The sequence below is a fragment of the Notamacropus eugenii genome, chromosome 2, assembly GCF_028372415.1.
Source record: "Notamacropus eugenii isolate mMacEug1 chromosome 2, mMacEug1.pri_v2, whole genome shotgun sequence".
Lineage (NCBI taxonomy): Eukaryota > Metazoa > Chordata > Mammalia > Diprotodontia > Macropodidae > Notamacropus > Notamacropus eugenii.
In genome coordinates, this window is record NC_092873.1 from 290,125,062 (window position 1) to 290,376,343 (window position 251,282).

Sequence of the window (251,282 nt, forward strand, 5' to 3'; positions counted from 1 at the left end):
CCTTCTCCCAAGCTTCCAGTTACATTAGTACAGACACTGTACTGTCCTTCTGTAGTGTACTGTACCTCTGGCCGGTCATCTCAGCCACCAAACATCTAAATTCCCTCTCCTCACCTACCCACTCACCACTAAAATAGCAACTCTTGGAAGCAACAGGAACCTTCAGTACTAACCTGGAGCACGTCTCCTTCTCTTTAACAATGACATCCATACTGGACCAAGTCGTTTCATTTGGGTTCAAGTCCTAGAGTCTTAACTAGAAGATGTCTAGAAATGTGTCTTCCAAAGCTAGCAACTGTGAAGTTGATGAGTGAGGAATAAAATGTCTACAAAAAAACCAAGGATTAATGTGTTTGGGACAATGTCTCTATTACCTTCCCCCAAAGTAACAAATTTTTCTAATCATCCTCTAAATAATGTCAAAGCTGGTCTGTTCTCCTCTCTTTACCTTCCTTTTTCATCTCTTTAACTGCTTCTCTTCCCATAGACCCTAGGCAGGAAGAGAACTATCCAAAAACAAACCTACCTAAGATTATCTTGATTTGTTAAGTTATCCCTCAAAAGTCCCAGGTTCACTTCAAGGGATTTCTCACACCTCTGGCTCAATGCCCCTACCCAGAAGATCTGGGGACTTACCTGTATGGCACCATCCATAATGTTGTCACCAAGTCCCCATGAGAACAAATAATAGTTTCCAAAATTCAAAGAAGAAGAAAAAAATCTTTATTTGCAAGCTGAGTGAAACAAAAAGAACTCTTATCAGAGCTCATGGAAAATATTGATACCGTCCAATAAGTATTCTTTTTCTCTGAACACCTTTATAGTCTTAGCCTCTTGTGGTCAAACATTAAACAGCATTTTCTGGAGTGGTGCCTCTTATGATTCCTCAGCACTTGGTCCCTACCAAAGATCTCTAGAGTATCAGCACCAGTCACTGCATCTCTGCTCAACTGGAAATCATGGACAATTTAGTGTAGGGGGGAAGGAGGGTGCTTTGGAGCCTTGTCTCATGCCGCTGTTAAATTAAAATGTGGAGCCAGACCAGGGTAACCTTTGCTATGAAGCCTCTCCCTTGCAATTCAATTTCCCCAAATCTCTGGCTTCCATAAGAGTTCACCAGCAATCAATAACACCCCATTCCCGTTGCATCTTCAAATACATCTTCATTGACACTGGGTTTGGTCAGGGTAAAATCATAGTCTAAACCTGAAAGTTACTGGACTGCAAGATTTTATGCATAATCAATCATAATAACATTCTTAGGTGGTTTTGATTACCTGTTTACAGGGACTACACATTGTGAGAGTTTCACTTGGGTGCCTGGTATGCTGAATCAAAATTTGTCCCCCAGGAAGTTTTAATTAAAATCACAGTCTAATATCCTCTTTGCCCCACTCCTTGGCTGTCATGTTTCCCACCCATACCAGAACTTGCCATGGGCAAAGAAATTTGAATAAAATGTTCTCCCACCCCTGATTTTACCTTGGTTTTTCGTCTAGACCGAAGGGTCCATTTAGAACCAAAAGTTGGAGTTGTTCAAATTACCCAGCATTACTGCCTGTGATTCCTTTATAGCCCCAATGCTTGGCACACAGTAGGTACTTAATAAATGCTTGTTGATGGATGGTTTAGGCCAGGGATTGTCAAGTACTCCTAGATAGGTACATGCAAGGAAGAGAAAAATTTGCAATTCCTATTGGACCTTTATATTCAATATCTTTACTAGGTAATTCCCAAAACTAAGTGGCAGTTCATTCCTTAGCTCTTTTTTGTTATTAAGTTGTTTTTCATTCATGCCTGACTCTTCATGATCTCATTCAGAATTTTCTTGGCAAAGATGTTAGAATAGTTTGTCATTTCCTTCTCCAACTCATTTAACAGGTGAGGAACTGAGGCAAACAGGGTTAAGTGACTTACCCAGGATCACAGAGTTAGTAAGTATCTAAGGCTGAATTTGAACTTGTGAAGATGAGTCTTCCTAACTCCAGACCCAGCCTTCTATGCACTAGGGCACCACCTAGCTGTCCCTTTAGCTCTTTTACAGTGCTACCAATCTTTATTTTTCATGTGGAATTCTATTTCTATTCCCTTGTCAACTTAAGGTAGAAGTTATTTTTTTCTTCAAAAAAAGTTTTATTAGGTATTAAGGGATCACAAGAGTAAAAGTTCCAATTTATTTCTGGAAGAGACCTTTAAATCCATTTTATTTAACTACCTCATTTTACAAATCAGGAAACAGAGGCTTAGAGAGGTTAAGTGACTTTTCCATGATCACACAAGTGACAAATGGCAGAAAATAATTTTAACTCAGATCTTCTGATTCTAAATCCAGCATTCATTCCACTAATTAAGGTAAAATAAAACAAATTTATAGAAGCACAGAAACACAATTACAGATCACAGGTATCAAAAAATTGTGACATGCTTAAACTAATTACAGAAAGTGGCACACAGTTCCTCAACTAACCATCCCTGTTTTCATCTCCAAAGGTTACAATACCAGGAAAATAATCATAGATGCTCCAACATCCATTCATCCATGAAGAGATATTAAAAACCTATGATAAGTATTCTCAAATTTTTTGGATCATGGACCCCTTTGGCGCATTGTTGAAACCAATGTACCCCTTCTCAGAATAATGTTTTTAAGTACATAAAAAAATACATAAGATTGCAAAGAAAATCAATGATATTTTTTTAAAGTTACAAAATTATTTTTTAAAACAAGTTCATGGACTCCAGGTTAAGAATTCCTATTCTATGAAGGACTCAATAAGATCCTCCAAATTAAATGAATATATACATTCAGAGACTTCAATGCAAAAGTAGACACCTGTTGAAAAGAACAACAACCAAAATACAACAAAAAAATATAGTTGTAAGAAGTAAGAAATGAGAGAGGTAAATAAAGTGTAGGCAACACAGAAGCCTCATATATCATGAATAATTTCAAGAAATGAATGAAATATGGTTCATGGACCTTGACATCCATTGATATGACATTAAACATGTTGAGTAATAGCTAGCATTTATATAACTCAAGTGCTTTATATAATTATTTTGTCATTTGATCTTTACAACAACTCTTGGAGGTAGGTGCCATTTTTATCTTGATTTTACAGATGAGAAAATTGTGACTAAAAGTGTGAGTGACTTGCCCAGGGTCACATAGGTAGTAAATACCTAAGAAAGGATTCAAACTCAGAGCTTCCTGACTCCAAGTCTAGCACTCTATCCACTATGCAGCCTAGTCACCTCAAAATACCAAAATACATAACAAAAAATGGAATTGATTATATTTTAAGGGACATAAAATGATTTGTTATTGATGTTAGACATTCTCGAATCAGCTACGTACAATTAAAGAATGACTTGTTAGAGCAAAGATCAAAATTAATATAAAGTTTATATGAAAAAATGCTCCAAATCACTAATAATTAGATAAATGCAAATTAAAGAAACTCAGGCTCCAACTGAATTAGTAAAGGGGACCAAAAAATGAAAAATGTTATAAAGGCTATGGGAAAATATTGATGGAAGAGAAGAAGAAGAAAAAGAAGAAGAAGAAGAAGAAGAAGAAGAAAGGAGGAGGAGGAGGAGGAGAAAACGAACGAAGAGAAGGAGAACATGAAGGAGGAGAATGTGAAGGAGAAGGAGGAGTTAGAGAAGGAGGAGGAGAAAAGAGTAGAGGGAAAAACTAGTTAAAGAAAATTTGGTGAAAGCTGGGCAGGAGAACAACAAATAGATGAAGTATGGAAAACATCTGTAAAGAATCTCATAACCAACTTCACCATGAAGGCATGTGGAGCCAGCACATTTGGATGCCAACTTGACAGTTCCAAATGTGCTTTCAGAAGACAAAGAAATGATATTGAAGAAAGAAGATGAAAAAAACAGCTGGATGAAAACAAGAGAATATGAAGGACATCTGTGCTGGAAGTTTTATCCTCAGGGCATGAAGTGATTGATTTTCAAGATATCTAAAGGAGGAATAGACATCAAAAATGAGGGAGGGGGGAAATCTCTTACATTATTTCTATTCCTCATTCAAACAATTGAGAGAACGTCAATAATTCCCAATCCATTTGTCTATTTTCCCTGCTCTATAAAACTTTTATGGGAATGATCTACACACATGTGAAGGGCATTCTTACAGAAGAAGAGGCATTATTAGAAAGGAGCAGACAGGTTTTATCAAGCAAAATTTCTTGCAAGACCACATGTTTACCAACATATAAATAACTGAAAGATATAAAGAATGCAATATCCCAAACAATAATTTTTGTTTAATTACAGAAAAAGAGTTTGATTTGGCAAATCAAAACACCTTGTTAAAGGCTGTCCTCCAACCAGATGTCTTCCATGCATATGACAAAATCATATCGATGTTACTTGAAAGAGGTAACAACAGAGATGACCTTGTTCAATGACCTTCTGATTATTAGAAGAAAGGGTGACCTAGAACGAGTTGGTATAAGCTAACAAAAGATGGTGACCATTGGATTGGAGAAAATTCAGAACAGAGTCCAAGGTTGAAGAGGGATTCCTTATTGATGGAGGGGTCCTCCAGGAGTTTCTCTTTGTAGATAACATTATGATGATGCCTTGAGCTCTGAAACATTGAGATCCCTGATAACCAAAAAGACTTTGGCCTACATCTCTACACAGGAGCATCCAAATGAATGAGTCTATTTGCCCAGAATACCTATGTGATATGCAAGTTACATGGAAAAGCCTACAGATCTCATCAATTATATATATATATGTACACACACACACATGGATACATATATACATATATGCATACATACATATACATGCACATATATACATATATATGAATCTAGAATTAAACAGTATCAGAGAACTAGCATTGTAAGAGGCCTCACAAGTCACATAGTCCAATCATTCGTTCTACAGATGAAGAAACTGAGCCCCGCCCCTGGTGACTTGCTAAAGGTCACTTGTTGCAAGATGTAGTAGGTACATCAGAGAAAACATTTGAACCCATGCTGCCTCAATAAAAAGAGGAGGGAGGATTTTTTAACTTTTACAAAACAACAAAGTCATTTTAACGATTCAAGTTTTTCCTTGAAAGGTCCAACGTTTTCATTCCAATACTCTTCTGGAGATGCTGTACGAATGTGAGTCAAGGAATAATATGACTCAGAAAACCTGCTCAACATGATGCCACTGAGGACAGAGCACCAGATCTTGGAGTTGCAAGACTTGGATTTAAATCCTGACTCTGCTACTCATTAACAATGTGAGTGACTTTGGGCAAATCACTTTCCTCTCTGAGCCTCAGTTTCCTCATCTGTAAAACAAGGGAAATGGAATAAGGTCTAAGCTATCTTCTGTCTCTAAACACTATGTTGTTTTTCAGTTATTTCAGTTGTGCCCAACTCTTCATGACCCCAATATGGGTTTTTCTTGGCAAAAATACTGGAGTGATTTGCCATTTCTTCCTCCAGCTCATTTTATGGATGGGGAAACTGAGGCAAACAGGGTTAAGTGATTTGCCCAGGGTCACACAACTCGTAAGTTTCTGAGGCTGGATTTGAATTCACAAAGATGAATCTTCCTGACTCCAGGCTCAGCGCTCAATCCACTGCACCATCTAACTGCCCTAAACTCTATGATTTTCCTAAAAATCATAAAAGTTTGTTACACTCTTGACAATTTAATTCAGCAAACATTTATTAAACAATCACTGGGTAAAATGCATGAGAAGCAGCATGGAGATAGCACATAGAGAGACAGACTTGAGTCTGTTAGACCTTGGTTCAAATCCATTTTTGACCCATAGCAGCCAGCAGTGTGAGCCCGGGTAACTCATCTAGTCTTTCAGCGGCCCCAGAGGCAGCCAAGACCTTTCTACACTGATGAAATGGTGAATTTTATTTTTAAAAAAGAATTGGCAAAGCACCATACACAGGCGCTACTCTCAAAGAGCTTATGATCCAATATAACCTTTCTCAGAGAAAGCACCTTGACGTCTTCAATGAGATATAGTGGTAAGCGTACCCACTGGTTTTCCAACCAGAAGAAATGAGGAAACTGAGGCTCACAGAGGCCTCTGAATTGTTGCTGAGGAGTCATCTTCATTCTTTTCTGCTGGACGCAGAGATAATGATGGGTATATAAGAGTAGACACTTGATAAATGTTGTTCAATGGATTGATTATACACTTGTCTTATAGGTGGAATTTCTGAAAGCAAATGTGTTTGATTGTGCATTGGTCTGAGCCCTGGCCCTTGATGATTTCCTAGGTACTTTCTGTGGGGAGGGATCCTATCCCCTCATTTTCAAACTCAAGTCTATGCTTGGTCTAGAGACACTAGGTAAGTAGGTAAGGCATTTGCAGAATCCCAGAGTTGGAAGGGACTCTAGAGATTATCGAGTCCATCAGATTCCCCAGTGCACAAACTCCTCTATTACAGCCCAAAGGGGAGCATCTACATATCCGTGGGAACAATTCAAGTTAAGGAGATTTCATTACCCCAAACCGTGGCCATGCTAATTTGGACAACTCAGCTGAACTGAACCCCAGACTCCTGATGAAGTCTGACCTGTGTGGAATATGGTGGGTCTATCTCCTTCCTTTATCTGGGCAAAAACTTATATTTAAGTAGTCTGGTATTTCATTCCTTTTTTTAGGAAATCCCACGCACCAATACACCAACACACACTGAGCTTACAAAAAAGCCTTTATCAAATCTTGAGGATCCAGAAGCATCAAAAGTTAATTGTCCTGAGGTTTTATCTCTTTTCCCAAAAGGACATTGATACATTAAAAGGGTCTACACTCGGACCTTGAAGGATGCTAGATATTTCATCTGGCCAAAGAGAAATCCAGGTCAGGATGAAGAAGCTTGGAATCAACTTGCTTAGTACAACTATCCCTCTCCAGTTCCCTAAGTTTTACAGATTCTTTGGGCTGGAAATGAACATAAAATCTCCAGGACTCATGTGGTTCAAGTGACTTTCCAGTGCTATATCAGAGATGGTTCCCTAAAGGACCCTGTATAATCCTTAAGACTGTCTTCTTTTGCTATGAAGGCTGCATTACCCCAGACCTCTCAAGCCAGCACCTCCCAACACCTTCGGTGGGGGCAAAGCTGATGGAACCTGTGGTGATCCAGATGATCCATCCAGGGTTTTTGAGTATGCCAATGGTAACACCATGGCCAAGAGATGTGCAGATGTCCTTGTGTCTAATGAGCACTGCCAATGCTGCAACTTGCCTTGAAAGGTAGGGAAAAGAGGCAAAGGTCAAGTTTGGATCTTTCCGTAGGAATGGTGTTTCTTCAACAAATACCTAAAACAAGCATGTGATACTTTCATTGCACAGGATTAAACCCCTGAATTCCTAGATCGACAATAATAAAAGTAATGATCACTCTCATCTCTATAGCACATTAAGATTTTAAAACTCTATTAACATAAAAACTCTGTGGTAGCTAGTAAGCATTATTAGCCTCTTTTTACAGATCTAATTGAGGTTTGAAGAGACAGAGTCCTAATTCTAGTGCTTGGGGGAAAATCAGTTGTGGGAGACAGATCTATGGGATAGAAATATATTTATTAAGCATCTAGTGAGCACACTACAGATTACAATACAGATTAGTCTGACCTCAGATACAAAGATGACATGGTCCCTGTTCTGAAAGAGCTCACATTTCAGTTACAGGAGTGTGTGTGTTCATCCTTCGTTGCCAAAGAACCATGCTATCAGAGAAATAATGACATGACTTGCATTTGACTTTGGTTTTTTTTTGAGTGAGGGAGGGCTGTGCAAGTCACCAGCCTCACTTCTCCTCCAGAGACATCTGAATCCAATGACCAGATATTCATCAGGATGACTGGAGATGACCCAGGATGAGGCAACTGGGGTTAAATGACTTGCCTAAGGTCGCACAGCTAATGAGTGCCAAGTGTCTGAGGTGAGATCTGAACACAGGTCCTCCTGATTCCTGCACTGGTGCTCTATCCACTGCACCACGTAGTTGCCCCCAATTATAGAAGACAACATGGAGGAAGGTACAGCCATTCTGAGGGTAAATGGAAAGGCCAGATAGTCCTCATTATCTGGAGGGCATGGAAGGTGGTAAGGCCTATGGGTCTTAGTGAGCAGTGGAATGGCAGATGGTCCCTGACTGATGACTGCTGGGAAAGGTGTAGAGGGTTTGAGGGTCTAAGTGGAGTAGGATTCTGTGTACCTCAGGCAGAAGTTGGGAAGTGGGGGTGGGTCCAGAACCTGGTAAGAACTGGGCAAAGGGCTGGACAGGGGCGGAGCCAAGATGGTGGAGTGAAAGCAACGACTCACCTAAGCTCCTGGACAAATTCCTCTGGATACCTCTGAAAGGAGAATCTGACCAAACTTTGGAGGTGCGGAATCCAGTGGGTGACAGACTTTGAGGGCTTCGGAGCCCAGGTTAGACTGGAAGGTCCATGGGAAGGATCTGTTCCACGGGGGTGAGCCTCCAGCGCACAGCGCAGCGGGGCGGAAGGGACCTGAGAAGCCTGAGAGCGGTGGACGGAACCAGCGGAGCAGGAGACCAGCCAAACCAAGCCAGTGAGAGCCGCTGAGAGCCAGATATCAGTGCAGCAGCTCCTGAGACCTTCAGCCTGAAGATTAAACATTGGTAAGTCACCTACTTGAACTTCTGGGAGCCAGGATGGTGGAGTGATCAGTAAATGCTCTCTCCTCCCCCCTGATGTCCATGAAAGAACCATAAAATATTTCCCCAGAAAAATCCTGGATCAGCGGGAACAGCAGAAGGGGGCAAATAGTCTCATAACACCAGAGGCTAGGAAAATAGCAAAGGGGGATTCTTCCTACTGTGGCGGAGGCGATCCGGAAGGACGGAGGACCCAGGGCAGAGAAAACTCGCACTGAGACCCAGGCAAGCCTCAGCGCCGAGAGACGAGCCCCAGGAGGGGTGGGAACACGTATTAGCATCTAGGCGTGCCTCAGCCCTCCGGGGGGAAAAGGGAAGACAATAGAGAAGCTGGGATCACCATCCCCTGAGCTTGCCTTTGCCTCAGTTCATCTGAGGAGATCTCCTGTGACCAGACCACTCCTCCCACACACTTAACAAGCTAACCCCAGGGTTGATCTGGGAAACAAAAAACCTGCTTTTAGGTTCTTCACACATCAGCTCAACACAAAGTTCTGTACCTTCTGACTGAAAGAACCAGAAGCTACAACACTCAGCCAACATCATGAATCGGAAAAAGCAGACGAAAAGTGAAAAAACCATAGCATCTTTCTATGGGGATAAGGACCAAAACACAAACACCAAAGAGGTCAGAGCTGAGACTGTACTTCCATCTGAAACTTCAGAAGGGACTATGAATTTCTCGCAAGCACAACTAGCTTTCCTGGAACAGATGAAGAAGAAAATAGAAGAAAAACTCGCCAATGATTTTAAAATTATAAAAAAAGAATTCACTGATGAGAACATCACTTTGAAAAGGAAAATTGAGCAAATGGAAAAGGAAGTTCAAAAATTAACTGGAGAAAATAATTCCCTAAAAGGAAGAGTTAATCAAACAGAAAAGGAAACCCAAAAACTAATTGGGAAAATTGATCAAATGGAAAAGGAAACACAAAACCTAACTGGGAAAATTGGTCGAATGGGAAAAGAAGTACAAAAATTAAATGGAGAAAATAGCTCCTTAAAGGGAAAAATTAGTCAGATGGAAAAGGAGATGCAAAAGTTAACTGAAGAAAACGATACGATGAAGATTAGAATTGGGCAAGTAGAAACTAATGACTCAATGAGGCAACAAGAATCAGTCAAACAAAATCTAAAGAATGAAAAGATAGAAGAAAATGTAAAATATTTAATTGGAAAAACAACTGACCTGGAAAATAGATCCAGGAGAGAAAATTTAAGAATTATTGGCCTGCCAGAAACCCATGATGAAGAAAAGAGTCTGGACAATATCTTCCAGGAAATCATCAAGGAAAACTGACCAGAAGTACTAGACTCAGAGGGCAAAATAGTCATCGAACGAATCCACCATTCCCCTCCCGAAAGGGATCCCAAACTCAAAACCCCAAGAAATATCGTTGCCAAATTCCAGAACTATCAAGTGAAGGAGAAAATACTACAAGCAGCCAGAAAGAAACAATTCAAATATCAAGGACATACAGTCAGGATCACACAGGACCTTGCAGCTTCTACATTAAAAGACTGAAAGAATTGGAACCCAATATTCCGTAAGGCAAAGGAGTTGGGACTTCAACCAAGGATCAACTACCCAGCAAAGTTCAGCATAACATTTCAGTCAAGGAGAAAGTCATTCAACGAAATAAGGGATTTCCAGAGCTTCCTGACCAAAACACCAGAACTCAATAGACAATTTGATCTTCAAATGCAGGTCTCAAGAGAATCATAAAAAGGTAAACAGGGGGGAAAAACAAAAATAAAAACTTGTTACTCAATTAGGGCAAACTGTTTACCTCCCTATAAGGGAAGATGATACCTGTTAATCTTGAGAACTGTGCAGCTATTATGATAAAAGGGATATATGTAGAGGGAACAGGTGTAAAGTAAATGATGTCATGTCAAAAATATGATTTAAGTATGAGAAGGGATTGTAATAGGAAGTGTGAAAAGGAGGAAGCAGGAAATGGCAAATTACATCACAGGAAGAAGTACAAAACTATAGTAGAGGGAAGGAGGGGAGGGAGATGAGCATTGTTTGAGAGGTACTCTCATCTGATTTGTTGAAAGGAGGGAACAATAATCTTAAGTAGATAATCCTAACTAGCTCTATAGGTAGTAGGAGGGGAAGGGGGAAGAAAGGGGAGGGAGGCTAAAAGGGAGGGAAGAAGCAATAAGAGTAAAGGGGAGTAAAAGGGAGGGGGGCTAAAAGAAGGAGGGGAAGGCTACAGGAGGAGGGGGAGAAAAGTGAATACTATTGAAGAGGGGAAGGGAGACGGGAGAACTAAAAGCACAAATGGTGGGAAAGAGGATGGCGGGAAATACACAGATTGTAATCATAACTGTGAATGTGAATGGAATGAACTCTCCCATAAAACGGAGATGGATAGCAGAATGGATTAAAAGCCATAATCCAACAATATGCTGCTTACAAGAAACACATTTGAAACGGGGGGATACACATAGGATAAAGGTCAAAGGATGGAGCAGAATATATTGTGCTTCAGCTCATGTAAGAAAGGCAGGAGTAGCAATCCTAATCTCAGACAAAGCAAAAGCAGAAATAGATCTAATCAAAAGGGATAAGGATGGAAACTATATCCTGCTAAAAGGCACCATAGACAATGAAGCAATATCATTACTAAACATGTATGCTCCAAGTGGTATAGCATCCAAATTCTTAGAGGAGAGGTTGGGGGAGTTGAAGGAAGAAATTGACAGCAAAACTATACTAGTGGGGGACCTCAACCTCCCCCTCTCTGAACTCGATAAATGTAACCTCAAAATAAACAAGAAAGAGGTTAAGGAGGTAAATAAAACTCTGGATAAGGTAGATATGATAGATCTTTGGAGAAAATTAAATGGGAATAGAAAGGAATATACCTTTTTCTCAGTGGTACATGGAACATTTACAAAAATTGACCATGTACTAGGACATAAAAATCTCACAATCCAGTGCAGAAAGGTAGAGATAATCAATGCATCCTTCTCAGATCATAATGCATTAAAAATTACATGTAATAAAAGGCCATGGAAAGATAAACCAAAAATCAATTGGAAACTAAATAATCTAATTCTAAAGAAGGGTTGGGTTAAAGAAGAAATCATAGAAACAATCAACAATTTCATTCAAGAGAATGACAATAGTGAGACAACATACCAAATCTTATGGGATACTGCAAAAGCAGTTATTAGGGGAAGTTTTATATCTTTGAATGCTTACATAAATAAAATAGAGAAAGAGGAGATCAATGACTTGGGCTTGCAGTTGAAAAAGCTAGAAAAAGAACAAATTAAAAATCCCCAAGTAAATACCAAATTAGAAATACTGAAAACCAAAGGAGAGATTAATAAAACTGAAATTAAGAAAACTATAGAATTAATAAATAAAACCAGTAGTTGGTTTTATGAAAAAACTAATAAAATTGATAAACCTTTGGTCAATCTGATTTAAAAAAAGAAGAAAATCAAATTACTAATATTAAAAATGAAAGGGGTGAACTCACCTCCAATGAGGAGGAAATTAAAACAATAATTAGAAACTACTTTGCCCAACTTTATGCCCACAAATTCGACAATCTAAATGAGATGGATGAATATTTTAAAAAATACAAATTGCCCAGATTAACTGAAGAGGAAGTTGAATACTTAAACAACCCCATCTCAGAAAAAGAAATTGAACAAGCCATCAATGAACTCCCTAGGAAAAAATCTCCAGGGCCAGATGGATTCACAAGTGAATTCTATCAAACATTTAAAGAACAGTTAATTCCAATACTATATAGACTATTTTTGAAAATTGGGGAAGAAGGAGTCCTCCCAAATTCTTTCTATGATACAAATATGGTTTTGATACCCAAACCAGGAAGAGACAAAACAGAGAAAGAAAATTATAGACCAATTTCCCTAATGAATATAGATGCAAAAATTTTAAATAAGATTTTAGCAAAACGAATACAGCATCTTATCACGAGATTAATACATTATGATCAGGTAGGATTCATACCAGGATTACAGGGCTGGTTCAATATTAGGAAAACTATTAGCATTATCGATCACATCAACAACAAAGCTAACAAAAACCACATGATTATCTCAATAGATGCAGAAAAAGCTTTTGACAAAATACAACACCCATTCCTACTAAAAACACTGGAGAATGTAGGAACAAAGGGAACTTTCCATAAAATAATAAGCAGTATCTATCTAAAACCTTCAGCAAGCATTATATGCAATGGGGATAAGCTAGATGCATTCCCAATAAGATCAGGGGTGAAACAAGGATGTCCATTATCACCACTATTATTCAATATGGTACTAGAAATGTTAGCTGTAGCAATTAGACAAGATAAAGATATTGAAGGAATAAGAATAGCCAAAGAAGAAACTAAGTTATCACTCTTTGCAGATGATATGATGATCTACTTAGAGAATCCCAGAGATTCAAGTAAAAAATTACTTGAAATAATAAACAACTTTGGCAAAGTTGCAGGTTACAAAATAAACCCACACAAATCTTCTGCATTCCTATATATTAGCAACAAAGTCCAACAGCAAGAGATAGAAAGAGAAATCCCATTTAAAGCTAGGGTAGACAGTATAAAATACTTAGGAGTTTACCTGCCAAAACAAACCCAGGGATTATATGAACACAATTACAAGACACTTTTTGCACAAATAAAGTCAGATTTAAGTAAGTGGAAAAACATTAGTTGCTCATGGGTAGGCCGTGCTAATATAATAAAAATGACAATTCTACCTAAATTAATTTACTTATTTAGTGCCATACCAATTAAACTATCAGACAATTATTTTCTAGAGTTGAATAAAATAATATCAAAATTCATTTGGAAAAACAAAAGGTCCAGAATATCAAAGGGACTAATGAAAAGAAATGCTTGGGAAGGTGGCCTAGCGCTACCAGACCTCAAACTGTACTATAAAGCAGCTATTATCAAAACCACTTGGTATTGGCTAAGAAACAGAGAGGTAGACAAGTGGAATAGACTTGGCACTCAAGATGCAGTAGGCAAGGAATATAGCAACCTTCTGTTTGATAAACCCAAGGACCCCAGCTTCTGGGATAAGAACTCATTGTTTGACAAAAATTGCTGGGAAAACTGGATAACAGTGTGGCGGAAATTAGGCATAGACCCATACCTGACACCGTACACAAGAATAAAGTCCAAATGGGTACATGATTTAGGTATAAAGATTGACACCATGAATAAACTGGAGAAGCAAGGAATAGTGTATTTATCAGATCTATGGAGAAGGGAAGAATTCTTTACTAAAGGAGAGATAGAAAGCATTATGAAATGCAAAATGGATAACTTTGATTACATTAAACTGAGAAGTTTTTGCACAACCAAACCCAATGCAACCAAAATCCGGAGGGATGTAGTAAATTGGGAAAAAATTTTTACAGCTAAGCTCGGGGATAAAGGCCTCATTTCTAGAATATATAGAGAACTGACTCAAATGTATAATCATACAAGTCATTCCCCAATTGATAAATGGTCAAAGGATATGAACAGGCAATTTTCGGAAGAAGAAATTAAAGATATCTATAATCATATGAAAAAATGCTCTAAATCACTGTTGATTAGAGAGATGCAAATCAAAACAACTCTGAGGTACCACATCACACCTATAAGATTGGCAAACATGACAGAACAAGAAAATGATAAATGCTGGAGAGGATGTGGGAGAGTTGGAACACTAATTCATTGTTGGTGGAGCTGCGAGCTCATCCAACCATTCTGGAGAGCAATTTGGAACTATGCCCAAAGGGCTACAAAAATGTGCATACCCTTTGACCCAGCAATATCTCTACTAGGACTGTATCCCCAAGAGATCATAAAAATGGGAAAGGGTCCCACATGTACAAAAATATTTATAGCAGCACTCTTTGTAGTTGCCAAAAACTGGAAGTCAAGGGGATGTCCATCAATTGGGGAATGGCTGAATAAATTATGATATATGAATGTAATGGAGTACTATTGTGCCATAAGAAATGAGGAACAAGAAGACTTCAGAGAGGCCTGGAAGGACTTATATGACCTGATGCTGAGTGAAAGGAGCAGAACCAGGAGAACTTTGTGCACAGCAACGACCACAGTGTGTGAGAGTTTTTTCTGGTAGACTTGGAATTTCGTAATAACGCAAGAACTTCTTAAAAAAAAAAAATCCCAAAGGTGGTTCTCAAGGCAAAATGCCTTCCACACTCAGAGAAAGAAATATGGAAGTCATTCGCAAAATGTAGCAGATCATGTTTGTGTATGTGTATGTTTTTGTGTATCATGTTTTGATTTGTTATATGATTTCTTTCATTTATTTTAGTCTGACTACATAGCATGACTATAGTGAAAATATACTCAGTAGGAAAGTATATGTAGAACCCATACAGAATTGTATGCAGTCGTGGGGAGGGAGGGGGGTAGTGGGGGGTAGGTGTGGGGGGGATAAAATCTCAATTGTATGGCAGTGATTGTTAAACATTAAAAAATAAAAAAAATAAAAAAAAAAGAATATGCTGGACAACCATTTGTCAGGTATATTATAGTAGAGATTCCTTGAAAAACCTTCATTACATCTGTATCTGCAAGGACCCCTTCAAACACAGGAGGGCCTGCTATTACAGGTTCTTTGATCTGCTTTTCTAAAAGGAAAGGCAATTTTTTTGAGGGGTCAACCATCACTTTAATCAATCACATATATATCATTCACTTACTTCAGGGGGAAAAGTCACCACCCTGAACTTTTGAAAAATGCAGAGAAATAAAGATAGACAGGTCTTGCAGATACCTGATCATAAGCAATATATACATCACAGATCAACAGACAGGTAGCTGTCTGAACATACACACCAGAGAAAGAAGCACCAACATCTGGGTTTTCAAAACTGGAAGAAGGGGCAGGGGGCAGCGTTCTTTAGCGACTGCCTAGAGTCTTCTCAATCCAAACAAACACTTCCAAAGACTATGCCCCAAAAGGAAACGTCACCTCAGAGTATATATACACTTTTCAGAGCCAGAGGGCATTACAACCCTAGAGAACCAGTGCCTCATTAACAAAAGGTGTGGGCCTTCCTACAAACCTCCTCTAATGAAATTCCCCTTAATGGGGAGGTCCATTAATGGATAGGGAAGATCTTTAATCTCATTAGCATTACAACATCCTACCATCCACTCTTGCTATTATCCAAAACCTCCATTTCCAAGGGAAACTTCTTGGAGAAAAAAACAAACAAAACAATTTTGCTTCCTGTTCTTTCACTTGCTCCTCAATGCTTTTCAGTCTTTCAACATCATCAAATTGAAAATGTCAACTCCAAAGATAGTAATGATGACTTTAAAAATAATATATTTTCTGTTTCTTATAGCACCGTAGTTATCTACAGTATCCCTCTCCCCAGAGAGCCATCTCTTATGACAAATAGTAAACCCCCACCTCCAACCCATCAAGCTTATTAGGATATTGAAAAAGTCACAAAATATGTGCAATGTGTAATATTTGTGGAACTCCCACCTGCATGAAGAAGTAAGCTGGCTAGATCTTCTCATAACTCTTCATTGAATTCCTGCTTGACCTTTATAATTTTTCTGCCTTTCTGTTACATTGATCTATCTCTCTATTCTTTAATCAATACCAGATGATTGTGATGACTACAGCTTTATAATACAGTTTTAACTATGGAAGTGCTATTCCTACTTCATCTTTACTTCTTTTCATCATTTCCCTTGATGTTCTAGATCATTGGTTTTGCCAGATTAATTTTGTTATGATTTTATCAAGTTCTATAAAGTATCTTCTTGTTAATTTGATTGGTATAACATTAAAAGTACAATTAATTTTGCTTAATAATTTTTACTATATTGACATTACCTACCCATGAAGATTAAATATTTCTTCAGCTATTTAAAAAAAAAAAAAAAGAACTGAGCAAAGCAAGTTGGGGAAGGATAGAAGAAGGGTTCTCCAGAACTACACTTTCTGGTACCTCATGATACCTATTTACATACTTAAGAAGCAACCCTGGGACATAAGTCTTGTGGTGGGAGAGGGGAGGTGGACAGAGAAACCAGGTTGCACACCCCTTGGGCAGAGAGAGCTAGCCTCTTAGAGAGGAGGATGACAACCTACCTATATCACCTCAGAACTTCACTTCTTAGGGGGCCACAAGGGGAGGGAGATGGCTGAGCTGGAGGTAGTTCAACTGGAGTAAGGGTCTCAGGATCCCACTTTAACTGATATGTTCCAAGTTGTCACTGGCTTTTTTCATCGGTTCCTATGAAAAGTGTGGTAGGAGTTCACAGGCTCAGTGGAATGAGGAGGGCCCCAGAGGACAAGCCTGTCTTTAAAGACACATATAGTTAGGCGATGCAATGGACACAACTGGGCCTGGAGTCCGGAACTCTCTTCTTCCTTAGTTCAAATCTGGTCTCAGGCACTTATCAGCTGTGTGACTCTGGGCAAGTAACTTAACAATGTTTTAACAAAAGTTTCCTTATCTGGAAAATGAGAAAACCACATCAGTATCTTTGCCAAGAAACTCCCAAATGGGGCCCCAAAGAGTCAGACATGACTGAAAACAGCTGAACAGCAATAAAATACCTAGTAAGAGTCAGAACTGGGGCTCTGTCCAGAGTTGCTATATACTTTAAAATTTGATTTCTACCAGATCTTCTAAGAATCATTCCCTATTTAAGCAGAACTAGGTTTTGATGGCCTATGACAGTGGTTGTCAACCTGTGGCATGCCTGCCTAGGAAGGCTTGGGGCATGATTTCATGAGTATATGAGCTTACCACCCAATCCTCCATTACACTTGTGATTCTATTAGAAATGTCCCCAACTCCTCTCCTGCTTCTTCTCTCTCTCTCTCTCTCTCTCTCTCTCTCTCTCTCTCTCTCTCTCTCTCTCTCTCTCTCTCTGTTTCTGTCTTTTTCTCTGTCTCTGTCTCTGTCTCTGTCTCCCTCATTGTGCACAGCCAATGACCATGCACCCCTGTACCAATCCACCTCTGATACAGAAAAAGGCCAATGGCTATCTTTGCTACTCTGATCAGTACTTGAGTAAATATAACTCTCCCCTCTTTCATTGGAATGAAGGAGAATCCATGAAAGGACTGGGACACAGGGTGGTCCAGCTTCTGCTTTTTCCAAACCATGGGCATAAATGGTGTCAATCAGTCTTACACTAAACACTTGATAATTCAGTTTTTCCTTGAAGACCTCCAGTTAGGGAGGAGCCAGTACCTTCTGGGCAGCCCATTTCCCTCTGAGAGAGCTCGAATTATTAGGAACTGCCTTTTGCATTTGGTCTCAATCTGCTTCTTTACAATTTTTAGCAGTTGTTCTCAGTTCTACCCTCTGGTGGGAAGTGAAATGGTTCTAAACACTTTCTGTATGATAGTCCTTCAGATACTTGAAGAGGGCTCTCATAGAGGAGGAAGGAAGGACAATTGTTAGGAAGGAAGGAGGAATAAGAAGATGTAGTAGCATGTAACTCCTAAAGGGCAAAGATGTTCACATTTGAAAAATAATGATGCTTAATAAATACAGAATAGGGAGGGAAGGAAGGAAGGAAGAGTAAGAAGAAGGATGTAGTAGAATGTAAACTCCTAACAGACCAAGGCTTTCATGTTTGAAACATAATAGGTACTTAATAAATGCAGAAGGAAGGAAGGAAGGAATAGAAAGGAGAAGACGGACACAGAGCCAGGATCCATTGGTCTAAATATTTGGTCCAAAGTCTTACAACTGCAAGTGTAACAAGGCCTGGAATCTTGGATAGAGAACGTCATCATTCTACTCATAGGGGGCGATCTTGTTGTTCATGGTGGTGAAGGTATAGATGAGGTGGGCACATGTGCACGGGTCCACATACTCAGGCATGCACTTGGCAGGGTCTGGCTGGTGCTGGGACCAGTGGGTAAAAAACACACCACCTTGAAGGGTGTACCTGGAGAAGAGGAGCAGATGCCTTGACTCAAGAGCATCCTTCTCAAGGTGTACCTTCTGCAAAGCAGACTCCCAGATTCTCAGCCTAACAAGGGCTCAGAGTAAGGCATAGGCTCATAGGCATTAGAGTTGAGAGGAACCTTAAGGAACAGCTACTCCCTCCATGATCACACACAAAGATCACAGAATCAGAGCTGTTTACAATGAATGCTTTGAGCATGAGCCCAGAAATGTGATTTTCTCATGAGAACAAAATTTAATGATGGCCTGGTTCCCAAATCACCAGCCTGCTGAAGCTTTTCAGCTGTCTCTTTATAGGTGGACTTCAGAGAATTCACTCCAATTCCCTAGTTTTACAAATGAGGAAACTGAAGATCAGAGTTTGACTAGTCATGGAGTCCACATCCCATTTTCTAATTCCAGAACTCCTTCCATTGTACTATCCTGCTTCTCAAGTCTAATGAGTCTAAAAGCTGAGGTTTTTGCATGACCTCATTTCCCTTTGACCTGGAGCGGAGTGGGGCTGGGGTAGCAAATGTGATATGTCCATTGCCTTCTTGGAACCTTTGCTCCGTGCATCCAACTGTCACTCTGTCATAAAGACTGAACCCTGAACCTCACCAGAGTTTATCTACCCTTCCTCAAGAAGAGATACTAAGGACCATGGAGACCCAGTAACTCAGGTGCACCCTTCCCAATGGGTGCTTTCTAAAAAGCAGCTTCTCCATCTCCCCAGACTTTCTTCTGTACATTGGTTTTAGGGAGTGGGTGGGAGGAGGACAAAGGAAGGTTCTGATTTAGAAACAGGATCATGGGAATTGGAATTACAATGAGATAATCTAGTTCACCTCTTATTACAGACAGAATTACAGATTCAGAACTGTTTACAGTTACTTGACTAATAATCCGAAAATGGAGGCTACCTCTTCCTCTAGCCCCTAAAACAACCCTGGAGGCCGAGCAGGAACTCAGGGACCCCAGGATCTACCCATGAACCAACTGGTGGCCTCTGGAGGTGGGGTTTAGGGGGAGGGGGAGGAGGTTACTGTACTTACTAAGCTGCAGCTGCAGCAGCAAGACCAGACCTGCGGAACAAAGAAACCATGAAAGTCTGCTTTCCATCTGCCCTGCCTGAAGTGTCCATGGGCTTCCACTCAAACATGGAATAAACCTGCTGCCCTTGCTTTGCAATTCAGCCCAATACAAACACCCATCACCCAGGTACTCCTGTATAGACTGTGCTCATTGCAGACCCCCTTCTTGTTACTCAGAGCGCTTTGCAACCCCTGGGGAGAAAGAGACCCCCAGCTCCAAAAGCCCTAGCAAGTAGGTGGCCTGGGCCTCCATGTTTTTCTTTTATCAATCTGCACCCACAAAACTTTGTATTCAGGATATCTGCCAGAACTGGTTTACATAGTAATAGAGAAAGCTCTACAGAGAAAGATTATATAAACATCCCATGAAATAGATAGGACCCTCCACAATTACCTCCCTTTTACAATCTAGGAAACTAAGGACTGGAGGGATCAAGAACTCATCCAGAGTTACATGGCCTCTTGCACTAAGAGAGGTACCTAAGTTTTTTGGTGGTACTTACAGGTCTTGTTACCACACTGGTATTAACAACCCTTCTGTTCCTCTCATTCTGGGTCTTGAACCCTGGTGGAGAGACAGAGCACCAAAGACAATGAACCAGGAGCTGAGTGTGGGAGTCTCACCCAGCCCAATACACTCCATTCTCCTTGACTGATGGAGCAGAACAGCCGAATGGATAATCCAAAAATTGGCTTATATTTGCTACAGCCAGCTTCAGACTAGAAGGGAACCATTTGGAGTCTAAGAGGAGGAAAGCAATGGTTTGGGGGCTTGAGTTATTTACCAGACCAGAGCAGCATCTTTCCCATTTACTCTGTTGTCCCAGCCCACAGCACCACATTGCCTGAAGCCTTCTATATAGAAGGAGAAAGGGGTCCTTGTCACTGTGGAAGGCAAAAACTGCCACAGGCCACAAAGCTGTGGACACCCAGGGACTACAACTCACATTTGTTTTGTCCCCAGGGGACTAGGGGTCAGCCTGTTCTATAGCTGTAACCATATTTGAAGTGCCCCTCAATCTCCCAATCTCATAGGACCAGATCCAGGGACTCCTAAACATATAGTTTTGCTCTCCCCCCCAACTTAAAACAGTTACAGCAACATTGGGATTGTTTGGGATTGTATAAGGATTAGACCTTCCTAGATTGACCAAGAGAGGCATGAAGTCTGGTGTGCTGGAAAGAAGCCTGGATCTCTGGATGCTAAGACCATAGCCTCATCATAATTAGAGATCATTAGATTCAACGAGCACATTATAGATGAGAGACCCAGAAAGGTGGAATGACTTCCAGAGGATGTCAGAAGTCCTGAGTGTGAATCCACAATCTCAGTATGACTTTTTAAGAACTGCCTCACCATTCTGAACTTTATCTCCCTTCTTTATAAAATGAAGAGGTATGAAATTACAGTGACAAAACAGCATTGTAGAGTTCACAAGGTACTTTCTTTTTTAAAACAATATTTTATTTTTCCCAGTTACATGTAAAAGCAACTTTTAACATTTATTTTTTTCATTTTAGTTTCAAATTTTCTCTCTCTCTCACCTCCCTCCCTCCCTGAGACAGTAAGCAATTTAATATAGATCGTACATGTTCAGTCATGCAAAACATATTATCATATTAATTATGCTGTAAAAGACAATATAGACCTAAAGAAAAAAAACAAAGTGAAAAACAGCATGCTTTGATTTGCATTCAGACTCTGAAGATTCAGACTCTATCAGTTCAGGTCATTTGTTCTTTGAAGTTTGGATTCAGTCAAAGGGCTGCACTTGAGGACCTAGAGGGCCACAAGTGACCTCAAGGCTGCAGGCTCCCCACCTTTGGTGTATGCGGTCACTTAAGAAGCTAATGGGATCTTAGCCTACATTAAAAGGGGCAGAGTCCAGGACTACAAGTGTTAAGGCCACTATACCCTGCCTGGTCAAGCCCACATCTGGAGTTTTGTTCTGAAGGTCATTGATAAACTGAAGAATGTCCAGGGGCCAGTCAAGATGGCAAAGGACTACAAGTTTATGTCTGTTCTTGGTTGAAGAAACTGAGAATATTTATCCTGGAAAAGGCATAGAGAAGATGTTGGATGTTTTCAAGGGTTTGAAGGGTTGTCATTGGTAAGTCAGTTATTAAGTACCTACCATGTTCCAGGCAGTGTGCTTGGTAGGTGCAGGGGATGCAAAGAAAGGAAAAAATGTTGCCTTTTCACAAAGAGTTCACCATCTAATAGGGGAGACAAGCAAACAAACAAGATATATACAGGATAAATTAGACATAACTTCAGAGGGAAGGTATTAAGATGAGAGAGGATTGGGGAGAGCTTCTTGCAGAGGGTGGGACTCAAGGTGAGATTTTGGAGGAAGACAGGGAAGCCAAGAGATCAAGATGAGGAGGGAGAGTGTTTCAGGAATGGAGGAAAACATTCAGAGTCAGGAAGTGAAGGATCAGCAGACATCAGCAAGTGTCAGCAGATCATAGAGTATGTGGAGGGAAGTAAAGTGTAAGAAGTTTGGAAAGGGAGAAAGAAGGTGGGTTACGAAAAGTCACACAGGATTTATATTTGACCTTGGAGTTAAAAGGGAGCCGCTGGAGTTTCTTGAATGGGGTTGGGGATATATGGTCAGACTTACAATTTCATGGCTGAAAGGAGGACGGTTTGGAGCAGGGAGAGACTTGGGGCAGAGAGACCAACTACAAGGAATTAGATTTGTCCTGCTGGACTCCAGAGGGCAGAACCAGGAATGGTGTAAGGCAGATAGAAAGAAATCAGTTTCGACTTGGTATCAGCAAAAACTTCCTCACGCTTAAAGCTGTCTCAAAGTGGAATTGGACTACCACAGGAGACATTACACATAACACCTCCAACATGCATGCACAAGCACACCGCACGCACGCACACACACACACACACACACACACACACACACACACACACACTAGAGGTCTTCAGGCAATGAGTGGATAGCTACTTGTCAAGCTGGTTGTGGAAGGGGATTCTTAGTCGGGTACAGGTTAGACTAGAGGCTTTCTGAAGTCACTCCCCAACTTAGAAATTCTGTGATTCTGTAAAAAGGGACCAAGAAAGAAAAAGTAGAAAGAAAAACCTCTCCTCCATTGGAGGACACCACTCTTCTTATTTAGGACACTGACCTAGGCACTTGAGAGAGAGAGACAGAGACAGAGAGACAGACAGAGAGAGAGACAGAGAGAGAAAGAGACAGAGACAGAGAAATAGATAGACAGAGACAAAGAGACAGAGAGAAAAAGATACAGAGACAGAGAGAGAAAGACTGAGACAAAGAGACAGAAAGAAAGAGAGAGATAGAGAGACAGAGACAGAGAGAGAGAGAGAGAGAGAGAGAGAGAGAGAGAGAGAGAGAGAGAGAGAGAGAGACTGAAAGCACCAAGCAAGCAACAGGTACAAAATATCCACCAAGCTAAAAACAGTCCTCCTCAGTCTCTGTTAATGGAGGGAATGGGCAATCCTCTTTCTAGCTTAATAGTGAATGAGATATTTTTTGCATCAGTAGACTCATCCCCCTAATTACTTACAGTTACAAGATAATAAATACCCTGGTTATAGCAAAGGTTAAAAAAAAAATCTAAGTATTGTTAACAGGATTTCTATTGAGACAGTTTCTAACCTGAGAATGACTTAACAGCAGATCAGAGAAAAAGTGCCAGTAATCAGGTACCTCTTTAATTAATTAGCTTCATTAAGAGGAGAATCAATTTCTCATAAAAGAGGCAAGAAAAAGCTTTTTCAATAGAGGGGAAAAGTGGGGAGGTGAGAGGGAAAAACCAAAGCTTACTCTCATCACATTTGGCTTAAGGAGGGAATAACATACACACTCAATATGAAAATCTATCTTACACTACAGGAAAGTAGGGGAGAAGGGGACAAGTGGGGAGGGGGGATGATAGAAGGGGGGCAAATGGGAGGAGGGAGTAATTATAAGTAAATATTTTGGGGAGGGACAAGGTCAAAAGAGAGAATAGAATAAATGGGGGGTAGGATAGGATGGAGGGAAATACAGTTAGTCTTTTACAACATGACTATTGTGGAAGTCATTTGCAAAACTACACATATATAGCCTATATTGAATTTCTTGCCTTCTCAGTAGGAATGGGTGGGGAGGGAGGAAGGGAGAGAAATTGGAACTCCAGGTTTTAGGAACAAATGTTGAGAACTGTTTTTGCGTACAACTGGGAAAGAAGAAATACAGGTAATGGGATATAGAAATCTATCTTGCCCTACAAAACAAGAGAGAAGATGGGAATAATGGAAGGGAGGGATGTGATAGAAGGGAGGGCATATTGAGGGAAGGGGTAATCAGAATGCACAGTGTTTTGGGGTGGGAGGAGGGAAGAGATGGGAAGAAAATTTGGAACTCAAAATTTTGGGGAAATTAATATTGAAAACTAAAAATAAATAAACATAAAAAGAAATAGACCTTTCCTGCCTACCTAAAAAAAAAAAAAAGAGGATCAAGAATTCTCCTGATCAGAATTCCATGTTTCTGAAGTGAAGTCAGAGATTATATAAATAAATCACAAGTGGGAAGGGGTAGGGGGTGGGAGGCTAGAAGGTGAATTACAGACAATCGTTCCCAGGGTCAGAGTGGTTTCCCATGAGCAGCCCACAAATTCCACAGTGCTAAGGTACAGGTGTCCTGAAGTTCTGTGGGAACAGCATTGTTCAAGTCTTTAAGGGTCATTGCTTGGTAGGTCATAGGATCTACAGTCTTGATTGCTTCATTTGAGGTACAGAGGCAGAAGGATGCCAGTGATTGTGAATGTTGTCAAAGGTTTGATTTAGCATTTTTAGCTAGATTGTGAGCTCTCTCACAAGAAAGGTAATTCTGAAAAATTCTAATCCGTTAGTATATTCATTACACCTATCATATCGATTAATATAAAAATCTTACTTCTCTTCACAGTATGAATTAAGTAGCTAGTTGATAACTCAGTTATTTTAAGCTATAGTCCCTAAATACTTACTTGTTCATTACCCTGTTTATGTACAAGCTGACTGTTTGATTAGTTTCTACTTGAAGAATTTTTTTTTAGTTCAGTTCTGTAGCACAGCAGGTTAGGTTGAGACCATAGAGATGAGTTTTTACTTACCCTCCTTGTTTGTACCAGGTTCATTGCCCTGGGCTTTCCTGTCTTTTCAGTAGGTAACTCAGATCTCCACTGCTTCAATCCCAACTTTCCACTTTCGGTTCTATTTTTGGCTACAGCCTAACGAATATTCCCCAACAAAGGGGGAGGCAGGGGTGCAGGGAGTATGAAAGTAACCCAGAGTGTAAACATTAATCTGATATAATTAAAATATGAGGGAGTTTTATTCCCACAGAGAAAAGGGAATGTTAAGTAACAAAAGATCATGGCACTCACCTTGGAGCAGGCCCACCTCAAGTATTCATATCCCTGACTCAAATGCCAACTGAACATACCATAAGGGAGAGGGGTTCGTGGGAATACCACATTTCCTTAACACCTACCACTGAGTTATTTCTTTTAATCCCTGAATTCCCTAATTAGCTCCTAGGATGCCCAACCTTTGCCTCTTCTCTCTCTTCCAGGTATTTCTAAACTACCTTTTAAAAGCTTACACATCAAGATTATTTCTCCTAACTCAAGAGAATACTTGGAGTTGACTTGCATCAACTCATGAAAAGCTGGTTGTTAAATTTTCACTGTGAGCACTTACACTTCGAAAATCATTGAAAGCTACAGATCAGGACTTGATTTATTGTTTCATTGATTGTCTAGTCTCAAGAAAGTGATGGAGGAAATGTTAATAGTGCAGATGAAATGTAAAAGTGCAATAGTCGCCTACTTTTGAGTAGGGGGAGCTGGTTGTTAAACATTTACCAGCATAGAATTAGAGTGAGAGTTCCTATTGCTCTAACTATTCCAAACTTCAATTCTCAGGAAATTATCATTCTAGTCATCTATTTGACCTCTCAAAAGGGCCAGACCTTTATTCCTTCAGAATATTTTGAAACCAAATTGACTAAACAAATTGAATTAAAGAAGTCAAGTCTGAAACCACCTACATATTCTTCCCTATGATTTTCCAGATTTTTTAGACTTAGATAAAGAGTGGGAACCGTATGGTGGAAGCTGAGTTGTCTGAGATATTCTAACATAAAGGCAATATGCCCTTCCTCACTCAAAACAAAGTCAAGTGCAAGTCAGGTCATCATTTTTCTGATGTCATGGTCTTCTAGAACAAATCACGAACACAAGTATAAGATGAAGATACAGGTGGAAACACACCTGGGACAGTATGGAAAGTAAGTGTGAAGTGTGAGTTTGTGGTACCCAGGCAGTGCAGGGTAATAGCAGAGCCATTAGAGAAACTTTTCAGTGACCATTTGGACTAGAGATTGGCTAGGAAACAGCTGCCTTGGTGTCTACAGGAAAGAACGTAGCTGAACCATCATCTCAAATAATGAGGCTGCTCCCTTTTCCCTCCTGTCTTTGTGGCTTTGATATGGGGGATCCCTGATAGTCCAGCATAAAGGGACCCTTGGTTCATCTGTTCCATTGGAGAAATTGAAATTGAGAATTCAGCTCCTAGTGGAAGTGATAGGAAAATGGAGATTTCAGACCTTTACCAGCCACTCCAAGGTTTCATGTAGCATCTTCCCTTTTCATTTCCATTCATTTAATATATGGTCCTTATGGGTCACACAAGTTGACACAGAGATGAGATCTAAGTAGGAATCCAGGGAGAGGGAATCAGAGCCAAAATGCAAACAAAATAAGTTGCAGCATTTTTCTTTTCAACACTGGACCAAATAAGATAAAAAAGAACCAGGACTAAGGCATGAACAGGCTGAGAGCCACAAGGATCTCCAACTGGTCTTTTCCCACCATCTCAGAGGAACAGAGGTTCACAAGGAGGGCTGAGAGTCAGAGGGACCTAGGCCAGGTCCAAGCAGACACTCCATGTCTACAAATGGGCCAAAGGAACCTGAATTCTGGCTATATCCAGACTGTTCTAGAGGCTCCAGCTCTTCTTGTCTACCCCAGGGTAAAATCATACCACCCTTAATTCCTACTGGCCATGGAGAACTACCCGTTGCTGCCTGGTTGGAACTGGTTGCCTGAACTAGGGTTGTCCATGGGGCTTCCCTTCCTCAAAGCAAGCCAAAGCAACGATTCAAGATTGCAGTGAAATCAGGGTAGTCAGGACTTGAATCTCTCGTGTAACTTTGTCTCCTGTGTTGGCTTACTTACTATTATAAGCCCTATGATGCATAGGGTAGCATATTGGATAGAAGGACAGTTCAGGAGCCAAGGTTCAACTCTGGCCTCTCAAGTATACTGACCATGTGACCCTGGCCAAGTTACTCAACCTCTTAATTTCCCCCAAGCAACTCTCTAGCTGTATCTGTACAAAATACACATAATCACAGGCTCTAAGATACTTGAGGGGAGGGACTGGTTTTTGCCTCTTTTTGTATCCCTGGTACTTAGCATAGTGCCTGGCACGTAGTAGGTGCTCAATAAATGTTGATTGATTGAGCTGAAAGGCTTCATAATCCTTCTACTCTAAGAGTTCTTAATCTTTTCTATGACATGGAACCCTTTAGTAGTCTGGCAAAGCCTACGGATTTCTCAGCAAAATGTTTTTAAATGCATAAAATACATAGGATAACAAAAAAACCAATTACACTGGAATATAGTTATGAAAACATTTTTTTAAAAAGTTTATTGATCTCAGGTTAAGAACCTCTAACTGACTTCAAGTTCTGCATTTTACAGATGAGAAAACTGAGATCCAAGGAGTTTAAGTGACTTGCCCAAGGTCACATGGTAAAAGATTTAGAAACAGATGCCAATCCACATCAGTGGAGGGAGTTTTTTCACCTAGAGGAAACCAATATAAATCGTAAGTCTAGTTTAAAAAATAATCACCCCATAGTTAAAACAACTGAAAGGCTTTATTTCAGAAATATGTCTGGAATTTAAATTTGTAAAACCGACCTATTCAAAAACCAAAATATTGAGAGTGTTTTTTTTATATTACATTAGGTAAAAGAACATTAAACTCAAAAACATTGAAAGAAACATGACCCATCTGTGCAAACAAACTTTAAACGGTCTCCATAGCCTGAGAGGAGACAGAGAGAAGGGAGGTTGGCCATCCTCTAGCCTAGGCAGAATAGACAAAGCCAATCGTGTTGTTGGCCATGTCGTAGACAGAGTAGTACTCCTTGAGGAAGACGTTGCCCAGAATCCACAGAGGCTGCCCGCTGGGGGAGGGCAGATAGGTGGCCTCAATCCCAAACCAGTAGTAACCATTGTTCTGTCAATGAGGAAAGAGAAAGGGTTAATAACTAAACCTGGATCCTCTCCCCAGGAACTTCAACCTTCCCTGGCTTCCCTGGTTAGACCTCTGAAGCCTTGGCTATCCTCAACCAATCTCTTCTGACTAATTCTCCAGAGCTGCAAACATGTCATCTGGGACACGGAGAAGATGATCTAGGCTCACCCTCCTTCTTCATCCCTGCCAAGCCTGAGGGGTGGATACTTACGGTTAAGACATAGGCAGAGGGAGGCAGAGGGAACTGGGCCCCAGTGAGGACAAAAGTGACGGTCGGCATATCCTGGATGTAGCTGTAGTTGACCAAAAACTACGGAAGAAATGAGCAGAGCAGATGTGGGCCTTGGAGCCACAGTAAGCCACTACCTACCCATTAACCCCATCGTGGGTCATCCTGTCTGTCGGATTCCCCCATGCCCAGCACCTCCAGCAAAAACTGTCACTGAACTATATTGTTGGTTCATAGGAAGCCAAATGACCCTGAGCTTTCCTTGTCTCTCATCTCTAGACAGTCCCAGCCAGAATCCTGGAATTTTGAGTATGAAAACAGGCTGTCATAAACACAGGGAGGCAGTCTCTGACCTCAGACACCTCCAGTTTAAATTTTTAAAGGCCTGGGAGTAGACATTTAGACACTCCCAAAATTCACTTCACCTGTATCATATACAAATATAGACAGTCACACATAAAAAGGTTATGTCTTTGTAATTGCAAACCAAGCAACAAATAATTGTTTCCAGAACAGGCTGGGTCATCCCTAGCTTCTCACAGGAATGGAGTGGAGCAGCAGTCAGCTACTTTCCCTGCCATATGCTTCACAAATAACAGTGCTGAGAATTACACAATTGCGGAATTGGAAGATTCTTCAGAGGCTACCTACTAAAACTGACCTGTAAACAAAAATCCCCTCTACCACATTCCCCAACAAGAGGCAAACCAGCCTTCCCTTCCTGACTTCTGAGGATGAAACTTATGACTTCCTACGATGTCCTAGTCCCCACTAAGGTGACTCTGTTAGGAAGCCTCCCCCTTAGAATAAGCCAAAAATCCTCAACGTCCCCCCTGTTCTGGTCCCTGGGGCCAAGCAGAACTAGGCTAATCCCCCTCTTCCATAAGACAGCCCTCCAAATATGTGAAAACAGCAGTTATTTCTCCCCTCTCCCCTCCTCCTTTCTCATCCCACCTTCTGTCAAAGCTTCCTCTTTTCTAGTGTAAAAATCTCACTATCTTTGTGAGGTAAAAAGAATATACTTCTCATTAGCATCAATGAATCTATTAGTACTACCTAGTCTCTATCTCTCTCTTTCATTCTCCCTCCTTTCTTTCCTCCTTCTTTCTCTCTCTCCTTCCCTTTCTTCTTTCCTCACTTCTTCTCTCTCTGCTTCTCTCCTCTTTCCCCTCCTTTTCTCTTTCCTTCCTTCCCTATTTCTCATTCTCTCCTCTCTCCCTCTTTTCCTTCCTGCTTTCCCCCTTCCTTCTCTCTTATTTCTCTGTCTCTCTTTGCCTCTGGCTCTCTTTGTCTCTGTTTATCTCTGTCTGTCTCTGTCTCTTCTCTCTTTTTTATTCTCCTTCCCTTCTTCTGTTTCTCTCTTTCCCTCTTTTTCTCCCTCCTTTTCTCTGCCTCGCTCCCTTTCCTCCTTTTTCTCTTCTTTTCCCTCCTCTTCCTCATTCTCTCACCTCTCTCTCTCTCTTTTCCTCCCTCCTTTCTCTCTCTCTCCCCCTCCCTCCTTCCCTTTGTCTGTATCTCTGTCTCTGTCTCTCTCTGTGTCTCCCCTCATTTTTATAATCAGTTTAGATGGACTGTGTGTCTCAGATCACTCACTCTCCTGGACAAATATTTTTATAACTGAAGAGCCCCCAGTATCTGGAGCTCTGCATTATCATATACTGGTAGGTAGAACTCAGCAGCAGCTCCTGCCCATCCAGGGATGCTTCATACTCAAAGAGCAGATCCACTCCCTAGGAAAAGCTCCCCTCTGCTTTGACCCCACTCTTGTTCTCTGCTTCTCATCCAGTCCTGCTGCCACCCTTCACAGGTTGAGTTCAGACTCCTCCTGTCAGCTCATCCCAGACTTCCAGAGAGGCCCTCAGCCTCTGGTCACTCACATCACCATTCTGAACCTGCTGGGCTCCTGTGGCTTGCAGGAAGGCATTCATGTACTGCTGGGGAACAGCCAGAAGGAAGGTTCTTGTATCCACAATGGCCTGGCAGCCCTGGGAACACCATACAGCGACCTGATTACCCATCGCAAACCTGAAGGGGAGACCAGACCCAAGGCTGTTAGAATGCTCAGCAGGCAACCGAACCAGGCCAGAAGTCATGACCCTTTCCCACTCCAGCTGGTACTGAAATTCTACCATTCAGCTAGAGAAATAGGGCAATAACCACATGGAACATCAACTAAACTAATAAAGAGTCAAGTGAGTGAGTACTGGGAAATGAGTACTAGAGACATTCAAAGGAAGAAGTCATCATGGGTCAGGATGACAAAGTCAAAAAGTCACAGAATTTTAGAACTGACATCTTAGCGGCCATCCAATTCAATACTTTGATTTTACTGATAGAAAAATGGTCACCAAGAGAGGTCAGGTGACTTACCCTAGGCCTCATGGCTCATGAGTGGCCATATTGGGATTAAATAAACTTGGGCCAGGGTTGGCTTCATGAAGGATGAGGGATCTGATCCAGCCCTTAGAAGATGAGCAAGTGTGGTTAAGTAGAGAGAAGAAAGAAGGGAACTTCTGTAGAAAGTATGGAAATAGGAAACAATACGGCAAAAGGTGCGCACAGTAAAAGGACAACTGTACGTGAGTAAATAATTCATGATGGGCAGTAATGGGAAATAAGTTTGGATATATTGACTGCAGGAGTTTATGAGATCCTTGAATGCTAAACAAAGGGTTTGGATCGATTTTGTGGACAAGGAAGAGCTATTGAAGATTTTTGAAAATAATTAATATCTTATTGGTAATTATAAGCTTAATATACTACAATCATAAAAAGTATTAACTTTTCTAAAGGGCTTTCTCATACATGACCTCATCTGACCCTCATAACAACCTGGTGAGGTAAAGCAAAGCAGGTATCCTTATTATTCCCATTTTATAGACAAGGAAATTGAGACTCAGAAAAGCTAAGGCAGGGACCCAGATTCAAGAGGCCTGAAAACATCAACCTGCTGTTTTGGCAAGATGCAGGGACCAGCCAGGGGTGTGCTGGCACCACTTTCAATCAGCTACAAATTGTTAAGTGGGAGTGCTTATGCTTCAGAAATTAGTACAGTCTACTAATCAGGTTTAGTTTATCATTTCACTGATTGTCTAGACTTAAGAAAGAAACGGAGAAAATTATAATGTGGATTAAACATAAGTGTCATGCGCATACCCCCTTCCCCAGAAAGCTAGTTGTTAAACATTTACCAGCACACTGCTGCCAATAGTATCATAATTTAAAGGGCTAGAGGTCAGAGGACCAAGAGTTCAGATCTACCTTAGTCTTTAACTCACTAAAGAAACTGTGAAGCCCTTAAGAGGGTCTTTCATCATTCTCATGATAAAGGAGAAAATGCCCCCATTACCCTCCTCCCTTTCTTCTACACCCAGGAAATCATAATTGCTAGCATCATATAGCTCTAAAGAGTCTAGAAAGCAGTCTTTTATAAGGGGATGGCCCTGGAAACACTATTTCTTGGCTCGGGGACAGATCAATGAGGTGACTTACTCCTCAATACCAATCTGCCAATAAACTTCTTGAGTCATGGGGGTCCAGGTGATCTGACCAGAGTAGAGCTGAGGGTCCATACCTCCAAGGATGAGCTCCCTTCCATACTGCTGAGTTGGTTGACTGGGAACAGAGAAAGAATATGGTGAGTCCAGGTGTCTTACCCCCTCCTCTGGCATGGAGCTTTAGGAGGGCTTCCTTGGGTATTAACTGTCCAGAAAGTCCAAGGTCAGAGTTAGGATGGACAGTCAGGGTTAAAGCAAAGAGTCACTGAACCAGGAAAGAAGAAACAGGCGTGGGCACCAATGATGTCCTTGAATACAAACTATACGAAGAGTTCCTAAAGCTAAGGTCAGCATGTTTGGGATTGGGGACCACGGGGAGAAACATTCTCCTTCATAGACTGCTCCTGTCCTTTGTACCATGGAAGGCTAGATGACTTCACGCTAACTTTGTATCTGCTGCCTCTCTGCCCTTGGCTGGGAATGTTTTACCAAGAAACAACCCCTTTTTACAACTGACATGGATATGTTTTATGTTTACTTAAATATTTATTTACATGTTGTTTTCCAATATAACATATATTCCTTTAGGGCAAGAAAGAAAGGAAACACCCCCAAGGGAACAGGATTAGAGGCCCTGTGGATACAAAGGCATTTGGGGAAAGCAGAGGTTGAAGAGAACAATTTTCTCCATGGAGCTCACAGTCAGATTTGGGAGATTTGTCCCTTCCTTCTGAGTTCCCTTTAAATAACCACAGGCTTGCCCTACTTCAATACATGAAAATTCAGGTGTACCAAAGAGCTCATCAGTGGGAAGTGATTCACTTTACAAAGGTTTGGGGTTTTTTATGTTACAAAATGATGCATCCAATTATACTTTAAAGTTAGACTTAAAATATGATTTCCAAAAATTCAATTTACATACAACTTTTAGGAACTATCATACTGTGTAAAATGTAAGTCACCCATGTCTTATTCTGAACCCCATGGTGTCAGAGCCTTTTGTGATAATAATAATAGCGTCTATATAGTGCTTTAAGGCTCACAAAATGCTTTACATCTGTTATCTTATTTGATCTTCTCAACAAAACTGGGAAGTAAGTGTTATCATGATCTTCATTTCACAGATGAGAGAACTGAGACTGAATTATATCTGTCCCTTAGCCCCAGAAGCATGATTTCACTTCTAGGTTGAGACTCTAGGGCAGGGATGGGGAACCTGAGGCCTCGAGGCCACATGTAGCCCTCTAGGTCCTCAAGTTCGACCCTTTGACTGACTCCAAACTTTACATAACAAATCCCCTTAATAAAAGGAAAACTTAGACTCAGTCAAAAGGCCACACCCAAAGACCTAAAAGGTCATACAGGGCTTCAAGTTCTCCACCCCTGATCTGGGCAAATGAAACTGGTTTCAGACTAAGTCTACTGGCATGATGTGATAGAAAATACTTTGAAGCTGAGAGTTCCAGAACCTCTATTCAAATTCTCACTTTCCCAGAATCATACAACCAGTAAGTGTCTGAGGCAGGATTTGAACACGGGTCTTCCTGACTCCAGCAGTCTAGCCACTGTACCAAGTAGCCTTTCTGAGGGCCTAAGAGCCCTGGAAGCCTTGATCCTTGGCCCAGATCAGTGGAAGGGGAGCTCTTACCTGGAGAAGTAGAAGCTAAAGCCAGGCTCTGGGAGCTGTCCCTGCTGCAGCATTCCCTGCATCTCTGTTGGAAAACAAGCTACAGCCATTGCTGGGTAAGCCATGCCCAAAATCTTATCAAAGTCGGAATAGTAGAAGGGCCTGAGAGGGTCGTTTTCACTCAAGCCAAACTCCTGGTTGCAGACAACAATATTCTGAACCTGGGGAGAGATGAAAGAACTGGGTCAGAAACCCCCACTCCCAAACGAGCTTCAGGACACTGAAGGCAGAGAGAATCCAGACGCTTAAGCAAAGGAAGCCAAGTTGTGGGTCTATGAGGAATCAAATACAGCTTCACAAATAAACAGAGGGATTAAATAAAGTCCAAGTCCAGAAGGTGAGGCTAGAAACCTCCAGAGAATGGAATCTCTCCTGGGAAAATCAGAAGCATTATGTGTGTGACCTCTTCCAGGGCTAGACCACAGATGACCTTGGTTCTGACCGTTTATGATGTGACCACATAGGATGAAGCAAAGAAGGACTAATTGATTTATATCTGCCCTCTAACCCTGATATCAGGATTTCACTTCTGGCTGTAAGGATCTATATAGCAAATGAAACTGATTTTAGATTAAGATGTGATGGAAAGACCTTTGATTTAGAGTCTCAGAACTTCAATTTAAACCCAGGCTTTACTACTCACGACCCGTGTGATCTTGGCCAAATCATTTCTGTTCTCTGATGCTGTTTGCCCATTTGTAAAATGAGATTGGGCTAGATAACTCTTAAAGTTGCTTCTTGCTCTAAGTCCATGGTCCTATGAGGAATAGTTAAAAAAAAAAAACCTAGGGAAGAGAAGATTCAGGGAGGAAAAACACTGAAATATTTGGAGTCACCTAAGTCTTGTACCATCATAAGGAGAACAGAACTCATTATTCTGCTTCTCCAGAAGAGAGAACTAGGGCCAGTGAACAAAAGGGGGTGATTTTGACTCAGTATAAGGAGTGTCTGAAAAACTAGGTGGTCTATTGGATTAAGTGCTGGCCTGGGAGTCAGGTAAGCCTCTAAAGCATACAACCTATGTGATCATGGTCTATCCAATGACTCAAGGACCCAGGCAAGCTCTCAGACCATAAATTAACAAGACAAAATCACAACCTCCATACCCAGGGGGGTTGCTGGAAGTGGTTCAGAATCACGGCTTTGTTAAATTTTAGTGGTGATTATTTACACCTGGGAAAGACAAATGCTAACAATAGGACTTGATTTACTGTATTGTTGATTATTGAGACTTAAGAAAGTGATGGGGAAAATGTTGATAAGACAAATTAAATTTAAAAGTGTGCTGTGCAGAAATTTTTTTTTCAGAGTCAGTTCTTAAACATTCACCAGAACACCCCCTGCATCCACCACACCAAAAAATTATCTGATAGAGTTGCCCAGTCATGGAACGCATGACGCCTAAAAGGTAGAAAGAAATGTGCTCCCATCCCACTTGTTTGCTGAGGAGGGAAATCGTAGGTGTGGAACATTGCACATAAGATCAGACTTTTTCAGTAAGGTGGTGAGTTTCAATGAGTTAGGTTTTTTTCTCTTTTTTTAATTATTCATGATTAGGGATGGCTCGGGAAGGGGAAGGTATTGAAATGCAAATGATTGAAATGCAAGAGATCAATAAAAATAAGATATCAATAAAAAATCAATTTAAAAACTATCCTGGATGCTTAAAGATATCAATAAAAATCAATTAAAATTGTCCTAAATGTTGAAAGATAGCAATAAAAATCAATTTAAAAAATCTGCCCTAGACGCTCAACTTTTTAAAAAAATTTGTTCAATTTTAAAAAATCAACTTAAAAAAACTGCCTGTCCTGGGTCTAAAAAATATCAATAAAGAAAACTGCGAAGGATATTGAAAGATGTCAATTAAAAACTAATTTTTAAAAAAGAAACTACCTGGGTACTGAAAAATTCCAATTTTTTTAAAATTTAAAACTTTAAATTTTAAAAAGCATCTGTCATCGATGCTGAAAGACGTAAATCAAAAACCAATTATTTTTAACTACCTTTCCTGGATGTTAGAAGATCCATCAAAAATCAATTATTTTTAAAAAAGCCACCTCTACTGGGTGTCGTAGTATGGATCCTTGAATCAGGGACGCTTTGGACTTTTCAGGATCCATGACTCGGATGGCTCTCATCACGCACCCACTCCGTGTTAAGCACGCCTCGGTGGAATCTCGACAGCTGGAGGGGGTTGGTGCCATTGTGATTCCCATCTTTCAGTTGGGGAAACTGAGGCAGCTGGCGGCTAACCGCACAGCCCCTGAGTCGCCTCAGCGCTCCCCAGACCTGATGAGCTGTTCTGGCGGCACTTGCTCTGTCTAGGGAGCGGCAGGATTCGCACCACGGGCCGGAGCAAAGCGAGCAGGAGCTACTCACGGTGACCGGGTCACAGCCCCGCAGGGCGGTAGGACGGCATGGACGGACAGCCGCCCGCGCTGAAGGCGGACTGGCTGCAGAGGCACAGGAAGGTGAGTGCATCTCCGGGGCTGGACGGCCCGCCTCCTGAGCGGCAGCAGGCCACAAGCATCTATTAAGCGCCTACTGCATGCCAAGCATTGTGCACCGCCTCCTTGCTGTTTCCTGAACAAGTCAGTCAGTATTTATTAAGCACCTACTACGTGCTAAGGACTATTCAGTCTCCCCTCTCTCCCCCCCTCCCCCGCTCTCCCCTCCCCTCTCTTTTTCTTCCCTTCCCCCTCTCTTCTCTCCTCCCCCCTCTTTCTTTTCCCCCCTTCCTCTCTGTCATTCTCTCTCCCCCTCTCCCACTCTTCCCTCCCCCTCTCTCTTTTTCTTCCCTTTCCCCCCTCATCTCCTCTCCCTCCCTCTTTCTTTTTTCCCCTTTCTCTCTCATTCCCTCTCCCCTCCCCTCCCCCACTCTCCCCTCTCTTTTTCTTCCCTTCCCCTCTCTCTCCTCCTCTCCCCCTCCCTCTTTCTTTTCCCCCTTCTTCTCTCATTCTCTCTCCCTTCCCCCATTCTCCCCCCCCTCATTTTCTTCCCTTTCCTCTCCCTCCCTCTCTTCTCTGTCTCTCATTCTCTCCCCCCTCCCCCACTCTTCCCTCCCCCCTCCCCCACTCTCTCTTTTCCTTCCTTTTCCTCACTTTCTCTCATGTTCTCTCTCCCTCCCTCCTCCCCTTCCCTTCCCCAGGTGGGGACCACTCACAGCAGGCCTGGTCCAGCAGTGGGTGGACAGCACGCCCAGGTCGAAAAGCCCGCGCCAAAGAGGACCGGGAAGTCCTGAGGGGGAGGAGGGAGCGCCTGACGCGATTTCCCTAAGTAGAAAGGCGGGAAAGACACATTTGGCTGAGGACGCCCCCTTCAGCGGGGTACGGAGTTGCCAGGAGGACACCCCCCGCCCAGCCCTATGAGGGGGCAGCTTCTCTGCCTGGGTGTTTGTTTGTTTTAACGGAAAAATCATCAATGCGAAGCCTGGCTCTGGGGGAGTGCGGGAGCGACATCCTGGGCGATGAGGATGATGGGAAAAATAGGATAATTAAGGGGAAAAAAAACCTCCCAGGTAGTCAGGAGCGAGTCAAGGAGTCCACAGAGAAGGCCTAAAACCTCCGGGGGCGTCCTGGCGGTCCGGCAGGCGCTGTCCAGCACCGGGGGTCTAGCAACCCTGACCGGCCAGATCCTCCGTCCCTTCCCTTGTCCCTGGGTCAGCAAACACGTGGGAGGGTCCGCCCAGGCTCAGCCCCAAGCACCGAAAGCAAGGCCAGGGACGTCCCTGCGGAGGCCTCAGGCAGCGGAGCCTCAGCTTAGGTTCCGTGACCTGGCCGCCGCCGAGGCTTCGCCGAGCCTGGGGGTGCTCGGTCCGAGGTCCCTGCCCCCCACCCCACCCCGGGGCCCCATGCTGGCCCAGGACTAGCCGCAGCGTCTCAGCCCGGGCAGGCCTGTGTGCGACCACGCTGCCCTCCCACGCCCACAGACAGCTCTCTGCGTGTTGGTCTGCGGGGTAGGCAGGGCGGGTGGTCAGGCGGCTGGGAGCCCCGTCGGCTGGTCTTTATTTCTCTGTATTTTCTCACAAGGCCCCTGAACTAAGTGGAGGGTGTGTGGGCACACGTACACATACATGCGTACGTTGCGTATGTGTATGTGCATGTATGTGCTTGATAACGTGACCGTGGCTCCCTCTTTCCCTTTTAGAGAGGCGGAGCTAAGAGCCTGCGCTAGCCGGCCCCTGTGCACGTGGGGGTGTTGCTTTGGCAGAGCATCCGCAGGTACCAGACACAGAAGCGCCCACGCTGCGTGTTCACAGTGCTGCCGCTGCTTAGCAGCTGCCCAGTCTCATCGGCCTGCACGACCTTCCAAAAACTAAGCTCCAAAGTAAAACCTTCCTTCAAGTGTTTCAGAGCCAGAAGGCATCACAACCCTTGAGAACCAGTACCTCATTAGAAAATTAACAAAGAGTACTGAGGCCCGTTATTGGGCAGGGAAGAGCTTTAACTCTTTCCCCCGACACACATCATTAACCTTAAATTATCATTACATGGGGGCGGAGCCAAGATGGCAGAGTAGAAAGACACACATGCGCTGGCTCTGAACCCCCAGCCCATAAAAATCTCTGTAAAAAAGAACTCCCAACAAATTCTGGAGCAGCGGAAGCCACAGAACAATGGAACAGAGGAGATTTCTGTTCCAGAGAGACCTGAAAACCTCTCGCAAAAGGTCCGTCACACTGCGGACCCAGAGCCGAGAGCAGCCCTGCCTTGGCCACACGACATCGAGAGGAGCGGATCCAAGCGGGCTTCAGGGATGGAATCTCCAGTGGCCTGCAGGTCCCTCCATCCACGGACCCCAATGGTTGGTGAGAGGGTCTTCTCAGCTTGCCGAGAGGGGAGTGGGGTGCCCCCATAACTCAGGCCCCCTCGGGAGACAGCAGCAGGGGCGGGAGCAGACTGGGGCTCCCAAAGCAGGCAGGAGCTTGGATCCATAGTTGAAGGTCTCTGCATAAACCCCCTGAGGGAACTGAGCCCTGTGTGGCGGCCATGCCCCCACCCGAGCACCTGAACTTGATCTCACACTGAACAGCTGCCCTGCCCCCGTCCAAAGCCCTGAGGCTGGGAAGCAGCATTTCAATCTCAGACCCCAAGCACTGGCTGGGCGGATCTGGGGGCGAAGTGGATGTGAAGAGAATATTCAGAAGTCACTGGCTGGGAAAATGCCCAGAAAAGGGGAAAAAAATAAGACTATAGAAGGTTACTTTCTTGGTGAACAGGCATTTCCTCCCTTCCTTTCTGATGAGGAAGAATAATGCTTACCATCAGGGAAAGACACAGAAGTCAAGGCTTCTGTATCCCAGCCCACTAAATGGGCTCAGGCCATGGAAGAGCTCTCAAAAAGAATTTTGAAAGTCAAGTTAGAGAGGTGGAGGAAAAACTGGGAAGAGAAATGAGAGAGATGAAAGAAAAGCATGAAAAACAAGTAAACACCCTGCTAAAGGAGACCCAAAAAAATGCTGAAGAAAATAACACTTTGAAAAATAGGCTAACTCAATTGGCAAAAGAGGTTCAAAAAGCCAATAAGGAGAAGAATGTTTTCAAAAGTAGAATTAGCCAAATGGAAAAAGAGGTTCAAAAGCTCACTGAAGAAAACAATTCTTTCAAAATTAGAATGGAACAAATGGAGGCTAATGACTTTATGAGAAACCAAGAAATCACAGAACAAAACCAAAAGAATGAAAAAATGGAAGATAATGTGAAATATCTCATTAGAAAAACAACTGACCTGGAAAATAGATCCAGGAGAGACAATTTAAAAATTATGGGCCTACCTGAAAGCCATTATCAAAAAAAGAGCCTAGACATCATCTTTCATGAAATTATCAAGGAAAACTGCCCTGAGATTCTAGAACCAGAGGGCAAAATAAGTATTCAAGGAATCCACAGATCACCACCTGAAAGGGATCCAAAAAGAAAAACTCCTAGGAACATTGTGGCCAAATTCCAGAGTTCCCAGGTCAAGGAGAAAATATTGCAAGCAGCTAGAAAGAAACAATTCAAGTATTGTGGAAATACAATACAACATCTAGCAGCTTCTACATTAAGGGATCTAAGGGCATGGAATAGGATATTCCAGAAGTCAAATTATCATTACATGCCCATGAGTCCTTCTCCTATCTCTCCCCATCCCAGCAGAGTATACTGCCACCTCCATCCTCCTGAGTCTGCTCTGGCAAAAAGAATAATGAAATCAGTAACATGATGTAGCGGAATGTAACCTAGGTTCAAATCCTAGCTTTGATACTAGCTAGTCAATCATTGACAAGGGTTTAATTCCACTGTCTTCATCTATAAAATGGGAGTGAAAATAACACTTGTACTGCTTGCTCTAGGTCATTGGAGGAAAATACTTTGTAAACTTTGAAGAACTATATGAATTGAGTTATTTTTGTATAGATTTTGTACATACTAATTTTATAAGCGCTTCTATTTCTCTACCAATGTGGAATGGAAGATCAGAATCACAGAATTTGAGAGTTGGAAGGGATCTCAAGCCAATTAATCCATCTCATCATCAAAAGGAATGCCAGTTATTCCATGCCTGACGAAGGGTCATCTAGTCTCTTGGTGATGATCCCAAGAAGGGGGAACATCCCATCTCTGGATACAGCCCACCCTAATTTGTGACAACTTTGGTTTTCTTTTTTAAAAAAAAAAGAGGGGGGTGGGTTTCTGGTATCTTGCCTCTTTTCAACTTCCACCAAAAGCTTCTGCTCCCTGGGGCCAAAGAGTCTAATAATTCCTCTTGCACATGACACCCTTCAAATATTTGAACACAGTTATCTTGCTGATCTGAACACCTAATGGGCAGGGACTGCTTCATTTCTGCCTTTTTATCCCCATCACAGTGGACAGAATGCCAGGCCTAGAGTCAAGAAGGGGAGAGCTCCAGTCTGGCCTCAAACACTTACTAGCTGTGTGACCCTGAGCAAGTCACTTAATTCATGTTTGTCTCAGTTTCTCCATTCAGTCAAATGAGTTGGAGAAGGGAATGATAAACCACTCCAGTATCTTTGCCCAGAAAACCCCAAATGGGGTCATGAAGAGTAGAATTCATCTGAAATGACTGAACAACATCCTTAGCACCTAACATGCTAAGCACTTGATAAAGTTATAAAGAAACATTTTATTAAGTGTTAAACACTTAATAAATGCTTGTTCACTGATTATCACAACCCAACAAGTGTATCTTCATGACAGACCAGCATCCTGGTGAATTGGTTTGAGGATGGGGTCTTGAGAATAATTGGACACAGAGACAGAGAGATCATGATGTACTAGCATGAACATTTTGTACTTTTCTAGATTAAAAAAGCAGTAATGGTCTGAGCACTAGAATATCTTCCACACAGATTGGCATCCTAGGCACTGGTCCTATGTCCTCCAATCAGGCCCTACCCCTCTGTTAGTTTTCAGGCTTTTGTTTCACATGCACATGATCATCTTTGTCTCCACTATACCAACGGTTCAGGGATGTCACCCCACAAGGGGGGCACCTAAACAAAACAAGATGGTGGCCAGAGAAGAGAGAGAAAGTTGGGAAGGGTGACTAAAGGGTTAAGGGCTTCTCCCTAGTAGTGCCAGCACCATAGAAATGCTGCTCTGAATTCTAGAAGGAGCTGAGAGGAGGGACAAGATGCTCCTGGACTGGAGAGGGTAGCACTCACATCCAAGTAGTTAGTGATAGGTTCATGAGCAACAGCATCCTTGTTGAAACAGTATTTAGCCACTGGATCAGCTTTCTTGTTGTTCCTCAGAAAATCCTCCAGCACATCATTCTTTTCCATCAGCTCATGGATAGACTTGCCCTTCCACAGAACAAGTCTAGGAATAAGTGAACCCAAGAAATCAACAGTCCTCTGTCCCTATCAGATTATCCCTTTGATTATCTGATCTGGGACCTGAAATCATACCTTCCTTCAAACCCCTGCTCAAGGCATCACTTTAGGAAAGTCTTCTCATACTATACCTGCCCAGCTTGAACAATTCCAGCATGGTCATCCCAACTTTACTCTTGGATTTATAGAGAATTAAAGATTGTCTGAATTCATTTTATAGGTGAAAAAACAGATATAGAAGACTTTCCCAAGGTCACATGGCTAGTTAGTAACAAGTCCAGGACCATAATCAAGGTCTTCTAATGAATCTCCAATCCAATGCCATTCTTCCTTCCATATTATTATTCATCTTTCTCTATCTCTTCTGTTTCTCTTTGTTTCTCAGAGATCACATCTTTTCCTTTTCCTTTCTTGGTTCAACACATACACACACACACATACACATATACATACACACACTAACATACACACACATACACACACATACACACATACACACACACACACACACACACACACACACATTACCCAGGGATAGACTAAGAACAAATGAGTATGAAATCAACAGGGTAGGAGGCCATACAGAGAGATGGTGTCTCAGAAACACCTAGGTTTCTAGGCTTCATGCCCTCCTTTGTTTGTTGGTCTCTGCTCTGAACCAAATTAATCCCCACCCCCCAATACATACCTGACAATACCCTCTGAGAGTTGCAAACAAATCAGTACAAGGATTAGATATTTCATGTTGCCAAATTTCAATCACCTACTGAAAAGAGGACATTCCAGAAAAGTTGCAAAGAATGAGGCACAAGATGGTCAAAATGGTGCTCTCTCTTACAGTCCAGGGTTCTCCCTGATAACCTATATCAAATTATTTGCCTTCTCAATAGGGGAGGGGGGTAGAGAGGAGGGGAAGAAATTTGGAACTCAAATTTTTTAAAACAAATGGTAAAAAAAAAAATGCTTTTACATGTAACTGGGAAAACATAAAACACTAAATAAAAATATTCATTTTAAATGAAAAAAGATTAAGGAACATGGTACTGTATTTACAGCAAAAGAAAGGGGGAAACATAACCCCAATATTGGAGATAAATGGGAGAAAATACAAGCATAGCATTCACAACTTTAAATGTGCATGAATGAAACAATCCAATAAAATAAAAAAGAATGACAGAATAGATAAGAAAACAAATCCTACAATCTGCTGTTTATAAGAAACACATTTAAAAACTCTAAAGACCTACGCAAAATAAAACTGAGAGGATGGGGGGGAGGAATGTACCATTCATCAAATGAATCCAAAAAAGCAGAAACTGCAATCATGCTGACAAAACAAAAACAAATATTCGAATAGTAAAATAACAAAAAGGAATAAGTGAGAAAACTACATTAAATACCAAAAGCCACCACTTACTGAACAAAAGAAAAGGAACCACAGATAATAAATTATTATCAATAATAAACATATATAAATTAATTTTTAAAAAATAATAAACATATGCTCAAAATATCTTATCCAAATTCATAAAGGAAATATCTGAGCTAGAAGAAGACACAGTAACACAATGGTGGAAAGAAAAGCGAATATAGAACTGAGAAAATTACTAGTGAAACTCAAGTTAAAAGACTTACAGTATCTCCTAAATGATACTGCAAAAGGAAATACATATTTCTCAGAACCACTTATAGTTTTTATAAAAATTGACCATGAGAACACAGAAATACTATAAATGGATATAAAGAGGCAGAAATACTTAGTGGATGCTTTACAGACTATAAGATAATAAAAATAGTAATTGGTTCAGGAACAAGAGCCCTACATCCTAAATGAGTGAGCTAAAAAAAAAATCATAGAAACAATAATTATGTAAAATAAAATTATAATGATGAAACAGAATATCAAAATTTCTGGGATTTACCTACAGCAGTCCTCAGGGGATAAAATTGTGTCTGCATAAATATACGTTAACAAATAGAAAAAGGAAATACAGAAAAAGCAAAATAAAAAACTTTTTTATGCTAAGAACCCTACAAAGTGTATACATAGAATAACTTTTCAAATCTCACAAAAAGCATCTATTTAAAAACATAAAGAAAAATTATATGAAATGGGGATAGCCTAGAATCTTTTCCAATAAATACAGGAGTGATCCCCACTGTTATTTGATGTAGTTCTGGAAATTCTAGGAACAGAAACAAGACAAAAGAAAGAATTAAGGCATAAAGATTAGTGAAGAGGAGGTAAAACGACCCCTATTTGCTGATGACATGATCTTGTAGTTGGAAAATCCTAGAATATCAGCAAAGATAATAATTGAGACAATGACTTCAGCAAAGGTACAAACTACAAAAAAAAATCCCTCAAAAGTCAACAGTATTTCTAATAGCAATAACAAAAACAAAGAAACACTAATAGAAAGGAACTCCCATTCCAAATAAAGATGAAACACATAAAGTATTTGGGGATTAATCCACCAAAGCACACAAAATATTTGTATAGATTCAATTACAATGTGCTCCTTAAAGAAATAAAGAACTTAAACAGCTGGATGGATAATCAATGCTCATGTCTAGGTTGCGTCAATATAATAAAAATGGCAATACTACCCAAATTAATTTACACTTTTAGTGCTATACTAATCAAATTATCAAGGGGATATGCTTTAGAGCTTGATAAAATAATAACAAAATCCATTTGGAGAAACAAAAGATCTAGAGTATCAAGGAAATGATGAAAAGTTGAGATGAAGGAAGACTAGCACTTCCAGAACACAAATTATATTATAAAGCACTGGTAATCAAAATTATGTTAAAATTACATCTTGTTCTGGTCCCCCTAACATCCTCCCATTCTTAGTCATTACAGTAGATAAGTTTATAAGTAGCACGTATAAAGGGGTAACAGCATGAAGTAAGATTGCAAAGGGGAACCTGTAAGTCACATACAAATCACTTCAAAGATCAAAGGAGAGCAATTTGCAAATTTTTCAAATATTAACCAAAATTCACATCCTGGTAATATGTGCTGAATCAAGAGAAGTTATCTAGGTAACTGCTGTCAGGGCCTTTTGGTCCTGTAATATGTAAGTCCCAGATAAATTTCAAACCTCCACAGTAAAGACCAACAGATCACCAAAAGGTACTGATAATTTTGAGAGATTTTAGACACATTAACTTTAATGTTTTACTGACAACTTTGAAATGATTTGGATATGTTAATGAAGAAACTCCAGGGTGCCACAGATAGGAACTGGTCTGTTCCCTTCAAAACCCTATAAAAATGAGACCTCAGAATCCTGTCCACCTTTCCAATCCCTCTTTCATCTCCATTAGTCTGTGTAGACTAGGCACCACAACTCTAATCCATGGTTAGATGTGTGATACCCTTTGCATCTCCCCCTCCCCATTATCTTCCTCTTGCCACCTGCTTTCCTTCACCATCCCCATTTTTTATCCCCATGGTATCTGCTTCTGTGCAGCTTTCACTGCTTTTCTCTATATTTTCTGTGCTGTTTGCCCCCATACTCTATGTGGTTTTTAAAATGTTGTATCAGTAAGCACCCCAACAATCATAGAGGGGCCTGTTATCACAGGTTCTTTGATCTGCTTCTCTAAAAGGAAATGCAAATTTTGAGGGGTTAAAAATCACTTTAACCAAGCACATGTATCGTTCACTTAGTTCAGGGGGGAAAGTCAGCACCCTGAGCTTCAGAGAAAATACAGAGAAATCAAAGAACAACAGATAGGGCTTCCTCTGTCTGACCATAATAAAGACATACATTATAGTTCAACAGACAGGTCCAACTGTCTGACCATAGTTAGCAGAGAGGGAAGCACCAATATCTGGATCTTCAAAGCCAGGGGATTCTTTAGTGCCTTCCCAGAGTCCTCATGTGGACAAACACTTCCAGTCAGTAAGCCCCAGAGTATTTATACCTCACCCTCAGAGTATTTATACACTTTTCAGAGCCAGAGGGCATGACCCTCTGACCCAGTGCCTCAATAGAAAAACCAAAAGGTACTTGGGACCCTCCTACCAAACAACTCCCCTAATCAAGCTTCCATCAATGGGCAGGCCCAACAGTGGGTGGGAAAGATCTTCCTTAATCACATTATTCAGAGGCATTATACTTCTTGGTATAAACAAAAACAGCCAAAAGATCTTACTTTGCTTGCCCACACAAATGTGATTGCAGCCCCATTTCCTGTTGCCATCATGGTCTTTCCTGGTTAGTACCCAAAGAATCAGGAATGCCTACTCTAATCTCATAATTTCATAAACTGAATGTCAATTCAAAAACCATCTGATTTTGGATAAAGAGAGAATAATGGAACAGACTAGACAAAGGGAAATTCAGAAACAACAGAACTCAATAATCCAGTGCTTAATAAAGTGGAAAACATAAGTTACCTAGGGAAAAGCTCCCTGTTTGATTAAAAACTGCTGGGAAAACTCAAAAGCAGCCTGGAAGAAATTAGGAATAGATCAACACCTTTTGCCACATTCCACAATACATTCTAAATAGATAAGTAGTCTTAATATTAAAGAACAGCCTACTTTAAAAAATTAAAAGAGAAGCAGATCATATATAACTCATACCTATGGGTAGGAGATATATTCTTTTTTTTTTAAATTAATTTATTTATTTGTTTTCAGATTTCAACAATCACTTCAATAAGTTTTAAATTTTCTTCCTCTCTCTCTTTCTCCCCTCCTTCCCCAAGATAGCTTGCAATCTTATGTGGGTTCTACACATACATTCTTATTAAATACATTTTCACATTAGTCATGTTGCATAGAAGAATTAAAGAGAGTAGGAGAAACCACAAGAAAAAAAAAAAACATAGCACAAGAGAAAATAGTCTGCTTTGTTCTGAGTTCCAATTCCATAGTTCTTTCTTGGATATGGATGGCATTTTGCCTCAGGAGTCCTTTGGGAATGTTTTAGGTCTTTGCATTGCTGTGAAGGGCTTAGTCTTTAAGAAACAGTCCTCACACACTGTGGCCATTTCTGTGTATAATGTTCTCCTGGTTCTGTTCATTTCACTCAGCATCAGTTCATATAAGTCTTTCCAAGTTTTTCTGAAGTCTGACTGTTGTTTCTTATATCACAATAGTATACCATTACATTCATATACCACAACTTGTTCAGCCATTCCCCAATTGATGGGCATCCCCTCAATTTCCAGTTCTTAGCTACCACAAAAAGAGCTGCTATAAATGTTTTTGTATATGTGGGACCTATTCCCATTTTTATGATCTCTTTCAGCCCTAGAAGTGATATTGCTGGGTCAAAAGGTATGCACATTTTTGTAGCCTTTTGAGAGCATAGTTCCAAATTGCTCTCCAGAATGGTTGGATCAGCTCACAGTTCTGCCAGCAATGAATTAGTGTTCCAATTTTCCCACATCTTCTCTAACATTTATCATCTTCCTGTTTTGTCATGTGATGTGGTACCTCAGAGTTGTTTTGATTTTCATCTCTCTAATCAATGGTGATTTAGAGCATTTTTTTCATATAACTATAGTTAGCTTTAATTTCTTCCTATGAAAACTGCCTGTTATCCTTTGACCATTTATCAATTGGGTAATGACTTGAATTCTTGTAAATTTGACTCAGTTCTCTATATATTTTTAAAATGAGCCCTTTATCACAGACATTACTTGTAAAAATTCTTTCCCAGTTTTCAGCTTCCCTTAAGAAATGTATTCTTAACCAAACAAGAGACAGAGGCAATTTCAAAAGGCAATATAGATATCTTTGATTAATTGAAACTAAAAGGCTTTTGCAGAAACAAAATTAATGCACCTTGAAAGGAAATGGTCAAATGGGATAAAATCTTTATATCAAATTTCTCTGAGAAGGGTTTGGTTTCCAAATATATTATATAAATAGATATATACATATATAATTTGTGTTTATAAATATATATTTAGTCATGTATGTATAAAATATATGTAACAAATTATATATTTATATGTATGTATGTATACATATATATATATATGACTAATCACTATTCCTCAATAGATATGTGGTCCAAGGATATGAACAGTTCTCAAAAAAAGTATTCACAGCTACATGAAAAAAAGCTCCAAATCACTAATAATAAAAGAGATATAAATCAAAACAACCCCTACAGTTTCACCTCACACCCTGTAAATTGACAAAAATTAACAAAAATATCAATAATCAATGTTAGAGAAGTTGTAGAAACTTAAAAATACTCTTGGTTATATAGGCTGGATCTCTGGGAGAGGGACAGGGAGGGATACTCGAGATGACCTTAATGACATAAGAAATAGAAGACATTCATAAAAACCTATTGAAATAATAATAAAATCGAGAGATGGATGACAGCTATAAATTATAAAGAGTAAGCATAGTTTCATCAAGAATAGACCATGCTAAATTAATTCCATTTCCTTTTTTTAAAAACAGAATTATTAAACTTGTATCTGGGGGAAAATCCTAGGGATACAGTCTATCTAGATTTTAGCAATGCTTTTGACAAAGTATCTTATAATATTCTTGTGGAGCAGACAGAGGAGTACTAATTAGCAGATGAAACAATCAGATGAATTCAGATCTAGTTGGATGACTTAGACTCAGAGAGCACTTGTTTATGGTCCAACACCAACAAGGCAGGAGGCCTCCAGTGAAGTGATCGGTGCTTGTCCTGTGCTATTTAACATTTTGATCAATTATTCCGTACCATGTAAGCTCAGAACTTCGGATGTTGGGTTATGGGTTACATTAACACTAACAGGAGGGTTTTCATTTGACCTAGGGAAAATGACACTCTCAGTCTTACTCCATACAGGCCTGGTTAGAGAAAAGTGACAAGCACCATCTAGAGGAGGAGAGTTGAACTGCAGACAGCAGCAAACAGCTCAGCCTGAGAAAGCAGATGGCTGGCTATCTATACCACCATAACTTGGGGGAGAACTAAATTGTGGAAAGCAGCAAAGCAGAGGGAAAGTTAAATTCATTCAGATGCAATCCCTACTTTGGGCAAGGAGGGAAAACAAATAGACCTTCTCCCTCCCCCAAAAAATCCCTGGCCTCAGGAAACTTGAATTCTAATGGTGGGAATACATGTGAACAGTTATATTTCTGCATAATAATTTGAGTAGGAAGGAGATAGCACTAACAAGGAATAAAAAGTAAAGCTTCCTTTCGCAGGAGACTCCTAAGCCTTGAAGGAAACTGAGAATTCCAAGAAGCAGAGACAAGGAAAGAGTGCATTCTAGACAGGGAGGATGGCTCATGCAAAGGCATGGATGGTGGAATTTGGGATAAAGGAAGTAGACCATAAGAACACAGGGCTTTAGGGGGTAGACGTATAATAAACTAGAAATAAAATAGAAAGGAAAACTGGAGCCAGATTGCAAAGTACTTCAAATACCCAAGTGAAAAGTTAATGTTTTATTCTAGAAAAAAAAAAAATGTGAGCCATTGAAAGGTGCCTGAGCATTTCTCTGGGTAGGAGCAGAGAGCTAGTACAGTGGATAGAGCACTCGTGTCTGGATTGGAGAAGACCTGAGTTCAAAACCACCTTCAGACATGTGCTAGCTGTGTGACCTTGGGCAAGCTACTTACCTTGCTTACCTCAGTTTTCTCATCTGTAAAATGAGGATGATAATAGCACCTACCTCTGAGGGTTGTTATAAGGATCAAATGATCTAACAATAGCTTCTTAATATTAGTGATCTTTTAAATGGTCTATTGTAATGGACTACGTAATACATAATACAAATAATAAGAAATAGCTTACCACAGTGCCTGGCACATAGTAAGCATTGAGAGTGTCAAAATTGATTCTCTATCATTTTCTTATTGATCCTTTCTAGGAGTAACTGATTTTGTCCTATAACTGCTTAAGTCATGGTTCTTCAGAAAGTCAGCTGGCTTGTAACGGATTACATTTAAAAATTCAACTGTCCTTCTAATTACTGATCTAGCCTTGCCTCAAGGAATTTAACTGACCTTGGAGGATGCATATGGACACAAGGGAGTCAGGCCTAGTATCATTATAGCACCAAGCTGTCCTTCAAGGAAGTCTAATTGTTGTCCAAAAGGGTCTGGTCCATTCTCTTGCTGCTACATCCAAATGATGAGCAGTTCTTAGTCTCATGAGAAGAAGAAGGGGGGTCATTGCTAATCCCCATTATGAAATTTCCAACCAATCATGTAGCTCCCTGGGCCTCATGTTGTCCTCATCCCCATGATATCATCTGTCTGTTCTGTTCTTTATTCTGTATTCCCAAGAAACTATAAAAAGGGAACTGTCCTTTGGCATCAAGTGAGGCAATCTATTGGTCCCTTGTTGACAAACAGCATGCCTCTGCTGATAAATGTTATTTTGCTTAGAGAATTGCCTCAACTTCCCCATTTGTTAAATTTCACTCATGGAAGTTTATGGTGGCAGTTGTAGGATAGAGGTGGTGGGTCTGGTGCCCCTCAAGCCTCATGATGAACCCCTGGTGAGTACTCCCTGGTGAGATTTTTGTCCCTGAAAGGGGGAGTTTCTTCTTGAGGGCTGTAGGTGGAGATCCGGCTCTCCCTTTCATCTTAAATTCCACAGTTCTGACTTCAAGCTTAAGGTGAACATCTTCACTGGGAAAAATTGCAGCTTTTTGTCTGTCTATGTCAGTTTGGAGTGCTATTTGTGTTCAGTGGGATAATATAACTTTGCTATGTGTTTTATTTGTATTAGAGGTTGCTAACATAAGATGTGGAAGTAATTGATGAGAGAGAGAGAGAGAGAGAGAGAGAGAGAGAGAGAGAGAGAGAGAGAGAGAGATAAAGATAAAAGCTCAGATCTGTTCTCCACGATGGGCCTCTAACAGAATGCATTTTATTAGGGAGGATTTATCAAAGTAAGATGAGATAAATAACTTGAAGCTCCAGTAGTCTTTGATATCCCCTGTTTCTAGGAGTTTGTGGGGTTTCCTGTAGCCCCAACTCTGTTACAGTGTCTTTCAGAATTTAGTGGGAACTGGGGTCTTATATGGTCCAGAGTTGGTGATTTGAAGGAGGATAAACTTAAAATTGATTCTAAATTTTTGTGTTTCAGAAATCATGGTTTCCAATGACCAGACTGAATAAAGCAATATGTAAGACTGTCTGTCAGTGGCATTTATTTAAGTTGAATCAGTAAAAGATTTCTATGAGCAGAGGAGGTAAATTATCAGGAGAGGTAGTTATTCAGAAGGCTGGTAACTGGCACCTCACCAGTAAAGTCATATGAGGGCCACTATCTCTCACAGCTGTCTGTTTATCTGTGTCTAAGTAACTGCAATGGTGTCTGTATGTGACCTGTCTGTGCCTTCGGAACAAATCTCTCCTCTATAATTTCCAAGTTCCAGTGAAGTTCTGGGAGTGCTAAGGAAAAGATGGATGAGAAGTAAGGAAATTTTTTCCCTCAAATTGTAGAAATTGATACCATAAATTCATTAGAAACTGAGTTTATGACTGAAATGTAAATTCTCTATGAATGCTGTCAATCTCTAAATTATGATAATAGATTTCTTTTTATAAATGCTGAAATATTCTAGTAAATTTGGGGTTAATATTCTTTAGAATATGTTTTAAGAGAAATAACCCAAGATGACAGATTTATGATTTTACAGCTAAGAAAAGAAGATCATTTTCCTGATTAGGGAGCAGCTTGCTAGGAAGGTTTTCAGTGAAATGAAGTGAAAAAAAAAATAAACTGCAGCTCACATTTTAATATTAACTCTTTCCTGGTTGATAAAAAAGAGAAAAAAATATGTAAATGAGGTACATAAGTTTTATTAGAAAACCTAATTGGATACTTGAGAGTTTTACAAATTCATGTGAAGTAGAAATCAATTTAGAAATAAATTTTGAATTGGTGTGTGTTTTGAAATTAGAAATTTTGCTGTAAATTATTTGACTCTTGTCCATTTTTTTGTGTTATGCCTGGAATAATATAACAGAATTTAATTATTATTTAAATAAATCAGGTTTTTAATCTTTTTAAATATTTTTATAATTACTAAAGAACATCTAAGTGGATTTTTTTTAACTCACAGCCAACATTAGGACTAGAATTATGAGAAACATTATACCAAACTCTCTTTCCTTCCAGATAATAAAGGATGAGGTGCTTTCATTTCTCAAGGAATAACACAGTTGTAGCTGGAGAACATAATTCAACAATTTAATTGTTATAGGTATATTTATAGTCAACATTGCACCTTGAGGATAAAAGTCTTTAACAAGTCATTGTTTTTGCTTGAACAATATGTTCTAAAATTATCTTTCTGAGGTTTTAACCATTGCCAGATATGAACTAACTTAAAATGCACTTTTAATGGGATAATTGAGGTAGATTAAAACCTAATATCAGAATGCCATCTTTAGCAGTGGATTAGCTGAAAATAGTGAATCCCATAATATGAAATGCTTGGAATAAATGGCCCTTGTAAAAAATACAATACTAAATGATTGAAATTATAAGTTTGAGATTCTATATGATAACATTTGGGAAATAGATTTAGGTGTGATCAATTTTATTCTGGTCTCCTTTTGAGTGAAACGTGTCTTTCTTAATAGGACAATTATGATGTCAGATTTTATTTATTTATTCATTTATGTGTTTATTATTTGTTATGTGATCTTACAACAAGTTACTTCAGGGTTTTTTTCATCCTGTGATGTGTATGAAGATAGTGCCCATACTATTTTGATAAGTCATTGTATTAGCAATATTGTTAAAGTGGTCAACTCTTTTAAAATCTGGATTCTTGTGGATTATAGATTTAATTGTTAAAAGGATGGTGTAAATTGTTAAAAACTGTTCTTTAGGGTTACAATAGATAATAATGTTTTTATTGTGAATTTGATATGACAAGAAACTCTTTTAGATGTCCTCATTTGTGAAATGAAGAGTTCTAAAGTCTCACCAGCGCTGTAAGTACAATAAGGAATTTTAGCAACAAGGGCTTATAATGTTTAGCCCTGCATGTTTGATAGTAACAGTACCAGTTGTAAAGTTAAACTAGTAAAGATTTGTAGGTATATAGTTATAAATATAGATAGATAATCTCCTAGTAATTTTACTGTAAGATTCATTTATCTTAGGTGACCTTTTTGCTACTTGGCCCTTTAACGAAATGTATTTTGTACTAATACCTTTTCCAAGCTATGGGGATTGTGAGTTTAAAAGTCACTTTTGTAGAATGAATAATTTTCTATGTAAGGGTAATTTGGAAATGCCTTTGACTGAGTATCAGCTGATCAGTGTGGAGTTTTATTTTATGTTTTAAATTTATGATATTGTAACTATTATTATCATGTCTCTATATTTGCTTGTATTATAAATTCTGGGAGTGTAAGGAATCATATTAAGGGAGTGATAATTTTATTTCATTAAGAATTTTGATTCTTTTTGATTTAGTTACTGTAAAATTTTAAAATTATTAGGAGTTATTGTACAAGACTTATAAAGCATTTAATTGGGAATATTTTCAAAGGGAAAAATAATGATTGCTTAATTTTTGGAAAAGAAAAACAGTAGGAGAAAGATCTTGTAAAAATTTTTTCTCATGCATAAGCCTGCCAAGTTCTGACTGTGTGAGGTCATGTAAAATTTATCAGCCCTATGAAAGAATTACTAAATTGCTTTATTTAGGAAACAATATTCCCCCTCCACATTACAAATATTCCTTGAATAAATGGGAAATTTTTCAAGTTTGTTTATGGTACAAAAGTTATTTGTGTGCTGATTTGTGATTATGAAAATTACTAATCTATATGTGGAATGATCTGTACTGGAATTATATCTTTAACTTACTTAGTCTTAACAGACCCCAGTCTGTTCTAGGGGTTAATGTATAATATCTTAAGAAATGACTGTTAGTCTGCAAATTGATGTCAGCTTTTTCTGAAAGATCCTTTTTGAATAAACTATCATATATTCACTATCTAAGTGAATTTACAAAATATAATTGCTTTTTAAAATTCTACTAAGGGCCTTTTCCATGAGGACAAGTTTTAAACTGTATTTGAGAAAGGGAAATAGTAAAAGAAAGGAATTTAAGTAATCTTTTGTGTAACTTTTTTAGAAAGTTTGATAAATTTTTACCTATTAATTTATTGCAGCAACTTGAGAGTATTGATAACAATTCTGCCAGCCCTACTATGATTAGTGAAATTTTGCTGTTTGAGGTGAAGTCATTTGGGACCAGGAATGTTCTTGTTGAACTTTCTTTTTAGGCTTCCTGTGTCCTTTCCCCACTTCAAGAAAAATGCTAGCAGCTCAATGTGGAGTGAGGTCTGTGATCTGAGGCCAAGGGATATCTGTCTCTGGAGAAAATATTGGGAGGGTAATCTTGAAAAAACTAAGGTAAACCCCTCTTGACTCAGTTTCCCATCCAAGAATTCTCCCCACCTGGTTAATTCTGAGCCTGGCTAATGGTATCCTTTCATACACTTGACTGCTTATACTGTTCTTGCCTAGAATTAAATGGAACTTAGTATGTTTTATCCTATTATTTGAGTCATTCTGTGTTGTTAGTTTCTGGTCTGAAAGACCAGTATTGATGCTGCTATAATGATTCCCAATTGCTTATTCCTTCATAGCAAATCTCTATAACCAGGGCAAGATAATCTGTATTTTCTTTCTTTTATCTAATGGATCTTGTTGTTGCAATACCTTCGTTAGCATCTTCTACTGTTTTTAATCTGAGATTATTCTAAACAGCTACATAGATGAATATTTGGTCTTGTCATATGCTTGGTTATACTTATATAAGTCTGCACAAGATATGATTCTTGCAATATCCCAAAATGATATAGGAATCACTAAGCAATGATGCAAAGGTATATGAAACTGAAATATAGATCTATTGATTAGTACAGGTTAAAATCAGAAGCATCCTGTGTGTAGAACATATCCCAAGGGCACATATGTTTTACTTTAAGATAACTCATTTGGTATATACTGATCTTTGTATGCTATTTTAAATTAAATATTTGTGTGTGTCTTTTGTTACCACTTGATATCAACTTTTGAGTAATTTAATTTGTGTAATACAGGTCATTTATTTGTTTTTATGTATGAATTAGATTTTATCAGTCCCTATTCCTCCTAAGGGGAAGAATTGCAATTAAATTGGAAATAATTGAATTGGAATTCATTGAATCTAAAAGATAAAAATTTGGAGCTCTAAAAGAGTATGAAGTAAAAAACTGAGTAAGAATTTTGAAAAAGCAACAAGATTAGATGATTATATAAGCAAATTTAAAGGTTTTAAGTGTCCTGCCTTCTTCAGTATTTTAAAATATTTAGCTTTTGATTTCTTGGTTGGTATTTGAATTCCTTAAATATATCAATGTAGCAAACTGCTAACTTCATCACAGGACGTTAAATAATAAAGGAACCAATGCCAATTGAGACAAGTACTTTTAGCCCTAGCTTATATGTCTACCCTGGTAAATCTTAAATCTGTAACCAAAGGGAATCATTTTCAAGTCAGATCTTCATAGATTTTTTCAACGATTCTTTCTTTGCCTTGTTACTGGCAGTATTTCTTTCTGGCACAGGCTTTAGAAAAAAGATAAAAATAGCAAGGGGTATTTAAGAATTTAAACTCTCTGAAATTTTAAGTGAACTATAGATTCCTAATTGAATATTCTTCTCATAGCTATATTGTTTATAAGATCAGAACCACAAGGTTTCAGCTTGTTTTCACTACGTGAATTAATTAGTGGAGAAAATAGAATTTAAGAAACTGTGCTAAAGTGTATTGAGATGTTTTATAAAAGACTGTAGCAAGAACTTCTAAGAATCAACAAGAATCCACATCAACATTATGTGATATGAAATCACATAAACAACTCCACTCTAGAGGAGCCCCTTCAGAGAGGCCCTGAGAATGAGATTTATTCCAGAATGCCCAAGAAAAGGACATAACTATGTGGGATAGCTGGGATCCAAGTTAAAATGTGTTGATAAAATAGACATCGGCAGTGGGCTACTGGGACACTAGGAGATTTGATGTTAGTTCACTATGGCATGAGTTTGGTTTTTGCTTCACTGTACCTATGTTTGCTGAGGTTTTTTTGGTTTTTTTTTTACTTGCCTTGAGACGTTAATCTCCTCTCTGAATTCAGTCCATGGTTTTAGGTATTCTTGCTGTGGTTCATATTATGATTAATCAGCCTTGTTATTCTTTTTCAACTTTGTAGTAGTTACTGTGTTAAAGACTGGTTTAAACTTCCACTGGCGAAATTTGTGTTAGTGCACCCTACTGTTGATCATGATTACAGTAAAGATAAAGAATTAGCTATAGATAGGTGATCTATAGTATGTATGTGTGTATGTATGTGTGTGTGTGTGTGTGTGTGTACGTATGATCAAAGGGGGGAACTGAGAAGATTAAAGTTGATTGTGTATCATTTTCATATTGATTCTATTTACAAGTAATTGATTTTGTCCTGTAATTACTTAAGTTGTGCTTTGTCTCTAAACCTAGTTCAGAGATTTGGCTGGTCTGTGGTGGATTACATCTAAAAATCCAGATCTCCCTGTAATTACTGATCTAGTCTTGCCTCAAGAAATTTAATTGATCTTGGAAGATGTATGTAAACACAAGGGAGTCAGGCCTATTGTCTTTACACCACCAAGCCATCCTTCAAGGAAGTCTGCTTTGTTATCCAAAAGGGTCTGGTCCATCATCTCTAAACATTGCAGCTGAACTGAAATAACGAGCATGTCTTCGTCCCATGAGAGAAGAAGGGTAGGCCATTGCTAGCCCCCACTGTTAAACTTCCAACTAATCACCTTGTTCCTTTTGCCTCAGCTTTGTAACCAATCATGTTATAACCTATGATGGCAATCATGATGTTGCCTCCCCTGTTCTGTTCTTTACTCTTCTCCGAAAAAGGAGAGCTGTCCTCTGGCTCAGGGTCTTTGGCTTTGGCATAAATGGAGGTAAGCCACTGATGTGCCTTATTAACAGGTAGTAGGCCCCTATTAATAAATGTTATTTTGCTTAAAGAATTGTCTCAGCTTGCCCTTTCGTAAAATTTCCCTCACAACAGCACTGTATAAATGTTGCTATTATTATGTTGTGATAATAGGGTGACAGAGAGAGAATTCTTGGACTATAAGTTTTATTGGTTAAAAAAAAAAGATGGGCTTAGATGCTTCATGTCTCTGCTCTAACAAGGGAGACTTGTCAAACACATGCAGCTCCAGTCAGGCCCATGGTTTTTCTTTATCTTTCCAGGCACCAAGACTTCCTCTTTTTCATTTATAAAGAAGCATTCTGGTTTGTTGTTTAGGGTAATGGAGTGAAGGTGGGAAAATTGTTAGAAAGGACAATGGAGCCAACAGGGGAACTACTCTCATTGACAGGGAGTTATCAGTAGGGTTATCAGGAGCCTAAGTAGTTGCTTCCAAGGTGGGGATGGCCTGATGAGGGCTGCTACCAACAAGTGGAATGGCAGTATTTCTAGGAGCTGAAGAAGGCTTCTTCAGCAACTGGGAAGTAAAGAGATTCTTCTTGAATGTATCCAGACTGTTGGAACCAAAGGTAGGATTTGTGTTCTCCTCCAAAGTGTAGTTGGTGATATTAAGAGCAACCCAAATTTTTTGCTGAGGAGAAGTCTTCCCTCTAGGGGTTGAAGTAGAAACATCAGGAGGAGTCGGGAAGCTCGTTGGACCTAGAAGCGTTAAGGTGGGCTCTAGAATAAGAGCATAAAGAGTTGGTTGGGATCCCATTTCTGACAGTTCCCCTTCCCAAAGCTCTCACCAGGCCGATTTAGGATTGCAATTCTTCTTCAAGGACTCAGCCTTCCTATTCCCAGTCCTTATCCTCCCACTCCAGTGGTATATTAAAATACCTGTAACTGAGCTATGAATGACTCAGAAGGCATCAGCCCACTTGTAAAGCTCCCAGCTGTCCTTTGTGCTTAACCTATAGTTATGGTCATTCTGACCATATCCTCAACAAAGTTCTTTTGGTCCTCCTGAATAAATTGGACCCTTATAAGCATTCCAAAGGAGAAACAATTGAGCCCAGAATAGATACTTCCTGAGTACTCATGCTTGGAAGGGCACTGGCCAAGTGAGGCCTCAGGTCAGAGTGTAAATTGCCATAGTCTGAGGTCCAGAAGGCCTAGATTCTAGTCCCAAGTCCTCCAATTAACTGTATGAACTTAGGCAAGTGATTGACCCCTCTAGGCCTCAGCTTCCTCATCTATAAAATGAAGTGATTGAACTAGGATGGCCTCTAAACTCTTTACCACTTTTATCACCTTCTCGCAACAGCTAGTACTTACCCTAACTCCCCCAACCCAACCAAATATATCAGATCAAATGGAAGTCCCATTATATATCTGCTGCAAGACTCAGGTCAACAGGCCTGAGGTTCCTGAGCCCTAGGGCCTGAATGGGAAAGGCCCACCCTGACCCAGGTTTTCTTGCTGCTAGATGACATTTTACTTACTGCTGGCATTCAGGAGGGCATCCTTTAATGTATTCACAAGGGGAAAGGACCCCTGCCGACAAAAGGAGCCACTAAAGTCATCCAAATCCAAGGACCACACCATGGCTCCCCCATAGTTTTCATCCTTTACAAACCATGCCTATGAAAGTAAGTGAATGTTAGCCAGCTTATTGTTCTGAGCACAATATTGTTCTGAGTCCATTTTGGGTGCTGTGGGAGAAGGGAAGAAAGAGATTCCATTTTTGACCTTTGGGAGCTCCCAGGCTATTTGGGAAACAATCTACCCCTGAGAAGAATAAGAAAGCCGCCAGGGAGCCCCCTTCTCCTCTTGCAGCATGGTGGAAGAGTGAACATGGCCTGGAGGGCAAGTGCAATAGTTATGAAAACCTTTCCTCTCCCACTCCTACAGGGCAAGGATGCAAGGATAAGTCAAAGTATTCTTGCCCTGTCTCAGTCTTCTGAGGATTATTTATAAACTCACACACACACACAAACACACACACACACTCTCACACAATTATCTCTCTCGTATTCCTCACTGGTCCCATGCATTTTTCTTAAATACTCAAGTGAAAGTCAACATGGTGTAACAGATGGAGAGCTGGCTTCTAAGTCAAGAAGACTTGAGTTCAATCCCACCTGTGACCCACATACTGTGTGGCCCTGAATAAGTCACTTCACTCTCTAAGATGCAAGGTTACCCCTATGTTTTGTTGGAGAGGACTCATCATTGGGAATTTCTGACACCCAAGAAATCATAGGTCCAATACAAAATAAAATACTAGAATAAGAAGAACTGCCCGAGCTCTATTCCTGAGCCTAGGATTTAGCAATACAATTTGGACAAATTAACTTCTCTAGGCTTCAGTTCTCTAGTTGGTTAAGTTATTTTGGTACAGGATGACATAATGACAAAAAAAACCAAAGGCTCATTGGATTTGGAGTCAAACTAGGTTTGAATCTCAGTGCTATTTGTGTTATCTTGGGCAAGACATTTAACCTTTATAGGCATCCATTAGCTGTTGTGTACAATGAGAGGGTTGAACTAGATGTCCTTTGAGATCTGGTCCAACTCTCATCTATAATTCTGTGATTACCAAGATCCCTTCTAACACTAGGAAACTTTTGTCTCTGAAAAACAGACATACTCCAAAACCCTTTGCTCTTCTCATTCTATATTTTCTCCTTTTCTTCATAGCTTCAGCTATAATCTCCATGGGGATGACTCCAAAATTGTCCTCAATTCTCAACTCTCTACTTCCAGTTGCCACCTAGACATCTCCACCTGAATGCCCCACCTAAAACTCAATATATCTGAAACCAAGCTTCAGATTTCCACCTCCCTCCTTTTGATAATAACATCATTCTTCTCATCAAATAGCTTATAAATCCTTATTGCCTCCCTCAAAATAGATAGGTCTTTGCAACAGGGAGAAACTGGTTGTAACTAAATTGCACTGTGCCAGTCTTCAAATTCATTCCAACCTATTCTCTTCTTCCTAGTTCATTCCTGACCCAAGTCACTATCTACCTGCACCATCACCACCCCATTCCAGAGATAAGTACTGATGGACGAACTGACAGAAAGGACAGCCAACTTCATGTCATAGTCCAAATCAGGGGCATTTTTCTCTAGTTTATCCTGAAGTAGGCTGATTTCATCAGAGCATTCATGAATCTTGCTGAAGAGACCCTATAATTTCCTGGGGTTTGATGCAATCAAAACAATATCGTCCACAGATGGGAACATCTGGAGTACATCATACATAACCATTTAGAGAAAAGTTCTCTTCCATTTGGACCTTGTGTAAAACATCTTCAATGGGGATTATTTCATTCTTTGTATTTGTATCCTTAGAATCTAGCACAGTGTTTGACACATAGTAGGCATTTAGTAAATTCTTGTTGATTGATTGGTTGATGATAGTGGCAAAGACTTTAAGCAGACTTACATCACTTCAATTTATGATTCACTTAGCGTTAATAATAAGAAGGTCAATGAACTGAATTCTAGCTCTGTTGTTGCATTAATTAAGGACTCTCGATCTTTCCATAAGCACAAGGGACTTCTTGCTGAATGAGAGTCTCTACAGCTGTGTATTGCTGTATGACATCAGTTGTTTTTGTCAAAAAAAAAATTAACAAACAGAACAGGGCAGTGGGATCTTGTCATTAGTCAAAGGTCTTAATGTCTAGATTAAAAAGATAAATCCCTACATAATTCTGAGGAAGAAGAAAAAGATGAGGAGGAGGAGCTGAAGGAGGAGATGGAGGAGGAAGAAGAAAGAGGAGGAAGAGAAGGAGGAGAGAAGAAGGAGAAGAAGAAAAAGGAGAAGAAGAAAAAGGAGAAGAAGAAGAAGAAGAAGAAGAAGAAGAAGATGAGGAAAAGAGGAGGAAGAGAAGGTGGAGGAGAAGAAAAAGGAGAGGAAGAAGAAGATGAAGAATCAGAAGGAGGAGGAGGAGAAAAAGAAGAAAAAGGAAAAGGAGGAGGTAGAGATTCATAAGAATTAGGGCTAGCTTGTATTCTTGGTTTCATGGACATCATGAATATACCTCTCAGGATTGATAGGTGGCCCCATAGGCCTTCCTTTCCTCTGTACTCATCACCTCTGCCCATATGGGGGCAGGAAAGGCCTCTGTGTAATTACTGTGGTTGGTCCTCAGACAGCAGACTCAACAACAGTCTGTGGCCAGGATTATATTTTAAGCCTTTCCAGCTTCATAGAAACTACCAAAGAGTAGTTTCTTGATCTCTTGTAGTTTCTTCTCTCTTGATCCTAAAGACAGTCAGGAGCAAGCTAGGTGGCACTGGGGATAGAACGCTGGACCTAGAGTAAGGAAGACCTGAGTTCGAATCTTGATTTAGATATGTCCTAGCTGTGAGACCCTGGACAAATCACTTAACATCTCTCTGCCCTCAATTTTCTTATCTGTAAAATGGGAACAATAACAGCACCTATCACATAGGGTGGTTATGAGGACTATATGAGATAAAATGTGTAAAATACTTTGTGACCTTCTAAGTTCTACCTAAATACTAGCCATAATTATTGTTAGCAGCAAGGGAAAAAGATGTCTTAAGAAGGTTAATTTGACAGTCCTTTACAATATCCACTCCAGTGCCTCATTGTGGCATGCAGTTGACCTGGCATGTGTATGTCCTTGGGTTCTCAGCTTCAAACTCAGATAACATAGCTTTGGATAATACAGCATCCACACAACACAATGAGGGAAAGGCATTTCAGGGGGACTGCCAGATTTGGGTTAAGTATATGTTTTAATCATTAGTATTTAGATACCTTAACATCAATCAGTAGATCTGATCCTCTGCTAGGGTTAGGTCGGTAGGAGAGCAGGTGCTCAAAAAAACCTTTCATGTCTTCCCCACAGCTTAGAGAATAAAAGTGAAATGTGGAAGTCCGGTTTGTAAACCCTCCATAATATAGCCCCAAACTTCATTTCAAATCTTATTCTCCTGCACCAGCCCTCTGCTCCAGACATACTGGGGCACTCATCATTTCTTGAACACTCCATTGCATGCCTCCCTCTTGGACTTTGCTCCTGGCCCTCTGCCTGCTTAGTTTTAAGTACACAATCCACTCCCCTTTATTACAGTGAAAGATTTTGATGTCTTTCAGCTGAGAAGGCAATCCATAATGAGAATGGAAGGCTGAGTCACTACATTTGGGGCAGGCAGCCTACAGCATGGATGCCTTTTGTGCATCACTGAACAATGCCTCCTCCGTTGTTCTGAAGAACTGTGTTTGTCTTGTGGCCAGTCCATCACTCACCCCAGTGTGCAGAGAGCACTGGATGGATGGCCACAGTACAAAAATGTTCCTTGGAACGACAGAAAGGAGACAATCCTTTCTCTTAGAGCATTTTTAGCCTCGAGCCAGGTTTGTGTGAAAGTGTGAGGTCTGAAAAGTTTATCTTTCACACCCTCCCAGCTTCAAGTATTAGGTACTCTCCTCCTTCACTTCCTATCAGGTACCCTCCTTAGCTGCCAGGGCTCCACAGCTAGTTGGTGCCCTATGTTCTGACCTCTTTCTCTACTCCCTTACTGCTGTCAAACCCGCTCTCCCAATTAACTTAAGGAAAGGATCAGATCCATCAATTCATGCTAATGTGCACATGACTAATAATGGCTTTATGTGCTGTGCCACAGATATTTACAATGTCTTTTGCCCAGGAGCAACACCTTAAGGCAAATGAATGAAACTTGAATTGAGGGGAGGGGAGAAGGTTAGACATCAGTATTACATCAAAGAGTGGGAGCAGGGGCTTTCCCGGTATACCCACACCAAATTCCATGACAAAAACAGCTGCCTACTTCTCAAAAAACTGTTAACACTCTAAGCTTATGCATGTGTGTGCGCGCTCTCTCTCTCTCTCTCTCTCTCTCTCTCTCTCTCTTAGAATTGAATTTTAAGTGGAAGTGGAAATATGGAGCACATTGGGCCCAGTTATGTGTCTCCAAGAATTGGAGCCCCGTGGAAACTTGAGAAGAAGGAAGAGTCAGGTCCTTACTTTGTGAATAAAGCTGTAGGCATCATCATAGCCAACCCAATCATTCTTCTTGTAGGCATAGAAGACTTTTTGCTCCTTAATCCATTTTACTGTGGCTTCCTTGAGGAAGGTACAGATCTGTCAGCAAGCAGAGCACAGATAAAAGTAGGGTGTGTGAAACATATGGGCAGAGGTGATGAGTACAGAGGAAAGGAAGGCCTATGGGGCCACCTATCAATCCTGAGAGGTATATTCTAGATGGGTATATGTGGCACAAGTATGAAAGGACACTCACCAAGGGCATATGTTTTGGGGTGGAGGGGAGGGAAAAAAAGGGAAGGACTTTAGGACTATCCATTCTCCCCAAGAAGGCAGAGACTAACCAGGCAGTTAGACAGTAGTAATAACCATAACTCCCATTCATATAGCACTTTAAGGTTCACAAAGCCAATCCTTTCTGATCATCTCTACACTCTGTGAAATAAGGAAAGATGGATTTAGAAGCACCTGTTTCTATTTCGTTCTTTCATCTCCTGATCACAGGACAGAATACATCATCGGCACTCCTACCCCCAACACATCCATGCTCTGGGGATTATCCCTAGCATTCGCAAGGTCTCAGACCTCCATCACCTCTTGTTTCCCCAAGAAAGGAAAGAAAGGGCACACTTCCCCAAGTAAACAGAAATGTCCAGCATGTAAGACTCTCCCAAAGGGATCTCTTTCCCTCTATGGAAGGTCTATCCCAATCACCTCATAGTAAGCCAAAAACCCAGACTCCTGAGTGTAATTCCCAGGGGATGATGGCCCAAAAGCAGGAGCCCCTACTCCATTGTGGGAGCTCAGGATATCAAAGGTGCGTCCATAGGCAGGAAATCCCATGATGAGCTTCTCCCGGGGGGTGCCCTTCTTTTGCCATATCTTCATGGCAACTTCCTGCAGAGGTGAGAATAGATTCCAGCCCACTCTTTGTTAGCGGGGGCCCCACCCATAGAAGCCTATGTCCACCTTCTTACACAATTTAAGTAGTCTATTTTATTCCTCTGCTTATTCATTCCATACAGTGGGCTGTTGTGCCCAGTGACCACTTCCCAACTTCCATGGAAATCAAAAGTCAAGACACTGATATAGTCCAGAAACCTGGAAAGGAACATTATAGAATTACATGAAGATTTAGACAGTCAGTTCCCATTCCAAAAACAGGCAGAAGTTTTTATCCCAAAGTTTTTCCTTTGCTTTCTGCCTTTGTTGCTTTCTCTCAATTCATGTTGTGGGCCTGAGGTATCTGCCATACTTTTTCTCCACATCCTTCCAGCATCCTTAAAATTCTCCCTCCTCTACAAAGTCCTCCTGGACTAATGACTTCCTGCCTATAGAGCTCCCGTATCTCTCCCATTACTCTCCCCCTTGTAACACATTCCTCTTCTTGGGTAACCAGTATAAGCACACAACACTTTTTTAAAATTTTGCATTTTTGGTCCATCACCCATTTGTGCCGGAGTATACCTCTTAGATTGTGTGCTGCTAGAAGGCAGGAACCAAGTCCATCTGATGTTTTTTGTGTAGGGTCCTGCAGAAGACTTGACTATAGTGATGATTATGGTGAATTTCAAGATGAACTCCCACGTCTTGCACTGGGAAAGCCTTGGCTATGTAGATGACAAATCTCCCTTCCTCCTCAACTCTACACACACTTATACTAGGGCAAGCTGGAAGTTTCTCTGCCTGCCTGAGTTCAAGTAACAACCCTCTCCTGCCATTCCAACCCTGACTCCAGCCAGGGTCACTGTTTCCTTACCTTGCAATGACTGACACATCATAGGCATGGTTGATGATGACGTAGTCACCAGACACAGCTGCAGTGACCAGTAGCCTGCTTTGCTCAGTAACCTGGGCCTCATTACGGAAGGCAACCCAAAGTTCCTAAAGAGACGTGGCAGAGAGGGGCAGGGCAGCAAGGGGGAGGAAGGTCAAGGGAGGTAAGGCAAGGGAGGGAGGTAGAGAGAAGGGAGCAGATGGAAGGAAGCAAGGCAAAGGAGACAGACAAGGGAGGAGAAGTGAGGCAGAAGAAAAGAGATAAGGAAAGGGGGGAAGGGGGGACAGATCAGAGAAAGAGAGAGAGAGAATGTGGGGGCATGCAAAGAAGACAGAATGTATGTTTGCGTGTGTGTGTGTGTGTGTGTGTATGTGAGAGAGAGAGAGACAGAGAGAGAGAAACAAAGAGAGACAGAGAGATTGAGGGAAAGATGTAGACAATAGTTAGGGAGGCAGCATTGGAGAGAAAGGCAAATGGAGGCAGATAGGGAGGGAGAGAGAAAGTAGCAGAAGGAGTGAAGGGGCAGAAGGAAAAACAAAAGGACTGCCATAGGGACTCCTGCCCAGCATCACCACCCCCCAACATCTTAAGTGTTTGTGATATTTTATTTGTTGCCAGAAAACCCACCAATCCCATCCCATTCCCCCCACCCCAGTATGGCAAAGATGGTACTGGCTCAGGAATCTCCCCTCAGGGAGCCTCCACTCCTGTCCCAGGGCCTCCCTCTCCCTTCCAGCCCCTAGAGAGTGACTTTACTTTAATCAAGGAGGTGAATCGGCCCCGATCCTCTTTGGGACTGCCCCTAAACGTGGGGTACTGGAAGAAGAGGTCAAGGCCATCAAAGCCGTGCTTCCTCAAGAAAGCTATGACAGAGGAAATGAAGGTTTGTCGGTTCTTGGATGTGGAGAGCATCCTGGTGAATCTGTGGGGAAGACCTCGGAATCAGGAAGGTGCCATCCCTACAGGGTTCCTGGCTCCCACAGGGTCTCTTCAGCAGAACTCGAGAAGCACCAAGTTGTGGTGCCAGCTGAAATGGGCAGGGGCCCAAGGGGAAGGGCAGACTAGAAACTCAGAAAGCAAACAGTGGTTTTGTCTTTGTTTTGTTTTTCTGAGTGTTCTGGGTCAGCCTGAGCCCCACTCCCACTGCTGAGTTCGGGAGATATTGTTAAAAGTCCTGTACTCTCCCACCTCTGTAGGTAAACAAAGACATAGATCTAGAGCAAGTCTCAGAGGTTATGTAGCCCAACCCCCTCTTTTTACAGATGAGGAAACTGAGACCCAAGAAAGTGAAATAACTTGTCCAAGGTCTCACAGGTAGTAAGCATCAGAGGCATCATTTGAACTCAGTCCTATGGTTCCAGAGCCAAGACTCTCTCCCAACCAGAAAACAATAATAATTTATATTCACATGACCCTCTGAGGTTTATAGAGCTCTCTCCTCATGATAGTAGGGTATGCATGTATTATGATCTCCATTTTACAGATAGAGAAACTGAGGTTCAAATATGGACTGCCCAAGGTTACACAGGTAGGCAGAGCTCAGACTCAACACTAAGTCTCCTGATTCCAAATCCAGGGCTCTTTCCACTACACTAGTCAAGTCCAAAAGCCTTTATTCATCACCTACTATGTGCCAAGCACTGTGCTGAGCCTGCAAAGAAAGGCAAAAAACAGCCCCCAATCCCAAGAACCTCACAGTCCTAACAAGGGGAAAAACACAAACAACTGTATACAAATAAGATATATAGACACACATTACATACACACATATACATATATATATGATAATTTAAGATAATCATCAGAGGGAAGGCACTAGAGGGAAAATAATTGAGTGCAGATCATGGGGTTTTAGCTGGGACTTAAAGGAAGCCAGAGAAGACAGGTGGTAGAGATGAGAAAGAATTCTAGGTATGGGGGACAGTCAGTGAAAAAGCCCAGAGTCTGGAGACACAGAGTGTCTTGTTCAAGAATCAGTCAGGAGGCCAGTGTCACTGGATCAGAGGAGGGTGGAGAAGACTTGAAAGGCATTAAGGAATCAGGTTATGAAGGGCTTTGAAAGTCAAAAGATTTTACATTTGGCTCTACAGGTGATAGGGAGCCAGTGGAGTGTACTGTATAAGAGGGGTGACATGGTCAGACCTTCACTTTTCGGAAGATCCATCTTGAAAGTGAGTAAAAGATGAACTGGAGATATTTGAGGCAGGAAGATTGACCAGCAGGCTATTGCAAAAATCCAGGTGTGAAGTGATGAAAGCATGTACCAGGGTGATGGCAGTATCTATTGCCTCTCTTAGGGGATATAGAATGGACTTGTGATTTCATAGGGAGCTCCTAAATGAGGGAAGTGCAGGTCAACATGCTATCCGCAACTTAGAGAATTGTCTAGGGAACTAAGAGGTTAAGATAAGTGTCTTGCTCAGTGCCATACAGCTGTTCTGTATGAGTCAAACAACAGATTTGATTATGAGTCTTTTGGCTCCAAGAGTAACTCTCCATCCACTAACTCCACTCTATTATTACTACTACTACTGCTACAACTACTACTATTACTACCACCACCACCACCACCACCACCACTACTACTACCACCACCATCACCACTATTACTACCACTAATAATAATAACAATAATGGGAATTTCTCTCCATATGAGGAGCCACAGAAAGCCAATGGTGAGAGATCCCTTGGGATAAATAAGACCACAGAGTGACCTAATTTCCCTAGTTATAGAGTCAGCCTGAGCCCCAGCCTTGGTGGACCTAGATTATAGCCAAGTCCTCATTGACCACACCTACTGCATATCCATAGCACCTGCTCCACAAGCTCTCAGGTTCTAGCCTCATTCTACCACTCTGTTCACCAATCCCGATCCTTCCTCAACCCAGAGGTGATGACAACATTCCCACCTGTTTGTGCCAAAGTACCAGCCCCCAATGGACAGCAGAATATGTAGCTCCTTGTTTCTGTTATAGGGAAGAAGGAGATAGAGGGAATTACAGCCAGCTCTCAATTATCTGCCCTCATGGAGTCTCAGAGAAGTATAGCCAATAAACAGCAAAACTAAGACTTGAACCCAGTTCTCCTGACTCCACATCATTTTTGTTCACCTCTGGACAGACTTAGAAAACAAGCACATTCCAAGACAGTTGCTTTCCTGATATTCAATTGGCTTTTACTCTCTTTCCACCTGTATTTATAAATGGGAAACCTCCCTCTTCTATGGAAAGGGTAGAATATAGGGACAATGGAAGTACCAGGCAGAGCAGGAAGTAAGTCATGATGAACATGTCTAATCTTTAAACACAGCCTCTGTTCTGGTCTTTCCATTAACCAGGTACCCAGCTTCCCCAACATGTCTCAGGGAAACTATCGAAACACAGCAGGGTAGGACTCAAAGGGGGCTTGAGGTGCTTGTTTTATTTCTTGTTTAGAATAAAATGTAAAAAATAAAAATAAATAAATAAAAAGGGAAACCTGAGAGATAATCAAGACCAATCCTCTCATTTTATAGATGAGGAAACCAAAGACTATAGAAAAGTGACTTGCCCCACAGTCACATAATAGGGCCAGGATTAGAACCCTAACCTCCTTACTGACAGTCTGGTCCTCTCTCCACTACTCCACAGCTAACTCCCACAGAAGGATGTCTGACCTTTCTTTGAGACTCCTAAGCTGGGGGTACATTTTCTCTTCATCATTCTTCTCTTCTGAGGTAATCCTATTGTTCTTCATTGAGGCAAAGGCATACACAAGGTGGGTGCAGAGATAAGGGTCCACGTCCTCGGGGAAGAGGGAGGCAGGGATTGGGCGGTACTGGGCCCAGCTAGTGAGGTAACAGACCAGTTTGAAGGCCATACCTGGCATGGGAAAGCAGACATTACTGGGGGAAGAGCTAAAGAATGATCTCCCCAGGGTGGGCCAGACACATTCACAGGAAACCAAACCCCTACACTGGCTAATACCCTCTTAAAAATGGGAGAGAGTGGAGATGTCAACTAGCCTGAAATCTCATTTGACAGCTGAGGAAATTAAATCTAAGAGAGTTGAAAGGGCTTGGTCCACACAGCCAAGACTTGAATGACAGAACCAGGATTTGAATCCAGGTGCTCTGACTCCAAATCCTTTATGTTTTCCACTGTGCTCTCTACCTTCTGAGGGGGGCCCAGTCACCATGGATTCTCCAGGATTCCTTGTGTATAGTCAAGTGTGTCCAGAAGGAGATATTGAAGTGGGGTTGTTGATGTATGCTTTCTCATCCCCCAAGGGATGCCCTCTCCATTAAAATGAGAGAAAATAATGATTTCCCCTGAAGAAAGATTTTCGAAGTTTAGAGAGCTTGTCATTATGTGAAACTCCTCAGCCCTAAGGGGAACTGGGGAGGGAGGTGGAGAGATAGTATGGGAAGGTGAGAGGTTGTACTATATCCTTACCCAGCTGGAGCTGGAGCAGGAGAATCAAACCTGCAGGAGAAATAGGAAAATATTACACACACACACACACACACACACACACCCACACACACACACACACCAGCTAGCCAGGGAGGCAGATGACCTGGTTATAAATCCCAGTTTTGCTCCTTCCCACATGCATGGCCCTCACCTCTCTGGCCTAGCTGCCTCATATGGACTAGATAACAATCCTCATGATTATTGTAATAGCTACCATATCCATCATTGTTGTTTGGTCATTCCAGTCACTTCCAATTCTTTGTGACCCCATTTGGGATTTTCTTAGCAAAGATGCTGGAATGGTTTACCATTTCCTTCTCCAGCTCCTTTGACGGATGAGGAAACTGAGGCAAACAGGGTTGAGTGACTTGCCCAGGGTCACATAGTATCTGAGGCCAGATTTGAACTCAGGTCTTCCTAATTCCAGGCCCAGCACTCTAACCACTGCGCCACCTAGTTGTCCCCATAACATATCCATAGCACTTTCAAAGATACACACACACACACACACACACACACACATATATATAAATCATATATATATATAAATATAAGTGTGTGTGTGTGTGTGTGTGTGTGTGTATAAATCTCATTTGAGGTCCCTTAAAGTTCTAAAACTATGAACCTAAGGTATTAGATCCAAACACATACCTATATGCAAACAGAAATGCAGACAAGAGCACACATACACACATAAGTAGGCTCACATGGTATGAATACACCTACACTCCAAATACAAAGAAATATATACATAACAGGAGTAATCAAAGCTGCCCCCTGGATCTGCTGAGACTAGATGGACAAAATAGCACAAATATCTGGCACTTGTGTAGCACCTAAAGGTATGCACAGAACGTCAATTCTTTCCTGCACCTTTATCCCATTTAGGCCTCCCAACAAATATAAACACCTATGAGTATAATGCTGCTATTCCCCTTTTGTAGATGAAGAAACCAAGTCCTGAGGAGATGAGGGGATCTGTCCAAAATCTCACAAGCAGGAACCCTGTATGCAAATCCAAATACAACTCCCTCTTCCCCCCTATACACATATACCCACCCACACACCCACACCCACACCCACCCACCCACCCACCCACACACACACACAGAAGCACACAGCCTTGCACAGATACAGGGATGCTTTCCAGAATACCCAGTAGCAATTCCATAGTCTACCCCTCTTAAATATCTTAATCTTAATCCCTAATCCTAAGGATTAAGATGGTCTGCCCATTGTCCCTGAGGTTTAGATCATTTGGCAGGGCAGACCAAAGGGCAGGTGAAACAGACAGCTTCTCTGTGGGAAAATGGGGTTGCAGAATGACAAATGGGACCCAGACACACTTACCAGCCCAGAGCAGCAGTCTTGCCATTCTGTGAGCTCTCAAACTGTGAAGCCAGTGTGGAGTTGATTTTTATGAGCCACTGGGTGCGCACCTTCAAAGGGCAGGCAAGCCCCAATCCCAGCAGAGTCTTGTTCCAGTCACTGATGATTCATGGGCCCCTGTCACCTGTTTCAGGAACACGTTGCCCCAGAGTCACAGTGTCCCCAGGGCTTCCTAGCTGCCCTACATGGCCCACCTGCAAATGCCAAAGCAAATATCCTGTCAACACAGAACTGAGATTCCCAGCATTTTGAGCTCCTATCATGGTCTCTAAATTCCCCCCTACGCACACATGGTACTGAGCCCTTCCCCCCTCTTCTACCACCAAGATCATCTCACAGATTTTAGAGCTAGAAGAGACCTTAGTGGGATTTAGTACAACCCTTCATTTTACAGATGACATAAAAGCCTAGGGAGGCTAAGAGCTGCACCCAAGGTCACAGCAGTCCCCATCTTTGGCACTCATCTTCCCTTTTCTATCACTCTTTTCATATTCAGACTTTCTCTCCTTGACAGAATGTGAACTACTTGACAACAGGGATCATGTTTTTGTCTTTCTTTGTAGTTTCAGCGTAGCAGCTGAAGCAGAGAAGTGGGTGGTACAATGCATAGTGGACCTGGAGTTAAGAAGACCAAAGTTCAAATTCAGACACTTATTAGCTGTGTGACTCAAGTAAATTGCTTAATCTCTATTTCCCTACCTATAAAATACAGATGATAAGAGTGCCTAATTTTCACAGGGTCGTTGTAAGGATAAAACAAGATAACATTTATAGAGTGCTTTGCAAACCTTGCAATGCAATATAAATGCTAACCATTGTTTATTATTACTATTATTAATTATTAGCATAGTGTCTGGAACATAGTAAACTTTTAATAAATTGCTTATTCATTGATTACCTGGGAATCAGTTGTAGTATGTGGCACTTAGCTCTCATCCCTACTCACCCTGCCCTCCCTGGCAAATATATAGCTTAAAAGCAAGGCACTGAAGATGCCTAGACAGACTTTCTCAGTCTTATTCGGTTCTCCTCAGTGGTACTTAGGACCCTTTTTTGATACTTGCCCACCCCTTCCTGATTCTTAGTTTCTTCTTTCCCTCCCTCCTTCCCTGCTGCCCCACCTCCCCCAATCACAGCCATTCCTCATGCTTTGACTATACATAAAGATCGGGAAATTTGAAAACCTCTCTGTTGAGCAACGATAAGCTCTAAAGAAATCTCTACATGTTTTAAAACACTTTAGCATCACACCTCTGACATCTTCTGTTAAATACATTTTGATTTCCCTTATTCATGAAACACCTTAAAAAAAATTTTTTTCAATTAACAAGCATTTCTTTTCTCCCTTCTACTCCCTTACTACCTCCTTTCTCCCATGGGTGGGGAAAGGAGAGACCCTTGTAGCAAATAAATAGAGTCAAAACAAATTCCTACATTGGACATGTCAAAAAATATATCTTTTTCTGCATCATGAGACCATCACTTCTGTCTTAGCAGGTAGGTTGCATTCTTCATCACTGGTCCTCTGGAATTCTGGTTGATCATTACATCAAGGAAAGTTCTTAAGTCTTTCAAAATTGTTCATTTTCACCATGCTGTTACTCTAGTATAAATTGTTTTTCCTAGGTATACTCTTTACTCTGTATCAGTGCATATAAATCTTTCCAGGTTTCTCTGAAACTGTCTTTCTCCATTTTTTACAATGTGATAGTATTCCATTACATTCATATACTATAATTTGTTCAGCACATTCCCCAATGGATAGGTCCTAGTTTCCAGGGTTGTTGGTTTTGTTTTGTTTTTTTAATTTTGTTTTTGTTTGGGAGTTTTGCCACTACAAAAAAGCTGTTAGTTTTGTTTTTTTTTTTGTATGCATAAGACCTTTTCTTCTTTTATTTTTTTGATTATAGGTCTAATAGTCTTCATGATAGTTGGATCAAGGAGTTCATGCACAGTTTACTTACTTTGAGCATAGTTTTAAATTGCTTTCCAGTAAGGCTGGATCAATTCACAGTTTCACCAACAGTGCCTCAGTATACCTACTTTCCCTAAGCTCCTCCAACATTTATCTTTCTTTTGGGGGGTGGGAGGGTTAATTGGCAAATTAAACTTTGCCAACTTGATGGGTATAAGGTGGAACTTGAGAGTTGTCTTAATTTTCATTTCTCTAATAGTGATTTGGAGCATTTTTACATATAGCTATAAACAGGCTGAATTTCTTCCACTGAGAACCACCTTTGACCATCCATTAGCCATTTATATCACTGCTTGCTTTGACTATTGCAATAACTTTTTTGGCCCCATCTCAGATGAGAGGTATTTGCCCATTTCCATATTCAGCATCTACCCCATCATCCATAGGCCCTTAATGATCATCAATAACATTTTCAAATTCCCTCTCAAAATACTACTATGTGCTTCTGGGCCTAACAATGAACTCCTTGAGGGGTCATTTAGCATATCCTTACTAGAGTTTCCATTCTGGGTTCCCCATTTTTTGCTCTTTCTCACTCTGAAGATCATTTTCCTAAACAGAGGAAAATATGCCTTCTATTGAACCTATTGCCTTTCCATCCATACCAAGCACAGGTCTTAATCCTTGTCTGCATTTTCCAGTGACCCACTTTTTATCACATCAGCACTGATCACAAATCTAAGCCCATGCCTGGCTTTAGTCTTCCTGATGCTATTTTTATAAAATCTTTGCAACTCCTCTTTAAGCAATGGGACCCTCATTAATCTGCCTATAAATGATTTGGCTGTTTTCACCAAAACAAGGGTGAAAGTCAGACTACCTAAGTTTTCGTTTCCTGTATCACAAACTCAAGGAGGAAGTGGTCATTTCTACATCATTCCCTAATTCCATAGATTCCCATCATTTCTTCCCCATCCATCACTTGGTGAGAAGGTTCAACACAGAATTTCTTCTTGTTAGTTCTTCCACCTTTTTAAGGATGAAATTATCATTACAGTGAGTCAGGAATACATGAGCAACTGTTTTTGGTAGAGAGCTCCAGTTGTGCCTACAGAATTGAAGTCCCTATCGCAATTGTATGACACCTTTGTGTCAGGTGTGTAATGTGTCCCAAGTTCATCTAGTTCTTCTTTCTGTCCAGACGGTCTGTAGCATACACAGATGACAAAATCACTTCTATTGATCTTAACCTAAATGAACCTCATGCTTTCCCCTTCTGATTCCTGGATTTCCTTCACCAGTCTACTTCCTTAATATATGATGTTACTTCACTCCATCTTTTACCTATGTGATTTGTTTTGAATGATGCAATAGTAGCTACATGGTGCAGTAGAGAGAGCACTGGACCTGCATTGAGAAAAACGAGTTAAAATTTGGCCTCAGATACAAGCTGTGTGAATCTGGGAAAGCCAACTGGTTTGCCTCAGTTTCTTCAACTGTAAAATGGGGACCATACTAGCACCTATTTCCTAGGTTCTTGTAAGGACCAGATAAGATATTGTAAAGCACTTCATACAATGTCTGGCACTTAATCAATGCTGATTTCTTCTCCTTCCTGCTCTTCAAAACCACATTCCAGTCCTAGGTCTCACATCTCAATGATCTAGGAGGTGAAATTTGCCACTGCGAGCTAGGACTTCCAGTTTATCCTTTTTGTTTACGCTATACATTTGCATATAGATGCTTTTGTTTTCCTATTGGTTCATTCATTGAATTGTCTCCTATGAACTTGTGACGCTCCTTCCTATACTGAAGCTACTGCCTGCCCCAAGTTTTTAATTTTTTTTCCAATTAGATCCCCAAAACACAAGACAAAAACATTCTTACCTGCCTTTATGCTAAAAATCAAGGACCTCCTTGAAACAAAAAACTTGGGGCAATATAGGGCTTTTGACAGTGCTGTAGTGGGCAGACTCAGAGACTGATTTATGAAGTTCTGTCTGCTGGTGGAGGTAGCTGCTATGAATTATGTAGAGCACCCCTACACTGAAAGAGAGAGAGATTCTAGCTATAGCATCTGTGAGGAGATTTCCACAGACTTAGAGTGCTAGGAGACTTCACATGCATCCAAGTGAAATTATTTCAACTTGTTCTGGGGCCAAGATCAGGGTCAAGGCCAACTGAGATAGACAAGAAGTCCCAAACATCACAAATATACAAGGAAGTTAAGGGCATGTCCCTCCTGTTCACATTCAAGAGCTCATGAAGACTTACAACAAAAAGAATTAAACCCATTGTTTCCAAACAGCTGAACGTAGGACTATATATCTACATCAATCTAGGGTATTGTTTGGCTTTTTCAGTGTAACTGTGTGATATGTAGGTGTGTTAGAGATGTGGAGCAGACAAGCAGGAAGGGAGAATACCCAAGAAAGCAACTAGTCCTGGCCTCTTGTGTCAAAATGAAGGTAGTGCAAGATCTAAGGTCTCCAACAGAATTTTTTATACCTTTCCCGTTAGTTCCTGTTTATCCCGTGTGTAGCCTGGTTTGTACATATTTGTTGTCTCCCCTATTAGACTATCTTCAAGTTCCTTGAAGACAACTGTCTTTTGCCTCCTCCTTGTATCCCCAGGGCTTAGCACAGTACCTGTCCTACGGTAGGCACTGTTTGTTGGTTAATCTAATTAAACTTCATTCCTGACAAAGTGAAGACACTGTCACCTCTGAGATGGTGAAGACAACAGATTGTACAGGCCTTTGAAAATAGTAAATCACTAACAAAATGCAGATCCACCAGAGTACAGCTGGAAAGGTTCATAGCGTGAGTTGGAATGGGAAGAACTTCCATTCATCCAGTCCAAACTCATTTTAGATGTGGAAACTGAGGCCCAAAGTAACCTGCCTAAGTTCCCATAGGTAGTTAGGTAATAGTGTTAGAAGTCCTTCCAGGTACTGACTCCAAACTCAATAGCCTGCACTGCATCATGCTCTCAATTTATTCTGCCTCTGTTGAAACTAATCTCTAACAAGAAGGGATTTGTCCACAGCCACAGCCACAGCACCAGTTGATTAATGAGATAATTTCATGTAGACCTGGAAAGGGAACCTTCACAGGTTTGCTGTGCTCAGCCTCATAGTTCCATTATTTTCTAGGGCAGAGGTTCATAACCTCAGTCTGGTAACTTGGATGGAAAACCAAAGCCGCATCATTTAAATACATCCGGCTTTCTTTGTAATCCCATCTTTTGACTTTATACGTTAAAAAACCCCACTATTTTAGGAATCCACAGGCTTCACTGGACTGCCAAGGAAGCCATGAGACAAAGACGATTAAGAAATCCCTGCTCTAAGAGTACCAGAGATTAGGGACTGTAGCCCACCTGATGCTGAAAGTGACAACAAAAAGATTAGATTCAAATCCCAGCTTGACCTTTTTTTAGGCAGCCTTCAGCAAATCATTTAGCCTCTTTAGGCCACTTCTTCAGCCACATCCCTGTCTGCTTTAAGGCCACACTTCACTCTTCCCCACCTACCAATGCCCAGATTCAGCACACCTTTTGACCTTTGAACTCATGCCATGTCCTTTTATCAACTTTCCTTTTCCTGGCTGGATGCTTCACTTCAACCACTTCCAAACCCTCCAGGTGTTTCATGCTTTACTTGTGTATCACACCCTGCTTATACAGTCTGATATCCATCATGATACTGTTTTATGTAAATTTAGTAAGTATCTCTCAGTGCCTCACAGGAAGACTGGCAGTCAGATTTTTTTAACAGACCTTTGATTTTATTGAATCGGCAAGAAAACACCCTCTACCAGTGCCGACACAACCATTTTTGTAATTTAGGTGAGTCTCAGGGGCAGGATTTAAATTTCAGGGTCATACTGCCTGCAAACTTATACTGTTCATGAAAGTGCAGGCAGTAAGTCACTCAAATGTCTAACTGGTGTTAAGATTTTCTGATTCTTTTATCTCCTTCTGCATTTGTGGAATTTTTGCTGATGAAAAAATTCCAGGAAAGATAACTCATGCCCACGTTTTTTCCCTGATTAATCTTACCTGTTCCGAGCAGTTTAGCATGCAAAACATCTTTAATATGCATCATCTCATTGCAAATTCACAAACCCACGTATAGCTAATAACATTGATACAGCGCCTGTGCTAGGTACTGCGCTAAGTGCTTTACAAATATCTCAAAACAACCCTGTGAGGGAGGGGCTATCATGACCCCCATTTTACAGTTGAGGAAACCAAGGCAATGGAAGGTAAGTGACTTACCCGAAGTCACACAACCAACGGGTGAGACTGGATTTGAACTTCGGTCTGCCTGATTCAACCCAGCTCTCTACAATCTGTGCCACCTAGCTGCCTCTAGAACATTTATCACCTTTATTCTTTAGCAGTCCCAACATTCAATACTACTACGTGCTAGGCATTGGGGATTCAAAGAAAATGAAGAACAGACCCTGCCTTCACAGGCTTTACTGATGTCAGATAGAGAAAAAGCATAAAGACTCCTAGTAACCACTAAATAATGTAACAAAAATTAAATTAGTTAATCTTTAAAGAGACAGGAAACAAACCATTACTGATATGGGAATCATTCCTGACAGCCGTCTGTGATGGTGGAAAACACATCATCTTTTTGAGGAAAAGATAAAAATACAAAGCAAGAAAAATAATTTCTTAAAAATATAATGTGCAAACATGACTCCATCTTGGCCTTTTAAAACAAGCTGCTGATACTTAAAGATGGACAAAGGATATTGATGACAATTTTCTAAAAAAGGATTATTTAATGCAAACCAATCTGCATCCCAAGTGGTCACCAGGCCAAGGCTGGAAGGCCTCATCAGCTGTTCTGCTGAGAAGGTTCTTGTTCAGCTAGGGTTGGCCTAGGTGATCACTAAGGTCCCTTTCCAACACTAAGTAAGATGTGTTCATCTTATCCCTGAAGAGATTTAACCAGATTAACCGATGTGTCCAAGGAGATAAAGATTGTAGCTAAGGTGCAAGGTGAGACATCAAACCCAAATTTCCTGGGTCTCCAGTGCTTTTCTGGAGAATAACAGCGACACAGTTGTGTGCCCTCCACCCCTCTCTTACAACACACGAGCTTTAAAACACACACACAAAACAGAGAATTTTATTTCACCAAGTCATCTAAGATTCTCCATTGGGATGGCTCTGGTAATGGAATCTCTATCACTGATACAGCCCCAACCACAGCAAGCCAACTCCTGAAAGCTGAGAAACCTCAAGAGAAGGTAGTCAGGGCAGTTTGGTTTCAAAGGAGCAGATCTCAAAGCCTTCCCCTCTACTCTGTCAGTTTTCTGTCTTGCCCCCACCTCCCATTCTCTCCTCAAATTCCTCTAGATGTCCCCAAACCAAGTCTAAGCCGTCCCTTCTAGCATCTAGCCAAAAGAACACATTGGAACTAGTCTCTAGGGCTGAGGGCAAGAAGGTGGCAAGGAATCTCTTAGAGTGCTGTAGCTGCACTAGGGGAAGAAGGTTCCAACAAACTAGGAAAACTAGACCTTTTTCCTTTCTGCTCAGCCAAGGAAAGAAACCACCTCAAGTGACTGAGGGAAGGAGTTGTCCTAGTGTTACCCAAGGTGGGAAAGTCTTTTAAAGAGTTTCTCATTTCTGTCTCAGATCTATAATCACAATAACTAAAAACCCCAAAGGGCACATGAGGAATACCATTCCTAGGACACAGGATGCCCAAATCTCAGTTGATTCCCAGGATTCTGGCAATTCCTCACCACCAGAGAGAAATGAAGAGGCACTTCTCTACCCCTTTATGTACTTTTTTGGAAGGAGGAGGGACAAGGGAAGGTAACTAGATGTGGGAACAGATGGTTCCGATTATCTTTGTTTAAAAATTTAAATATAATCTAAAAAAATAAATGGCTGTCTCCTTATGACTCTACAGGACCCCAGGCAGAGAAGCATGGTGCCTCAACTGCTCAGCTCTAACAGATCAAACCTGTTTCACACAGGACTTGTCGTCTCACAAACCAAAGGGTAGGTGGGTATGGATTGGTAGGAGTTTGGCCTTTTTTTTGCCTCAAATCCAATCTACTTGCTGGCACCACAGGGATCAGGAATTAAAATTGGCTCTGCAGACACAGTGTGGTGGAAGACTTGATGGTCCCAACCCACAGTCGTGAGCAGAAAGTAGTTGAGTGGGGACCATGTAGCATCTCTCACAAAGTCCCTGTGGGCTTGGCTTCTGAACCTGGAAAAGAAAGAGAATATGGAGCCTGGCATAATGGGAAAGGACTTAAGGGAGAAACACAATTTAGATGGATCTGGAATATAGCATTTGAAGAAGGCATAATATACCACTTTACAACATCCACTGGCCACAGAATCAAAGAATTTGAAAGCTGCAAGTATGTGTTACAGAAGAGGAAAAATGAGATCCAGAAAGGTGAAGTAATTTGACTAACATCCCAAAGTCAATGGTCAAGTGAAGACTAGGACTTGTGCTCCCTGGTTCCCAGTCTGGACCTCTGACCCAACTGCTGCTCCCAATATGTAAGTGTGTCCATGGCACATCTACTGTCTCTTGGAGAGGAAGAGTCTCTGTAACTTGATGACACTCAGGTTAGAAGGGCCACCCGCCTCACTTGCTGATGCAAAGTGCTGGTTTCAGGTCGGCCCTGGTACTTGGAAACTTGAATGTCCCTTCTTTCTTCACCATTCCTAACACAGGGGATGGGGACAGACCTTCTAATTGACTTTTTAGAAAGGGAAACTCAAGCCCAGGATACCATAAGAATAGTAGAGACCTGAGCAGTCATGCTGGCTAACCCACACCCCAAAAGGAATTCCTGCATCAGGCCCAGGATTCCATTCTATACTTACACCTCTGTAAGGTTGGCGTCAAGCACAGCTACAGAACAGTCTTCACTGAGGGACGCCAGGAGGGGAAAACTGTAAAGAAGACGGAATCAACAGCAGAGCTGGCAGCTGCCCCACTCACTCAAAGGAGATGCTAGGCTGCTGCTCACCACCTCAGGAAGCTGGTGAAGGGAGGGGACTGGGAGAACTGAGGATAAATCACTGGGCCCACATCCAGCCTGCAGTTTCCCCTGCTATACCAGCTACCACTGAACACACGGTAGGAATGGCAGCACTCCCGAGCCACCTTTAGCAACATCTCTATAACCCAAACAACTGGTGCTGGTGGTGTTTCGCTCAGTTCTCACTGTCAGCGCAGTCTAGGCCTCAGAGACCACCTGACCAGCCAGGACAGGACTTGTTTCAGTAGCTCTCCCCATAAATATCAGCTCTTTTGCCCCCACTAATAAGACACAGGGCACATGTGTGGCCACCTGGGCAAAGGTCAGTACCTGTCTAGTGAGAACACCAGCCTTGTGACACTCTGAGAGTGCACAGAGGAGCCGAGCATCGGTTTAGGGTTCTTGATGTCCACAAGGAAGACAGTGCCGTTCTCATCACCTACAGGGAATGAACCAAGATGGCATCTGTGAGAGGTCTCACGACTGTTTTTGTCCGAGAACCAGTACTCAATTACTTTTTCCCAAGGGTGCTATTTTGTGGGTTTCCTGTGGCCCATTTCAAATCCAAACTAGCCCCTCAACCAACTCTGGCCTGCTCCACATAAGCCCACTGTCAAAATAAGTCTGTCAAAAGCTTCCACGTGTTCAGGAGTGCAGTTAGTGTTGGCTAACATAAAAGGAGGCACGAACTATCATGAAGGAGAGGCTGCTGCAGGAGGAAGTCCTTCTCACACTTGCATTCCTAAACAGATCCAGACTGTATCACAAATCATGGACAGCCAACTTCCCTCCTGGGCCCAGAGACATCAAAGTACAAGAGGAAGGATGGTGATGAAGAGGTCTCAGCCCCAGAGCTGATACGCTCAAGAAATAAACACCAAGACTTCTTACCAAAAGTGAAAACATTTTCCTTCTGAGGATGCCAGGCCAGTGAGGTAGGAAGGTGATGGGAGGCATTTTGGCCTGAGAAAGCGAGAACAACAAAGAGAAATGAGAAGAACCAAAAGAACATTATATACATAACAGAAACGTTCTTCAAAGGGTAACTGTGAATGACTGAGCTATTCTGAGTAATATGATCATTCAAATCAACTACAAAGGACTTATTCTATCCACCTCCAGAGAAAGAACTGATAAATCAAAGTATATGTAGCATGGTTCTACATCAAATGTTCTCTATTGCAGGGTTGGGAGGGAAGAAGACAACTCAGAATTCAAAACGTAACAAAAATTAATATATAAGATCTTTAAAAAGTGAGAACAAGGGAACTGAAAATTCCCCAGAGTTAAAAAGTCCAAATATTCTTCACCCCAACTGCATCCTTTATCCATATTTCAGCCTTGGGCCTGGAAAATACTCTCCTCTGATCCTATACATCCAAGACACTAGCAAGAGAGGTATATTGATACATGAGTCACCTGCTACTGTGGTGAATGAGACAAGACCTGTCCAGAAACAAGGTATCTCCTTTCCCTACCACCTGGGAGGATTAGATTAACAGAAACCTACAGCAGAGTTTTGGCAAACTACAGGACAAATCCAGCAGCCATTTTTTATATAGTCCTCTTGAATTAATAACGATTTTTGCATTTTTAATTGTTTGAATGTATTTTAAAATACAAAAATCATTCTTAGCTTCAAGTTCCATACAAAAACGGGTGGCTGCCAATGTTTGCTGACCTCTGTACTAGAGACTAGAGAAAGTTGTTTCCCTACAAGAGACCTGTTAGTCTGTGAAAATCAAAGTCATCGGGCCTTTTCTAACACCACCATTCAGACTCACCAATATGTGTAGCTGGTTTGGGGCACCGGATATCCCAAAGTAAAATTCTGTTGTCCTAGAAGTAATAACAGAATAAAAAACTTCAGGATCAATATGGTACAATTGGAAAGAACATTGGATTTGAAATTTGAAGTCCACAGTTCATATCTTAACTGACATTTACTACTTGTGTGATCATAGGCATTTTCCCCTTCTCTAGGTCTCAGTTTCTTGAATGGTAAAATAAAGGTCTCTCCCAATTCCTAATCTCTAAGATGACCACTTTAGGCTCAAGTTGTACTGAGTTTGCTAAATACTTTAGATATGGGCAAGGAGAATTATCTTACCTCACTGCATGACAGGAACTTAGACTCCTTGTAGGGACAAGCAGCAACGCAGGAGACTTCACCAGAGTGAGCTATGAAGGAAATGTAGACCGCACCATCACAATCAGACAATAGCAGAGAGGCCAGGACAAAGATATCAATAGAAAAAAAAATACTTGGCTTCAAGATAGGATTCTCAATCATCATGTTTAAAGATGTGGCCAAGATACAGGCAGAATTGGGGTAAGTTTGCACAAAGAACAAGATTAATCACAGCCATTAATTAAGCCGAGAAGGCAGCCTGTCGATCGGGGAACCAGCACTGGCTCTCCAGTCAGAGGACATAGGCCCTTCCTACTGCCCGAACTTGGGCTTGAGATTCCCCTCTCTAAAATGAAGGTTAGTTCACAAAGTCTCAGAGATTCTTTCAGTTCTAGGTCTACCTAGGATCCTCAGCTGCTACCCCTGGAGGAAGAGGAATACAGTGGGAGAAGACTTCTGGGAGGCTTCAGGTAGAACACCCAAGCCTTAGGATGTCAAGGGCACCAGAAGCATGCTGCAGAGGATAAGAATAGAGAAAACATCTTCTCCTTAAAGCAGAAGGATGAATATGTGATTTCCTAATGGCCCTGTAGACTCTAACTGGGTCTTACCCATCACTATACGCAGCTCTGAGCACGAAAATCTAATCCAAAAACTCAAAAGACCTAAGATGGCAAAGATGGAAGTGGGAAGGGGAGGTAAAACTCACCTCTATATGATTTCAGCACTTTCTCTTCAGCAAGGTCCCAAACTTTAATGCTAAAGAGAAAAAAAACCCTACATTTATTCCTAAACAGAACAGTGTATAAAAAGTAGACGTTCAAGTACAGGCACGAAGATACAGTTTAGAAAAATTCCAGAGGTTTCCACTTTACTCAGTTTCTTACCTGGAATGCTCAGTTAGGATGATCTGCTGTTTTGAAGGTGTCTCTGTGTTTTGAATGTCTTAATTATTATCCAGGTTCTTTTAATGAATGAACCAGCATTATTTAGTGGGGCCAAAAGGAGAAAAGGGGCAAGAGCAAAGTCGATAGTAAGAGCAACTCACCAGAAGTCCTTGCTGCCACTGACGGCCTGTGTGCCGTTGATTAGGACACTGACACTGGTCACTACATCATCATGTTCATATTTGCAGAATTTGTTGACAATGAGTGTCTCCCCCTCATCCAGTTCCCACAGTTCCACAGCACCTAAAAGATGTGGGGGCTAGAATTATGTCACATCTACAATTCACATGGCAGCAAAGGTCACTTCTAGGACTGCAGACCCTCCTTTGGCTCTTGTCCTATAGATCAACAAAGTGAATTAGTCCTTCTGCAGAAAGCAAAACTACAGGATGACAGCAATTCCCATCATCAAAGGTTTGAACTGTTTCCCTCATCACATGAATTTATATTGGTGCTTGTTTCCCTAAAAGAGTGGTCTGACAAAAACAGAAGAGGAAAAAGACACAAGGGAAACTGGTTATCAGCCTTCTGGGAGGAAAAAAAAATATAAACAATCAGCTCCCAAAGGGAAAGCAATCTGTTTCCCCTGGGGTTTTCTGCACAGATATCTGGCCACTATGATTAATCAATCCAGCTTGCCCAAACCTTGAAAACATTTTTCTAAAGGACTGGGAAAGATGAAACATGAATAAAAGACAAGTTAGGGTCTCAAAAACAAGAATACTTATGGAAAGTTCAGTCTCTAATATCCCTTTTCTATTCAAACACCAAAATCTCAGCTGAAAACGAGGATCCTGCTGGAGGGCAGAGGCAGCAAACAGCTCACTCCTCTCTTCAGAGCCAGGGACCAGGCCCATGGAACGTTTCCTGAGCTGTTCCTGCCATGTCAGTTAGCTTCACTTAACTGTTTTTCTGTTTCATGGGAGAATTCTATGGGGGAGGGGAGGCCATGGGGGAGTGACTGGTGTAAGGACCTATTCAAAACCTCAGCTGAAGAGATGGACCTCCAGAGTCAGGCTGGGCAGGCACGAGGGGAGGGGTCCCTTCCCACAAGGAGCAGGAGGCCCTGACGACCCCGGGCTGGGGGCTCCTGGAGGGGCATTCTATGCCCGGAGCCAGGCACACGGCTCACCCGCAGCTGGGGGCTGAGGTCTTCACAGTCCGGCCTTCGGGGCATGAGCTCAGGAGGAGGCAGCCCCACCTCCGGCCTCACGGAGCCCAGGGTGCCAGCTGTCACGGACTCCTGGCATCCTCATGTCCCCAGGGAGGGTCAGGACGAAATCCGAAGCCTGGCCCCTGCCCGGGGTAACTACGGCCTCCTCCCCCCCACTCCCTGGCCACACGGCCCCCGGGGGTACTCACCCGAGTCGGAAGCCACGAAGATGCCCCGGTTCCCCACCCAGGCGAGGTCCGACAGCCCGGCTTCGGTCTGGACTCCGGCCGAGCAGAAGCCCTCGTTGGGGGCCGCGCAGGGGTCCTTAAAGAACCACAAGGAGCCGGCCCAGCTGCGGCCGCTGAGGCTGGACGCGCCCAGGAGCAGGGAGCCATCTGCGGAGAGAGCGGGCGGCCGGGCCGCGGGTCAGCGCGGCCGGAGGTGACGGGGGAAGGGCTCGGGAGCGGGGGCAGGTCGGGCCGGGGGCGGGCGGGGCTCACCGGACCGGTAGCGCGCCGCCTCCAGCTGCCGCTCCATACAGGCCGGCGCGTTGGGGGGCAGGTTCCATTCCGGGGCGGAGGAAGGCAAGCTCAGCGAAGGCTGCGACGGCTGCGACGGCAGGTCAGGCAGCGTCTCCGACTCGGACTCGGGGTCCGGCTCCGGTTCTGTCTCCGATTGCGGCTGCAACTCCTTCCGCATCTCCACGGCTACGACTCTCGTACCGCCTCGGTCCCAGGATCCGCTCCCCACGTGGTGTACACTGGGGCTCCCCGCCCCTCTCTGGCCCAGAGGCCGGAGTCCCCGCTTCTCGCGAGACTTGCCTCCCCGGCCCCGCCCCTTCGCCTTCTGTTGGTCACTGGGCTCTAGCTACGCTCTCAGTCCTCCCACCTCCTCTGCTCTTTCCCCCCCCACCCCACCCCCTTCCCCCCACCAACCCTGGCTTCCTTTCTGCTCTCGCGACAGTTGGGGCTGGAGACGGGAGGAGCGGACATTGGACGAATCGGGAGAGCGTTCGCTTTCGTCCTCTCGCGAGGTTTGCCTTGCGCCATCTTAGTGCGGCGGCTGACAAGGTCTCCCCGCCGGGGTCACAGGGACACAGAGGCAGCCGAACGGACCCTCGCGCAGCATGCTGTCTCGGCTGGCGCTTCACGCTGCCAGCGCCGTGGGTGAGGAATCCCAGCCGGGGGACGCGGGGCCGTAGCTGCGGGGGGAACGTTCTTGGGGCAGCGGCGGCAGCAAGGGATAGGGGAGGACCCTGGAGGGGTCGAGGGGAGCCGCGGAAAGGGCGCGGGCGGAGAGGCCTGGGACCGCGACCCCCGCTAACCCGAGCTCTGTGTCCCCACAGCTCCGGCGCTGAAGAACGCGGCCCCGCTGGCTCCGGGGTAAGTACCGCCCGCCGTCCCTCGTTTGGGCTCGGGGCGCATCCGGGCCCGGACCCGGACCCCGCCTAGCAGCCCGGGCGCGCCAGCCAGATCCGGGCTTCCACCCCGCCCTAGACACCCGCTCGGCCAAAATGCTTACCCGCGCCAGAGCCTAGCCTCAGTTTTCTCCTCGGTATCCCGAGGGGCTGCCGCGCAGGCCCTCTGGCCGGGCCTCTGCCACTATCTAATAGCCCCAGGTTGGCAGGGGTCAGCGTCCTCGAGGTCGGCTTCTCCCTGGTGACCTTGGGCGGCTAGGCTTCTCCGCCCCTCCCCCCTTCAGGTCCGAGCCCCGAACAGCCCCGGAAGGCTCTTTGGGTCTCCTAGGCACCTCCTGGGTGTCCAGTTACTGTTAAGTAACGGAAAACTCTATAGGGCAGTCTTGTATTTGCATGTTTTAAAAAAGGTCATTTTTTTACATTTTGTTGTTAAAAAAAAAAGAAAGGGTAGAAGCAACATGGCTTAGTGGTTAGAAGACTGTTGAAGGCTAGAAGACTTGGCTTCAGGGTCCACCTTGGACAGGTCACTTGATTTTTCAGCACTCTAGACACCTCCCTAAGACAGGACTTTAAGTTGCAGAGAAAGTGGTAACTTGCAATTATTAGAAGGAATTTTCTGGGAATTCTGTAAACTGATGAAGTCGCAAATTTGGTCCCTATCCTTATTCTGTATGGGGGGAGGGGGGGAGATACCTGGAGCTACATTCTTGCTGACCTGAATGTTGGTATAGTGTTAGCTGAAAGAGGACACTTAGTGAATGACAGGTAGAGGATGTTAATGATGGATAGCAGATTTATAGTAATTAGAAAAGAATTGCTCACAGAGAGCAAGAATGGCCGAATTAAGACTGCCAAACTTGTTGACTGACTCTTTGTTTTTTGTTGTTGTTAATAACTTTAACTGACAACAAACAAATAAGAAGCAAAATCTTACCCAAAATCGGGCAGTTCGATATATACTTGTGTATTTTTGTAATGGGCATTATTAAACTCTTGAAATAAAGAAGCATTCTAGGCATTTTGCACTTTGTTTTTAGTCAAAGATCGTAAAAGTTTTTCATAATGAATTGGCCAACAATACTGAAGAATGTTGTTCAGATAATCATAGTTAGGTGGATCCATGGATAGTTATGCCAAGAGAACATGAATAAATGTATATGTGTCCATTTGGATGCATAGTGATGTGCAGTGGGACTCTGCCCTTGGCCTTGTCCTGATGATAACTACCAAATTCTTTCTTCCCGAGGCTGTTTAAAGCCACTTTTGGGGAAATAGCATGTGGTTGTTAGCCCTTCCTATCCACTTTTTTATTTACTTTTGCATACTGCCACAAGTAGGATTCAAAGCCACCTTGCCTCAGCCTAGTGTAACATTGATTTGGAGTCCAGAGAGACCCATGTCTGGTCTCTGACATTTGGAAGCTCTGAATTTGGGCAAGCTCCTTAACTTCTCTGAGTCGCAGCAAGCATATGCCTTCTAATCCCACTCACTACCACTAACTAGCTGTACCTCCCTACAGAGCATATCTGCAGTGCCTCAAGAATACTGTGAGGTTCAGATAACATACATCATTTTCTTTTTTTTTTAAATTTATTTATTCATTTAACTTTTCAACATTCATTTCCACAAAATTTTGAGTTCCAAATTTTCTCCCCGTTTCTCCCCTCCCCCCATCCCAAAATGCTGAGCATTCTAATTGCCCCTATCACCAATCTGCCCTCTCTTCTAACATCCCTCCCTTCCCTTATCCCCATCTTCTCTTTTGTCCTGTAGGGCAAGATAACTTTCTATACCTCATCTGTATTTCTATTTCCTAGTTGCAAGAACAGTACTCAACAGTTGTTCTTAAAACTTTGAATTCCAACTTCTCCCCATCCCTCCCTCCCCAACCATTCCCTTTGGGAAGGCAGGCAATTCATTATAGTCCATGTCTGTGTAGTTTTGCAAATGACTTCCATAATAGTCATGTTGTGTATGACTAACAATAATTCCCTCCATCCTATCCTGCCCCCCATTGCTTCTGTTCTCCCTTTTGATCCGGTCCCTCCCCAAGAGTGTTGACTTCAAATTGCTCCCTCCTCCCACTGCCCTCCCTTCTATCATACCCCCACCCTGCTTATCCTCTTCTCCCCCACTTTCCTGTATTGTAAGATAGGTTTTCATACCAAAATGAGTGTGCATTTTATTCCTTCCTTTACTGGAATGTGATGAGAGTAAACTTCATATTTTTCTCTCACCTCCCCTCTTCTTCCCTCCACTAAAAAGTCTTTTGCTTGCCTCTTTTATGAGAGATAATTTGCCCCATTCCAGTTCTCCCTTTCTTCTCCCAATATATTTCTCTCTCACCCCTTAATTTCATTTTTTAAAGATATGATCCCATCCTATTCAATTCACTCTGTGTACTCTGTCTCTATGTGTGTGTGTGTGTGTGTGTGTGTGTGTGTGTGTGTGTGTGTGTGTGTAATCCCACCCAGTACCCAGATACTGAAAAGTTTCAAGAGTTACAAATATTGTCTTTCCATGTAGGAATGTAAACAGTTCAACTTTAGTAAGTCCCTTATGACTTCTCTTTACTGTTTACCTTTTCATGCTTCTCTTCATTCTTGTGTTTGAAAATCAAATTTTCTCTTCAGCTCTGGTCTTCTCATCAAGAATGCTTGAAAGTCCTCTATTTCATTGAAGGACCATTTTTTTCCTCTGAAGTATTATACTCAGATTTGCTGGGTAGGTGATTCTTGATTTTAGTCCTAGTTCCTTTGACTTCTGGAATATCCTGTTCCATGCCCTTTGATCCCTTAATGTAGAAGCTGCTAGATCTTGTGTTATCCTGATTGTATTTCCACAATACTTGAATTGTTTCTTTCTACCTGCTTGCAATATTTTCCTCCTTGGCCAGGGAATTCTGGAATTTGGCCATAATGTTCCTAGGAGTTTCTCTTTTTGGAACTCTTTCAGGCGGTGATCTGTGGATTCCTTGAATACTTATTTTGCCCTCTGGTTCTAGAATCTCAGGGCAGTTTTCCTTGATAATTTCATGAAAGATGATGTCTAGGCTCTTTTTTTGATCATGGCTTTCAGGTAGTCCCATAATTTTTAAATTGTCTCTCCTAGATCTGTTTTCCAGGTCAGTTGTTTTTCCAATGAGATATTGCACATTATCTTCCATTTTTCCATTCTTTTGGTTTTGTTTTGTGATTTCTTGGTTTCTCATAGTCATTAGCCTCCATCTGTTCCATTCTAATTTTGAAAGAACTATTTTCTTCAGTGAGCTTTTGAAAGCATTCTTCCCCTCATTGGCTTTTTGAACCTCTTTTGCCAATTGAGTTAGCCTATTTTTCAAGGTGTTATTTTCTTCAGCATTTTTTTTGGTCTCCTTTAGCAAGGTGTTGACCTGCATTTCATGCTTTTCTTGCATCTCTCTCATTTCTCCTCCCAGTTTTTCCTCCACCTCTCTAACTTGATTTTCAAAATCCTTTTTGAGCTCTTCCATGGCCTGAGCCCATTGAATATTTGTTTTGGATGTTTGGGACACAAAAGCCTTGATTTTTATGTCTTTCCCTTATGGTAGCATTTTTCTTCCTCATCAGAAAGGATGGGAGGAGATATCTGTTCACCAAGAAAATAACCTTCTATGGTCTTATTTTTTTTTCCCTTTTTTGGGCATTTTCCCAACCAGTTACTTGACTTTTGGGTCCTTTGTCAAGAGTAGGGTATACTCTGGGGACCTGTAAGATATCAGTTCCTCCAAGGTGGCACAATCAAGTGTGTGCTGGTCTGGGCTCAGGGAAGGATTTTTGTGCCCAGAATCTTAGCAGTGTTTCCTCTCCACAGGCACCTGACCTCCAGTTCCACCAAGCTAGCACTAGGGGGGTGGGATTCAGTCAAGCTGTGGGGGCAGGGCCTCCAGAGACAAAGACCAGCTGCCTCAGGGCGTCTACACAGGGCTGAGGTAAGACTCAGCTCTTCAGTGCCCCTGGGGGTTTTTACGATCCAGCTATGGTCTCAGGCTGCTGTAGGGGCTGCCCTGAGAACTCCTGCTGCCTGCCCAATGTGAAGGCCCTTCTCCCTTCCTGGCCAGCTGAATAAACCCTGTCACTGACCTTTGGCACCTGTGGGTTGAAGGATCTGTGGACTCTCTGCTACTGGGACTAGGGATTCCATGACTGGAGATTCCACCCCAGAGGGCTGTTCACAAGCTGTGCATGAGGCTGAGGCTGGTGCAGCTGAGTTTCCTGTGGATCTTTCAGGTCACCCTGGGCTGGAAATCTCCACTCTGTTGTTCTCCACTTCCGCTGCTCCAAAATTTGTTGAGAGTCCCTTTCTACAGGTGTTTCATGGGCTGTGTGGGAGCAGCCTCCATATGTGTGTCTTACTACTTCACTATCTTGGCTCCGCCCCCCCACATACATCATTTTCTAAACCTTTAAAATACTGAACAAATAACAGGTATCATTTAAATTTTTTTTCAGTACCGTAAATGAAAGACATGGAAGGAGTACTTACTAAAGCAGCTGGGTGATAGCTAATGTTAGACCAAATATATAGATCACTCCTATAAGAGGAGAATTGATTGAAAGTAAAGAAACATGTAAATTGAAAGAAATACTTATTCTGCCCTTGCTCTCCATCATATTTTAAAGACATAGAGTCCTTATTCAAGATCTGTAGACTTTTTACAGCTGAGCAGGAGGCCAACACAGACAGATCACTCTCATTTGCTCTCATTCCCCCATTTCTCTCATGTTACTTCTAGGGCAACCTTCATTCAGTTGAAAGCTTAGGAACACTACTGCTGTTTTTGATCCACAACAGAGGTGCCTCCTTCCTGTACCTACCCCTATCTGTAACATCACATTCCAGGAGAAGTCACCCAAAGTCACAGGGAAATGGCCTGAGCTCTGCAAGGTACCTAGGAACACTGGAAAGAAGGGGGTTCTGCCTGCCTGCTCCTTTTGGTTCACTTTGTGGATATGAAAAGGAGAGAGAGCTAGCAGGATGTATGTGGGTTCAGACATGAAAGTGTGAGGAGAAATCTGCATTTCTTATGTTGTCTTGGCACAGGCTTCCTCAGTGCTTGTGCCAGATACGCCAGCACTTATGTAAGAGCACTCAGATTTTATTCATGCTAAGTTTGGAGGAAAAGTAAAACCCACATTTAGATTAATAGAGCATTTAGGATGATAGGATATGGTTTCAGAACAATCCAGGTAATCTGAAAACCCCCAAGATGAAATTTAAGAGATGTAAATGTGAAGAAGCCTTGCAGTTATCTTGAAAGATTATCAGAAGGTTAGAGTGAAAGAGACAGGACTTGTTAGCATTCACAAGAAAAAAAAAAGGAAATGATATTGTGGATGCTAAAAAGTAACACAGACACATACACACACACACTCACTCACATACTCCCACACCCTACCTTTTGAGACTATTAACAACCTAAAAAGGTAAAACTGGATATTATATCTAGAAATCTTCTGGAAGACAGATTATGTTCTTGACTTCAAAGGAGAGAACTAGGATCTATGGGTAGAAGTTAGGAGAAGCCACATTTTTCACTCAATATAAAGGATTCTTAACAATTAGAGCTTGACAACATGGAATTTTGACTGTACAGAGGTGAGGAACCTGTAGCCTCAAGGCCACATCCTCCTAGGTCCTTGGGTGTGCCTTTTTGACTGAGTCCAAGTTTTACAGAACAAATCCTTTTATTAAGGGGATTTGTTCTGTGAAGTTGGATTCAGTCAGCGGGCTGTACTTGAGGACCTAGAGGGCCACAGGTTAGAAAGATAATAGATCTCTTGTTGTGGAACATAGTCAAAGCAAGCTATCGAGATGTTGAAGAAAAGAACCATATGTTGGTAAGCAAGTTGGATTAGTTAACCTCTGTAAGGTAGACATAGCTAGTTAGTGGTAGTGAGTGGGACTAGAAGGTGGACCTATGTCCCATCCCTCCAGTACCATCTCCATTCTACCTGTTGGGAAAACTGAGTCAACCCCTCTTCTTTGATCTCAAGAATTTGTACTGAAATTTCATGTACTATTTCTCATTTAAAAACAAAGACAGTTCTTGCTTTATGTAAATTAACCTTATGCAAATTTTTAAAATTCTGAAAGAAATCAGCATTCTAAAAAAATCACCTATTTTAACTTTACTCTCCACTGCTGCCCAAGCCTCTCAGCTCTTTGTTCTGTGGCCTTCATCTTCCCACCCAAAAAAAACAAAAACCCAACTTCCAAGTGAAAGCTGGAAACAGATGTGGACACCTCTGCCGTTACTGAAGTGGGGGCTTGGCTTAAGACCTGTAGTGTGGAGAAAGAAGACCTTTGCCTGCTCCATCTAGCCCCTGTGTGTCTGTCCTGTGCTTGGGTACCATATGTCTGGCGCTGGCCCCAGTGTATGTCCATGTCCAACCCCCATGTGTCTACTTCCTAAGTGTTCCTTCTGCTCTCCACCTGCCCCTCATCCCCCTGAACCTTGCTGTAGCTCTGTCCCTCCAGGGCTGTGTAGCTCCCCACCTCATTTCCTCTCTTCCTTCTGTCTTCAGACAAATTCGCATTACGTAAAACATTTAGGGAACAGTTGACTTAACATAAAGTCAGAACTGTATGCCACTTTTACTCTTTGCAGGGTGTTTCAGGCAACCAGAATTTTTCACACAGCTTCTGTCCGTCTGGCTCCTTTGCCTCCTCTTCCTGAGCATGGAGGGAAAGTTCGTCATGGGTTGATTCCTGAGGAATTCTTTGCGTTCATGTACCCTAAAACTGGAGTTACAGGTAAGCAAAGTTTCCTGCAGAAGTGATCCAGTCTTAAGTTTGTGATGGTGGTATTTTGGGTGCATGACTTTGTTATCATTTCTGCCTTTTCATTATACCTTGTTAATTTGTTTGGATAACCAAAACCAAAAATTAGACCCTTTCTCTTTTATACTCCTTTAAAGGCTGTCTACCTGTTTATTCTTGAATTATTCTAACTAAAACTTGTTGCTGTTACCACTGGCCTCTAGAAACTAACAATTTCTGGACTTTATAAAGCCTGGCATTGTTTCTTCATTCATTAAAGTATTTATTGGCATACCACATGATACATAATAACTTCTTTAATGTGTAGAAGATAAAGTCAGACCTTACAAGGTATTTGAGGGAGAGAAGACATATATGAAAGTTAAGAAACTGTAAAGTGTATATTTGCCAAAATGAGTGACTTAAATCAGCAGACAGCATCATCTCTGGCAGGTTCTACCAAGCCGGAGAAACTGTGTGGCTACTATCTAAGCTGACCTAAGTGTAGATGGGTTACCAGGTGATTATTTTTTTACCAAAGCAACTGAGGTACTTTAGGGTTACAATTTGCTACAAAGAGTACCCCTTCTTATAGGATCACGGACTTTTTTCAGGTATTTTTAATGCAAAGGTACTATGAAAGTAAGGTACTAAGTATAGATAGGAGTGGATAGATTTTGCACTGCACCAATGCTATTTTAGTTTTGGGTCTGTTAAGAAATCACTTTGACAACAATGATTATTGAATGTCTTTGATAAATGGAGATTTTCATGCAGTAGAGTGAACTGATTTTTTCTTTATTTTACTTAGCCTACTCTGCAATCATTCTGAAATCTCATTTAGTCCTTATTTCTGATACTCTATGGAAGTTCTCATAAATATTCTTTTTCTTTCAGGTCCTTATGTTTTGGGCACAGGCCTTAGCCTGTATTTTCTCTCCAAAGAAATCTATGTTATTACTGCTGATACGATTGCTGCCATATCAACATTGGGGCTCCTCATTTATATAGTTAAAAAATATGGTGCCTCTGTAGCAGCTTTTGCTGATAAACTCAGAGAGGTATGGATGGAAATTTGATTTTTCCCATTTTAGTTTTGGACAGAAGTTTAGCAATAGGGTCTTTAAGTGATCCATTTGGGTATAAAATGTATTTTGGGGGAGGAAAGTAATTATAGCAGACTTTTCTGCTAAGATTACTTAGCCTAAAGTGACTTATTTTTTAAACTGTCAACATTCTCCAAATATTCCCATATGTAATAACCAGTTTTATAGCAATGCAGTAAGCATCTGTAACCTGATTCACAGATCAAGTCCCATAGAGTCATATTTGCTACGTTTACTAAAATTCTTGATTACTTTTTAGTTTTAGGTTGGTTTCTTTCAGATATTAGGCTGGTGTTTTTTCATCTTTAGCTTCCATGAAAGTTGTGTGCATTTTTTCTTCACTTTGCATACAAATGAACCCTAACTCTGAAACGGAAAAATGGATCAGTGATTATTATCATTGGCTTTTTCACTAATCTTTTCATAAATATCTTAATTGCAGGACCAGCTGGCTGAGGCAGAAGGGCTGAAACAGGCATCCATAAAAAATATCCAAGATGCAATTGACTTGGAAAAGAAACAGCAAGCCCTGGTTGCCAAGCGACACTACCTTTTTGATGTGCAGAGGGTAGGATTTGGATTTTTTGTTTTGTTTTGTTTTGTTTTTTTAGGAATTAAAAAGTAGTTTTCCCACATAAGAAAAAATCATATGTCCTGGGAATTCAGTGTATCAGATTCAAGAAAAACAAAATCTCACTATACATGCCTGATATGTAGAAATATGATAATCCATTTTTAGAGAATTTAATTCACATGTAACTTGAAAGAATTATATTCAATTTGTTAAGCATTTTATTCACTTCCACCATTTGCTAATAACTACTAAGCAAAAGTGTCAAGTGCATGCCTATGTTGAGATTACAGAGTGACAAAAGCAGTTTCTTAGAACATGACAAATTAGAAGTTAAATATTCAAGTGGCCTTAATCTAATGTATCAAGAGCAGAGGTCATTGCTTGTTATGTTGGGTTTATCACTCATGTACAAGTCAGGGACCACGTGCTACCTAATGCATGGTTAATTTTGCACCCAATTTGGTTAAGATTTTTATTTTAAGAATTATTAAATTTTAAGGCAAACAACCTACCAAAAAAAAAGTCCCTTTTGTATAGAATAGGAAAGTGATGTTCATAATGTTCTCCTGACATAAATCTTGAGAACAACATATGGTTCTTTAACAACAAAAGTAAGCTTTCTCACCTTCTTTAGAATAACATTGCCATGACACTCGAACTCTTTTACCGTGAGAGGCTGCACAAAGTGTACATGGAGGTGAAGAATCGCCTGGACTATCAGATTGCAAAGCAGAACATGCTGCGACGTAAGGAGCAAGAACACATGATTGCATGGGTGGAGAACCATGTGGTGAAGAGCATCTCTGCTCAGCAGGTAGTGGATTATTGACATGTCTGCTGCATATGGGTCCTAGAGTTGGCCAGAGGTCTTTAGGATGAAGAAAGTGATGCTGCCCTGGCATTTAATCTAAAGAAGGGCATATTCAGAAAAAGTTACTGTGCAACTAATGTAGAATTCTTCCTTTCTCAAAATCTGATCTATAAAGGAGATATTTGATCTAAGTTGTAGGTAAAGTGTGTCTCCACAGTCACTTACCTGGCTGCTTGAACTACAAGGGAATAATTTCCTGTTGTCATTTAGACCATATTCTGTCACCTTCATTTCTATTTAGAAATGACTGAGCAACAAATTTATGCCATAAATGGCTTCTTTTTCTTTTAAAAAAAATTAATTTTTGATATTCCTCTCACTTCCCATTGGTTTCCCTTTTCTCTCCCCGCAAGAAAGAACCCCCCTTTGTGGCAAATGTATAAAATTTAGTAAGATTTGTATAAACTGATTCAGAATTAAGCAGAATGAGAACTGTTTATATGACCATAATAATATGAAGGAAAAGAATATTCCAAAAACTTCATAAAACTCATGTGAAACACACCTACCTTTAATCAGGGAGAGGGTGAAATACAGGTGTACAATGAGCACAGAAATGATTGGATATGACCAATCTGTTCATTTGTTTTACATGTGTTCATTGTTTTCCTTCACATTAATATGATGGTTATATAAATGGTTCTCCTTGTTCTGCTTAATGCTTAATCAGTTCTTACAAATCTTAGTAAGTTTCTTTGAATTCTTTTTGTTCATTTCTTACAACATAATATTCTATTAAACTCATATGCCACTGTTCAGCTACTCCCTAATCAATAATTACTTTCTTAGTAGTCATGTAGGACTCTTTCTGTAGCTGTTTGCATGGAAGGGGTTAGCTATGTAGCAAGCATCTGTATCTGTGGGGTTTGGGAGCAGCTGCAGAGAAGAAAGGCATGAGAACATGGTTGGAACATGACTGAAGTTTCCAGGAGTCAGTGATCACTTAAATATTCACAGGCAGCACTTGTGCAGGGAAGGCCCTGTGCTAGATAGGTTTACACATGCCCCCACTTTTCATCTTCAGTTCCCTTCCCAGGACGACTAGCTGCGTCTCTTGTGAAGAGAGTTGTGATGCTGTAAAGGGGAATGTATGTTGAGGTGGTCAGGTGTGTGTTAGGCCTTGTAGGTCTCATAACTTAGAGCTGTCTTATCTACCTACTTTACTGTATAAATTAAGGTTCTTGGTAGAACAGGCATGCACAAGCTGTGGCAGCCAAAAGATTTCAGGCAACTTGCAGAAAAATGTAGAGGAAAACATCCTTTGTATGTAGAGGAAATCCTTTGGCTGCCAAGTTTTGCAGGCCTGTGATAGAACTTAAGTATTTCGTGACAAACTGACCCGTTTTCTCTCCGTAACAGGAAAAGGAAACAATTGCCAAGTGCATCACAGATCTGAAGCTGCTAGCAAAGAAGGCACAAGCACAGTCACAGTCGCTTGTATAAAGCTATTTCATCATAATTGAGACAACGAAAAACAGTTTCTACTAGCAATGCAGGAGCTGTATTCTTTGTGGCCCTTGTCAATAAAAAATCTTTCTCTGAACATTGTATTGTTACCATCCCTGCTAAGGCTGAGCCTAAACCTTTCTTAGAAGTATGAGATTTGAAAGTAGGAGAGTTACAGTTGTTTTATTGAGAGGTTACCTTTCAGCTTAACTGCTGTATATTTTGATGTAATTGAAAAACTTTAATGAAGTTTAGAACACTACTAAAAGTTCTCAAATTATATCTTATTTTAATTTTGACCCAATCTACCATCTTGAAATAAAATAACTGATAGTCTTAAGACATGGGTGTCTTCTAAAAAAAATTTTTTTAACAGATTTCATTAAAGTTTAATTTGTGGTTCCAGAGGAAATTTGCATCACAGTCTCTGGAATTTTTAGAACTCATAGCTTAGCACTTGATGATTGGGTTATGGTGCTCAAGAAGATTGTTTTGACAATTTTTTCAGAAAAATATGCATAAGAAATTTATGTCAAATGTTTCCCCATTGACTTCCATTATAATCACCCTATAGAGTATAGTTTGGTACGTCAAAAATTCTTCTAAGATTCTGAATAAGTCATTGTCAGACATCATGTATTAAATTCTACTCAACCTCTTCAAGAAAGTATTGTAATTAATTATACAGTTGAATTGTTAAATTTTGTGGTCACACATAAAAGGATATTGTAAAATACGCCACATAATTTAATTCCCAATCCCCTGAGTGTTTTCACTCATTTCATAGTACTTGATATTTCAGCAACCACCATGACTTCATTTTTACTTGAATTGAGCTCTAGGCTATCACATATTGACCCTAATAATAAGAATTTCTAAAGTCCTCTCCCTGATCAGTAACTTAATCACCAGGGATGTCTCTTTGGATATAGTCTTAACTCTTACTTCAGCTAATACTGAAGCCATTGAACTGGAGAGTCCAAGTTAATAACTCCAGGTTAAGAAAGTTTATTGTTTAAATTCCTAATGGTTTCTCTGAGGCTATTCCAGGTATTTATCCCATCTGATGAACTTCATTTCCACAGTTACCTGTCCTCCTCACTGCTTCTTATAAGAAAATCTGGAGAAAACCTCTAAGGTCGTGGAATCCATCACCCTCATTTTGCAGATGTTGAAAATATAGGCCCAGAACGTCAGAACAGAAAGGGAACCTGTTCCCTCTTACTCTAAATCCATCCTTTCCAGCACATCAGGCTGCTTCAAGGACAAGATGCAGATTTTCCTGTGTGGTATTCAAAGTCTTTCACAAGCTGACTCCAACTTAGCTTTCCAGGCAGTTTTCAAATTCACCTCCTGTACAGACTACATTCCTGCCAGCCTGGCCTAATTTTCCCAATAGAAGAAATTTTCATCTTCTGCTCTCATCCCTTGGTATAGACTATGCCCATTTCAAGGAATGCTCTCCCTTTTCCCCTCTGCCTCTTGAGGTGGCTAACTCCCTTCAAGGCTCAAGAGCCACCTCTTAGAGGAGACCTTTCTTAATTTCCTCAGTTGTGAATGCTTTTCCTTCCCTGTCCTGCCTGAAGTTACTTTGTACCTGTCTGCATGTTGTTTCCCTTCAGGAGGATGTAAATTTCTTGAGGGCACAGGCCTGTTCATTTTTTTCTTTTTAACTGGGACAACAGTGCCTAATGATGATTAGGCATTTAAGGCAAATTTAGTTGAGAGACTTTTGTCAGATAATGGTGAAAGTCAATTGTATCTGCATTATTCTTCTGATCTACCAGTCTAGTAGCCCTGTCAAAAAAGGAAATGAAGTTAGTTGGGATGACATTTTCTTATTAAGTTCCTACTTGCTTGTAATGATCACTACTTCATTTTTAGGGTTCACAAACCATTTAGTTACATTCTGGAATCCTGCCTGAAATTTTTAAAAAGAAAGGAAATGGGGTTGGACTAGGTGTTCTCCAAGGTCCCCTCCAGCTGGAAATCTTTGATCCTATTAACTCTGGTTCACAAAGTTCAAAAGGAGGAATTGCTGAAACACATTTCATTAGTTGCTTTTGGCTACCTAGGATATAATTTGTTCTGGTTATATTTGTCGGGTCATTTAGAATGCTAGAGGGGCTTTTTAATTTTTTTAAACATCTTGCCTCTTTTCCTGAGGCAAAATGGTGTAATGGGAAGATCATTGGACTGGAAGTTAGGAAGGCCCGAGATCAAATCTCATCTACGCTCACTAGCTACTATGATTTGCCAAGAGCTCCAGCTTTGGTTAACAGATTTAAGAGACTTTTAAGAGTAAGAGGAAATGAGAAGAACCCTCAGAATTGGTAAATCTAATGGTCTCTCTCATTGTAGTCTTCATCTTTCTCAAATGCTACATTTAATACTGGTGACCAACCACCCTTTCCTCAAGGACATTCCCTCTGGGTTTTCATTCCATTTCTCCTGATTCTCCTACCTGTGGCCATTCAGTCTCTTTTGCTGGCTTCTCATATCATGTCTCTTAACTGGTTGTTCTCCAAGGTTCTAGGCCCTCTTCTCCCTGTATACCTCAGGTTCTGAATCTGAAATCCACAGAGATTTCAAGAGGCCCATGAGCTTGGATAGGAAAAAAAATTATTTTGATTTTTTCCTAACTTCAAAGAAATTTAACATTTCCTTTAATTATTTAACAACATTGTGGAAAGATCCCATAGGTTTCACCAGACTGCCAAAGAAGGTCATGATGCAAAAATGGATTAAGAATTCCCACTCTATTCTATATTCTCTCAATAATTTCAGCAGCTCCCATGGGATTAATGGGCACCTCCAGTTTCTCCACTAAGCATCTATCCAACGTTTCGAAAGGGATGTCCCATGGACATCTTCAATTTGATATACTCCAAATTGAAATCATCTTTTTTTCTAAACCCGTATTTTTCTCAGATACCACCATTATTCTTGTCTCCCACATTCAAAACTTCAGCATTATCTGGGACAATGCCTCTGCCAATCAGCTGCCAGACCTTGCGGTTTCTACCTTCACAGCCTAGCTTGCATATGTCCCTTTCTCTCCGCTCGGGGCTATCCCTTTAGTTCTGGCCTTCATCATCTCTTGCCTAGTTTATTGTAGCAGCTAATATTTTTACTTCAAAAGCAGTTAGTTGGTGCAGTGAATAGAGCACTGGACCTGGAGTGAAGACCTGAGTTCAAATCTAGCCTCATTACTAACTTTGTAATGTTGGAGAAATCACAACCTCTTTACCTCAGTTTCCTTTTCTTTAAAATGAGGATAATAATAGCACCTACCACCTGAGGTTTTTGTGAAGATCAAATGAGATATCTATGAAGTACTTTGCAAACTGTAAAACTATATAAATGCTAGCTGTTGTTAATAACCTCCTAATTGGTTTTGTTGCTTTACCACCAAAGTACAGCGTGCATACTGCTACCTAAGTAGTTTTTCTTAAGTGAAGATATGATCACTGGTGGTCAACATTTAGTATAAAAATATAAACTCCATCCTTCGCAATCTGACCCCAACCTATCTTTCTAGTCTCTTTAGCTATTAATTACCCTTTCATATTCTACAGCATGGTCAAATCTGTGTTCTCTCTGTTCCTTACAAAGAACCTTCCATCCCTAGGCTCCATGCTTTTACATCGGCTGCACCACACCACCCCTCCATCCTTGGAATGTTCTCCCTCCCTGGAATCCCCAGTTTCCTTCAAGTTGTAGCATAAGCCACAACTGTATGAATCCTTTCCTGATTCCCCTCTGCCCCCCGCAATTGCTAGTGCCCTCTTTCCCAGACTATCTCATATTTAACTTCTGTGCCATTATTTTTATTTATTTGCTTCATATCAGTGCTTAATATTTTTATAAATGTACCTATCTTCCCCTTCTCGCTACCTGCCATGAGATTGAAAGCTTCCTGGGAGTAAGGATTGTTTCATTCTTTGTCCTTGTATGTCCAATGTATTTATATCTTCAGTGCCTGGAAGCTGTAGGTTTTTAATAAATATTTGGTGACTGGTTAATTCTCCCTATGGTCCAAACTCAGCTTCTATAATAACGCATGTTATAGTGGATGGTGTCAATGCTGGAGTTGCGGAAATCTTGGTTCAAATTATATTTCTGACACTAGGTGATTATGGACAAATCATTTTTTCCTAATTTATCTCATCCAGAAAAGAGCAGTGGTCATAGTATACCACATACCTCAGAGTGGTGAAGAAATCGCTTTTTAAAACTTTTTTTAAAATTATTTTTACCATTCTTTTCTTTTTAAATTTTGAGTTCCAAATTCTCTTCCTCCCAACCCTCCCCAACACAATGAGAAGGTAAACAATATATCAATTATACATGTGAAATCATGCAAAACATTAGCTATATTATAAAAAAATTTAAAAGTGAGGACATTGTGTTCCAATTTGTGCTCAGAGTTCATTATTTCTCTCTCTCGAGGTGAATAGCATTTTTTCATCCTGAGTCCTTTAGAATTGTTTTGGATCATTGTATTGATCAGGGTAGCCAAGTCTTTCACAGTCTTGATCATTGAATAATATTGTTACTGTGCACAATGATCTCCCGGTTTTTCTTCATTTGCATCAGTTAATATAGATTTTCCCAAGTTTTTTTCTGAAACTATCCTCCTGAATTCACATTCACATTTACTGGTTACTGTGTATTTCCCCCTTCCCATTTTCTTCTGTTGTCTCTTTTTTCTTATCACACAATAGAACTCCATTACAATCATATGCCACAATTTGTTCAGCCATTCCCCAACTCACGAGCATCCCCTTGATTTCTAGTTCTTTGTCACCACAAAAAGAACTGCTATGAATATTTCTGGATATATAGGTCTGTGTGGGATACAGTGACCCTTACTCAAATTAAACTCAGAGGCTTCTCAGGGTAGAAGACAAAAAGGAATTTATTACAATCTCATGAGAAGGGGCACTTCCTGTGAGGCCATGGGCGGTGTCAACAAGGGAGTGCACCTCAGCAGAGCAGAGTACAACATTATACAATTCCTAACGCGGAAGCCCACTAGCCTCTCTTCCCATTGGCTGGGAATCCAGGTGTGTACAGTCTAAGCACGGAAATCCATCCCAGAGACAAAGGATCCTTAAAAGGGTCGGGGTTTTGGGGAATTCATGCCTGAGGGGTCTTCACTTAACCTGATTCACTCAGGTCCTTTTCCTTTGATCTCTTTGATCTCTTTGTAGTATAGATGGAGTAGTGGCATTGCTCAGCCAAAAGGTATGTACAATTTGATAACCCTTCTTTGAATGTAGTTCCAAATTGTTCTCCAGAATGGTTGGACCAGCTCACAACTGTACCAGCAGTGCTTTAGTGTGTCTATTTTACCCCATCCCCTCCAGCATGAGTTATTTCTGAAAGGTGTGAGACGGTACCTCAGAGTTTTTAAAAATTTACATTTTTCTAATCAACAATAGTTTAGGGCATTTCTTATATGACTATAGATAGCTATGATTTCTTGTAAAAACTTCCTGTTCATATCCTGTGACCATTTATCAGTTGAGGAATGGCTCTTATTTTCATAAATTTGGCTCTGTTCCCTATGTATTTGAGAATATATAAGCAGAGAAACACTGCAAAAATTTTCTATATAACTTCATTATATATGATAGCTTTTAGCAAAATATAGTTTCTCTGATGATGTCTTATTTTTTTGCTTTTGCTTTGTCTCAGATCATGATTGCTATTGCTGACTTTTTTACTTCAGATGAAGCATCTTAGATTTTGCTCTAATTCGTTGTTTTAACTGCGTATCTTTCTGTTTCAAGTGTGTCTCTTGGAAAACAGCATATTGTTGGATTCTAATTTCTTATCCATTCTGTTATCTGCTTCTCTTTTATGGATGAGCTCATCCCCTTCACATTCAAAGTTATGGTTACTGTCTATTTCCCTTCTCCCATTTTCTTAAGTTCTTTGTTCTTTCTCTCCTTTTATCCTGTTCCTCTTTCAATGTCTGTTTTATTCCTAACTGCTGTCTCTTTCAATGTCTCCTCCCTTTTATCAGTCCCCATCTTCCTCCATGTCCCTTATCCCTTTCCCCTCCTATTTCCCTATTTGATAAGATAGATTTGTATACTCTACTGAATGTATAGAGGTATTTTTCTTTTTTTTGAACCAATTCCAATGAGGGACGTTCAAGCATTGTCTGCCATCCCCACCCTTCCATTTTGCCCTCCATTGTCAAAGTTCTTTCTTGCATGCCTCTTTTATGAGAGAAAATTTTCCCTATTCTGTCTCTTCCTTCCCCCTTCTTCCTGTGCATCTCTCTTTCATTTTTTTTTTAGATCACCCCAACATAATCAACTCACATTTATGCCATCTGTCCAGGTAGACTTCTTCTAACTGCCCTAAAAATGAGTTACATGTATCATCCTCCCATAGAGGAATGTAAACAGTTTAACTTTGTTGAGTTCCTTATGATTTTCATGTTTATCTTTTTGTGCTTCTTTTGAATCTTGTGTTTGAATGTCAGAATTTCCATTCAGCTTTGATCTTTTCATGAGGAATGCTTGAAAAATCTATTTCATTGAATGTCTATTTTTTCCCCTAAAAATATATATACTCACTTTTGCTAGAAAAGTTATTCCCGGTTGCAATCCTAGCTCCTTTATCTAATGGAATATTATATTCCAAGCCCTCCACTCCTTTCACATGGAAGCCACTAAATCTTGTGTGATCCTGACTGTGACTGCACAATATTTTAGCTTTAAAGTAAGTTGGACCATTCCACAGACCTCTGTGTAAACCTATTCTTACATAATGCAAATTTACTCCCAGAGGAGGGGAAGGGAGAGAGGCAGGAAGGGCACTGTGAGCAGTATAAGCAAGTGGCCAGAACACAATTCAAGGACATGGGGGTGGGGGTGCCAGGGACAGAGAGACAAAAGCAGGAGGAGGCACACAGGGTCTGGCTAGAACCAAAGGAAGAACATGGTGTGGGGGGGAGGGGGTGTGTGAAGAGGACACAGACACATAGAGGAGAGGACAGGTGACACCCAGGGGCTAGGTACAGATACACAGCACCTGAGCACAGAAGGAGAAGGAAAGAAGAAGACACACAGGTCAGATAAGCGAGCAGGTAGGCAAAGTGAGACAAGGGTCTCTTCCCTCAGTGCCAAAGGTTTCAAGCCAAGACCCTGATCTGGCAGAGCTCTGTCCTTTTGCCTTCACTTGGAGGGCTTTTTTTCTTCTAGTTTTGGGGGAATGAGGAGGGGAGACTGTGGAGTGCCAAGCTAACATACAGGAATGAAAAGGGAGAGCACGGTACTTTCAGTAAAGTTAACATTGGTGTTTTGGGGGTATATAGATTTCTTTCAGATGCTTTATGTAAAGTCAGATTTGCTTAATGCAAATAAATGTATGTAACATAAGAACTGTCTTTGGCTGTATTCACATTATTGTCTCCTAAGTTTATGTCTTGGCCTTCCCTGCCATTGTAAGGTTTTATGGTCACATTCTTTTTTATTGTTCTTTGATTTTTTTTTTTTATTAAAAGGGCCATCCTTTGACTTATTTCTTAAACAGGTCTATTCACTGAATGGATGTTGCCTCACTCAAAGTGAGACCTGGGAAAAAGACCTTACTTTAAGGTTAAGGCCAAGGTCTCCCACTGCATCCTGGACCATCTCCAGTCTTCCTGATCTATATCTGGCCATTGGACCCAGATGGCTCTGGAGGAGAAAGTGAAGCTGGTGACTTTGCACAGCCCTCCCTCATTCAAATCCAAATCATTTTCAGGTCTTGTCATCATCTTCCTGATGTCATGATCCTCTTTGAGAACAGAAGACAAACCACACACAGCAAGGACCATGGGGCGTTTCCATCTGCCTGGCAGCTAAAGTACAGGAATTTGTCTTAATTTTCTATTTGTGTATCTCCACTATTTACCACAGCACTTTGCACACAGGAAGCACTTAATAAATGCTGTTTTCCTCCATTCATTCCTTATGACTCTCTTAATGTAGCCCAAGAATGAAAAAGCTTTTTTGGCTGGGATATCACCCTGTAACCTCTTTGAGTTTGCAGCTTTCTAAAACCCTTAGATATTTTTTAGAGTAACTGACTAACCGTGGTTTCTCCATCTTGTACTTGTGAAATCTGTTCTGTGAACCCAACAATTTGACTTTACATTTACCTCTATTACTATTCAACTTCTTAAATTCAACCCCGTGTTCTAGCCCAATGGCAACCCTGTTTCATCTGTCATTTAGAATTCTTTCCAGATTACCTGCTTCCTAGCTATGCCAGCCCCATCTTGTACTTGTGAAGTTTATGTTTGAATCCAAGTGTCTTTACACAAACCTATTAAATCACATCTTAGCACATCTGGCCCTGGCTCTTGAAAAGTTCTAGCCTCTCAAGATCTTTTTGAGAAATGATTCTGTTATCTATTAGGTAAGTTATCTCTGTTAGCTTTTTTGTCAGCTCTAAGTAGGATAAGCCCACCATCTATACCTTTATCCAAGTCATTGGTAAAGCAAACAAAACAGGTTAATTGGCCTCCAGAGCCAAGCTTGTGTCCCCAAAGGATCCCCTGGAGACCTCCTTCTAACTTGTTTAGTCAATTAGTAATGTCCAATTCTTTGTGATCCCGTTTGGGGTTTTTCTTGGCAAAGATACTGGAGTGGTTTGTCATTTCCTTCTCTAGCTCATTACATACATGAAAAAACTGAGACAAACAGGGTTAAGTGACTTGCCCAGGGTCACACAGCTAGTAAGTATCTGAGGTTAGATGTGAACTCAAGTCCTTCTGACTCCAGGGCCCCAGCTTCATCCACTGCCCACCTAGCTGCCCCACTTCCAAGTTGATCTTAAAATGGAAACTGATGAGTCCCCAAAGTATTAAAAAAAAAGAGTTGGCATGAAGTTTGCAAAAATGAAAAGGTAATAATGTGAAGGCACAGTGGAGACAGCACAGGGCTTAGAACCAAGAAGACTCATCTCCCTGAGTTCAAATCCAGACTCAGATACTAGCGTGTGACTCTGGGCAACTCACTTAACGCTGTTGCCTCAGTTTCTTCATCTATAAAGTGAGCTGGAGAAGGAAATGGCAAACCACTCTAGTATCTTTCTTTGCTAAGAAAACCTCAAATGAGGCCATGAAGAGTCAGACACTACTGAAATTTAAATAAAAACAAAAAAATAAAAAACTTGAACTTTAGATAATGAGAATTCATCAAACTGCAGAGTCAGGGCATGATTCAAAGTAGAAACACTTGTGTTTGGTCATGCTGTTCCACTTTACTGTGGTTGCATTCATTCCTTCTTCATATCCTTCCCTCTCTTCATTTAAATACTATCTGATCTTCCAGACCTAACTTAAATAAGCTTTTCCCTAACTATCAGTGCGAGGATTTCCCTCTCCTCTCAATTCCTATAGCACATTTAGTATACACTACCAAAATGTAGTGATTAACTACACTTATATACTAATATTTACACAATTATCTATTGTTTTTTCTGGACCTCAATTATTGCCTGTCTTCTCAATTATTGCCTGTAGAAAACAAATTCCTCTGGAATTTAGAGTTATCATGAGCAAAGTCTGACTCAGCCTAATCTTATTATTTGGGTTTCAAATAGGAAATTAGACACTTGTAATTCATCTGATAGTTTTTTTTTTTTAAATAAAGTTCACTTAGCTAACACTGGGAAGGGATAGTGGGTAAGAGATAAAGTATTGAAATTCAGTTGAACACATTTTACCAGAGTGATTCTTGTGGTTGATCTGTGGTCATAAACCAGAGGGAGGAGCTTTGGTCCTTCGCATCCTGGCTGTTTTGTTCCGCCTCTGTTGGGGGTGTAAGCTCAGTTCCATGTGGACAGTCTCAGGCGGGTAAAGGTGAGAACTTCTAAACCTCAGAGTTCTCATGAGGCCCCCCAGGGAACAGCTGGGAATTGAGGTGTGAGACCGGGCTATCTCATGCATTTCCGCCTCTTCCCATGGGAAACGTGCTGGGAGAGAGCATCCCCGCCCTCGAGATTGGCCCGGGTCTGAGCACACCTATTGTTGTCTAACAGGCACGGTATTCAGGTGCAAACTATGCGGCCAGAGAGCTTAAGTAGGGTGAGGAAAGCCTGAAGGTGCTCTTAGCCCTGAGGGGCCCTTAGAGGACAGAAGGGCCCTTAGAGGACAGAAGGCCCCTCTTCCTTCTCTCCTCTCTTCGCTCTTCCCTCTCCCCTCTCTCCCCACTTCCACTTCCATTCTCTTACTGTAAGATCTTTGCCTCCTTGGGAAGAGGATTTCTCTCTCCTAAGGAAGAATTCCCCCTGCACATGTAACCAAGACCCTGAATAAAGCCTAACCCTTGTTCGACTCTGGAAAGTCTCTTCTCTCATACGTTTATCTGGTTTGGCCAGCTGAAGACCTGCGATAGGTAAGGTAAGACTCGGGTAGCCCTTAGGCCTCTAGGCCTGGCAGTTGGTGCATTCCAAACAGGGACAAGCGCAGATATCCTGGGTGGTTGGGACACCTGGAAGGGGCTGTGAAAGACGCGAGTCCCAAATCTTAGATTCAGAAGGAGAGAAAGAGTGAGTAGCTTCCCACACCCATGGGAAAAGGGCAGGCATGGGGAATCAATTGCCAGTAATAAAGCCAGAGGAACAGGAGGTCTGGGCTAAGATACTTTACAGGGAATGCAGGGAGGCGGGGGTCACTATAGAGTTAAACAACCTCCAAGAATTTTGTAAAAGGATTTGGAAGGTCTCTCCCTAGCTCGAGCAGACTGGAATATCAAGAGAAAGATGGGGAGCGGTCGGAGAACAAATGACCGCTTATGAACAACAATGCCCCGGGGAGCTGGAGGATTTAGATTTCCTGATATTCGGTGTGATTAAAAGCCTTTTGGAAGGCCCGGAGAGACCAGGGCGGGATTGGAATGAGAGTGGAAGTGGAGAGAGGGGAGGGGAGAACCCTAGCAAGCAGAAAGTTAAGGAGTGTAGAGAAAAAATAGGTTCGGAACTCCATCTAGCAGATGGGAAAGGAGAGGCAGGGGAACATACACTGTGTCTTCCCTCTGCGCCTCCTTATAGCACGCTCCATTGGTCAGACAGTCCAGGGCCACAGTCCAGTTTGGAAAAGGGAATACGAAAGGCCATAGAGAATGGAGAAGACGTAGGGACATTCCCTGTGGTAGAAATAGCGGACCCCAGTGTCCCCGGTGGGGTTCGGAGGAGCCACGTACCCATAGAGTGGAAGAGAGTAGCGACTCTCAAAGAGGCTTGTACCAAGCACGGCCCCAATTCACCCTTTGTCATAGCCATGCTTGAGACTCTCAGTGGTCAGTTCATTCTGACTCCTAATGACTGGAAGAGCTTAGCCAGAGCCTGCCTTACCCCTGGGCAGAATGTGATTTGGGTGTCAGAATTTTCTCAGAAGGTGAAGAGCACTACCAGTGGGCTAAGGGCTCAGGCCCCCCAGGCTTATCAGCAATTTACAGGAACAGGGCAGTTTGAGGCTACAGGAAATCAATTACAGTACTCGGCCACCGATTATGTCTTGATTGCCGGAATGGCTATTGCCGCCTGGAAGGTTATAGCCTCTAAGAAAGAGAGAGAGTTTCCCATGACTAGGATTACGCAAGGAAACACTGAGCCATTTACTAATTTTGTGGCCAGGCTGCAGGAGGCAGTGGGTTGAGACATGGGAGAGGAGAATCAAGGGACAGAGATAGTGTTAAAGACATTGCTGCGGCAGAATTGTAATCATGACTGCAAAAAGGCAATGCTGGGACTGCCAAAGAATGCATCTGTTGAAGAAATGATACAGAGATGTGAGAGGGTAGGAAGTCAGGTGTACTTGGCACAGGTCCAAGGGAAGTACCTGGCCGCAGCCTTAAATAACATCTCCCTGGAGAGGAAATGTTTTCACTGCGGAAAACCGGGACACCTTAAGAAAGAGTGTAGAAAAGAAATAAGTACAGGGAGGGGCCAGGACCCTTGCTTTTCATGTGGAAAGCCAGGTCACCTAGCTAGACAATGTAGGAAGTCGGGAAACGGGGTGAGGGGCCCCTTGAGGGCCCTGAAAGTGTACCCTTTGGCAGAGAATCGGGACGGCCCCTTGGAGGGAGAATACAGGAGATTATGGGGCCAGAGGAAGGAATGCAACACCTTTACAGCTTAGATAAGTGCCAGCTTGCAGCTCATCAGTTTACTATGATTCCCCTGAGAGACCCCATACAGGAGGAATCCCTGATATTACAGAACCCCTCTCATGCACCCGTAGTTATATATACAGGAGTTTATCCCACTGGCACCACAGCACTTCCATACTCCAATGTGGTAGCTGAGCCAGCTCATATTAGACAATCAGCTTCCCATAGCTATTGCCCTTCCCTTAAAGCACTCAGTTTGATGAGGTTCAGACTCTAGGAACTTCCTTGAGCTCCCCTGGAATTTCCTCACAGACTCTGACCTTTCATACTCAAATTGATCTCTTCCTGTATCTCCTCACAGAATCTGGCCTTTCATACACAGATCTGTGATCATTGTCTGTTATCCCTTGATTGCCCTACCTGCTTCCCACTTAGGTGCCCCCAAGTCTGATATTTGTTGACTCTCCTCAAGACCCTTCCTAAACCCCTCCTCCCATCACCCTGGACTACCAGACCCCCCACCCCCAGATCCCTCCTATACTCTTTTCTGTATTTAAGTTCCATCCTGCCTCCATGAAGGCGCTCAGATGCAATCCAGCTCAGACTGTCTAGCTGGGATTGTGTCTGGCCCGCTTGTGAATACAAGCGTTACAAAAGCTTAGGCTCCTTAAGAGGCAACTCAATTAGGTGAATCCTTAATAAACTTTGTTTTCTTTGGCTTTAAGAAGGCTTGAGTCGAATTCATTCGAGCACGACCCGGACCGTCGGTATTTTGGGGTTCCCCTCACCTTTAACCTCATCAAGTTCAAATCCAGTTACTAAAGGAAATAGGACAGAATAGACCTGAGTGTACAATCTGGCTCAATGGAATTCCCATGACTGGCCTCCTTGATACTGGAGCGGATAGGACCTGCCTTAGCGGTCGCTCAGTACCCCGGCACTGGAAGCTCAAAGAAAGCCAGAGACCAGTGTGGGGAATAGGAGGGTGCCAAAATACCTTAGAGACAATGCACCCCGTAAAGTGGGAGGCAGAGGATCGCCAAGGGACTGTATGGCCGTTGGTGATTCCAGGACTTAGTTTTAACATCTGCGGCAGAGACATCATGAGCCGCCTGGGGATGAGGCTATCAAATTTTTAGTAAGGGCCATTGCAGTTGCACTGGAGTCCCCACCCTTGAATTGGAAGTCAGACACCCCGATTTGGGTGGAGCAATGGCCCCTGACTCCAGAAAAACTTCAGGCACTACAAATATTGTTTAAGGAGCAATTAGCACCCTGGAATGCTCCTGTGTTTGTTATAAAGAAAAAATCCGTAAAATTCAGGTTCCTTACAGATGTTAATCAAGCATTTGTAAGTCCCAGGCAGCAATACCAAAGTAAACAGCCAGTATGCATCCTTATCAACTTCACCATAAAGGCGATCCTCGCTAAACAAAAAAGGGGAAGAGGTAGCCTAACACAATCAGATACAGCTGTCTCAAAAAATTCACATACTACTCCAGCTATGAGACATTTTGTGACTATTCCACAACAACCCCGCAAGGAAAGTAATACCCAGGCTGGAAATAAGGACACATGGGCCATGGTAAAGGATATGGCCTCAGGGAAATGGCAAGGTCCGTAAAAGATACTAATATGGGGTCCAGGGTATGTTTGTGTCTCCACAGGAAAAGGGGATGCGTGGATTCCCATTAGAAGGATCCGTAGGTGGAAACCAGTGTCGGAGACGACGGAGACGCCGGAAGCGACGAGCCCGGAGACCCCGGAGAAGGACCATGCACCACCTGAGTCTGCTGCTGACAGCTTTGACCTTGCTGCCCAGAGAGGAAGCAGCACTCATCTCAACCACTGACATTGCTGCCCACTCCATCTAGGCTTCTCCTTTCAGCGGCTGAAGGAGGACTTTGATATCACGGACCCAGGACACACGGGGTGGGGGGGTGACCAACTTTTCGCCTGAACACCACAGGCTTGGCTTGAGGTCCATTTGCATGATTGAGAGGGTGGTGAAGTGTAAGGCTCCAGCACTGAGCTACTTCTCTTAGAATATGCTTTGGAATTAGTGATTGCACTTCCTCTTGTTGTAATTCAGCCATTTAGTTTCATCTTTGTTTTGTTGGATGCCTCTCTTTGTCAGTTGTTGTGCTAGCTGCAGATTTCTGTGTAAATGAAGTTCTTGTTGTGGGGTACCCATATGTTAAAGGCCTCCCTAACCCACTTAGCCTCCAGCCACTATTTGCTCTAGGGCCATGTGCGCTCTGCGCAAAACAAAAAAGGGGAGATGTTGGGGGTGTAAGCTCAGTTCCATGTGGACAGTCTCAGGCGGGTAAAGGTGAGGACTTCTAAACCTTAGAGTTCTCATGAGGCCCCCCAGGGAACAGCTGGGAATTGAGGTGTGAGACCGGGCTATCTCATGCATTTCCGCCTCTTCCCATGGGAAACGTGCTGGGAGAGAGCATCCCCGCCCTCGAGATTGGCCCGGGTCTGAGCACACCTATTGTTGTCTAACAGGCACGGTATTCAGGTGCAAACTATGCGGCCAGAGAGCTTAAGTAGGGTGAGGAAAGCCTGAAGGTGCTCTTAGCCCTGAGGGGCCCTTAGAGGACAGAAGGGCCCTTAGAGGACAGAAGGCCCCTCTTCCTTCTCTCCTCTCTTCGCTCTTCCCTCTCCCCTCTCTCCCCACTTCCACTTCCATTCTCTTACTGTAAGATCTTTGCCTCCTTGGGAAGAGGATTTCTCTCTCCTAAGGAAGAATTCCCCCTGCACATATAACCAAGACCCTGAATAAAACCTAACCCTTGTTCAACTCTGGAAAGTCTCTTCTCTCATACGTTTATCTGGTTTGGCCAGCTGAAGACCTGCGATAGGTAAGGTAAGACTCGGGTAGCCCTTAGGCCTCTAGGCCTGGCACACCCCAAAGTAGTTCTTTGTCTTTCCTTCTCAAAGAGGACCATGACATTGGAAGGTGATGCCATGACATGCAAGTAAATTGGATTTAAGTGAGGGAGGGATGAGCAAAGTCACCATCCTCACTTTCTCCTCCGGAACCATCTGAGTCCAATGGGAAGATATACATGAGAACAACTAGAGATGGCTCTGGGTGCAGTGGGAGACATTGGCCTTTTTCAGGTAAGATCTTTAACAGGTCTCAGTTTGACTGATGCAATGCCCAATTTGTGGATAAATTACATCAATGGCCTGAGATTCAATTTCTCTGAACCAATTAAGTCCCATTTCACAATGTAGTTAATTTTTTAGGAAATTAGATATTAGATTATTTGGATCATCTAAATTTGATATTGATATTGGATATCTGTGGTTTCTTTAAGCATATTGTAATTTACATGTTTATTTCTGTATTTATCATGAATTTTTACTTTTGCCTTTATAGCATCTTTGCTATTCCCACTTTTTGGACATATCTAATGTATAGTCAATTTTGTTCCAACCTTTTATTTTTTATCCTATATATGTCTTTGTTTTTTAGATGTGTTTCTTATAAGCAACAGATTGTGGAGTTTTATTTTCTTATCCAAACTGTCATTTTTTGCTTTTACTGGATTGTCAGATACATTCACACCTAAAGTTATGAGTTAAGTTTATGTCTTCCTCCATTTGTATCTCTTGTATTGCTTTTTTTTTTTAATTAGACATTTTTCTTTGGTTCCTCTTTCTCTTTTAAGACAGCATTTTGTCTCTTAATCTGTTTTGCTTATCCTACTTTGATGCAACCTTCTTCTCATAGTCTCTCTTCCAGACTCTCCACTACCCTCCTCCCATTTGTTTTCCCCTCCTACCATTCCCCTCTTCTGACACCTCACCCTCTGCCATGTACTCCTCCATCCAATGATGCTGGCCTTCTGGATATTCCATGAACAAGACACTCCATCTCTCAGCTCTGGGCATTCTTTCTGGCTATCCCCTATTCCTGGAGTGCTCTTCCTTCTCTGCTCCAACTGTTTACCTTCCTGACTTCCTTTAAGTCCCAACCCCTCTTCATTCCAGTGTCTTCCTTCTATTAATTCTTTCCTACTTATCCTGTATATAGCTTGCTTTGTATAAATTTGTTTGCATGTTGTCTCCCCCATTAAATTGTAAGCTTGACAGCAGACTATCTATTGCCTCTTTTTGTGCCTCTAGTATGGTGCCTGGAATACAGTAGGTATTTAATGTTTGATTCATTTATTCATTGATTGATGGTGGTTAGACCCCCACACCTGGACTACTCTCTGTTGGGGACTTTTTGTACCTGCCCTAAGTAACTTCTAGGATGTTGGGCCTGGCTCCAGTTAGGTTTCAGTACCTTTTCCTTCTGGCCTGATGTAGCTGCTTACATTGGACCCCTTGTCAATCCTATTCCTGGTTCTTGGTTCTGGAGACTCTGGACAGAGTCTCCAGAAAGGCACTGTTTATAGGCTTAGGGATCCCTAGCCTAGGGGTAACCTAGGTTTCCTCATATGATTTCCTCATGTGGTTCCCTCATGAAAAATGAATTGACTTATTTTGCCAAGACCCTGGAGATCCCAGAGAGGCCCTTCCTGTCCATCTTGGGTGGAGCTAAAGTTATGGACAAAATCCAGTTGATTAACAGTATATTAGATAAAATCAACGAGATGATCGTTGGTGGGGGGATGGATTTCATCTTCCTCAAGGTTCTCAACAATGCAGAGATCAGAACTTCTCTTTTTGATGGAAAGGAAGCCAACTGTCAAAGACCTGAAGGCCAAGGCTGAGAGGAATGGTGTCAACATCACTTTGTGGGGCAGGTAGGTGGCACAGTGGATAGAGCACCAGCCCTGGAGTCAGGAGGACCTGAGTTCAAATCCAGCCTCAGACATTTGATACTTACTAGCTGTGTGACCTTAGACAAGTCACTTAACCCTAACTGCCTTGCCTTTCCCAGTCAAAAAAATATCACTTTGCCTATTTGTCCACTTCGTCAAAGTGGACAGATTTGATGAGAATGCTAAGACTGGTCAAGCCACATTGACCTCTGGCAAACCTGCTGGATGGATGGGTTTCAACTGTGATGCTAAGAGCCACAAAAAGTACACAGAAACTGTGGCCCGGGAAAAACTTATTATGTTGGATAGACTCACTGGAGCATTTGAGTGGGAAGCCTTTCCTGAGGGAACCAAAAAGCTAATAAACAATGTGGTGGAGGCCACCAAGAGGGGTTGCATTCACAATCAGAGGTGATGGTGAAACTGCCACTTGCTGTGCCACACATGGAACACTGAGCACAAAGTCAGTCGTATAAGCAGTGGAGCTAGGGCCAGTCTAGAGCTGCTGGAGGACAAAGTCCTCCCTGGGGTGGCTGCTTAGAGCAATGTCTAATGGATGCCACTTTTCTGTGGTTTCTGTACACAACCCTTCCAATGTGACCCTGCAGTGCTTCCCTTTTTTTTGCTGTCCCTTTTCTTGGCATAAGGCAAGTTTCTCCCTCAAGACTCAACCAATGGCCAGAGCAATGAGAGCTCCAGAAGCAGCTCACCTCAATTTTATGGTTGCTAGGCCTGTTTGTTGTCAGATCTCACTTGAACTTATTTAGTGTGTCAAAACCATCGTGATGGTGTGTGTGTGTGTGTGTGTGTAGACATATACACTATAGATGTGGATATATATATATGTAGTTATACTTACATATACATACATACACATATATAAATTAATATGTTTATATTTTGCCTTTAGAAAAAAGTCAAAACTGCTCTTAGCTAGACTCTCTTGAAATAATCTGTTCTGTTCAGCTTTATTAGTAGCTGTTTTTGTCATTATGCATACACAATATGGAAACAAGAAGAAACTCCAGTTTGGGGGAGAGGAGGAAAGTTGACCTGTTAAATTAACTTCTCATAAAATTGCCAGCTCAAAAAAATAAAACCAAGCCACGCAAGCCTGTGAGTCACTTTTAAGACCCTATCTGAACATGGAAGCTGATTGGGGGAGGTACCAAGTAAGCTTAGCATTCTTTCACATTAATTCATAAAGCTTCTACCTTGTTGGGTTTCTGGTTTTCTTTTCTTCTAGTTTCAGCTGTGTTCTAAATGGTGTATAATTCCTCTCTGGGGGAATTTGGAATCAGTGGGATTTGGAAAAAAATGTTTAGTCCACCATCTTGTGGGTCACATGGCCTTTAAATTGAGCAAATTAAATTCTGAGTATAGTTTCAATTTGTTTTAACAAAAGCCAGTCTATATTTAAGAGGTGAGGTGTGATGGGATGGGGGTATGACAGTATTAGGGTGTTACTCCCACCACAAAAGGTCTTCATAATTGATTCTCATCTGTCTTTCCAGACTGACTTCACATTTCTCATATACTATGTTCTGAAAAGCAATTTGAAACTATACTAAAAAGTGAGTAAAATATCTGCATTCTTCAACACAGGAACTCCAAAGGTCAGAAGGTCCCATAGCTCATATTCATCATAGCACTTTTTTGTGGTAGCAAAGAGCTAGAAACAAAGGAGATTTACTAGGGAATGGCTAAATAAATTAGACATGAACTTAATGGATTATTACTTCAATATAAGGAATGATGAGTGTAAAGAATTCAGAGCAAAATGGGGAGAGTTATGTGAAGTGATGCAGAGTTAAGTAAGCAGAACAAAGGAAAACAATATACGTTATTGTAGTATCACAAATGGAAAGAATGACAACCAAAAATCCTAAATGTTGTCATTGTAATGATCAAGTATGATCTAGAAGAAGAGATGAGAAATACCTCCCTTCTTTACCTTAAAAAAAAAGAGCTGGCTTTCTTGCTGCCTCCATGCCTTTGCAGGGGTTATGTTCATACAGGAAATGCTCACACTTCTCACATCTTCACCTCTTCAATCAGTCAACAAGCATTAATGTGTGCCAGGGATTTGTGTATGGAAGAGTCCTCATAGACCCTGGTCCCCTATGCCTGCCCTCCTAGAACTTATATTCTACTTCTCAAAATCACTAGCTCTCCTCAAGGCTTCTCTGATCCTCCTCAGTCTTTAGTAATTAATTTTCCACCTTGTGTCAAAGACTAGGGTGAGGAAGAGATGAGATGAGAGAGAGAAACAAAAATGAAAATGTCTCCTGCCCTCAAGGAGCATACATTTTTCTGCCTCCTGTGTCTTACAAATTTATGAATCTGTGGCCATGTTGTTTTCCTTCTCTCGGTGGAACCGAGGACAAGGATTGGGTTCACTTTTGTCTTTGAATCACCAGTGTCTATGCAAATATTTGTTGGATTAAATTGAATTGGCTCTTAAGGACTCAGAGCAGGGATCATTTCTTATTTCTGGATAGCTTGGTTGGGTGTTGAAAACAAAGTAGAACCATCGATTTGTGGAGTTTGAGATGGAGGGGATATTAAAAATTGCGTGCTCCAGGAATGGGGAACCTGAGACCACATGTGGCCTCGAGGCCACAGGTTCCCCATCCCCGACCTAATCCAAGACCCATGTTTTACAAATGAGGAAGCTGAGGCACTGAGAGGAGAACCAACTGGCCCACAGTCTCACAAAAAAATAAATGGCATAGTCAGGATCAAAACCAGGGTCACCTAACTCCAAACCCAGTGGTCTTCCTACTGCACCATGCTGCTTTACACATTTAATAAGCACTTGGCTGAATGATGAAATGGTCCTTTTCTATTCTTCTTTTCTGTTCCTGTTTTAAGTCAGATTGACAAATGACTATTGGGACATTTAAGGACCAAAATGGTCCTTCTTACTGAAGTAAGAAGCCCAGCTTATGAAGCAAAGTCACCTGACAGCACCCTCCCTGTGACACTTGTAAGACGAAATCTGACGCTGAACACTCTGGAGCTTTGCAGTGGGTGGCCAGCTAGCTTGATTGGTGGTTTAACTACAATATTTCATCATTGTTGCAAAAATGAGCTGAGTTCCTAAAAAGAAAGCAAACAATCCAACTCTTTTTCAGTCATCTTGCCAGAGTTTCGCTTCTAAGGTAAACTTATTTTTTATATGTCTTTCTTTGTTAGTCTAAAAGAAACTGTTCTCCTAAAGAAATCATCAGCTAAGTAAATTTTCTGTTCATTTAAGTGGTAAAATCTTGCCTGTTTATATATATTTGGTTTTGTTTTTAGGAAGAGGTTTTCTTAAATGGTTGGGAAATATCATCCTCCTAAAGAGTGAAGTTTATATGACTCAAGTGCTCCAGAAAAAAATCTAAGGTATATGTCTACTTTATGCTTTGATTTTGCCAAATATTTGGGGTTTTGGAATTAATTTTCAGTTGTTTCCTCCTTTTTCTTTATGTGCTTAAGTCAGAAATAAGCTCCTAAAAGAATTGTGTGGCTTTCTCCTTTTAGGAGTTTGGAGAATGGTTTTAGTGGCTTTCAATTTATTTCACAGGGACAATGTTAAACCAATCAATAAATCAACAAATATGTATTAATCACTTGCTTTGTGTCAGGCACTCTCGGCTAAGTGCTATCAATACAAAGCAACAGTAAAACCAGTCCTCTGCCTTTACAGAGTTTGCCTTCTAAAAGGAGAGACGCCACATACATAAATCTATACATTCAAGAAATAGAGTAGATGGAAGTTATAGATGGAAAGATACTTGCAGCTAGAGTCTCTCATTGAAGGTGGCATTTGAACTGAGTCTTGAAGGAAGCCAGGGAGACTAAGAGTCAGAGGAAAGGAAGAAGGAGAATAACCAGTGCAGACAGTGTGGTTTGTGAGAAACAGCGAGTGGCCCAATGGGCCATAGGAAATATAGTGTGTAATAAGGAGGTCAAACAGTTGGAAAAGCAGGAAGGGGGCAGATTGTGAAAAGTCTTAAATACCAATCAGAGGGATGTGTGTGTGTGTGTGTGTGTGTGTGTGTGTGTTTGTAAATGGTTATTTTATTGTTTCCAGTTACTTTCATTTTAATGAGATTTTGAGTTCCAAATTTTTCTCCCTCCCCAAGATGGCAAGCAATCTGATATAGGTTATACATGTGCAGTCTTGGAAACATAATTCCACATTAGTCATATTGTGAAAGAAGAACGTTATTATAACTTGCATTTCTCTAATCAATAGTGATTTAGAGCTTTTTTATATGACTATAGATAGCTTTAACTTCTTCATCTGAAAACTGCCTATTCATAATCCTTTGACCATTTATCAACTGGGGAATGACTTGGATTCTTATAAATTTGACTCAGTTTCTCTCTATATATATATATTTGAGAAATGAGGCCTTTATCAGAAACACTTGCTGTAAAAATTGTTTCCAATCTTTCTGCTTTCCTTCTAATCTTGGTTGGATTGGTTTTATTTGTGCAAAATCTTTTAAATTAAATCAAAATTATCCATTTTGCATATCAATGTTCTCTGTCTCATTTGGTCATAAGTATTTCCCTCCTCCATAGATCTGACAGGTAAACGATTCCTTGCTCTCCTAATTTGCTTATGGTACCATCCTTTATGTCTAAATCACGTACCTGTTTTGAGCTTATCTTGGTATATGGTGTAAGATGTTGGTCTATGTCTAGTTTCTGCCATACTACTTTCCAGCTTTCTCAGAAGTTTTTGTTAAATAGTGAGTTCTTATCTGGAAGGTGGAGTTGTTGGGTTTATCAAACAATAGATTACGATAGTCGTTTACTACTGCATCTTATGTACCTAATCTAATCCACTGGTCCACTACTCTATTTCTTAACCGATACCAAATTGTTTTGATGATTGCTGCTTGGATCTGGTATGGCTAGGCCACACTGTTTTGTGTTTTTTTCATTAATTCCATGAATATTCTGAACCTTTTGTTCTCCCAGATGAATCTTGCTATTTTTTCTAGTTCTATAAAATCATTTTTGGTGGTTTCGTTGGTATGGCACTGAATAAGTAAATTAATTTAGGCAGAATTGTCATTTTTATTGTATTAGCTTGGCCTGAGCAATTGATATTTTTCCAGTTGTGTAGATCTTATTTTATTTGTGTGAAATGCAATTTTGTAATTGTATTAATATAGTTTCTGGGTTTGTCTTGGCAAGTAGATTCAAATATTTTATATTGTCTACATTGATTTTAAATGGAATTTCTCTATCTCTTGCAACTGAGCTTTGTTGGTAATATACAGAGTTGATGATTTATGTGGGTTTATTTTATATCCTGTGACTTTGCGTAAAGTTGTTAATTATTTCAACAAGTTTTTTAGTTGATTGTCTAGAATTCTCTAAGTATACTATCATATCATCTGCAAAGAATAATAGTTTTGTCTCCTTGTGGCCTGTTCTAATTCCTTCAATTTCTTTTTCTTCTCTTATTACTAAAGCTAAAATTTCTAGTACAATATTGAATAATAGTGTTGACAGGGGCATCCTTATTTCACCCCTTATCTTAATGAGAATGCTTCTAGCTTGTTCCCATTACAGGTAAGGTTTTCTGATGATTTTAGATAGATACTATTTATCATTTTAAGGAAAGCTCCATTTATTCCCATGCTCTCTAGTGTTTTTTAATAGGAATGGGTGCTATATTTTGGCAAAAGTTTTTTCTACAGCTCTTGAGATAATCATAGGATTTCTGTTGGTTTTGTTATTGATATAGTCAACTATGCTAATAGTTTTCCTAACATTGAACCATTTAGCTCTGCATTTCTGATATAAATCTCAAAAGGTTGTAGTGTATTGTCCTGGTGATAAATTGCCATAATCTCTTTACTAATATTTTATTTAAATTTTTTACATCAATATTTATTAGGGAAATTAGTCTATAATTTTCTCTGGTTCTTTCTGGCTCTTCCTGGTTTAGGTATCAACATTATATTTGTGCCATAAAAGGAATTTGGTAGTACTTTTTCTTCACTTATTTTTCCAAATAGTTTATATAGTATTGGAATTAATTGTTCTTTAAATGTTTGGTAGAATTCACTTGTAAATCCATCTAGTCCTGGAGATTTTTTTCTTAGGGAGTCCATTGATGGCTTGTTCAATTTCTTTTTCTAAAATAGGGTCATTTTTTAATTTCTTCTTCTGTGAATCAGGGCAATTTATATTTTTGTAAATATTCATCTATTTCATTTATTTGTCAGATTTATTGACATACAGTTTATAAAAACAGCTCTTAATTATTGTTTTAATTTCATTTTCATTGGTGGTGAATTCACCTTTTCATTTTTGATACCAGTAATTGGATTTCTTTCTTTTTTAAAAATTAAATTAACCAAAGGTTCATCTATTTTCATAAAACCAGCTAGCTCTTAGTTTTATTAGTTCAATAGTTTTCTTACTTTCAATTTTATTAATCTCTCCTTTGAATTTCAGCAGGGGAATTTATATTTGATCCTAGAGGTAATGGGGAGCCACTGAAGTTTATTGAGTCAGGGACTGGGGGAGGTAGTGATATGATCACACCCTCATGTTAGGAAAATCAGTGGTAGCTGTGTTGAGGATGGATTTGTAATGAAAAGAGGAATCCATTAGCAGCTATGGTAACGGTCCAGGCAAAGGTGATAAAGGTCCAACTGGTATGGTGGCTTTGTGAGCGGAAAGAGATGGGTATATGTGTAAATGTGTGTGTTTGTGTGTGTGCGTGTGTGTGTGTGTGTACACGCATAAAAGTGTACATGATATTGTAGAGGAAAAAATTCCAAGGTTTGGCAACTAATTGGATATGTGGTGTAAGCAAGAAAAAGAAAGTCTGGGAGAACACTGAGGTTTAAAAACTATATAATAGCTGCATGACCTTGGGCAAGTCATTGCTCTTCAATTATCTCATCTGCAAAATTAGGGAGTTGGACTGGATCTTCCTTAGGGTTTCTTTCAACTCTTAAAGATTTGATTCTATGATTCTCACACACAATCTCAGACACAGGCAGCTCAAGAGATCTCTACCTGCCAAGTGTTTACCTTGTCCTTTTCTCTTTTGCCTCAGAGGAGCACAGAATGGGATCAGGTTCCTCCCAACCAATGACAAACAATGGTAAGTTCTGGACATGTAATCTCATTATCTTTTTCAGTCAGCCCTTAGCATGAGCCTCATTCCTGAGCTCTTATGACTTAATAGGCTATGGTCCCTGGGAAAAAGTGCTCATATAACATAATGGGAAACCATCATTACATCCCTGAAGATGGGAAGATCAGTCTCACTACAGCCCTTTTTTACCTCTTGGTAAAAAAAGAGGGAAATGAGAATGACACTGCCCTTGGTTTGTGAATATGGGATGTTTCCTCTTTTCTCTTATGTAACAGCTAGAGGGGATCTAGGATATAGCTTATTTGTCTCTCTGCTGCCTTGAGTAGTCAGATTTTCTAGTTAATTCTTACATGTATAGGGGGAACATTTTTAGAATAGGCGTTTTTCCCCTTTGACTCTACTACATCTCCTACTATCAAATAGTGCTCATGGAATGCCAATAACCCTGCCTACTAAATAGGAACTTTAACTTTTGGAAATGACGTATCATATGTCCTCAATTCTCAGTAGGTTAAGAACACAAGTTATAGATAAGGATAGGAATAGGGAGTCAGCCTAGCACAGTGGGTCCAGGAATTTCCTTTTTTTAATATCTTGTTAACTGTACTTTAATTGTCTTTTGTAATTCTATGTATTTTAAGCATTAAAAACATTATTCTGAGTAATTCTTAATAATCGATAGGCTTCAACAGGCTGCCAAAAGGGTCTGTGATGCAAAAGTTTAAGGACCCATAGTCTAGCAGAAATGAAAAAATTAGCTAGAAACCGAGACAGATGTAGTGGGAAAAACCCCAGCCTTGGTTCTTATGGTCCATTACATTCCCATATAAACTCAGAAGACCTGGGTTTGAATATTGACTTGGACACTTACTGGTTGTATCAACTTGAACAAATCATTTACCATCTCTCTCTGGTTTCATCACTGTAAAAAAAGTTTCCATGAGTTCCCTCAGTTTTCATGACTAAAAAAAAGAAGCAGGTTGTTCTAGATAGATGTCTTCTGAGTTCTGTTCCATCTTTAAATTAATGATCTACAACCTCAAAAATTTCTTCATTTGTAAAATGAGGGGGTTGGACCAGGTTATTTTTTTTTAGCTTCCAGTTCTAATGTCCCATGATTCTGACATCTGAACTTAGTCCTGGTTTTGTTATTGGACTTAGGAAAGTTGCTTTTATTATTTTAAATTATTTATCCCTATTATTATATTCAATTTTATTATTAGCTAAATAAAATTCTATTAGGAATGTATACCTACTGTCTTTTTCCCTAACCAAAAAGAAAAAAAAAATCCTATATTGCATTTCTATTACAATTACTTGTTCTTTTTGGTTTATCCACATTATGCCATTCTATTGCTGCACATAACTGAGAGCTGACTACATTCAGTTCAATTTAATAAGCATTTATTGAGCACCTCCTTTGGGACAGGCATTCTAGTACCTGTTGGGAGTCCAAAGGCAAAGTGAAACAGTTCCTACTGTCAAGACTTTACCTTCTACTGGGGAGAAACAAAGCGCACTCAGAGATATCAATACAGAATATGTGCTGAAGAGATACAAAGGAACTGCAGGGGTGGGGAGCAGTGCAGAGACACAGAGACACAGAGAGAGATAGAGAGACAGAAGTGGAGAGAGACACACAGAGAGAGAAACAGAGACAGAGAGAGACACAGAGAGAGAGAGTGTACTAACAAATGGAGAAATCAGAAAAGGGCCAGCAGGTAAGCTGAGCTAAAACTAGGGATTTTCTGAGGCGGAGAGGGGAGAGCATTCCAGCCTGTGCAAACACATGGAAAAGTAGGTAGGTCAATTTGGCTGGAATACAGAGTACAAGACGGGGAGTCACATACAATCATGCTAGAAAGATAGATTGTGAAGGTCTCTGACTGACAGACAAGAAGCTATATTTTATCCTAGGGATCCACAGAAGTATCTTGAGCAGAGGACTAGGACAACTCAGGTGTTCTTTTAGACATATTTTGGTACCTGTATGGGGGAATGGGTTGGAAGAGAATGAGACTGGAGGCAGGAAGACCATTTGGGAAGTTATCTCCCATCCAGGCAAGTGGGTGATGAGGGCCTGGACTAAAATGATTGTGTGAATTAACAGAAATGGGGCAGATGGGAAAGATCTGGGGAGATAGAATTGGCAGCACTCTGCAAATAGACATAGAGGGGTAAGGGAGAGTCAAAGGTGACTGATTCTGAGGTTGCAAACTGAAAAGATGGTGATTCCATGACAGAAGTAAGAAATGTGGAGGGAGGGAGGGAGTAGCTTTGGACAGGGAGAGTTGGAGATGCTTATGGGACTGCCAGTGATGCAGGATTAGTATTTAGACGATAAAATTAGAAAGGGCGTAATAGATTTGGGAACCATTTACTCAGAGAGAATTGACAGCCTCTAGATACAATGAGGTGTCTCTAAAAGAGCTTAGGAAGAAAAGGAACCAGTCCTTTAGCCAATCAATAAGCATTTCTTAAATGCTTCCTATGTACCTAGCTCTGAATCACTTCTAAGTGTTAGGGACACAAGTAACAACAGCGCCTTTCCTCACAGAGTTTACATTCTAACAGGAGACAGCCTGTACACATAGAAGCATGTACAGTAAAGGTAACCAGAGAGGGGAAGGCACTAGCCCCTGGGTGGGGGTGGGGGCCCTCCCTCACAGAGGGTCTTGAGGTAAGTCTTGAAGGAAACCAAGAATCCCAAGAGGTGGTGTTGAGGAGGAAGGAAATTTCAGGCATATGGGAGATCCAGCGCAAAGTTTCAGAGAGAAGGGATTTGGAGCTTTTCGAGGAACAGCAAGCAGAACCAGGAAGGCAAGAGGAGTCCAGGTGGTGAAGAGATTTACCTACCCAAGAGTTCATATAGGGTGTCCCAGAAGTCTTGGTGAAGTTAACAGTGATAAGGCTCTAAGACTTCTGGGATACCCTCTATTTGATTCTGGAGGGTATAGGGAGTCCCTAGAATTTGAGAAGGTAGGTACAAATCAAGGAAAACCCCTTTGGTGACTGAATGCATGGAAAGATTGGAGTAGAGATCTGAGGCAGGGGGACAGAGTGAGGCAGCTATTGTAATATGATAGAGTGGGGCGGAGGCTGTGGGAATACGGATGAAAGGTTTAGATTTCCGCCCCCCCCCCCAAATATTGTGAATGTTTTAAAGAGTCAGGGAGGAGGGGAAAAGATGATCAATGGAGCAAACCTCTGGAGAAGATGGGAGAGGATAGGATTAAGGGCAGAGGTAACACTTGGAGCATTTAATCATTTGTTCCATTTAATTTAATTGTTCCATGTTATGTGTTAGATATTTTGTCCATTCAGAACCAAAATTGATAAATGACCGGTTAAGTTCCAAGTAGGGGGATTTATATTAGTGGAGGTAAGAACTGATTGTAGTAACCTTTGGTGGATATGTTTATGTATAAATATACCATATACATACGTATATATACCATATATGTACATATATACATATACATATACATATGTATACATATACAATACTCACATGTACATTCATACACTATATGTGTGCATGTATGCATATATACACACATATACAAGATTTCTCCTTTCCTGTGTCAGCCAAGGTGAAAGATACAGAGCAATGTCAATGAAACTTTGAACTATGTGCTCTTATTTGCACAGATATTGTGTGAAAGTAGAGTGTAATCTTCCTGAGGAAAGGAATTTTTTGGTTTTTGTCTTTCCCCGTTTTTGCCTATAAATTTTAAAGATAACAGCTGATTTTCATATAGCACTTAGAAGCTCCTAATTCTTCACTCCTCATTTAATCCCAATGACCCTCTTAGGTGTTATCCCCATTTTACAGATGAGGAAATTGAGGCTGAAAGAGCTCAAATGTCCTGCTCGGGGCCATATAGCTAGTAAGTGTCTGGGGCAGAATTGGATTCTAAGGGCTTCCTAAGTCTAGTGCACTCTCTACTCTGGCCTTCTGTCTCAGAGACTTTTTTGTTTTAATATTATATATATATGTGTGTTACATATACACATACATATATAATATTAAAACATTATATATGTATCATATATATTATAGTCTGGAATTTGAGAATCTCTGATCCCCACTGATCTAATTCCACTTGCATTAAGTCTTCAACTGCAGCCATCTTCTGAAGTAACATGGAGCCCCTCACTAGACAAAGGGCTCCCTAACATCTATTTGTATTCCATTGTAGAAAAACCAGGCACCACACCTGACCCAACGGAAGCCCCACACCCTGTTTTCCCAGATCCCCCAGCTATTCTCTATAAGTAAGTTGACCATTGACACTCTTTACCTGGGGTCAAAGACGTGTTTCGTTTTGTGTTGGGAGATAGCTCAGAGAGAAAAGAGACACTGAAACCTTATTACCTGAATTTCATTCTCCAGACCTTCCCTACCCCACAACTTTCACAGGTTTTCCTCCTTCATTAGAATATAAACTCTTTGAGAACAGGGACTGTCTCTTTTGTCTTTATATCCCCAGGGCTTAGGACAGAGGTGGTATACACTTACTGCTTGTTGACTTTAACAATTTATGATTTAGATTCAATGATGGTTAGGAGAGATAAAATTAGGGTGACAACCCAAGGATGAATTCAGTGAATGTTATATTTTGTGTTTTTATAGTAAAAAAAAAAAAAAGGCTACATTCTGACTTGGAGAGCAGGAGCTTAGATTTCAAAGGACTCATTTATCCCCACCTTTGTCAAAACAGAATATACCCCTACTTACTTGTGGCATTTGTTGCTGGAGTTCTTCTGACGCTTTTGGTTATCTGCCTCATCAAGAAGAGCTGTTCCAAAAGTAAGTGGTCCCTAAAAGATGTTCAAGCAGCCTTCTCTCTCTACAGAGCAGCACTTGTAAAGTGATCTTCCTAAAGTCATGGTATAGACTCCCCCCTCCACCACCTCACAACTCCAGTGGTTCCCTGTTACTTCCAGGATCAAACCAATTCCTCTGTTTGGCTTTCAAATCCCTTCACCATCTGGCCACTTCCTAGCTTTCCAGTCTTTGTATATTTTATGATCCAATGACACTGACCTTCATGTTATCCTTCATATAGAACATTCCCATCCCTCATCTCAGGGCTGAAATGCTCCACCTCCTCAGGCTTACATTTTAGCTGTCCTGGATTCCTTTTAGACTCAAATTTTACCTTCTGAAAGAGGCTTTTACTAGTCCTAGTCCCGGTCCCAACTACTAATTCCTCCTTTTGAGAGAGTATCTCCCATTTACCTAGTGTATATCTTATGTGCATAGAGTTGTTGTCATGTAGTCATTATAAAGTCAGCTACTTAAATGCAGAGATTGCGCCTTTGCCTTTCTATCACCAGTTTATAGTAATATATGACATAAGGACTCCAATACTTTTTTGTGAATGAATTATTGAAAAAAACCCCACAAAATTGCCTTGTCTCTCCTCACCACAATCTCAGGATTAGAGATTCCTATGTCTACTCCTATTCCCAGCCTCTCACACCACAGCCCCTATGAATGTAGGAGAGAGAGCTGCTTCTTTCTCCAGGCGCTATTTGTGAAATCTGTATCTCTTTCTCTTTGATCTTCTGACAGATCCAACCAGCTCCTCCTTGAAAATTTCCCCGGTCTCACACAAGGTAAGGGCATTCTGCATTTAGAGGACATTGAGCCAAAATGCCTTCATCTACTGATGGAATGAGCAAGTCTAAGATCATTTGAGCCATGTCTCTTCTATCTGGACTTTCTAGCACCAGAATCAGGAGCAGCTTGGGCTTTTGGGGAAGCTAAGGGAAAAGACTTTGAGAAGGAGTCTTCTTGATGCCTTTACATAGCCTTTCAGCTTATTCCAAAACTTTCCAGACCTCTGTTTCCTGCTGATCCAATGTCCTGTTCCCTTGGATAGATCTTGCTCGCATGGCCCCCAATTCTGTATCTCACTCATTTCTCCTATTCTGTGCCTTCCCTACAGTGTTGCCCCTCTGCTGAGGAGAACTTTTCCTCTGCTGACATGTCTCTTGGAGATTCAGGAGAAAACAGAGTCTACTTTGCCCAGCACGAGTATGAAGAACAGGACCCCATTGTCTATGCACAAATCAAAGTGAAAACCAAAACCAGTCTTCCCAACAATGGAAGTGAAGAGATACGGTAGACCTGATGGTCCCAGCCCTGGATTGTTTTCTCTTTTACAGATTTTGGTCCCCTTCATCCTGTGCATCCCAACAATCCCTATATGGTTGTGACATATTGAAGTACTTAATCTAGTCATTTCAGAAGCTGCTGGAAAGAGCATTCTCTAGCCATGGAAGGGATTGCTGATCCTCTGGCTTTGACTCTTAGTATGTAAGACCATGGGAAGTAGGGACTATGTCTCTTTTGTAGACTATTGTAGCTACATGCAGAATAAAAAGCTCTGTGAGCACAATTAATGATGTTAGGTAACTTTGGAGGAGCACCTGGAACACTCCAAATAAACCTTATACAACCCTGAATTTTTCTTGATAGTTCATGCCTGAGACCCCCCAAACTTTCTCAGAACCACAGGGTCATAGACCCTCAGGAAAAGGAGGCAGTTACCACAATAGCAAGGAAAAGCCAGACGCCAGAAATGGGATTAAGTACAGTTTCTAAGGGATTAGGAATCTGAGGGAGAAAAGAGACAGAGGAGGAATTACAGGAGACTCATATGTAGGGAAGAGGCCACCATGAAGGAAACCAAGTTTGGGGAAATGATCAATAGTAAGCAGGAAAGTGGAACATGAGCTGACCCAGCTGGCCCCATGATGGCAGTGGAAGACAAGAGAACTTTCCCCTTTGTTTCTGCTGGGCTCTTTGTGTAGGCAAGGGAACTGGGGGTTTTCTCTAACTTCTATGTGAGGTCCTCTTCCTCCTCCTCCTCTGTTGAAGGAACATACCTTATAAAGAGATATGAAAGAACAAGATCATCCTGTGTTTCTCTGCTGCTAACTGAGAAATGATTAGAAATTATAATTTATATGTATACATATGTGAGAAATGCTCCTCTTTCCCCTGCCTTCTTGAAGAAAGGTAGAGGGCAGAAGTTCCACTTGTTTATTGGAATCAGCAAGCCTGTATGTAGGAGAGCATCTTCCCTTTTTTCTTTGTCTGTGGTTGTGGGACCTGAGGTAAGATTGGCCCCTATTAGGAGTAGAAAGTTTCTAGCTCAAAAACGCACGATGAATGCTTAAAACTGGCCTCAGACACATCAGGGCTTTGTCCACCCTCCCCCAACTTTTTGTTATTTGGTTCTAAGAGAGCTAAATAGAATCCTAGAGTTCCAGTCACCTTGACAGGTAGATCATCTGGCCTGGTAGTTTGAGAAGTGTGATTGTGAGATTCTTCTGATGATTGGCAGGCTGGCATAATATTTGTAATCTGATCATATTTCTTCTGTTTCTTTCTGTTTTCATCTTCTATTTCCAAAATGAATTTATAATTTACTCTTGATATCCCTTACAGGTATCTCACTCATCAAAATTGTTGCTATTTAATTCTGGTAAAGGTTAGTGGCCCACACAGCCCTGTGCCCTGCTGAAGTAGTCTGCAGAACAATTAAATTAAAAAATTAAATTAAATGACCCAATTCATCTTCCCAACTCCAGATAGGGTTGACCCCTAATCACCTGTAAGATTTTATGGTATTATGATCTCCTACCTGGGGTTCATGACGCTTTCAGGAAAATTTCTGTAGAAATAACCTGAGATTCCTAGAGAAACCTATGGTACCCTCCAGTACATTACTGTTTTATCTAGGAATTTAAAGAATTACAGAGAAAATGTAGACAATTCCTCTGGGCCCAATAATCAGATTTCACCCCCTAGCCCATTTCTACTAATAGAAATCACCTAAGTAGAGAGGTCTTTGGGTTGTTCTCTGGTTGCAGCACTGTTGAAGATATTTTGCCTACCTGTAACCATCATTTATAATCATTTGTACATGGGATTAAAGGCTGAGAGATTGGTATCAGTTCCTGAAATCTGAGCTAGAAACCATGTGATTCTGCTATGGCATTATTTTATTTCTAATTTTTGGTTTTTTGAGAAATCTTCCATCACATCTGTTCCTATGAGCCTTTTCCTGCATCGTCAGTTGGCCCAAGCAGGACTTCATAGAGTCATCTATTTTGTTGGGGAAAGAAAAGGATAGTTGAGTTAAGACATATCACCGGCTACAAGGTAGAAAGAGCTACAAACTTTTTGCATATACCTTTTAAGGGAAATGAATTTGCAAAGCTATGTCTCAGTACTTCAGTCAAAGGCCACTTTTCCAGTCTCATCAATGCAAAAGAAATCTTGCTCATTTTGAAATGCTCTGGCTTAGGCCCTGAATCACTACATAGATAGATACATCACTAGATTTTGGAGAAAAGCATTCAACTGAGCTCATTCAGAAAATGTTCACGGTTTTAATAGTCAGAGTTTTGGGAAACAAGACACAGCTGTTAGCACTACTCCTTACTACATCACTTAACTAACACCCTCTGGTACTCTCCAGAACGTAAGCTGCAGGAGAGCAAAGACTGTGTCTGATCTAAACTTTGTATCTCCCTTAGCAGCTAGCCCAGGGTTCTGCACATGGTGGGGATTGTCTTAATTAATCTTTGCTGAATGTTTAAAATAAGACCCAGGGAAAAGGACATGCCAGGATCTTGTGAGAAACCTGTAGCAAGTCTAGAAGTAAAATAGAGAACTCTTGGATGCCATTATTTTTTAGGTGACTAACCAGGCTCAGAGACTGTGCCTTACCCAAGGTCCCACAGAGATCAATGACAGAGCCAGGGAGAACTCAGGGCTCCTAGCCACTAGAACATCCTTAGATTTTCTGCTAAACTATTCCGATGCCCTTAGGCAATCACTAGGAGCTCTTTCTATCAGAACTGAGAAAGGTCAAGTTCTCAGTCCCCAGCTCTGCACAATAAGACAGAAAAAGCCCAGGGCCTTCTCCTTCATATGTTAAGAGCTCTTCGTTTGACCTATGACTTTGGGGAATATTTCTAGGGTTTCTGAACCCAAAATTAGCTGAAGGCATAAAAATCATGATGTTCCCTATGGTTGGGACTTAGCAACTACAGAGCAACAGTGGATACAGTATTGGGCTTAGAGTCAGGAAAGCCTACCCCAAACTCACCTTCCTACTTCTGTGAGCAGGGGCTAACCAGGGGTGGGGAACCACATATGGCCCTCTAGATCCTTAGGGATTTGTTCTATGAAGTTTGGATTCAGTCAAAGGGCCTCACTTGAGGCCCTAGAGGACCACACATGGCCTTAAGGCTGCAGATTCCCCACCTCTGAGCTAGCCTCTCCCAACCTCCATCTTGTCACCTGTAAAATAGGGATAATAATGTTCCCAAAGAGTCTTTGTGAGACTCAGATGAGATGTGTCACAAAACCACTTTGAAAATTTTAAAGCATTTTTTAAAAAAATCAGTTCTTATCATTCATCTATAATTAAAACTTTTGAAGATTTTTTTTATCCTTTCCTGATGTCTGGGGGATTTACTATTTTAAGTTTCCATCATTTCCATTTCTATAGAGGAGGTCTCAGTGTAACTGGCCTCTCTCCCCTGTTTCATATCCCCAGTTTCTACAGATGAGGCCTCTGAGGTATAGTGTAGGTTTTGCGCTAAATTCAGCCCACCTGACCCTGGTCAGTTACAGATCACCTAAGATTTTTTTTTTTTAATTTACCAAATTAACTAGCACAGAGGATTTAGTAGGGTCTCAGGACCTAATGGCTTGTCTAACACTGTAGCTGTGTAACTGCATGGTAGTAGGGTTAAATCAATGAGTAATTATCCTTTAAGTTGAAAGTAATTAATTCTAAAATTACATTCGTGTGGGCTGCATAGATACAGATTTCTGATTATGTGGTTCATTACTGGAAAAATGTGGATGCCTTCATTCTCTAGCTTCTTCATTCAGGTCAAGTTATTTCTGGGTTTTGGGGATTAGTCAGCCACCAGCTCCCAGCTCCCAAGCATTAGAATTGGCACATGTGGCTAAATCTGTTTCTTTCCTCTGTAAATACTACAAGTAGTAGGAAAGATATCGCACAGCTAGCCCACAAGAGTACTAGACAACCAAGCTCCCCTTCTTCAAGAGTATTTTTATGTGAGGGATAATAAAATGATCAGGCTATGAGATACGGTCAGTTGGTTCTCCCAGCAAGTTCCCTCTGTGTCTCCATGTGGAAAAAGAAGATAAATACACTTAGTACTTTCTGATACTTAAGTGCCAGGAATTTTATACTAACTGGAGGCCCAGAAATAGTTCTGGGGTACATCAAAATTTAAATAACTGGAAACAGAAGCAAACCTTCCAGCTGGAGCACCCTAGAGGCCCCCACTGAGGTCAGGACCTTAATACCTATTCTCTGCTAAGGAACAGAGAAACTTCTGGGGTCCATGCAAAAAGCCGCTGTCAGGTTGGGGCCTGGAATAGAACAGCAAATCTGGAGGCTTACCAGGGGCATAGGTATCATAGTAGACGAACCAAGGCTGTGATCTCCGAGTCTAACTAGGACCTTACCTGTGGAAACATAAGGGCACAGGGAACCTTAGAACATAGGAACTCTGGATGACAAGGCCTAGAGCTCCTTCCTCCTCCACCTACTCACAAGTTCAATCTGGTTTGCTGGAGGCATAAGAGCGCCCTAAAAATCTTCACCAGAAATAAATCCTAGTCAACCCTAATCTCCTCTGGATGGGGCTTGGAGCTCTTTAAAGTGAGCAATCAGCTCTTTCCAGACATGGGTAGAAATCCTCCCACAACTCTTGTGCTGTGAAAGCCTTTGGTCTCTGGTCAGCAATGTGAAGATAAAATCTAACTGTAAAATGTAAAGTGAACCCTTTGCAAACTTTAATGTGCAAACTTTAATGCCATCTAAATGCCCAGGACTTGCATATTTTCCCCAGTTCACTTGCTGGCTTGAGCCTGACTGCTAAAGAGAAGTTTTGCTTCACCTGTGTGCTGTGGGAGCCATCCTGTCCATGCCCCCACTACTTACAACTTACCCCGGTCATGCTTCTGAATTCGCTTCCTCCTGAGTAAAACAACTGCAGGGGTGATGAACCCCATCCCCATGATCAGGACACAGACGAACAGGATAGACAGCCTCAAAGGGAGCACAGACTGGTCACATGTTCTTCTAAAAAAAAATGTCTGCCTCATTCCAAAGTTCAAGACAATACACTCATATATCTATTCCGTGCTTCCCCTTTTCATGACATCTCTATCTTCACTTCCACCCCTCATCCTCAACCTCACCGTGCCCAAGCCAAGCCTGCCCTGAGAGCTTACTGGAAATCACAAACACATCAGAGAAAATGAAAAAAACCCAAACATCCCAATTTATCAGTTACATTCATGAATACAGTATGAGGGACTGAGAAGATGATAAAGTAAGAATAAACTCAGTGGCCATCCTTGAGGAGTTCACAGTCTAGGCAGGGAAACAAATCATAGACAAAAGCAGCGTTAGAAGGGAATATCTTGGGAAATGCACTGGATCGACAGCTTGGATTCAAATCCAGTTCTACTACTACTGGTGTGATTGTGGACAAGTAATTTTCCCTTTCTAAGGCTGTTTTCTTATCTATAAAGTTTTTAATAGCAGAACCATCAGGAAACAGAAAATAGGACCACAGAGGTGGACTTGTTGTATTAGATCAGGAATTGTAAACACAGACCCCAGCCCTAAACCTTTGGCACTCCAATGAAGTCTATGGACCTTTTCTCAGAATAATATTTTTAAATGTGTGAAATAAAATATATCACATTACAAAGGAAATCAATTATGTCAAAACAAAGATGCTAAATTTTCACATCTAAGTTCACAGATCCCCTTAAATCTATCCACGGATCCTTTGAGACTCCAGGTTAAGGACCCCTGGATTCAGTCTCTAAACCTCATCTAACTTTTGATCCTACGATGTCAAGTTTGAATTAAAATCTCTTTCCTTGCCCAACTTTCCCTTCCGTTCTTGATGCACCTGATGTGATTTCCACTACAGCCAACACCGCTGTGCTTGCAGGTTTTGTTCTGCTTCCTTTGGAGGTCTGCATCAAAGAGAATTTTAGGTTAGCATGTGCTGCTTCCCTCCAGGGCCCTCCTTTTACCTGAAGGCTAATACTCAGCTCACTATGAACGAGTCCCCTGGGTGCCTTGACCCGGGACTTGGTGCTATGGGAAGGGAGTAGCAGAAAGTTATAAGGAGCCAAACACTTCCTCCGGGGGTCTATAATCTTGGCCAGACTTTAGGCTGATAACACCTACTATGTCCTCCATAAATAAACCCATCATCAAGGAGTAGGCAACACAGTTCATGGGGACAAATAAGAGGGGGCAGGAACAATTTATGAAGTGCCTACTAGGTGCCAGGCACTGTGCTACATGCCTTATAAATGTTATCTTGCTGGATACTATTTGTAATAAGGTGCAGACTCTTGGCACCAATCTAGATTGTGGAGGGTAGACCTCATCAGACTGGGTCATGAATGGAGATGATCAGAAGCCAGCACCAGCTGAAGGGAGAAGTTAGAGTCCTTCCAGTGAAAACTGAGGGGCTCTGAAATATGGCAAAGCACTGACAGAGGCTTGAAGCTTCCCAGAACACTTGTCCCAGACAGTGCAGTTCCTCCACTGGGAGAAAGACACTCAGGTCCTCAGATTTGCCCAAAGAAATACCAAGTCAGTTTTGATGAGTCTTGCGCTGTTTTGCTTTAGTGTTTGCACCAATCAACTCTGTGACCTTAACTCTGTTCCCTAACTTAGCCTCCCTCCTGGGAAGACTCAACTGCTAAAGTAACCACTGTGAAAGTCAGTCACTTATTTCTCTTTCCCAGTGTAAATTACTAAACATGTTGTCTCACACAAATCAGCATAAGTCAGGTGTTTTTTAGGGTGGATTAATCATGCAAGCTTCAGATGTGCAATGCCAAACCTGGGAGTACAGTGTTCAACTAGCCACCTTAAAGTTCTTTCTGGTCATCAACTCCCCATAAACCCAACTCCAAAATACTATAAGGTTCATGTAGTTATTGGTATCAAAAACATTATAAAACTCACATAGTTATTGATACCCAAAATCTTCTAAGTTTTTCACATTACACATACACACATGTACATCTATAGATATTTTTGTTGTTCAGTCAGGTCTGATTCTTTGTGACCGTATAGACCTTCGTGACCCCATGGATCATAGCATCTCAAGCCATTCTGTCCTCCACTATCTCTCAAAGTCTGTCCAAGTTCATGTTTGTTATTTCCAAGACACCATCTATCTCATCCTCTGTTATCATCTTTTCATTTTGCCTCCAAACTTTCCCAATATCAGGGTCTTTTCAAATGAGTTTCCATCTTCTCATTATGTGGCCACAGTATTTAAGCTTCAATAAATGGCCTGAATTAATTTCTGATTGAATGATATGATCTCCTTGCCATCCAAGGAACTCTGAACAGTCCTCTGCAGCACCACAATTCAAGTGTTGATTCTGCAGTGCACAGCTTTCCATATAGTCCTACTGAACAAAGATGAAGAAAATCACTCAACCATTCTGACTGGATCCACTGCAAATGTAGGTTATACAACCTCAGCTGGGCTTTCACTGCTGCCGGGCAATCCTGCTGTACCTCCCTTATCAACCACTATCCCACTCTCAACAACAGGTCTTCCAAATCTTTTCATTCCTCTTCAAAGCTCCTGTGCCTCCTCCCCCTCTTCTTTTAGCTGAGAACCTTCATATTTTACAGATAAAATGAAAGCCTTTTGCCCACAAACTCCCTATTCTCCTTTCTTCTTAATTCAGTCAGGTACTTACTGTCACTTTCTCTTCCTTCAGCTCTGTTTCACAAGATGAAGTGGACTTACTCCTTGCCAAGGCTAATCCCTCTCTTATTCAAGTAATTCCATTCCATTCCATTCCATTCTGTGTCCTCCAACACATGGCCCCCTCTGTCATGTCCCCTCTTTCACTTATTTCACTTATTTTCTATCTCTCCTTGTCTACAGGTCCTTTCCCAAACATGCCCATATCTCTCCCAAGCAGAAAAAAGTTTCCCTTGATCCTTCCATCTCTGCTACTAATCATCCTAGATCCATTCTGCCCTCTCAGGTTAAATTCCTCCACCTTCTCTCCTGTAACTCTCTTCTTAACCCCTTACAATCTGGCTTCCAGTTGTCATCATTCTACTGAAACTGCTCTCTCCTAAGTTACCAATGACCTCTTAATTGTCAAATCCATTGGCCTTTTCTCAGTCCTCATTTCTCCTTGACCTCTCTGTAGAATTTGACACCCTTGATCACTCTCCTCTCTGATACTCTCATCTCTCTAAGTTTCAGGACACCACTGTCTTCCATTGTTCCCCCTACCTATTGACCTTTCCTTCTCAGTCATCTTTGCTGGATCATTCTCCAAATCCTTCTCTAAGTATAGGTGCCCCTCCAGGTTCTGTCCACCCTTCTCTTCTCCTCCTGTACAGCTTCACTTGGTGATCTCATCAGCAACCATAGATTTAATTACCATTTCTATAGGGGTGATTTTCAAATCTAGCTTTCCTATTCCAATCTTGCATCTCCAATTGTTTCTCAGACGTCTCAAACTGGATGGTCAGGAGATATCTTAAATTCAATATATCCAAGACAGAACCTGGGATCTTTCCTCCTCAACCTTCCTCCATTCCTACCTTCCTTATTACTGTAGAGGGCAACACCATCCTCCCACCCTGCAGGCTTACAACCTAGGAATCATCCTTGATTCTTCACTATCTCTCACCACCCCTGCATCCTCACTTCCCCATATTCAAGCTGTTGCCAAGGCCTTTCCATTTTGCCTTTGCAACGACTCTTAAATATGCCCCCTTCTCTCCTTTGCCATTGCCCACCAGCCCCCCCACCCAGTCTAGGCCCTCATCACTTCATTCCTGGATGATTGAAATAGGATGCTGGTGGATCTGCCTGCCCAATCCATCCTCCATTCAGCCACTAAAGCACAGTGACCATGTCACTGCCTTTACTCCCTATTGCTGGCTCCCTGTCACCTCCAGAACCAAATTCCTAAATGCTCTGTGTGGCACTCAAAGCCTTTTACCCCCTCCTACCCCTCCAGTCTTCTCATACCTTATATCCTACTAGGTACTTTCTCTTCCAGGGATACGGGACTCCTTGCTCTTCCTCAGACAAGACACTCCATCTCTTGGCTGTGGGCAATTTCTCTGGCTGTCCCCCATACCCCAAATGCTCTCCCTTCTCTGCTCTGACTTCTGATCTCCCTGGCTTCCTTTAAGTCCCACTTTCTACAGGAAGCCTTCCTCAACCCCTCTTAACTCCAGTGTTTTCATTATTTCCCATTTATCTGCACATAGCTTGCCTTGTATATATTTGTTTGCATGTTGTCTCCCTCATTAGATTATAAACTCTTTGAGGGCAGGAACTGTATTTTGTTTCTTTTTATCCCCCAGAGCATAGCAGAGTGCCTGGCACATAGTAGGGATTTAATGTTGAATGAATGAATGAATGAAATGAAATGAAGGGCACTGTAAAAGAAAAGCAACCAGTTTGGGGGTGCTTGCCCTAATGTACATTTGCCACACCAATGAGTGAGCATCTGATATGGGTTTCCTTCTGACTCTTCCTCACTTCCAACTCAGCGCTACCTGCTGTGTCTTTCACATTGTCAGACACAATCAATTTTGTGTAATCCATGTGGTCACTGGCAAAGTTCCTCTGTATGCCACACCAGTACCATCCTGTGTCCTCCTTGGTAAGACACGTCAGGGTGATGATGAATTGCATTCCTGTATCCTTCAGAGACACCTGGTTGGTGCTGTTAGGTGTGGAAGCAATGACATGACAGTTGCTACGGTAATAGCCTTTGCACCAATACTTGGGATAGTCCTTGTAGTATGGGTCATAACTGCAAGTGACAGAAGCCTTATCCTTTACAAAGGCTTCCCTGATCTTTCCATCCATGACCATAGCATCTGTAGGGTTAAAAAACAAACAAACACATTTCACCCTTTCAAGCCCCATCGTAGGACTTGCTCTCCCAGTTAGCAAATCATTTAATACCTTTTCCTGGCTTTATCAAAGATTTTTTATTCCAGCGTTCCAGCTAAGTCTGTTCTCTACATAAGAAATAAATTTGTTCATCTGTGTTTGATCTGTTGTCACTTGCCTCTTTCTAATTTAGGGTTAGGAATTCTTTATTGTTCTCTCCTTGATGTCTGATTTCAACACTGCACCTAGGTGGCATCAGTTTAGAGTTTGCCAACAATTCTGTAGGTCTAAGGTCACCCAGTTTTCTCAACCCCAAGGTTCTTTTTATCTCCATGCAAAGAAGAAGAAGAAAAAGCAAGCTCATCTATATCTTATTTACTAACTATATCTCTACCTTGGCCAAAACCCTTTTTTAGACTTTGAACCAACATGACCTAGAAGACAAGAGTTCTCCACACCATGAACTTGGAAAGATTCAAATTATGTCTTAATAAGGAGTCTTGAAAAGCATGTACTATCCACCGTCCTCTCACCATCCTCCTATTTTCTAACCTCAAAGACAAAAAAAATTATTGCCTCTTCCACGTACTGCAATAGAAAAGGGAAATGAGAGAGGTTGGGGATTTTGTTTCTTCCTGTAACTGCAAAAAGCTTAAAATAGTATGTGTAGGGAAGCCTTTGTTCTACTGTTTCCCTGCTTTGGGTTTCAAGATTTATACAGTTTTGTGTTGAGATCCCTGCTTTAGAGTATATATCTACTAGTGAAAGAACCAAACAAAATGGTCTCTCTCACCCAAGCAAAGTTTAGGAAACAGTCTCAAGAAAGAAAAATAATAGTAAAAGATCACCACTTTGAAAAGGGTCATCTGGAGCAACCTCATCATTTTAAGATGTGGATATTGGGTGCAAAGAGATTAAGTGACTGGCAAAGGGTCACAAAGTTAATGAGTACACCATGACCTACAAGGAAATGTGCTTTGCATAACTACACATGTCAAACCTATGTCAATTTGCTTGCCTTTTTAATGGGAGGGAAGGGGAGAAGGAGAGAATTTGGAACTCAAAATCTGAAAAAAATGAAAAAGTTAAAATTGTTCTTACATGTAATTGGGGAAAAAATAAAATATTAAATTTAAAAAACACATAACAGAGTTAGTAAGTAATTTGAACCCAGGTCTCCTACTTCCAAAGAACCAGGAGAAGAACATCCCCACCTCCTTCACCCCATGTCTACTCATCAGTACTGCCTAGTGTGGTCTGTTGGCCTTCTCAAGCTATAATAAGTGAGGTTCACTTTGAGTGACATCTCTCAGAAGTTTCTGAACTAGGTCCCTGAAGGGGATGAATATAAAGAGATAAGATTAGAGGATCTGGAACCGGAAGAGACCTTAGAAGTCATCAAGTTCAAGGTACTCACTATAAAATGAGGTTCAGCCAGGTTGGGACTAGTCTATGGGCACACTGGTAGAGAGTGTGGGTGTCAAGATTAAAACTCAGGTCTCTGATCCCCAAATCCAAAGCTGTTTCCTTTTCTGAGAATCGCATTTTACTTTCTGTGTAGTTGCACTCTAGTTTTTCCATGTGTGCTAGCGCTTGGATATCAGAAAAAGAGAGACTCCCAAACCTCATTTTGGCCAGTGCTTTCAGATTTCTTCCCCTACTTAACCTCTTGTCAGAGCTGAGAATCAAGAGTAATATGGACCATGTCATGATGGTATAGTCTGCAGGCAAAATCAGCAGCCCCTGAATCCCCGAAATGCTCCTTCCCTGCCTCTTACCTGTAAAAAGTACACTCAGAAGCATTAGAAAAAGCTTCATAGCTCAAGAAGCAAACCCCTGGAAGGAAAGACAGAAGAGCAGTCTCCAGGCACTCCCAGGCCTCTGTGGACAGCTGGATCTGTTCAAGGGAACACAGACATGTCTGAGCTTAAGTTCCATCCTTCTTCTCCTCGAAACAAACCTGGGAGGACAGTATCTCATTGAGAAACCAGAGACAGCATCTTGGACAATTTGCACATGACCATGCTGCTCACTGGGCTGCTGCTACTGCTACCATCATTCAAGCCATTTTCACTTCTCAACCACGACAATGGCCTCCTAACTAAGCTCCTGATCTCCTGCCTCAGTATACAATTAGGATACTTACTATGTGACCCTTGGTAAACCTTATAACCTGAGGTGTTTCCTCATTTGCACAGTAAGGGGGTTTGATTTACCAGGGGATCTCCGTGGTTCCTGCCACCTGTAAATCCTATGAAAATTCTTTGGAATACTTAGCAAAATTATAGGCTGGGTAAATTCTTTTGTCACCTTCTCTCTGCATATGACTAATTCTTTTGAAGTACAAAATAGCAATTATCAACCATCGTGCCAATCTTCTAGAAATGTTAAAATGTCAGAGTTTTTTTCTGTTTTTGTCTGGGTTCTCTCTTAAGCTGAGCAAGTTCCTTTGATATATAAATCTTGCCTTCCTCAGTTTGGCGAGAACAGGACAGGACCCATCCACCCTCAGTGGAGGGTATAATGGACATAAAATACTCCACCTTCCCACTTCAGCTATTTTTCCTGGCTTCCCCTACACCTCAAAGGTTGACCTCCTTTCCTCTCTAGCTTCCTTCAAGTCCCAGCTGAAGTCTGACCTTGTATAGGAAGCTTTTCCCCATCCCCCTTGCCTTCCCACTGGTGATTACTCCCAATTTAGCCTCCCTTATAAATCTTGTTTGGACATAGTTGCTTGCATGTTTTCTTTCCCATCAGATTGTGAGTTCCCTCAGGACAAGGACTAGGATTGTTTTTTGTTTCAGGAGGGTTTCTTTTGTTTGTTTTCTGCTTTTCTTTATCTTTTCATCACTTAACACAGTTTTTGGTATTCAGTAGGCATCTAAAAATGCATTTAAACTAATTCCATAGTACAATAATGGGATCACAGAAAACCCCTTAAAGGCCACAGAGTTCAACCCCTTCTTTTGACAGAGAAGGAGGCTGACACTCTTAGAGATAAAGATGACTTGCCCAGTTATCCTATAACTAATGAGCTTCTGAGGTAGGATTTGAACCCAGGTCATCCTGACACCAAGTCTAGTGACCTAAATACCCCACCATTTCCTCTATCTCTCATTTGCCATCTCCCCTCAGTTTTACCTCCATGTTTCCCACACCCATCCCCATCACTTCTTGCCTTCACGGCTATAATAACCTTCTAATTGGTCTCCTCTTCTCCAATCCATCCTCCATACAACTATCCAATTAATCTTCCTAAGAGATGGATCTGACCATGTCATGTTGCTGGTCAAAAATCTCCCTTTGGTCGCTCCCTATAATGCCTCTAGGATAGGATACTCATTCCTCAGACCAAATGAGATTATATGGGTAAAGCACTCACCACAATGCCTAGTGCACACACAGCAGGTGCTACATAAATGCTTGTTCCTTTCTTTCCTTTACCTTCCTCCCTCTCTCCTCAGTCTGACATTTACAGCTCCACAATCTATCTTCCTCCTACCATTCCATACTTATTTCACCTCACTGCCCTTCATGCGTTCTCTCTTTCAGCCAAACCAACTCTCTCCCACACTGGACATTTCATCTTCCAAGCCCATGGCTTTGTTACACAGGCTCTGCTGTCTTCCCACCCTTTGAGTGCAGTCCCTCTTCACGGCCACATCTTAGATAGCTTTCTGCCCCTTTTCACTTCTAAATCTATGGTCCTTCAAGGCTCAGTTTAGGCAGCATCTCCAACAGGGAGACCTTTTCCTTCTACTTTATCATCAGTACCCCTCCTCGTTTCAAATTATCTTGTCAATCAGTCAATAAACCTTTGTCAAAGGCCTCCTAGGTGCCTGCATCATGCTAAGCACTAGGGATACAAAGACAAAAGACAGTCCTTGCCCTCAGAGGAGCTTACAATCTAATGGGGAAGAGAATGAGGAAGGAAGAGGCAGATGGGAGAGAGAAGATCCCTGGCTCAGGGGCATGATGAGCAAGTCCAGAGAAGGGTAGATGAATAGGAAAGGAAGAAATGACTGGGGGGCGGAGCCAAGATGGCGGAATAGAAAGACGCACATACGCTAGCTCCGAACCCACAGCCCATAAAATTTCTGTAAAAAAGATTCTGGAGCAACAAATTCTGGAGCAGCAGAAGCCACAGAACAACAGAGTGGACGAGATTTCTGTTCCAGAGAGACCTGACGCAAAAGGTCCGTTGCGCCGCGGACCAGGAGCCGAGCCCAGCCCTGCTGTGGCCGGCAGGCACCAAGAGGAGCAGATCTGAGCAGGCTTCAGGGACGGAATCTCCAGCAGCCATGTGGGTCCCTCCACCCACAGGTGACAAGGGTCGGTGAGAGGGTCTTTTTGGGTGGCCGACAGGGGAGTGGGGTGTCTCCATGGCTCGGGCCCCCTTGGGAGGCAGCAGTGGAGGCCAGAGCAGACCAGGGCTCCCCAAGCAGGCAGGAGCCAGGATCCATTCTTGAAGGTTTCCGCATAAACCCCCTGAGGGAACTGAGCCCCTGAGGTGGACTTGCCCGAACCTGAGCACCTGAACTTGATCTCACACTGAATAGCAGCCCCGCCCCCACCCAAAGCCCTGAGGCTGGAAGCAGCATTTGAATCTCAGACCCCAAGCACTGGCTGGGCGGATCTGGAGGCCAACTGGGTGTGAAGAAATTATTCAGAAGTCAAGTCACTGGCTGGGAAAATGCCCAGAAAAGGGGAAAAAAATAAGACTATAGAAGGTTACTTTCTTGGTGAACAGGTGTTTCCTCCCTTCCTTTCTGATGAGGAAGAACAATGCTTACAATCAGGGAAAGACACAGAAGTCAAGGCTTCTGCATCCCAGCCCACTCAGTGGGCTCAGGCCATGGAAGAGCTCAAAAAGGATTTTGAAAATCAAGTTAGAGAGGTGGAGGAAAAACTGGGAAGAGAAATGAGAGAAATGCAAGAAAAGCATGAAAAGCAGATCACCTTGCTAAAGGAGACCCAAAAAAATGCTGAAGAAAATAACACCTTGAAAAATAGGCTAACTCAATTGGCAAAAGAGGTTCAAAAAGCCAATGAGGAGAAGAATACTTTCAAAAGCAGAATTAGCCAAACGGAAAAGGAGGTTCAAAAGCTCACTGAAGAAAATAGTTCTTTCAAAATTAGAATGGAACAGATGGAGGCCAATGACTTTATGAGAAAGCAAGAAATCACAAAACAAAACCAAAAGAATGGAAAAATGGAAAATAATATGAAATATCTCATGGGAAAAACAACTGACCTGGAAAATAGATCCAGGAGAGACAATTTAAAAATTATGGGACTACCTGAAAGCCATGATCAAAAAAAGAGCCTAGACATCATCTTTCATGAAATTATCAAGGAAAACTGCCCTGAGATTCTAGAAGCAGAGGGCAAAATAAGTATTCAAGGAATCCACAGATCACCTCCTGAAAGAGATCCAAAAAGAGAAACTCCTAGGAACATTGTGGCAAAATTCCAGAGTTCCCAGGTCAAGGAGAAAATATTGCAAGCAGCTGGAAAGAAACAATTCAAGTATTGTGGAAATACAATCAGCATAACACAAGATCTAGCAGCTTCTACATTAAGGGATCAAAGGGCATGGAATAGGGTATTCCAGAAGTCAAAGGAACTAGGACTAAAACCAAGAATCACCTATCCAGCAAAACTGAGTATAATACTTCAGGGGAAAAATTGGTCTTTCAATGAAATAGAGGACTTTCAAGCATTCTTGATGAAAAGACCAGAGCTGAGAAGAAAATTTGACTTTCAAACACAGGAATGAAGAGAAGCATGAAAAGGTAAACAGCAAAGAGAAGTCTTAAGGGACTTGCTGAAGTTGAACTGTTTACATTCCTACATGGAAAGACAATATTTGTAACTCTTGAAACTATTCAGTATCTGGGTACTAGGTGGGATTACACACACACACATGCACATGCACATGCACACACACATACAGACAGAGTGCACAGAGTGAATTGAAGAGGATGGGATCATATCTTAAAAAAATGAAATCAAGCAGTGAGAAAGAAATATATTGGGAGGAGAAAGGGAGAAATGGAATGGGGCAAATTATCTCTCCTAAAAGAGGCAAGCAAAAGACTTATTAGTGGAGGGAAAAAGAGGGGAGGTGAGAGAAAAACATGAAGTTTTGTCTCATCACATTCAACTAAAGGAAGGAATAAAATGCACACTCATATTGGTATGAAAACCTATCTTACAATACAGGAAAGTGGGGGATAAGGGGATAAGCAGGGTGGGGGGGAGGATGGAAGGGTGGGCATGGGGAGGAGGGAGCAATTTGAGGTCAACACTCATGGGGAGGGACAGGATCAAAAGAAAGAATAGAAGTAGTGGGGGACAGGATAGGATGGAGGGAAATATAGTTAGTCTTACACAACACGACTATTATGGAAGTCATTTGCAAAACTACACAGATTTGGCCTATATTGAATTGCTTGCCCTCCAAAGGGAAGGGGTGGGGAGGGAGGGAGGAAGAGAAGTTGGAGCTCAAAGTTTTAGGATCAACTGTCGAGTACTGCTCTTGCCACTAGGAAATAAGAAATACAGGTAAAGAGGTATAGAAAGTTTTTTGGCCTTATAGGACAAAAGAGAAGATGGAGACAAGGGCAGAGAGGGATGATTGAAGAGAGAGCAGATTGGTGATAAGGGTAATTAGAATGCTTGGTGTTTGGGGATGGGGGGAGGGGACAAAAGGGGAGAAAATTTGGAACCCAAAATTTTGTGAAAATGAATGTTAAAAGTTAAATAAATAAATTGAAAATAAAAAAATTAAAATTAAAATTAAAAAAAAAGTCACCTACTGCCATCTCTGCATAAGACTGGCCTTTCTGGAAAGTATTACTAAATTTTGATGATTTCATTTTCACATAAAATAATTGTCAAGTAATTTCTAAGTTAAAATAGTTTATTTGAAAAGCAAAAATATCAATATTTCACAAATAAATTACTTACGAAAGGCACCATCCAAATAAATGAAAAGTTCAAAAACAAACAAACAACAACAAAAAAGAAATGACTGGCCTGGATGCCCTCCTCCAATGGACATTTGGAGAGAACCTCAGTACTCCAACCTCCAAAGAAAGAGGGTCAGCAAGGGATGCTGATAAAGTGTGAACCAAAGAATCTTATTATATTTGTCAAAGTATTTTGGAGGCACCCTCTTTCCCAGAGCTAAGACCAGTAAGCGGGCTGTGCCCTGAGCTTGGCAAAACAACAATCCTTTGCAATCTGGATGATTTCACCCTCTGGCAAAGTGTATTGCTTTGCCCAACCAGGTGTTCACTACCCCCTATTTCCCAGGGACCTGAGAACCATCCATCACCTTACTTGACTTATTGACAAACCCTGTTCCTTGTAACAACTAAGTGCGCCTGAATCAGGTACTGTATTCCACCATGAGCCAATAGACTTGGAGACAGTTCCCACAGAACCCAGGATCACCTGAATTGTTTATGCATGAATCTGCTGTGAAAAACTGCTACTCAAGACCTAAGAATGATTATGTTGTAGTCCACCCCACTTATGGATATAAGCATTGCCTGTACTCCAACATGTTAAGCTCTCTTCTTCGGGGGTAGGGGAGCTTCCTTGCTTACACGTCTTTTTCCTCACTCTGAAATAAATGATAACACTACTTTGTGTCCTGACACGCCTGCCTCTAGCCTGCTCTGTTTGGCTTGGCCATTCCCAGGTGAGAGACCAGTCTACTCTGGACTGCATTCAAAATTCTGTTGACAACTTAACATTGCATCCACCCTGGTAGAAGGTAAGGTTCTTAAGGACAGGGGCTGGTTTTCATTTTTGTTTTGGAATCCTTGACTTGTACTTTCGGGTGCATTTTGGTATGTCCCCAAGTGTGAAAAATCTACTCTCGAATATAATTCTTCCAAAATGTTTTGTTCTAAAACAGGGCTCTTTTTTGTGTTGTGGACCCCTTTGACAGTCTGGACCCTAAGGACCTTTTCTCAGAATAATGGTTTTAGATGAATAATATAAAATATATAGGATTACAAAGGAAACCAATTATGTCAAAATACTGTTATGAAAGATACATTATTATTATATATCATATATGTATATACATATATATGTGTATGTATATATATGTGTGTGTATGTGTGTGTGTGTGTGTTTATATGTGTGTGAGTGTATATGTTGAAGTTCATGGACCAGAAGTTAAGAACCCCTGTTAAAGGATTACCTGTGTCACTGAGAGATTAGGTGACTTGCCTCTGGTTCCATAGCTAGTATACATATCATACACAGTTTGATCCTAAGATTTCTAAGGCCAGAGAGGGCAAAGAGCATCAAGTGATCGGACTGGGGTTCAAATCCAGCCCTTTAGACTTCCTATCCCACTATTCCATGTTGAAGAAGCACAAAGATTTGGGGGAGGGGGGGTCTGTTTCCTTAATGCTTTCCAGACAGTTTTACAACTTCCTAGGGAACTAAAGAGGGGAGGCATGGACCATTTGAGCTGAAAGGAAGTTCATAGGACAGGCACTAGGTGGTGCCATAGTGCAGAGTGCTGGGTCTAGAGTCAGGAAGACTCATCTTCCTGAGTCACATACAAGCTGAGTGACCCTGGGCAAGTCACTTCACCCTGTTTGCTTCAGTTTCCTCATCTGTAAAATGAACTGAAGGAGGAAGTGGTAAACCACTCCAGTTATTTTTACCAAGAAAATCCCAAATGGGGGTCATAAAAAGTCAGACACAACTAAAAATTGACTGAACAACTATGAAGTTCACAGGCGGTAAACAATCCCCCTTTGATTGGCTAGAGAGAAACCAGGACAGATAAACAGCCGAGAGTTTGTTATACAAAATGAGGATAGAGAGTGAGTTACAATGCTAATGGTGGTCTGGGAATAAGATTAGGATTAAAATAAATTTATGGCTAAATATTGATGAGCAAGGTCTGTTTTCAGGATTTTTGCTTTTTAAGTAGAATGTAAGAGTCTCCCTTTTTTTGTCTTTGTATTTAAAGTCCCTTGTACAATTTTCACACTTATTGAATTGGTTTCTAAAGAACCAATTCTCTGTTTTATTTAATCTTTGGTTTCTTTTATTAATAAAGTAATAATTTTAAAATGAAAGTGAAAATTTATTCATGGTACAGAGAAGAAGCACTGACTGGAGTCAAATCCCATCCATGATACAATTCGTGTGACCTTAAGCAAGTCCTTTACCTTCCAGCGCCTCAGTCTCCACATCTGTAAAATGGGGGTGGGGGGGAGATTGGACTACGTGACCCCTGAGATCTTTTTTAGCTATAAACCATGTGATCTTGACAGACTTCAGCAGAAGACTACCATCCTCTGCCCCATTCTTCTCATTCTTCAATGGGGCAAAAGGATCCCAGGATTTTAGAGTCATCTAGTCCACTGCCCTCATTTTACAGATGCTGAGACTGAAGCCACAAGAGGATCTCAGGATTTTAAGACTACAGGGAACTTGCCTGAATTCACACGGGTACCAAGGCGCAGAGCCAGCTCTCAAGCTCAGGGTTTTCTGACTCTTAATCCTGGGCTTTCCATTATAGCCACAAAGCATCAACTTTGTGACAACCTATCAACCTGTCTGTAACACACACACACACACACACACACACACACACACACACACTCTGAAGATGGGATTGTTGTTTCAATTGTTTCCAACTCTAGTAAGCTAGTAAATGTGTGAGGTCAGATTGATGCTTCTTTTTAAAACTTAACTGTACTCACTGTTGCTGAGCCTGGGGTGTGGGGTAGCAGTGACAGGGCTGCCTACTCTCCTGTTGCCTAAGCTCCCTCCATGAGATGAGAAGTGAAACCATGCGACAGGTGTGGGGTTGGGGAGAAGGTTCAGGACCCTGCAGTACAGAGGCTCCATTCTATACTTTGGAATATAGGGGAATGGCTCAGGAGATCGAAATGTTCTCCTTTTAGCCCAGGAATGAGGATCCAGATGTTGTTGGGAACAGGAAAAGAAGCATGCCTCTCTCTCTCTCTCTCTCTCTCTCTCTCTCTCTCTCTCTCTCTCTCTCTCTCTCTCTCTCTCTCTCTCTCTCTTCTGCAGAACTAAAAGGCTAGTTTAAGCTAGCCTTGGGCCAACTGCAGCCAGCTGCGCTGCCATGTCTCAAGCAACCCTTCCCCAAGCAAGTAGCTGTACCACTCATTTAGATATCATCTTTTATTTGACCAAGTATGCCCACAAGTTAACTCAGAAGTTGGAACTATCATTCTGTCCAGCCTACTTCCCACCCATCCTTCCCAGCAGGTATTAAGAACAGGTCCTTTGTTAGGAGGAGGGTGGATACAACGGGACAGAACTCAATTATCGTCCAACACGTTTATCACCTTCTGAGTCTTGGAGTTCTGGTTTTAGAGGTAAAGAAATGGAGCAATCTCTGATACTTATTGCTCAGACTTCCCCCTAAGCTCAGAGTAGGGCAGAGTATGGGTGGCTGAGCATTCTAATAGCTGCCATCTGGAGTCCAGTCCTCTACAGAGCCAAGGCAGAGGGGGATGTGCAGATCCAGTTAATGAGGTGATGAACTAAATCAGTCTCCAGTGAAGGAAGTGATGAGATCAAGGGGACTGGCAAGTGCCATTCCCAGGATTTCTATTCTGAACTTTTCTCATTGCTCAAGGAGTCAGAAGGTATGTGTAGGATGTAGGATTTGAGGATCAGGAAGTAGGTTTCCTTGAACTTTTTTATTTTGCAAGCATACACAATGGGATTCATCATGGAGTTGGCATGAGACAGCAGGATGCCCAAGCAGAGCAACTCCTCGGGTATATAGGCATTAGGGAAGAAGTAAGAAACGCAGTTGATGATGGACAGAGGCAGCCAGGATATGGCAAACAAGAAGAGAATCAGAAGCAAGGATTTGGCTGTCTTGAATTCCCTCCCATAAAATGCACCTGTCTCTTTAGAGCCAGAGAAGTTCTGTCTGAGTTTGTTCCGGATGACATAGAAGATGTCCATATAGATGGCACACATGATGACCAACGGGACGAGGATCCAGGTGAAAAAGCTGAAATAGACCATGTAGTCCATCCTCATAACTGAGCGGAAGCGGCACGGGAGAAAGCTGTCATTCCCAGCAGCCCCTAGGCTCAGCCTCTCGTTCCAGCCAAACATGGGGACGAGCCCGACCAGGACAGACACCAGCCAGCAGAACCCCAGGGCCATCCATATGATTCTCTGAGTGATCACTCTCTTGTATCTGTTGGGAGGGGAAAGAACTGATAGTTTTAAGGCAGAAATTCCTAGAGACTGGAAAGCAGAGGAGATAAGGAGAGCCAGGAGTAAAAGGAGGCCAAGCACTGTGGTTTCCATGCTTGAATAAAAGGGTAGTTTTTAATATAAGTTTGCAAACCTTTTTGGGGTATTTCCTTAAGGCAAGAGTCATATTTGGGATGAATAGGGAACCAGGCCAATGACTTTACAAGAACATTTGCACCATGGGACCTATAGCCAGAAGGCCTGGACTCGAATCCTGGCTCTGATAGTTAATCACTTGTGTCGATTTCCATTTCCTCATCTATAACAGGAGGAGGTTTGATTTGATCTCAAATCTTTTGACTCCATTCCAAGAATCTTCAACATTCACGATGATATTTTCTCCAAGAACTTTCCTCTGCTATCTTTGGTGAGAGGAATGAATTTCTAGAAGGGAGAAGACTGACAGGGGCTAGGCAATAGCCTCTCCCATTGCCTATCTTCTAAAGACTGTGGTCAGGTTAGGACAGTAAGAAAGAAGGATGTAGAACAGCAGGGCTGCATCATTTGGGGAATTAGTCAAACATGCTGCGGTACCTGAATGTAATGAAATATTACTGTGCTGTGAGGAAGGACAAATGTGATCAATTTAGAAAATGTCAGAAGACATAGTAACTGGTGCCTAGTAAAGCAAACATAACCAAGAAAACAACAGGACAAATGAGTACAAGACTGTAAATGAAAGACTGACCAAGGCAGCTATTACATAATTATAATGATCAAGCTTGTCCCAAGGCAGTAGATAAGAAAATGCACTCCTCTCATTTGTGCAGTGGGAAACCAAGATGGGTAGGAAATATCATATATGATGTAAGAGGTAATCTATATTTCACCTAGTTTTGCTGAGCTCTTTTTAAAAAAAATCTTTATTTCTAGGAAAACTTGCGAGACAAAGGAGTAGGAGTATATTCAGCAATAAATGCAAAATCAAAATCAAAGAAATCAATAACACTTTAAAAAAGAGGGAGAGACAGAGAGGGAGGGAGAGAGAGACAGAGAGACAGAGAGAGACAGAGACAGAGAAATAGACAGAGAGACAGAGAGAGAGAGAGACAGAGAGAGAGAGAGAGAGAGAGAGAGAGAGAGAGAGAGAGAGACAGAGAGAGAGAGAGAGAGAGAGAGAGAGAGAGAAGACAACAATCTCTTGAGGAAGTTTGACTTTTCCACTTGGAATTCTGTTCTTTTTGCCAACTAATCAGTATCTAAACCACTTGGAAAAAAATCTGGTTTGGAGGACATGTTTTCAAAGCACAGAGCAAATAGAAAACTTCTTGTGAGCCCGCTTAACCAGTTGGGGAATTGAAAGGAGGAAAACGTGCATCTTTACGGCAGGAGATCAATGAGCATCCCCTTACCTTTTTGTCTCTTTACCATTGACCTGAGCAAATAGATTTCTGTCACTTAAAGAAAATTTCATGTGAATCAAATGCTTTTGATTAGAAGATACATTGACTGGGGAGCCAATTAACCTGTGAGAACGGAGCTGAGACAAAAGAACAGCCCTCTGCCCCCGAAGTGGGGAGAGGAAGTAGGTTGGGCAGACATCGAGATGGCAAAGTGCAGGGTTGGGAGTGGGGATGGGGGACACAGAGAGCTTCAGTTTAGTTATGCTTAGACAGCAAAATTATAAATGTGGGGAACAAAGGTTCTAGTTCTCTGTTCCCTCCATTCCCTCCAATGTCATTTGGAATCTTTTCTCCCAAACTGGGATTCATAGATTTGGAAAGCAAAGGACCTCAAAGGCCATCTACAACAGCCCTCTCATTGTTTAGAGAAAGAAACTGTGACTCAGAGAGGTTAAGTGACTTGCCCGAGGTCACAGGTAGTACATTTCAAAGGCAAGATTTGAATCTTCCTTCTCTAAAGCCAGTGTACTAGCCACCATACCGCATTTCCTATATATAGTCCCAGAGCAGAGCTTTGCACAAGCCACCCTCACTCCCCATAGCAACCTCACTCTCCCAAATCCCCATTCTCTTCCCTAACTCCACAGTACAGGCAGGTAAGTTACCTGATCGTGAGCTTGACCCTCAGGTATCGGTCCACAGCAATGGCCAGCAAGGACATAATGGAGGCATGGGTAAAGACCAAGAGCAGACAGGTCATAAAAAGGCAGTTATAGAAGTGAGTGGTGAGACCCAAGCTAATCACAATGGCAAGAGGCATGACCAGCACACCCACAGCGATGTCAGCCAGGGCCAGAGAGACAATGAAATAGAAGGTGGTATTCTGCAGGCCTGGGTTCAACTTTACCACCCAGATGACGAGCACATTGCCTACAATGGCACAAAGTCCAATAACAATCTCTACAGTGATATATGCTATGCTCCCAAGTGTCAGAGTTGTGTTGTTTCCATGCATTTTTTTTTCCATTTGGGAGATAAGTAGAAGGTGCAGGCAAGCAACCACGTGGAGGCACTGAGGTTGGCTCTAAGATATCAGTTCTATAGAAGACCTCCCCAGAAGCCCAAGATCAGCAGTTGTCAAGACTCAAAATTCACCCATTTCTTTTCCTTGCTGGTGGAGAGTACTCTTGGAGACACCCTGACCCCTTACAGAGTGTCCACTGAAGAGCAAAGCCATATAACCTCTGAGAATTGCATCACCACTAAGATCCTAGACGTCTTGATGGAAGGTTCTTTGTGGACTGCAGTCTTCTGAGTGTGTCTCTCCAAAGCTACTGCTGTTGATGCCCCAAACTGAGAGTCTCAAATTCCTTGTTTACTGCTAACCTTAGACTTCTCTCCAAGCTCCATCAAGATAAGCTCCACTCTGGTGGTATTTCAGGAAGTGAGATAATCAAGAGGAAGTATTGGACCCAGAATAATCTCTGAAGACCAAAGGGGAGGAGGGAAGACTTAGGGAAAGGAAAGCAGCTGAGTTTGTTGTAAGGATTGTTGTGTATTTGAAACCCCACCAGGAATTCAAAGGAAGTGTGAAACTGGGCATAGTCTAGATTTGAGGAACAAGGGACAAACATGTGATTATCAAGGAGGATCCCTGGCTTTATGCTGACTTTGCAAGAGAATTTCTGTTCAACAAACATGAACAAAATGCTTACTATGTGCAGAGCCCTGTGCCAGATACTGGGGAAATACGATTGGATGAGATATGATCACTACCTTCAAAGAGTTTACAATACATGATAAATGCATAAGAATCCTCATGGAGATTACACTCTAATGGAGAGGTAACATCTAAAAGAAGATGAAAAGCAGGGTAGTGAGAAAGGTCCAGGTGCTAAGGGAAACCACCCACTGGTTATTGGACATTTCAAAATGGATAGCCCAAAAGATATCTCAAACTCAACATGGCCAAAACAGAATTCATTATCTCCCATCACTCAGCGTCAAAGATGCCACCATTTTTCCAATAACTAATATTCACAATCTTGGAATCACTCTTAACTCCTGATTGTTCCCTTGCCCTGCACATTCCATCAGTCACCAAGTGTTATTGATTTCACATCCATAACATTTCTCACATTTCCCTCTTCTCCACTCATGCAGTCATGTCTTTATGTCAGACTTTCATCACCTCTAACAGGATGATTGCAATCATCTCCTCTTCTGTTTCCTTCCTCCAGCTTGTCAAATCGTTTCTTCACACATCTGTTAAAGCACAAGTCTGACCATGTCGCTTCTCTTAATAAACCCAATGGCTTTGTACTATGTTCAGAATCAAATACAAACTCCTTTCCCTTTGGCATTTAAAGTCTTTCTGCAACCTATCTCCAACCTATCTTTCAGCTTTATTATACATTAATCCCCTTCACACCAAACTAACTTTCTTGCTGTTCCATACATGTGACGCTCCATCTCCCACCTCTATATTTTTTTCAATCTGTCACTTGTTCCTACTCATTGCTACCTTGTAAAATCTCTAGCTTCCTTCAAAGCTCAGCTCAAACCCTACCTCCTAATGAGGCCTTTCTGAACCCTTGCTCCCCAGCTGCCAGGGTCTCTCCCTTTAAATTGTCTTGTACTTAATTTGAATCTATTTTATACACATTGATTTTGTATCTGTTTATACATACATACATATATATATAATGTGGTCTCCTAAGGAAGCTATCTGAAAGCAAAGACTGTTTCAGAGATCAGTTGCCTTTGTACCCCTAGGACCTAGTGCAATTCTTGACATACAGCCGGCACATAATATAGGTTTGTTGGTTCATTGATTGACCTTGACTTCCAAGTTAAGGAATGTCAATTTTACTTGGGAGTCACCAAAAGAAGGGTGACGTTGCCAGATCTATACATCAGGATAATGTCTAGGAGTTGCACCATACGCAAAAGATGGTTTGGCAGGGAAAGAGAATACATGCAGGGAGGACAGCCATAGGAAACTATTGTTGGAATCCAGGCAAGTAACAATGACAGGCTACTGTAATGTTGGCCATGGGAAAAGAGAAGGGAAGGAAAACACATCAGCTTTGGAAACAGGTCACATTGGCTAAAATTCAAGCTGTATGACCTTGGCCAAGTCACTCTGTCTTTGGAATTTCAGTTCAGGGTGTCCTAGAGCCAGTTTGAACCTCAAAATCACCCACTGTTAAATTTTCAGTGTAAGCATTTACATTGAAATCAGCAAACATGGTTGATTGCCGAGACATAAGAAAGTGATGGAGGAAATATTTATAATGCAGACTTCAAGAGTGTGCTGAGGGCACATTTTTTTAAGATCATTAAAGATTTACCAGCACATTCATTCCTCAGATTCCTAGTCTATAAATGAGGACATTGGACCATATGATTCTAAGATTTCTTCCAGATCTATAGCTCTAAGGATCAAAGCTACTCTCAATGCTTTTTAAAAGATTATGAACCAGGGATGGGGGACCTGCAGCCTCAAGGCCACATGCAGTCCTCTAGATCCTCAAGTGTGGCCCTTTGAATGAATCCATACTTCACAGAACATATTCCCTTAATAAAAGGAGTTGTTCTGTAAAACTTGGACTCAGTCAAAAGACCACACCAAAAGAACCAGAAGACCATATATGACCTAGAGACCTCCTCTGCTGTAGACTGTAGAGAACATAAGAGAAATATTCACCAAATTTCTTTTCTTTTTTAAGATTTAAATTTATTTATTTATTTTTAGTTTTCAACATTCATTTCCATGAGATTTTGAGTTCTGAATTTTCTCCCCATCTTTCCCCTCCCCCCCACCCTGAGATGGCATGCATTCTGATTATCCTTTCTCCCAGTCTGCCCTCCCCTTTTACCATCCTCTCTTCTTATCCCCTTCCCCTTTACTCTCATGAAGGGCAAGATAGATTCCTATGACCCATTGTCTCTTTATCTTATTTCCCAGTTGCACTAAGAACAATTTTTTAGCATTTGTTTTTAGAACTCTGAGTTCCAAATTCTCTCCCATTTTCCCTCCCCACCCACCCCCATTGAGAAAGCAAGCGATTCAGTACAGGTTATACATGTGTAGTTATGCAAAACACCTCCATAATAGTTATGTGGTGAAAGACTAACTATGTTTCCCCCATCCTATCCCGCCCCCCAATTATTCTATTTTCTCCTTTGACCCTGTCCCTTTTCTAAAGTATTTGCTTCTGACTACCCCCTTCCCCAATCTGCCCTCCCTTTCATTTGCCCACCTCATCTCCTTTCCCCCTACTATCCTGTAGGGTAAGATACCCAAATTGAGTGTGTCTGTTTTTCCCTCCTTAAGCCACATCCAGTGAGAGTAAGGTTCACTCATTCCTTCTCACCTCCCTCCTCTTCCCCTCCATTGTAAAACCTTTTTCTTGCCCCTTTTATATGAGATAATTTACCCTATCCTATCTCTCCCTTTCACCTTCTCCCAATATATTCCTTTCTCACCTCTTAATTTTTTTAGATATCATCCCTTCATATTCAATTCACCCTGTGCCTTCTATGTATCTATCTATCTATTTCCTACAACTACTTTAGTACTGAGAAAGGTCTCATGAGTTACAAATATCATCTTTCCATGTAGGAATGTAAACAGTTCAACTATAATAAGTCTCTTATGACTTCTCTTTCCTGTTTACCTTTTCATGCTTCTCTTGATTCTTGTATTTGAAGTCAAATTTTCTATTCAACTCTGGTTTTTTTTATCAAGAATGCTTAAAAGTTCTCTATTTCACTGAATGACCATTTTTTCCCCTGAAGTATTATACTCAGTTTTGCTGGTTAGGTGATTCTTGGTTTTAATCCTAGTTCCTTTGACTTCTGGAACATTGTATTCCAAGCCCTTCCATTCCCTAATGTAGAAGCTGCTAGATCTTGTGTTATCCTGATTGTATTTCCACAATACTCAAATTGTTTCTTTCTGGCTTCTTGCAATAATTTCTCCTTGACTTGGGAACTTTAGAATTTGGCTACAATATTCTTAGGAATTTTACTTTTAGGATCTCTTTCCAGAAACAATGGGTGAATTCTTTCAACTTCTGGTTCTAGAACATCAGGGCAGTTTTCCTTGATAATTTCTTGAAAGATGATATCTAGGCTATTTTTTTATCATGGCTTTCAGGTAGTCCAATAATTTTAAAATTATCTCTCCTGGATCTATTTTCTAGATCAGTGGTTTTCCCAATGAGATATTTCATATTGTCTTCTATTTTTTCATTCTTTTGTTTCTGTTTTATAATATCTTGATTTCTCATAAAATCGTTAGCTTCCATTTGCTGCATTCTAATTTTGAAGGAATTACTTTCTTCACTGTGCTTTTGAACCTCCTTTTCCATTTGGCCCATTCTTCTTTTTAAGATATTTTTCTCCTCATTGGCTTTTTGGACTTTTTGCCATTTGGGTTAGTCTATTTTTTAAGGTGTTATTTTCTTCTGTATTTCTGGGAGGATCTACTTTAGTAAGCTGTTGACTTGCTTTTCACTCTCATTTCTCTTCCCAATTTTCCTCTACTTCTCTTGATTTTCAAAATACTTTTTGACTCTTCCATGGTCTGAGAACAATTCATATTCCTCTTGGATACTTTTGGTGTAGGAGCTTTGACTCTCTATCCTTCTCTGGTTGTATGCCCTGACCTTCCTGGTCGTCAAAGTAAGATTCTATAATCTTAGTTCTTTTGTGATGTTTATGCATCTTCCTAGCCAAACACTTGACTTTCTAACTCTTTGTCAAGGCAGGACTCTGCTTCCAGTGGGGGTGGGTGTACTGTCCTAGGTTTCAAGGATTTTGTATCAGACACTCGATTCCCCACCATCTGTGGACCCAGAGCTCTGGAAGCAGCTTCTGCTGCTGTAGCTCCTCTGCACTGTTGTGGGCTATCACCACCCCCACCCCACCCCCCCACCACCCTGAGGCTAGGGCTGGACCCAGCCAGACTGTGCACTCCTCTTTCACCACAGAGTTTTCCTGCTGACCTTTTTGGTGTTTGTGGGTTAAGAAGTTTGGAAACTGCTGCCACTGCCAATGATTCAGTCCCCTAAGGCCTGCTCCAGCCAATTTGTGCCGGTGTGGTCCATGACAGACTGTGCTCCATCTCCTTGCCTGGTGCAAAAGTCCCTTCCTGTTGACTTTCTAGGTTGTCTTGGGCTGGGAATTTGTTTCATTTTGTCATGTTGTGAGTTCTGTAGCTCTAGAATTCATTGAGAGTCATTCTTTATGGGTATTTGGAGGACTTTGGGAGAGAGCTCAGGGAAGTCCCTGCTTTTCCTCTACCATCTCAATTCTGCCTCTCAAGACTATCCTAATTTTCAAAAAGGAACAAACAATAGAGGCTATAAACTATAGGACAGTGAGCTTGACTTTGATTTTGGCAAAAGTGTTAGGACTTATTATGAAAAGGATAGTTAATGAATGTCTAGGAAAATTGAAGAGAGCCCAGGAGACAGCCTTGGGAGACAGCCATGTTTAGTTGTCAGGAGATGAAATGATGTCCTACCAAAGGAGAATGAGAAGGAGTAGGCAGAGAGTTAAGATGAGAACCAAGAATCAAGAGTGGACCACTTCAAAGAAACCAAGGAGGAGGGAAAGAGTTAAACAGTTAAAAACTGTAGAAAGGGCAAATAGAAGGAGAAAGTTATAAAGGGCTTTTGAACTGAAAACAATAATTCCAATTTAGTGGGGAGGTTCAAAGCCAAAATGCAAGAGATTGAGAAGTGAGTAGGAGATGAGTAAATGGAGGTGACATTTCAATCACCTTCTGGAAGTTTGGATATGAAGAGGCTAGCTAAAGGGGGAATAGATGATAAAGTTAAGGAAAGGTTGTTTTGTTTTGTTTTTTAAATGAGAGGGAAGACCTAGACATATTTGAAGGCATTAGAGCTACAGAGGAAAAGATAATGACAGTGTGCCCTCTATACAAATAGGGCCATTTGGAAGAGGAGTGGGTTTAGGGTGGAAGATAATGAGCTCTATTTTGAAGAAGCTGAGCATCAGATGCCAGTAGGATGGTCTGTCAAAGGGGAGATTATCCAGGGATGTGGAACTGGGATTGAGGGATCACACAAATTCAGAATCTGAGAACTGAAAGAGACCTCAGCAGCCATCCATTCCAACCTATACCTCAAAGGAGTCCCCATGATGACATTTCTAAGAAGTAGACCTTTAACTTTTGCTTCAAGACCTTCAATGATAGGGAACACATCACCTTGTGAAGGCAGTACATTTCGCTTTAGAACATTTTGAACTACTGGGAATTTTTTCCTGACATCTAGTCTAAATTTGTCTCTTCACAAATTCCAAGCACTACTCTTGGCTCTACACTCTTAGGCCAAACAAAAACAAGTCTAATCTCTTACAGATGACAACCTTTCAAGTGTTTGCACAAAATGATTGTGTCCCTCACTTCTCTGCCCTGATCTCCACTTTGTCTTTTCTTATCCAGCCTAAATATCCTCAGTTTCTTCAACCAATTCTCATATGCAAGGCCCCAAAACCATTTGCTGTACTAATTGTGCTCATTTGGACACTCAGGTTTATTAATGTCCTTAAACCTTGGTATCTAGAACTGATTCTAGTACTCCAGATGTAGTCTGACCAGGGCAGAGTAAAGAGGGACCATCACTTAGACTCTCTTAATGAAGTCCATATTGCATCAGCTGTTTTGGGTGCTGTATCATTCCTGTTGAGTATGAGGCCAGTAAAACCCCAAGATCCTCTTTTGACAAACTCTTGTCTAACCATATCTCTTTTGTGCTGAACTGGCAATGTTGACTTTTTGAACTCACACGCAAGACTTGATCCTGTTGAATTTCATCTTATTAGTTTTAATATTATAGGCTGTCAAGATCTTTTTAGCTGCTAACTCCATCACTAGGTGTATTAACTAGCCCTCTCAGCTTTGTGTAATGTGAAAATTTGACCGTACCATTCTCTCCAGCTACTGTCCCATATATCTCTTTCCCTTTCATACCAAACTCCTAGAAAAATCTATCTTCATGTATTGTTTCCACTTTCTTCTCACTCACTTTTCACCCTCTTTCAATCTGGCCTTTGTCCTCATTACTCAATTGAATTGCTTAAGATTACCAGTAATCCTTATAATTGATAAGGTTACCAGTGAAAATGAGCTCTTTTCATTCCTCTTCTTCCTTGACAGCATTGGAAATCCTCCCCACATTTCCACGGCACTTTATTTTTTTCCCCTACCTATACAACTGTTTCTTCTCAGTCTGTTTTGCTAGATTATTATACGAGTCCCTCACAACACTATGGGTAAGTGTCCCCCTGGGGCCTTTTCTGGGCCCACTTCTCTCCTATCTCTGGTACTCTCTTTGTTCATGATCTTATCAGATCCTGTTATCTCTATGAAAATAAATCCCATATCTATACATCCAGCCTTAGTCTCTCTTCTGAACATCTCCAGTTAGATCTCCCATAGGCATCATAAATCTAACATATGCCAAACAGAACTCATTATCTTACACCTCACCCAATCCTCCCCTTTTTCTAATTTCCCTATTTCTAGGGAGCTAAATAAGCATGTTTTTACATATCTGGATGCAATGAGGAGACACATGTAGCCTTTTTTTTTTTTATTTTTTGCTTTCTAAGATGACTATATTTCCTGGTCTTCAAGGCTAGAGCTGTGGAGGCCAAAGAAATGGACAGTCCACAGGTCCTGCTCTCAAACTACTCCTAGCATCTTCAGGCATTGTTCCTATAAAGACCTCTTTGTCCACTGTCCTAAGGAATCCACTTCCTAGGACATTGTGTATTGTTGTTCATTCATGTTCAATTCTTCATGACTCTGTTTGGGGTTTTCTTGGCAGATACTGGAGTGGTTTCCCATGTTTTTCTCCAGCTCATTTTACAGATGAGGAAACCGAAATAAACAGAGTGAAGTGAAGTGCCTGGAGTCACATAGTTGACAAGGATCTGAGGCCAGATTTGAACTCAGGAAGATGAGTCTTCCTAACTCCAGATCCAGCACTTTACCCACTGAGCCACTTAGCTATACCAAGAGAAGTTTTTAGGACATCCTTAAAATCAGAAAATGTAAGAACTGGAAGAAATCCAAGAGACCGTCTGGTTCAACCTTCTCACTGTCTTTTTAAAATTTATTTATTTTTAGTTTACAACATTCAGTCCCACATGATTTTGACTTTAAAATTTTCTCCCCCTCCTTCCTCTCCCTCTTCCCCAAGACAGCATGCAATCTGATATAGGCTCTCCATATATATTCTATTAAACATATTTTCACAGTAGTCACGTTGTGAAGAAGACTTATAAGCAATGGAATGAACCATGAGAAAGAAGAAATAAAACAAAAGAGAGAGATCAAATAGTCTCCTTTGATCTGCACTCAGACTTTTAATTCTTTCTGTGAATGTGGATGGCATTTTCCATCATGAGCCCTTTGGAGCTGTCTTAGAACCTTGCATTGCTGAGAAGAGCCTCAACTTTCTCTTTTTACCATTAAAAAGACTGAGCGACTTGCTTCAACATGCAACAGGTCTGGAGCTCTATCCACTGAGCCACCTAGCTGGCCCTATCGTGTATCATGCCAGAGTAATTCTAGTTATCTTCAGGAGCCCACTGACTCAAAAAAGTCTTTGGTGTGACTACATTTAAATTTGATAATAGAAGGACAGGGCAGGGAAAAGTTTGGGGACCTCCAATGTAAATTCTTTTCTGGGTAGAGTTTGGAAAGGGACATGCAAGTTATAAAATCTCGAATTAGCAGGAAATCCTGTCCTAAGAAAAAAAGGGACCCACTCACAGTTACCTGAGGGCTACCTCCAAATGTGCCAGCCCCATCCCTTATGCCATGGGTTCTCTCTAGCCTAAACCCAGAGAGAGTCTCCGAAGGAAGAAGGAAGCTTGACCTGCTTCCTAACTTCCCCCAAAAAAGATGAAGAGGAAATAAGGTGAGTACAGAATAATGATAACACAGCTAACATTTGCATGGTGTTTTAAGGTTTGCAAAGTGCTTTGACATGTGCTGATTCAATCCTCATGATAACCCTTTGAGATGGGTGTTATTTTCATTCCCACTTTATATATGATGAAAGTTGAGTTGTGGCAAAAAAAGAAAAGAACACAAAGTGAAGGAATTTGAGGGAAGAGAAGGGAGTCTGGCCCAACTTTCCCTTCCCCCTAACAATCCCCCTGGCGAGGAGAGGGGGAGAGACACTCATTCAGGGGTATTTCAAGGTTCAAATGAGATAATGGATATAAAGCATTTTGTAAACCTTAAAGCGCTATGTAAACGGCTGTTATTAACCTCCAATCATCAGGCTTTGGGTCGGGTGATGACTTCATTCCCCTAGCCTTCTATTAGAATCCTGCCGAATTCAAGCAATGTTTATAGAGCAATGATGAATAATTAATCTTTCTTATTAACACTTTCTTAAGTCTAGGCAATCAACAAAGGAATAAATCAAGCCCTAACTTGTACCACTACCCATTTCTGAGTAAATGCTCACAATCAAAACTTAACAATGAATTCTTGAAGCTGACTCGAGCCGGATCCAGCACAACTCTGTATAAGGAAATGATCTCACTTGGTGATCTCATCAGATGCCATGGGTTCAGGAATGATCTCTATGAACATGATTTCCAGATCTTTACAACCAACCACAACTTCTCCCCTGAGCTCCAGTCTGGAATCACCTCAGATTGGATATCTCCATTGGCATCTCACGCTCAACATGTCCAAGACAGAGCTCATCTTTCTTCCTTCCCCCTTGTCTCTTCTCAAACTTCCTATGATTGCAAAAGACAATCCAGGCTCCAAACCCGTGTCCCCCTCAACTTGAAGTTTGGGAATGAAAAGGAATTGTCATGGGACTATCCCACCATTGGCCACAAGATGGCATCACGTTCCTTCTCACACTCTGTCCCAGGCACTCTTCCTAAATCCTGCCAAGCCAGAGAGAAAATAAAAGAGATTTATGGAGTCTTAAACCGAAACTCTAAAATATTACCCAGCTAACTAGGGCTAGCTGCTGGGGATATGGATGGAAATGAGAAAAGAAAAGGGGAAGACTGGGACATCAGAGCTGCCCAGAAGTGGTGTTGACAGTAGACAGTGTGTTTTTCCTCCCTGTAAGTTGTGTAGAAAAAGGCAAGCATTGAAAAATAAAAAGGGGATTCTGGTCCAAGTTTCATGTGGACCAGATGGCCTCTGGGGTTTAGACTTGTTTGGTAACTCTCATTCACAGATTCTATGAATCTGTGATTCTTCACCGGTTTGTCCACTTGGCTCCCACCTAGCTGTCCACCCCTCCACCCCACCCCAGTGCTCTAATACCCAGGCATTCTTTGAACTGCATCCCAAACAATCAGAGGGACTGCACCTGCCACTCCCAAATTCCACAGAGCTGGACGCTTGTTTACAAAAATTTGCTAAGTTACATGTCCTCAGTCAAACATTACTCAGATTAGCAGGGGTCATAGACAGATCTGGCTTGTGAAACACTTCGCTGTTGTGGTTGCTTCTTCCCTAGTTCATCCTTCCTTTAAATGCCTACGTCCAATTTTCCCTTGCTCACTTAGGAAGCAAAGTCCTTCATGGACGTCCCCAGATAACACTCCTTATTCTCAAGTCCAAAGTGTTCTTACAGTTACCCAAACCCTGCCTGACTCAGCGCCTTCCTTCCCGGGTTCCTGCCTACACAACTTCCCTAATCTCTTTCTTCTCTAGACAGAATGGCCCCCAGCAACTTCTCTGAATTGCCTTTTTCTCGGAAGCTTTTCTATTTTTCTGAATCTACAATTCTTCTTTAAAAAAACCCAAAGAAGACATCTCAAATTTCCTGCTTTTGTGACTTTACTCAAAGTATTTGATTCCTTTGAAGCAGGACTGTACAATGGAAAATGAACTAGATTTGGGATTGCAGGAACTGGGTTCCAATCTTGGAACTTGGGTACTTCACTACCTAGGCAGCATTGGGCAAGTCATTCGACCACTCTGTGACTTAAGTTTCCTCACCTGTTAAATGAAGGAGTTCAATGAGATGGTCTCTTAACGTGCCTCTAGCTTAGTCTGTGATCTTATACCAAGAACACCCTTCTCTGCTTCTACCTCTGGAAAGCTTACTCATCCTATCCATGGCCTCCTACTTTCACGAACCTTTCTGTGACATTATTTCCCTCTTTCCTCCTCGGAGTTCTGTTCTCATATGTGTATCGTTGTATTATTCCACGTTAAAAAAAATTACTTTTTTTTTGCATGCTAAACTGAATTTCAGGAAAGCAGAGACATTTTATTTAAACTTTTGCTTCTTCCCTAGTTCACAGCACAGGCTTCTGTGCATAGCAAATGTTGGTTTGATGGATACTTCCTGAATTTACAACTTCAGTGCCCCCAGTGCTACCCACCATCCAAAGATTCTCATCTTCTCCTAGGTTCCCACACACTCAGAGCCCACCCTCTCCCCCTCTCCAAGTCATGCTTTTTAAATATTCACATCTATAAAAGAATTATATTTAGACTGTCCTGACCCCAGTCAGACTGGGGTTACGCTTAATCCACATGTGAATCAGGAAGAATAACATCTGGAAAGCTCAGTCTGAGCACAAGGAAATCTGATGGTAAATAAGTTCCGGGACAAAGCCTGAAATGAGACCTTTAGGGAGTAGTTTTCAAGGCTACATTTGAAACATCAATATCCGATAACATCTTTTAATTGTATCCGTAGCCATGTTCCCAAGTAGATGAAATGATGTGACTCCCAGACCTGACTTCTCAAGGATGTGAATCAGTTCACCCCAAACCTTTGATGATTCTTCATTGACTACGGAATGGAATCCAACCCAGATCATTCAAGCCCCTCTACAATCTGGCTGTAATTTACTTTCCTAACTTTTTCTAGTCTTTTGGTATTTGGAAAGCACTCCTCTACAATCTGATCTGCCTCTTGTCATAGTCCTTATCTCTCCACAAAGTCAGATCTGGCCTTTACCATCAGAACATAGGAATGTATGGTGTGCAAATAATGTGAAAAGATCAAACAGAAAAGATTATACAGTTTCAAAATTTGTTACATTTGCATATTTGATAGCCCTCCCAGTCTTTTCATAGCTAGAATCTGCTGAGCTTAACACCTACTTAGTCACAATAATTACTTAAAATAGGAAGAAACCAAAAGTCCTACCTCTCTCCCTTTGTGCCACCCTACTCCAGCCACACCCCAGATAAGGCCCCCAGTCCTGCCCTATTTTCCTGGCTGAAGAGCCCTCCCAACTGCGGTCAGTGGCTTTTAGGTGTCCAAGGGTCTCCTCCATGGAGACTGTGGGGGATGGGAAAGAAACCGTATTTCAGGGTTTCCCTTCCCTCTCAATTAAATTTCTCTTAATTATTTCTTGTATTGCTTTCACATCATGAACTACAAAGGGTATTTGAGGGGTTTGCCATGGCTCTTCATTTCTTACCAAGCTATACTCCAGATTTTCTCTACTAATGCCCCAGATACCACTTCATCCTGGAAGCTCTCTAAGCCCTGGAATCCACACATTGGAAGTACCCTAGGTGCCTACTGCCTCTCCTCTGATTGAATGAATCCTCTCAGAACCTTCATATAAGGAGGCCAACCAGGCCAGCCTTGTTGTTCTCTGGGCTGCACTCTGGATTTTCTCTATAATGTCTCCCATGGGTCCCTTACTGGATACTTTCATGAGTTCCTTCCTCCCCCACCCCAGCTTACTTTTATGTGTTGTCTTTCATGATTAGAATTATTATGTGTGTGTATTCATCCTTCATTGGCGAAGAAGACCGTGCCATCAGAGAAATAATAACAAGACTTGCACTTGACTTTGAGTGAGTGAGGGAGGGCTGTGCAGGTCACCAGCCTCACTTCTCCTCCAGAGCCAGCTGAATCCAGTGACCAGATATTCATCAGGATGACTGGAGATGACACAGGATGAGGCAATTGGGGTTAAGTGACTTGTCCAAGGTCACACAGCTAGTGAGTGTCAAGTGTCTAAGATGAGATTTGAACTCAGGTCCTCCTGACTCCTGCACCGGTGCTCTATCCACTGAATATAAGTTCCTTGAAGGCAGGAACTATCTGCTGATGTTTTTTCTCAGCTAAGTTTAGTGCCTAGCACGTAGTAAGCACTTAATGAATTTTTGTGGACTTGACTTGATTTCATTGCCCTGGGCACCAAAATTGTGAGTTATGGTTCTGAGCATAGATGCCACCTGCTCCATGAATAGTCCTCTCAGCAGACAAACTAGAGGCAGCTAAGTAGCTCAGTGATAGAGCGGATAGAGTCAGGAAGACATGAGTTCAAATTTGACTTCAGACACTTATGAACTGTTATGACCCTGGGAAAGTCACTTAGCCTCTACTCCTCTAGAGAAGGAAATGGGAAACCACTCCAGTATCTTTGCCAAAAAAACCCCATGGACAAGATGGTCCACAGAGTCATGAAAAGTGTGACTCAATTAGACAACAGCCAAACTCAGCTTCCTTGTATTTCTCAAAGATTTTTGTACCTGCTTTTCTATGCATTTATATTACAATTGATATTATGGTTACTTTCTATAGGTTTTATCTCCCCTACTAGCTTTTAAGCACTTAAAAGGCAGGTATTGTGACATTAACTGTGTGGGTAAGTTATTCTACCACTCTGAGCCTCAGTTTCCTCATTTGCAAAATGGGAACAGTATTCATACCTCCCAGCAGTGATCAGGGGCTTCCAGGGGTCTAAGGGTCTATCTCCTTGAGGTTTGCAGGGCAGGGTTTCACTTCCCCCTCAATTAAATTTCTCTTAATTACTTCTTGTATTATTTTTACATTGTGAATTATAAAAGTTATTGCAAATGTACAAGTGCTCAGCTTGGCGCATAGTAAGGGTATAATAAATGCTTGTTGATTGACTGATCAACCTCCTGGAGTTCTTCGGAGGAAAGGTCTTTATAGCCCTTCAAGTTTTGTCTCTAGAAAAGCAAGCTATCAGCATTTGTATTTTTGTATCCTCTAAGCATTAAAGCGCAGTGACTTCCACAGAGCAGACACATGATAAAATATTTGCTGAATGAGCATTTGGTCTTCCAAGGTGATACCAAGGCCCATGCAGCCCATGAAGCGTTAGGAAGCCTCTTTTACCAGACCTCCCATATGTCTGGGGTTGTTGGTAGTTTTCACTTGGAAGTGAGACATAGGTTTCCTAGGTCTGGAAGGGACAGCAGTACCCAAATTTGGAGAGGCCCCACACTGGGCAAGTACTAGGTTAATGGTCAACCTCTCAAAGGAGAGGACCCACTCCTGCTGCTGACTTTAGAAAATGAAAGTGCCCAGAAGCCTTTGTTGAAAGTCAATCATTTCTTCCTATGCCTGCCCTGTAGCTTGGCAGGAAGCGTGCACTTCCCCTTGCTTCTGAGTGACATGTCAATATTACAAATGGTGCCAAGGAAACACAGGCGGGGCCTCTGGGTGGACACTCCAGAGAAGCCTGTTGTTGGCGCCTCAGCAAGAAAAGGGAGTGGGGGGGGAGGACAGTGGACAAAGGGACATTTAGAACCATAATTCTTCTCCCAGATGTTAACTCTTCCATGAAATTGGCACCAATTGTCTCCAGTCCCTTTGTTTTCTTACTGTGGGAGTACTAGAGGGAAAAAATTTTGCAGGAGCTATATACCTAAAGAGCCAGGCTGCTCTAAGGAATTATTAGTGCTCCCAGATCCCTCCTGCTCTCTTCTAGGGGGCCATGCAGAGCATCCTGCATCTTGCCACCAGGATTCTGCCACCTCTGGTACAGCACGGGTGATAGTGGATGGCCATGAAAAGGACCTGGGCACACTCTTGCCAAGATGGTTACATGATGGGCTTCAATCTGCACAGCAATCTCCTTCCTCAGCTCTAAGTACCTTGCTCTCTGAAGCCACAGGGTCATCCTCAACCCCTCCCTCTCTCTCATCCTTAAATCCAACTCAGTCACCAAGTGTGGTCAATTCTTCCTTCACCATTTTGATCCTATTTGTCCCTTTCTCTCTATTCATCTGATCCCCAGGTCCTCATCACTTCTTGCCTTGACTAAATCAGTAGCTTCCTGGTTGATCTCCCCAGCCTCAAGTCTCTCCCTTTTTCATTCCATCCTCCACACAGCTGCCAAAGTGATTTTCCTAAAGCACAGGTCTGATGGTGTCTCTTCTTTATTCAATCAACTCCAGAGGCTCCCCATTAATTACCTCTGGGGTCAAATGCCTGGCCCCAAGCTGCTTATTCTAACCTCATGATACATTATTTCCCTTCACATGCAAACTGGATTCTTCTAGAGATTCTTCATACAATACAATTCTACCTCCTATCTCTTCTCCCACTCCTGAAAAGACTTCCCCTCATCTCTGCCTCTCAGAAGACCTACTTTGCATCAAGGTTCAGTTCAACTTTCTGACTTGAGGCCCTTTCTAATGACTGCCCTCAAACCCCACTCTACTACAGCATCCTCTCCAAAAGGACCTCATCTTTACTCTGTATGTTTTGTATATCACTATATATGCACATACTGTTGCCTCCATAAAACTGCCATCTCCTTGAACACAAAGGTTGTTCGATCACTGTCCTACCAACCCCCAGTGCTCAGGAAGGTGCCTGGCACATAGTAAGTGCTTAACAAGTGCTTAGTTCATTCCACTACTGGCTGTTTCAGAAAAGCAAATGGATGGAAAGGATTGTTCCTGGTCAGTGGGTCACGAGCAAACAGGACATGAATCTAGGTTCATGACCTACCCACAGTCTCCAAGTCAGACATCCTACGTGCTCCTGAGTCACACCAAAAAGTATCTTGCCCCAGAGCCAAAGAGATGCATCTCTGGTAGGACAAGAAGGGAGCCTGATTCAGGCTTCAATGGCCATGACTTGAGTCAGGGCTATCAAAACGTTACATCACAACTGCTCAGCCTCCCCTCCCACCCATGGCCCATGAGTAGGGCTTTTTGTGCTGTCCCCAGAGTTGGCACCCTCTCTTGTTTCCTCCCAATAATGCTGCTCGTTGTTTCAAAGCAAGTGGAACAAATGACTGATGTGAACTCTGGACAATCTGCAAACTGGAAACATCTGCTGGGAGCCATGGGAGGCCTAGTAGATGGTGGGGGGTAGGGGAAGGAAGGGGATGGGGAAGAAGGTCTCAGAGCTCCTAATGAGGAGGACAAAGGGTGAAACTTCTGCAGAATCAGAAATAGAATAGGGAAGACAGGCCAATGTGAAATCTTCTGGGACTGGTCACAATAGTATAAATCCTCCTCCCTCACTTTGAGTCAGTGATCAGCTGCCATCTTGCCCTCCTCCTTCCTTCTGTTGTTGTCCAAGATTATTGTGTTAACTCTTACTAGATCAGAGAGCTATGTGGAAGTAGTGTAGGCCTATTTTTTTTTCTAAACATCGTTTCTCATTTTAATTTCTTGTTATACCAAAGAAAAAGGTAGAATCTTCCTTCTATGTTCAACTGAACGGCATCCCTTTGGACTAGCTTTCTCCTGTCCATATAATAGCTGAAGAAAGAACAGGTGCTTCCCTGACACCTAGTCCTGGATTCTGACCATAATGACAAAGGATCTGCAGGGACTCAGCAGTCACCATACGGGTCTTATGGATTGATCACTCATCCCATAAACTTTTATTAATTACCTATTATATATCAAGTGATTTTCTAACCTTTGGAAAGAAAGATTAGATAAAGTATTATCTCAGCCCTCAGAGAGGGCTGTGTATATTATATATACACAATTATATTGAGCAAATGTTTATTAAGCACCTACTGCATGCAATTGTACTAGTTGCTGAGGATACAGACATCTTCCCCACCCCACTTTTCCCAAAACCATTTCATATACTAACGGAGACTACACTCTACTGGGGAATACCACAAATAAATAGATAAGAAAACTTGAGGACAGAGGTGGCACTCACTCCTGGGAGATCAGAAAAGGCTTCCTCTAGGAAGCCTGTAGGTGGTGATTTGAGCTGAGCAGAAAAGGAATCTAGGATGTCAGCAGACAAAGGTGAGCAAGGAGCAGGTATTCCAGGCATAAAAGTTGAGCTTGCACAAAGGCATGGAGGTGAGAGATGAAGTATCAAATTCTAAGAGTGGTAAGTTGGCCCATTTGGCTGTTAAGTAGAGGCAATGAGGAAGTGGAAGGTCTTGAGTCTGAGTATTTTATCATTCAATCAATCAATAGGCCTCTTTCTTAAATACTAACTATGTGTTAGTACTTAACACAGAGAGCTAGGCACTCCACTAAGTGCTGAGGATTCAAAGAGAATGTAAAACCAGCTCCTGCCCACTATGAGTGGGCATTATAGTCTGATGGGGAAGACAATACTCTGTGTGTGTGCGTGCGTGCATGTGTGTGTGTGTGTGTGTGTGTGTCTGTGTGTGTGTGTGTGTGTGTGTGTGTGTGTGTGTGTGAGAGAGAGAGAGAGAGAGAGAGAGAGAGAGAGAGAGAGAGAGAGAGAGAGAGAGAGAAGATACAAGATAAATACAGTAGATGGAAGTCAAGCTTAGAGGGGAAAGGGTTAACAGCTGTGGAGGACCAGGGATGGCCTCTTGGAGGATCAACTAGTAGATGATTATAGTAGTCCAGGTAAGAGATAATGGAGGCCTAAACTGGGATGTGGTCACATGAATAGAGAGGAGGGAATAAATGCAAGACATAATATGGAGATAAAATCAGTAAGACTTCGCAACTGATTTGTTGGAGAGGGTAAGAAAAAGGAAAAAGTCTAGGTAGAATGGGGAACCTACAACCCCAAGGCCACATGTGGCCCTCTAGGTCCTCAAGTGCAGCCAGCCCTTTGACTGAGGCCACAGGTTCCCCACCCCTGGTCTAGGATGATTCCAAGGTTGTAAACCTCGGTGACCTGTACTGGGGTACCCTCCCAAGAAATAAGGAAATTTGTCTGAAAGGCAGGTCAGAGAATGAGAGAAGATATAAAAGGTTCTCTTTTGGACATGTTGAGATTGAAGTCCTACAGGATATCTAGAGATATCTAGCAGGTAGTTGATGACAAAGGAGTGAGATTGGGCTGGATGTGTAAATTTGGGAGTCATACGCTGCATAGAAAAGATCATTGGACTCCTGGGATCTGCTGAGAGCATCAAAAGAGATGGTGCAGACTAGAGAGGCAAGAGGATAACCATAATGCTTGATGAGCATATGAGAGAGGTGCAAGCAAAGTACTGTATGAGAGCCAAGGAGGAAACGTTGTTGCTGAGTCAGGGCTGGGGGCAGTAGAATCAGGGAAGTTTTCATGGAAAAAAGGGCATTTCAGTTAGCCCATTTCAGTCAAGCTTGGATAGGATTTCAAGAGGGAGAAAAGTTGGAGAAGGAAGAAAGACCTTCTAAGCACACAGAACACTGATTTGATGAAGAAATCACATGCCAAGACCTATATAGCTATGTCTTTTGAGCCAGTAATCTTACTGGAGGCAGAGAAGATGGATAAAGTGTTCATTTTTTTCCTGCCAGAAGCCTGAGGTTGATTCTCAAAACCAGTATCCTTCCCATGGATTCTGAGATACCGTCAAGATACATCCTTCATGGCCCCCGGAGAAGATGGCGCTGCGAGCGGCCAGGAGCGTGCGGGTCGCGGCCTCGTCCCTGTGGGCGGTGGTCGGGGCTGAGACCTCCGGATCCCCGGCCTCCCTCGCAGCCGGCCCCGCGCGCCTGCGGGTCCGCCCCGGCCCGGGCTCCCCTCCCTTCCTCGCGGCCGCCGCCTCCCGGGGCCTCTGCACCAGCGCCCTGCGACTCGCGGTTCGAAAATTCACAGACAAGCATGAATGGATAACAATTGAAAACGGTATTGGAACTGTGGGAATCAGCAATTTTGCACAGGAAGCATTGGGAGATATAGTTTATTGTAGTCTTCCAGAAGTTGGAACAAAATTGAACAAACAAGATGAGTTCGGAGCTTTGGAAAGTGTGAAAGCTGCCAGTGAACTCTATTCTCCTCTATCAGGAGAAGTAACTGAAATTAATGTAGCTCTTGCAGAAGACCCAGGACTTGTCAACAAATCTTGTTATGAAGATGGTTGGCTGATTAAGATGACTCTGAGCAACCCTTCAGAACTTGATGAACTGATGAGTGAGGATGCATATGAGAGATACATAAAATCTATTGAGGATTGAATATTGGACCCCCAAATAAATTAGCACAAGAATACAGCCCAATATAGTTTTGTCCTAAATTAGGGGTATATGGAAGATTAGCAACTTTAACACTTCTGAAACAACACCATGGCATGGAAAAGAATCTTAACTACTCAGAATGACTGGATAAAAATGCTTTTTACTATTTGCACCTTTTGCACAACTTCTTCCTTGTAATTTCAAATTAGTGTGTCTGGTTCTGAATTCATCGCATCATGTTTGGCAAAAATGAATTCTAAGACCGTGTACTTCAGAGCTAGAATTTTATTGTAAAAAGCCTTAAATCAGTAATGGTATAATGGCCAACTCCATCCATCACCAGTTGTGTTTAGAATACATTTGGTTTTCTGTCCATGGGAATAATTTACTGAGATTGGTTAGCTGACTGGTGTCAGATGCTGTACGATACCAACTTAATTTTAATAAACTGCTTGGCTGAAGGTATTTTTACAGATGAGGCTTCAACCTTGCAGCAGAATAGGTAATGAAATTTAATAAATTTTTTAAAAACAAAAAAAAAAAAAAAAAAAAAAGATACATCCTTCATGCTGGTGGGCACCAGTGTGGTAGAGGTAAAAATTTGTAAATTTGGAGTTGGGTTGTTTAGCTCCATAGTTGGTTTTGGGGTACTCCTGTGGGCTTCTGGGGAGATGGAAGCTGCTGAGGTTGACTTTGGATGGGACCTTCCCATAGCACAGTCTCCCTAAGGCATTCTCATTCTTTGATGAAGCAGGAAATATCCACATCCCCCACAAAAGCTCCAGTGTCAACATTCCATCACCATCTATCTCAAAAATGACACAGGAGAAGGAGACAGTGAGATATGATTCATTCCTGTATACAATCTAAGGATGTTGGGATGCACGCAAAACCAGGCCATGCTCTTCCTGGACTTTCTGAAATGTAGAGACCAGCCTTCCATGATTCATGAGATGGGGTATTTCCCTCTAACCTATGATTTGGCCACAGCTGATTGGTAGTAGTGATTAAGAAGGATAAGGAGCCAGGCCAAATAGCATCTGGTTTGTCTTAGGATGGATAATAGAATTACGTTCCCCTTCTGGGGCCATCACAAGAGACAACAATTTTGACAGGTCATAACCATTAACAAAATGCCAAGTTAAAAACGCCAAGTTAGAATGAAAACTACTCTCTAAGACCAATCATTCAACCATTTCTGATCCAACTAGCCCACAACCTTCCATCTTGTTCAGAATGCCAAAAGTTAAATACAGGTGGACCCAAATGATTCCTTTGGTCAGGAGGTCACCACCAGATAGTGGCATGTAATTGTAGTCTCTGTTTGTTACAGTTGTATAGATGGTCAACCAGGCTACCATTTCCTCTCAGAAAAATGACACAGTTAGAAGTAGTGTCTCCAGCCAAAATGATCCATTGAATTACAACAGGTTTGGGTGGCAGCATCAGGCTCCTTCGACTTCGTCAGCTCCATCCTGCCATGGTCCCACATAGAGGATCATAATGTAGAGCTGGAAGAAATCTTAGACATCATTTAGTCCAGCCCCTTCATTTTTAAAGATGAGGAAACTGAGGCCCAGAAAAGTAAGTGGCTTGCCCAGATAGTAAACAGGGGAAGGAGGGTCTGAAGCCAGGTCATCTTGACTCTAAGTCTTCTTATCCATTCACTCTACCATGGTATAATTCTTCAGCCTTTGGATTGTTCCATGCTCAAGCTACCCTGCCAATGCTCCCTGATTGCCTCCTCCTGGGATATCTTCTCAACAAAGGCTTTGCTAGTGTCCTTCCAAGACCATGTCTTAGATATTTTAAACTTTTCATCTTTGGAAATTTCACCATGTCCTGCTTGATAACTGCCTCATCTGGCCCAGCCAGACCCGAACCATGCTTCATTCTTTTCTTAGTACCTGGCTATCATCTCAACAACAGTTTTGTTTCCAAGCTCATACTCTCACCACCAGCAGCTCCTCCCACCATTAAACCATGAATAAATCAACTCTGCCCATGCTCTTGGAAGAGCTGTGTCAGTCTACTCCACTATGGCCCTATTCACTATTCCTATAACTCTCTGGACCAAAATGCCACTCTTTGGTCTCCGTAACCTGATTTTTTCCTCCTGTATTAGAATGTAAGCATCTTGAAATCAGGCACTGTCTTTGCTTTAGTATTTGTCTTCCTAGTGTTTAGCACATAGTAATGCTTAATAAAGGCTTTTTTATTCATAGTATTTGTTCTTGTATGATAAAGTTAGTCTGAGAAAGATAGTCTGAAAGTGTTTGAGAGTTAAGAGGGTAAGGAAAATACATGCCACCAAAAGGCTTAATTTAAAAAAAAAAATTACCCTCCCTCAACAATCATGAGGTAAAGCAGAAAGAGCCAAGCTCAGGCCACCCAGGGATGGCTAGCTCCAGAGCAAGTCAGAAGTGGCCAAAAGAAGCTGTTCAAGTCCTGCTTATCAGCTTTGGCAAAGTTGTCATGAAAATCCCCTTCTTCTGTGCAGAAGCTTCCGTACTGGTCTAGCATCTGTTTCCTGTTCTAAATTTAAACAACCAGGTTAGTGAACTTGGAAGGGTGCTTCAGTTACCAAAGGGACAAGACCTTCCCAAAGAAGGATGTTTCGGCGGCCTAGCCTTTGGTCTGGGGAAACCCAGACACCAGCAGCAGCAGCAGCAGCAGCAGTAGTAGTGAGGCTGGAGTTGTCCCCAGGACATGAACGTTCTGTCTCTCCAACAGCTTCTACTGAGAGGGGCCCAGGCTCTCTTTCCTCCTTTCTGGGGCTGAGAAAATTGGCAGGTGGGGCTTTTGCATAGTATGAAGTCACTAAATCCCAGAAGAGTGAAGAACAGAACTAAAGCTAGGAGATCATACTGCCTTTGGGAAAGAGGAGGTACGCCACAGATCCACTGTCTCTGGCACTCATGACACCACCTAAAATCTCATTCTGGCTTCTCAGACAGCAATGAAACCATCCTCTTCATGCCTGAGCTGTTGACTTATGGATGAAACTCCAGATGTATGCAGAGACTTCTTGGGTAGATTAGAAACAATCTAATTGAGATGAATTCTCAGAGATCAGCTCGGGGAAACATGATATCTTTCAAGATGAGAGAAATCCATTTGGGTTAGAAAAAGCCAAGGAGCCTTTCCTTGGTCCTCCTGACTCTCCAGTCTTGTGTTCTAGGAGTGTACCAAGCCTCACGTAAACCTTTAGATATCTTAATCTTATCCCTAAATGGTTAGTGCAGTGAATAGATTGCCTGGAGAGTCAGGAAGTTCAAATCCAACTTCCAATGTTTCCTGGGCAAGTCACTTAACTGATTGCCTCAGTTTCCTCATCTGTAGAAGGGACGGTAACAATGGTACACCCCCCCCCCCCCTCCTGGGGTTGTCAGGAGGATAAAATGAGAAAATAATCATGAAATGCTTAACACACTATCTGGCACATAGTGCTATATAAAATGTTAGCTATTATAGCTAGTATCATTACTCCTCTAGGAACTGTGATAACCATGAGACTCAAGCAAGTCGGAAGAAACTCCCAGAGGGCCTCTGGAGACATCAAAGAATTACTGGTTCGGCATTTTTATCAATGGCATAGACCAGAGAGTCAGAGCTACAAGTGACCTCAGAGGCAATCCGGAGTGTCAGTCTGCCAGTCAATCAATAAACACTAATTAAGCACCTACTTATGTGTCAGGCATCATGCTAAGTGGTGGAGATACAAAGAAAAGAAAAAGAAGGTCCCTGTCTTCCAGCAGTGTACAGTCTAGTATAAGTGTCTTCATTTTTTGGATGAAGTAACTAATGCCCTAGGAGGTTACATTACTTCCCCCAGGTCACACAAGTAATAAGTGTCAGAGGTTGAATTTGAACCCTGATCTTCTGACTCCAGGGGCACAGTGCCCCCATCCTATGGTTCCACACAGCTTTCCTGGTGGAGGTAGAGAGAGAATGAGTGCCAAACTTTGGGTGAGACAAAGCTGGGAGAAATGGCTATGACTAGTGCCATGTCAGATTCAAACAGAAAGGCATCCCTGCTAGCCACATATTGACTTAGGAAACCACAAATTAACATCATTTGTATTGTACTTTAGCTTATTTTGTTAAACATTTCCCAACTACATTCTCTTCTGGTTCAGACCACACTCAGGAATTTCGCTGGAAAGCAAGTGTTTGTGGGTCTGAAGTTTGATACTTCCACTGGAAGGCCAAATCAGTATCCAACAAAATCTCCACAAGATAGAATTCTGAACTAAATCAAATAAAATGAAATTGGAAAAGATTCAGTATAAAGTTTTACATTTGGATTAAAAAAAAAACTCTACAAGTTGAGGAGGCATCACTAAAGATACGAGAGTATGAGTAGACTACAAGCCAAATGAGTCAACAATATAATGAGGCATGTTATTTCAGTTCAGCAAACTTTTGTTAAGTACCTACTGCAGTTGGGTGGGCACAGTAGATAAGAACGCTGGGCCTGGAGTCAAGAAAACTCATCTTCCTGAGTTAAAATCTGACCTGAGACACTTATTAGCTGTGTGACCCTGGGCAAGTTATTTCACCCTGTTTGCATCAGTTTCCTCATCTGTAAAATGAGCTGGAGAAAGAAATGACAAATCATTCTATTCTTTGCCAAGAAAAACCCCAAATGGGGTCACAAAGAACAGGACACAACTAATCAACAACAAAAATATACAAGACTTTAGTGATACAAAAGCAAAAACTGAAAAGCAGTCCTTTCCCTCAAGGAATTTATAGAAACGTAACATCCAGAACAATGAAAGTTTTTGTCGCAATGTGCTCTGTCTGGGACAGTCCACATTTGGAGTATCACATTCATCTAGAAATGAAGGATGATCTCAAAAAGCCAATACGGCTTCATCAAAATAGGTCATGCCAGACTAACTTCATTTCCTTTTGTGACAAGGTTACCAGACTAGGAGAATTGGGAGAAGGCGTTAGATATAGTCTACCTAGATTTCCACAGCATTTGGCTACATCTGTCATACTATCCTTTGGAATAAAATAGAGGGACATTTGCTCATCATTCATGAAGTTAGGTTGAACTCTGAAGTGGGTGAATGACTGGATCTTATAAAATGATCATTAATGGACTGATATCAAGTGGAAAGGAGTTTTCCTTGATTCTGATATATTTGCTATTTTTGTGAATGACTTAGATGATAGTATAGACAGCACTCACCAATTTTCAGGAAAAAATAAAACTGAAGGTATAGACAACATATTGAATGATGAACTCAAAATTAGAAACAATACTGACGGACTAGAATGTAATGTCAAATCTAGTAAGGTAAAATGCAATAGAGATAAATATAAAGTCCTAGACTTGATTTTTTTAATATCACCTTTACAAGAATGAGATATGGAAAAGATCTGGAGGCTTAGTGAATTGTAAAGTCAGTATGGGTCAACAATACAATATGGCAGCTAAGTCCTACTCCATTCTTATACATGGTTGCATATGATCCAGGAAGGGCTAACTGTCATCCTTGTTTTTGGCAACTCATGGTAAAACAATGCTAAAAAAAATTTTTAAAGGCCTGTGATCATTGTCTCTCTTTCCTATCTCTTCATCCTCTCAAACCCAGATCTACACACACTTCCCCCTGTCCTCAGCCATGGTACACCAAATACAAGATTCTGGTTTTTCTTACTGGAAGTGGAAAATGATGGCTATTTGAACCTCTGATACACTGAACTTTGCAGTTTCTCTTATATTTCTGAATTTAATTCTTTACTTCTGTTTTGACTCATTGTTCACTGAATGAGAAAGATCAGAACTAGGTGATAAAGTTAAGGCCAGTTTTCCCCTCTGATTGAGTGACCATTTTTTTCCACTTATAGAAGATACCTGCTATTTAGGACTTGTCCTGAATCTAGGAAAGAGTGGTGATAAAGTTCTGTTCTCTAGGAGCTGGTCTACAGCCAGATCCACCGATTTGAGTATCTGATGTCTTTTCTCTATCAAGAAGTTGACCTTGATGCCCAGAAATCATATATTTTCTCAGCCCAGCGCTTTTCACTTCTAGCTACCAATATTCTCCAACTCTCCACTGAGGTCTTTTCAAATCCAAATTTTCAACCTTTAGGTACTACTTATCTAAGCAGGTTCTAGTCCTAGACTTTTAGAATTAGGTTCTCTGTGTCCTAGGTCGCTCTGCCAATCCAATGACTTTCCAATTTGGTTGACAGCCCATTTCCCCAGAGGCCTGCCATAATAAGGCAACCTAATTCTGGGCAGAGACCATGAGATGATGGGGGCCCACCATTAAGGAAGCAGTGGTTTCCAAAGGTTCCTCTAAAATTATCTTCTTGTGGTAACTTTGTATACAATCCAGAGATAACAAGGCTCTCAGAGAAGGAAAAATGGTTATTTTCCTGGGCACTTTTCAGAAAATCATTGTTCAGAAAGGGCCATGGGTCCAGTTCATAACTGGATTGAATTTTGCTCCCTTTACAATTAAGGGTTCAGGAATAAAATGAAAGGGCAAAGAAAACAGACTAAATTTACAAACTGGAGCTTCTCCTGCCACCTAAATAGTCCTCTATAAGATGGGAACATACTTCTAAACACTTTCTGATCACTTCCCATTCTCTTTCTCACAGACAAGTCTCACCACTATGACTGAAACCACAGAGAACCTGTCGGGGGGCCGGGGAAAGGTATTCTGTTGAATTCTAGTCTCTGTATTCTTTTCTCTCATAGGTAGATTTCTCTTGTTCTACTCTTAAAGTCCCCTCCAAGACTTAATTATAACCTATAGGATCTTAGGCTCAAAGACTGAATTGGAATCTTAAAGACCAACTAATCCAACCCTTTCTTTTTACAGGTAAGGAAACTGAGGACCAGAGAGTTTAAATGACTTGTCATTGATTGCTCCTAAAGTCTGGCACCTAATCAACCAAGAACCATTTTCCATATAAACTCAGAAGATGCTGGGGAAAACCAATCTTAAAAGAATAAAATGTTATACAAAAAAGGGATTTAAATTGAAGATATGGATTCTTTTTTTTACTTTGTTGGTGTTGGCTGCTCCTCTAGCTAAAGTTGCTGAAGAACCTTGAGAGTCCCTTTTCCCTCTCCAGTACACCTTGGGACAGCCTTCATCAAAGGAAAACGGCTCCCTTCCTGCACCTCCTCTGAAAGCTCCCATTAAGTGACTATGTATTGATGTCACTCATAGCATTCTTTCGAGCCAGAGATTAAGGAAATTAGCAGCCTCCTAATGCAGCCGGGTAATGAGATACTCTGGGAAATGTTTAGAATTGCTTCTCTCAGTCTCAGGATCATCAGGAGTTTGAGCTGGAAGGTAAATTTTTGGCCACCTGGTTGAATCCCCTTATTTTACAGATGAGATGACTAAGGCTCAGAGAGGTTAAGAAATTCACCCATGGTCACACAGCTCAGATGTATCAGAATCATGATCTGAACCCAGGTCTTTCTGTCTTCAGATTCTAGTTTAAAGGTCACTCTATACCACACTGCCTATCCAATGCAAAATTTCCACAGACAAGGATTTTTGAGGCCAAATAGAGTTTTCCATCCTGACCCTCCACCTCACTGACAAGAAAGGAGATGAACTAGGTTGTTCTCTTACACGGTCACAGCCACCCCAAGGTCTGCTCAGAGCTCCAGTTCATCTGATCATTTTGTCAAAGGCAAGACTTCCAGCGGGCACAGTGTGAGCCCAAGAGATCATCCACCTGCCTAGGATATTCTCTTAGAGATTCTCAAAGAGAGGGCCAAGGTGGTACCCGGTAACTTAAGGACCAGGAATGAAGGTGGCACAGCCAATAGAGCCAATGGTGTGGAGGGAGGAAGTTGTTGTTCAGTCATTTCAGTGACTCCATTTGAAGTTTTCTTAGCAAAGATACTGGAGTAGCTTGCCATTTTCTTCTCCAGCTCATTTGACAGTTGAGGAAACTGAGGCAAACAGAGTTAAGTGACTTGGCCAGGGTTACATGGCTAGTGTCTGAGGCTGGATTTGAACTCAGAAAGATGAATCTTCCTGACTCTAGGAATGCACTCTATCTACTGCATTACCTAGCTTTCCAAGAGTCAGGAAGATCTGAATTCAAATCCAGCCTCAGATACTTACTAGCTCTGTATGGTCCTAGGCAAGTTCCTTAACTACTGCCTGCCTCAGTTTCCTCAACTGTAAAATGAGCAGAATAATAGCACCTACCTCCCAGGGTTGTTATGAGGACAAAATGAGCTAATGTGTGTAAAGCAACTGACACATAGTACATACTATATACATGTTAGCTATTAATACAAACAATCATCACTGGTCTAAGGGTCAGTGAGAAACAAGACTCATGTTAATTAGCCACACAATACAGAAAGTAGCTGTCAGCCTGAACAGTACTTCTCAGATGCCAATCAGTTTTTTCCTTTCCTGGATTCCACTCCATCATCTGATTTCTCTGGGCAGTAGGAGAAAAAACATTGGCTACAGGGTCCTGAGCAAATATATGCTAGGCAATAGTCTCCTCCTTGGTGAGATACCTTGGTGAGACTTGGTGAGAGAGAGATTGATATCAACAGTGAGCTCAGGGATGCCACTAAGGCAAGTGATAGTCATTCTGTTGCCCAGTTGGTAAAATATCTGACTCACAATGAATGCATTGGGTCTTAGAATAGAAAGTTCTGAGAGGAAAGGAGAGGAGAAGAAATGGATCTCTTGGCTTATGTATCCTGAAGAATATCAGAGAGATTCTTGTCACTCACCTGTTCCCTAAGCTATAAATGAGACACTTTTAGAAACTGACTCTGCTACTTTTTCCAGCCCTGGGGCAATGGGATATGGCAGCCAAAAGATCTCGGGTGACCTTAGACTTCATTCACAGAAGTTCCCATAGAATGCCAAGCCTGAGGGAGGTGATGGCTCTGGAGCACTCTGCCCACATCTAGAATACTGCCAGTACACCTCAGTAAGGCAGCCGGTTCTGGGCATCACATCTTTGGAAGGACATGTATGGAGATGAGGGCAGTGAAGACAGTAACAGATCTCAAGATCATGAAGCAGAAGAATCAGATATTCAAGGAACTGGGGGTGTTTTAGCTTGAAGAAGAAAAGATTTAGTAAAGGCACACACTCCAGCAATGTTCAAATATTTGAAAGGGTGTCACTGGGAAAAGAGATTAAACTAATTGTTTACCACTATGGGGAAGAATTAGGGTAAAAGGGTGGAAGTGATAAGAAGAGAGGTTTTGACTGAGTTTATAAGGGAATGTTTCCTTATGCAGCTGTCCAAAAATGGAATGGGTCACTACTTCTGAGAATCCATTGTTATGAGAGGCCTTCAACCAAAAGCTCATACGCTGACTGAAGGAGACAAGGAATTTGCAGAAGTCTTTACATGGAAAGACAAATTGAACTAAAGGTCCTCTCAGTTTCAGGTTATAGTAGTAAGTCATGTGTGAACCTGGAAATAAACACAACTGGGATGAGCACCAACATTAGCTCAGGGACAGCAAACACTTTTTGGGTTTTTTTTTTTTTTTGCCTTTCTTGGTGTTCCCAGGGCTTAGCACACTGCCTGGCACATAGTAGGTGCTAGATAAATTCTCATTGACTGAATGACATGAGTCAAACAAGGTATCTCTTTGACTAGACCAGAATGAACCCAACTGAGGCAGTGAGAGGCAAAAGGCAGGTCTCTTCCACACCTATACAGAGAGACTGAAAGGTTCATGGACCCTAGACCTGTGAGGTCCCTCTCATACCTGTCAGAGGAAGGAAGCTGTACCAGTAGAAATAGAATCAATTCATTACTCAAAGACTGTGGGCCCCTCTCCCACCCCCAGGCCCTGCCCATTGAGTGCTGCTTATCCTACTTCTGCCCTCTCGGTATCCATGTGAAGCCTCAGCTACAACGCATAGAAGCACCCAATCCCTTTACAGTTACATAGGATTTATGATCTGGCAAGGTCCTGAGCCAGATGACCTCTGAGGTTCCTTTTTAGCCCTAAGTCTATGATACTATAGCTTACCAAATTGAGCATTCCCCTACCCTTAAGGCACAATATAAATGTCAGCTGTTTTTATTATCAGTTACATTTGTATTTATTATCCTGACTGTGGCCTGCATTAATGTGGCTTCCTAAGGTACCAACCAAGCAGAGAGGATATTAAACACAGGGGAAATCTCGTTCATTATCTCTGAGCAGATCATCTCAAACTTGTGCCCGTGACTGCTGACTATTCCCAGAAATCAACTGGCTAAAGTAGTACCTGACTACTAACACTTTCCCATTTTCCTGTGGGGGCTGAAAAAATAAGTACAAACTAAAATACACTACAAAAATAAGTACAAATGAGTACAAAAAATAAGAACAAACAAGTCACTCAAACTTTTTCCTTTAGGTGACATGACTGATTTTGAGCTAACTTTTTATCACTTTGTCATACTGATAGGAAGGGAGACCCCAAACACTATATCAAACATTTGACCCCTTTCCTACCTAATACCAGTTCCACAATGAATACACATAGCAAATAGTAAAAAAAAAAAAAAACATTTAAACAAAAACCCCCCAAAATATCAATTCATATACCTCGTCATTAAGGACACAGCATACACTAAAATAATCTAAGAAAATCTCATTTGTAAAACATCTTCCCCTCCCAAAAAATCAATGATGATAACACTTTGAGGGAAAGATACTGCTCTTGCTCTGTGCTTCTAAGTCTGTGCTTTTCTCTAAAATGCTGCTCTTGTGCTACAACCCGAGTCCCTTTGCTTTGTAAACTGTGACCCACACTAGTCCCTGGGAAAGGTGAAAGGTTATTCATGCAAGTCACTCTACAAGATACCAGTCTGCCCGTGGCATCATGGTTGAAAACTAAATGGACTCAGAAGACCTTCAGTGAAATTGGATATCATCCTGCTCGCTGCGGTGACCTCTACTTTCTCTGGGAAGGTCAGACAGGGCCCATCTCAAAGCAGCAGACCCGGGTAGGGAGCTCCTGCAAGGACCACATCGCAGCAAGGCTGCAAAAGACTTGACATATCACCTGCAAGGTGCAGTGGCAGCTGAAACCCAACCTCCCATGCGGCTGTAGGTGGCCCTCTGCTGCAGAGAGAGAATCAATATGAATCTGTCCTTGCTCAGGGAGAGGTAGCCCACTCTCACTATGAAAAGTAAACAGCTGCCCTCTGTCCCAGCATGGCTGATCTCAGGGTAGAAAGAGGATTTGTGGTCAAGAAGTCGTTACTGCCAGAGTAAAAGCACCAAAGTCATGCAGGACATCAGGCTTCTCTGCAGAAGAGGTGCACAGATTTTCTTTTCTTTTCTTTTCTTTTTTTAAAGGTTTTGCAGCATTTATTATTCTGATAACACCCTGGGTCTCAGGCCCCTCAAATTGAATATGTCCAAAACAGAACATCATTATCTTTATCCCCAAAGTCTTCCCTATTCTTGTCAAGGGTATCACCCTCAATATCATCTTTCATTCACACTTACCCATCCTAGCCAATCAAGCTGCCAAATCATGTCACTTTCTCTCCTCCACGACTTCCCTCACATACGTCCCCTCCACTCCACTCCCAACGTCACCAGCCTGGTTGAAGGCCTCCTCACCCCTTCCCAAGGCACCTGCAGAAGCTTCTAACGGGTCACCCTTCTTCAGGTCTCTCCCCTCTCCAATCCATCCATCCCCTCGGCTGCCAAAGCAATTTGTCTAAAGCCTAGGTATGACCATGTCACCCCACTTTTCAATACATTCCAGTGGTTCCCTGTTACCTCCAGGACCAAATAGAAAGTCCTCTGTTTGGTATCTCAAGCTCTTTGCAATCCGGCCCCTTCCAACCTTTCTGATCTTCTTACATTTCACTTCTGTTCCACCTTGACGTTCCTCATGTACAACACTACATCTCCCATCTCTGCACCTTTTGCACTGGCTGCCTCCTCATCCCTGGAATTCTTTTCCTTTTCACTTTCCACTCTTAGACTCTCAGACTTCCTTTAAGACTCAGCTCAAATGCCACCCTTTGCAGGAGGCCATTCCTGGTTCCCCTCCCCCACTCTAAGCTGCAAGGGCATTCTTCATCAGGGTGACCTGCCATCTAACTCTGTATGTTTCTTAGATGCACTTACATATTTACACGTCTGGCCATTATGTATTTGTATTTATTTATTAAGCACCTAACAGGTACCAGGCATTGTACTAAGCATTTTATGAATATCACCTCATTTGATTCTCACAACAACCCTGGGAAGTAGATGCTATTGTTACCCTCATTTTACAGCTGAGGCAACTGAGGCAGACAGAGGTCAAGTGACTTGCCCAAGGTCAGGCAGGTAGTAAATGTCTAAGGTCCGATTTGAATCTACTTCAGAGTGTCCTCTTCACTTTTCATTGTTATCTCGACTGAGTCCTCAGGCCTCTCCTCTCCATACTCATTAAATCACACCAAACTATTCTTTCCATTTATGAACCCAACCTAGACCTCCCTCGTCCTTCATGGAAGCACTATATGTTATAGCATTTCTCCCCTGACCCTGCTGCTACAACCTCACTACAACCATTGTCCCTCCTTTCCTACAAAGGGAATTCTTTTAAAAATCCCAGGGCTGGAAAACCATAGTATATATCTTTTGTAAGTAATTCAGTCCTTGGGTAATACGCGCAGAGCATTGGGCTTATAATTGAATTAAGGAGGGGAAATGGGGTGGCGGGGGGTACACAGACATGTCAGTGTTTTTATGTGTTTATATTCTTTCATCATACACTCCCAGAGGTAGCACCGATTTCCTTCTTTGATTTAAAGGTGCTTAGCATCTAGTTATTACAATTGATCAGTTCCTGTTATATTCTTCCCCAAACATTTGTTCTCTGAAGGATTTCAAAGAGGAAGCCAATTCTTTCCTGACTCCAATAATGACCCAGGTGGAAAGAATGAGGTCCCACAGGAGAAAGCAATGTAGATCCTGTTGTGGGAATAGAGCTCTGGCATAAGCCTTGGGGAGCATGCATTTGATGAGACTAATGTAATGAGGCAGACACACACACACACAGCTTATGGGAGCACTCCCATTCTTTCACACTTACCGCTAGGGTGGCTGACGACCATAACAGGAAGCCAACAGATAGTTCCTGGAAAAAGAAACTTTTCGGCAGTTGGAACAAGAGAGCAACAAGAGTTTACCGGGCAGGAGACTTACAGACACGGCCACTGTATTCACCCACCACTAAATGACTTATGCCCCATGGGCGACTTCCTTTCATAAAACTTCCCCAGGACCCAGTCTGTCCTGGAAAGAACACAAAACATTATTCATACAGAGGTCGAGCTGATCTTCAACTCTGCTCTAGAAATTTTTCCTAAAGATACATAAGGCCAGAGTAGTTTCAGAAAGCATTTAATTAAAGTCGACAAGCAGTAGGCACAGGGAGCAGCAGGGGTGCTCAGAATCAGATGCAGTCCTGTCCAAGGCCCTATATGAAATTAAACTAAAAACAGCATGTGGCTCCTACCTTCTTAACATCTGCTTCAATAGCTGGCAAATAGAGGATTACATCTGGATGGGAATCACAAGTGAAAGATGAGTCCAGAAGGGTATAGCTTATTTAAAAGGCACAGAAAAGATAAAAATAGGGGAGCAGAGGAAACATTTCTAGATAAGGATATATTAAAGAAATCGAAGTGACAAATTTCATCAGAGTGATTGTTCTACAGGTCACCCAGACAGGAGAAGAAATTGGACAGTTTGGGAAACAGATCACACATCGGGCAAGGAGAAGGAAGGATGTTATGGGGATAGGAAAACTTCAGTGAAGCAGACATCTTCAAGAGCTTTTTCTCTTCCAAAATCAAAGCAGCTGAGAAATTCATAATTTGCCTTAATGATAATTTCATTCTTTAAAGGGTGAAGCAAATGATAACGAGATCTGTTACTCTGGACTGGATTCTGACCAACAAGAAAGGACTGGCTCCCGAAGTAAAAATGTTAAGAACTTTGGGGACAAGTGACCATTTCAGTCCAGAGAAGGAAAGGTCAACTGGGCATACTTTAATGTGCAAATTTTGTTTGGGGAGAACAGATTGCAGAGTATGGAGAGAGAAAAGATAGTTATAACCCAAAGGTCTAACATCAGAGATGAGGGAAAAAATGTGAACCCAAGAGGAACAAGAAGATTTGAGAACAAAATTCTGAAGACATAGTTATTTCAGTGAGGCACCTGGTGGCACAATGGATGACACCCTGGGCCTGGAGTCAAGAAGACCTGAGTTCAACCTCAGACATTTACTAGCTGTGTGACCCTGGGGCAAGTCTCTTAATTGCTGTTTGCCTCAGTCTCCTCAGCTGTAAATTGGGGAGAATAATAGCACCTACCTCACAGGGTTGTTGTGAGGATCAAATGAAATGACTTTATTTTTTTTTTTAATTTTTAGTTCCAAATTCCTTTTCTCCCTCTATTCCCACCCAATTAACAATACTCCCAAATAAGATTATTTTTTTAAAAGCACAGAAGTGCCTAACACATGTAGATACTAATTTAATGCTTATTTTCTTCCCAGCCCAATGAGAAGGAAAAGGAAGAGCTGTCCAAAGAGATTGCCTTGAACAACTCAGATTTTAAAAAGACACAAATAAAAGTTGCAAACAAGATCTGCTTTTGGGGAATAAGACACAACAGTTTCATGGTCCTATAAGATTAAGATCTAGATCACTAAAACCTAGGATAATCTGAGGTTGGTCATCAATGCTAACCTGTTTGGTAGGCACTGACATTGTTGTCCACTGGCATAACCTTTGAGAACCCAGAGTCTCTTTTATACAGAGATAAAGTATCGGAAAATTACTTTAGTGGAAGAGCTAAAAACTTACCCATGATTAAAATAGTTTATATAGATATGTGTGTGTGTTTGAGTGTGTGTGTGTCATTTGTGAAGAGAATGGAGGTAAGAAATACTAGCTAAGACACTTCGAATCAGGTTATTCCCATCAAGGATTTTTTCACCAAGTCAGGAGAACTGATGGGTGGGTAGTTCCAAGGATCACTAAAACTTTCTCTCTAGAAAATATTATTTTTAAAGATCTGCAGGTAAAGCCTTTGTGCCCCACTGGCTATCTCCAAGAGAATGACCTCATGGGTTCAAGAGGACACTGTCTTTCAATGTTCCAGAAATGCAGTTGTATTCTCCCAGACTCTGGATACACAACAGCCTCATTGTGTGAAGAGAAAAGATTGAAGTGAACTGCAGATTTGAGAGCAAGCAAATCTGAACTTGGACCTCTAGTCCACACACTGCCAACTCAGACCCCAGGCCCCTCCTTCTGCTCCCTTCTTCATCTCTGCAAGAGAACTTAATTCCATTTAAGTCCTGGAGCCCTGGCAAAAAGAACACTATCCCCACCACTTCCATTTATGGGGATGGCATCTTCCTAACCCATGAGGAATTAACCTTCAGATCACAGGCTTCTCTCTGTGCCTTTCTCCTGTTTTGCCTAAGTTCCTATCGCTTAGAGCAGAAGTGATCTCAAAGCAAGACATTCCAGGTTGCTTCCTGAGTCGTTCTGTCAGGAAAAAAGCATTCAAGCCAGCAGCTAAGCATTAAATCATGGAACTTTACAGGGATCTCAGAAGTCATCTAGTCTCACCCCACTTTTCTTAAAGAGGATTGAATTAGTGAAGTGGTCCCTGATCAGAACTGAAAGAGCCAGAGGAAGTTACATGAAGGGTATCACAGTACAAAGAAAATCATAGTGAAGCCCCTCCACAGAATGTGCTTTAGCTGACCCTGCAGTCTGTTTGAGGTTATCATCTTCAGTAATGAACGTTATATTGAGAAAACCCCAGGTCAAAGTACTCTATAAACAATAACCAGAGGGTCAAAATTTATAGAGTGTATTAAAGTTTGCTAAACATTTGTAAAGAGGACAGGTACTTTTTTTTTGTCACAATGGAATAAACGTAGGGCAAAAGTCTCCAGTTCCAGTCGTCGCCCTCCAATGCCTCCAGTTATCTTGTGGAAGCTTAGCCACATAACAAGGCAGTTCGCAGGGACTGGGCTCTTTCTTTTGGAGGTGTGATGGGAGCTGAACAGGAAAATAAAAAGCAGTGAGCAGTGCCAACTTCTCAAAGACAGAAGGAAATGAGGATTACTTTGGGGCACCATGCATGCAGCTTGGTCTCTGAGACCGGGAAGAGGTGAGAGAGAGGAAAGAGCTGAGTCTGTTTGACCCAGTCAAAACTAAGGGCTCAGGACTTTTCTGTGAGCGGGGAGGAGTACAAAATATGGAATATGCTAATAGCTGCCTTTGACAACCCTTTGGTATGTCATCCAGATTTACTATAGGTCTTAAAAAATTTCTTTTTTGAAAAAGCCTTCATTACTTAGCTACTCTGTTCAAGACAATCATCCAAGACAATTCCAAAGGACCCGTGATGAAAAATGCTATATCCACCTCCAGAGAGAGAATTGATGAGCTCTTGAGTGCAGAGTGAAGCAGAGTTATTTCACATTCTTTTTCTTGCTTTTTGTGTGATTTTTTTTTGCAGCATGGCGAATATGGACATATGTTTTACATGACTTCACATGGATAATCCATTTCATATTGCTTGTCTCCTCAAGGAAGAAGTGGGAGGGAGGGAGAAATTTGGAACTCAACATATTACAAAATTAATGTAAAAATGTTTTAGTGTAATTAGGAAATATTTAATGAAATAAATAAAAATATATTTAAAAAGAAAGATGAAATGTATCCATTAGCCTCAGAAACACGTCAGCCCAGGGCAGTCTCACAAAAGGGCAGTAACATTCCCTTTGAAGGAGACGTCAGCATAGATGACAGCTCCAGAAGGGATAGTCAAAGCTCAAAAGCAGCAGAGGGAGCTTTGGAGACAAGGTGGGAGTGGCAACTGAACATGCCAGAGGAGTCCTTGGAATGGAAGCTCCTTGAGACTAAGGGCTTGTTGTATTTGTTGCGTTTAGTTATCCCTGCTGCCTAGTCATAAGCCAGGCATACAGAGCACTTGCTGAGCACATGCTTTTCAACCGAATAATTGATTCTGGGACTGAAGCAAAGCTCAGAATCCTGCGGCACAGCTGGTTGCTGAGAGACAGGTTGAGTAGAAGGTAGGCTTGATTTGGAGTCAGACATTTGGCACAAATCCCAGCTCCTGTGTGACCTTGGTTGAGTCCCTGACCCTCTCTAGGTCTCAGTTTCTCCATCTGTAAAATGAAATATTTGGACTACATGGCCTTCATGGTCCTACCCTTTTCTAAATCTATTATCCTCTGATCACCCAAACCTAGATGTGTTCCCAGACAGCCCACAAAACTCCCCAGTGTGGGCCTGGGCCAGATGAAGACTTAATTGAGAGATGTTTAACAAAATAAAAATACAACATAGTATTAATTTGTGATTTTCTAAGTCAAACATGCCTCCTATAGGGACCAGTTTCTGAATTTGAAACCCCTGGGGTAGCCCATTTGTTTATGGGAGGATATATATCAGGTTATAGGGTACTCTCAAGCAGTTTAGGATGTCTTTTCTCTGATGCTATTGACTCAAATCCCTATTGGTTGTGTCCTCCCCATCCCCACTCCCACCCCCCTGTTAGGCAACAGATACTAGCACCCAAGTTCCATTTAATCACTTAACACCTATTAGCTTTTATAAATGGATAGTCACTCCAAAGACACAGCAAGAACAAGGTACAAACATTTTCCCCCAACCCCATGGGGACACATGCTCTGCTCAGTTCCTTCACAGCCCTGGCCACACCAGGGTTCATGTCTAGATGTGGCCTAATTAGCTGAGGACTCCCAATCTCATTTTCTGCTGGCCTGGTTCCTAGAGGTTACTCCTTGAGGCATCAATGCTGGACTGACCCCACCCCGTCTTAACCCTAGAATGTCAGGATACCTGAGCTTCTGGAACCGTTCTGCTCCACCTCTCATCAATATTCCCCTCCTCTGAACTCTGGCAGCACTTGAGAGCTTCTATCACTCAATTTAGGGATTTAATTGTCTGCTAAAGCATAACTTATGCACCCAAGCAATGCAAATAGAGGTCCTTTGAAAATGATACCACATTACTAGTGAATTCATTGATATTTTTCCCTTCTAAAATACTAAATTATGGCTTATCGACTTATGTGAACTGACGCAAAGTGAAGTGAGCAGAACCAGGCAAACACTGTACACAGTAACAGCAACATTGTAGAGTGAAGAACTGTGGATGACTTAGCTGTTCTCAGCAATACCCTGATCCAGTCCCAAAGGACTCAGGATGAAGTGTGCAATCTGCCTCCAGAGAAAGAACTGATACTGTCTGAATACAGACTGAAGCAAGCTATTTTTCTCATGTTTTTGTTCGTCTTCTTGTACAAAATGACTAATATGGAAATGTTTTACATGATCACACGTGCATAACCCATATCACATTGCTTACCATGTCAGGGATGGGGGAGAGGAGAAAGGGAGGGAGAAAATTTGGAACTCAAAATTTTTTTTTAAATGTTAAAATTGTTTTAACATATAATTGGGAAAAAATAAAATATTTTTTAAAATTAAGCCTTATCCAATTTGTGTGGAATGATAATCAGTTTTACTTCATTCCACAATTTTCTTAATCCCCTTCATTCTGGCATATGGGAGTATAGAGCCACATTCATGGATCTTGTCAATGTATTTCAAGTGCCAAAGTATTATGTGGCTATATTAATTTGGCATGCATTGATTGATAATATTGCCTAATCTGTTGTGATATGTGGATGGTTATCTTTTCTCCCCAAAGAGATGGTTTACTGTTGCTTTGAGAGCAAGCACCATGTCTTTTCTCTGCTTTTCAAACAGTGCCCAGCACAATGGTAGTTCCACTTAATATTTGATGACTGATTGAAAATAATCAGCTAATGGTGTGATATATCAGTTCTCCCTCCCTTCCCCTCAAAAGAAAAAACTGACCTCATAATATCTCTCAGATCTGTCCTCTCACTCCACTCACACAGGCCACTATCACCTCACTCCAGAACTACAGTAGACCTCTGCCTGGTCAATCCATCTTCCATTCAGCTCCCAAAGAGATTTTCCTAATGAGCCAGTCTGATCACGTTACCCCTATTCAATAATCTCCAGTGGCTCTTTGTTAACACCAGTATCAAATATAAAATCCTCTGTTCAGCATTTAAAGCTTTCGATGAGCTGAACCTCACCTACCTTTCCAATCTTTTTGCATGGACTCCCTGCCTAAATACAGAGATACTGACCAACTTGCTCTCCCTCATACAGTATGATTCATTTCCTGACTCTGAACCCTGGCAGCAGCACTCCCATGTCTGAAATGCTCTCCCTCATTTCTACCTCCTGGCTTCCCTGACTTCCTTCAATATTTAGCTTAAATCTCACCTTTCATGGGGGTTGTCTTAACCACTCCTCACCCCTACCTCTTTTCCTTTTGAGATCACTTTCCATTTAGGATATATGTTACATATGTTGTTGTATATCATTATATTATGTTATACATTTATTCACATAGTATATATATACATACATATATATGTACACACATGTATATGTACATATGCACACATGCCCACATATACTTGTGTTTACATGGTTATGAGGTCAGGGACCACATTTTTACCTTTCTTTGCATCCCCAAGAGTTTAGTCTAGTACACAGTAAGCACTTAATAAATGCTTGTTGCCTGACTGAGGCAGAGCTTCCAGGGACAGGAAGAGATAGTCCTGCTGAACTCTGCCCTGGCTAACCCACATCTAGAGCTCTCATGATGTAATGTCAATGTAAGGTTAATGGTGGATGGGGGGAAATGTTAAAGACTTTCCCTGCCCATTAATAGTATTCAATACCTTTTGTTAATTTCTAACAAGGCACTGGTTCTCAAGGGTTGTGATGCCCTCTGGCTCTGAAAAGTGCATAAATATTCTGAGGAAAGGTTTTTACTTTGGGGCTTACTCCTTGGAAGTATTTGGGTAGCCACTTAAGGGGCCCCCTGGCTTTGAAAATCCAGATGTTGGTGCTTCTCCCTCAGGTAACCATGTATGTATGTAATGGCCAGACAGTTGGATCCGTCTGTTGATCTGTGATGTGTTTATTACTTATGTCAGACAATTGGAAGCCCCTGTTTGTTGGTCTTTATTTCTCTGCTTGTATTTTCTCTGTTGGTATACATGTTTGATTAAAGTAGATGGTTGGTCCCCTCAAAAGTTGCCTTTCCTTTTACAAAAGCAGATCAAAGAATCTGTGCAGCAGGCCCTCCTGTGTATGCTATAGTCTTTGCTGTTACACATGGTCAGTTCTGGGTTCCACATATTAGGAGGACAATAATACACTGGAGATTGAAAAGAGGAGGGTAATTGGGAGAGATGCCATATAAGGTCTGGTTGAAGAAACTGAGAATGTTTAGCCTGGAAAAGTCAAGACTCAGGGGACACATGCTAGTTGTCTGAAAGTGTTTTGAAGGGCTATCACATGAGAAGGGGAAGGGAACATACATTTAATAAGTGCCTACTCTGTGCCAGGCATTGTGCTAAGTGCCTTACAATTAACATTTTGATCCTCACATCATTCCTGGGAGGGAGGAGTCATGATTGTCCCCATTTTACAGTTGAGGAAACTGAGGCAAACAGGGTTAAGTGATTTGCTTGGGGTCATACAGCTGGTAAGTATCTGTGACTGTATTTTAATTCAGGTCTCCCTGACTCCAGGCCCAATCTGCTTTCATTCTTGGTCCCATAACAGGTACTAGATTTGTTTTATTTAGCTTCACAGGGCACAGTGGAAAGCTATAAAGAGGCAAGCTTGGGCTTGAAGGAAAGACTGCTTCACAGCTGTCCCAAAAGTCTGCAAGCAAAATCTGGTGCCCACTTGTCAAAATTCTTTTTCTGGGATGAGGTATATGAGCAGAGCCACCAAAATCCCCTGGTGACTGTAGGAATTTGACACACGAAATCGATCAGCCAGTTTTGCAGAATGAAGGGCTCAGCCCTGGGCAGAGTGGCCCTTCCTTATGCTTTTTCCTCAGCTCCCTCCAAGGGCCATTCAATCAGAGTCTGCTTTTCAAGGCCAGATGGGAGGGGAAAAGGACAGAGAGGAGGCTCTCCACAGGATATAGGGAAGCTCTCAACCAGAGGAAACCCTTCTCCAACCAACCTGCCTGGCACACCCAAGAAAACAGAGAATGATTTTATCTCAAGAGATGAGGGCAAGGATGGAACTGGAACCTTGAGAAATCCATTAGGCACCACCCAAGCCCTTTAAGATTCTGACGTCCTGCTCCTGAGTCTCTTTTAATAACAAACAAACAAAAAAAAACACCCAGCTTTGAGGTAGAAGAAAGGTGCCCATATAGTTGGGAAGACCCAAGTTCAGATCCTGACTTGGGCCCTGGGTCAGATACTTGAACCTCACTTTCCTCCTATGGAAAATGGAGACACTGGACTTCTCTGGTCTCTAAGGTCTCTTCCAGCTCTAAATCAATGATCCTTCCATCCTCTCTGCCCAGGGCCTTGGGGATGGCATTCCATGACCTGGCAGATGAACCATCACCAGGGTTATCCACAATAAAGAAAAATACAGAGACATCCAAGACCAGCTGCTCAAGAGCAACAAAGAGATATACATTGTCCTGGCTTTCTCCATTCCTTCATCAGTATAATGAGGGGCTGGACTGTATGGTCTCTGAGGTGTCTCCCAATTCTGATTCGTGCAGTCCCCTCCCACTCGAACCTTTTATCTGCCTCTAGGCAGCCTCAGAAGTGGGAGAGAAGGTGGTATAATTGCCCAAAACTACTGCCTGCCACACCTGTAACTTAACTGATGGTAGAACCTCCTCCCCAACTTTCCCTGGTGTGCTAACAGAGCTTCTGCTGTGCTAGTCTTGGGTGGGTGCCCTAAACAAGGTCACTGAGGGCTAGAGACAGTACAAGATAGGACTGCATGACCTTCACCAAGTTGACTAGGAACACTAACATCCATATTGCCAGGACATCCAGAAGCAGCTGTTGGAAAAGTATGACAAGTTCAGATTGCTCTGTAGATGCTGGAAAAAATGGTCCTATCCTAGTAGATGCCAGAGACAGTGGAAACCTATTTCTTCCCTGCTGCACTGCTAGGAACATATTTCCTGGAACTCCAGGACATCATAGCCTATTTCTTCATTTGTGTTTCATGGATATCAGGTGTTGCTATCATCTGGTTGATAAAATAGTTGTACATGAAAAAAAGAAATGGTTGGAATCATTTTCTATGGGAGACATTGCGGGCTTGGTTTCTGGGTGACCCAAAAGGAACAAATGTTTTTTTGACTCAAGCAGGTTGGGGTTGTTTAGGCAGATCAGGTAGACATACACAATTTGATAGCAACAACATGGAAAAAGCTTCCTTGGAATCAGAAAGACCTGGGCCCAGGTCCTGAATCTTGACCCATAGCACCTCTGAGAACATGGGCAAATGCTTTAGACACTTGGTGTCTGCCCTGGCAAATTTCTCAGACTATAAATGACAAACAAATTGCCAGGTTACCTTGGGTGAGGGAGCTCTCAACAGTGATGTCTTTGAGAGTCCAGATCCCTCCCCCCCAAAAAGAAAAGAAGACATGCAATAAATGAATATATGAATAAAAAGCCTGAACAAATTTTCTAGGATTAGCCGGAAAGATAAGCCAAGTGTTTCAGTGAGATTGGCACAAATTCTGAGATAACAACACTCTCGACGTTAACTATCTATACATCTGTTTATCTGTCTCTCCATATGCATGTAAGTGTATATGCACAGATACACATATAAACACACCTGTGTGTAGACACAGCCCACATATTGGTGATAATTTCATGAAACATATCCTATTATGTTGAGGTTTCAAATGAAATTTTTTTTTAAAAAGAGAATATAAAATGTCACATAAGCATATGAGCAATGAATAAATGGCCTGAGAGGTAAGATTGCCGGTCTCATAGAAGTTACTTGGCTAGAAAGAAAGCCATCTAGGCAGAAATGGATCTATGATGGTGAAAATGGAATAAATAGATGTTTAAATGATCCTACAAAAAATGAGTTCTATATTCACTTAAATGATCAAGACCCCTCTGCATTTCATGTTACTAAACTAGACTATTTTAATCGTCTTTAAACTATATTCATTCCAGATTGGCTCTGTCTCCCTCAGGCTTGATAAACAAGTGGTGTTTCCCTGGGAAATATAATGTTAAAGAATGAAAATGTTATGAATGAAATCAGATGGCTTGCTTTCTTTTCAGGTCCCAGTTGCTCTTGAAGTTCCCAGTAACTTTTATGCTACCTGTCTTTATATTGGTGTTCTCCTGAACCCCCACGTCCCCTTCAGAGTAGCTGGCAGCCTTGCAAACTCTTGGTTCCACCCCAGCTGGGCCGGTTGGCTGGAGCAGGGTTTCTTCTGGAATTGGCTGGGAGCTATTTCCCACTGAGACTTGCCAAGAAAAGCCCTGTACAGTATTATCGTGCTATGGTCCACGGACCACGTGTGGCCTTCTAGGTCCTCAGATGCAGCCTTTTGATTGAGTCTAAGTTTTGCATAACAAATCCTTTTTCTAAGGGGATTTGTTCTGTGAAGTTGACCACATGCAACCTTGTGGCTGCAGGTTCTCCACTCCCGGTCCATGGGTCACAGAGTCTGACATAACTCAACAACAAAATTATATCATATTATTATATATAATAACAATAATAATAGTTAGCATTTATACAGCTCTTTGAGGTTTGCAAAGCTCTTTACAAATATTATCTCATTTTATCCTCACCACAATCCTAGGAGGTAGGCATTACATATTATATATCTCATGCAGGTCATCTACAGGTATTACATATTATACACATGTCACATACATGGGCACGGCCCATTAGCCTTCTCCATCACGTCAGTCCATGCTACCTACAGATAACTGCTTTTTCTCCTTATCTTGCACCATGAACCATCATCATTTGGAACTCCAAGCATGCAACTCTCTCCACCAAAGCAGATCCATAATTCTTCTGGCACTTATACCCTAAGAGTGTAGTCTGGGGAAACTTCTGAAAGTTTAAATGACTTGCTTGGGGTCATTTGTCTAGTATGGATCAGAGGCAGTGCTTAAATTAAGCTACATCTTCCAGATTCCTAGATCAACCCTACATGTATTATGCCACCTTTCCTCAACTTGCCCAAAGGTAGGTCTTTAAGGAATATTTGTTGTAGGTCTGTATCCTAAAGAGATCAAAGAAAAGAGGGACAGACCTATTTGTAGAAAGTTATTTGTAGCAACTCTTTTTGTGGTAGCAAAAACTTGGAAATCAAGGGCATGCCCACCAATTGGGGAATGACTGAACAAGCTGTGGTATATGACTGTGAGGGAATGGTTCTTGTCCTTCGTGCTTGAAGAGGACCAAAATGACATCACTATACTAGAGTCAAGTTTCAGTGTGTCCAACTGTGACTGATCAGACATAGGAGCTCAGAATACTGAGGTCAGGCACAAATAATCTACGTGAACATTTGGGGTGGATTCTCTAAATCTACAAATCCTGCATTTCCTTTGAGCTGTTTCAATTTTGCTTTGCTCTTAGAGCACAGCACTTTCTCTGATGTGGGCACACCATGCTGAGCAGTCCTGTGCCAATGTCTCTCAAGTCACACAATCAATTCAAAAGTTAAGAGGGATCTTGACAGCATCCTTGTATATTGCTTCCTCTGATCACCATGTGAGTACTTGCCCTGTGTGAGTTCTCCATAAAATAGTCTTTTTGGTAAACCTGCATCTTGCATTTGACCAATGTGGCCAGCTCATCAGAGTTGTGCTCTCTGAAGCAGAATCTGAATGTTTGGCAGTTAAGTTCAACAAACGACCTCGGTGTCTAGTGTCTTACCCTAACAAGTGATCTTCAGAATCTTCCTAAGACAATAGGACTTCTGAAGACATAGCACTATTGTGTTATAAGATATGATCAGCAGGAAAAAACCTGAGAAGACTTGTGCAAACTGATGCAAAGTGAATTGAGCAGAACCAGGAGAAGAGTAACAGCAATGTTGTAGGGATGATCAACTGTGAAAGACATAGCTATTCTGATCAAAACAATGATCCACAAAAACTCCAAAGGACCCAGGATGAAAAATGCTATCCACCTTCCATAGAGAGAACTGATGAACTCTGAATACAGACTGAAACCTACTTTTTTCCCTTACTTTATTTTTCTCATTTTTGTGTGTTTTCTTTTGCAGTATGACTAATACAGACATGTTTTGTATGACTGCATTTATATAATCATTATGTTCCTCGCCTTCTCAAGGGGGTGGAAAAGGGCTTGAGAGAGAATTTGGAACTCAAAAGTTTAAAAAAATTAATTTTAAAAAGATAACTGAGAAATTTTATAAGGATTAATAAAATATATGTTTTAAAAAAGAAATATTTGTTATGTGGGAATGAACTTCTAGCTAAATACATCAACATTTCCTCTTTCTTCATTCTCCATGCCCCCACTATCTCTACCCTCAGATCTCTCCTATATGCTGTTACCAGACTAATCTTCTTAAGCCCTTCTGTTATTATGTGATGTTTTTTCTGCTTCAAAACCTATAATCTCTCATTAATTCCTACTGCATCACATTTAAATTTCTCTGCCTGGTTTTCAGGACCCTCTATTATTTTGCCCTACTCTATCACATTTTTTTGCTGTCTTTCTCCAACAAAAAGACTCTTCCACTCAAGTCAAACTCTTTACTGTCTTCCCCACATATCACATTCATTTTTCCACCTATGCGAAATGCTGAGGTAAAATGATATCACATTATAAACTAAGATCTTTCCTCACAACAACTCTGTGAGGTAATTAGTAGGGCAAATAATATTATGTCCATCTTACAGATGAAGAAATTGATTCCCTGAGACAGGTAATGACTTGCATATGATCACACAGCTAATAGGGCCTGAGTCAAGGCAGCTAGGTGGCTGGGTGGTTAAAGTGCTAGGCTTAGAGTTAGGAAAACCTGAGTTTGAATCCAGCCTCAGACATTTGCCAGTTATGTGAACCTGGGCCAATCATTTAACTTCTGTCTGCCTCAGATGGCTAATAATAACATCTATCTCTCAAGGTTATTGTGAAGATAAAATGAGATAAAATTTCTAAAGCACTTTGGAAACTTTAAACACTATATATGTATATATATACGTATATATATATGTATATATACGTATATATATATGTACATACGTATATATGCTAGATATTGTTATTGGGGAAGCAAAGTCATCTAGTCCAGTGATTGCCAAACTTTTTTGATCTTGCACGCTATCAGTAAAAGAAAACTTTATATATTATGTATGTACATATGTATATATGTGTGTATGTATATGTTTATATGAGTATACACACATGTACACACACATACAACCCTAGATGCTTCAGTGGATAGAGCAGTGGGCTTGGAGTCAAGAAGTCCTGAGTTCAAATTTGACCTCAAACACTTAACTAGCTGTGTGACCTTGGGCAAATCACTTAATCTGTTTTAATCTACTGGAAAAGGAAATGGCAAACTACTCCAGTATCTTTTCCAAAAAAACGCCATGGACAGTATTGGCATGCCTTGATCCACAGGTTCTGAAGAGTCAGATGCAACTGAACAACTACAACTAAAGTATTGTCCTGTGCATTATAAAACATATATGCACAACAAGAAATTTAAAAAGTAAAATATTTGACCCCGCGTCAATAGGGAGCCTCTGGGATTTACTGAGAAGGGTAATAAAAACATGGTGAGGAAAATCACTTTGGCAGCCTTACAGAGTGTGGATCAGAGAAGGGAGAGCCTTGAGGAAATGAGACCAGTTAGGAGATGATCACAATAGGAGAGGTGAATCAGGGCTTGAACCAGAGCTTCAGCTGCGTGAGTGGAGGAGGGGAAGGATGTGGGAGATGATGCAGTAGAAATGATAAAATCTGACAATTGTTTGAATGTGTGGGGTGAGTGGAAGTGAAGGATGGAAGTGCCTTGGACAGCAAGAGATAAGGAAGTTCCAAAGAGGGATAGCTTTGGTTGAGAAGTAAATGTAATGAGATCTGCTGTGCAGATTGCAACACATCTAAGCTAGTTCATCCTGTGTGACTCATTCTCACCCACTGAAAATGAGAAGAGTGCGGTGGGGTCTTACTCACTGGCCGTTGCCCCAAATCCCAGAAACCAGCACCTGCTGAAGCCAGGAAGTAACCTGGGGTGAGGGGAGCAGAGAGCGGGGGCAATTTGGGGAAGGGAAGGAGGGGGGAGTTTTGCCTATGCAGCTGCTTCAGGGTCCTGGGTCACATTAGGTTATAACTGTCCCAAGGTGCTACCACACCTATCACAAGCCACAGGAGGCCAATTGAGGGGCTGAACAAGGTGTCAGAGTGTTGAGCAGTGAGAGGGATTGTGTACTTGTGAAGACCTTGATTGGCCATCCTGGAAAGGGTGTGGCAAGGCTCATTTTCCTACTCTTCCAGGAGTTAGACACAAACCCCTGGGGAATCTTGCCACATCTCCCCAGGACCTTGGGGCCCCTACTTTGGAGACCTTTGGTTAAGACTTGGAATGAGGAAGACCTGGATTCAAAATCCGCCCAAACTTCTGTTAGTGGAAGGATGTGGGGCTAGCTCCCAGAGTGAGACAACTCTGAGATTACAGAACAATTGCAGAAGGAGTATCCTCACTGAGTTCCCTACTGTGATGAAATCACTTGTGTGGTCCAAAAAAAGAAGAAAAAAATCTGGGATAATAATAACACATATCTCGATGGGCCATTGTAAGGCTCAAATCAGATAACGTACGTCAAGAACTCTGCCAAGTATCAAGCTTTATAGAAATGTGAGCCAGCCTTAGTATCAGAGTACCTGCACACAATAGGTACATAATAACTACTTTTTCATCGATCCATCAATTGATCCACATTGATGGATTGATCCAGTTACAGCCATTGGCAGCTTCAGAACTCCAGATTCTAGGGCTGTTTCTTCAGCCTGTTATAATCATCTATCTCCAAACACACAGCAACAGTGTCTGTTGCTGCCTCACCTCTCTCTCTCTCTTCTGATTCTGGATAAAATGTGTCCTATGAGCTCTCCCTCCTCCTCCTTCCCCCCTCTCTCAGTTTCAGTTACTGTCTTCAGCCCTTTCCTCTAGTCACTTGACTCTAAGGGCCTCTGATCATTTTGGGGGGCCAGTCCCTGAATGTGGAAAACAACACAGCTTTTCATCTTGAAAGTGCCTCCCAGACAGACAAGCATCCATTTAGCCAGACGTTCCCCTGTGCAGCTGTCCACTGTCATTATTCTTGCTCATCTCCCTTCATAGAGGGACAGAACAGTATGAGACCCAAGCACTGAGCAACATGCCCAAGGTTACAGGTGGGCCAGGAGAGGGAAAGGATCAAACCTTTGCACCCTAGACTCCAATATTCCACCGTTCTCTCCCAGAAATACTGGCAGCATGTGGGAGAGTTGGAACACTAATTCATTGTTGGTAGAGCTGTGAACTGATCCAACCAATCTGGAGAGCAATTTGGAACTATGCCCAAAGGGCTACAAAAATGTGCATACTCTTTGACCCATCAATATCACTCCGAGGAGTATATCTCAAAGAGATCATAGAAATGGGAAAAGGTCCCACATGTACAAAAATATTTATAGCAGCTCTCTTTGTGGTGGCCAAAAACTGGACATCAAAGGGATGTCCATCAATTGGGGAATAGCTGAACAAGTTGTGGTATATGAATGTAATGGAATACTATTGTGCTATAAGAAATGATAAATAGGATGACTTCAGAGAGGGCCTGGAAAGACTTATATGAACTGATGGTGAGTGAAAGGAGCAGAACCAGGAGAACTCTGTACATAGCAACAACCACAGTGTGTGAGGATTTTTTCTGGTAGACTTAGAACTTCATCACAATGCAAGGACTTAAAAAATTCCCAATGGACTCTAGAGGCAAAACGCCTTCCACATCCAGAGAAAGAACTATGCAACTGGATTGCAGAATGAAGCGGACCATTTTCTCTTGTGCTATGTTATGTTTTGTTTTGTTTTGTGGTTTCTCCCATTCATTTTGATTCTTCTATTCAACTTGACTATGGTGTAATTGCATTTAATAGAAATGTATGTGTAGGACCTATATAAGATTGCAAGCTGTGTTAGGGAGGGAGTGGGGAGGGAGGGGGGAAAGAGGGGGAGGAAGAAAACAAAGTAATTATTTTAAAAAAAAGAAATACTGGCAGCAATCGGCAGGTTTCTCCAGGGCTTTTGTCTAGAGGTCTTTTTTGGTCCCCCTCAATTATCAGAGGTTTTCTCTCACTGAGGGGCAGCTAGATAGCACCATAGTGTATAGAGTGCTGGGCCTCAAATCCTGTCTCAGACACTTCCTAGCTGTGTGACCCTGGGCAAGTCCCCTTACCCCTTTTGACCTCAGTGTCCTCATCTGTAAAATGAGCTGGAGAAGAAAATGCCAAACTACTTCAGTATCTTTGCTAAGAAAACCTCAAATGGGGTCATGGAGAGTCAGATATGACTAATCCCTAAAACAACTTCTCCCATAGTCTTCCAGCCCCCAACATTATTTTTCATTTACTTTCTATAGGAGAGGAAGTGTGATGTAATGGAGAGAGCAGGTCCTATAGCTAGGAAGACCTGAGTTAAGCACACATCTGACAAATATTGACTATGTGACCCTGGGAAAGTCATTCAACCACTAAGTACACTAGATAGCTCTCTATGGCTATAAATAGCAGAGAAGGTGCTGACCCACACTGGTAGAAGGCATTTGCTAAGCCAGGAATTACCTGTGCCAATGAAATCACAGGTCCAATCTCTCTTCCTATTTTAAGCAACATATATTTAAGTATATATTAAGATAATATGATTATCTGTGTCTACGTTGTTTATTCCAGTAGAAGACTATATGCAGGAACTATTTTTTCCTAAGAGCAGGAGCTGTTTTTAATTTTGTCTTTCTAGGTCTAGTGCTTAACAGAGTGCTTTGCATACAGTTGGCACTTGCATTAAATTGAACTGAACTCTCTTCACATGAAGTAAAGCTCCATGGTCTACCTGTATTCCCCAGAATCCCTCCATCAGCTTCTCAAGCATGCTTTGACTTTCTTCTCCTTCCACCCTGAACTAAACCCAGTACCGCTTCTCAGGATCAATGATGGAAACTGGAAAGAGTTTGTCTTCACTATGACAACTAAGGAGCTAAGACTCTGCCTAGATCAAGCAGCAGTGAACTCTTCATGTCCTTTTGATACGTTGAGAAGCAAAAACCCGGGGCAGATTTGAATTTTCCTATTTATTTCCTCTACTTTCCTCTTATTTTCCAATCAATCTATGAACAAGTGTTTCCTTAAACACCCCACCTGTTACCACCATCAAGGGGGATTATAAGACAGTCATTGTTCACAAGGGACTTCTGGGCTAGTTATGGATAGGGGGAGGAAGGAAAGATAGAAACCTGGGCATGAAACAGTAAGATATCACATGGATATGGATATGGAATCCGTTTTTTGTCTATGATGCTTGTTACCCTTGTAACATTGGGAATAATACTTGGTGTACTGGGTCATAAAGAAAACACTTTACAAACCTTAAAATGCTATGGAAAGGGGAGTTATTAGTAATAAGGAACAACACATAATAGTGTTTAATAAAGTGAATATTCTCCCTAATTTTGAAGGTTACTTCACTGCTATCCCCCACAAAATCTTCATTTCCATTCCATTTTCCTGACAAATTTCTTTCCCTCCTTTCACTTGGGCCAGGATCTTCTCAGTTTCAAAAGGAGGTATAAATTCAAGGACTCAAAAAGTTCTGAGTTATAATATTTTTTAAATAAACAAATTAAGCTCCTCCTCTCCCCAATGTGTTTAGGTAGGGAGCTAGAGTAGCAACAGCCTGTTCTGGCTCTTTCTCCCATTCACTTTCCTACCTGGTACCTCCTTCTTTTCCTTCTTCATTAGAGGATTATGCTAAAGCTTCTTCAATCCCAACCGTCCATATCAACTGCCACGGAACCTTCCATCCTACCCATTCCATCATCCCCACCCTTCCCCCACCCCACAACCTTTCAAGGGACCTCTTTGTGTAGTAAAAAAGAAAAGAAAAAATATCTTCATACCTCTACAGTTTACTACTTGGGGCAAGTAATTTCCTGCTGCCTATCCCCAACCACCTCCTATACTTATGCCATTGGATGTCCTACATTCATCTTACTGTGAACATGAATGTTAAGATCTTTCGTTTCCCCTCTTCCCCTTTTCCTAACGTGTATTTCTGCAGAGCACATCACTTCCAGACAGCCAGGTTCACAGTCTCACAACCAGTCAATTCTTCCCTCCCCTTTGAACTTCTTATCCAACCAGATGCCACGTTTTGTTGAACACAGTGCCTAGTATATAGTGGGTATTACTTTTGATTGTTAATTGATTCACAATGTCTCTGGAATCCATTCCCCTTCTATCAACTAATCCAAACCTTCATCAGCTCTCACCTTATCTTCCCAATAGCTTCCTAATGGTTTTCCCTGATTTAAGTTCCTTCTATTATCCAATCCATCTTCCACATAGTTGCCAAATGGATCCTCCTAAAGCACAGATCTGGCTATGACACTCCTTTGACTAAAGGAGTCCCATTCTTCCCTTTAAGATATATCTTATTGTATTAATTATATCTTAAGATATAATATAATAATTATTATATTATTTATACTATATAAATTATGATTTTATATTAGAATTATTACATTATTAATTATATCTTAAGATATAATATAAGATATAATCTTCTGACTGACTTTTAAAGTCCTTCACAATATGACTCCACTTATTACCCACTACTCTTCTTCATGTAATCTATGGTCCAACTACACTGGCTTACTTGTTGTTCCTTACACACTGTGTTCCATCAGACTGTTGTCCTTGTTTTCAGTTCAGCCATCATAACCATCATTTAGGGAAGCAACCCCTGCAGAGAAGGAGTCAACATCCCTACCATCACCAAATGCCAACCAACTGCCATCAGCAGGGCATCCAAGTCAGCCTAACTGGAACAGCAAAGAACGCTGAGGAAAAGATAGGAAGTAGCATGTGTCAGATGGGTCAAACCATTGACCATCATCTCCCTTCAGATGCTGTTGGAGATGGCCCAGGATTCAAGAGCCCCAGAAATAACAACATCCCACCCAGAGCATTAGCCCTGCTACCAGGGATGGACCCTGGCAATTGTCTCTACCCTTAGTTCAGTCCCTACCTACTCAGTGACCACTGGTGCTAAAGACCAGGAAAGGAAAGTTCTCATGATCAAAGACTTTGGCATGGTCAAATAGTTCAACATCAGAAACAGATTGTCCCCCCAAAGATAATGACTTTAAAGAAGATGAATTACCATTTCCTTTGCTGCTTGTACTCTAAGGGTCATTGAGTTTTTCCATCTCATTTGTAGTAGATTCCTCCTAATATGTATTGTCTCCCCTATTAGATTATGAGCTCTTTGAAAGCAGGGACTCTCTTGCTTTTCTAATAGATTTACTTGTTTTTTCAAATAGATTTTTATCACTATCTTTTATTTTTTGTATCTCACAAATTTCCTCCTCTATTCCTCCCTGCCTTCCAGATAGTCATCTCTTAAGATGAAGAATTTTTTTTAAAAAGAAGAGGAAAATTATTTAGTAAAACTGATCAATAGTAAGTCAACATACATTTATTTAAGCACTTACTATGTGCCAGTCATTGTGCTATGTGCTAGAAATACAAAGAAAAGGAAAAACCAATCCCTGTTTTCAGCGAACTCAAAGTTTTTTGGTAGATACTCAACAGAGGGAAAACATTATTAGCAGGGGAGGCATTCAGCTAATAGAGTCAAGGGAAAAACAAGAGGCAGGGGCTGGGACAGGCTATGGTTCACTTAAAAATCACACATTCTATGCAGTGTTATATCCCCATAGGCGCCTACTTTGGCAAAGAAGTGGGGGGAAGTATTTTCTCATATCTCTTTTGGGGGCCAAGCTTGAATATTATAATTTTACAATATATTAATTACTTTTTGTTACTGTTCTTTCCATCTGCAGTAGTTTCACATTAATTCATATCAGTCTTTCAATGCTTCTTGGTAATCTTCAGGCAGTCATTTCTTAAAGCACAGTAATATTTGATTACATTCATATGCCACAATTTTTTTAGTCATGTTCAAATCAATAGGCAGCTCTCTACTTTCTTTCTAATTCTGTACTACTGCCAAAGTGTTCCTATAAATATTTTGGTGTATATGAGTCTTTGGGGAGGGGGGGGAGGTGTGAGGGGAGTTGTCAATTACCTCCTCGGGTTATTATGCCTAGTAGTGGATTCTCTGGGTTAAGGAATATGGACATTTTAACCGCTTTAATTGCATAATTCCCAGTTGCTTTTCAGGATAGTCACACCATTCACAGTTCCACCAGCAATGTATTGGCATGTCTGTCTTTCGCACTTCCTCCAACATTGTTTATTCTCATATTTTGTCATCTTTGCCAGTTTGCTGGGTATGAGGTGGGACCAAATGGTTGTTCTGATGTGCATTTCTCCTATTATTAGTGATTGGAAGCATTCTTTCTTATGGTTGTTAATAGTTTGCAAGTCTTTTGAAAATTGTTCATATTCTTTGACTACAATGGCTTTTGGTTATATGTATATATATACACACACTTATACATATGTATATATGTATGTATATCTGAACATACATGTACACTCATATACATTTATATATAAAAATGTAAGTGTGTATGTTAGTTGTCTGTGTTTTGGACAGCAAATCCTTATCAGAGATATTTGATATAAAGATTTTCCCCCCAATTAACTGCTTCCCTTCATATTCTAGATCCACTACTTGTGTTTGTGTTAAAGCTTTTCAATTTTATGTGACTGAAATGATCTATTTTGTCTTTTGTAAGAGCCTCTCTGCCCTGTCTAGTTAAGAACTCATCACTTACATATAGCTGTGAGAGGTATATGATGTTTCCTTTTCCTTTTTATTGATATTCAGGTCACATATCCATTCTGAATTTGTTGTGGAATATGGTGTACATCATTGGCCTAAGCCTAAGTCTGCCACACTGTTTTCCAATTTTCCTAGCAAATGTTATCAAGAGAATGGATATACCTAAAACACAGATCTGACCCAGATCTGACCATGTCACTCCTTTGATGAAGGAGCTTCATTCTGCCTCTTAAGATACAATACAAACTAGGAGCAGTTAGGTGGTAGAGTGAGTAGAATACTGTCCTGGAGTCAGGAGGACCTCAGTTCAAATTTGATCTCAGTCACTTGACACTTACTAGCTGTGTAACACTGGGCAAATCACTTAACCCTGATTGCCTCAACCCTCCAAAAAAGATAAAATACAATCTCCTACTTGACTTTCAAAGCTCTTCACAATATAGAGCCAGACTATATTTCCAAATTCATTACCTGTTACCACCCCTTCATGTGATCTGTGGTTAAACCACATTGGCACTTTTTATCCCTGAGGATCTTCTGTTCCACAAACCGGTTGTTGGGATGAGTTCCTCAAAGACTTCAAGTCATGGGTGTTCTGAAGCTGAGAAACTGAAAAAGGAAAAAAAAATGAAAAAGAAAAAGAGGCAGGAAAGCCTAAGATTAAGAATTGAGGGGAACCTTAGAGATCATCTAGCTTGTCACATTTTTTCAGATGAAAATCCAGAGGTCCACAGAAGGAAAGTACTTTCCCCAGAGTCACATGGTGGATATATACACTGGAACCAGGATTCTGATCCACCAGGTACTTAGGCAGCACTGTGCAGAAAGCACAGTACCTGGAGCCAGGAAGATCTGAATCGAATCCTTACTATTCAAACACTTACTAAGCTGTGTGATCCCGGGCAAGTCATTGAACCTCTCTGCGCCTTCATTTCCTCATTTATAAAATGAAGGATGATGTATTGGGGCTTTCCAGCTCTAAGTCTATGATTCTATGGACTACAAATTGTATCCCACATTATACAAGCAGTTGGGGGTTGAGTGGATAGAGTGCTGGGCTTGGAGTCAAGAAGACCTAGTTCAAATCTGAAACTTATTATTTGCATGACCCCAAGCAAATCACTCAGTTTCCCGAACTGCAAAATACATAATAACAGCATCTATCTCAAAGGCTTGTTGTGAAGCTCAAATGAGATAATATTTGAAAAGTACTTGGCACAGGGCCTGGCACACAGTAGATGCTGTAGAAATGTTTATTCCTCTTCCCCTTATATCACAATGCCTCTTCAGGATATGCTGAATACCACTTCTATAAGGGTTTGGGTTTTTTTTCCGCCACCCAGAGACACACATTCAAACAGAGACTCCCATGGTGCTATTGCTTTCCGCTGTTCTTGGGTGAGCAGTGAGACAAGGGAAAGAAGGCAGGAAGAAGGAAGACCAGCTAATCAGAGGAATCTGTACAAGAGTCAGACTCCAGAAGAAATAAAGGATGCAAGGAAATAAAGATGAGCCTGAGCAGCCATGTTTCCCCTGATCTGTTATGATTATAAGTAATATTTGGTGGGAAGAAAACTCTCCTGGAAGCAGACATGGCATATCTTGTTTTGTTTTTACTTAAGTAGGGTTTTTTGGAAGTCAGTCCACTCTTTGCTGCCAGACTCACAGTTCTCTAGTTGTATTCATTTCCTTTGATCAGAAGATGGCACGGTGACAAGATTGTCTTGCTTAAAAATAGTCCCAGGGAAGGAGAAATCTATTTGAGGGTGCTTCCTTCCCTTCCTGTGGCAAATAGAGAACTCGGTAGAGAGGAAATTTTAGTTTTACAGAGTCCAATGTCCTAACCTCAGCAATAATTTTGGAAGGCTATTTTTAGGGGTCCTTGTGAAGTTGTTTCTCCTATACTAACTGAAGTAGGAACTAAAAATGGCTTATAAGATACTGTCCAGAATCAAAGGTGAAAGGGTGAGCCTGGTGATATCAGGGGATTGAAAAATGAGGAGGAAGGGTTGTCAGGTGAAAAGGATCTCATATGTTTCTTTCAACCTGCACCTGATCAGGTATTCCCTTTATGATACAATTATGGTCAGTCATCCAGCCTCCACTTGAAGACCCCTAGGAATGGAAACCACTTCATTCCAAGCAGCCCACTCTGCTCCGGGACAGGTCTAATTGTTTTACATGAAGCAGGAATCTTTCTACTTCCATCTTTTCATCATTATTTTGCCTTCTGAAGCCAAACAGAGCCGACATAATCCCCACTAACTTTAAATACTGAAAACAGCTATCATGTTTCTCCCTGTCACCCACTTACCCACCCACTCAAGTCTTCTCCATGTTAAACATCTCCAGTTCCTTCAACACAAACAAGAAAAGCTAGCCGTTTTCTTTTATTTAATTCTCTTTTTATTATGCTGAATTTGAAATTCTATTGTTTTCATCCAGTTTGCAGTTCCTTAAAGGCAGTAAGTATTTCTCATTTTTGTCTTTCTATCCCAGGTGTCAATTGTAGTCTGGCCCACTACAGACATTTAATAAATGTTTTATTGAATTTTAACTATGTCACATACTCTTGCACAATCTGATCCACTTTTACCACTTCCCCTCTATACCATTAGCTTTTCATGATACTATCTGAGATTTCTCCTCATCTCCTCAGCTATGTTGGAAGGTCCTTGAGGAAAGTGTTTCTTGGTGTTTCCTATATGTACATGACCAACCTACATCCAGGAATTTCCAGAAAGTCAAGAAAAGAAAGGGTACTTTCAATGAGACTAGGTGAAGGATATCTCCTGGGTTTGGAATTCAGTTACTAGGGTCACCGTATCCCTTCAACCTCTAGCACAATACACTGTGCACAATTAGCACTCAAAAAAATATCATTGATTGGTTTACCAAGGACACAGTCTATTTCATTATTCATGAAATGCCTACTGTGTACAAAACACTGATAGGTTCTGAGGAAGCTACAAAGGTAGATGTGACATTTCTAAACCAGTACAGCTGCACTCTGTCCCCCTCTCAAATCCCTTGCTCCCTCTAAATCTTGGATCACTTCCACCATCTTCCTCTTCCAACTGGATCAAGTACAGATTTACGTTATCTAATCTCAACTGGCCATTCACTGAAACAAGACAGTACCCTTACTCCTCCCTAACTGATTTTCCATTCCATTTTCCACAATGGCTATTCTGAACTTTTTCTTGACTTTTTAAGCCTCCAATAGTACCTCTTCCTGCCCTCTCAACTGATGACCTGTCCTCACAGTTTACCAAAAAAAAAAAAAAATCTAACTACCTTCTGAAAACTCCCTCTTCTCTCTTCCCCCTTCCTCCTCACCTGACAACCCTTCCCCCACATTTTTACAACTTTCTGAATTCCTCTTTCTTCTTTATTCTAGTCTTGGATGAAAAGATGGCCCTTTTCCTTGCTAAGACCAAGTCCTCTATAAATGCACCTTTGATCCCCTTCCATCCCTGTCTTCTACAATAAATGTTCCCCATTATAACACCCCCTTCTCTAATTGTCCATCTTTTCCTAACTACTGGTTTCTTTGCAACTTCCTATAAACACATCCACATTTCTGCCATCTTCCCAAAACCCTCATTAGAGTCTATCACCCCTGTTATCATCCTATATCTCTGGTCTCTTTCTCAGCCAGACTCCATGAAAAAAGCTATTTACACCTCCTGCCAGAGAGGTGATGAACTTAAAATGCAGAGAGAATGAGTCATACATTTTGGGGAATGACCACTGTGAAAATTTACTTTGTTGGACTTTTTGGACATGCTGGACTATTTGGATATGTTTAGGGGAGATTTTCCCTTTTATTCAGTAGTGAGGGAAGGGGAAAAGTAGTGGGAAAAATAGACCATAAATGTGTGTAAAAATATGAAAAAAAAAGAGGAAAAATCCATCTCCAGTTGGTAACTCCATTTCCTTTCTTATCACTCTTGTGAACTCCTTTTATACTAGCCTCCAGTCTCATCACTGCTCTCTCAAAAACTGCTCTCTCTGAAGTTATCAACCATCTCCTAAATCCCCCAATCTAAAGACTCTTCTCAATTCTTATCCTCCTTGACATCTCTGATGCATTTGACCACTATCTCCTGAATATTCCCTCATCTCTGAGTTTTCAGGATAATATTCTCTCCTGATTTTCTTCCTACCCATTCCCTCTCAGTTTCCTTTACTGATTCATCATTCCTGTGACACTCGCTAACTGTGGGGATACTCCAAACCTTTTTTCTGGGCCCTCTTTTCTTTTCTCTTTACACTTTCTCTCAGAGAAAGTGCAGCAGCAGCAGCAGTACCTAGGTGGTTCAAGTGTCAACTCTTTGCAGATCACTTATTTATATATCCTTTCCTAGACTCTTCACTAAGCTCATCACCAACTACCTATTAAACATTTCAAATTGGATGTCCCAGAGGCAGCTCAAACTCCATCCATTCAAAGCAGAACTCTTTATGTCTCCCCTCCCCCAAGTCCATCACCCTCCAAATTTCCCTATTAATTGAGGGTACCATCATTCTAGTAACTCATATTTGCAACTTCAGGGTCATCCTAACTCTCACTCAAACCATATATCCAATTAGTCACCAAATCTTGACATTTCTATCCCCATTACAACTTTCACCTCTGACCTCTTTCCTCCACATTTCTCACCTGGATTATTTCGGTAATCTCCTAATTGGTCTCCTTACCTCAAATCTATATACTACTATCCACTGTTGCCACAGGGATTTTCCTCAAGTGCAGCTCTCTCCTTATCACTCCCCTATTCAATCAGTTTAGGTGAAACCTTCATAATCTGACCTTAACCTATCTCTCCAATCTCCTTAGACACTGCTCTTTTCCCCACTCCATAATCCAATCAAAATGGCCCCTCCGTTCTTTAGTCCCAACAGTTCATTTCTTGATTTCTTGCCTTTAGACTGACTGTCCTCCGTACCTGGAATATACTCTTTCCTCACCTCTGTCACACAGAATTTCTCTCCTTCAAAATGAAGCTCAGGTCCTTTCCTGATCTCCCCACTGCTAGTTCCCTTCCTCCCAAGCTACCTTGTATTTAACTATTTTATTTTTATTCTTTATATTTATTTTGTAGGGTTTTATAGGCACTTAACATCTCCTGAATTAGAATATAAACTCCAAGTGAGCAGAAATTATTTCATATTTGCATTTGTGCTCTCATCACCTAGCAAAGTGACCTATTGTAGTCACTTCATTAAGTAGCTACAACAATTAATGTTTGTTGATTGTCAGTCAACAAGCATTTAAGTGCTTACCCCATGTAGGGCACTAAATTAAGCACTGAGAATAACAAGAAAGGCAAAAGCAAGGTGGTTGCCCTCAGGGAGCTCATATTCTAACCAGGGAGACAGCAAGTAAGTAATTGTAAATATCTATAGGATAAAAGAGAGATAGTCTCAGAGGGAAGGCACTGGCCATGGTGATTGATTAAATGTTCATGATCAGTGTAGGGGCAAAAATAATGGTCCAGGTGGCATTTATTAGTCCTTCCTTTGGGGTGGGGATGGGCTGTGTGGCTGTGCTTATGGCACTGTTTGCTCCCACTTAACAAATGTTTAGTTTCCTTATCTTGGGGAAGTGTAATTGGTCCTGCTGTCAACCCTGTGCCTGCTTGATTTCGTGGTTTATAATAATTAATGAAGTCAGGTTTTTCCACAGCAGCTTCTCCAGGGGCCTCCAGATTGGCCTCCAGCCAAAGATCCATGTTCTCTACTAGAAGGAGGGGGAAGGGGAGTGATTAAAAATGACCCAGCCCCAGGTTACTAGGTAACCAAAGACAAACATCTTTAATAGAGCCTAAAATATCTGCCTCACCTTGGTCTGATGGTGATCTACAGCCACCAGCCACCAGAACCCCATTACTTCTGCATAAATGGCAGAGGAAGGGCAATAACTTCCTGGAGTACCCAAGATCCAAGCTGTGGATAGCTCTGTAGGACAATCAGACATTGATCTTGTGGCTTATGAGACAACTTTTCTAACAGGGAAATTGGAAGGAAAGAGTGAAGAGGAAGGGAATCAGAGGTCCAAACCCCTAGAAACTTTGCCTGATATCATGACATCCTAGGAATTTGCCCAGATTTCTCCTTGGAGATCACATCAGCCTACTCTTGTCGGAGCCTCTCTGCATTTTTCCAACCTAAAAGTGTTATATAAATATTAAAAAGCTACTATTGTCAGATAAGCGTTCCACCTTGGGAAGAAAAGATCATTTCAGGTTATGTATTCTACTTGGAGCAGGTGAGAGAGGGAGAAAGGGTCAAGAATTTAAAATGAGGGACCAATCCAAGATTTGTTCTTCCTTTTGCTGATCTTTTAGAACACCTGCTCTCTATATCACTCACAGAAATGCACCATCATAGATCAGAAAACCTAGAAAAGGGCCTCACACATCATCTAGTCAAAGCCTCTCATTTTCCATTCATCTGATATTTAATCATATGCTCTCATGTATATCTAATCATCCCAGCAGGACTAGATTATTTCAAGATAGGGAGCATGTTTTATATATCTCTGTCTCTTCCATAGCAATCTAGGGTAGTGCTTCGCATATAGTAGGCTTTCAATAAGTATTTATTGAACAAATAAGTCAATCAATCAGTTCCTAAGTGGGGCTCCAGTTATGATCTAGCTTTCCATTTTAGAACCATGAAACTGAAATATGACATGGGGAGTTTGAAGGTTATCTAAAGAAGAGCAACCAAATTAACTCAGAGATTGAGACCTCATGAATGGTGATGATGATGATGATGATAACGATGAAATAAGACCATTTAGCTTAATTGATTAAAGTATGATGTTAACATGCCAATGTTATAAGAGTTTGATTCCCCATAGTTAAATCTACACAGTTAATTTGATTCCTCATAGTTAAATCTTTTCCCTCAACCAGTCTTTTTATCTCTAATGCTGCTCAGCTATCTCACAAATTCATGTCACCCCAAAAATCTTCATTAGATCCTACCATCTCTTCATGCAGTCACCCTATAGCTCTCTTCCCTTCCCCAGCCAAATTCCTTGAAAAAGTTATCTATACTCCCTGTCTTCACTATGTCTCTTCTAACTTGTCCCTACTCTCAAAATATTTTGGGGATACCCTGTTTCCCAGAGCTAAGTCAGTACGTAGACTGTGCCCTGAGCTCAGCATAACAATATCCTTTGTGCTCACCCACTGGGGCAAAGTGTATTGCTTGAACCAGCACCAGGTGTTCACTGAGGAATTTAGTTCCCCCTGTTTCCCAGGGTCATCCATCACATGTTCACAATCCCTGTTTCTTATACTGTACTACTGTTACTGTCATAGAACTCTGGTTCTGTACCCCACAGGGTGGTCATGACTCCCCACACTTGAAACAATGTCTATTCCCACTGGACCCAAGAATGCCTATATTGTCCCAAGAAATGCCAACCATGAGAATAGTAACTCAAGACCTAAAAATGATTATGTCATGGTCCAACCCACTTGTGATTTTTATTTTTTTTTTATTTTTTTTTATTTTTTAATGTTTCTCTGATTTTTATGTATACAAGACCTGCTTTTGGTCCAGCATGTTAAACTCTCCTTCTTAGGAGGGGAGGGCTTCCACTTGCAGGCATCTCTTCCTCACTCTGAAATTAATTAAACTTCTGTGTCTGTCCTGACACACCTGTTAGCTAGACTGCTTGGTTTCAGCTCCAGCCACCCACAGATCAGAGGCCAGTTCTGGTCCACTTAATACCGATATTACCAACTGCCCTTTGGATATCTCAAACTGGATGTTTCATAGGTACCTCAGATTCAAAATGCCTCAAACTGAACTTCCTTCTTTCCAATTTGCCTGTTACTGTTGAGGGTACCACCATCTTCCAAGTCACCCAAGCTGAAAACTTTGGTTTCATGCACTTACCCCACATATTCAATCTGTATTGTATATATGTCATACAGCCACCAACCTTGGTCAGGCCCTCATCACCTCACATCAGGACTACTGCAATAGCCTTCTGATTGGTCTCCCTTCCTCAAGTCTCTTCCCATTTCAGTCTATCCTCCATCAACTGTCAAAGTGATTTTCCTAAAATATAAGTCCATGTCACAATCCTTACTCAATAAACTAGCACCTATATCATTACATATAGAGCCCTCTGGCATTTTAAAGTTCTTTAAATAGCCCCCTTCACACTCTGGTATTCCCCTAAACTGGCTTACTTATGGTTCCTCTCAAGTAAAACTCCATCTCCTTCTCTGAGCCTGTTCAAAGTCTGTCCCCAGTACCTGGAATGTTCTCCCTCTTCATTTCTGCCTCTTACATTCCCTGGTTTCCTTCAAGACACAGCTCAAATCCCAGTTTTCCCCAGAGATATTTGCTGATCCCTTCTCACAACCCCATCATCCTCTAGTGCCTTCCCCTCTGAGATTACCTTCCCCCAATACTCTACATATCTTTTTATATTTGCACGCTTCTGCCTACATCACTACTATGTGAGTTCCTTGTGGGCAGAAACACTATTTGCCTTTCTTTGCATCCCTACCATTTAGCTCAGTAGCCTGTCACATAGTATGCCCTTAATGAATGCTTATTGACTGACTGACTAAGAATGGAATTAGATTACCTTTAGAAGTGCTTTGTTAAAAGACCCTCAAAGCTTTCTAATAGAGATGGAGAGAGACAGACAAGCAGATGGTCTGAGACACAGTGACAGAGACAGAGATAGAAAGGAAAGATGCTTCTGGGTTTTCCCCTGCCTACAAGTGAAATACTTCTGCCAGCTGCTTGCTGCCCTACCCATCAGGAAGGGGCCAGAAGAGAGAGCCAAGAAAGGAAAAAAAGACTCCTTAGAAGACCTCTATGTTGTTAAGGCCCACCCACTTCAGTTGAGTTAGGTTATGCCTTAGTTCCTTAACAGGTTTCTTATTGGTCAGAGATTCTGAGTATTGAAAGCGATTTTACACCTTCTGAATTCCAAGCTCCAGACCAGGTCTGAAGGACAGTGGAGGTGTCCCCCCAACAGCCAAGTCAGTTTTGAACTGAGGCAAACCTGCCCAGTAAAGAATAGAAAACTGTCTCCCCAGTCCATACCCATGACTCACTGGGGCCCACTTTCTGGCTGGAGCAGACCTGAGCAGAGGCAAGTCACTAGGTACCACCCCACACTCCCCATTTCAAACAACTAGAAGATAACAAACTATGACAGTTGATAATGACATGTGACTAGTGTCCAGGTCAAGATATCTATAGCCAGATTGCTCCTACCAAGATCCCATAGCTGCTCCCCAGGTCAGATTTATTCCAGGACCCAAGGTGATATAATTTGGGGGGAGGGAAGGAGAGGAAAAGAAAGGTAACTGAACTGATGTAACTGCTGAAGATCATTCCTTCCTCTTCTTGTTGAGAATCTGTTCTTTGACTGCCACCATTTTTCTAGTTCTTGGAGAGCCTAGGCTCACTGTGGGGCAAAAGACCATGAGAGAGAGCAGTGGTGAGTAAGAAGTTTGTAAGCCTAGCAGACTGGACACCTACCCCTTCCTTCCATTTGCTCTTGAGAGTCAAAGAGGAAAAAATTTTTCCTCATCATACAGGTATTGCTTAACGTAATGATTGCTGGATGAAGTCAGTCAACTGACTGCCATGAAGAATAATTCATTCTGTAAAATCACTTCAGCTGGGGAACTCCCACCTCATCAGGATCCTTTGTCCTGGAGGGTTCTTCCCTCCCCCTGATTGAAAGGAAGAGACCTCTCTTCCCAGAACCACCATTTAAGGTCCAAGCCCACGTAAGCTCTCTCTTCATTTCCCATTTCTGAAGCCCAACTCAGCCATTTCTTCATTTTCCATTTCCCATCCTCTGAGTGTACTTTCTCCACCCTCTCTATACCATCCCCTACTTTTCTGGTTTTTGTTTCCTTTTGTAAGGTGCTTCCCCCATTAGCCTGTAAGCTCCTTTAAGGACAAGGATTGTCTTTCGCCTTTCTTTTTATCCCTAGCACTTAGCTCAATGATTGGCACATAATAGGCACTTAAATTATTATTTACTGATTAGCTGACCCTCCTACTAACCCAAACTTACTATCTTCCTCTCAGATCACTGTTATTATTGCTAGGGGTCTTAAATTTAGAAAGTTTTCAAGTCCCAAAAGAATGATTGTCTAATGGCAGAATTTCTAGCATTGTTATAGGTAGATGGGAGATTTTTAGGATACTAGGTCTTCTGGACACTCTTCAAATTGTGCCACACAGGCAACTGCCCACTCTACCTGATTATAAGGCAGGCCTTACATATGTCCTTCTAAGGATAAGCAGCTTTGAAAATAAAGGCAACGTATTGTTAGACTGGTGAAGAGAAGGTAAAGGAGGAAATAAAATAATAATCTCTAAATACATAGTGAAGAATATCAACTCTGTTTCCGGGAGGGCTAAGAGTCAAAAGAGCTCAATTCTTGCCTTACTAACTTTGTGATCACGAGAAAAATCCCTTAGCCACTCAGCCTCAATTTTTTCATCTGTAAAAAGGGTATAGCAACACCTGTGCTACCTAAACCCACTCCTGAGAGATAGGTTGTGGTATGAGGGTTTCTAACCCCTTTTAGCATCTGGACTGTTTTCAATGCCAAAAACTTTTACAAATACCCACATGATAGTGGTATTATGAGTAGTGCCAATTGAGAAAATACTTCAGGAACCCTTTAAAATTATTTTTATTCATGACAACAACACCCACATGCACTTGAAAATAGTTAATGTATGTGTATGTGGCACATTATTAATCAGCTTACAGAAGGTACATTTGCTTATTTACCATAGTATCCCCTTGAACTTTTGCAATGACTCTGAGGCCTCCCAGGGGTCTATAACCACTACCCCAGTGGTTCCCAAACTGAATCAGGAGTGAAAAGAAGTGAATTCTCACCCTGGCTCTTCCACTAACTGGTTGTGTGACCTTAGGCAAGTCAAATTCCATTCCTGGGCCTCAGTTCCTTCATCTACGAAATAAGGGGTCTGAGTCAAAAAGTATAAGGCCTCTTCCAACTCAGAGATTCCCTTCTTCTGTGCCCCAGGATGGCTGTGTGAATGCTAGCTGTTCTTACTGAAGCTGGGACAAAAATGAGATTAACCTATATTGGGCAGGAACAAACTTCCTAACAAGGGAGATTCTTTAAGGAATATGATGGACATTGCTAAGAGTTTCAAATTCTGAAAACTTTCAAGATAGACATTGCATGAGAGACCAAACAATAAGGAAGACAGTCATCAGGTTGGATGTCCACTCACTGAATACCTTCTACATGTAAGCTCCAGTAGGAAGTTCTAGATTTGAAGTAAGGATAAGTTAGGTTTAAATCCCAGACCTGGAACATACTAAAACATCCCTTCATGTCTCTGAGCCTCATTTCCACATTTGTGCAATGGGAAAATAGTACCTGTAATACTAACCTCAAAGTGTTGTGCTGATCAAGCAAGAACATACAAACAAAGCACTTTATAAACCTTAAAAAAGTCAGAGAAATATAATTTTATTATGATTATTTATTCTACTAGTTGCCATGGAGGTTCAAAGAAGAAAACATTCCTAAATGCTGGAAACTTACTTCTGCAGGTAAGGATAAGATATGTACACAAATGCCTATAAAAACAACAATATAGAATGTGGAAGATGCACTGAGAGATACAAAGCTCTAAGGAAACTCCCAGGGCAGTCAGCTGATCAATAAACATCTATTAAGCACTTACCATGTGCCCAGCACTGTGCTATGTTCTGGGGATACAAACAAAGGTAAGAGATGATCCTTGCCCTCAAGGAGCTTACAATCTAATGGGGAAGACAACATGCAAACAACTTTGTATGAATGAGCTGTATATACAGAATAAGTTGGAGATAATCAGTGAGGGAAGGCACAAGAGGGAAGGCTTCCTGTGGGAGGTGGGATTGGACCTCAAGGCAGCCAGAGAAGCCAGGAGAAAGAGATGAGGAGGGAGAGAAATACAGGCATGGGGGCATGCCACAGAAAATGCCTAGCATATGGAGATAAAGTATCACAGTGAGGAACAACAAGGAGGAGAAGGGAAGAGAATACATGATATCATATGATATATTTTATATAACATATTATATCCTGGAGGTGATAGGAAGTCATGGGAGTTCACTGGGTAAAGGGAGAGGGGAATGAGACTACCATCCTAGAAGTTGGGGAATGGACAAAATTACCTTTCCAACTTTATGATTCAATTTGTCAGACAGTGCCAACCATATCTCCACAAAGTCCTCCTCCAACACCTCCAATCATACTATGGAGGTGACCCACCCTCTGGCTCTGTCAGAGCAGCACAAGACTCTATTAACTTCTACCAGGCTAGTATGGAATCAAGACTGGTCCTTGCAGCAGGCAACTGTGTCTGTTTTCTAAGAATCACCTTAAGTAAGGACAGGCTCTTCACCACCAGGGTGACTGCTTAGAGATGAGATATTTGGTATGGCAACCCATGAAACAATACAAAAATGACTTTCTGTCTTGTGCATCTCCTTTCAGATTCTGCAGAGTGAAGGAAGAGGGTGAAGTTGCTGAGAACCACAGCTTTTAGGCAGCTTACAAACATTTACTTAGCTGTTGGTACTCTATAGGTGAGATCTTCAGACACTGACCAACAAGTGGAAATACTACTGAAGGAACTACATTTCAAGACAGAATGGACAAGGAAGGTAGGACATAGGGATGAAGAAGTTATTGGCATTGGGATGGTCTCAGCTTAAAGCATGTAGCAATATCAGATTTAGAATTGAGCTATCCTGACACCCAACCCCTTCCTGATATCATCAAATCACCTCCCTAATCTTTTGTTCTCACACTGTCTTCCTCCTGCCCAGTACTAAATTTTCCATATTCCCTGAAGCAGTCATGTCTAAATATTGGTTTAGGACTGAGTAAATACTTTCCTTTTCCATGACAGCAAATACATACTGTTTAACTTACAACTCCCTTGATTGGGACAAGCATTTTACAAGGCAAAATGAGTTATAGATTAATTCTACAATAAGTAAGCACCTGTTAGACAGCACAGGGCACACCAATGCCTGTCATATAAAGCCAGTACCTTCAGGGTGTAGCTCAAACTCATTAGCTGTGTTGTTGAACAAATGTCAGCTCAACTGCTTTGGTTTTTAAAAGTTCAAAAGAAGTGGAAAATGAGTTCTCATTAGTGCTTCCCAAGGCATTTCCTGTTTACCAAGGGTGAATTTGAAGCAGCTGTATTGGAAATTGAGACTAATTGAGACTTAAAGAGTTTCTGATCATTTGTCTTTGGAAATTAATATCTGAAGGACTATTAAGGGGAATGGAGAAGGGGAATAGAATGATGGGACAAGTGCCAGATTTGGAAGAGAGGGATTGAATCTGAGACCATAATTTACTTCCAAGTGACTTTGGACAAGCCACTATTCTCTGAGCCCCAGTTTCCTCATCTGTCAAATGAAATGCACTCAATAATCTCTAAGGACTCTTCCAGTTCCAAATCTGCAATCTCATAGGAAACAATCCCATCAACTATGAGATTATTCTGTCCAGGGTTAGGTCCCTGTTCCTGGATTTTTCCCCTTGGAATCCCAGGCTCTCACAATAAGATACAGGGCAACATGTCACTGCAAAGGGAAATATGAAGAGGACTCAGATCCATCCCACCCTGGAGGAGCTTAACAACAAGAGAAAAATGCAAGATGGATGACATGACATGTGAAAATGAAGCTGCCACAGGAGCAGAGTCCTCAAATTCCAGACTCTTAAGTTCCAAAGACACAAGCCACTGTTGTAGCTGTAACTAGGGAGGTATCATCAACTGACTCTGGGCCAAAGATGAAGCAAAAGCATGAAACTTCATTAAAGAGGATCAGGAACAGGGCAGGGCATGGAGAGGAACTTCCCCAGCCAACCATTTGGTCACTTCTTATTTTGATTAATTAATCTTGCTAAGCACTTTGCTCTTTTCCTTTCTGTGGTGTGGCTAGATTACAAGTATTATTTGCATTCTCTAAATTCAGCACCCTGAGATACTGTCCTAGTTAAGGTGCTGCCACCATTCTCAATTCATAAGCATTATAGAATTGCAGAGTCAGACGGGACAACAAAGGTCATCTAAGTCAATCCCTGCCCAAAGTGAGTCCTTCCTATGATCCATTTTACAAGTAATAATCCAGCTTTCATTCAATTTAGCAATATGCGTCTTATAAACATTTACTCTGTCCAAGGCACCAAGTTTACAAAGATGAGAAACTTACAGTCTCTTCCCTCAAAAAGCTTAGGATTTAATGGGATAAATAGGCAAGTCAGTCAGTCAGTATACAAACAAGCATAATAAAAAATAAAAAGTGATGGGAGAAGGGTCGCGAGAAAGTTAAAAAAAACAAAACAAAACTCCCAAATGAGTGCTCTGGGACAAGGGAGAACTTATATTCTCCCTTCTCCCCAGCCAGTAATCCCTCTCCTAGAAAATCACAGGCCATTCCATAGGCTATTGGAGGTTTGTGTAACTTACAAACTTCTGGGTATGTGTCCAATGGCTCCCCAGGGGAGTCCACCCCTAGAGATAAGATAGATAAGTAAGTGTGCACAGTGAATATATAAGCTGTTTCTGCTATATAAATGAAGCACTTTGACAGGTGTATTAATTTTTTCAGGCCATTAGGGCCCTCTTCTGTAAATGGCTGTCTTAGTATATGAAGGAGCACCTGAGAGGCCTGAAAGAGGCCATTATTGGTCCCATCTCACTCCAGGAGGCTTCATTTATTAAAAAGGGGCAATTTATAACTTAAGAACATCTAGTGCAGCATTATTTACTAGTGGTAGCAGCAGCTTCTGCCACAAGGGAAAAAAACCAACTCTGCCTCTGATCCCTTTATGATACCTAAAGGAAGAGGATAAAAATTGATGGTCAGACAAAATTCTCTCCCCTAGGGCTATACCTGCCCGGAAAGTGGTTACCAAAGAAAACATCAACAGTCTTGTTTGTGACTGGATTTTTTCTTATGTCATGGGGACATAAGGATAGATAGGAAATAGATTTGCTGTTTTACTCTAAGTAAAGCAGGAAGGATGAAAGCGGTTGTTTCCAATTATTCAGTGAATATTTCAACCCCAATTCTCCCTAGAATTCAGAGGTTTGTCACCTGGAGTCTGTGAACTTATTCTAAAAATATTTTGATAACATTCGAGCATAATTGGTTTCCTTTATAATCCTGTGTAATTTTATTTTATTTAGGCTTCCCCAGACTGCCGAGGGAGTCTATGATACAAAAAAGAGAAGCCCTGAATTAGATGTCACAATGCCACGGCTATCCCATCCTTCCCCTTCTAACTTGGCTTCCTTGTTTTCTTTGATTAACCTAGTTCTTTAATAGGAGCAGTCAAGATTAATTTGCTCTCCATTAGTACTTAATAAAAACTCTTGAACAGTGTTGGGAAATACTTTATAATGTGTTTTTAAAAACCTATGGTATTCCATTTAAGTGTGGGGGAGGAAGAGAGAGACAGAGACAGGGAGAGAGACAGAGACTGAAGGGGGCAGTTCCCCTGAGGTGGCTGAATGTATCAGAAGCCAAGCAAAGAAACCTAGAGTCCCAGGTCTGATGGAGACCAGTTACACTTAGTTACAGGGCAAAAAACAAGCAGGACAAGGAAACTTAGGAGTTACTAAGCTTCAGGTGTTGTTTCTGGTTGGAAAAAGACTAAGTATTCTTGTGGTGGAAAGAGCACAGTCTACAGCATGAAAGAACCTGAGACCAATTGCTCCGCTATTTACCACATTATTTAGGCAAGTCCTCTAATCTCTATGGGTCTCAGTTTCTCCATTTATACAATAAGGGAGTTGAAGGAGGGTAGGGGAGAGAGAAAATACATGCTTAATTGAAAAAACAAAATAAAGGAGTGGAATAGTCCCTTTCACATTTAAATCATATGAGCATTTAATGGATATACATAATTGATCTTTGTTCCCAGTTAATCACATCTAAAGGAAGGCTGGTCTCTCAGAAATTAGGCTAAGCACTACTGTCCAGCTGATTTAGATAAAGTTTAGATAGAATGTATAGACAGATACAGATAGAAATATACTCTATATCTATACGTACATACTCTGTCTAAACTTGATATATACATGAATGTGCCTGTGTGTATAGTCATGTAAATACACATACATATATGTGTGTGTGTGTGTGTGTGTGTGTATATATATATATATATATATATATATATATATATATCCACATTTAAAGATAAATAGATAGATACGGTATCATTAAGAGAGGCCCTCTCCCATGGAGATAAGCATGAACACTTAAGCACTGTTTGGGAAAGATATTTGTTATGGTTACTAAAGGACTTGAAGAACCAGAGGTTTCTGCTTGGTTTTTGTCTGTCTCTGTAGGGTGGGAGAGGGGCATATGGAATGTGCCAAAGATTAGTGACTGAAACACAATGAGCCTCCTACTCAGTGGAGTAAGGAAAGACAGCTTCCAATCTCTTTCTGGGCTCTCCTGTGAATTTTGTGCAAGTGCGAAGGCTGATAAGTTCTGTCTATCACCATTACTATCCCCAGTGGAGTGGAGCAAGTCTGTGTGCTTGCTCGTATGCTTTTTAGGATTTTTTTTCTAGTAACATTATCAGATGCTTTCAATGGGGATGAAAATGGTATCAAGGTCAGCTACCACACTGATGGTAAATTATTTAACTTTAAGGCTGCAAGCCAAGACTAAAGTGGAAAAAGAATTGGTGCATGATTTTTTTGTTGGAAGATGATTGTGCACTCAATGTAGCCTCTGAAGTTGAGATATAACAAAGTAAGGATCAATTCTCTGCTGCTTGTGCTAATTTTGGCCTAATAGTAAACACAGGTTTTCCACCATCCAGCACCACATCATCCCTATGGGGAAACACTGATTACAGCAAATGGGGACATTTTGAATAGGTTCACTTACCTTGGCAATATACTTTCCAGGGACCTACACATAGATAATGATGTTCATTCACCCATTGTCAGAACTAGCTCAGTGTTTGGGAGGCTCCAAAAGAAAGTGTGGGAGAAAAAAGGTATTAGACTGACTACCGAACTGAAGGTATACAGAGTTATTGGTGCTGACATCATTGTTGTATGCCTATGAAACCTGGATAATATACTAGTACCATGCAAGGAAACTGAATTGCTTCCATTTGAATTGCCTTAAAAAGATTCTGAAGATTACCAGGCAAGATAAGGTACTGGACACTGAGGTCCTTTCTTGAGCTAAACTGCAGAGTGCAACTTTGATGGACTGGCCATGTTATTTGCATTCCAAATGTATATTTGCCTAAAGGACTATTTTGTTGAGAAGGTAGGCATTCACATGGTGGCCAGAGGAAGTGATACAAGGACACTCCCATGTTCTCTCTGAAGAACTTTGGAATTGATTGTGTGACATGGGAGACACTGGCAAAGGATTTCCCAGCACCTCATGCCTGCATCAAAGAAAGGCACTGTGCTCTATGAGCAAGGCAGAATTTTAGTACCTCAAAAAAGCCATGAGGTGCACAAATTTAGAGACAGTTCCACTCCAAATGTTCACATGGACTATTTGTGCTTGACTTGTGGTAAAAGCTTCTGAGCTTGTTCTGGTTTGATCAACCACAGTCAGACACACTGTACCTTGATTCCAACACAGTGACATCATTTTGGTCCTCTTCCAGAGCAAAGGACAACAACCAATCAAGGCTCTCCTGTGAACTTCATGCAAGTGAAAAGGATAAAAAGGTCTATCTTTCAACATTACTGTTTGATCACCTCTACTTAGGGAAAGAGATATAAAATAGAAGAGACAACCAATGACTTGAAGTTTTGAGGTTCCCCAAGGCAAGCCTATATTCTTGCTACCATGTTCAACCACATTGCAGCTGTAGCGGAAAGGAAGGGAAAGAAATCTTCTCCCCTTCCCTACTCCAAGGAGGAGCTGGCAGAGTCCTAAGAAACAAATGAAAGCAAAACCTGCCTCTGTAAATTGAGGGTCTATGTCAATCACCAGTCCTCTTTAGACACTGTCCCCAGTCATGGGAAGACATGAGGACCAACCAAGAGTTGCTGGTCATGCCTATTCTTTAGCAAGTGACCAAAGAATGTGGTCCTCCTCACTGGGCCAAAACACACATGTCCAACTCCAAGGGAAGTTCTCTCTCCTGTAGATATGGGAGGTGGGGCTCCCTTGATTACCCCTAATATACATATATATGTATCTATGTATTTATGTGTATGTATACACACATATATGTATGTATATATGTTTATGTGTATACATGCATAATATATGCTATATTTCATGTTTATATATAAATAGAATTTTTAATATTGAAGAATCTGAGCATTATTACCAAAACCTGTTTTAGAGGAGGATGCATGCTAAAGAAACAGAAATCACTATACACCCTTTAGAATGTTTTCACTGATGTCCAACTGTTAGATTAGGCTGTGATTGATACAGGAGCATCTATCAGTGCCTAATTTGACCCTGGCTTGCTGAAAAAAATCCACCCAACTAATCCAGAACCAAAATCCTACCCATCCTTTAAGACCTACTTCAAGCATTTTCTTCTTCCATGACAAAAGCTGACTCCTGAAACATGAAGTGATCTCTCCTCCACCTGAACTGCAGTGGCATATACTCACATTTATATGATCTTTCTTATATTCTGCTGTGTAACGTAGTTATTTTGGTCCATATCCTAGCACCTGAGCAAATTATAAGCTGCGTGTGTGCAAAGACTATGTTTTATTCAGTTGTACACACACACACACACACACACACACACACACACACACACACACACACACACACACACAGCCTAGCAGAGTTCTTTCCATTGTCCATTAAGTGTTTTTGGAATGAATGAAATTTAGAAGGAAATAAAACAGCCTCTGAAAAACAGGCCCAAACCTAGAGAGTGACCTATAAATGTCACAGTCAGTAATCATTGCTTTTTTTTAAGACAGTGTAAGAAATAGAGGTTACTGTCCAAAAATTCAATGCAATTCTACAGACACTTGCTATGTGCTAAGCATTAAGGGAAATTAGAAGTTTCGATAACACAGGGACCCCTGCCTTCATGGAACTTAGAGTCTAGAATATTATACCTTTCAGAGGAGAATAAATAGAAACACAAGGAATCTGAAAAGAGTGGGGTTGGGGGCGGTAAAATCAGCTGCCAGATGATTAGTCTCCCAAATATAAAAACCACTCCCATTTACATAATTCTTTTAGGTTTAGTGCTTTCCTCATGGTAAAGAGACTCAGAAGGTGGCTCTTGGTGGTATCATTCTCCCATTTTGCAGGTGAGGCCACATAGTCTCAGAGAATCAAAGTGACCTGCCCAGATCTTCTGGTTCCAAAGTCAGTGTTCTTCCTAGGGCATCTTCTCCTGCAGACATCACAGAGCCCTCTGTTTTGAAACTCTAATTGCTTGATGTGTGTTACTGTATGTTGTATTCTCCAGGTTGTTGTCTGATCTTCCACACATCTGTAAATTCCTTAAGGTCAAGGACTATGTCTAAACTTTATATTCCCCTATCCTCATCACCTAATACTGTGCTCTTGCACACAGAAGGCTTCTAATAAATGTTTGTTACAGGATTGTATTGTATTACATTGTACAAGTTTCTTCCAAGAAATTTTGTTGCCTCTTTCAGTAGGCTGACTACAAAGCTTGCCGCCCCTCCCCGCAGCACCCAACCTAGGTGATGTCTATATGGGATATAGGCAAACGGTGCTATAGTGAGTGGGGTCCCCTCTGACCCCACTTCCAAGTGGGCAAATCACAGTTTCCCTGAACCTCACTTCCCTCTTCTGTAAATGAAGATTGGTTTAGATGACTTCCAGCTCTAGAACTCTGATGATATGATCTGGTGAGTCCCTTGAAAGGCAGCTGTTTGGGGAAGGGCAGAAATGACAAAGAAGCAAAAGGTCTCCATTGTTTTGGATGAACCATCCCTAATTCATCCCCAAACTACACCCTCTTCCACCTGACCCTGGCCTTCCAGACACAGCTTGGGTTCAGCTGCTGCTCCCAAATATTCCCCCACAGCCTCAATCCCATTGGATTCCTGGAAGCTGCCTCTCAGCTGAGGGAGAAGGCTGAGCCGTGTGCATGCGGGGGCCCTCGCTGATGTTCTAATAAGGGGATTATTTCCTCTCCCCGTTGCTTTTGGAACCTCCGCACTCCCTGGGTCGCAGCTTTGACAGCAGCACCTCCGCGGTGTTTTTCCATAGCTGGGATTAGCCCTCCCCCTTCCCCCCAGCCCTCCCCTCTCCTTTCTGTTTTGGCTCAGCATCTCTCTTCCCCGAGAGACTACTGAACAGTAACAAACCCGAAATACCCAAGTAACAAATGAGTCACAAAACTTCCTCAGGCCCGAGCTCTGATGATCTCTGGGTGTGTTTAGGGGTAAATAGCAGAGGAGCTGACTGCCCAGAGAGAAGAGAGGGAGAAAAATAGACATTAAAAAGAGCAAGTTGGCCGAGGAGGCTGACAGCATCTGAGTGGGTTGGAGGGAGGGCGGGAGCGCAGGGGAGCTAGGAGGCGGGCAGCATGCAAAGGTGAACTTGGAACTGTGGTCCGTCCCACCCCATCTGACTCAGGCGATGGGGAGGCCCCCTCGGGAACTACAAAAGCCTGGCTGTCTAAGAAGGCTCAGCTGGAGAAGTCACCTGACTGCCATCCTCCTTTGTTTACAAGTTCTGACTTCTCAGGCTTGAAGTGCTCTTTCAAAAGGCCTCTGCAAGGCCGTTACCCAGAGAACTTGGCAGCGAATCTGTCCCGGGGCCAGCTCGACTCCCCCCCACCCCTCCTTTAAGATGCTGAAAATGGAACAGGGCGAGCCGAGCCGTCTACAGGGACGCGCCCTCCCTGGCCTCGAGAGACGCCTGAAAAGAAGAGGTGACCGTTCCTCCACGAGAATTCAGGGGCCACCCCGACAGGGGCTTACTCCCACAGGGGCAACTGGTGCCTCCTCCGCCAGATTACGGGTACTTTTTGTACATTTCTGCGTGGGGAGGGAGATCCAGCAGCCTCTGCCCTGCAAAAATCTGCCTAAGGGACCGGCTTCATGTGGATTTTCCTGGTCTAATGAGCCCCCACCCTTGCTTTTCAACTCACCTGTCCTAACAACAATTTCTCCAGAGGCCATAATTCCCGTTTCTATAGCCGGTTAAGAATTGACAAGGGTCTTTTCTCACACCAAACCGGTGCAAGTATTATGATTCCCCCGTTTTACCGGTGAGGACGCAGAGACTGGGAGAAGTGAGGAGAAGTGTCCACGGTGACACAGCTAAGGCCAGAGCTTGTTCGTCTGTATTTGTTTGTTTTCTCCCCCATTAGCGTGTGAACTCCGTAAGAGCAAGGAGTGTCTTTTGGCTCTTTACTAATTGCTTAAATATATTTATTTATCGATTGAGAGTCAATAACAGCCTGATCTAGATACACAACATGTCGGACAAAAACAGGAGGACGGAGGTACGGCACATGTTTTGCAGATTTTCACGTCTAGTCTACATTTCTTTCAACCCACTGCTTCTCAACAACTTATCAAATAACAATTAAGAGTCTAATATGTGCCTAACTCAATCCAATCCAACAAATATCTATTAAATGCCTACTTTGAGCACTGTGGCAGATAGATTGTTGTCGTTTGTCCTTGTTCTTGGAGAGGACCTTGGGAATCAGGAAGGTGATGCCATGACTTGCAAGTGAATTGGATTTAAGTGAGGGAGGGCTGTGTGAAGTCACCAAGCTCACTTTCTCTTCCCAAGACATCTGGGTCCAGAGGCAAGATATAGATCAGGACAACTAGATGCTGGGGATACAAAAACAATTTTTTAATAGTCCCTGCCCTCAAGGAGCTTACCTTCTCCTGGGGGTGGGGGAAGAGACACAATATGGCACCTTGTTAGCACATAAATGATCATTTAAGAAAGGAGAAAGCATTTCCAATTAAGAAAATCCAGAAAGGTTTCTGGTAGGTGCCTGAGAATGGAGACCAGAAAGAAACTAAGGATTCTAAGAAGTGGACATAAGGAGAGAGTCATTGTCAAAGGCACTAAAGCACATCAATTTATAGAAACAGCTCAGATCTCATCTTTGCTACTTACCATTAGTATAATTTAGGTGAATCAGTCTTTTCACCTCTGTTTTTTTCATCTGTGAAATGGGGGAGTTGCTTCAGATTCTAAAATAACTTCCACCTCTAAATATATGAATATATGAATGATCCTGTAGGCCAGTTTGGCTAAAATGTGGAGGGCATGGAGGGGAATAATGTGTCATAAGCCTAGAAAGATAGACTAGAATGAGATAGTAAAGGGCTCTACATACCCAGTACTATCACTGTGGTATTCTAAACTGGACATTTTGGGGGACAGAGAGAAATAATAATTCTTTCAGAAAGGCTATGTTTGAATCTGACTTGCAGTGAGCCAGCTTTTCTCACACTGCTTTCTGTGGTTCCTTCCTGTCGAAACCAGGAAGTTCAGGGGCCAGTTTTAAAATACTGATAAACAAAGCAAGTTAATTTGAGTGGCTTACACTGGCAGCTCTAATCCAATGTTGCAGCTGCCTGCAGTCCATGGATTTGAACTTGACCTTTTGGTTTGATCTTCCTCTCTCTGCTCTCCCACCCCTATCATTCACAAGCATAAAAACAGATGCTAGCGATTTGGAAAGTGAAAAACCTGATTTAAGAGGAAGTTAAATATTTTACATACTAAGGCCTCAGTAGATAGGAAGAAAACAACCCTGGGATCTGCAGAGAAAGAAAAAGGCAAACTACTCTTAGATTGCCATAGCATCGTGAAAAACCTAAAATATTCTTTGAAAATGATGGCTGGATATTATTTTGAAAATTCCTATTCCTGACCTCACATGCTCTTAAATTACAAGTGAAAGCCAGAACTTGAAAATGTTGAGAATTTTCCCATGATTTTGCCCTGTTGCTGCAAACCCTACTCATGTGTGGATTAATATGAATTTTCTTCATGGATAAATTTTTTCATGGTGCTTCTCTCCTCAAAAATCTTTGGTAGCTCCTCATTTCCTCCCCTGAAAAGTTCATGATTTCAGTATGGGGCATAGAGCCTTTGAGGCAAAAACAGGTGGACAAAGGTACAACAAATGTCAAGGTAGGGCCCATGTTTCTGATGAGAGCCATCTACCACTTGGTAGCACCTACCTTGCTGAGTTGTTGTGAGTTTCAAATGAGACAATATTAGAAAGAAAGAGAAAGAAAATATTTAACACAGTGACTGCCATATACAATAAATATAATAATATCAATATAAATGCTTATTCTCTTTCCTTCCCCTTCCCCCAAAGGATCATTGTTTGAGAGATTCCCCAGGTCTCCCAATCAATCCTTCAACAATCATGTAATGGAATCCCGCCCCCCCCCCCCCCCCCCCATCTCCACTCCTATGGGGAGTGTTGCATAGGAGAGGGAGGGCTGGTCAAAAAGTCAAAAAGACCTGAGTTTAAGTTCTGACTTTGACTCATATTAGCTGTATGACTAGGAGACAATCATTTAACCTCTCAGTGCCCCCAGGTAACTTGCTAAGATGATAAATTGCATAGGAGCTTGGATTTTCTTCTGTGAAAGGAGATTTTACACACTGGGTATTCTCTATACCAACAAATTACGCATCTGAAACCTTCCCCAGACAGCAACAACAACAAGCACAAAACCAAACGCAAAGAAAGGTTTAGCTAAAACCCTGTCACAATAGAATAATAGACTTAGAACTGAAAGAGACTTCAAGGCCATTAAATTTAATCCTTTCATGTTTGCGGATGAGAAACTAAGGCACAGAGATTAAATACTTTGCCCAAAGGTAATAAGTAGCTGCAGCAGCAGCGTTAACAGTAGTAGTAGTAGCAGCAGCGCCAGGAGTAATAGTAGCAGCAGCAGCAACAACACTAGTAGTAAACTCTCAAGGAACTTACAGTTTAAAAAGGAGTAAGATCCCAATAAAGTGTATCTTAATATAGTACTTTAGTACTGTCCCAATATAGTCTAGAAGGGGACAGTTATAATATGCAATATTATGTGATAATTACATTAATGAATTACAAAAAATATTATGTGAGATCTGAGGGGGAAAGTCACCATCAACTACGGTAATTAGGGAAAGCTTCCTGTAAGAAATGATGTTTGAGTTGGCCTTTAAAGGACAGATAAAAGTTCAACAGGCAAAGGTAGGGAGGCATCCTAGAAGGAGAAATCATGAAGGCATGACAACATAAGGCATGCATAAAGGGCAGTGTGAGTAGAATAGGGGTGGAGAATCTATGGCCTCAAGGCCGCATGTAGCTCTCTAGGTCCTCGAGTATGGCCCTTTGACTGAACCCAAAATTTCACAAAACAAATCAAAGGGCCTCACATGAGGACCTAGAGGGTCATATGTGCCCTTGAAGCTGCAGGTTCCCCACCCCTGGACTAGAAGCAGATGGGAAGGATTTATCTTGGGATAATAGATAGTTGCTTATTGATCAACTAATTCAACCCTCTCATTTGACAAATGAGAAAATTGAGATATCAAGAGAGGTGTCAAGATGTTTGTCCAAGGTCATACATGCATAAGACTAGAAAGTTAAGTGATTACATAGTGGGGGGGTGGGGCCTTGAATTCAAAGAAGAGGAGGATGAACTTTACCCAAAGGCAAAGTATTTTAGCAGAAGAGTAACATGAACAGATTTAGGGAGGTTATTCTGACAACAGTGAGAAGGATGGGTAGAAGTAAGGAAGAGTACAAGTGGGAAGATCTGTGAGGAACCTATTAGAATAGTCTAAGCAGACAGTAATATGGGTATGAGCTAGGTTATTGTTGATGGGGACAGAGGGAAGGGAGGGCTGCTAAAGAGGGAGATGAAATGCACTAACTAGGATCTCAGAGACCTGGTAACTGATTAGGTTAGATTGAGAGGCAGCTTGGCAAAGGATAAAGGATGGGCCTCAGTCAGGAAAACCTGCTCTCAAGATCTCTCCCTAACAAGTGCAAGCCATGGGAACCAGAGCCAATTAACCTTAACCACTTCACCCCTTTGAATCCTCTGTTCTTCATCTGTAAAATGAGGAGGATAGAACAGATGGTCTCTGAGGTCCCTTCCACCTCCAGAGCTACTATCATATTTAAGGTTGAGCAGAGTGAGTCATCAAAGATAATCTCAAGGTTACTGACATGGGAATCTGGGGGTATAGTGCCACAGAGAGAGATAATGAAGACAGATGAGGAGGGTTAGGGATAAAAATAAAGAGCAGTATACAGGTGATGTCGGTGGTACATCCAAGTGCAGGTGATCTGTATGCATTTGGAAATGCAGGCCTGGAGGTCAAAGAACATGTTTGGGTGAGAGAGAGAGAGAGAGAGAGAGAGAGAGAGAGAGAGAGAGAGAGAGAAATATTTTGGAAATATAGAAAGGATAGAATAGAAAGGATAGGTGCATAGAAAGGATAGTTGAAGCCATAACAATCAATGAAACTGAAGAGACTCAAATCAAGAAAAGGCCATCGGGGGAACACCTAGACTAAAGGATCAAGAAGAAGATTAAGAGCCAGTGAAGGGATAATTAAAATGGTAAAAGGAGAACCAGATAAGTGTAGCATCCTTAAAGCCAAGAGAAGAGAAAATATTCTAGGAGATGGGATAACAGCATCAAAAGCCATAGGGAGACCAAATAGAATGAGATCTCTTTTTTAAAATCTTTAGGTTTGTTGAATAGATGGTCATCATGGGCAGTGTGGTATAACGAAGAGAGTATTAACCATGAAATAAAGAGTCCTGGATTCAAATCCTGCCCCTAGCTTGTGAGACCATGAATAAAAAACAGTCTCTCAGCCTCAGTTTCTTTATCTATAAAATGGGAATAAGTATATTTTACTATCTAACTCACATGGTTGTTATGAGTCTCACATGAGTTAATGCATGTTAAGTGCTTTATAAACATTAAAGTACCACCTAAAAATCAATTTCCTTAACTGTAAAATAAAGAGTGACCTTAAGGGTCCTCCTTCCATCTCTAAATATTTGTTCCTATGGACTTTCCCAGCTTGGTGCTGCTGGGGAAGTTTTTCTTTCCTGCCACCTGCCTATCCTCTGGGATTTGTTTGCTAAATGAACTCTGGTTTAACCAGGCACAACATCCTATTTATTTTCATTCCTCTTACCACACCCTCTTTCCCCAGGAGAGCTCTTTTCCTTGGACCCTGTTAATCACTCCTAATCCTGCTTGGAGGTGGGGAGTTGGCAACTGACTGATAGAGGATGCAATGCCTTACTCATTCAAGGCCATGGATAGGGCTGGGAGCTAGGATTGGGTGGTGGTCCAAGATTAACTCCCAGGAGTTTGGGTGTGCTTCTGGGAAGTACAGTCAGGATTGAAAAGGGAGCAACAAAGACTACCACGGAGAGCAACCAAGAGAAGCATTTCAGTTTTTCTTTTTTCAAATTGCACCTAAATTGGACAACCCATTGCTTCATTTCCCCTCTGATCTGGAACCTTGAATAGGGGAGGAAATCTTCCTCTCTTTTCCCAGATTCTACAATTAAATCGAATTTCTGATCAGTTGGGGAAACAAATCATTCACATGAAATGATTGTCTTTCCCCAGAGGGAAAATTTGGCTGAAAGTACGCATTAAGCCCAACCTTTAAGCAATTAATATTGTACCTAAAAAACACTGAGTGAGAACATCACAAGGAGATTTTGCCATAATCCTAGATCCCCAAAATGTGAAAACTCTGGGGAAGTCCAGGCCCCCAGCAGGAGCCCATCTGTTGTGTTTCTAATGTGATACTCCTCTGTTTATCTTTGCTGGATTCTCTCACTAAGTGCCAAGAGGGGGAAAAGTGATATTTTAAAAATTCATCTGCTTGTATTTATGCAAACACATTTCTAGCTAAGTGTGTGTTGAGGAAAAGCAGAGAAACAAATGTCTTTGAAGGGTCATAGTGGGGCTAAACCAGAGAAGTGAAGAGAAATGAGAGGTGGATATGAAGAGAAAGAATTCTGATTCAAATTCAACATACTTTTAGTCAGTATTTACTGAGTGAAAAGTACTGTGTAAAGCACGGAAGGTGATGAAAAAGTGAAGACTGACTGCCCTCAACAAGCTTATCAGTTAGCAGGATACATCTTCAAGCAAATAACTATAATACAATATTGAACATGCTAAATGCAAAACTGAGGTACAGAAGCCCAGGTCAATTTCTGTATTTTTCCTGGTCAAATCAATCTTACAATATTGAACAATTACTGTATACTAGCCATAGTGACTTTGAGCTGGCTATCCCCCATGCCTGGAATTCTCTGCCTCTTCATTTTCACCTCCTGATTTTTCTGGCTTCCTTCAAGATTTATCTCAACTCCCATTCTCTGTAGGAGATATTTCCAAGTCATCTCCCCACTCTTCCCATCTCCTCTCCCCCTCCCAAACCTTTCCCTCTTATTTTGCCTTCTATCTATTCTATAGTCATAGCTCATATGTACCTAATTATTGATATTTTGTCTCCCCCTTTAAAGAATTATTTTTCCCCTTCTTTGCTAACCCAGCACAGTACCTGGCACATAGCAACAGCTTAATAAATGCTTCAATCCATAAACACTTAATAAACACCTACTATATGCCAAGCACTTTGCTAAGTGCTGGGGATACAAAAAGAGGCAAACAACAGTCCCTGCTGTCAAGGAGCTCACAATCTTGACCGACTGAAAGGCTGGCTGACCTAATGCAAAGATAAACACTTCATAGGCAGTCCCTGTCTTCAAAGAGCTTATATTATATTGTGGAAAAGCACACACAAAAAAGTAAATACAAAATATAGGGTGAGGCAGGCTCAGAAAACTCCTCCAGTCAGAAGTGGCATCTCAACTTTGCTTTTCACGTGACTCAAACCTCTACCCAGAAACTTGGGAAAATTAATTCCAGTTCAATTCAGTTTATTAAGTACCTACTGTATGCTTAAAAACCAGCATCTGCATAGCATTTAATATGTGCCAATCTTGGTGCTAAAGGCTTTAAAAAATATTATCTCATTCAATCCTCACAACAACCTAGGGAGATAGGAACTATTAATATTTTATATTTGAGGCAACTGAGACAAATAGAGTTTAAGTGACTTGTCAAGGGTCACACAGCTAGTAAGTGTCTGAAGCTGGATTTGAGCTCAGGTCTTTGTGACTCCATACCTAGCTCTCTACTACAAAGTATTGAGTAAGAAACAAAAATTAAATAAAAGTTAGCCCCTGCCCTCTTAAGGATAGAACAGATAGATAGTAAAATTATTCAGGATAATAGAGGATTAGACATTTAATTAGCATAGAGAACTCCCAGACAAATCAAAACAAAAAACAACTCCCATTACCTAGGCTGGTCATGACCTTCTTTACAACTCAGAGTCTTAAAAAGTTGCTTGGAAGCATGGGCATGATATGTCAGAGGTGGGACTCTCAAAGTCAGCCCTCTGTCTGCTACACTTAATAACCTCCTAACCATATTAGGTAGGTATGATATAAAGTGTTACACGTGGTATGAGAGGGAATGTGCAAAGTCATTAGTTGTGAAAATTATGAAAGGCACCCTGGAGGAGGCAGCATTGGAATTGATCAAAGAGGAAGCAGGAAGACCTTCTAAAAATAGAAAGTTGGGAGCAAAGCTAGGAACACAGGACATTGGAGCAGCATGTTCAACGGAGAGAGGGTAGTCTGGTTTAAATGGAGTATAGGCTAAAATGAGATAATGCTGGGAAGGTATATTAGTACAAAATTATGAAGAGTTGTGATGTCAGGAGAAGGAGGTTGAATTTTACTTCTGATCAAATAACATAACATTTGTATAGCCCTTGATAGTGTCTGGCACATAGTAGGAGCTTAATAAATGCTTAGTTCCTTCCTTTTCTTTTATTCCCCTTGGGAGGCCACCAGAGATTTCTGGAGCAGGGGAGTGGTACAACCTGATTTTTGGATAAAGATTAGTCTGACATGATATGGAAGATTAGTTATATGGAGAGAAAAGTAAGGCGAGATAACCTTTGGGGAAACTATTTCAATAGTCTGGGTAGATGGGAATGTGTGCCTGTGCTAGTGTGGTATCAATGGGAATGGGAAAGAGGGCACAGATATGAGAAACATTACAAAGATCTAATCATCAGGTCTTGGTCACTAACAGAATTTGAGATGAAGAAGAGGAAAGAATAATATGGAGACTGTGAAACATGATGTGGATAATAAAAACAGGGAAATCAGCTGAAAAAGGAGGTTTAGGCAGAATGAGAAGCTTAATGTAAGAAATTCTGAGTTTTGAGTCATTAATGGGCTATCCGAGAGAGGTCCTATAGGTAACTAGAAATATAGGTCTGTAGTTCTGAAGTGAAGTTAGGGCTGGATACTTATATTTAGGGATCATCTGATAGAGGTACTAGATGAAAAAACAGGATTGAATGAAATTGTCAAGGGAGAGAAAGAAGAGGGTCAAGAACAGGACTTAACGGAACTCCTGCTTGAAAGGACACAGGAAGTAGAACTAGTTGGTAAAAGAGATTAGGTGTCCTTAGAGAGATAATGATGGAACCAGGAGAGTGTAGTGTCTCTAAAAGTAAGAGAAGAGAGCATGGTAGTAATAACAATAGCACATATTTAAATAGCCCTATAGACAGGGGTGTCTAATTGTTAAATGTTCAATGTGAGCATTTACACCTCAGAAATCAGCAAATATTACAAATCAGGGCTTGGATTATTGGTAAATTGTCTCTACTTAAGAAAGTCTAGGTGTAGAAATGTTAATGACACAGATAAAACTTAGAAGTGTCTCCAATGCACTTTTTTTTTTGAAAGCCTATGGTGAAACATTTGCCAACATACCAACTCTGACTGTAGGGGAAGCATCCTAAAGCCCAGAGAATTTCCCTGCCACAAGCTTTTTATCTGTTTTCATCATCCTGAACTTTTAAAAAATTACCTTGAAAACTGCTTTTACCTAAGGGCATTGGAATATGATTTTAGTAAAAGGATTGCTTGTTTGAACACTTGAACTCTGAATGATTTGTTGCACCAGATGCCAACATAGCCTTGAAGAAGAAGGTGAGAAAACCACCACAGGGATGGGGATGGGGTGTCAGAGAGAAGAGGGAAGGGTGACAAATTCCACCTGATGCCTGGTTTTGTATGGCCCAAGACTTAAGAATGGTTTTCACCTTTTAAAATAAAGTTTTATTGGAACACAGTCATGCTCCTTCATCTTTGTATTCTGTATGGTTGCTTTCCCAATATAACAGCAGAGTTGAATAATTGTCGCAGTCTATATGTGATCCACTCATCACTTCCCACTGCTGCTCAATCCATTACAAATCACAGTAATGCAGGTATAATTCTACAGTTTCAATTGCTACATATGTTACCATACCACTGCATTTTATTTATTGTATTACCAGTGAATACTCATTTTGTCAGAGACAGACAGACAGACAGAGAGGGTAGGAGGGAAGAAGAGGAGACAAGGAAGGAGGGAGGGGGAGAGATACACAGACAGAGACAGAGAATAGAGAGACAGAGACAGAGAAAGAGTTTCATAAATTTTTTTTGTGTGCTCAGGGCCAAGACTGAAATTTTTCTGAATAGGAAGAACTACTCCTAACCAGTATTATTGAACACTGAATGACTTTGGAAATTATCTTTTGCTGCAGACTTGGTAATGTTTTGAAATTAATTCAACCTAAAATTAAAAGACAAAAATAGCACGAATATGCAAAACTTATAACTCAATAAAGTCAATTTGATGACGATCATAAGTCAGGTCAAGTTGCTTCATATCTTTCTCGTGTTTAAGAAGCATAAACTCAATTTGACAGTAATTACAAATCAAGTCAGTCTGCTTTATATTTTTCTCATGCTGTTAAACTAAGAAAAAAGAACTTCATTCCTACACAAATTTGCAGCAGGTATGTTCTCCAAGCTCAAACTACAGTTCCACTAGCATTTTTCAAACCTTAGTGCAAGTACAAAAAGAAATTTCTATATTTCAAAATCAACAGATGAACATTTGCAATCAAGTTTTACGATAGGGAACACTAACTTTCTACCCCAATTAAACACAATTGTTACTCCCCCCAAGAAAGAATTCCATTTTTCTCATTAGTAGACCAGTATCATAAAAAATTGTACCAAGTTTTTGTTATGGTTTTAATTTTGTCAATAGAACAGTTGTAGAAATTTATTTTCTCTCTTATGATATAATTACCGACATAATATCCTCGATTTTGTTTCTTAGTCCCAAAAACCTAAAATATTTTTATCTTGCCCTTGGCAGAAAAGAGTTGCCAACCTCTACTCTAATATCTAGGACAGTTGATACTAGATTGTGGAGGGCTTCCATGCCAGTCTAAGGTGTTTGTACTTTGTTCCATGGACAATGGGGAGCCATGGAAGGATTTTGAGGAAAAGACTGAAATAATTAGATCTATGCATAAGAAACATTAATCTGGCAGGAATGTGAAAGAGATAGTTTAGACTGAGGAGACACAGAAATCCAGGAAATGAATTAGAAAACTATTGCCATAGTCTAGGGAAGAGGAGGATGAATTCCATTTGAAAAGGGAGCATGCAGCTATATGAAACAGAGGTTCACAGTTTTATATACAAGACATTACAGAAGCTTTGGTGTACATGATAGATTTATTGTTTTATGTATAACTCCCATTTTCTCCCCTTATTTGTATATGGAAATATTTATGTTTGGTGATGATTTTTTAGTTCACAATTTTTTAAAAGGCAAAACCAAAACTGTTTACTGCCTTGGTATCATGGGGATTTGACTTGCTTTAGTGAAGGTATGGAGCAGGAGGAGGGGCAGCATGGTTCCATGTAAATCGATCAATCAATCAATAAACATTTATTAAGCACCTACTATGTGCCAGGCACCATGCTAAGTACTGCAGATACAAAAAGATAAAAGACAGTCTCTGCTGTCAAGGAATTTACAATCTAAAGGAAAGGGCGTTAGATTTAAGTGATAGGAAGAAAGGAAGGAAGGAAGGAAGGAAGGGAAGGAGGGAGGGAGGGAGGAAGGAAGGAAATAGTGTTTATAGGACACATACTATTTGTCAGGCACTGTGCTGAATGCTTTACAAGTATTACTTCATTTGATCCTCACAATAACCCTGGGAGGGAGGTGACCTTAGGTGAAACAGGTGACCCTGCTTCAATTTCTGGCTCTGCTACTTATCAGCTGCTATGGAACCTTGAAGAAGTCACTTTATATTTGTGGACCTCAGTTTCCTCATTAAAAAAAAAAAAACAAACAAACAAACCAGAAAATAATATAACACTAACTTTACAAGCTTGTTGTGAAGTCTCTAATACTTAAAACATTATATAAATGTTAGTTTTTATCTTGCCTAATTCCACATTATACATGTGGTTTATTATCCTGCCTTATTTCGATTCACTCTTGAAAATTATGATCAAATTCCAATTGAAATGAAAGTATTTAAACAGGCCAGAATTTACTCCAGCCAACAGATAGTTTGGTAGAGGGATGGGTAACTGGCTTTGGAGTCAGAGCATCTCAGATACTACATGGGTATCCCATGTCTGATACTATGCTTATCCTCCCCAGGCCTCAGTTTCTTTAACTATAAAATGAGGGATCTGGACTAAATGGTCTATAACCCTCTTGCAAAGAAAATTCTTTTAATCACTACTGGTAATGGAAACAAGCAAACCAAAGCCCTGTAGAACCTTCCTCTCCCTCCCCTCCTCCCCTCTCCCCTCCCCTCCTCCCCCCTCCCCTCCTCCCCCCTCCCCTCCTCCCCCCTCCCCTCCTCCCCCCTCCCCTCCTCCCCTCTCCCCTCCCTTCCTCCTTCTTCCTCCTCCCCTCTCCCCTCCCTTCCTCCTTCTTCCTCCTCCCCCTCCCCCTCCCCCTCCCACCTCCTCCCTCTTCCCCTCTCCCGTCCCCCCATGGCCTTTTTCCTACACTAACAGCTGTATTCAACACCTGAGAGGACAGATTGAGTTAAATAATCGTGGTTAGGCTGGGCCACTGTGTTGCTGATGGTTATCAAGGCCAGAGGCAAAGTAAATCCTGCCCTGTTCTTATTATAGTTATAAACGCACAACTGCCTCCTGGATCCAATCATCATAGGCTGTATGATTAACTCTTGCATGTTCTTAGTCATAGATACCTTGTCGACATCAAATAAAGATTCATTGCTAGTGTCCAGATCACTGATGTCTCTCTTCCAAATCGGCCCCCAGATCCCCACCCCCTCACCTCTCCCTTGGGAGAAAAATGAGCCTGTGTCAAAGGTTGACAATTCAAGGCTCCTTTTGCCAGAGCCTTATCTGCTGACATGCAAAAGTGTGGGCAGCGGAAAGCACCCTGGCTGAATCGACTCATATCCCACTTCCTGGAGATCATAGAAAAATGCTTAGGCCCAGGTTACTGGTTTCCCCATTGACTCAGCATAGAACCATAAGCCCAACCCTTTCACCTTGTCTCCCTCTATGCCTCAGTTTCCCTGCTTCTAAGGAAGATAATGACAGCAAAAGATTATGGCAACCCAATAATTCTCTGTCATCATCAGGTACTTGACCTTCCTCAGGACTCTGTGAAAATTAATGAATATTTATCCAAGATTCTAAGATAATTACTAGAGCCAGCACAAGACAGGGTGAAGACCATCATTAGGAGGCTGGGTAGACTGGTTGGGGGGAACTCAGGACCCAATATAGCCTCAAGTTTAGATTGAAAGTTGTACTTTAATTTCTTTCAAAGCAAAAAAAAAAGCCTTTGGAACTGATTGTTAGTCTATTTTCTCCTAGTAAAACATTTCCTTCCTCTCTAGATCCCACTTTGAAGATTGTTATATGGGTAAATCCCGGCCTGAAAATTAAGGGCCCAGGACATTGTCTCTGGTGAAGTCCAACAGTGGACAAGTTTTAAACTGTCTTCCAGGCTATGTTGAGTGAGGCAATGAGGTATGGAGGGGAAAGTGTTGAATTTTGAATCAGAAAGACTGATCCTCATCAAATCCTCCTTCTGCTACTTATTTACCACTTGGTGGGCCTCAGTTTCCTTATCTATGAAAATGTGGAATTGAATCCACAATCTATACTGTCCCTCCCAGTTTAAAATCTCTGACCCTATGTCCAAATCTATGTCTGGATAATAAGAGCTGGTATAGGGCTTTAAACTTTACAAAGCATTTCCATTTGATCCTAACAACCATTCAAGGTAGGTGCTATTATTATCCCCATTTTACATTTTACATGAGGAAACTGAAGCAGGTAGAGGTTAAGTTACTTGCCCTGAGTCACATAGTGAGTAAGTATCTGAGGCTGGATTTGAATTCAGGACTTTCTGATTCTAGGTCTAGTACACTGTCTGAATTAATTTATAGCAGGAAAGACCATTTCCTACTTAAGACCTGAGATACTATGGACTTTTTTTTCAGAAGCAGCTAGGGCTCCATTCCGCCTGAGTGGTCCTTCTCTTCTAGAAACGCACGAGCCAGTCAGTCAACAAACATTTATTACCTACCTACTATGTGCCAAATACCATGCTAAGTACTAGAATAGTTCTCTATGTCTCGTAGAGGACACAACGTACAAATGGCTACTTACAAACAAAATATGTACAGGATAATTTGGAGATGATCAACAGAGGGAAGGCATTAAAATGCAGGCTTCCTGGAGAAGTGCGAATTGTAGCTGGTACCTCCAGGAAACCAGGAGACAGAGATGAGGAGGGAGAGCCCAAGAAAATGCCTGTATTCAGGAGATGGAGGATACTGTTTGAGGAACAAAAAGACAGAGTACATGGTAGGCGTGGGGGCAGGGCATAAGACTGCAAAAGCAAGCAGGGTTTTGAATGTCAAACAAAGGATTTTCTATTCCATTCTGGAGGTATTAGGGAGTCACTAGTTTAGGGGCATGACAAGGTTGTATCTGCACTTTCAGAAGATCACTTTGGCAACTGAGTGGATGATGTGCTTGGGTGAAAAGAGAGACTTGAGGCGGGCAGACCACCCAGAAGGTGATTTCCTCCAGGCTTATGCTGTAAGAAGCCAAAGTGAAATATAGGCCATAAGTACATCAGATGTAAGAAATGTGAAATGATAACTTCTGTTTGGCAAGAAGTACACTGTGAACAGGAAGTGGGTAGGAGTAGCTGAGGCCTTGTGGCTGGGGTGGCTGCTACTTTCAGTCCTTGTTGCCTTTTTACCAGAAAAGTCAGGACCTAGGGAAGGATAAGCATAGAGAGAACCTAGGCCTTATGTTCCATGTGATAGCATCAGTGTGACTGATGAACTAAGCCTCTGTGAATGTGGGCAAATATCACCAATCATAGGTGTTCACTGGAACTCTTTGGGCATTCATCTTTTATTAAATAAAATTTTTTAAAATTATCCAACATCTTCCCCCCTCCCTCTTTACCTCTTCCTAGTGGAAAAGAAAAAGAAAACCCTTGTAGCAAATATGCCTCATCAAGCAATAAAAACTGCTCTCTTGGCCATCTCCAAAAATGTGTCTCATTCTGCTAGCTAGTCTATTACTTCTCTCAGGAAGGGGATAGCACGCTGCATCATTAGTGCTCTATAACTGATTAATCAGTGTTCGGCATTGAATCTTTCAAAATTATCCATTTTTACAAAGTTTATGTATAAAGTTATGTATATTTAGAATATAATTCTAAATAAGTTCTCCTGCATCTGCTCATTGTACTTTGCATCATGTTCATGTAATAGATACTGAATGTTACAGAGTGAAGACACCTTTTTATCTGCTCCCATCAAATGAAATAACATATGTAAAGCATTTTGCAAGCCTTAAAGTGCTAAATAAATGTTAGCTATCATCATCATCACCATCATTATGTCCATCACCACCACCACCAGCATCATCATTCTTACCGTCTCCTAAAATACGTTTTGCCCTGATGATTTTCTCTAATATTTTTTATTATAACTCATGCATGTCAGCCAAGATATCTGCCAGACAGCTCCTGACCCTTTGATTATTCTCATCATTGGCAGCAGTAATATAGTAGAAAGAATGCTAGATTACTTACTATTACTTTTTCTATTACTGTTCTACTATTTGCAAGGCATTGCGCTAAGTACTTTACAAATATTATCTCAGTATGTTGTTATTATCCCCATTTTGCAGTTGAAGCAACTGAGGCAAACACACATTAAGTGACTTGCCCAGGGTCACACAGCTATTAAGTTGGATATATAAAACTGGATTTGAATATAGGTCTTCCTGATTCCAGTGGTCTGTACAATATGGTGCATCCTAGTTGCCTCAAGTGGGAAAGTCAAATACCTGGGTTCTTGTCGTAGCTCTGTGCCTAATCAATCAATCAAATCATTTGTAAAATGAGGGTTTGGGATAACATGATATCCAAGTCCCTTCTAGATCTTACATTTTATGATCAACATTATAAAAATATTTTGATATAAATGAGCTCTTGTCTCTGACTTCTTGGGGAGAGTCATTGTTACGGTTTTTTCTTACTTCCACTCTTAGAGCTTTCCCTTTTAGTTTCTTATTCTCAGTTCTCTCCGCTGTGCCATTCCATAGAGCTCAAATGAGCTCCCCACCCCCCCAAAAAAACTAGATGACTACTCCTTCCTCTTAAAAATTCATACCTAAAACATGCTTATGCCACAGCGAATTTTGCGGACTTTCTTGTATAGATAACTAGTGGTCAATATTAATAAATATTTATTAACTGACTACTACGTATCACATACATATACATATATACATACATATACATCTATCTATCCATCTCTCTCTACGTCTCTCTCTCCACCTATCTCTATCTATCCACCTATCTCTCTATCTACTTCTCTCTCTCCATCCATCCATTCATCTGTATGTATGTATATATGTGTGTATATATGTCTAAATATATGTGTATGTATGTGTATATATGTATGTATGAATATGTATATGTGTGTATATGTATATATCTGGTTCATCTCTATTTTCAATGACCTGATAGCCTTTGTTCTATGCTGTCCTTCATAATACTGAGAAAGTCAGCTACAGAATGTCCATGAAGCTATGCATGAAGCACACGACAATAGTCAAGTCAGAGATTCTGCCAAAGAATGGGCTGTGGAATTTTGTCTTAGATGTAGGATGGACAAGTGTTCCTAACCATTGGATCAGCAGCAAAAGAACTGAGTGGATTTCTCAGGTTCCGAATTTTCTGGAGTGATCTAAACATGTAACAAGAAAAGAACAGGCCAAAAGTTAATCGACTCATCTGCTCATTTTGGATTACTCTAGAGTAGAGCTGTCAAATCATAGCTCACATCATTCTGGAGAGGGGCCTGAGAACCAGATTAAAATATAATTTGGAAATATTTAACAAAATAAATAAAAATATAATAAAACAGATCATAATGATATGTGATTTTCTAAGTCAATATATAAACCACAGAGATCCTTATGTAATAATAGCTAATATTTATATAGTGCTTACTATGTGCCAGGCACTGTGCTAAATAATTTACAATTATTATCTCATTTGAACCTCTCAGCCACCCCAAGAGGTAGGTGTGATATACTGGTTTTAGTGGCCCCCATTTCTATTTGAGTTTGACACCTCTGATTTAGAATAGCAGTTCACACATTTTTTTATCCACTGAGCAACAGCTCTAAGGACCGCCTATCCCATTTGCTTCACTTCAAAACAAATATATTTATAGAAGTATATATGCTACAGATGTACTATACATGATACATGCTATGTATCTGATATGTGTGCTGTATACAAGATAAAAGCTGCATTGCTGTATAGTGTACTATATATGTAAGTGTGTACATATATATATATACATATGTATAAAAATTTTAAGGAGATGACTGTGAGTCAATGAAGAAAATGGTACTTTTTTGACTTAGACATCTATGAGAGAGACCATGTATAATTATCAATGTCAGAAACAGAAAAATAGATGCGTATTTTAAATATTTACATAAAGAGTCAGGGTGATATAGTGGAAAGTGTATGGACTTGAAGCTGAGGCTTCCATTCAAATCTCTGTTCCAACACTCACTACTGGTATGGCTGTAGATAAGTCGTTTGACCTTTCTGAGTCTCTGTTTCCTCATCTGTAAAATGGGTACAATACTAGTTACATGACCTATTCCACAGATCTGTCATGAGAAAAGTACTTCATGAACCTGAAAATATCAAAGAGATGTGAGCAATTTTAAACCTTCCATACTGGAGAACCATTGCTCTTCAGAGGTGCCATGACAGAATAAAAAATGAATTGATACCAGAAGACCTGAGCTCAGGTCTTAGCTTTACCACTTAGCTGGTATAAGCAAGTCCTTTAACTGTTTCTTGGCTTTTGTGTTCTCCTTCATCAGACTTGTAAGCTGGGAACCACCCATAGGAAGGCCATAAGAATGAGGAAGAGCCTTCAGTTGTTACTCTATGAGGACTGGATTGACAAAAATGATGCTGTTGAGCCTGAGGAAAAGAAGGCTCAGGCAGACATGACAGGTGTATTCAGCAAGTGTAATATGGAGCATGATGGAGGTCCAGAGGAGAGCAGCCAGGTGGGAAATGAGATGGCTGATCTGGGCTGCTTCTTCCTGAAACATCAGTTCTTAAATGTCATCAGAGGGAGGGAAGGGCCCAAGAGGCAGGGCTACTGTGTGCTCCATGGATCTGATCTTGCAGGATGGAAAGGATGCCTCTCAAGGATGGGGAATAGAGGTGTTATCTCTTCTGACAGAATGTAAACTCCCTGAAGGCAGAAATTGTTTCAGTTTTGTCCTTACTTCCCTCACACCTAGCACTTTTGTTCATTAATTGGCTGATTGAATGAAGAGAAAATACTTGTTCAGTTTGGCTCCAGAGGACAAAACTGGACACCATTATGTAAGGGAGTTCTAATGTGGATAATTTAGGCTTGAGGTCAGGAAAAAAAGTCCCTAACAATAGAGCTGTCCCAAAGTAACATGGGCTGTCTCAAAAGATTGCATGTTCTCCCTCATTGGGGTTCTTCAATCAGAATCTTTCAGGTATGTTTGGGGGGTAATTACTAAACTGGAAGGTCACTGAGGTCCTATTCCAATGGTCTGATTTATGAAAATTCATCTAAAGATAAAGCTACTTGTAATATGTTCCTTGAAGGGTAGTTGGGATGAAAGTGCTTTGTAAATTGTCAATCATTATATAAGCTCTGTTTTACTTTTGTTGTTATTACAAAACAATCCAGTAGACACCTAAGTACTCCCTTCACTTTGCAGAAGTGAATGGGGAAGAGGAGAGGGAAGAAAAAAGAAGGGGAAGAAAAAAAAAGAAATTACGCAGTAACTTTATATTTAATAGGAACAGCAAATTGTATGTATATAATAGATTTGCAGTTTTGTGTTCAATCATCTTTTTTATTATACTATGTTATGGAAATGCTTGCTTTATTCCTCTAATTAATTAATTAAAAAAAGAAGTGAGTGGGACAGGTGAGAGGAGAGGGAGCAACAGTGACCTATATGCCTAGAAATGCATCCTCCTAGATCCTGGGGATTTGTGTATTCTGCTTCATGAAGGTCATTTCACTCTGATACTTGAGGGATGTCCAGACAGCAGGGCAATGTATAGCCACTGATGATCCCAGAAGCTAACCTGAAACCTTCCTACCAGTCAAGGATGTTGGAATGGAGGATTATGGGAGCTGGGTGACTTGAGCTGAGCCAAGCTGAGCTGTGCTGCAGTCTTTCAGGGCAGTCTCCTGGGTCACAGCTTTCCTTTGCTCAGAATGCAATTTGTTCTGGCAGCAGAGCCTGGGGCTGCAGAGCTTTTGCCATGAAAGCATTGGCTGGTAGAGGGAAAGCAAAATAATCCCCATTAAGTTCCCATTATCCTAAAAATGAGAATCCCTGCTGGCCTTAATGAGCAGCTTCCAGGCCAAGCAGAGTGTCAGGAAGGCACCCAGGATAGATGCTGACCTCTGTGTGAATGTCACAGCCATCATCAGTGGCTGGTTGAATGCCCCTGGTTCCTCAGAGCATCACCCTTGCAATCAACCAAGTATTGGCAGCCTTAAAAGACAGCTAAAGAAGAAGCCTGAAAGCCTGACTGGCATCCTGAAGGAATAAGAAATAAGAACTTACATTTACATAACACTCTCCTCATAACCATTCTGTGAGAATTTCAAGTATTATCTCCCAACTACAAATGAAATGACTGAGGAATGTCCAAGCCAGATTTGAAACCAGGTCTCCACCTTGGCACAACTCCAATCACAGGAGTTTCAACTGCAGTGGGTCTTCCATTTCTTGTTCATAGACTGGGGGAAGGTGCCTCTCTCCTGGGCAGAGAGAGAGAGAGGCTTCTTACTGTGTCCTCTGTAATTTAGAGGGGAGTCTTGGTTAGGTATGGATTGGACTAGCTGGCTTTCAAGATCCCTTCCATACCAGAGATTCTGTTCTTCTGTGGCTTCATCCTCACACTGCAGTTGTATAGCCTGAATAATTGCCAGACGTAGCAGATAACCTCCTCTACTCCTGAATTGTGGGGTCTGAACCTTGAATGTGTTGTTTGAACTGCTCAACCTTTATCAACCTCAGCTCATCATAGGGGCTGTTCCACCTCAGGACTATAAGCAGATCACTGCACATTGCTGGGCACGTTTCCTCATCTGTTAAAAAAAAAAAAGGATTTGAATTAGAAAATTTCTGAGGTTCCTTTCAGCTCCGGCCCATAATCCTATAATAAGAATGGATGACATGGCCCCTAATTTTCTCCATCTCTAGGATGCTAAATGAACAATCCTAGAGAATTTGATCCAGGAACATTTTTTATTTGAAGGAGGTAAGGAAGTATATGATTAGATGAGAGTCTGAAGTGTGGTAGCTTTATAGTATGATGGAAAGAGCACTAAATTTTTAGTCAGAGAACCTGGGTTTGATTTCCCCTCTCAAGCAACACTTCCCACCAAAGTGACATTGGGCAACTCACATAATCTGTTTCCTCACTTGCAAAATATGGGTATTGCACTCAAATTATCTCTAAGGTCCCTTCATACTCTAAAGTCCATAGTCCTAAGTATCCATTCCACCAGCATAGTCCAACAGTATTATGGAACAAGAGTTCACAGAGACTTGTCAATCAGCTCCCAGCACCTTCTCTCCAAACATTGTATTACTCACAGTTCTGTAGCATATCCCAGCATTGCCAAGTCCCATGGCCCTGCATTGTCTAATGGCACAAGGCCAAGATTGCATCCACCAATTCTTAGCACCATATACAGAGTCGGCTGAGCATACCTAGGTCTCTCAGCAGTACTGTTACTACAGCAATATACGTGATTATTAGATAGTAAGTTGTATTGTTGTCATTATCACTACCACATGTAATGAGCCTTCCTGGTGCAATAAATTAAGGTGAGGTTATGTTCTCCCTTCACAGGCTGCCAATAACTTTATTACAGCAGTTGTCAAATGCACACTTTCCTTTTTTAGGAAGAGTTGAGGAAACTGTGAAATCAGAAAAAAAAAAAGGAAGAGCTGGAGGAGGGGGTGGATATTCAGTATAATCTGCAAGGCAGGTATAGAATTCCTGTAATTTTCTTACTAAAAAGTAAGAAAGTCTCCCTTTTGTACCAATGGCATTAAGGATCTGAGAGTCTGTACAATGTCTCTCTTGCCCCAACCCCCACTTCCAAGAATGTATTTGAATACATTTTCATATTCATGTATCACTAATTTGCTCTCCTGAATTGACTTCTCTCCTCTAGACCTTCAAGGTTCTCAGGATGAGCTTGGCTGATTGTAAGATCACAAATTGGTTCTGAATCTCATTAAGTCAGCAAATGAGTTTCACAGAGATGCTTGCATTGGTTGAAATTGTATAATTTGTCCAACTGGGCAATTACAACTTTGAGAGAGGGGGAACAAAGCCCAAATTTTCCCAGGGGAAGGGGTGGGTTATGATTCATTTTGGATGTCTACAGTATCAATAAATGCACAGCCACATAGTGCCCTGTGTTTTCTTCTTTCCAAATTTATATACTTATCATGCAGGAGGCAGGTCTAGAGTTTGAACATCATCTTTTGGAAAGTTCAAAGCAGATGTGGGTCCTGAAATACTCTGTAGATCTGCCCTCAAAGCTCTTTTTTTAACCACTATTTGTTGATCCCTTTTGGCATCATACCAATCATTACTCTGTTCAGTTCTTATGTTTTCTCTCAGCATATGCTGCTTTCAGGATTTCTTAGCCAACCAGTCCTAGGTTTTTTCTTCTATTTTTTCTGCTGTCCCTTCAAGTCACTTTTCCTTTCTTGGACTCTAGATTTTAAGCTACTGGTGGGTTGGTAACAATAATAACATAGTACCTGATACATGACAAGCACATGATAAATGCTTGTTTACTTAATCATAATAATAGCTGACATTTATAGGGGCTTTACATTTTTTAAAGTGCTTTACCTACATTATTTTGTGTGTGTGTCTTATACTTATGTATGCCCTGTAACACAATATAAGGCACATGGATATACGCACAGTAACTGTTGATTAATTCTTCAAGAGTCAGATTCAGGATAGTGGGCCCACCTTGTAATCAGACGAGAGTTATATTCCCACATCTGACACATATTATCTATGTGATCATGAACTTATCTGTCGTCTCACCAAGATTATAAATTATAAGAAGTCTGGTGATCCCCATTAGTGGAGGGAGGCTTTGACAATGAGATCCCGACAGCAGTGAAATCATTCACTGAGGAAGTCCTTTAACCCTGTTTGCCTCAGTTTCCTCATCTATTAAATGAGCTTTGCCAAGAAAACCCCAAATGGGGTTGCAAAGAGTTGGACATAACTGAAAAATGACCAAACAACAACTATTATGCAAGTTGGAAAATGTTTAAGAGCATAATGGGACAGAATGTATCCTGAGAGATTTAAAGAGGGTAGAAAACTCCAGTATAATGGAAAAAATGGCACTTAGGGAGGTACAATGTTATACCAGCTCTAGAGCTGGAGGGCTTGAGTTCAAGTTTCATTTCTGATACTACTTGCTTAGCCTCCCTGGGCCTCAGTTTCCTCCCTATAAAATGAGGGGTTTAGACTTTCATGGTTTCTAAGGTCCCTTTCAGCTCTAGGTCCAGGAGAGTCTATGATAGGGGCTTGAAAAGGGAGAACTTCCAGAAGTGGAAGTGGTGAAATTTGGGGAAGTCCACTTCAGTCAAGATTGCATTAAGCATTTTTCCCATGACGCCAAACTACATTTCCTAATTTCAAGTTGACTAAAATGAAAAACTTTTGTATTTAGTTTAGTCCTAGACTCAAACACATATTGTTGATTGGAGCTATGACCTCTGGTACAACTTCTAGTTGTCCCTGAGCTTCTCTCCTCCTCATTTATAAAAGGTGTGGTTGGTCTAATGTTGCCCTCCTCCCAGCTAGCATTTTCCTTCTGATAAAAAAATGACTTCATCTTCTGTTGGCACGTTTGAGGTTCCCGCCAACATATGGACTTTGTTGTAGATAACACGTTATCTCCTTGACTGTCCTTAGTCTTTACCTGCTTTCTCACTTTAGGAATCATTGCCTTCGAATTACAGGCTCAAGACAGGAAAAGCAAAGTTGTATCACTCTCCCTTGGCCAAATGCATCCAGCATCCAGATTCTGTCATATTCTGTCACTATCTTTCCACAGCATATAGGAACTTGAGTTCTAGAACCTATCAACCGATGCTGTCATCTTTTGAGCCAAGAGGCTCTGCTACTGCCTTTCCTGAGCTAATATCTTTGGGGCAGGGGGCACTGTATGTCTGGAAAAAGCTATGCAGAAGAACACGATCACACCCTCTGATTCAATCAAGCAATTAAGCATTAATTAAGCAACTAACTTGCCTGCCCATGGTGCTAGGCACTAAGGATCCCAAAACTCAATTGAAACAGTCATCTTTCTCAGGAAACTTAAATTCTATCAGGGGTAACATTTAAAATACAAATATATGAACAAAGTAGAAAATATAAGGCAATTTCAGGGCAAAGGAATTAGGAGGATAAGAAAATTAGGAGGATAAGGAAACGACTCATGTAGAAGGTGATACCTGAGCTGAGCTTTGAAGGAAGAGATATTCAGACATAGAGGAGAGGAGTGAGTATATTCCAGGTACCAGTAAAGTCCATGCAAACTCATGGGGATGGAAGATGGAATGTCTCATATTAGAAAAAGCAAGAAAGACAATTTTGTTGGATTATAGAAGGCATGAAGGGATGTAATATTCAAAAAGTCTGAAAATTTACATTGTAACCAAGTTATAAAGCATTTTAAATGGCAACCAGAGGAGCTCCAATTTGATCCTAGAAGCAAGAGGAAACTCCTGGATTTTATTGAACAGGGCAGTGGCATGGTCAGATATAAGCTTGAGGAAGATCATTTTGGTAGCTATATGAAGGATATATTGAAGAATGGAGAAACTTGAGGGAGGGAGACCAACATGGCCAGAAGTGATAAGGGCCTGAACTGGGGCTGGGGCCATGTGAATAGAGAAATTGGGAGGGATACAAGAAATATTCTTCTTATAGAGGTAAAAATCAATAGGGAGGTAGAGGTAAAAAACTGTTAAGGCTTGACAAGCTATTGGATATGTGGAGTGAAGGAGAGTTAAAAGTAATTCCAAGGTTGTGTAACCCAGTGGCTGGAAGTATGATAGTATCCTTGACCAATGAAGTTAGGAAGTGAGATGGTTTGGGGAATGGGGGAAATGAGCTCTATTTTGGCCACACTGGGTTTGAGATGCCCAGAGGAGATATTCAGGTGGAGATGTTCAATAGATAATGGGAGATGCTGGACTGGAGGTCAGGCGAAAGATCAGGGCTATACATACATACATACATATGTACATACACACATGTACACATGTATATGTGTATGTGTGTGTGTGTGATCTACATGGAGATGATAACTCATGGAAGCTAAAAAGGTCATTAAGTGAGAAGATATACTGAATAAAGAGAAGAAGGCCCAGGTCAGAGCTTCAAGGATGCAATAATGGTTAGAGGGTAGGACATATACCCAGCAAAGATGCTTTACCTTGATGATCTCAGCAAAGAAGACTGGGAAGGAACTGTGAGATAGGTGGGCTCTCTCACCTCTGGTTCTTAGTTCTGATTTTTTCTGCTTTCTCTCTTCTACAGGAGTAGAAAGGGGTGTTGCTTAGGTCTGTAACAGCCCCTAAATGCCAGGCTTCCATCAACCATTGTGGTTGTTTGTACCCACAGTTAAAGACTCAAAAGTCTGCATCTTTTACTTTCTGTTAAGCTCCTAAAAAAAGTCTTTTATACTCTTCTCCTTCTTCACCTCCCAGTCACTTCTCAACCCCTTTGCAATCTAATTTCCGGGCTGGGCCACGACACTTGACTGAAACTGTTCTTTTCAAGGTCACCAAATAGCTTTCTTGATTGCTAAATCTAGTGAATCTTTTTTTCCAGGCATCATCCCTCTTAAGCCCTCGGAAGCATTCGACACTGTTGACTAACCCTTCTTCCTGAATATTCTTTCCTCCCTGCATTGTTTTCATGACATTGCTATCTCTTGCTTACATTCCTACCTGTCTGAATGCCCCTTCTCAGTCTCCTTTGGTGGATAATCATCCAAAACCTGCCCTCTATGGGTGGGTGTACCCCAGGGCTTTGACCTAGGCTCTATTTTCTTTTATCTCTATGATCTCTCAGTGATCTCATCAACTCAAAAGATTTAATTATCATTTCTTTGCAAATGACTCCCATATTTACATATTGTAACAACATCTGTCCTGAACTCCTATCCCACATCATCAACTGCATGTTGGGCATATCCAGCAGGTTGTCCCATAAGCATCACACACACTCAACATTCCCAGAATAAAATTCATTATTTTTTCTCCCCAAATCCACTTCTTTTCTTTATTCACCTACTTCTGTTATGGGCACCACCATCCTTCTAATCTCTCAGGCTCACAACCTAGGGACCATCCTCAACTCTTCTCACTCAGTTTCTGATATCCGATCATTCACCAAATATTGCCAATTGCACTTCTACAAAATATCTCAATCTGTCCATTTCTCTCCACTCACATGACCACCATTCTAGCTCCAGCCCTCCATACCATTTTCCTGAGCTAATGTGGGGACTCCTCCCCCCTGCTCTCCAGTTTCTTCTTCCTTTCCAGGTCATCTTCCAATCAAGTACCAATTTTTATAGTCTTAGAACATGGTTCTAACCATGATATTTCCTTACTTAGTTTCAGTGATTTCCTATTGATTCAAGGATAAAATATAATTCCTTTGTGTGGCATTTAAAGCCTGTCCCAGTCTGTCTCCAATCTGCTTCCTGTCAGTTGTCCCATTATTCTTCTCATGGGGAAATATAGAAAGAGCTCCAATAACTTACTGTTTGGTGTTTTGGACAGCCTTTTTCTACATGAATGCCAACAACTTCACTGTCCAAGGGTTGTCATATATACAATATAAGATAGAGTCACATGAGCCTTATCAGTGCTTTATACAAAGATTACAGTCAGTAAGCGTTATTCATTAGGTAGATGAGTATTATAGGTCACAAGGTAATCATTTTCATAGGGTCATAGATTTAGGGTTAGAAAAGTCATCTACTGCTGTGAGAAAAGCTACAGAGCTTCTATGTCCTGGGAAATCTTTGGTATCCTCTACTGACTGGCATTTATCTTCAATTACCCCCACACATGACTTTCCTCTGAGCCACCCAAGGTGAGGTGCAGTTGTGCTGAGGAGAAGGGAAGCCTGTTCCCACAGAGAGTCTGGCCTGCTCCTGTTTAGCCCAACTAATGACAACTAATTTACCCCCAAACTCCACAACACCTAGGAGGAGTTTCAAGATAAGGCTGGTGGGAGCAGGCATAGTGGCTCTTCTTCAGTCCTGGGGTACAGTCAAGAAGGATGCAGCATTCAGAAGCACAGGTCTAGGAGAGGACTTTGAGGTACTGAAATGGTGAGCCAGAAGACCACCAAGGGAGAAAATGTGCTCCTCTCAATTTCAGCACCCTGGGTAAAAACTCAGTCTCCCCACCCTGATTTTGGCTCTGCCAGATACTTATAGTTTCCCAAATGGACTGTTGGTTCTAGCTTGGCACTGAAATGTAACTACTCTTGTTCTACATGAGGAAATGGAGCCACTAGCTCTGAAAATATTTTTAAATCTGCATCATGGCCATGGGCAAGTCACTTTACCCTGTTTGCCTCAGTTCTTTCATCTATAAAATGACCTAGAGAAGGAAATAGCAAATCTCTCCAATATCTTTGCCAAGAAAACCCCAAAGGGGTCACAAAGAATCGAACATGACTGAAAATGACTAAACAACAACAACAACAAAATTACATGGAGTTCCTTTTTTAAAAAATTGATTTGTGTCACAACCTTAATGCTTTAAAAATGACTTTGTCCATAAACTCACTCCAGGGACCCTGCCAGTTTCACTCCAGTCAACTTCATCTAAGACAAAAAAATAACACCAAATTAGACAAATCCTCTAAAAATTGGGGAACATTTGGTAGAAATTCTCAGAAAGTTACCAGAAGAAAAGTAATAACACCAAATGTCTGCCCTCTTTAGTAGCTCAAGTTTTCTGGCAAAGGAAAGTTTCTCCAAAGTCAGGTAGAGACTTTCTCAAAACACTGGAATTTGAGAGTTGGAAGGGTGCTTCCTTACAGAGTATCTTGTCTAACTCGTATATGAAAGGAATTCCCACTATATCATACCCACCAAATGGTGGTCCAGCTTGTTTGCACACCCTCAAGCAGAAAGAAGCTACCATTTCTCAAAGCAAGCCTTCCTAACTTTTGACCAGCTTTAAGTTTCAGAATTTTTTTCCTTGCCTCTTTGTAGGTTTCATCTCTTCTCTTTGTGTCTCATTACTATTGGAGTCAGTGTTAGGACAGTGGAAATTGGGCTCTTCTCAGTCTTTAAGAAAATGTTACAATTGTCACAGATGTGCCAGATGTTAAAATGGGACTAAAGATGAAGTCTCTGATATTCAGGGTAGCTCATAGGGTGAAAGGAACACAGGTTACAGGATCTTGGAGAAGCGTGAAGGTTCTCCCCAAACTTTCTTTTTTTTTGGAGGGGGGGGAAGCAATCCTCAAACTTTCAAGGGACTTTTGCTAGGCACCTAAATTTGCTTCTTGGGTTTGGATTAATTCCTTCAAGACTCAATTTCTCCCTCACTAATTCTACTCCTAGGAGACTTTATATCAGCAAATTACTGATTCATTCAGTAAAGACTGTGAGAGGAGCCATCTTCTAGGATCACACTCTCACCAAATGTTTGAGGAGCTGCGCTGTAGGTGAAAGAGAATGGAACCAGGAGTCAGAAGACCTGGCTTAGCATGCCGCCTGCTTACTAGCATTTGTAACCTTGTGTAGTTTCTTTAACCTTTCTGAACCTCAGTTTCCTCATCTGCAAAATAAGGATAACAATACTTACATTATAGACTTGATGAGGGTTATTGTGAAGACTAACTGAGATAGGTAGGTAAGAACATTACATAAAAGTTGATAGTTACCATTAGCACATGCAGAAGGACATAGAGTGATCTTTTCACAGACTGTCCTTGTTATTGCAAATGGATAGAATACTGGGCTTGGAGTCAGAAGGTGGATTCAAATCCTATCTCTGATAGTGGGCTGCATGATCCTAGGGAAGCCCCTTTAAACCTCTATGTGCCTTAGATAACTTCCTAGAACTTACATACCAAGTCACACATAAATTGCATATGTGCATGGAGAAGAATATGAAGCCCCTAGCCTCAATCACCTCTTTCAAAAACCTTGCTTTTCCAATATCATGCACAGTTGAGGGGTCCTTAGATATAATCTAGAATAGACCAACCCTCTTATTTTACAGAAACTAAAACTCAAAGATCTTAGAGCTAGGTCCTTCCCATTTCTCCAAGTCCTTACTTTTATTTTCTTTCATTTGCAGCTTTTTTTCAAAGCCCGCCTTCCATTTCCTGCCTTCCCTCTTCCCTCCA

The 251,282-nt window shown here is 41.4% G+C and overlaps 8 protein-coding genes, 3 long non-coding RNA genes and 1 pseudogene across 14 annotated transcripts; 5 read left to right on the forward strand and 7 right to left on the reverse strand.

Moving 5' to 3' along the window:
• Positions 1-2,118: 2,118 nt before the first annotated feature.
• Positions 2,119-20,319, reverse strand: LOC140527415 (uncharacterized). The gene is made up of 3 exons (XR_011974794.1): positions 20,240-20,319; positions 8,330-8,631; positions 2,119-7,247 (listed from the first exon to the last, which is right to left on the reverse strand). It is a non-coding gene; the product is annotated as an uncharacterized lncRNA (long non-coding RNA).
• A 7,353-nt stretch (positions 20,320-27,672) lies between these two features.
• Positions 27,673-36,950, reverse strand: LOC140527416 (pepsin B-like). The gene is made up of 6 exons (XM_072644331.1): positions 36,654-36,950; positions 33,449-33,648; positions 31,796-31,918; positions 30,181-30,328; positions 28,286-28,384; positions 27,673-28,056 (listed from the first exon to the last, which is right to left on the reverse strand). The coding sequence occupies exons 1-6, from the start codon at positions 36,906-36,908 to the stop codon at positions 27,904-27,906; spliced, it is 978 nt and encodes a 325-aa protein (XP_072500432.1). The 5' UTR covers positions 36,909-36,950; the 3' UTR covers positions 27,673-27,903.
• A 19,514-nt stretch (positions 36,951-56,464) lies between these two features.
• LOC140527417 (chitinase-3-like protein 2) lies at positions 56,465-70,232 on the reverse strand. 3 transcript variants are annotated; one of them, XM_072644332.1, is made up of 11 exons: positions 69,948-70,232; positions 68,577-68,606; positions 67,799-68,003; positions 67,053-67,109; positions 64,900-65,065; positions 64,126-64,250; positions 63,344-63,467; positions 63,081-63,263; positions 62,349-62,465; positions 57,819-57,957; positions 56,465-57,054 (listed from the first exon to the last, which is right to left on the reverse strand). In XM_072644332.1, the coding sequence occupies exons 1-11, from the start codon at positions 69,970-69,972 to the stop codon at positions 56,753-56,755; spliced, it is 1,473 nt and encodes a 490-aa protein (XP_072500433.1). In that variant the 5' UTR covers positions 69,973-70,232; the 3' UTR covers positions 56,465-56,752. The 3 variants fall into 3 exon arrangements, with proteins under 3 accessions (XP_072500433.1, XP_072500434.1, XP_072500436.1); XM_072644333.1 differs by lacking the exon at positions 67,053-67,109; XM_072644335.1 differs by lacking the exon at positions 63,081-63,263.
• Positions 70,233-77,034: 6,802 nt separating this feature from the next.
• On the reverse strand, positions 77,035-84,018 carry WDR77 (WD repeat domain 77). Its single transcript, XM_072644336.1, has 10 exons — positions 83,667-84,018; positions 83,376-83,561; positions 82,115-82,256; positions 81,776-81,825; positions 81,046-81,116; positions 80,720-80,774; positions 79,827-79,898; positions 79,266-79,374; positions 78,778-78,846; positions 77,035-78,145 (listed from the first exon to the last, which is right to left on the reverse strand). The coding sequence occupies exons 1-10, from the start codon at positions 83,863-83,865 to the stop codon at positions 77,986-77,988; spliced, it is 1,113 nt and encodes a 370-aa protein (XP_072500437.1). The 5' UTR covers positions 83,866-84,018; the 3' UTR covers positions 77,035-77,985.
• Positions 83,521-95,457, forward strand: ATP5PB (ATP synthase peripheral stalk-membrane subunit b). The gene is made up of 8 exons (XM_072644337.1): positions 83,521-83,607; positions 84,130-84,332; positions 84,512-84,548; positions 91,212-91,357; positions 92,261-92,424; positions 92,912-93,037; positions 93,678-93,857; positions 95,274-95,457. Exons 2-8 carry the CDS (start codon positions 84,293-84,295, stop codon positions 95,355-95,357), a joined length of 777 nt encoding a protein of 258 aa, XP_072500438.1. The 5' UTR covers positions 83,521-83,607; positions 84,130-84,292; the 3' UTR covers positions 95,358-95,457.
• Positions 95,458-106,175: 10,718 nt separating this feature from the next.
• Positions 106,176-112,819, forward strand: LOC140523914 (phosphoglycerate kinase 1-like; annotated as a pseudogene).
• A 2,472-nt stretch (positions 112,820-115,291) lies between these two features.
• C2H1orf162 (chromosome 2 C1orf162 homolog) lies at positions 115,292-126,316 on the forward strand. The gene is made up of 7 exons (XM_072644342.1): positions 115,292-115,430; positions 115,570-115,656; positions 119,348-119,395; positions 123,592-123,667; positions 124,114-124,202; positions 124,971-125,014; positions 125,347-126,316. The coding sequence occupies exons 3-7, from the start codon at positions 119,359-119,361 to the stop codon at positions 125,524-125,526; spliced, it is 426 nt and encodes a 141-aa protein (XP_072500443.1). The 5' UTR covers positions 115,292-115,430; positions 115,570-115,656; positions 119,348-119,358; the 3' UTR covers positions 125,527-126,316.
• A 1,077-nt stretch (positions 126,317-127,393) lies between these two features.
• LOC140527421 (transmembrane domain-containing protein TMIGD3-like) lies at positions 127,394-200,291 on the reverse strand. 2 transcript variants are annotated; one of them, XM_072644340.1, is made up of 7 exons: positions 200,103-200,291; positions 137,170-137,288; positions 135,049-135,375; positions 131,387-131,453; positions 130,409-130,542; positions 129,859-129,923; positions 127,394-127,514 (listed from the first exon to the last, which is right to left on the reverse strand). In XM_072644340.1, exons 2-7 carry the CDS (start codon positions 137,207-137,209, stop codon positions 127,503-127,505), a joined length of 645 nt encoding a protein of 214 aa, XP_072500441.1. In that variant the 5' UTR covers positions 137,210-137,288; positions 200,103-200,291; the 3' UTR covers positions 127,394-127,502. The 2 variants fall into 2 exon arrangements, with proteins under 2 accessions (XP_072500441.1, XP_072500440.1); XM_072644339.1 differs by lacking the exon at positions 200,103-200,291 and adding an exon at positions 199,156-199,263.
• ADORA3 (adenosine A3 receptor) lies at positions 145,571-149,655 on the reverse strand. The gene is made up of 2 exons (XM_072644338.1): positions 148,692-149,655; positions 145,571-146,624 (listed from the first exon to the last, which is right to left on the reverse strand). The coding sequence occupies exons 1-2, from the start codon at positions 149,051-149,053 to the stop codon at positions 146,018-146,020; spliced, it is 969 nt and encodes a 322-aa protein (XP_072500439.1). The 5' UTR covers positions 149,054-149,655; the 3' UTR covers positions 145,571-146,017.
• Positions 167,618-168,368, forward strand: LOC140527422 (glycine cleavage system H protein, mitochondrial-like). The gene has a single exon (XM_072644341.1). It carries the CDS (start codon positions 167,627-167,629, stop codon positions 168,197-168,199), a length of 573 nt encoding a protein of 190 aa, XP_072500442.1. The 5' UTR covers positions 167,618-167,626; the 3' UTR covers positions 168,200-168,368.
• LOC140527425 (uncharacterized) lies at positions 199,281-217,650 on the forward strand. Its single transcript, XR_011974795.1, has 4 exons — positions 199,281-199,452; positions 213,747-213,804; positions 214,736-214,905; positions 217,455-217,650. It is a non-coding gene; the product is annotated as an uncharacterized lncRNA (long non-coding RNA).
• A 5,982-nt stretch (positions 217,651-223,632) lies between these two features.
• On the reverse strand, positions 223,633-224,663 carry LOC140527426 (uncharacterized). The gene is made up of 2 exons (XR_011974796.1): positions 224,359-224,663; positions 223,633-224,063 (listed from the first exon to the last, which is right to left on the reverse strand). It is a non-coding gene; the product is annotated as an uncharacterized lncRNA (long non-coding RNA).
• Positions 224,664-251,282: the final 26,619 nt, after the last annotated feature.

Coding starts and splice junctions, on each gene's coding strand:
- LOC140527416 (XM_072644331.1), bottom strand. CDS start 36,908: ATGATTTTTCCGTTAAAACAAACAAACACCCAGGCAGAGAAGCTGCCC. Junction 31,919..33,448: donor TTTAGCTTCTACTTCTCCAG/GTAAGAGCTCCC, acceptor CTCTGTTCCCAG/TCAACCAACTCAGCAGTATG. Junction 28,057..28,285: donor CCTCTGCCTATGTCTTAACC/GTAAGTATCCAC, acceptor CCTCATTGACAG/AACAATGGTTACTACTGGTT.
- LOC140527417 (XM_072644332.1), bottom strand. CDS start 69,972: ATGGCAAGACTGCTGCTCTGGGCTG. Junction 64,251..64,899: donor GATTCACCTCCTTGATTAAA/GTAAAGTCACTC, acceptor ACGTCTCTTTAG/GAACTTTGGGTTGCCTTCCG. Junction 57,958..62,348: donor CCTACAGCTTTATTCACAAA/GTAAGGACCTGA, acceptor TTACTTTCATAG/GCATGGTTTGTAAAGGATGA.
- ATP5PB (XM_072644337.1), top strand. CDS start 84,293: ATGCTGTCTCGGCTGGCGCTTCACGCTGCCAGCGCCGTGG. Junction 84,333..84,511: donor TCACGCTGCCAGCGCCGTGG/GTGAGGAATCCC, acceptor GTGTCCCCACAG/CTCCGGCGCTGAAGAACGCG. Junction 93,038..93,677: donor ACCTTTTTGATGTGCAGAGG/GTAGGATTTGGA, acceptor CACCTTCTTTAG/AATAACATTGCCATGACACT.
- WDR77 (XM_072644336.1), bottom strand. CDS start 83,865: ATGCGGAAGGAGTTGCAGCCGCAATCGGAGACAGAACCGGAGCCGGAC. Junction 79,899..80,719: donor CAAACCAGCTACACATATTG/GTGAGTCTGAAT, acceptor TCGCTTTCTCAG/GCCAAAATGCCTCCCATCAC. Junction 78,146..78,777: donor GACGCCAACCTTACAGAGGT/GTAAGTATAGAA, acceptor TTTCTTTTCCAG/GTTCAGAAGCCAAGCCCACA.
- LOC140527422 (XM_072644341.1), top strand. CDS start 167,627: ATGGCGCTGCGAGCGGCCAGGAGCGTGCGGGTCGCGGCCTCGTCCCTG.
- ADORA3 (XM_072644338.1), bottom strand. CDS start 149,053: ATGGAAAAAAAAATGCATGGAAACAACACAACTCTGACACTTGGGAGC. Junction 146,625..148,691: donor AGGGTCAAGCTCACGATCAG/GTAACTTACCTG, acceptor CCCTCCCAACAG/ATACAAGAGAGTGATCACTC.
- LOC140527421 (XM_072644340.1), bottom strand. CDS start 137,209: ATGAAGCTTTTTCTAATGCTTCTGAGTGTACTTTTTACAG. Junction 131,454..135,048: donor CAATGTGAAAGACACAGCAG/GTAGCGCTGAGT, acceptor TCTTTGATGCAG/ACCTCCAAAGGAAGCAGAAC. Junction 130,543..131,386: donor TGTAGTGGAAATCACATCAG/GTGCATCAAGAA, acceptor ATTTTTTTTTAG/AAGAACATGTGACCAGTCTG.
- C2H1orf162 (XM_072644342.1), top strand. CDS start 119,359: ATGGGATCAGGTTCCTCCCAACCAATGACAAACAATG. Junction 123,668..124,113: donor CCCCCAGCTATTCTCTATAA/GTAAGTTGACCA, acceptor TTGTCAAAACAG/AATATACCCCTACTTACTTG. Junction 125,015..125,346: donor TTTCCCCGGTCTCACACAAG/GTAAGGGCATTC, acceptor CCTTCCCTACAG/TGTTGCCCCTCTGCTGAGGA.